Source organism: Aulonocara sp. 'chitande type north' Nkhata Bay, linkage group LG17 (assembly GCF_057382095.1).
Source record: "Aulonocara sp. 'chitande type north' Nkhata Bay isolate Kocher_YH1m ecotype deep benthic linkage group LG17, A_spYH_male_GT1.1, whole genome shotgun sequence".
In the NCBI taxonomy this organism is placed as follows: Eukaryota; Metazoa; Chordata; class Actinopteri; order Cichliformes; family Cichlidae; genus Aulonocara; species Aulonocara sp. 'chitande type north' Nkhata Bay.
Window position 1 is genome coordinate 26,772,719 of NC_141360.1, and position 279,490 is coordinate 27,052,208.

General features: G+C 39.7%; 3 protein-coding genes, 2 long non-coding RNA genes and 1 pseudogene across 10 annotated transcripts; 3 read left to right on the forward strand and 3 right to left on the reverse strand.

The window, feature by feature from the left end:
- The first annotated feature begins 205 nt into the window (after positions 1-205).
- ptn (pleiotrophin) lies at positions 206-55,577 on the forward strand. Its single transcript, XM_086268236.1, has 5 exons — positions 206-362; positions 40,041-40,132; positions 41,490-41,663; positions 47,224-47,385; positions 54,788-55,577. Exons 2-5 carry the CDS (start codon positions 40,042-40,044, stop codon positions 54,853-54,855), a joined length of 495 nt encoding a protein of 164 aa, XP_086124362.1. The 5' UTR covers positions 206-362; position 40,041; the 3' UTR covers positions 54,856-55,577.
- Positions 55,578-55,639: 62 nt separating this feature from the next.
- chrm2a (cholinergic receptor, muscarinic 2a) lies at positions 55,640-155,047 on the reverse strand. 4 transcript variants are annotated; one of them, XM_086268233.1, is made up of 4 exons: positions 154,810-155,047; positions 116,764-116,889; positions 116,388-116,477; positions 55,640-63,523 (listed from the first exon to the last, which is right to left on the reverse strand). In XM_086268233.1, the coding sequence occupies exon 4, from the start codon at positions 63,480-63,482 to the stop codon at positions 61,974-61,976; it is 1,509 nt and encodes a 502-aa protein (XP_086124359.1). In that variant the 5' UTR covers positions 63,483-63,523; positions 116,388-116,477; positions 116,764-116,889; positions 154,810-155,047; the 3' UTR covers positions 55,640-61,973. The 4 variants fall into 4 exon arrangements, with proteins under 4 accessions (XP_086124359.1, XP_086124358.1, XP_086124361.1 ...); XM_086268232.1 differs by lacking the exon at positions 116,388-116,477 and having other exon boundaries at positions 154,810-155,046; XM_086268235.1 differs by lacking the exons at positions 116,388-116,477; positions 116,764-116,889.
- LOC147310201 (general transcription factor II-I repeat domain-containing protein 2A-like) lies at positions 70,924-71,914 on the forward strand (annotated as a pseudogene).
- LOC147310202 (uncharacterized) lies at positions 141,116-147,519 on the forward strand. The gene is made up of 2 exons (XM_086268284.1): positions 141,116-141,201; positions 141,357-147,519. The coding sequence occupies exon 2, from the start codon at positions 141,522-141,524 to the stop codon at positions 147,351-147,353; it is 5,832 nt and encodes a 1,943-aa protein (XP_086124410.1). The 5' UTR covers positions 141,116-141,201; positions 141,357-141,521; the 3' UTR covers positions 147,354-147,519.
- Positions 155,048-184,698: 29,651 nt separating the features above from the next.
- Positions 184,699-188,743, reverse strand: LOC147310203 (uncharacterized). 3 transcript variants are annotated; one of them, XR_015125791.1, is made up of 5 exons: positions 188,270-188,743; positions 187,798-187,861; positions 187,274-187,421; positions 186,825-186,912; positions 184,699-186,241 (listed from the first exon to the last, which is right to left on the reverse strand). It is a non-coding gene; the product is annotated as an uncharacterized LOC147310203 (long non-coding RNA). The 3 variants fall into 3 exon arrangements; XR_015125792.1 differs by having other exon boundaries at positions 187,798-187,833; positions 188,270-188,577; XR_015125790.1 differs by having other exon boundaries at positions 187,798-188,575.
- Positions 188,744-274,238: 85,495 nt separating this feature from the next.
- Positions 274,239-276,355, reverse strand: LOC147310204 (uncharacterized). Its single transcript, XR_015125746.1, has 3 exons — positions 276,221-276,355; positions 275,213-275,305; positions 274,239-275,082 (listed from the first exon to the last, which is right to left on the reverse strand). It is a non-coding gene; the product is annotated as an uncharacterized LOC147310204 (long non-coding RNA).
- Positions 276,356-279,490: the final 3,135 nt, after the last annotated feature.

Sequence of the window (279,490 nt, forward strand, 5' to 3'; positions counted from 1 at the left end):
CTCTTAACTGCTCTCTCCCCCTATCTCTTTCTCCCACACACTCATCCACCATCTTACGTCTTCTCTCTGGTGTCTCCATAAGTGCCAGGCCGTAGCGTCCCTGGAGTGACCTTGGGGGGTAATGAGCTCCTGATCACGAGTCAGGAATCCCGGCATTCAACACCCAACCCATCACCCTCCCCTCACCCCATGTAACAGACACACAAAAAAAGAAAAAAGTCTACACTGCTATCGAATGCTCAGCCCACAAAGACAAATAGTATTGGAGAGGCAGGGCAGCAGGGCAGAGGTGCAGATGAAAAGAGCCTGGAGAAACTATTGCTTTAAGCTCTGAAATACAACTACCAGACCTCCAAAACAAAGTAAGTGGATTCCTTTTCGGGGTCTACACTTATTGATATGTAGCTTTTGGGGGGTGATACAATGTTGAACTGATTAACAGAGCAGTAACTTGACGTTATCATTTGTATGATTTTTGGTCTTTCTGCTCACTCTGTATGTTTGGGATGGGATTTATATGGATTCAAGGACTGCTAGTATCCATCCAGCTTGTTTTCATATGGCTTTAAAACTTGGAATAAGTAAAGTTTTTGTAAAGTTGCAAAAAAAAAAAAAACTCAGCAAAAGTTTCTGCTCCAAGCACAACACTTTTGCAATTGTGCATTTTTCTGATATTTTGCCTTTTGGTAAAAAAACCAAAAAAAACCCCAAACAAACAATAAAAAAAACAAACTTCTGTAGACATGGTCCTAATTGATTCTTTGTTGTTCTTCCCATTTTAAGCAGATTTTGTCTTGAGGCTGTTGATAGGAGATAATAAACATATGAAAATATAAAAGACTATTAAGCTTAAAATGCTGAGAATTATAACAGCAGATGGAAAAGTGGCTTGTAGACATACTGTGTAAACAATTGGAAAGACCCAGTAATCCAACAGCCATGGGCTACAGACTTTGCTGTTAAATCATTAACAGGCCCTCTTTCTCAGTGATTATACTTCAAACATCCATATGTTTTGTTTATTACTGCTATCAGCCAAATATGTGTTGGCCCAAATTAAGTCTGCCTGTGCGTGGGCACTGATTGAAGTGGGCTACTTTTTCCCAGGATGTCGTAATTTGGGTCAGGCCTGACTGGAATGACAAACCCAGAGCTGCTGTATTGTATCAGCACTAAGTGATCCAGAAGACCTTCTGCTTGCGTTGCCATGGCTTTCTTCAGCTCCGGTATAGCAACCCGAGTCAGACCAAACAGTGTTCCTCTCTGTCTTATGGGCATTCCTACTGTGGACAAAAGCTTTCTCTGGCTCATTCTTGCTCGAAATGAGGTGTCCGCTTCATTTCTTCAGAATCAACACATGGTGTGGTCCTAATGAAAGAGCAGGGGGAGATTAAACATGAAGTGGAGATGAGCTTGAGAAACCTGCTTTGGTCTGTAGGAAGTCAGAACACAATGTGGATTAAGCTGGATGATAGCCAGCAGGGGCAAACTCATAAAACTGCTTCATTTCTAAAAGAGTCCTGGCATTTTTTCTCCAAGATGGCCACTTGGAGGCCTTTAAGAGACATTTCACACATTCTGCCCTTTTTTCTTTTTTAAACGTTTGACCCCCAGACTTCACCACATGATGTCACCTATATGTCAATGTGTTTAAGCACAAAGCCAGTTCATTTCTTTCAGTATCCTTACAAATGCTTTGACGAGAAAGTTTTCCGTGAAGGAGCTGGAGCAATAAGGCATAGAATTACTCTGTTAGGGCCAGAGAAGTTCGCTCCAGGGGGGAGGGAACACTGTGAATGGAGCCAGTTCTCGTCTATAGGGCGCAAGTAAATGAGTGAGAGAGAGATGGAGAAAGAGGCTAGGGGGGTAAGGACATACACAAAGATCCTCACATTGAGCGACTGGTTTATTTTTGTGGGGTATGCACTGACCCCTAACATGTGGGATGTACAGAATGAGACTTGATGGGGTCCAGGGGCCCTACGGAGAAAGGGAGGAAAAGAAAGAAAGGGACTAGAAGAAAAGAGGAAAGGAAGGATGCCAGTAGAGAGGCCTGTCAAGGAACTGTCCTAACCATCAATCTCTAAAGACAATAGGCTAGAAGTAAAATCTGCAGTAAAGCAGAGCTGGAAAAAGCAATCATGTGACCCTTAAATGATTATTCTGGTGCCCACCTCTTGGAAGTAAATAAATCTGGTTAAAAAATCCTTCGTGTTTTAAAAAGTTAAACACGAACTATTAAATATTTCCAAAGGTTTGGTTATTACAAGTGGCAACAAAATAAATAAAAGCAGCAGAACTGAGGCATATTTGATTCACACTGCCTTATATGGGTAGCACTCTAGAACCACTGGACCCTACAGTTGACGCAAAGCAACCCATTACTCTGTTAAATTCTCCCTGCCCCTGTAGCAGGGATGAGATATTATCAACTTAGCCTCAAGATTAATTTTTTACCTCATCCTGTACTTTGGGTTCTCAGGCAAAAGTATTGGTTTGCTCACTATCAATCTTGCTGCTGACCACTCATTCTTTAATCCTTGATAGTTGCAATTTAGTGCATTTAAACATTTAAATATTTGATAAACTGACTGTTGGGGCTCTGTGTGCGGGCAGGCAGAGGTGAGGATCCAAATGCAGGACTCGTGGAGACTGAATTGTAACTGAAAACCAGAGCTTTATTGCTGGTGATGAACAAAACATTAACTGAACAATGAACGCTGAGAACGGAAACAAACAGGCACAATCTGAGGGTACAACACGTCACTGACACAACACGGGGCTAAAATACACTGAAGAAGTCATCAAGGAATTAGAGACAGAAGGGGAACACAGCTGGGAGGAATTAGACCTAACGAGACAGGGGGAGCGAAGCTAGAAACACTGACATAAGACATAACCCTTCAAAATAAAACAGGAAACAATTCACAAAGACACAGACTAAGAAACATGGACTTTACACAGAGGGAACACACGGGCAGAGAAGACTAAGCACAGAACTAAACCTAAACTAAACATGAGGGCATAAGAACAAAACCTAAGAACTAAACCCTAAACCAGAATAAACTGAAATGTAGATTTATAATAATTAAAACAGGATAACTAAAGAATCAGACATAAATCAGAATACAGAAGAATACCAAAAACATAAGAAACTGAAAATGCTGGGTCAAAGTGACACTGAGTAGAGAGCTCTTGCTATCACATTTCCTGAGTTTGTTGGTTGTTATAGCTTTTTTTCTGCAGTTGTGGCAATACAAAGTTACTGCAAAGAGCCCACCTTTTTGGTCTGTCGGGTTAATAATCAAGAGTGGAAATGCTGATGTTCTCACAGAGATGTCAAGCCAGCACCTCTTTCAATATAGGGAAGGGTGAGACAATCAAAGCTGTGTACAAAACCTCTAGGTTTGTAGGGGGGTTGGTCCCTGTTGTCTAAGGAAGCTCAATGAAAGCGCTATGAATGCTTTTTGTGGAAGAATTCAATTACACAAGCCAGTGTTTGTGTTTGTCCATAGTATAGAGGCATATTATGAATTTCTTGGTTTCTTTTTGATCACAAGCAAGTTTTATCATCTGATTTAAAAAGGTAAAACTTTCCATCTTGCTATTTGTACAGATTTTGAAGTTTTTCAGTGAACTTTTGTGGCCAGCCTCTTTCTCTGGCATGCTGTTGGTTTGATCTAGTATTTGATCCTCTGAGAGCTAATGAAAACCTGAGGCTTTCCACTATAATCAGTTGGCTCATTAGTGTTCCACTCAGTCACAGAGCCACCCACGCACACTTACACACATGCACAAATACAATCTCTCCCCAGGCCCCTCAGTCAATGACTAAAGGAAAATAGGGCAAAGGTCATATGGCTGGGTGTGAAATTCTGTACTTGCTGAGGAAGTAAACATGCAGCTGTGATGTAAGACTTAATTGGATGCATTTGTGCAGCTGTGCTAGCATTGCTGGTATTGTTTTTACCTTGTGAGCCATGTATTTATCCTCATAGCAAATCATGGCATGCACTGTCATAAAACACAATACAAATGTAATTTGAAGTGCTTTGGAAGGTGTTTTTTCACTTCCCTGACTGTCTGACAACAAATTGTGTAACCCAGCTTTGTCACAATCTTGTGAAGTCCTAAGCCAAATAGCACTCTTAGTTATGTTTGGTTGGCGGGAAAAACCAAAGCTCTGGGAGAAAATGCAAATTCACAGCCTTCACACCAATTCACACCTTGCTAGGGAATAAACCCCAAATCTGGTACTTACAACTGTAAGAATGTTTTTACGTGTGTGGCTGCTGCAGGTAAAGACAAGGAGCTCCAGAATTCAAGCTCGAGAAACGACGACTACCGGGAGTGCGCTGTACTGTCAGACAATAACATAGCCTAGCATCATTTCCCTCTGATTTTCTGTGCCCAACCAGATTGTTAGAGTGCCCCTACTCCAAGGCAACTTGGGTTCAACGTAAACATGAAACAGCCACTTCCCCGCTGTTTTAAAACCCCTGGTTTGCATTAGCCTCTGAAAGGGTCCAAAAATACAAACAAAACACACAACACCAACAAAATAATAAAAATAAAAGGAAGAAATTCTTCTCAGAGCGCTAAAAAAATGAGGATAGAACTGTATGAAACCCTCTTTTAAAGGCCAAGGGTCTCCAGATTACATGAATTCACTCTCCCCTCTAGAATTATTAACACTGTATCACAAACATAACACAATTTACAATGTTCACAAGGAAATAGTCCCAGTTTCTACTAGTCAGACCCCCCAAAATGGCCTTTGAATATGAAACCATATACAGTCTCTTCTTTGAAGGTGTAACTGTAGTGAGAAGGAGATAACTGCGGGGTTAAGCTGACCAGAGGTACAGGAGCTGGAGTGAGGAATCAAGTCTTGGGTTCAAAAAAGCAAAGAAAATAGAAACCATGCCTTTGTGTCTAGGTGAAAGTGCGCGGGAAAAATACTGGGCTATGAGAAGGCAGCGCTTTCACATACAGCTGAACGAAGGCGGATGAACAACCAGGATGTCATCTGGATGGCAGGGTAACCCGTTCACCGCTGACTCACTTTGTTCTCGCCGTCGAGTCCGAAGAATGTGCTCAAACTCAGACCAGCAATGGGCAACATTAAGTGAAGTCGCTAAAGCCCTCCAAGAGACATGTTAGCTTCCAGCGAGGCAGCTAGCCAGAAAAGCACAGCTAAGCTTGGGTCTCACTCCAACTCCCCATCACCACGCTGTCTCCTTCCACGATGGCCTGCAGCACCAAACGTTGTGGCTACACAAGCCAAGCTTCCCGCATGGAGCGAAACTCCATCTAAACTTGCTGCAGTCGCAACTTCTTTTTTGACTGACCTCTCGGATCTCCTTTTTTGTCTCAGTCAAACCGTGAGACGTGGGAGACAGCTACTTCTCGGCGCCACACAAACACACACACCAGAGCGTGTACGTGGGTTCTCTATCTTTTTTGGGGTTTTCTTGCCTTACTCAGACAAGCCCCTTGAGGCACTATAAGGTGGCCCCTGACAATTTACATACATGTGCCCTTACATGTGTTTTGACCCAACTGTAATTCATAAAACAATGCAAAAGTAAGAAACTAAACTATATCTTCATTTTAGCAATTAAGTAATGACTCAAACAGGTTAAATATTTCAAGCAGTGTGCAAGATTGAAACCTTGAACAGATGTACTATATGTTTAGCAAATGTCATGTAGGGAATACAGTTCCTGAGGGTGCTCCCTCACTCAAGGTTTTTGTGTGTACAGGCCTTAGAGTGTGAAGCACAGGGGAATGGGTAGTGTTTGTATTCCTCTAATAAACTGAAGGATGATCTTGTCTCTCAGCACGAAGGGAAAGCTTGAAACTCAGGATTTTACAATAAACAGCAATACTTTAGTTGTAGTTACCACAAAGCTAATGTCAAAAGCACATTTATAACATCTAGATAATAGCACCAGTTTAGTAGTAATTCCTTGGAGACTGTGTCATTTTTTAATAATTAAAATCTGGTTATTCTGCAAATCTTTCTCTGTTGATAATAGGTACGGCAGAAATAAAAGTAAGCCGCATCACTAACTTTCTCTCCAGTACAGAACCTTGCTTAATGGCTCACAAAACCCTAAGGGGGCTATTAAATAACATAGAGCCAATACGTTGGCAAAGTTCCACCTAAATGCTATAATGTAAAGGCTCAATCAATGGAATCTCATTTTATTTAGAATGATTTTTTAGCTGCTTTGAAGCCAGAAGTAGATTTGCCAAGAGAGTTATTAGCGATATTATAATCGCTCCTATAGTGAGAATTTGATCCTTGCAAGCCATAAACTATGAAAGGGTATAAAATGAAGAAAACAAAAATCTGATATGGATGGGAGCAGGTTGCTCTTATGCGCAGGGATGCAGGAATTTGTTGTTCAACATCATGTGACCAGTGATGTTGAATGGAAAGTTAAATTGATTGTGAGCATCACTGTGGAACACCGTCTGCCACTTAGTTTCTCTATCCCAGTCGCACTGCTAATTGGATTGCTAATGGCAATGATGCACAGAGGTTAGACTCTTCTCTGATTAGAATGGTTTGCATTGTTTATTGTGAAATCTAACCACATTACCAGTGCTGTGATCACATGAAAGGGAGCCAGTTTTGTAAAATATATAATTCTCTTGAACTGACTCAATAAAATTATGTGTTCTTTTTTATGTGGATTTTTTTATTAGGCCAAATAGTGGTTACTTGGCTGCTTGAAGGGCAAAATTGTCAATACTTAACATAAAAATAATTTTAAACTGTTTATATAGTCTTCTCATGCCAAAGGGGGTTTCTAATCCTTGGCTAAATCTCAGCAGGTTTTAATCAGGCCCAGTGGAGAGTTTCTGCAGCTCTGGGATGTCTTTGTATTCTTACCTCAGGGTGCCACATTCTAGAGAAAGTATGTTTTGGAAAGTTAAATGCCTGTGATGGAAGGGGAGGGGATTAGATAGGCCCATGGTTACAAACACTGAGGATGGCTTTATGTCCACCTACCAATAAGTGATTAGATAGCAGGATCAGTAGGGGTGGAGGTGTTGTTACTTGCTCTATGTTAGTTTCTTACATCGTTGTTAATTTGAACAGAATTAAGCATCTTGAATACTTTTCTCAGGAGTTTCTTTCCACAAAGAGGCAATGGGAGATGGAGGAGTGAGAGGAAAGAGTAGAGTGGGATGGAATCTGGAGAAATCGAGAGAGGCGAGAGAATCATTAGTCATATCCATTAGTATTCCATCCACAGCTTGTGCTGTGAGACAGCCGGTCTGTCCAAACAAACAACCGGCAGAGGGGGGATGCCTCATTATAACTTCCCCCCTTTCTTCTCACCCGGAGTTCACATTCCATCTGACCATAAACACTAGGCCAGGGCTGTGACCTTGCCCTCTTTCTCCACTGGAGTTTAGAGATGTTAGTGGGGCTAGTAAAGCAACAATTCACATGCTGTTCAGTACATGATGATGACAGTACAGTACAAGGCTGCATCCTGTAAGAAGAAAGCAAAAACACAGTCTAAATTCCTGTTCTTTACCTCTTGGAGCAATTTAGCTTAGCGGCCTCTACAGCCTGATGCATTTATGGAAAGGATATCTTGAGACGTCTACTCCTTTCACCTATCTTTCCCAGTACTGTATCTAGACTTCACAGGTCCCAAAGGGAGCCCTGACTCTCAAGGGGCATGTAAACCTCTTGTGCTTGATGTACAGGGGCACTGAGAGGATATTTGCAGAAGACAGAATTGCTGCAAATACCTGCAAACAAAAAAATCAAATACAATACCTACGTAAAACATTCAGAGCCATATGGCAGGGGAATATAATTACCCAACAGATGGCATTTTTGTTTTTAACCCATTTGTGTCCACACTGGAATTTCATATAGAACTTGAGTCAGCCACAAATCCATTTAAATAGGTATAAAAATATTCATGGAAATCCCCCCAGTTATTCAGTGTAAAAACAATTAACAAACAAACTTAAGTAAGTCGAGTGGGAGAACATCCCTATTTAGCAGTGGATCATCATTATACATTAACTAAGAGTTGACCACTGTTTCTTCACTTTACAGAAACAAAAATGAAAGAGCAAATGTTCTTTTAACAACTTTTCTCATGAAATAACTCAAAAGGGGTGAGGGGAGAGGCAACCCGACTTATGCATACATATAAAACATAGACAACAGTAGCCCTCAATGGAACTGTAAATGTGAAGATTTAAAAATTAAAAGCTCTCACCAGTCCACAAATACTCTGAAAGCATCGATGGGATGCTGGAACAAGATGAATGCCAGCTCTGCAACAGCATAATCTAAATCATCAGCTGCAAATATCCCTGTTCCAGACATCACTGGACACATTTGGAGGTCTGACATCGGAGCTGTTTTGGCAGTGTGAGGGAATGTACATAATTTTGGTACATAATTCTAGTTGTTGCTGGTAATTGTATGTTTACCAGTGAATCATTAATCATTAATCACTTATCAAGAACTGTAGCAATTATCACGATTACAAAATGTAAAAAAATTATTTAAAAAAACATTTTAGAGGAGTGACATTAATTTTTAAAATTTCTACAACAGGGTATGTCAGTGTTACCAGTTCAGTCACCATGAACAGTGATTTAATTTTTTTTTTTGAGAATAAGGTATATCTCACTCAGAACACCTCTTCTCTTGTGCTTGGCAGCAAGATTGATGGTGGCCAAGTGCAGCAAACCAGACTATAAATAAAAATAAACCTGCACGTTAGAGATCCAGAGATGTTTATAAAGAAGCACCTGGCTTTAGGGTTAATTCTCCCCCTTTCTCTCTGTGTTTGTGTGTACTCATAAACCTATCTCAGTGAGGACCAGCATGCATTTATTGCCAATGAAATGAGGACATTTTTGAAAATAGAGGACCTAACTTTTCCAATTTGCTTAAAAAAAAAGCAGTTTGAGGGTTACGATGTGGTTTAACAGTCAAAGTTGGAATTGCGACATGGATGCTCTTTCATTCAATGCTAATTCATTTTTTTTATATATTAAGCTATAAAGCTTTGGTTTAATGTAAATCTGATATGTGTACATGTTATATTGAATGTGAACTTCTTTTGTTATTAGACTTGCATTTTAAATTTGCCTTGAACAATGGATATCCACTAACTGAGCTTCATACTTGATTGAGATTTTTAAAGTAAAGATTGTTAAACAAATCCACAGAATTGAGCTTAGTTGTCACTGGACCCTAGCTGGCCACTTGTGCATAATCAAGAAACATGTAGAGTTGTACTGCAGAGCCCGAGAACTTGACCCTAAGAATTACATTACAGCACCCTATTTTGCAAGTCAATTTCTGAACCTCTGGCATTTGCCATTTGTACTTTGAAAAGTTCGGTTATGTACCCGAGTGACCTTTAAACATAATCATCAGAGAATATGGAGAAAATTAGACTACTGCCTTAATTTGAAAGGCCAATTTTCCATACACTGCAGTTATCGCTCATGCTTGGCTTGGGGATGCTACAGGCAACCAAACAGAGGAGCAAGTCACTGCCATGACAAGGACATGAACCTTCACTGGCTACAAACAACCTAACAGCCACACTAGCGGGAATTCAACCGGGTGTGTCTGCAGCGTGAATGAACCCCCCACCTCAACCCCGAACTCCATATTTGCATTCCTTAATTACTTAAAGTCATTACTTAAAATGCCTCTGAAAACAGTGATGTTTAATCTGCCATTGCAAACCAAAATGAATTAGTATACGTTCGTTTTGTTCTTTTGTATGAAATTACACTTTTGGTGACTTTTTTTATATACAAAGATAAGAGAATTAGATGAAAATTTGCTGGTGCATGAAATTCTCATTTAACTTTCCCGTTTCTACATTTATTTATTTGATAATGTTGTGTTTCTCAAAAAATTGAAATAAATAAACTAACTACTTGCCAAATATTTCTATTTTTATTATAGAAACTTGTCATTTATGTATTATTTCGCTGTATAAGCTCTGCAGAGACAACAACCTCTTACTGAATAATCTGCATGTCAGTTTTGGCCACTCGTTTTAGACAGGGTCAAACCACCTCGACTGCAATGGCTTACTTAGCAGATGTTAAAGAAAAAGAGTCCTAGCAGTAGTCCCACCACACTCCATTCATACACAAGGACTTGATGTCTTTTCTGACTGCTGCAATGCCTGGTGGCAAGTTGAAAGGTTATGTTTAATGCTCTGGGCTGTGACTGAAGGCAAGAGCCGCTCTCTCCCACCATGCAAACTCCTCTGACTCCCCTGCTCACCTCTTAACCCTACACCCATCCCACAGCCAAACAGAGCCTGTGTCACAGAAGGGCTGCTGGTATTTGCACAGCAGCTCTGAGTTGTGTTTTCACTTTGAATAGGAATGATTGGATCTGTCCATGCAGCAAAATGGGCTCCCTTATTTATTTGTAAATTGTGTCACATATAGCATTGCTGCATTTATGGTTTGGTAAATAAAGCTGTAGCAAATACTATTTTGTGCAGATGAATGTAGACAATGACACTGGTGGGCACACAGAAAATCTGGCGCATTGCATTCCTGATGGATGGAAATAGCTTACTGCAGAAGCGGGTTGATGGTGAATAGGATGGATCTGTGAGCTGAACTTTAGTAAACACTGCATTGTATGTGTGAGCAAAAAGACTAAATGACTTTGGCAGGAAAATGGATAGCATTTTTAAAGGAGTAGAAATTGTATACATTTTCATTCCTTATTATCATAAAGTCCATGCCATTACTATGACTATAGATGTATGAACTTTCTTTAATATATGTGGACTATTAGTACACTGGGTTGGATAGTGTTGTAAACAACACTAAGACAGTAAATGACCTGAACTGAATGCTTTTCTTTTCAAGAATATTCTGTCACATAGAAACCTGTTTAGTTAAAGACTTTGTGATGAACTTTAGTGACATTCAGTTGGCTGAACCATCAATGGAGTGGTACACAAACAAGCTCCCACCGATTTTATTGTGGAATATATTAGGCGGTGTGGATGCTGCGTATTGAATTCCTATCATCCTCTCCAGCTAACGTCAGAGTACCTCAGGCGGTGGATATCTGTGATGCTGCACGTGCCCCCCTTGATGCCTATCCCAAGTGGTGGCATTTAACCTGTAAACATGATTATTTCTGCTGCCATTTTAATATGATGGTCTTTGGGAACTAACTCGCTTTGCGTGCAAGTACAACTGACCATTCAAGGAAATGTCATTTTTGATACGTCCGTGTTAACTTCATTTTGCATCCCTTTATGCTGCTACTTGACATTCAAAAATAGTCCTAGTTCTAAGACTAGGGCTAGCTGTTCATCAACATGCAGCTCACAGAAAATCTAAACAGCAGGTTACTGAACGTAGTGCCTCATGTGTCACTGTTATGCTCATCACTTATTTGGCTTTGAATTACTATTTATTGTATTTATTATATTTACACATAGAAGTTTACGTTATTTACATGGTTATTAGGGTTGGTGATGGGTCTTTTAAGTACCTATTTGAAAAACGGGTTTCATCCATCTGGTATCAGAGATGTTTTAAAGTGTGTGTGCGTGTGTGTGCATACGTCCGTGCATGCCTGTGTGTGTGTGTTTAAATTTAGATTAGTAATTTTATTTTAATTCATGTATTTCTTTATTTAAAACAAGACTGTTCTGCTTATGTCAGACTAATGACAAGGCTTCAGAAACTCTGAAGAATGGATTTCCTTTTTCTCCTAGAAACTTAGCTTTGGGAAACAATGTTTGATCAAAGAAGTGCTACACATTAGCCAGCAACCCCCGTCCACCACCACCACCATTACCAACTTGATCGCTTTGTGCCAAATGGCCCAAAAGACAATGCAATCAAAGTGAAGGATTTGCTTTGGCCAAAAGTCATGTCCTTGACAGATCAGGGATGTCCAATCTGTGTCCATCGTGCATTCTCAGTAAATAACATTACCTCTGCTTCATCGATGGCTGGAAATAAGACTGTCACTGGGTTCTACGTGTGATTCGTTTCAGGTCATGTGGAGCCTGGCGGCATAGGAACTGGATGACACTATCATTACAAACTGGAGTGAACAAGATAAAACGGCTCTATTTCTTTGCTGCATGTTTCTACAAAATCTTTGGGTTCTTTTCATGGTGAAAGAAACAGACAAGTTTTATAATATGGCAACCACAAAAACATGACACTGAATGCACAGAACTGCTGTTGAATTATGTAGTCTCTTCCATCACATTTATATCTCCTGCCACACTTAACTTTCATCATTCATTCTTGCAATAAAAGCAAGACAAGATGAAAGAAAATTAATATGAAATGCCTTCTTAAAAGAGTTTATAAATTAGCACAGAAATGTCTTACTGTAGCAGCAAGCCAAATGCAAAGCACTGTATACTGATCGTTTTCAAAGCCAAATAAGCGGTGAACATACCAGTGACACGAGGCAGAACTTTAAAAGTTCACTTTGTTTTCAGCCTCAGAAAAGATAAACGGACTGTTTACGTCAAGTAACTTCTTGTTGAAGTGTTCTGTGTACTGCATACCCATACGGAAAAGAAATAGTAAAAACTTATATGTGATTACTCATGAAAGTGGCCACTTTCATGAGTAAATCATATAAGGCTTACATGATTTACTCATGAAAGTGGCCACTTTCGCATTACTTTCATACATTGTTTTAGTAAGTATCCAAAACATACAAGTTTCATTATATAATTTTTCAAGGGATCTTATATCTGTTTTCACACTTATATGCTTTTCATACAAGTTTCACACAAGACAGATACAAACTTTATAAGATTTATATATATCTTTTCCATATGGGTAGTGCTGAACAGATAGTCCTTATCAGGAGTTGTTTTTGAATGCCAAGTGGCAGCATATAGGGATGAAAAATGAAGTCAGTATGGACGTATCAAAATACTACTACAGTTCCTTGAATGTTCACTTCAGCTTGCACGAAATCGAGTTCATCCCCAAAGGCTTGTATTAAAATGCCAGCAGAAATAAACATGTTTATAGGTTGGCACTATAAAAGTTACTGTTATTTAAGATTAATTAGCAGATATCGTTATCTCTGTATAGCTGCAGCTTGATAACTCACACTTACGTCCAAATACAGTAATTTCTTGGTCCTAAGTTGGTAGTTGCTATAATGCTTCTGCTGAGACTTCAAAAACCAATGGGTGACATATCTTCTGTCAGTCTTACACACATAAACTAAATACTTAAGTATTTTCACCGGCTTGTCCCCAACTTTCTGGTTAGTTTGAAAGAGACGGTGTGAATCAAAACAGTCTTTATAATCTTGGTTTCTATATGTTAATGTGAGAAAATGTTTGTATAGTCTTTCCCTGTTTCAGATATTTATGTCCATTATACACAAACAATACAGAGATAATTTTAAGATTATTGTTATAACTAAATGTTTGTGATGTACTCATTGATATAAACATGACTTGCAGGGAGTATTTATTTATTTACGCCAGTGAGAAAACAAAGATTAGGTAAAGTTTTCATATGTAAGAATCTCCTTGCTTTGACAGCACATTTTCTCAAAGACCGGAGGGGAGTTTGACATGTTTGAGAGCTTCTTGCAGATGGCGGGTATTTCATGCTTGTTTCACTGAATAAATTTTGATGGGCTGCTGTGGTCCAGACATCTTTTAACTGTCCCGACAAGCCTTTGTTCTTTTCCTGTTTTCATGTCTGATCCCCAACAGCCCACAGGGGAAGCTCTGTCGGCTGTGCGCTGCAAACCTTTCTGTTTGATCAACTTCTAACATATTTGAACAATTTAGGCAGGGATGAGGGCAGGTAATTCAAAGCCTGCCATAAGAGTGTTATGGGGAGATGAGAAGACACACGGGTTCACAAAGAGCAGCGAAGATCTGTTTTCTCGTTTCTGCGCCGCTGCATGCTCCAAAACTACCCATCAACGTGGAGGATATTCTTAAATGAACCCCTAATACGGCTGACATCTTCCATCTACAAAAAAATGATCCTATCTCCCTCAAAAAGCATCTCTACCCTTCCCTTGCTTTTCTTCAGGCAATAACTTATTTTACCCAGAAGAGGCCAGTGTGTAGTTGATGAGGTCATCCACTCAATATGAGAAATACTGTACACACACAAAAAAGGTTTTTAAACACCTTCACATGGAGGTCAAAGTAAAGAGACAGAGCCGTGGATATAATTTAGTCCAGAAGCACAGTGAGGAAATCAATGGAACACCGAGCAGCAGGAAACAAAGATGCACATACTGTCTGATGGTGAGTTAAGGTAAATGATAAGGCCATCCCCACCATTGTTTGAGTCAGAAACAGAGTGAGCTGGAGAACAAAAGCGCTGTTCAGTATTGCCATGAAAGGGCATTGATAGTGGGTGTCATTAAATACAGTTACTGCAAGAGAGGTCAGACCCATTATAGATAGATCATGAGAGCCCTCTACTGACAGTTAAATCAAAAGAGACCAGTATCACCATCACAGCAGAATCTCCAGTTTTTTCCCCCTCCTGTGCATTAAGAAGGAAAATAGACTTTATTGAATATGCATGATTATTTTCTGTGGCTGAACCATCTGAAATTAGTTATGTTCTTCTCATCATGTGGCGAACTCAGAAATTACGATCATCATTTAGCTCTAAAAATCCTAATTCAAAACGCCCACCTGCTGTTCGGAGAGAAATGTTGTAAAGATTTAGTGATCTGAAGGGAGGCGTGAAAGAGATAAAGATAACAGTGGGAATATGCTAAAAATTTTAATAGCCAAGAGAAGTGACCCCTGATTGATGCTGGAGCCTTTAAGACGGAAGCGTAATTTTGCAAGGGCTTTTTACAGATGTGCTGCATTGTAAACAATTATATTTTTCTAACTCTATGAGATAAAATCTTACATAATATATTTTCTGTTGCACCAAATGTGACAGATTTTGCAATTAGATTGTAGTGAAATCATATCTCTGTTGCAGAGGTACTCATTAGAGTAAGTGAGGCATTTAGACATTTAAATCAGTTTAACGCAATTGTTCATTACTTTTTCAACACATTTGAATCCCATATAAACTCGGAGAGGAGAGTAAAGTTGAGTCAAGGTTTATCTCAACTCCAACTGTCCATCTTTCAGCTTCGGTCCAGCCACAAGGGGTATTTGAGTAAGGAAAAATTTTTAAAACTAACAAACAAACAAACATTAAGAACACACTGCAGGGAGAAACAAATCCCCCACCAAAGCAGCAGAGGAACACCGTTATTCAACGCTGCGCCTTAAAATCTCCTGGGAGCAACCTGTTACTGAATATTAACCAAGCAAATATTCTAAACTTGAGATGAGATCAGGCAGACTGTTTGCATGCATGTGGGCTAATTAACAGTGAAATCTCCATTGTATGGAGGGTCAAAGGGTCACTGATAGATTGTCTTTGGAAGAAAGTGGTTGAAAATAACAACTGATTGGCTTCTGCTAAAGCATACAGGTTAGTGGTTAAAAGACCTAAACTTACTTGCTTGCAGTCATCCCTGAAATTAGACAGATATTGAAGTAATGGTGCGACGTAAAGGGCTGTAGAGACCGACTATTACTGTTATTTTAAAAATCAATAGGCTATTTTTTTATGCACCACTTGTGGGGGTTTGGCTGGTTGTGGATGTGTGACGTACATCTCGTAGATGTTGGACTGCAACTATTCCTGGCCCGCTGCTGCTGTGTGATCAGAGGTGAGACTCAGCCTGGGGGGAAATTTACAAAAGTATGCCTTTGTGAGGCTTTCGTAATGTGCAGTCAGGCTTTCTTCCATTGCCACACAGAAAGGGAATCATCGGGGCTTCAGGAAAACAAAGAAACCATATTGTATCTTTGTTGTTCACCTGCACTTTTAATATCTATTTCAAGAAGGCAAAAGGAATACACATAAAACGCTGCTGATTCACACTATGTGGGCTCAATGAGAGTACCATTTCAACTGCGGGCGGTCTATCCTTCAAGCTCGGGCCCTCTACCAGAGGCCTGGTAGCTTGAGGGTCCTGCACACTATCTTAGCTGTTCCTAGGACTCCGCTCTTCTGGACAGAGCTCTCCGATGTTGTTCCCGGGATCTGCTGGAGCCACTCACCTAGCTTGGGAATCCCTGCACCTAGTGCTCCGATTACCACTGGGACCACTGTTAACTTCACCCTCCATATCTTCTCGAGCTCTTCTCTGAGCCCTTGGTACTTTTCTAGCTTCTCGTATATATAGCACAGACTGTATATATTCTCCCATGTCTATGGCAGAAGTGTGACACTGAGATTGTAAACGCAACAGTACATATTCAAAAAATGGTGGGAAGAGCTGTCAGAGCTGTCCACCACAATTTGTTTTGCTAAAGTGAATAAACACAATCCACCCACACTTTCCCTGTTATTGTCTCGCGTCGATGTCAGACAGTCAAAACCTCTTCATCTTGAGCAAGTCTCAGTGACAGCACACTTTAAAATGACTTTCAAGCTAATGTTGCACCATTGTCACCACAGTTTCCCTCCAGAGGCAAGATGAGAGCTGCAAAAATGCAAGAGTAGTAAAGAGGAGAGCAATAATGAATCCCTTGACAGTTTTGCTCACATCTTCACCCCTAACTTACTCACAACAAAAAGTAATGCCATCCAGAAAATAAAATAGAAAATGCCAAATTAAATCAATAGTGTAAAAGTAGATTATTCTGTCTTGGACTTTGCCACAGCTAATAACACAGCTAGCGACAACAGAAGATAGCCTTCTCCTGCATCCTGTGACGCACACTCAACAAAACTGATTCAAAAACTTGTTTAATCAGCCTGTTTGCCAAAATCTCGCCAGCACTGTGCTGCAATATGTTTTGGATAAACATAGCCACCAAATAATGCGCGTTATGTTATGTTCTGCTGGCAGACAACAGTACATATCCAGTGCTCTTGCCACTCATTTTTTTCTTTCTAACAGCTGATCTTGATGCTCTGTTGTATTACAAGGATAGTTGGTAGCATCACAATATAGAAGATTTTACAGATTGGCAGTAATATCTAACTTGTGAGTTTTTTTCAACGAACATGACACATATGCTAATATACTATTATCTCTATTGCAATGCTATTAAATTGCTTATTTATTATATTAAGGCTGCATATTTATATTTCATACCTATCCTAACTCATAAGCAACAAAGTAATCTGAATTACTAGAAGGTAAAACAGTGAACACTGTCATGTTTTATGGCACCAAAACATATTTACCCAACTCAGCCTTACTCCTGGGAATATGCAAATTTGTACCAATGTTAAGTGTCAAACTCACTAAATGAAACGAAAAAAAACTGTGTGCAGTGCAGCTATGAAGTAATAATCTGTGACATTTTCATATAAATAAATTTGATTTCCCCCTTCATCCGCTTCAACTTGTGAAAAGCGTTGATTTAATGCTCTCAACAGCTCTCACCTGTTGAGGTAAATTTTCCTGGATGTTTGAAAACAATCCAATCAGGTTTTAGGTTTCTGGCTTGTTTGATAAAAATGGAATAAGTTCTAAGTGAAAGAGAAGCATCAGCAAAAGAACATATGAAATTAGACGGCTGCACATCTCCGGTAGTCAGTTTGAAGTTTATATAACTCTCTGTCCATACTGGACCTATATAAAATATAATACAACGTGCATATAATACAATAACAGTCGCAAAAAAGTTAATAAAATTACACCTTGAGATGAGTGTTGTTGTTTTGAACTGGTACTATAATAAAGAAATAAGAATGAATAAATGCAGCAGAAATAAACATGTTTACAGTCTTAGACCCCCCAAAAATTCTATAATTTCCTTTCCGATTTTTTGCTTCATCAAAACTTTTTTTTAGTTATATCTTAAAATTATGCTTAATTTGTTTATGCGTGTGTGTGTGCGTGTTATTTTTTATAATCACCTGACAGATAATATTGCTTGGTGCATCACTAACTGTATTAATTGGGTGTTCAAGAAGACTTTTTGGTAAGTTTCATGAAATAATTTTATTCGTATGCCTTACTTAAGTCACACAGGGCAAGAGACCAATCTGTGACACCCTGCCAACGTCAGGTTGCTGGAGACTGGAAGCATGACTTTGACTTTGAACATTCTTCATTTCCGGTTTGCGTCACACTTTCTTGGATTTCACAAACCTCCAGTGAATAGTTGACGAGTGTTTTCAGACAAGTTTGCATCTTTTATACAAACTGTAGGCGAGTGCAACAATTAGCTAACCATCAGCTAGCAACCAAAGCAATCACAGATTTTACCTGTAGCTACAACAAGCAGTTAGGGAATACACATTCTTTCCCAGTAGCCTGTTGTTGCTAGGGTGTCACAGACAGGTCTCTATGCCTGTGTGACTGGAGCCTTACATAGCACTAATTAGCAGGCACCTATATAGTCAACAGATGAACTTTGCTTACCACGCTTGCTAGTGTTAGCTAATATCTAAGTCCGCTTTTCTTTAAATATTGTCACATCTGACTCTATAAAACCAAGATAGTCTGGGCATGTTACCATACTGAGTGTTTGCATCCAATTTTAATCATAATCATGTGACTTCTTGAATTATGGCTAAAAAATATTTGCAAAATCATGGTGACTTTTACCTTTGAATGCTACATCAGCTCATCCTTGACTCCAAAGACATATTCATTCCAAATTTGAAGCCATTCATCAAAGGTGATCCTCAGATAGCTTATGAATGAGATCACAGTGATCTTGACTTGTGGCCTTAAAAATCAAATAATTTCATCCTTGAGCCAAAGTAAGTGTTTGGCCAAATTTGAAGAAATTCTCTCCACACATTGATGAGAATTGAATGCAATTACAGAAGCACTTCCGTGCTTGACAGCAGAAGTATGGCAAGAAAAGACGTTTCAGCACTCAACTATATTGACTGTTTTACTATTTGTGGCTCTCAGTCTGGTTTTAATCCCAGTAACTCTTAGTCGTTGAGCATGTTGTTTTGACCATAATGCGGTGCAGGAGCAGCCGGTGTAGAAATAAAGGTAACAGCGGGCTTTATCTCTCCACCAACGGCTGTAAACCTGCTCCCTCTCAGCCTCACAGTGTGATGGCTGGTTTGGGGAAAGTGGGTGGGAAACCTCTGAGGGGAAAGGTTGGTGTGTGTGTAGGTGGAAGATGTAGGTTATCTGAGACTAGAATCATGGTTAGATCCAGAGATGAGCAATACCTCCTTCTTTGGCATGTGGCAAATAGTACATAACCGTGTGCTGAATTCGGAGTCCTACTGTATGTGCCAAGCTTTCAGCCTACGGTCATTATTATTCAAATTACCTCAAGAGCCAGACTGCACAAGGGAAACACGTCACTTCTTGGCATCACACAGCCAACAGGAGGTTCTCAAAGGAGATGATACATCTGTTCCGATTCGTGATTATCTGTGCATTCAAAGATGCCTCTGAATATACTGATTATATATGTGAGATTCCCAACGGTCTGAAGGGGTCTATGTTTATTTTTATAGAAAGGACAGATTTAACAATTATGGGGAAAAAATTTAACTGGCAACACAAAGTCAAGAAATAGCATTTTTTTGTAGCCATTTTTGAGACAGTGGGATGGAAGTGTACGATGGGATTATAATAAGTAACTAATAAAATAGCAATATAAAAAAACACATTAGGTTGTGCTAGTTAGGATCAGTAGGATTAGATAAAATAGATTTGGTGTTGCTGTACGAGGTTTTGGAATAAAATGAAACTTTTTATCATAGAAAATGGGATTTTATATGTAACAGTTTCTATGGTGGCTATGCAAAATAAAGGAGTTTGGTATTGCTATGATAAACTTTCTAAATCTTTTAAGACCTGAGATTGTTTCTTGCAGTATTGAAAGACCAAATTCAAACGGATTAAAGTTAGCCACTGTGTGGGTGATCAAAGAGTTCTTCTGCACATTGGAGTACTTATGAGCCTGTTTTAGAATACACTGAGTTTGGATATTTCACTTTTGACTTTTCCATTACTGTTGTTTAAAAGCTTTTTACTTCATTCTGCAAGGTGGACAGACAACAAACCAGCCATCGTGGTTTCAGACTGGTTATGCCTTTGTTGGTTAGGACCTCTGTCAGCTCACTGAGGTGATTCGTTCTACCCACAGAGGCCTTGTAGAATAAATGGATTGCGTTCACTGCTTGTATGTATAGCCTTATCCAGTCCAGCTGACAGTGTAGCTTGGTGAATGTGAATCAGATCTTTAAGAGAGAAAAAACTCTCTTAAAGGGTTTTTAAAATATATTTGTTGTGTTTTGTTGATGATGAGAATGTCATATTTGCATTGGCTGTGCTTTCATATAGGTTGACCTGCTTGTGAAACTTAGCTAGTATTTTGGGGCAAGACATTAAAGTTATATATGTTTTTTATTGCAGTTTTGTATGTTTGTTTTTTATGGGGATTACTTCATAGCAAAAAAGTAAATGCTGATCTAGTATCATGGTGTATCAGCAGTAAAATAAAGTATTCGTGAACTTTCTAGTGTATGTACAAAAAACAACCATGACAAGTTTAATTAGATTTCAAAGTTATTGCTTTCTGTTTAGGTGCAGACTTACATGAACATTTCAGCAGTCAGTTTTAGAGCCAATTTTAGACTATAGTGTGAAAAACAACAAAAAAAGCCATTTACTGTCAAGTAAAATAAATAAAGTTCTACAAATTATGATGCATTGAATGTAGTTAACTGTTGAAAATGGCCAGACCTGCTTATTACCCCACTACAATTCCAAGGTTAAAACATTCTGTTCCTAGATAGCACATAATAGCTAAGCATAAAAAAGAACCTGCTCTCTCCTTCTGATGTTTATTTCGCTATTCACCACTTTTCTCATCATCACTTGCAGATTACATCAATAAATCCATTATTTCAGCACACTTTGCAAGGTCAGGAAAAAAGAAAAAGAAAGCAGTTTTCTTTGTTTTGGTGCACTTTCTCTGCAGCACTGATCATGTTTTTCTTTCTATCCATGTTTAAGCAGGTTTTTAAGTATTAGATGCAAACAGTCTGAGAGCATGCTTTCAGTGGTGATGGTAACTGCTACCTTTTCCATGGATTGAACCAGTCATGCTGCTGCAGCAAAGATAACTTTCAAGGTTTCTATATAAGTTATATGATGCCATGGTTGCAAAAGAATATAATGGCCCTTCCCGATAGCCTGCTCCATCCTCCCCCTTTACTACGTAGAAATATTGACATCTGTGAGGTATATGGATGTAAGGGTTTCAAAACAGAAAACTGAATATTTGAAGCTTACTCAAAAAACCCTTAAAAAACCACTGAAGGACACACATTGAAAACTTTATTTATAAGTCCATGTCTCTGCCATATACCATAATACCATATTGCCGTACTATATTATCAGATTTCTGTTCTGCTTCCTTCTCCGAACGTTAAAACCTCTTATGTGCAATGCTGCATATAAATATATAAGCAGGTGATCCAGGTGATTGATATATGCATTTTTTTTTTTTTCCTGCTCATTCTGTTGGTTTTTGTCTTTTGCCCTTCTCCCCCGTCCCTCTTCTCAGCTGTTTCCCTTTCCCTCTTTCTTTCTCCCCTTCTTTCCCCCAGTCAAGTCTGTCCCGTATTCAGTAAGTGAAAATAAAATAAACAATAAAAGGTGAATCAAATGGACCATTACGGCAAGGCTGGGATGGTCAATTTGGTAAAGTAAATCCGTTGGGCATCTTTCTTTGCCTTTAGACAACAATTCTGATGGCAAAAGGGCCAAACGGGACAGGCAAAAAAAGAAAGAAGAAAAATAAATAAATAAATAAATAAATAAATAAATAAATATATAAGCAACCTGAACAGGATAGTCCAAAAAAGTGATGCTATTCTCCTGGAAGAAAGCCCTTGTCCTGCGAGCACTGTGTACCGTAGCGTTGTCCTGTTGAAAAACCCAGTCGTTACCACACAGATGAGGGTTGCTCTCGGCAACATCTGGACATAGCCAGCGGCCATTTAACGCCCCTGCACCTCCTGAAGATCCATTGTTCCACTGAAGGAAAAAGCACCCCATTATGGTGCCCTCTCCACTGTGGTGCGTGGAAAACATCTCAGGTGGGATGTGCTTTTCATGCCAGTAACGTTGAAAACCATCAGGACCATCAAGGTTAAATTTTTCTCATCAGAGAATAAATCTTTCTTCCACCTTTCAATGCTGCATGGTTGGTGATGTATTGCCAAGTCCACATGGTCAGTTCTGTGGCATTCAAGGAGACGAGGCTTTGGAAGATGTTTTTTGTTTTTGAAACGCTTCAGTCTCAGATGCCGTCTGATGGTTATGGGTTTTGTCTCACTCCCATTTCTTCTTGTTGCATGTTTAAGCTCTACTTGGAACCTTGGTAAGATCCAACCATGCAAAATATGATTTTTTTTTGCCATTTTCAAGTCGTCTTAATCTTTTGATTGGGACTGTATTTACAGTTGGGTCTGGGTTTGTTTGTAAACAGACTGTTTTGCCGTCTTTGATTTCTTTATATTTTGCTTCCAAGAATCCAAACTTTCCTAGTGTTTTAAGTAAAAATTCTCCAGGCTTTCTGGAGATATTTCAAAGTGTCAATTTGGACATTGGCTGCTCTTTTACTCATTTTCAGTCCAGTCCTTGTACCTGACCATTTTCAGAGAAATTTTGTTTGTTAAGCCATTTAACGTGGCTCTATGAGCCCCTTAAGCATGAAAGGGGTACCTAAAAAGGATGAATGAGTGCTAAGAATTTGTTATTAGCAGCCTGTTGGAAAGACACAATGTTTTTCATGTTTCTTTAGTTGAATGTATGAAAAATATCATAATGACAGTTTCTTCAGATGATCTTTCTACTGTTACCAAAGCCTCATCAGAAGCAGGGTGGCTGTCAAGAAGCCGTTCTTAAAGAGGGGAAACAGATAATATTGCACAAGAACTGATCACACAAATCAGTGGCAATCAGTAGCTTTTATACAGTGAGTGTCTACAGCCATCTATAAGACACAGGTTCTAGAACAAAAGGCAGCTAACAACCAAAGAAGACTTTTGGAATTTTCCCCAAGAAGCCTGGAGAACTATTCCTAACTACTTAGAGGAATTACAAGAATAAATACCAAATTTGGCATTGACTTTCAAGAAAATCTGTTTTAACCTTATATACTGTAATTTTATTTATGTTTAGGTTAGGTTACATTTTAAACAAACTGTTAGACCTATTCTATCATTTTCTTTGCAAAATGTAACAAAATGACAGGTAGCTTAAGATGCTGAGTGCAACATCTTTGGTTTGTTGGACTCTAGTAACTCTGTGAGTGAACCTTTTCTTTTAAAACATGTAAGTTGAAAGTCGTAGCCTATCATTTGTGAATGTTATCAAACTACAGACGTTCAGAGCCTGCAATGGCTTAACCCTCTCAAGGCAGGCGTTGCCGATTTGCAACAGTTAAAAACTAACAACCTGATTACCCCACATACATATTTTATGAGTTTTTTTTACTCAGAAGTACCACTGCAGGACTTGGTTGTGCATTAACAACAAAAAGTTTAATTTGAGCCTGAGAGGGTTAAATGGATGAGAAGGGTAACTATTGTGTAGGTTGGCACTAGCGAGTGAATGGGAGTGACTTGAGAGGTATCAGGAAGCCATCACTACTTGAAAGCTTAGGAGGGATATATATTAGGAAGAAAATGAAAATGCTGACTAGTGTTTGAAACACAGCCTCCTGTTTCCTGTAGTGTACATGATTTTTATTTATATAACTAAATACCTCAAGATGAACTAATTTGTGACAGCTTAAAATAAGAAATCAACAGTTTACTGGCAAGGCATGGCTTATCTTTTGTTTATAACTGCTTACTGCTCAGTTGTTGCATATTTATGTGATTTCTAAGAGAAAAAACAACCACATGACAATGGCATTGAGTTCTGAAGTACATGGAAGGATCTGTAGCAAAAGTCAGTATATGTAATATACTGAATTGTGTATATATAATATACTGAATGGCATTCATGCAGTGCCCATTACATACAGATGAACACAGTGTAAAGACCCTGATATTTACAATATACACTGAAACAGTTAAAATAAATGTACTAACCAAAGCAGTAGATACTTTTTAAATTAAAATCTTCCACATCCATTGTGCAAATTTATTGTAGTGTTCGTAGCTGAGGTGTGACTGATAACTAGATCTTCTACAGCATTATGTACCTTATTCAGCTGCAGATGAAGTCCATTCTCACTTTCAGGAAGAGTGATTTCTTGGCTCTTTAATAAGCTGTCACCGACTTTCGACTGCTATTAAGAAATTCAACAGTCTGTTTACAAGCACAAATTAAATACACAGAGATATGCAAAGCACTGCTCAAGTGGACAAAAAAAAATTCTTTGCATAACTCTCTGCTAAATACACAGAATAAGAAGCAGAGAAAGAAAGAGAGAAGTCATTTTAGGAGGCAGGGAGGATAGGAAAAAAGAGAAAGGGAGGGAGGGAGCATGGCTTTATCAAAAGCCAGACAAAACTACCCACGCTCTCTGCAAAGGCTTTCTCATCCAGCATACTTTAATGAACAAGTGACTCAAGGTGCTTTCAGCAGGTTCCTAAGAGAAACAAAGACACACACATACTCACTTTAGCCACACACACACACACACACACAGATAAATGTTGCCTACTCAATTAGACAGACACCTCTAAATTGGCGCCTTTGGAGAGTAGGCAGGAGAAAGCATTTGAGAACGGAGAGAGGGAGGCGGGCGGTGACTGCTGATGTTACTGTGTGGGGCTTGAGGGATGGAGCAGCTTTGAGCTGTTTCTGTGCCGTCAGTGGCTGCCAGGGGGATCAGCCTGCAAGGGTCCAGCACCAGGACAGCCAGCATGTGAAGGGAACAAGACTAGCTATTTCAAGCAATCAAAAGGTACCCAAATGGAGAGAAAAGCAAAAGGACAAGTAGTGGGTGATAAGGTGTCCCCTGCAGCCAGGCACACAGGTGTTTCTACTGTAGCTTCACAGAAAGGAATGGAGATTAAAGGACAGGGTAAAAATAGCCCCATGTATGAATACGGCACATCTATTTCAGAGTGTTCTACAATGAGCAAAACCTGCTGACTCAAAGTAGCCTTCTTTTCAGCCTACTATCAAAATGTGTTAGATCTTATCATGAGACCCTTATAAAATGGAATAGATGCAGAAGTAATATTTATGAATATTTTCGCTGTTTGGATATGACCTTGTGCAATCTGTTCTTTTCAGAAAAACTCTCAAAAGTGTCTGCAGTTTTGTGGTTGTGTAATTTGAACAATGTTCCTGAAAAAAGGTTTCCAATTTTACTATTTCAGAATCCATTAGAGAATAACAGTTATTTGGTTTTCTCTGTTTGTGCAACACAAAACAAAAAGGCCTATATTTAGAATGCAATATACAGAAAATCTACAAATATTCCATAAATGGAAAAGGGATAAAACAGAGTTTTGATTCATTCACTTGTATTTTTATTTTTTATTCCTATTTATTCTATTTATCCCCTTCGTATATTTTATTTATATTGTCTCTGTATTTATATGTGTGTATGTGTGTGTGTGTGTGTGTGTATATATATATATATATATATAATATTCTGTAACTCTGGAACTTCTGTTGGTGCTGTGCTTTTTGGAAATCGAATTTCCCAGAGGAACCCACCCGAGGGATTAATAAAGTTCTATCTAATCTAATCTAATCTTTATCAAAAGCAAGTAATTACGGAGGTAATTTCAAAGACTCACTGAGCCGATTTTTCTAAGGTTCAAGATGCCATTCTCATTCTCAGGCCATCTAATATGACCACTTTTGCCTCACAGATACATCTAGCATTAAGTTTGTTGTTGGTGCTAGACACACTTGATTTATGGAAATAGAGTGAAGGGTCTCCCTCTCAACCTGTCACATAACAACAATGAAAATGAAAGTCGTTATTAAACTACTTTTTTTCATTCCTTAAAGTGAAAATAGAAAGCACTAGACAAATCTGAAAAAAAAAAAAATGGCTAGCACAAAGGTCCCAACTGGACTCAAACTACAGTCTTGGTGTCCAACCCATAACATCAAAATGTGAACTTTAATGGTGTCATAAAAATTTATATCTCTTGGTGTCCTGTATTGCTGCCCCGAGTGTGCCAAGGCACCAGTGTCTTGTGTGCATCTCTGCTATCTATGCCAAAGACATCTGACTTCATTCGCTCTTAATTTTCATCTAGTGATATTATTCTTTTACTGCCTTCATCACATATTCATAGTAGCTTAAAAAAAAAACCATTTTTCTCATTTGAAACAACAATTTCTCATGCTAACCCGTTGGCCCTTAGATACTCTTCACATTTTATGCCTTTTGACCAGTCTACTACAACAAATTTTGAACAACAATTTTGAAGAGTAATTTAGAAAATCACTTATTGAACAATAAACAACTGAATGAATCATTAATCCTTAATGTTTCATTGGTGATGTTAACGTTCATCTGTGCTGAGGAAGTCCAAATTGGTGATGGCTAACCAACTGGACATAGTAACAGTGGACAAGCAGAGAAAGAATCCATGGTAACAGATGTAGCTACACCAAGTGATTAGTGATGGGATTTCCGGCTCTTTTTAGAGAACCGGATCTTTCGGCTCAGCTCACTAAAAAGAGCTGGCTCTTACGGTTGTTTTGTTGCTTTAATGAATTTATTATTAACAATAATATAAAATTATGCACAAAAGGAATTACTAATGTAAAAAAAAGTGGTTCTATTTATATATGTTTATATGTAAATATATGCAGTGGCCCCTAGAGACAAAGCACGTACAAACTCCAAAACACATTTCTAGCGTTAACTGAACTTCCAAAACAGAGCTACCTAGATCACTTAAATTACACAGTTGAAAGCATATGTGTATTGTTTGTGTATTTATACACAAGCATTCATATATATTCAAATAATTTAAAAAAAATGTTCGTTTACCTGTTACTACCACACACCAAATCCGGTCGTTGGTACTTGCTGGCTTGTGTAGCCACTAGGTAACAAAAGCTCAACACTGCCCCTAGCATCCTGGAGCACTTCTGTTGTCTTTTGTACGTGTTTTGAGTTTTTACGTGTTTTGGAGTTTGTATGTGCTTCAGAGTTCGTAGGTATTTTGAAGTTTGTACATTCTTTGTCTCTAGGGGCCACCGTAAATATACTTTTATTTATTCACTCCACATAAAATGTAATAAATAAATCATATAATACAAAAACCAACTATTCACATTTCAACTTTTAAATATTTAAATTTCCAGCTTTTTCCTTTTAAACAAATTTAAAGTGAAACAACACAAAATACCACAAACCACAACACAATTAAATATAAATTAAAATATGAAAACAAAAAGAAGATGCATATTCTCTGTTATATGGGCCTGCATGAATAAACTTTCTGAATCCGCAACTGAAAATAGTTGTGGATGATTACTATACCTTTTTAATGTGACGTTGTTGTCCCTGCCTCTCTTTCTCTGTCTCTCCCTCCCGCTCTGTTCTGTCGTAAAGCACAAGGCTCGCGTGCGGAGTGAAGTGGAAAAAAAGTGTGAGAGAGAGGGCGAGAGACAGAGAAAAAAAAAAAAAACGGCTCGCGTCGTTCACGTCAAAGACCCGGCTCTAAGAGCCATTTCGTTCACGACCGACACATCACTACAAGTGATAGCAACATCAAGTAGAAGGAAAACTAGATGCTGGAAAAATACCAAAGGCTGAGAGAGGAGTAAGGGAAGATGTTGAAGGTAACATCACCATGGTGAGAATGGGAGAGTGCTTCCAGCAGATTCCGGTAATGACATCTGAGATCTCTGTCCACAACACAACACATAAAGATGGAGAAAAATCCCAGTGAACTCCAAGCGAACCAGAATGCAGTATTACGAAGTAGTGCACTGTTCCCCACGCTCAGTGAAATGGCAGCTCAGGTGCCTTTATAATCTCATGCCCATGCTTGTTACAGGGGATGTTAATCTGTTTACGGAAGCCGACCAATCAAAAGACATTCGGGTGATCAGGAGCTGCAGCAGCTAAAATGCCTGATTCGAGAGAAAGGCCTAATTAAATGGCTGCAGCGGAGTGGTGTACGATAAATATGGAATATTTTTATTGTAAATTATGCAAATTATATATAAAATTCCGATTCACTTAGAGTGCGTCTCAGTGCTGCTCCAAAATAACTTTGTCCTCACTCAAATGTTCGTGCACAGCATCTTATATTTTAACATTCTCTGATATTTGTTTTAAATGTTTACCCTCGGAGGCAGAACATGGTTTTTTTTCAGCATTTTGCCAACTTATCTCTACTTCACTAAAAAAGAAAACTTTATTGAAAGTTCGCTTGACTGCTGCAGTGCTCCAGCTGCCAGCTTTCTTTGTGCAACCTTTGTAAAAAAAACAAAACAAAAAAACATAGTTAGAATATTAGAAACTTTAATTTGTCAATAAATTTTAATACAACTGTAATTTTTCTATATTGCAGTTTCATAACCCTAAAAATTGGGATGACTGGAATTTGTCACAGCGATAGTATGGGGCTCATAATGTTCTCATGCAGCTAATAATATATTGGGGAGATGAGAGTGAGGATAAGCAAATGAATGAGTGTTTGGGGGTATAATATAATACGATCGTCGTGATGGAGGCATTCATGCATAAACCGAAGTCTTCAATTTCGTCTGTTTCAGCTCTAATGCTCTCACACAGCCTTTGCCTGCCATCCTTGTTATTATATTTTTTTTTGGGGGGGGGGGGGGGTTGTTGGTTTTTGTTAATCAGTAAACAAGCCTATTTTACACTGCTCTTCAAACTTAGTTTCATTTTGAAGACTCAGCACACAATACACACAAGCTGAAACACACACAGAGGATGCCACACATGCTGCTTTTGTTCTGGAGCATGGCTCCCTGGAGGCTTCGCTCAGGCTGTTCTGAGAGATACTGTAGTAAGGACCATCTTCACATACCCTCTCCCCCATTGTCTGACCTTTACAAAACACAAGTGGCATTTTCCTTTAATCATCTGCACCTAAACACGCAAGAAACGGTGCCGTGCCACATTTAAGGCATTCTACAGTCCCACGGGAAAACGATTCACTTTCCTTCAACACCGAACCTGGAGGGATTACTGCACCTAGCAGCATTTTATCAAGCTTTCACTCACATTATTTACTGTGTAGTTATCTACATTTTGTAGATACATTTTTGCTCTGTGGGTGTTCTGTTTTTGTTCAGACGAAGGGATCTCAAACTCTTAGGCAGAAAAAGGTTGCTCCTTATAGGGAAGACAGAAAAGTCTAGGTAGAGTGAATCACAACTGAAGTCCAACAGAACAAAAGGAAAACCAGAGGAGTAAGAGAATAAAGGCAAACCACACAGAGGCACGGGCAGACCTGTAGAGAAGTTGTTAAAAAGGCAGGAAGGAAGGCATAGACACTCACAACTAAGAGGCAGAAAACGTAAACACTAAGGTACACGAGGGAGGTGATCTTACAAGCCAAAGACAGGACCCTCAGCCGTGACAGTGGCTGCATATTGGAGCTATATGCTCGACTGTCCGTGGCTTTCTGCCTTTCAGTTCCTTTCAAAGGCCTTCCTTTGTTTTCTAGTCAATATACTTTACATTTCATCCGTGCTAGAATCTCTCAAAAGCTCAGCTCAAGGAACACACACAAACAGAGAGACTCCTAAATAAATCCTTTCAATATGCCCTGTGTCTAGGTGAGGCATTCACTCCTCTCCTGAATCACAACTACTGGGATGGGAAAGCCACTCAGAAGTGGATTTTTCTGCCTGACTTTTCCCAAGGACACAGTGTTGTGTTGTCTGTCTACTGAAGATAAACAAAAAAACAATGAACCACACAATGGAAATCTGTCAGTACAGTGGCTTTTCTTTTGTTTTTTCCTCCATCTCTCTCTAAATATCAGATGTGACTTTGGAACACAAATCAATATCCAAGGAGACATTTGTTTTTGCCACATTTTATATATTATTTTTTTGTTTGGAGAACCGATGTCAGTTCAGCTGAATTTTTTTCATGAGGGAGATTTCCAAACCAACAAAGCAAATCCCAAACGGTTACCAGAGTAAGTTCAACTCATATCCTATCAAGTGTCCTGAGAGAATATTTTCGTTAGTAAATCCACAAAGTTTGCTCATGTAAGCGTTCCAGGTGAAATACAAACATTTGAACAAATTTTACTTGATAAATGTTACGTGTATAGAGGAAATGTGCGTTCTTAAGAAAACCACACTTCCTGCCCCATTTATGTTTTAACTGTGTCAGCAAACCGTAACAATGGGACATGATTTTTTTTTCAAGGCTTGATGACGAAATGAAATTAGATACAAAAAAAATGTAGTCCAAATCAAAGCAATGCATGGGCGACATGAAAGGAGGTCAAGGGGATATACAGAAATCGAGCTGGACATGGAACAGGTGCAGTCATGGGTGATGTGCTCTAGAGTTGGATGTCTCGAGACCTGGTCTTGGGCTTGTCTCGGTCGCGACGGACTTTGGTCTTGGGTCTTGTCTTGGTCTCGGATCCCTCGGTCTTGTCTTGCTCTCGCTGTCTTGGTCTAGCTGTGTCAGATCGACATAGTGGTCGGGAGATTTGGAGTAAACAGTATCCATGACACACAATGTAACGTTCGATAATGTCACGGGAGTGGAACGGACTCAGGCGCAGACTGAGGTAGCACAGTTCAACGACACTTTATTAATCACACTGGTGCACTATATACACGTGAAGGGGGGGGGAAACACCAGGGTCCCGGGGATCACTTGGCTGGGGAGACACACTTCTTCGCACTCGCTCTGCTCCTCGTCCAAACAGTCTCCACACAAGCAGCTCAGCTCACTCTCCTACTCACGGGGTCCAGGGGTCACAAAAGGGCTGATCCAGGTAAACCTGTTTACACAGACGAGGGTAAGTCGAAGGCAAACACGGGAACAGTAGAATCGCAAGGAAGCCAGGCAATACTAACGAGAGTTACTCAATATTCCAGCGACGAACAACTCAGAGCCCCAGCCTTAAGAGCCAGAGAACTGCAATCCGCTCGAGATCAGCTGCAGGTGCGTGGGCCAAGGGCAGGAGCCCAATCAGAGCTCCGCCCAGGCAGACAGGTAGGAGAGACAGAGTGAGAGAAAAACAACAAACACTTGTGGCCACACTGGGCTGGCCGGGGAGGCACAGGGACCATGACAGATAATGTGTCACGTGCAAAAGCATCAGCTCTAAGAGCCGTGCTTAGAGAGTGCTTTGTAGTGAATCAGAAGAGTCGACTCCCATTGAGCGAGAGCTGGCTCCTATTTTAATTTCCTTTCGCTGCTCAGCTCTCACACAGTGGCTCAGCTGTGCTCCAATCCCTCCATATTGTGGCCAATCACCTGTGACGATACAGGATAATATCATTATGTGAAAAACAGAGAGTGTGAGAGACGCAACAGTCAAGTGGAGCGTGCGTCTGTCCTCTCAGTAAGTGAGTGAGACAGTAGACAGCAGTGAGGAGGGCTGTGCAAGTGCATCGCAAAAACACATAAATATGCCTAAACGAAGCAGCATCTGGCTTCAGTTTTAAAGACTTTTTTTGGTTCGGTCTCGTCTCGACTTTGTCTTGGTCTTGACTCGGTCTGTCTTGGTCTTGGTCTTGTCTTGGTCTCGATACCCTCTGGTCTTGGTATTGTCTTGGGCTTGGTTTAGGTGGTCTTGACTACAAGTCTAATGTGCTCTTGGGTATGTCAAAAGCTCAAGTTCCTCTAGATCAGGAGTCTCAAACTCCAGTCTTCAAGGGCCGGTGTCCTGAAACTTTTCTATGTGTCCCTGTTGCAACACACCTGAATACAATTAGTACAGTGGCTTGCAAAAGTATTCGGCCCCTTGAACTTTTCCACATTTTGTCACATTACAGCCACAAACATGAATCGATTTTATTGGAATTCCACGTGAAAGACCAATACAAAGTGGTGTATACGTGAGAAGTGGGATGAAAATCATACATGATTCCAAACCTTTTTTACAAATAAATAACTGAAAAGTGGGGTGTGCGTAATTATTCAGCCCCCTGAGTCAATACTTTGTGGAACCACCTTTTGCTGCAATTACAGCTGCCAGTCTTTTAGGGTCTGTCTCTACCAGCTTTGCACATCTACAGACTGAAATCCTTGCCCATTCTTCTTTGCAAAACAGCTCCAGCTCAGTCAGGTTAGATGGACGGTGTTTGTTCAAGGGGGCCGAATAGTTTTGCAAGCCACTGTAGGTCATTAGCAAGACTCTACAGATTTGATTCATGTTACAGCAGTTCATGAGTGAATGAACATGGTGCAATAAAAGTACTTTTAGAAATAAAAGTATTTATTTACCATTTTTACTTTTAGAAGTACATTTTTTCAAACACTTATATTTACTTGACTTTACTTGAGTAGGGTTAGGGGCTGCTACTTCAACATGCAGTCAAGTTCTATACTCTTGCTAATGACCTACTAATTTTATTCAGGTGTTTTGCAACAGGGACACATGGAAAAGTTTCAGGACACCGGCCTTTAAGGACTGGAGTTTGAGACCCCTGCTCTAGATGGTGACTTCCATATTGGTTCTGAGGCAATTATAAAGGGGTTCATATGGAGATTTATCTTGCAGATCTTAGCCAGCATCAGTTGTATCACTTTATAGTGTTAAGACTACCATAATCCTATGTTCAATCTCATAATACTTCTTTTTTCAAGTGAGAATGTGTTTCATTTAGCATTTTTTCTTATGTTTTAGAAACATGAATAAATACAGTCATCTTATGAGACAAATAGCTAGTGTCAAATCTGTCAGGATGTATTGGAGGGAGAACCTAAACACAGGTCACATAAAAAGGCAAAGTAAACAAAAAAACAAAACAGAAATCCAAAAACAGAGAGGGTGATTGATGATGTGGGAAGGAAGCACAGGTGGAAACAATCAAATACAGGCGACTGTAAAGAGGATGGTGCAGACAGTCACAAAGCTGGGAAAGGTGCAACAGTAGGAAGTAAATTTTATACTAGAGACAGAAAAAGTAACCTTTAAAGTACAAAAGGAAAAAATAGACATGAAAGCTAATAATAAACATGATGATAGAGAAGGCTGAGCAAACTAGAAACACAAAGAAGAGCAATAACACCAACCATGACAAACGTGCCACACAAAAAAGTTAAAAAAAAGAAAGAAAATTTTGTGGAGGATCTTGCTTCAGGTGCATTTCAATGGCAACATTGTATCAAGAAGTGTATCATGCCCCCCACTGCCAGCAACATTAATTTGTTGGCAGTGGGGAGCATGATCCAATCTAGGCATTTATGAAAAGAATGAGGGAAGAAAATTGGTATGGGTTTGGCACTTTGCTGCAAAAATGCCTGTATTATTGCGCCTATGATGTTGGGCAGATTTGAGGTTGGAGCACTTTTACAGAAGCGTGATTCTACAGTTTCTGTTTGCTAAGATGCTCAAAGTTGAGTCTCTGTCAGGTTCCAAATTTCCATTTGCACCAATGACGTGAATCAATAATCAACAAAGACGGTGCTGCTCAAAATTCTACCTGTTATAATACATATTCATTTATTTTTCTTTTCTTTCTTTTTTTATTTTGAGAGTTGATTTATATTTTTCCACAAACCTAAAGAAGAATATTTTTATACCACTTCTGCAGAACTGGTTGATAACCCTACGTGCTTTTCTCTGTACAGTAGGTGATCCATTACATCTTATAGCAGTGTAATACGTTCCCTGACATTTTCAGACTAAACAGAAAGATTTAAAACTGGCGGCAGGTAAAGTTGCAGTCACAGATGTGCAGATGTGCTTAGGGAACACAGATACAGGTAAATGCACATCGCAGTAAAGATTTAAAGGTTTGTCTTCTCTCAGTTCATCTGTACAGACCTCCAAATGACCTGAGTAACATATTTTTAATCACTTGGTAGAAAACTGTGAGTGCTGACTTAGTGTTACCTTTTCTATCATGTGAAATGTTAAAACTGAAAATAGAGAAGCTAGAGAGGCTAGAAGGATATCGGGGAGCAAAAAGCTTACAGGACCATTTTTTTCCTTCACTGCACATTTAGTTTTCCACATGGGGACACATGAGGAGTGAGTTTTTCATTTTTTTTCTTCTGTTCTGATCAGTGTTGTTCCGTCAGTCAGCTTTATGATATGGAACACTTTTGGCTGTCATCCCTCCTTTTATTTAGCAAATGAAATAGAAGAGAGAGTTGTGACTTGTTCTTGTCTGACCTGTTGCTTAACCCTTGTTACGATCCGAAGTACAACTGATTTTTTTGACATTGTGAGCTTGAATGTGGGGACATTAAACTGATTTTCTGACCATTCCATTAATTTCTATGCTCTTTATAATAGTTTGAATATATACTCAAGTACAATGTTCCCAAGTCTCCTGAGGTCTGCACAAAATCTGATTGTCGATCTTTATGGATTTTAAAATATTTTCCAAAAAGATAATGACTTTTGACCACTTGAAGCAAAAAAAAAAAAAAAGTTCACTGCATTTGAAATGCTACAATAAAAGATAACTTAAATCTAATCTTGTTATTTGTGAGTTTAAATGTTTGCGCATCAGCTTCGCTCTGCTCAGTGTCAGTGACTGTATCTGATGATTAGTTGGGACATGTGCAGGGTGTTGCTGTATTTATCACAACTTGTTGTTTGCTTTCATGGCTTGTGTTGTGTTGTGTTGATTGACTATGTGTAATTATTACAAATGAATAATTGCACACCAAATGAAATTCATTGCATGAATTCATTGCATGAATTTCATTTGGTGTTAAAAGCAGCCTCAAAGGCTCAATAACGAACTGGAACTCCCTTTAATGCTGATTGGAACTCTAGATTGGGGTAATTATTCTCTTTATGTTCACAAAAACAACCAACCCATGTGACCCACTTTACTAATTGTCATTACTGCACATTTGGACTAAACTCCTTATATCACAAATGAAAAAAGATTTCCTCTTGAGCAAGTCTAAATATTGAGTGATGAAATTAGAGATAGCCAAAAGTGTCTCCCATTTGGAAAGCGCATCCTTTGATTTACTTCTGGGAGCCAGGAGTTGTTTAAAAATGTATAATTCATATGCAGCTAAGTGATATTAAATGTATACATATGTCTTATGGTAATATTTGTGTTCATTATAAACACACAGAGGAGCTGTTGCCTAATTGCATGCTCCCCAAATGTATTTATACAAGTTCTCTGATTAGGAACTGGATTGTGAGAGGTTAACAGCTTTAATTAAAGAAACCAAAATCTATTCTTCACAGAAGGGTAATGGTGGAAATATTTTTTGCTCAGCCGGTACAGCTAATAACCCGAGCAATTCCCCTTTTCTTGGGCCATATAATTGATTCATTAAACTGCTCTCTCCTTTATTCCTTCACTGTTGACTCCATCGCCTCCTGCCTTCATATCAAACGCAACCAAAGGATCCGATCGTATAAATAGATTCTCCTTTATGTTCTCAGCAGGGATTACGTCAGTCCGCGAGAGAGGGGAAAGAGATGGGATGTGTTTTGAATGCGGGGTTATTGTGGAGTGGAGGAGCATCTTGTTCGTATTTATTGAAGCATGTGAGGAGTCACTGAAGATCCATCGATCTGTGCCCGGTACTGGCTTTCCTCCTCCTTTTCTTTCACCAGCAAACTCACAGATTTGTTTGGATCAATGGGGCAAATGGTAGGGTTTGATAGGGCTCATTCTTAGTGGCTCATGAGCCAGATCAACCACAGGATGTTTCTGATGTTCCAGCTAAAGTAACCCCTTTTGTTGAGGTTTGCAAACATTCACTTCTCCTGTTCCTGCACTGGGGAAAGACGGGCAGTGAGGGGTATTGTCCAAAGACAACCTTGAGGGCAAAAAAAAATCTCTTATTTGAAAAGCACCACTTCACTAAACCTTTACTTACAGCAATTTCCTGCCTTCAATATCTAGTTTGGAATCTGGCAATAATAAGTTCGGCGATGATTAATGACTCTTGCTCTCTTGTGTCAGGCTACTTAGGTATCAACTTTAGCTGAACATTAAAATGTCTAAGAATTTTATGATAATCTTTTATAGACTAGACATAAAAGATGGACGTAATATTAAAGTCTGAAATATGAAACCAATCAAAAAGGCTTCCTGCATTTTTCTAATGACAAACAGAAGTGACTTTTCTTTTCTTCTTCAAACACATCTGAATGTAGAGAAAAAAAACATGGCCTGCTCACTTCACTTTCACTTCATCAACATTTTTCTAATAGGCTTCTACACCCAATGGACATTTTATTAGGTACACCTTACAGTTTAAAATACAGACGCACACAGTCACACACACTCACACACACTCACACATAACATGACATGTCATGTTCAAACACCGGTTTGAGATGATTTGAGCCTTGCGGCATGGCACAGCCATTGACGCAGCCATACAAGGATCCAGGCTTTCATGTTGTTCATGCCAAAAAATGAAAGAAAATGCCAGAAAGGAGTCACGTGAGACCAGGGGAAGTTTTTTTTGTGCAATTCTGGTGAATCAGTGTGAACTGTAACTCTGTTTCCTGTTCTTAGCTGACAGAAGCAGCACACGGTATCATCTTCTGCTGCTGTAGCCCATCTATTTCAAAGTTTGCTATGCTCTGTATTCAGAGGTACTCTTCTGCATACCTTGCTTCGTGTTAGCTTCATTACTTCCGGAAGCAGCCTGGTATCAACAGGGCATTTTCAGTCAGAAAACTACCTCACAATGGATATTTTGTCTTTTTGGGGTAATTCTCTGTAAACCTTAGAGATCGTTTCAGGATGAGCAAGTCCTGAAATACTCAGATCAAGTTAGATCACTTTTCTTCGTCTTCTGATATTTGATTTGACTTCACCTGGTTCGTCTCGAATATGTCGACCTGCCTAATTGTATTGAGCTACTGTCATGTGATTGGCTGATTAAATACTTGCCCTGCAGTTGAACAGGCTTATCTAAGAAAGTAGTCGATGAGTGTAATCCTAATTGCAAGTTTCATGTCTTACTTGGAAAAAAAAGTTCCCATTTTAGTAAAATGGGAGTAAAATGGGCAATAAACGAAGTTAAGCATGCAGTGTCCTATTTTTCTCGTTAGATGCACCTTTCATGTTGACCAGTTTAAAAAAATTAGCAAAAAATTGAATTGCTTAAGATGAGAATTCAAAACAGAACTTTATAAACCAATCGACTTACATCACAGTAGCTATATCCTTCCTTTATTTGGAGTCTGTATGTATTTATCTGAATACACCAATTTCCTTTTGGCTACACGGAGGGAAGAGGTGACTTGAGGGACCTTGGAGAATTATGTTTTTTACAAACCCCCCATTGGTTCAGTCAAACTATAGGGGTGTGAGTCATGAAAGAAGGCTGGTTTGTGCTCAGGTTGTAGCAGGAGCCGAGTCTTTACCTTTCTGTCAATGTGTAGAGCTGTAGGTGCCTCTGAGCGTAAAGAAAGTGAGAGAAAGCATTTATGGAAAGCATATGCGCTTGTCCTTTAAGACGGCACTTTGGAAGGCTTCTTATCAAAGTCGAACACTGGCAGCACACATGCCTACTGAAGTATAGTCAAATGCTCAGACCCATCCATCCATTATAGGTGCTGTCATGCTCTGAAAACAGGTACAGTGACTTTCATTTAAATTATTAACTTCTCGAAGAGGAAGAACTTGTCTCCCAGGATCCACTTTCTACAGAGGAAATGGTTAAGTCAGCTCAATTCCAGGACATATTTTTACTTTAACTTGCTGTATGTAGTGCTCATTCAAAGTCATCTGCCATGTCCCCTATTATTATGCCTGCACTGCACCAAAAGCCTATCATTCTTTGTGTGACTAACTCAGGGAACGGCTTTCTTATCTTTTGAAAGGCCACAATGCCTTTTTCTTGGAAAATGATCTTTATCAGTGTGCTTTCATTGGGCTTTCTCTATGAATCTTTTAGAAATCATTGTACATACTTCTTACAGTTGGGATTCAAATTTTTTCCCCCCTTTCATACTTTGGGTTATGGAGATGAATAGTTGTGGACCTCTTAAAAACTGGGAGACGGAGTCTGAAGTATTTAATCAAAACGGGGCTTCTCTGTGAGCTGAGCACTCAGTAAAGTATAAAAACAATCTGCTAGGCAAACTACAGGCGCTGGCAGTCCATTATGAATTTCAGAGAAGTGCTGGAAGACATTAACTCCGGGATAAAACTTACTTCAATAGCAGCAAATAATTAAATATAACATTTGAATGCCTTTACATTTCAGAGGCGCTCACTGCCATAGACTCAACTTATGTGGAATCTTAAGTGAGTGAAATGAAAAGCTGAGAACGCACAATAGGATGGACGGCTCAGATCCAGCTCGTGATTAATTAAAAATGACAAATGTATATTATTTCCCTGCCAGGCTGAACTGTTCTACAAGAATTCGAGCCCAGAGGAGCGTTTCTGGCGTCAGACACTTTGTAATTGCTTCAGTCTCATGCTGTTTCCCCCTCAGAGAGTGCTGTCGGCTAGAGGATCTCACTCAGAAAAAAAGGAGAGGGCAGTAGAGCAAAAAAAAAGTAAGCTTTTTGCAGCAATTTCATCTTAGTGCATTAGGCTAGTGGTAGTGACAGTAACAGCTTTCTGCCAATCCAAAACCAGCAGGAGGACTAAATAAGGTCGGGAAATATGAAACATGGCTTTAGTTTGATTTATGAAATCATAAATCAGCTAGATTTTGAATCTCTAATGTCAGCTGCACTGGACAAAAATGAGGCAGATGGCTACATTTCTCAACAGTTTCAATAATTGTACAGTGGCTACATGATGGAGGTCACCTCTGCTTCCTTGCTCTTTTCTTGCTGCAGGTATAATCTTTTCTTGAGCAAATGTTTTGCACCTCAGTAAGCCTGGACTCAAAGCATCTCAAGTCTCTCGAGCCTCTGGGAATATTGCATTTTATGATGGCAAAAAATAAGAATACCTGTGAATTTCAACAATGATTGTATCTATATTAAAAGAAAAAGAACAAATATGTTGTGCTATATGTTGTACATGTGTTGGCTGAGTAATTTGGGCATCTTATATCTAATTAGGCAGTACAACAATGAACTCTATCATTCAGTTAGTGTGGGTCAGATAATTATAAATTATGGGCTATTTACAGTATATTTGCATCCATCAGTAAAGTGACCAGAAGGATCAACTTAACTTGACTGACAATCCAAAAACAGATTAAGTGAGAAACTCAATAACATTCAGGATTCTTTCTTTTGGGTGTAGAAAAAGAGAATTTTGACATTAAATTTGACATAAATGAAATCCGTATAGTGAACATTCCACCAACACCGAGACCAAATTACTTTGAGTGCAGACAAACAAAATGTTGATTTCAGACCCCAGCACTGTGGGGCTAACATGAAACGAGATTTTGCAGGATGTTCTTGTTGATCCGTGTGATGGATGGCTGCATGACGATTGCTTTTCAGGTGTATTTTCTTTTAAATCAGAGCTTTGAAATGTTAGAACATCCCCTCCCACATGCATACATGGAAACCTAAGGGTATTCAGAGCACAGGCAGGTTGGTAGAAAAAACCTAAAATCACATATCAGTGGCAACATCCATAATGCTAATGAAGCCAGACAGCATGGAATGGAGAAGCTGAGGAAATGATGGTTGCAAAGTGGCTTGCAGATATGCCAACTGCCTATAGGATTCAAAGAATAAAATGATCTGAGCTTTAACTGATGTGGAGTGGCAATGATATCAGATTACCTGCTGGGATTGGGGTTTTGTGTCTGGTGTGAACTAAGGGAGTGGATTAGCTGACTATAGTTGCTTATAGAAAAGGTATTTTAAGGAACACAGAATAACTGCTTGATCTTGATCTGTAACATTTAAACCGTGAAGAAGTAGGATTCTCCTGCTAACAGCTGTCTTTTTGGGACTTTCAGAATGAATGGACAGAAGCAGTGGACACGGGTGGCAATAGCACTCCTGGTGCTTACAGTGATTGCAGCTGAAGGAGGCAAAGCAGAAAAACAAGGTGATTCCTTCAAACTGTTAAGTATATAAGTCAGAAGATAAAGAGGAAAAGTGTTAGTTAACCTTAAATTAAGCAGTGTGCATGCTGTCACATTTCACTGTCCTGTTGAACAACTAATTTAGTCATACAAAACTCTTCAAAAAATACAAATATAATTTTTAAAATACAACTTTGAGGATAAAATAATTGGTCTCCTATGAGAATTAACAAGAGACAAATAGGAATAATTTGCAATAAGGAACAAAAAAAAGTGGAGTAATCCCGCTTGGGTAAAGAAAACACATTTAACCTAATTTAAATTCAGGGGAAAAAAGTTAATTTGCATTGGAAATTAGTGCAAACACCTAAACTCATTACAGCCGCCTTAAAATAATGTGATACAGTCCTAAAGGGGGTACTTTAACAGACGAACATCCAACCATCCATCTATCCTTCCAGTTTCTACCATCTAACAGAAGTTGGTCTGCAATTGCAGAAGGCTAAGTGAGGAATTCATAAACAGAAGATTTAATAAATAAAAATCACGAGCAAGATTGATGTAAGACCTAAATCATATTTCACTGTGGGAAATAACTTCACAGCTGATGTTAAAATCTCAAGTTTTGACCCTCTAGAATACAAGATAACAGAATCACGCGGGTGTCTGGCTGAACACGCACCATTTCAGGAGTTGACATGAGTAATGGAGAACCATGTTATTGGAATACTATATTATTTGTTCTATATTCATTTATTTTAAGAAATTACAAACAAAACAAAAGGAAAACACACCTTGTTTGTCCTAAAATACACAATGAACAACAATCAAGGGGTGTTTCATTTAATTAACAATTTAAACTTTCCCCTTTTTTGGAATACTTGCTACTAAACTCAGCTTAAAAGAAGAATTAAAAACAGCCTTGCTTTTTCAGACAGTTCTTCACCAGTTTAGGTCAGCAGTGTATGAGTGCACTGTGAGCTCTCATTAACTTTTGGCAGCAAGTACAAAAATCAGTGTAATAGAACAAGCACTATCATCGGTTTAGTCTATGTTTTAGATGACCCTCAGTGGAGCTCTGGCCCTCTCACTTCATTAAGTTTCAGTTGTTTTATACTGATAGAAGTAATACAACCTGTAGCTACTAGCCTTAGTAGAGATGACCTGATAAGTTCACATCTCGCTAAATTCATGCCTCGAGATTTGATTCCTTCTGTGTTGTCTTGGGACCCAAATTATGTTGTTTTAAGCCTAAAAGTAGTGACATTTGTTGTCTTTTGTCAGGTATTGTGAGCAGCTCTTTACAAGATCGTTCATGGGGATTCCTGCTCAGCGCTATCTATTTTGATGTTGTGTTATAATATGGATGTGATTCTACAGGAAAGAAGGAACGCAAGTCAGACTGTGGGGATTGGCAGTGGAGTGTGTGCGTAGCCAACGAAGGGGACTGTGGACTTGGCACCAGGGAGGGAACGCGCGCCGGCACTGACTGCAAGCAGACCATCAAGACCCAGCGCTGCAAGATCCCGTGCAACTGGAAAAAGAAGTTTGGAGGTGATAAATGTTCACATGTTGCTTTGTTGAAGTAGGAAAAGAAGGATCTACTTTTCCCAGTAGAATTTAGAATACCTACTGTTTTAGGTTTTTAAATAATTTATGCCTTCTAAATGACCCAGAACTCCCCTCCTTCTGTACAAATACATGGATGCCATCCATCTCCCACCACGTCTCCCGATGATTTATTGTGGCCCGTCATTTACACAAACAATGGTCCCATTTTCAGAATAGGAATGAGTAAGCTAGCTAATTAGAGGTACAACAAAAACATCTATGCAGTATATAATATATTGTCATGGAAAACATAGGAATAATTGCCCGGCATTGTCATTTTCTTTTTTGGGCTTGAGACGGTGAGGCTTTTACAGCCGAAATGTCTTGCAGTGACAAGCCTGGAGGACATTTGTTCCCACAGTAAGGCCTGTCAGGCAAGAGCCTGCTGCTCTGCAATGAGCCTGTCACGAATGATGAACACACTGCAGGAAATAATGGTGCTAACTGGCTACATAGATTACTGCAAGAAAAGTTTTGGAGGAGTGGCGTTAAGTTTCACATCTGCGTGTTTGAAACTGTGGAAAGTTAGTTTAGAAAATAAAAAAAATTAAAAGTGTGAATTGGCCCTCTGGCTGGAAATCCTGCAAAATGAGAGCAGTGTCGTTTTAAGTGTGGATACTTTTGTACTTGAAAAAAATGGATAACAGAACCTGTAAGAATAGGTGTGAAAAGACCCTCTACTTCAACCCTGGCTGTTAGCTGCAGCATATCTAAATATAGACCTAAGTAAATTGTCTGTTTGCCATTAATTAATATACTATGTTACTAGTACACTTATTATCTAAGCTCTAGTAGGTAGCGTACTCAAATAAGGAGCTGTATTATATGCCTTTAGCTATGAAGTCTTAAAAGAGACATGAAAAACTGGGATTTTTTTTTTAGTATAGTTCTAAGAGTCCTGAGCATAAAAGATTTGACATCCCATCTGGCAAAACTCTTACATCTAATTAGAATACTAAGACCCAAAAGACCCTTAAAAACCAACCAGTGAAAACTAGGTTAACGTTGGTTTTCCAGTTTGCAGCACACAGCCCAAACTGTTCTTTGCCTCTTGCCAAAGTATAACACAGTGATGCGAGGAGAATAAATATTAATATAAGAGGTGGGCACAATATTGTAAAACTGGGGTTTCCAGCAGCATGACACAAAAAAGACGAGTACCTATGGGACTGGTGACCAAGGTAACAAACACAGCAGCTAATGGGTCTCATTATAATAAACCGAAAGAGATAAGTCATATGGAGTGCTGAAGTGGCTGATACAATATGAATCCACAGAAAGCAGCTATGTGAGAGCTGAATGGAGAAGAATTACTAGGAAGTAGAAATATTTGGTTCCGTGGTGCATTTCTATAAAACTGTTAGCGTATGCAGGTCTTTCATAGCACAAAAACACAAGCACATTGCTTCTTTATTAGGTGGAAATGAAAATGCATGAAAGTAATTAAAATTAATAAATAACTGGATCTCTTATTGCCAGGAAAGGGGATTAATGGTTAGTCATAGAACAAATTCTGCCCACTCCATATAATATATGACCATCCCCATATACTCATATGTCATACAACCAACACAAGCATGCAATATTTTTGCAAAAGTCTCAAGACATCACTTGTTTCTTTATATACACTGAACAAAAATATAAACGCAACACTTTTGTTTTTGCTCCCATTCCCCATGGGATGGACGTAGAGACCTAAAATTCATTCCAGATACACAATATAACCATCCCTCCCAAACAGTGGTCACAAATCAGTCCAAATGTGTGGTAGTGGGCACATCTGCTATATTGAGATAATCCATCCCACCTCACAGGTGTGCCACATCAGGATGCTGATCTGACATCATGAGTAGTGCACAGGTGTACCTCAGACTGCCCACAACAAAAGGCCACCCTGGAATGTGCAGTTTTTTGCACTATTGGGGGTCTGGGGACCCAGAACCGGTCAGTATCTGGTGTGACCACCATTTGCCTCATGCAGTGCAACACATCGTCGCATGGAGTCTATCAGATTGTCAATTGTGGCCTGTGGAATGTTGGTCCACTCCACTTCAATGGCTGTGCGAGGTTGTTGGATATTCGTGGGAACTGGTACACGCTGTCGTATACGCGGTCAAGCACATCCCGAACATGCTCAATGGGTGACATGTCCGGTGAGTATGCTGGCCATGCAAGAACTGGGACATTCTCAGCTGCCATCTGCCCTGAACAATGTGAACCATGATTCATCTGTGAAGCGCACACCTCTCCAACGTGCCAGACGCCATCGAATGTGAGCATTTGCCCACACAAGTCTGTTACGGCGACGAGCTGGAGTCAGGTCAAGACCCCGATGAGGACGACGGGCATGCAGTTGAGCGTCCCTGAGACGGTTTCTGACAGTCTGTGCAGAAATTGTTTGGTTGTGCAAACCAATTGTTCCAGCAGCTGTCTGGGTGGCTGGTCTCAGACGATCTTGGAGGTGAACCTGCTGGATGTGGAGGTCCTGGGCTGGTGTGGTTACACGAGGTCTGCGGTTGTGAGGCCGGTTGGATGTGCTGCCATGTTCTCTGAAACGCCTGTGGAGACGGCTTATGGTTGAGAAATGAACATTCAATGCACGGGCGACAGATCTGGTTGACATTCCTGCTGTCAGCATGCCAATTGCACGCTCCCTCATTGCTTGTGGCATCTGTGGCATTTTGCTGTGAGACAAAACTGCACATTCCAGGGTGGCCTTTTGTTGTGGGCAGTCTGAGGTACACCTGTGCACTACTCATGATGTCAGATCAGCATCCTGATGTGGCACACCTGTGAGGTGGGATGGATTATCTCAATATAGCAGATGTGCCCACTACCACACATTTGGACTGATTTGTGACCACTGTTTGGGAGGGATGGTTATATTGTGTATCTGGAATGAATTTTAGGTCTCTACGTCCATCCCATGGGGAATGGGAGCAGTAACAAAGGTGTTGCGTTTATATTTTTGTTCAGTGTATATTGTACATACTATTGTTTGAGTACTTACGATTGTTTTTTTTTGTACTTTTTATATTTTACATTTATATTTATTATTGAAACTTGCACCAAAGGAGTGGCACTCCAATTTCGTTGTACTCTGTACAATGACAATAAAGGCTATTCTATTCTATATTGCTCAGAAAATGGGAAAATGTTGCAGTGATGAAATGTAGACGTGCACATACAAGAATATACAGTATATAAGGGAAAAACACTAGTTTATACCATCCTTCTTTGAATGTTGGCTGCCTTTTTCTCTGTTCTCTGTCAGCACGATCTTACATTGCTTCGATAATGTTATTTAAGCTCTGGGCAGACCAATCCATGACTGACAGTGCTCCATTGTATGTTTTTCTATCCAAGCATGCTTTTCTATACTCATAATTCGATCAATTCTAGCAAACAACACTGTCTGAAATGGAGCCCTAAACTATGACAGAGCCTCCACCATGTTTTTACTGTACTGTACTGTTGTACCTCTCTCCTGACCTCCTGTCCTCCATACATACTCGTGATGATTAGAAACACACATTTAAAATTGAGATCTATCACTCCCCAAGACATGTTGTCGCAGTCAGTCCAATTCTTATGTAATTTAGCATATCTCAGCCTTTTCCCTTCCTTTAAATGACTGACAGGCACACTTCCTCTGAGACCATTTCTGATGAGTAGATGGATCAGGTAGTCATCAGAAATGGCTGTGTCTCTCAGGTCCTGTGTCAGGTCTTTGCTGCATTTCTTTTCCAGCAAAAGACACGACTTTCACATACCATTCATGTTTTTTTGAGCTATAGCAAGTTTTCAGTTAATAGCTTTTAGGAATCACCTTGTTGGTGCAAAATTGCTTATTTTTATCCGTCACACTGTGTATTATCTTTGGCATTTTATATACATTCAACTAAAAAAAGAGAAGAGAGCAAATGATGTGGTTCTTTGAAAAAGAAAGGTGACTTTTTTTATCCTTGAAATATTTATAGATCAGTATTAAATAGCTTGAAAAACCAAAAAAAAATCCTTAAGACCACTTTAAAAATGGGAAAAAATCTTGTTGGAAGCAAAATATAAGGAAATTAGGATGACTCATGAACACGGTACGGTACATAAAATTTATGTGCATATTTTTTAAGATTTTGAAAGCAAGAAGGACTTAAACTAGAAATCATTCCAGAAATAAAGAGTATGTGATATGAAGAATAGATGGTGGGGATGATCTTAGTGATGGTGAAATGTATGAAACAACATCAAAAGCAAAATGTTGGCTGTTTCACGAAGATATTTCATTTTGCATATATGCTGTTTCTATCTGATGGCACTCCAGTTTCTTTAGGCTCTGTAGAAATGAGTTATGACTGAGGTCTTTTTCACTGCTTAACAAATTATATTCAGTGATTTGTGACTTTGGTTTAATGAATAGTCATGAGGGGGTGTTTTCACACTTTTGCAACCATCATTTTTGCCAGCACAAATACTGTATGTTACACTGTATGAAACACCTTACAGAATACATGAGCTGCCTGACAAATTCCTGGTAGTCAGCAAGGGAGCTCTCTCTCCAAGACAATTTACAGCTGTGGAGGCATAGGGTTTTTAAAGTTGGTTGCTCAGGAAGTCCCTGTTGGATTCTTGCAACAATGGCCCTGTCACTCCCCCTCTTCGCTCTTCGCCCCTCTTTTCCTCGCCCCTTCTCCCACCTCTCCCCTCCTCTGATGAGCACCTTGGGATCTCAGAAGCAGTGACAAGGGCGCTGATGCTTTGATGAGAGAGGAGGCAGAAGAATGAGTGTCACATCCTCGAGGGAACCCGGCTAGACTGGGGAAAAAAAATTAATGGAGAGAGATAAGTGGGACATGGACATACAGTACATAAACAAACACTAACGTACACACGCCTGCATGCTTTTCAAACCAATATCCGTAACATACAGTGCATTAGCGACTGTTGCCATCCGTCTAGAGAAATCTTGCACTTCTTTTGGTTGAATTTAAGTTGTTTAAAATGTATGATGAAATGAAAGCACCAGCAAGACCTCGCCCCAAACATCACGAATATGTAAATATATAAAATTGTCCTCCTCTAAAATGACATCTATCCGGGAGCCAGGCTCTGCTTGATTACATTCATCTTTTAGAAGGTTTCATCATATCAAGAATATGAGACTCAAACTGTGAAGCATCACCGACTCCAGCAGGAAAAAACATAAACACACTTTACTTTGTTGTTAAGAAAATGGTCTCATGAAGGCACTTTGTGAGCGGTGGACAGTTTCTCTTGATGGAAGAGGGTAGGCAACTGCTCATCAAACACCCATTCAAAGTCAATGACTCAGCACTCCCCAGGCTCAGAGGCTTGTTACAGTCACTGATTACAATGAACTCCTTTTAAAAACAAATGTAAGATGTGCAGGTTTCCTTTCTGAACCCGTCCATACCATTCTTTCTTCGAGCGACTTCACTAACAAAAAGCAGGTGATTTAAAGTCTGATGTCTTTTTTACTTGATAGGTGAATGCAAGTACGACTTCCAGGCCTGGGGGGAGTGCGATCTGGCAACGGGCAAGAAGAACAGAACGGGAGTGCTAAAGCGAGCGCTCATGGACGCGACCTGCGCTGCCACCGTCACAGCCACCAAGCCTTGTGGGAAAACCCCTAAAACCAAGCTGCAAGGTAAGATGACAGAAATAAAACATTTGCTGCATAAAATGCAACTCTCCCATGTTGAGCTGGTCACAAAAGGTGGGATGCGCTAAAGTTGTTATGCTGAATCACCATGTCCAAAAATGTGATATCTTGTACTACTCATTTTGTTGCTATTACTTTTAAAGAGATTAGCTTTTTGGTAAAAATCGTTCCTTGATAGTTAATTATAATGTCATATCTAGTGTCTCGTATATCATTATTATTAGTTATATAGAGAGGGACGTTTTAAAAGAAAGGTTTCGTTACTGATCCGAGAGCGTGCTCTACTCTAAAAATGAATGCGACTCGAAGCAACTGGCTTGTCAGAAACATGCATGTGACCTTTTACATCCAAGAAGTTATCTATGATCTAATATAAAGTAATTAATAATATTAGCTAAATAAACTTTCCATATTAGTTAGGAGGGTGTTACTTTAATGTGTAATCGGTAAATATTTAACATTTCAATTAGAAATACATCAAATGTAGTATTTCCTACCTTTTGTATTTTTTAAAAAACAAGGTTATTGATTAGCAGCTAAGCTCAGCAGCTTCTGATGACTCACATTGTACAGCCCATATTGCATCTTTCAAGTTGCTGGAAATGAAATTCCTTCGCTGGCTAAGTACACCTCCAGTTCCAAGACTACACCTTGTGGGTGGCTAATGAAAGCAGAGAGACGAGCGTGTTGTAAACCCTCCATTAAATTCCCAGTAAGACAGAATACATGCAGATCCCAAAATAGTCTGAGTAATGGAGCCTTAGTGGAAATTTCAAATTGTAATCTCTTTTCCTCAAAGCAGTCACAATTCTGTTGGCTACCTACCCGTGAATATTTACTCAGTCTGTGGAACATCTCACTAATAAATGAAGGAATCTGTGTTTGTATTTCTTGGCCTTTTTTCCCTCGACAACTGCTCTTTTAAACAACTTCAGACCACAACGTGCACTCACTTTGACCACCAGCCCTACACCTGCCAAGTATGTGTAAGGCTGGTGCCAAGTACATCAAAAAAATTCTACAAATTCCAGTGAGGCTCAATTAGTCCGGCTATTATAGGATCTACTGGTTTGCTGTTTTAGTTTCATCTGACAGCCTTATTTGGTATGTGTAGGAAATAGGGGTGTACAGAAAAGTGCACCGCTTATTGGTTAGAATTTAGCGTGCTAATATAGGAACTGTCTGCTTCCTATTATATAAGTTGTACCTAAAAGAAAACGCCAATTCAAAATATTTACAGAAGGAATCAAAATATCATCGTAAAATATAAATCTGGGGTGAAATTAAAGCAGGACAAAGCCTTTTTTACAAGCCACATTCATAAACTTCCTTCAATATTTGTAATGTAAGACAGATCTGTTGAAAACCACCCTACGTACAACACTGGCCTTTTTTGGGCTCGTTTGAAAACTGTTTACTTTCCAGGAAACTCACATGATATTAGGTTGGTTTAGATCAAAAGCCAGACCCACGCAGACACGTGGTCTATATGAAAAATCATTCCGGGACTTTCACTGTTAGATCACTGTAAATAGTTACGGGCAATGTCAGATCACTTCGTTTTTGTAATTAATCGTAGCTGAAGGTATGCTTACCGCTCAGACCTCTTTGTTTCTTCTGCCAAAGTGCTTCGCTGTATCCTGACACGTCCGCACATTTGCCTCTTTTGTTTGTCACGACACATGGGTCAAAATCAAAGGCAAAATTACTTGGGCTTCATTTTAAGTAGGACGGATTGGCGTCAGTAGAGTAGTACAAAGTATGTATCAAGGTATTTGGGAGAATGAACTAATTCTATCCTCGTTGTGATAATAACTGTGTAAATTCAGGAGATATTTATCTTGTCTCCGGCACATCTCAGACTGATTGCATCTCCACTAAATCCAGCAAACCCTTGCAAATGATTTAATCGAGGCAAAGCCAGCTGTGATTCAAATTTATATTCAATCTGCCATCAGTATGATGGAAACCCTCCTACTTAAGTGCTAAGTTGGAGCTGTGAAAGACAGTGTTAAAGCAAGGGTGAATAGGTTAACTCATTATTCAGCTATAAGTACAAGCTTTTAGCTTTCTTCAGTCATGTATAAGACACTAAACTGAGGAATACTTTTGGCCTCCATTTCACAGAGAATGTGAGAATTAATCAGTTTATAGAACATTTAAGGAGCTATAAGATACAAGGTAATTAGAAAATCTGAAAGAAACATGGAATATCTACAATATATCCCTGCCTGCTTGAAAAATTGAGGCAAAACTGTTGATGAGAAGCACTCGATTCATTCCAAATGAGTTGGTGCTTTTTGTCAGTTTTGTAAACAAGGATGTTCCATTGTCCAAACAGGATTATAATGAGTACAAAATGTTGCCAGTGGCCATAAACGGCAACCTTATCACACTCCCCAGATGCCACACGTGCACATGAAGTTTGCACATACAGTTTACTTAACCTTACCATCGCTTTATCAAACAACCACAGTCAGGCGAAGTCCCGCTCTGCAAAGATAAGACAATGTGAGCACTTCTGAGAGACCCTCTCAGTGCAACACATCTGCCGCTGCAGTGCTGTGAAATGTTGCACATCTGTCTGCAACACTGTTTGTCTTAAGATTTTTTGCCACACACTATTTGACTTTCAAAAGAGGGATCAGTTGAGCATTTCTCTTGGTAGCACATTGTTAATACATTGTGACAGTAGGAACATCTTGAAGAGATGCACTCTACTTACCATCTCTCACACTTTGCAGCAAGTATATGATACTTTTAAACACTTAAAGGTGTATGTGGATTTATGTTTAGAAGGTATAGAAAGTAATTGAATCCATTTTGTTCAAAATAATATTTTACTTAATGTGAAATTGAATGTGTGCTCATTTATACTTCTCAGACCTTCATCTATCTGTGCAACTATGGACATGCAGGTTTTTTTCAGTTTGAGTGTTTCATAAGGAACCAAATGATTAATTTACATAATTAAACAAAATCAAATATGACTTCCTCATTAAATTCTTATCAATCGTTTAGAGATGCTTGATTATATCCACATTAAACATGTAGACAATATCACTGCACATCAGTTCAAGGCGCAGCGCAAGTAAAAAAGTGCAGCATGTATTTAAATATAGTCTGTGACTGTGTCAAAATCTATTTGTTTAGCAGTCATGTGTGCAGCACCGCATACCTGCACATCAATTAAAGCCAGATGCACGGATGCGGTGTGACAACCTAAGAGGTGTGAGAGCTGAGGGCAAAAGAGATGCAGAGCAAGGATGACAGGGGCAGACATGAAGGGAGGCAGTTGGGAAGAGAGACTCGATATCTGTGCGAGGTGTGATATCCCATGTCTGCCAGTTGGAAGATAAGCCTTGGGAAACAGGGGAGCTACTAGGAAACAGAGAGGGGGTGCTGTGCACAATAAGGTTCACATGGTAGGGGGAATTGTGCATGCTCTACTCTGTGAGTCAGGGGATGGCAGAGATACAGTCCACAGCAGCAGAATCAGAGGGCTTATGAACAGGGGAAAAAAGACCCTGAAAAACAAACCAACACAGAAATGTTTGCCTTAGAGAGACAAAGTGAGAGAAAGAAGCGACCATCTAACCCCCAGCTGGGAGAACATGTCTGCCCAGCCAAATATGTAATCCTGACCAGCCACTTTAGGTTTAGGAGATGCAGCCGGGTTTTCCCTGAGGGCAGCAGGGTTGCTGCTGTGGCGGCAGCATCTGTCATTTGCAGATTTTGAAGGAGACAATGGTAAGAGGCACCTTGGGAGCAATCTGAGATCCAGAGTTGCGTGTCTTTGCTGTCTAGTCCAGGTGAAACACGGACCCTCTGGAGCGAAAGAGAGAACAAAGACTGACAGAAACATTATGAATACCTGTAGAAATCTCAAGGTCCCCACCTTCTCTTTCAGCACAACACACAGAGCAGTGCGTGAGGGAGTCTTTGCATGCCAAAGTTGATTTCAGGTAAAACAAAAGGCTTTGTTAGGAGAAATCTGGCATCTCTGGATCTTCTTGGAGTGAATTTGCTTCTGCCATTCGTCTTGAACAGACAGGTGGTGTCCTCATTTTTAAGTCAAAGACATGCATTCACAGCCACATATGGTTGTGTTACTGCACTCAGGATTACTGCCTCCCAAAGGCGAAGAGGCATAGCTGCGAAAACTGAGGTTGAGAGTGGTCAAACTTTATAATTGATAAAGTTGTAATAAGTAATAAAATGCCTTTTTATTCTTTTTTATGACACCGATGGCATGTGCATCAGTGTCATACTCCAGCTCTCTTGCTTTAGCTGTCTAAGCAGCTCCACCTCAATGAAAGTCTGAGAAGCAAAACAATTAGAATAAATTATAAAACAAAAAACTTGATAATACTGTGTCCTTAGCTACTGTTGGAATAATGTTTTAATTAGAAAATAACACAGAAAGTTTGATCAAATGAGGGTGAAAAGGTGGATGTCAAATAGTAACATTGCATTTCATTGAGGCGGAGCTAATTTTTACTTTGTGATTCAATAATGTGGAGCAGTATCATTTTCTTCCTGTGAAGCAGAAGTATAAAGTAGATAAATAGTTTACAGTTATCCTATATCATTAACTTAATATGCAAGTTTTACTTTAATATGTGCATTTTTATTAAGTGAATGCAAAAAGCCTGAAATTTGTGCAAATATGTAGCCACTGTGTTTTGGCTCAGGGCAGATTCGAGCTGGAGAAGGCAGCAAGGGTCTGATTATGAGTCTGTGTCAGAGGCAAAAAGGAGCAGAGTCATGCAATGTGCAAATGCAGCAGAAAGTACTCCAACCTGGCATGAGAGTCCACATCTCATATATGGAGCTGAGAGAACAGCATGACAATAAATCCTTTTCTTCCATCTCTCTCTCTCTCCAGGGAGCAAAATATGCTGACACAAAACAGCAGGGAGATGAAGAGAGAGGAAACAAATAAAAAAACAAGTAAACAAATGGCATGGAAGAGTAATTTCTGTATTTGCAGGGGCGAGAGCGCTTTGCATGTCAAGATTCTTATGCCAGTGGAAGTTTGCAACTGAGATGACAAGAAGAGATTTTCGGCTTTTTCCTGGTAGTGCACGTTGAGAATGTTAAAAGGCTGAAAGGCGTTTAGAACTGCTTGCCAGCACGTTATTAGGCTAAGATAATTTCTTAAGGCAATCTCTCCAAACAAAAGTGCACAAAGTGAATGCATACAGAATCACAATGTAGCTTTTCTGTATGTTACTGTCCCTGCTGGATTTCCAGACATCTTATAATGACAGTCATTTTCATCACACACCATCACTTTCTACTTTGCCAAGTCACTTCTTTTGTTTAGAGCATGTGCTTTGGATGCAGATGGCTGACATCACCGTTCAACGTGTCCTAAGCTGGACAAATCTTACTTTGAAACACGATTTATAGTCAGAGATTAGACATGCCAAACACCTAAGAACTTCAAACATGTAGAGGATGATGAAAAGTGCAGAAGGAGCAAAATGTATTATTTTTATTCAACATTATCCATGTGCATTTTTCACACCAGCCATTTTAACTTGTCATCGTGGGGAAAGCACAGGTGTTACTAACAATATTAAGCATGGCTTTGTTCCTTTGAAGTGTCCAGATGAGTCACGGCAGTGCGGCTACCTTGACAGACTCATGGTTAGGTTGTAGCATTTTCAAAAACCACTTTCTTGCTGAGAGGGAGTGCAGATGCCACTGCACTGTCTGTATTCTAAAACAAGCTTTGATATGCGCACAATTAAAGACTGAATCTTTTTTTTAAATAAGGCTTTAAGGCCCTGTTATTGTGCTAAGTCAGTTTGCTGAGACGCTTCCAAGCACAATATTCATAGCTCTCTGAATTCTCCACATAAGTAACATTTGCTTCCAAATTGCTAACTAGACATATGTTGCTCTTTAAGAGCTGTGATTTGTTAAGATGCATCCATCCATTCTCTTCTGCTTATCCTTATAAGGGTCGCAGAGCCTATCCCAGCGATCATAGGGTGAGAGGGAGGGTACACCCTGGACAGGTCGCCAGTCTGTCGCAGGGTTTACACAGAGAGACAGATAACCACACACGTTTAGAATCACCTATTAACCTAACTGCATGTCTTTGGACACAATATAGTATTATGTAATACTCATAGTGAAGACATTACATTTGATGAGTACTTGCCCTATAGCTGTTGGGATTGGCTCCAGCTCTCCCGTGACCCTGGATTGGATAAATGGCTAAGGAAATAGATGAATTTGCACAGGCCGGTTTTGCTAACATACATAGTCACCACCCAAAGCCCTGTTCTGAGCCAGGAAAAACTCTGGAGCTCACTGCTGCTGCACACTTTCAAAATGCTTTGGCTTAGCCTGAAGTAAATATAGTAGTCCTAAATTGGCATTTATACATTTTACTTCTCACTGACAGAATGCTTGCTGCAAAACAGAGCGAATATTGGGATTCCACAGAATTGTCATTTGTCCTTCTGAGGTCTCTTGTTTTATTGCCTGTATCCACTTTGTCTCCTTAAGGCTCAGTTTTTCGGTTCAGCAGCTTGCAAAACTTAGTTCTGGGTTCTTTACCCTTGTGGTAGTGCACCACACCACACTGTAGCTTTTAGGCATTTTCTTCCCTTTTTTCTATTTTTTTGCAAAAGCAGTCTTCATATAGAGCAAAGTCAGTTGAGAGCCATGAATTGTTTTCCTGTCTCTATATGCACATGATTAAAAAAAATGGCTGTATTTATTGTCCAGTGAATTTCAGTCATGATTTGTTTTATTTCCACCTGTAATGTTCCCAGTATGACTTGGCAGAATATGTTCTAATGAAATGAGCCATTTTCCTGCCAAACAACCATTTGCACAGATGTTAGATGTGGTACTTTTAGACATATAACATCTGCGCGCTAAAATGCGAAACATCAAAGTTGTAAAATGATAAGACACCAACAATTTGGCTAAGAGATAGACATACATGGAGCCACGCAGATACAAACAAAAATAAACAGCACAGCTGAATGACCAACACACAGCTAGGCAGAAGCTAGCTGTCCAAACCTCTGAGGGTTGTGCTCTATTTCTGTTTACCAGAGTGGAGAGGCCATAAAGCAGAAAGGAGAGCCATGCACTGTGGCTCCTGTCATGGCAGCCAGGTACCAAGCCACTGTTGTGGCAAGTTGATAAGGTGGTTTTTCATGGGGTACAACCCAGGCTGCCAAATCAATCCCCAAGAGAGCACAGAACTACAATCGTCACAGCACAAAATGTGAACTCTGGCGAAAAAAAGATTAAAACTCATACAGTTAATACATTTTGTTACCGAGCACAGGTTATCTTAACTTTTCACAAAAACTTTTAGAGAAACTATCAAATTTTAACCTTTTTATCCTTGCAGATGCAAAGAAGCAAAAGAAGGAAGGCAAGAAGCGAGAGCGCACCCAAATGGCTGATGAGCTTGTTTGAGCCAGTGAAGAAGGAAGAAGACAGCGGAACAGACGGCCCTATTTCAACATGGTTCCTCTTTACGTGTCCTGTAGGTTGACTGTAGGAGCCCGTATAGCTTTGACAAAAATCAGTCAGAAGATGACTCTTAGTGACCACGTTTTACTTTTTTCTTCTTTCTAGCACCTGAGGAGAAAGACTTGTATGTTGCAATAGAGGATGTAATACAATAGAGATAAATAATCAGATTTAATTAGTCGCATTCCCACTTAATGATGTTATGTCTAGAATTATTTTCTCAAGGGCAAATTGCTTAGGATTTGTCTTACAGTTTCACATAGCATAACCCTAATTTGGAAAACTCTTTGATCCATGCCCAGACTTAATAAGTCGGTTTGTTAAAACTGAAGCTATGAAAATGTTTACTCAATTAATTTGAGCAAAAAAAAAAAAGTCATGAATTTGCAATTTGTGGCTCACTTTAATTATAATTCTTTTTCTTCCTGTCAAATAGCACCGAATAAACATAAGATAGTTTTTTTTTTCTCCTGCTGCCCTGTTGTACTCACTTTATTATACTCACTGGTTGTAACTCTCCATCTCTCGGTTGTAAAAAAAGAACGAAAAAAACAAACAAAAACGAGTCCCCACTGTGGTAGCCCTTCGAGTTAACATCCTCTCTGTTTCCTGGTACATTTCCAAAAGTTAAAAATGCATAAAATAAAATTCAAAGTTAGAAAACACGCCAACAGTGTTTGTGTTTCATCCTGTGCTTCCCGTTAATCAAAAACCTCCAAATTTCAAACACGTTTCGTATATTTTTATTCGAATTTCATTCCGAGAGGATATGGCACAATGTAACCACTTAATGCAGTTCATCTTACAGTGTCATAGGTAGCCAGTGATAAGAACACTCAGATTCATTGTCCAGAACAGATAATCGATCAAGAATGCATCAAAGCAAAAAATATTACCATTGTTACTGTACAGGGAGTTTCATAGTGGGGGGAGGGGAGGGAGAATAAACGAGGGATTGTCGAGGGGAAACATTCAGAGAATAGCTATTAATCGTGTATGTACATTTCAAATATACTGCATCTGAATTACATATAATGTAATATCATATAGATATATACAATGCAAACAATAAATTTATTTTTCCTATTACAAGAGAAGCCACAAGCCACAGTGAGTGAGTACACAGTGAGCACCTACATATACAAGCAAATGAAAAATTAACACCTGAATGTACATTTAACACTTGCAGCAGGCTACTGATTGCTTTTTTTTAAAGTTGGTTTCCATTTTAAATACACGTTTTCTGACCCATGAAGTTCAGACCAGGTCATAGAACTCAAACCCTCAGCACATTAGTTTTTTTTTTTTTTTTTACAGAACACATTTTTCCCGTGATGTTAAAATTGCAAAAAGTTGTAAAGTGTGTCTAGCAAGAGAGCAGGTGAACCACCTTTTTCTCAAGGTAAGTGTGAAGCCTTATAAATTTACAGGTGAAATCAAAATGAAACCCTTGCCTCGGAGCTTTCGGCCACACTGAAACTAGTTTTAGCTTTTGTCCCCATCCTCGGTTTCCCTTCTTGGGGATTGCTCTTTTTTTTTTTTTTTCCTCTTTCTGGCTGCACAAGTCATTCTTCAAATCCCCTGGAACGTTTTTCCATTGTGTAAAAGTTTGGATTCAGTCACTCAGTTCCCAAGGCAAGAATCCATTTCTTCAAATGACGCACTCCAGAAATGCACATATTTATACCTTCTACCTTTGCAGTTATATAATCTTAGAAACACAGTTTATAATATTCACATCTTTATAGATTTTTTATTAATCATTTTTTAACCCCAAAAAACCAAAAACCCTGGCTGTACACTGGTCAAATTCTAATTTGTAATACTACATTTGTACTTTGTACAATGATAAAAGGTTCAGATTTACAAAATGTGATAGAAAATGTATGTATATCATGTCTCTTCCATGGAATTCTGTGTCTCAGTGAGTCTTTGGAAGCTTTTTGCTGTTGAAAGAGAAAGAAGTGATGACAAAGAAATAGGTAATCACTCTGCCTGAATCTGTCCTGATGTGCGTTATGATATTTTATCCAGTCTGACGAGTTCATGCTGAGGATGCCAGTTAGAAAAAAAATAAACCACCACACAGCAAGGTGCATGCACACACACACAGACACACACGAATGAATGATGACCCCTGATCTCAACGTAAAGACACACACATAGGTTTTGCATGTAAAAGTACAATGCCTTTGAAGACAATTTAGAATACATACATAAAGGATTGGCAGTCCACTAAAAAAAGCCCACTGTGCCTGCAAACTGATTTAGCTGTGGACATTTCTACATCATTTCAATTCTTTAGCTCGTTCAGTCGAAACAGGGGACTCCTGTTAACCTAAAACTTATAGTGATGGTAGCCCAGAGCTGGCAAAATAATATCAATAAATAAATAAAATCAGGAAGGCTGACAAACACGCTCTTTAACGTGCATCACACAGCAGCACGATCCACAACTTTCAGGCCAGACACTCTGAAGAAGCAACAGGGATTTTAGGATAAAAGAGCAATTTGTTTATGTCATTCTGGATAAGGCACTTCAAATTGCTCTGTACAATCCGGCGATATAAACTTTCAGTCTCTGAATAAAATCTCACAGCATGCACAAGCTGCTGCGTCTTCGTATCTGCTTGGTTGCACAAGACTGTTGAGATTATTCTCAGCAACGGCCCCAAGAGTGAAGCCAGAGAAACCTCAAATTTAAAGTTGTCTCTGATAAACGTTGCGTGTCACATGTACTCCTTAAAAAAGGAATGTAGCCCTTTGACATAAGCCGTATGGACAGGAGCCCAGCTAGCTCTGACGGCACAACACGATATGATGACTATTACAATATAGAGAGAGACTATGTTTATTTTGGTCATGGACATCAAGGTATGTATAAATGCATTTGAAATCACTGATAAAATGCTAAAATGCTTGAAAACAGTGAGAAACTATGAATTGCGTTTGCACGGCATGAGAATGAGATGAAATAAAAGCATAGGAGCGACAGTAAACGGTGCCGTGTCACTCTGTTTACATACAGTGGCAGGTTTGGGACCGGGACACTAAAATTCTTGCAGGAAAACCTTTGGCTGACCTGCTGAGAATGGCTGGGACTTCTCCAAACATGGTCCACCTGCGGTGTGATCCTCTAGCTTTGGATTTTGTCACTGAACAGACCCTACTGTCTCCGCCCTTTCTATGTCTCACTCTCGTAACCACGATTATCTGCTGTTTCACATGTACAACGAACACCTTGGAGCCATCAGCTTGCTTTCTCCGTTATATGGACGACAGCTGTACTCTTTCACTGTCACTATGTGTTGCACTTTCTCTCTGTCATAAGGGTACATTCCTCACCTAACCCCCACCCACTTTGACCATTTCCAGTCAAGCCCTAATACAAGAACGTCTTTTAGTTCTCAAGTGTTTGACAACGTGGCAACAAGACCAGGATGAGTGAAATGGCTTAATGGCCCTAATGTTCAAAGTACACACGTTTATTTTGTTGGATGCATTTTGCCCTTTTCCCGCTCCGGGAGGTGATAAACTGCCATCGCCTTCCATCAAACACCTACACAGCTGCTCAAGCTGAGACCCCTAGACCACCACTTGAGCTGTGAGCCACTTAGTCTCCTGCTGGTATCACTCAAATGACAGCTTAGCAAAGATTAGTTATTCTGGAAGGGTCTTTACTCACTTCTAAGATGTGTGACAGATGTCAGACAGACATGGCTCCACTTATCATCGAAAAGGATGGCTGCTCTGATGGACGTCTGAGTTCCTGCTGGAGGTGTTTAGATAAATATGGAACAGTTGGGTTTTTTTCCCTTCTGTTGCTCAAACCTCAAAAGCAAAATTCTGAGGTGGTTTATTTTTTTTCTGTTTTACACTACTTTGCATTTCTACTGAGAACTTTAAAAGAATGACAAAACATTTTGTGCCAATATTAAAAGATAAATACATATGAACGCACCACTAAGACACAATGACCTATATCAGAGCATTATAGTTCAGGTGTCTTGGTGAAAAAGAAGATTTAGAAGATGCAGAACAAGTGGAAAGATGCTGTGGGAGCCCTTGATGCCATCTTTCATGGATGCTGAAAGAAATGTGAGGCTTTTCTGGGCAAGGCAGGCAATCACTTCATTGCGAATAGAGGCAGTCAGCGGGTGTTCTGTCTACGATGCAGAGTCCAGCAAAACCACTGGATCCCAGACCTGCTGAGCAGCTGCGGGAACAGTTTTGACTGTATGACACCTAAACAGTGCCATCAAGTCAATCTAACTTATGAGGGTTGCTTCAAGGAACATGGGGTGTAACATATTTCCAGATTATCTAGGCAAATTGGCCACTAGATTGTCAAATGGCTGCGAGAATGTGAAAATTGATGATTCTTTGATGAAAGGCAAATTTTAATTTGAACTAAATATCATTATTTCTAACCTTCTAATGTCTCTGAAAGTCATTTGAATAAAAATATCCATAAAAGACTGTAACTCCAAACTTTCACTACTCTCCTCTGCACTGTAATTTTGTGCTTTGACCTTCTTGTTTAATCTCTTCCCCCTATCCCCACCCGATCGTGGCAGAATACATACTGCTGCTCGAAGTCTCAATATATATATGGACTGATTTGAAATGAACAGAGCATACATCAGTGGTGTAGTAGCTGGAAATAAGGTGATACATTGAGAAAAATGAAAGATACAATGAAATAATATATGAAAATGACTATATAAATATACATTTATATGTACATTACATTCATGGCCTTAAAAGAGTAAGAGACTATAACAGGATCAGGGTTGAGTGGAGCACTAAGTGGGGCATGGGCTTGTAGCAAGCTGAGCGTATAATGGGCAATCTTTAATCTCAAATGTAGGTGTTCCACATCGTCCCATAATCTGATCAGCCTCATGGTGAGTTTTCATTATAGGATCTGTCCCAGATTTCTCTTTAAGGAGACAGCCTTGAGTAGCTATTTGGTGCAGGCGTAATTCTTTGCAAAAAAAAGCCCACCTACCAGCCAATGTGGCAACATCCTCGTGGCAATTTCTCCTGCGTATTAATCAGATCAACTGGTGAGCGCACATTAGTATAAACGAGGATCTCGAGGCTTAAGTGATGGATGACATGTATGAGCACACAGAACATGTTGTGCTGGAAAAATATATTTTTCTCCATTTTTCATTTCATTAACACAAGTGTACGTGTGTGTGTGTATATGAGTGTGTGTGTTTATAATAATTGAACAGTAGTAAAATAAAAAAAGTCACAAAACACAAAAGGTGTAAATAGCCCTTTTTTTTAAAACAGAAAAATCACAAGTCTATGACTTGTGATCTGAAGTAAACTCCACTCATGGAGTGCACAGACAAACTCCGCATGTATACAGCCACACACAAGCGTACCCCACACACACACCTAGGTCTTCGCAATCGCAATCATCATCAGTACAGTACAGAGCACGCTGTGACATCAATCCACTAATCAGCATGATCAGATGACGTCTCCCACTCAAAGTGCCTTCCCACAGACGGTAAGAAAAAACAGCTCTGAGCTCCAACCACCTGTTTCACTCACTGAGAAGGAAGTTTCATTTCAGCGGTGAATATCTTGACAGCAAAAACACATTTCTTCATAGCTGTCATGAGCGACAAAAGAGCGACTGAGCAAGCTATGCCACATTTTAAATTTATTTTTTATAGCTACTGCAGTTGGGTCTGTTTGTTTGCCTTTCAGCTACAGCCATTTAGTTATCCCTTCTAATGGTATATGACAGACTACTCTTTGAGACTACTCTTTGGCTGTGTGCAGTGACTTCCTCACACTGACAGCAAGACAAAAAGCACTGCCCCGAGATAAAAACAAACAAACAACAACAACAAAAAAAGGTAGTATCATACATAGACCCTCAGAAAACATCATGTTGTTCTTTACATCCAGTCCGATCCATTTTCTACCTCTTATCTGGATCCAGGACCGAGTGGCAGTCAACTCAAAATTGTGCAGATCTTGCTCGCCTTGGTGATTACCTTGAACCTTTCTGGGGGTCTGCAGGGCATTCCCAACCAGCTCAAGTGATTTCTTTCAATTTGAAGAAGCAAGCGCTCTACTCTAAGATCCTCCTCCTCGTTGCTGTTTGCATTTACATGTGCAGATTAAATGACAGAGCACGTTAATCAGCCATTTCCCCCTTGTTTCCATTATTTGTGCTACACTAAGCTACAGCAACTGTCTCCTGGTCCCATTTTCATCTCAACAAACATGAGCGCTAATAGTCTTCCCATCCATCACTGATGTGAACGAGCATATTTACATCCTCAATGGGGATCCATCCTCAATTAGCAGAATAATGGATTTATCTGACTGGTTCAAATTAAGTTTTGCTGTTGAGTATTTTCAATCTTTATCAGCTGCTTCAGTGGATTTTAATTGCTTTTTTTTTTAATGTACAAATTTTGTGAGTGATTGGAGGTGTCATGATGATGATCACAGAAAGAAGGCAGGCAGAGGGCCACACGTGTGCACACAAATGCAGAGCCAGCACGCACCTACTTCTGCACTCACACACATAATTACATAGTGATATTTACAGTTATCTACAGGTATCTTTTCTGAACTTCAAACTTCTGATGTTTGTAAATTCAGTCAGCCCTATTTTCCCATTTTGAAGATTTCTTGTGTTTTCTTACAGCAGAGATATTCCTCTGCTCTTTACCTTTGTTCATTTTTCATTGGATCAGTCTCACTTCCTTTTCCCTGCTTTACACCCCCTTTTCTTTTTTAGGCATTCAGTAACCCTTTTTTAACCTTTCTTATCTACACTGTTTCTGCAAACATATCTCAATGCAACTGGCTTCAGTTGAATTTGTGTAAAGTGCTACAACCGGTTATTGAGAGAATTTGGAAAACTAATGGCTGAATGATGGCAAAGGTACTCTTGCAGTCTTTATGATGCTTACAAACCTCTTTCATAGGCACAGATACACATGTTCATGGATGACACACACAAACACACAATCATAGACACACGACTCATCCATCTGTGGTTCCTGCCAAGCGATCTGTGTTTATCTGGCTGACCTAATATTCTTATATTGGCAGAGAAGAAGATGTTTGAATGTCTTTTTAAATGTGACATTGCACAGGGCGTAGCAGGCCGGATTAATGGTGCTGTTGATATAGCATAGCCAGTAACCAATAGTCCATACTGTGTTGGGGATACAGCTAGAGCAAAACGTGTTAATAAGCACCATCACGTTGTAAGGAGTCCAAGTGGCAACAAACGCTACCAGGATGGCCATTATGGTGCGGGTAACTTTTTTCTCCCGTGACGGTGCTGCTTTCTTCTTCTTGTTTGGAGGTTGCTTAGTCATCTTCACAATCTTCCGAGCCACATGGTTCTGCCGCTCTGAGGTTGGGACAATCTCAACAGTGGCATTAGATGGTGTGTAGCAGTCACCTTTGGGCGATTTAGTCTTGATCTTAATGCATGTCAGCTTGGAGCCCCCTGCTTTGGCTCGCTGACGTGTGATTGGCTGGTTTGTCTCAAGACTGGAGTTGGCTGTGGATGGTGCTGGTTCCTCATCCTTCTGATTGGAAGCAGCCACACTGCCAGATGTTGAGTCATTGGAGCTTTCCTTTTCCTCTCCAGGAGTACAGTTCTCCCTTGCTGCATCATCACCTTCAGTTTCTCCCTCAGCAGTGGTTGAGGACGGCCCTTTGCCATTCTGGAGTTTTCCGTCATGCTGGTTTGCCCCATCAGCAGCATTCTGGCTTTGCGAATGCCCCGCATCTTCCCCTGGTACATTGTTGTTGTTAGATTTTGGAGTGTTGTTTCTCCTCTGGCCTGGTGAGATAGATTCAGGGATTGCTCCGGATGGCTTCCGGTTGTCCTTCTTCACACGGCTCTTGCTTGCTCTTGAGATCTGCCAGTAGAGCTGAATCATGATGATGACAGGTAGGTAAAAGGCGGCAATGGCTGTGCCAAAAGTAACGGCAGCATTGGAAAAGAACTGGATATAGCACTCCTTCTCAGGCACTGTCCGCCCACCCACAATGAACTGCCAGAAGAGAATAGCAGGCGCCCATAGGATGAAAGACAGGACCCAGGCAGCCGCAATCATCATTCCTGCCATTTTGGTGGTCCTTTTGACAGGGTAGGTGAGGGGCTTGGTGACACAGAAGTATCTATCAAAGCTTATGATGAGAAGATTCATGACAGATGCATTGCTGACAACATAGTCCAATGCTAACCACAAGTCACACACCACTGGCCCCAGGGGCCAGTAGCCAATCACTATGTAGACTGTGTACAAGTTCATCGAGCACAGTCCAATAATGAGATCAGCACATGCAAGGCTGAATAAAAAGTAGTTGTTGACAGTTTGTAAGTTCCTATTAACTTTGATGGAAAGCATGACTAGGATATTTCCAATAACTGTAACCAAACTGAGGGAACCAGCCACCAACACGATGAACACCACCTCCACAGTCTTGTAGGCGCTTTCGCTCTCTTCCACAACTTCTGTGTCATTGCCTTCAGAGGCATTCCAATATGTGAAATTGAATGCATCCATGGCATTTGGTCTTTTGTTGCCACCTCCTACTCAGATGGAACCTACAAGAGAACAAAAGAGAGAAGATTTGTAATAAGGTGCAAAGGATGACGGTGATAGCTTCAGCATTTTAGTTAGCTAGCTAAAGACTATTTTAGATGCATATACATTGTATGCACTTTATTTTTTTCTTTTCAACTGTGAAAGCTGAGAAACCCACAGTAACTTATTTTTAACTTAACTTAGCAAGCCAAGTATTTTCTCACATATAGTCAAGGTATCTAATCCAAAATACATTAATATGTGCTGATTGGCACTAAATTAAAATTAAAACAGCAAATGACAGCAGCACTTATCAGCACACAATATACTTTCAGAATGCTACAAAAGATGCGATGCCATCTTCCAACCTGTAATGGTACAAGTAGAGCAGATGATAATCGAGATTCATTACAAAAATGTGAAAATATGTTTCTCTAAACCATCAGTATGGGCAATATGACCCTTTCTGTTTCAAACTAGCTTTTAGCCCTCCTAAAAGCAATTCATCAGATAACAGTGGCAATTTTGGCCACACACTAATTAGCTTGATAATTGGAAGCACAGGTATCAGGCACTTATATTTTTCATAATCACTGCATGAATAACATCTACCCATTAGACACCTGCCTCATTATAGAGAAAAAAAACCCCAAAAGGTCCCTGAGAGGCAAAAACCTAATGCACATCAGTGACTGCTGAATAATAAGATATGTAAAAATAAATCGAGGTAGGATATGAAATGAGGATATCATGATGACAGATCACCCTGTGCCAGACTGGCGACCTGTCCAGGACGCACCCTGCCTCTCCCCCCTGTGATAGCTCAAAACACGCTCCAGCTCCACCATGTCTTTAGTCAATTAGCGGAAAGAAGAAGATGGCTGGATGGACAGATGGATGACGACATGGTCATGGTAATAGAAATGTTCACATATAGGACTGTTTGTTTAATAAGCAAATCCTTTTTAATGCACATATAAACAAAGGATAAATAACTTTCATAAATTATTCCTTTTAAACCAATGTCTAGTACAACATAATTTTACTTCAGTCAAGAGTCAAACTCACTCTGAAACCCCCTGATCTCAGTGCCTGCTAGCTTCAGTGCATATCTCAACACATCTTTGAACATCCTAGTGGTAAAATAGAACATGCTGAGCCCACATAGAGTTTAGCTCATCTTTGCTGCTGCTTCTGCAAGCTGCTTTGCAACCCCCTTACAATACAATTTCTCACTTAATGTCATGTCTGTTGTCACTGATACTTGTTCCATTTTATCTTTGAGATCTTTGTGTATGTGTATGTCAGGGGGAGGGGAGGCCTCAGGACAAAGCCATACCTCTAAATCTTAATTGCTGCAGATGATTGATAGCCATTTTTATGCCACTGTTGTGGTCCCAACTGGACTGAATTTGGTTAAACATGCAACAATATACCTGTAATGTTTTCTTTGCTATTTTTTAAAACCATGTACATATAAAAATGTATTTATTTATTAATCCCCAGTGATTAAAGCTTACTAGGTGTTAACACTTGATGGATACACTTTCAAACTAATACCGTAAAACCTAATGACTGGTTTGGGGCTTGAATTATTGTCCTTTCATGTCTTCTTCATGTGTTTCTAAACCCATATATTAGCTAATGATGTTTTATTTAAAATTACTATTCCTTTAAACCAAGGCAGGGTTGCTGCATACATTCTTAAAAAGAGCAAGGAACTGTGTGATTATACACTACACACATCATGTTACCAAGAGTTCAATGAAAACTTTAAAAGGAATTATTGACAATTTGAGCTAGCATTTTAACTTCAAAGACATTTTCCAACTTGCATTTAAAAATTCTTTTCATACAGCACTATAAACTTCTTTGGATTCCCAAGTCACCCACTAGTTCTCCCTTTTAATCTTAAACACTCATCGGTGTTGTAGACCTTGCTTTGATTTTAAAAGCACTGCTCAGTTCTGCGCATACTGTGCTAGAGTCTTTTGAAATTATGAGTGATGTGTCTTAAGGTGCGTCAAAATTCTTTGAGTCATTTCAGTTGCTTTTTTGCAGGTTTTATGGCACTTGGTGACCTGTTTAGTGTTTTTACGCAAACACCTTAACGTACTCAAACTTTGTTCAGCCTCTGAACTGAAGGTTCAGGTATTAGTGGTACTCTTTTGCTGTGATTTAAAAACCAACCTTAATGTTACCCAATACGTTTCTTGACATTGCAGTAAATATAAATCAAAGCATATTTGACTGAAAACTGCTAGATAAATCACCAACACATACCCCTGTCCATACAACACCTTGAATTTAATTACACAAGACAGAAAATCAAATTGTTTGTTCTTCGGGGATAAATGCCAAATCTGAAAAGTGTAGACAAACTGGAAAATCTGTCTCACTCATTTGTTTAAGAACACACACCTACAATCCTCTATCATATAAAGTAGTGTAGCTCTCTTCCAAATTTCCTTTCATTCAGCTTTCTTCAGTCTACATTTAAGCAGTCTTTACATCCAAGTTTTTTGCTTGAATACAGTTTAATGTAACAAAAGGTTAGTGACCAATCCGATCATTTCTCTGTGACGCTTCTCCAGCTTGAAAGCTGTCTTGTTCAAGACTTTGCCATTTTGGTCTAAGGTCTTTAACCGTTGAGCCCAGTGAGTAACTAGTGAACATTCACTTATCTGCTGTGCCAGAAATCCCTAATCATTGCATTAGGCATGGAGCTAAGCTTGTCTAATCCGCATAAAATGTTCAGTCCACCGATTTACATTCAAAAACACTAACAATACAAATGGGACACACTTGTGACTTGCTTCAGCCAAGTGGATTAGAGAAGTAAAGGGGATCAGTATAGATGGTCATAGCACTGTTGAGACAGTTAACTCCCCTAGCTGCTCTTTGTCCACCTCTAGCTGCCATAAGCTATGTCCCCCACCTGAAATCTCTTCCACAACAGGGCGAAAGCTGGGCCCCTGCTAGAGTCAACTAAAAATGCACAAATCCTTTTTAAGCTCAATGTGGGCAGCCATGGTTTTCCAAAAGCAGACTTAGGGGCCCAGACTTGGTTTAAAAGCATCACTTTATTTAAAGGAAGCCATTAGACACCCCTTCCAAGGAAACCCATTTATTTACTTTAGCTTTACTGTTGTGCTTTTAGCTGAAAACCTCATTAAACATCTTTATCTTAGCTCCTTAAGAAGAATTGAGGAACATTAATAAGCCATTACTGAACAGAAGCAAGATGTTTTTGCTGTAGTGTGACTGGTAGACATACTGGCACTGCAGCCTGCTGAGCAGCAGTTCAATTGTCGTCACCTGGGGAGAGCAGCAGTGGCACTCTTAGCATAGCTATCAATCATGGAGCTTACCTGCAACTCTCAGTACTACAGTAGTCAGGTACCACTGCATCCGACAGAGCCCAATCAGAGCATGAGTGGCACCTCAGACAGATGAATATTCAGATATTTTTCACTTATTCTGTAAAGTTTTTTAAAGGATTAACATAATCAGTCACAGATGATGTAATAAAAAATAAGTTTGTTGTTTGTTGTAATTTGTGCTCTGCAACTCAGAGAATTAAATGTGTGTCAGTGGGTCCAGTAATCCTAAATTTGCTATTTTTGTTTAAATTGTTTTTATTTAAAAAAAGGTGACAAGTCAGTTGCTACCATGGGAAGACATGACTAAATGAGCTTCAGTATTGTTCTGCGTTCAGATGCTGGTATTCCTAGAGCTGGCTCACTAGAGCTGAAAATTGCGTATGCCCTCTGGGAAACAGAGAGGGCCAACCTCTCCCTTTCACGTCTTATGTCCTCACTCTGTCTCTTCTGGGGGACTCCAGGCTAGCCAGATATAACAAAAAAAAAGCCCAAAGTGAAGCCAGAAACACTCGGTGCATTTAACCCTAAGTTAAAGTTTGTGATTTAAAATTAATCAGAAAATAACTAATCACTTACACAATAGTTTTGCCAGAGACAGACAACAAATGTGGCTTTCTGTCCGCATGGTTTCAACCAAAAATATATAAAAGATTGCTTCCAAATGTTCCACCATTGTAGCTGAACTTAAACTGATGCATTTGACTGCTCCTAGCGTCCAGATTTCCAGCCCCCATCTCTGAGCACTGATCCCAAGCAAATCCCAGGGCACTTGCACCCTGCTTTCTGTGATTATATGCAATTTCATTGCAGGCCCTCTCCATGGGAGCGTGCAAGGTTAGGCCTTCGTTTAGTTGCTGTTTGCACAGAAGCATGACTGGAATGTAAAAACCCCGCATTGCTACAGTCCAGCTCATCCACGGGGGTACAGATTTATTTAGCCCTATTGTCAGGGGTTATACCAGTTTACTGAAAAAGACAGTTTTCAAAAAGAAAAATCACTGCTTTTTTTGCTCATCTAAGTTTGAGGATTCTTTATTTTGGGCAAAATGAGCAGACGCCTTAAAAAAACAAAAAAAAAAAAACAAAGAGAAGTGTTATAAATACAGCTTTAATAATAGGTAATATGTGAGCAGGTTAAACGGGCTCTTATCTTTTTGGAATCAGATTTTAGGTTAAGCTAAGCAGGTTTAGTTGGGATTAAACATTTTTGTTTTTTTGCCTTTTTGTAAACTAATCTTCAGTTGAGTTGTGATTCAGACAGGGATACTGACCAAGATGGGAGATACACAGAGACACAGAAATGCATACAAATATTTTTTTGGGGAAAAAAAAGTCCAGCAGGAAATGAAAACTGTTCTGATAACCATCAAAACAACACAGCATCCCAGTGTTCTGATGGCTACCAAACGATCCAAATCTTGAGCTGGAGTGTAATTACAAATTTGCATTCATTTCCTCAGGCCCCTTCGACTGTCTCAGGGATATCAGACTGTGAGTTATAGAGCTTGACAGATGCCTGTAGAGATTCAGAGTAAATATTTATACTGTGAATGATCAAAGCTCTTTGCTAATCCATTTTCTGTGATTTATTGGATATTGGATCTCTGTGGTAATCCTGATAGGTAATACCATGGCAAAATCTTCCTGGATGTTGTCATGGAAAGAGACCCAGCAGATTTCTCAACAGGAAGCACCCTGTCAAAACAACTCACTATTTTCAAAAGAACAGTGGTTATACTTAACGGGTGAGTGCAGGCAAACTCTTGAGAAAGTACTCTTTGGCTCCTTTCCAGTGTTATTCTTGAAGTCTCTACCCAGATATCATGACCATGGCTAATGGATGGCATCACCCGTGAAACTGAGAGACAAACTTTCTTCTGACCAACACAAATTCAGTACAATACCTGTATCTGCTTAGACTCAGGCTCTGCCTTAAGCCGTGTCCCCTCTGGAAGTGATTTGCTCATTGTGTATTGCTTTGTCACTGATGGTTGGGTGCTAGTAGCCATTACAGGCTCTAGTCCAGCACTTTCTTTCATGAAAATATCATTGGAAATATACTATTTAAGGCATAAATAGAGTTCTTCAACTCTTAATTGTTTTTGCAATTTTTTTTATTTCCTCTTGAATGATATTCCAAAGCTCTCTGTTGCTGTTGGTTGCCTTTCATTCTGCTCTCTGTCAACATGATCCCACACTCCTTCAATAAAGTTAAGGTCTGGGTTGCGGGAAGGCCAGTTCATGATTGATGGTGTTCCACTGTGTGATTGTGTGTTTTTCTATCCAGGTGTGCTTTTACTGCCGTTGGCAGTGTGTTTGGGATCATTGTCATGCTGAAAATGAAGCCACTGCCAATCAGATGCTTTCCAGATGGTACTGCATGATGGCTCTAAAAGTGACGGTACTTTTCTGCATTCATAATAACATAGATTTAGACAAGAACCCCAACATCACTGGCTGAAATGCAGCCCCAAACTATAACAGATGCTCCACCATGTTTGACAGCTTTTGTCCTCCACTTGTCTGGTTTTCTCAATTATTTTAAGGACACACTACATGTCATTACATACAATGCCAAGATTTGAGAATGCCAAATAGAATTTTATGCCTTTTCATTTGTTAAATTTGGTATTTCACATAGATTCGACTAAAGAAACTTAAAAAAAGTGTTTTTACAACAGGCTACTAGTAATTAAGTAAGTGCTTAAAGATACAGTTGTTTGTAAGATTTTGTAACAATGATTCTTTTTGATATGTGTAGACTTATACCTTTGATACCTTGAGTTAGCTGTCTTTTCTCTGCTTGAATGATTCACAGATCCGTGTTAAGTGGCTTAGATAGAAAAAAGTCCAAAAAGTCCAAAAAGTACAACAAAAACCTTTGAAACACCTTTAAAAAGCCTTGAACTATTATTCAAGGCCATTTTAATAAACTACTGCCTCCTTGGAAGCGAAATACAAATAAAAGTGTGCTGGCTCGAGACTTTTGCACAGTACTATGTTTACTACCCAGTAATGTCAATCAGCGGTGTCCTGCACTGTCATTCAACGTCGCTTTAATCTCTGAAAATGAACAAAGCTGACCTTAGAATGTGCCCATTTGATGTCGCCAGCAGTTTCACCAGTCTCTGCTTGAATATCACTGACTTTCTGTGGACGTCACACTGCTGCTAGACCAGGCATGGGCAAACTACGGCCCGGGGGCCACATGCGGCCCGTTAAACATTTTGATCCGGCCCGCCAAACTTGAAAAAAAATGAATAAATTAACCTTGTTAATGTTTTATTTCCCCTGCAATTCTGATGTTTCCTCACTAGATGGCGCACTCTAGATATATTGCCTTTTTTGAGGTGAAGCGTAGGCCTATTACTCCACGTTTGCACTTTACCCTGTGACCCACCGCCCCTCTATGAAGATGAGCGGACCCAAGAAAATGAAAGTGGACAGAGAATGTCGAGTGTTCAAAAAGGAGTGGACAGCTAAATATTTTTTCACTGAATATCGATCATCTGCTGTTTGCTTGATATGCCAAGAAACTGTGGCGGTTTTTAAAGAGTATAATATTAGCCGTCACTTTGCCACAAAGCACGCTAATTATGCTAGCAAGCTCTCAACAAAAGAACGGGAAGCTGCTGCTGAGAAGTTGGCAGCTAATTTAAAGGCTCAGCAAAGTTTTTTTCACCGTCAAACTGCCATTCAAGAGTCAAGTACCAAGGCCAGTTTTATGCTTTCATTCAAAATAGCAAAGGCCAGCAAACCACTGTCAGAGGGCGAGTTTTTAAAAGAATGTATGGTAGAGACAGGAGGTATTTTGTGCCCGGAGACCAAAGACAAATTTGAGAAAATCAGTTTATCACGGTGGACAGTGACTTGCCAAACTAATAGATGAAGATATCACCAGCATATTAAACAAAAAGTCATTCACTTTTTATTCTTTAGCACTGGATGAAAGCAACAGTGTCAAAGACACTGCTCAGCTCCTTATTTTTATCCGAGGAATCAACAAAACCTTTGAAATAACGGAGGAGTTTTTGACAATGGAGTCTCTGAAAGGACAAACACGGGGAGAGGACTTGTTTGAACGGGTGTCTGCAGCCATCGAAAATATGAAGCTTCCCTGGAATAAGCTTGTTAACGTCACCACAGATGGATCTCCGAATTTAACGGGAAAAAACGTTGGCCTGCTGAGGAGAATCCAGAATAAAGTCAAAGATGAAAACCCTGACCAGGATGTCATTTTCCTCCACTGCATCCTCCACCAGGAATCTCTATGTAAATCGGTGTTACAGCTGAATCATGTTGTGAATCCTGTGGTGAAACTTGTCAACTTCATACGCGCAGGGGGACTTCAGCACCGTCAGTTCATTGCATTCCTGGAGGAAACTGATGCGGATCACCAGGACCTGCTTTATCACTCCCGTGTCCGCTGGTTGAGTTTGGGCAAAGTGTTTCAACGAATGTGGGAGCTCAAAGAGGAGATTGGCGTGGTTTTTGGAGCAGCAGGGGAAGACTGAGGAATTTCCTGAGCTGAGCAACAAGAGCTGGATGTGTGACTTTGCGTTTGCTACGGACGTATTTTCACACTTGAATGAGCTCAACGTGAAACTGCAGGGGAAGGAGCAGTTTGTGCATGACATGCACACAAACGTGAAAGCCTTCAAATCCAAGCTGGCTTTATTCTCCAGGCAGATTTTGAACAAGTCATTCACTCATTTTCCTACACTAGCCATGCTGAAAGAGGCCGGAGCAAAAGTAAAGAAATACAGTGAGTCACTGGATGCACTGCACGGAGAATTCTGCCGTCGGTTTTTGGATTTCGATAAAATTGACAAGTCACTGGCCTTTCCTCTGTTACAAGACCCCGAAACAGCTCCAGAGGAGCTTCAGCTCGAACTCATCGACCCTGCCTTAAAAGAGAAGTTCAGCTCTCTGAAACTAAATGACTTCTATGCTTCACTCAATGATGCCGCGTTTCCAAATCTAAGGCGAAAAGCGCAGATGATGTTGGCTTTACATTCAGCGTCATGAACATCAACAAAGCCAGCCACAGATCCAAGTTAACAGACCTACACCTCAGATCCATCCTGAGAATCGCCACAACAAAACTAACTCCAGACTTTGATGCGCTGGCTAAAAAAGGAGACCAACAACACTGCTCCCATTAAAATGTGTGTGTCTCCGTGATACGCACGTTGTTAAAATGAACAGTGAGCGCAGATCAAATATAACGCTTCACAGACTGACTTGCTGCAACTGTTTTGTTCTTGCACTGGTCGTTGTTGACTTTTGGCACCGGGTAAACAAATTGAATAAAAGGAACAGGACAAGTACATCTGCATCTCCTACCGTTTTTGGGGGAAAAAAAAAAAAAGAGTCAGGAGGAGAGTGATGTGATATCCTGAAGGATAACAGAACTTTCAGTGCTTTAAAATAAAATGTTCATTTATTTGATTTTCAGTCTTTAAAGACTCATTTCGAAGTCAGAGATTTTATTGTAATGCTTTTCTTCATTTTCATTGGAAATTAAAGCACATGTTTTCTCCATATCCCAAGATGTGTATTTTTCCCCCAATGAGGTGATGTTTTCAAAGCATGCCATCTATCTGCTCCGGTTCCGGCCCCTTTGTCAAATGTTAGAACTCAATGTGGCCCACGAATCAAAAAGTTTGCCCACCCCTGTGCTAGACACTTCCTGTGTGACTGAGGCTTCAACTTGGTGCTTATTTTTATATGGTCCCATTTGGCAGACATGCAAGCTGTACTCAGCTGTATAAAATTTAAATGATAGAGTTGTGCAGTGCATTAAGACCAAAACGTAACTTGAATAAGGCATTTAGAATAGAATAGAATAGAATAGAATAGAATAGCCTTTATTGTCATTGTACAGAGTACAACGAAATTGGAGTGCCACTCCCTTGGTGCAAGTTTCAATAATAAATATAAATGTAAAATATAAAAAGTAAAAAAAAAACAATCGTAAGTACTCAAACAATAGTATGTACAATATATACAGGATAGCAGCATTAATATAATGACAGTGACGGTATGGAATAGGTTCAATTGTTTTTGTGCTTATTTACTACGGTGATAGCTCTGGGAAAGAAGCTATCCCAGATTGCATTTTCAGCTATGTAAACCTGGCCAGTTACTGTAATATGTTGTAAATGTCAGATTCTTGTTTTTTTTTTTGTGTAAAGATAGTGTTTACATCTATCAATTACAATCGCAAAAAGCATCAATGAGATCCAGAACTCACCCCCTGCGGTGACAATAGCACATGCACTAAGTCCTGTGTTATAGAGGACTTATGTAAGTGTCTTATGATTACCTCAATACTTGACTGGTACCTCCCATCTTGGGCAGCTCTGACGAACTCTACACTAATGATATTGTTTTCAGAGCATGTGATATGTGAAAATGCATTAGGGTATTTCCCAGTTTCCCTATTCTGGATAAGGTTAATCTCTACAATAAAAGATAAAAGGGGGGATCTTAGAATCCCTCGCCATCTTGATCTTCACAACAGATCATAAGATCCTATTGAAGCTAAACATCACAACTTCCAGGGTCATAGCAGCATGTAGCCTCTTTAACGTGATAAGATTATGATTCACTAATGGGAGTATTAAATCTTTACAAAAAAATGGTAGTGGCTTCTTATTAAAAGTTAGACAATAGCATTCTGCATGAGAGGATGTAATTACTGGGACAACCTCTCTTTTGCAGGTGTGACACAGCCTCTCAAACCCAGACCTCTCTAGCAGTGCTTGTGTTAAGTGGACACGAAGCAAGGGGTACTAATGGAGGGTTAACAAGCAGGAAATGACATCCAAGCAGGTGGAAAAACAAGCTGTAATAATCTGCAAACAGTCAACTACTCACAAATTCCCCGTGGAACCTGTAGGTGGCCATGTGTCACTGTGCACAAAGTGCTGGGAACGAGTTCAGAATGTACACAGGAGAATTTACTTGTCTTTCAATGCACATATTAGGAGAGCAAGAATACAGACATTGGTCACACTCCTCCCTGTCTTCTGTTTTACGGTCGTCCAAGTTTAAATCAAGTGGCTGCAGCACTCCTGTTTGATGTGTCCTGATGAATTGTCCCGAGGCTTGACAGCGAAAGGCTCACAATTATTTTACTGTGACCTTTTGATGTGCACTTCATATAAATTATGTTCATACTGATTCAGTGCAAATTATCTTCAGCACTGCGGGAATGTCATTTTAAGGTGTCCTTTATTCTGCTACCCTGCCCCCCCTGCCTCTTCGGTGAATGCTCAAGAGATCTGTCCATAGATATTCCAGCTACTTTGCTATAGCAGCCTCGACGCCATCTGTGAAAAATGACGTTTGACCTCTGCTGTTGTGTTCGGAATTAACCTGACGCGTTAAAGCCAAAATAAGAAAATCAACACATTTTGAAGCATGTTTTAGGCTTCTCCTGCGTGTATATTAAACCAGCCTCGAAGAACCAAGTGAACTTATTTTGAACAAATACAGGTCAATGGAAAGAGCTTTTACAGTTCTCGCTGCACATGACAGTTTCAAAGCCGTCCTGTCTGGTAAATATCACAAGCCTTCTGGGATTCAAAAACACTGGAGCTCAGCCAGTAATGAACGAACAATGTCCTCAAGCAAGCTAGGAAAGTAAGGGGGGCGAGTCAATTTTCCTCCTGTCATACAAAAGAAACCCTGCAACAGCTACGACTTGATAAACACCGTCACGCTACCTACTCAAACGCTCGCTATCTTGCCTCTCGCTTCACATTAAACATTTTATTTCATACAAATAATTCACCCTCGACTGAAAAACCCCGCACCATGTATACTCTGCTGATTTGGTTTTAATTAGCAGATTTCCATATTTCTAATCATAATTGCTTCTCAAGAGTAGAGCTGTGAGCTTCTACCCCACCTAGTACAATTTCATTAGTCGGATTCTCAGTGGGGAATTTTAGGGACTTATTTTAGTGTAAGTAACATCAGATGTGTTTCCAATGTCAGCGCAAATATCCTCTCTTATCCCCACCTAAAAATACCATCATCATTATCTTTCCTAAAAAATCCAGGGCAGGCAGAAAAACAAAAAACAACAACAACAACAACAAAAAAAAAACGGGGCTTGTAAGACATTACCTCTTTTGCTTTTTCCTTTTGGAAATTGTCCCAGGTGTTAGCTAATACATGACAAACATTTTTTTACCCGGCACCAAGGACATTTGCAGCAGCTCTCAAACAAGCTATAATCAACAGACAAACATATTAACCAACATCTGGCAGGCGAGCCATTTCTCTGGTGAGATGCTTCACAACACTGGCAGCCCACAACAGCTGTGTGAGGCTAAAGCCATGGAAGTAATAATGCAATAATGTAAAGAATAATGTACAATGATCACAATAGACATTATTCTTTCCACACTGTGCATGCAGAAATCCTTTGAATTTGAAAAAGTGTATTGAGCTGTATGCTTCTCCCATACAGAATATGCCCACTTTTCATTATCTAATCTGTGCCTCATGTGGGCAAAAATAGCACATCAATGAATGTTCTTGCACAATACACGCACATTCCTTTTACCACGGCTCCTCTCATGCAGACCTGCTGCAGCTGAAGCTATGACTCAGATTCAGATGTGATCCTAAGGAAAAGGCCACTGCTAAGCTTTGCTTAGGTAGGAGCACTGTCATGTATTTTATATGTGGCAATGCTGTTTCTTTTCTCATTGTCGCTATTAGCCAAGAACATCTTCAGAGTTTGGTTTTCCCCATAAGGATGACAGAAGCAACATAGAAAAGCCTGTTTCCATTCTTAGATCGCCTCTGGGACCCCCCAACCCCCGTCACTGATTCTTCATAGAATGCATGATAATGAACCAACCTGCTACTGTCTCCTGGTAATTTCTGGCTCATTACCGAGTTCACATAGAGCACGGACATGGATGCAATAATCATCTCACGCAGGTGAAGCACCGGGCCTTCTTTTCACAGGCATTGTTCAATTAAATCCTGCTCATGGGTGCCAGCATTGAAAAAGCAAATAGTGCCACATTTCCTATTATTGTAATTTTAAGGGTAGGTGTTGCAGACATAATTCAATTTTTATCTACTGAAGAGCTTGAACTTGCACGACTATGAAGAATAAAAATAAAATATAAGACAGTGTCTGCTGTAAACAAATGGAAAGGTCACCTCCTATTAACTTGCTGCAATGTTGCCTCTGAATAATGAGACCGCGTTACGCAACTAAGCTCTCAGACTTTGTATGGTGAGTACTTCTGATTGTTCCATGGGGGTCAGCGTAGACTGACTTTAGACCTGACATTTTAATTTAGGCCAATGAGCAATTATAGCTAACTCTTTGACTGAAGTAAGCTGAGCTGGAAGAACAGGAACCTGTTAATGTCAGTTTCCAAGTGTCACTCTCAAAAGGTTTGACCGTTTCTCAAAGGGTGTCAAGCACATAAGGTTTTATTGAGCTACTGAGAACAAATTCAAGAGAAGCTGTGTGATATTAAATAGACTCAGGCTGTAGTATTAGAGAAGATGATTTTACAGTTTTCCCCTGTTAAATAGAAAACGTTAACGTGCCTGAGTCAGAAAAATGAAGCCACTGAAGAAGCGAATCAGCATTCAGCATTGTGCAGCCACCATAGTTGGTTGGCTGCACAAAAAACTCTGAACGGGTTGCAGTCCTATGGAGGTGTGTGATCCTATGGCAAAACAGCTCTCTGACTTTACCTCTGTAAACACTTTGCTGCTAGGTTTGTGGGCTCAGTCAGTCATTTAAGTTCATGATGAATAAAAAAAATAAGCCTTTTTTGTAAATTTTGATCATACTGTGTTTCAAAATGGAGAATTATCTCTGGTATGAAAACACACACTTGTTGTCTAACAATTTATGATTGACAAGTGTGTAATGAACATACAGTTTAACAAGTCACTCTGATCCTCACTGTCATATCTGTTTTTCTTTTTCTGCAGCCGACACTGCGAGGCTTCAAATTAGGACTTCAGAAAACAATGGATGATGCCATGATAACTACTGTTCTTAAAATGTTTTTAGACCAGAAAACACAAAAACTTAAAATTCTGTCAAAATAAATTGGACTTCTCTGAGAAGTTAAACATCAATCAAGTATAACAGTCATTCATTTTAATTTGTCATCTTAATCAACCAATAATAATGTGTTTTTTAATTTTTTTCAGCTTTTTTGTAAAACACTAAATTAGAAAATTCATGAATAACAACAGTAATTATGTTTTCGCCTTGGAAATATCATTTCAATTAAAGAGCTTGTGCATACTCCTTGTGCACACCGTTACAGAAACCAAAAGAAGAACAGAAAAACAAGAAGCAGTCAGAGACGGCAAACCCAGCAAGGCAGCTCACTCTCTGGGCACTATTGTATGTTTAGGGGATTGGTGCTGTATTTTTTATATTTTGTTATTTGCCCTTTTGAAACCCATTTTAATATACTTAATATACGCACATCAGTAAAAAAATCACATAGTAAAAAAATATGCTTATTCAGGAAACTTGTACATGTATTGAAATTGTTATGTATTTAAACATTTATAATCTGTTACTATATTGCACATGTGCCATAATAAAATAATAGGAGGTTAAAGGTAAAAGTTGATGTGATATTTTAAATCCTTTCACCGATATGTTGACAATACACGGTACACAATGTTCCCACTAAGCTGCGCGCGTGCGCAATTGCACACTGCTGGCAGGTCTCTGTGCACAGAAAATCTGCGTTGCGCACAGAAAAAACAATCGAACCTGAATTGAAATGAAAATGAAAACTTTAACAATTCTGTTTTGCAGTGTTAGTCAGTGAGTGACTGGCTGCTCCTGTATGGGATTAGAACGATGCCACCTTATCCCATAGTCCAGCCAATAATGCGATTCACATTCGTATATACGCAGCTATGACAGCATCCTTATGTGCCGACACCAGTGTTTTAGCTAGCAAAGCCACGTTAATGGCAACATGTACAACCATTGGAGATGTGAGCAGGACAGACGGAACAATTAACCGAAAAAGTGTGAACTTTATACCAGTTTTTAAATTGTGTTGATAGGCCACGTAAAACCAGAGTTGTGATAAAAATATATGCAATGTTTGGTTTTCTTCCTGAATACTATTGTTGTTTATATTTACTGTGGGAAGAAACGGTAAAAACTGCGTTTTATAAGGAAAACTCGAAAGCACTCTCTGTGAGGAAACACAAAACAAAAAAAAACCCCACCCTTTCCTATTGGTGGAAAAATGTACCATGTCGACCAATCAAAAAATGATATGGTAACATGGCATTTAGTTGTTTAGGAAGGGGGAAGTTTTAGGAGTGACGGCGGTGTTTTGAGATGTGAGAGATTTGCCACGTTTAGCGCAAATCTTGTGTAGTTAGTGTGTAGTGTAGTCAATAGTTTTGTTGTGTGTGTCAGAACAATGAGGCGACTGCTGAATGTTACAGGTGTTACAGCAGTGATACATCTCCTGTTGTCAGGCCTGTCAGGCTGTTGTTCTCCTTCATCTCATAGTCGACAGAAATCATTTTTTGGAGTGGCACAAATGATTTGTGTGGCATCAAATTTGACCTAGAACAGCTGATTGTTCTGTAAATAGTTTGAAATGTTTGTTTAAAAAAACGCCTTGGCTGCATTTTTAGGTAAACAGCTGCAAAAAACTTTGTTGTTTGCATAACTCAGTTACTTTTTTGAAGAAGTAACTATATAATTAATTGCCCAGCATTGGTCATTATATACTGTATTTTGCAGAGTTACAGGACTCTCTCCCAGACCACAGACTCAGACTCATGATACAAGTCAGAGCTTTATATAAAAAAAAGAAAAAAAAAGTAAGTTGTGTTTTCAAAATTGGAGTTCTAGTTATTTTTACTTCTAATTGTGTTAACATACTACACAGGTCACGAACATTTTTTTTTTAAATTTTCACTGTAAGTGGGCTAAAGCAGTTAATTAAAAGTAGTCTAACATAAACGTAAATGCTGTAATTTGATTATTTTAATAAACCGTGTAACTTGGATGGATTCAATGCCGGCGTGACCACAGTGCACACGTCTAATGTTGCTCACAGTGGTCCAAGGGATCGCTCAGGGAGTTTGTGTGTTCGCTCAGACACATGAAAAATTAGAGGGAACATTGACGGTACACGTGTACAACGTGTTGTCGATTTTCAACCAATAAATCATTAAGTTGACCTTGAAAACCATGGTGGATGTAAGCCAGGTTTTAATAAATTGCTAATAGTACCAGAATTCATTCAAAGCTTTTGAAGATATCGTGTTTAAAAACCAAATGCAACACACCCATGCATAAATGCATGCATGCACACAAACGCTCAGAAAACCATAACCTCCTCAGTGGCTGTAGTGATTGTTTCATTTAACGCAGCTGGGGCATAAACCTTAGAGTAGGTGCGATCTAGTAAATGCGTTAAGCACTGTACAAAATATATTACACATCCATTTAAAGCCAGTATATGCAAAATGTATTTATGATTTGTATGTCTGTTCAAATTACACCGATGCAGCAATCCGTTACTTTCACTCCACTGGTCTCAGTTTTTACAGGTCAGATGCTCATGGACAAGAATATCTGCCATATATTTCTGTAACTGTATTTGTGAGTGTGTAAGTTTAATGCTTTTTGTCTTTGAAGTGAACACATAGGTGTTAATTTAGTCTTTGTGTGACCACCTTTACCTACACTCAGAGCATTCAGTCTTGGAATTGACTTAGTCATGGCTAAATAGCTACACACACACACACACACACACACACACACACACAGACACACACTGAGTGTTCTCAGTCCTCTTTATTTATTTATTTTTTCTATCAAGGAGTGAATGAGGACCGCTGCCATTTCTCTGAGCATGATGGTGCTCTTTTGCTCACACTCTGAATCAGCATGCCTGTTTAAGCACTCTTAATCGCTCTGCCAGCATCACTCTCACCCTGCTACTGTCCTGTCCTCATTCCCCTGTATGTGTCCTGCCTGTGATGTATCACACTGGCACCATCCCTCGATAGAAAGCTGTGGTGCTCATTAAGATAAAGAAAGATAGCAAAAATGGAAAAAAGGCGGGGAAGGCGAAGGGAACGAGATAAAGCTTGTGCCTGTTGGATTTGTTCCACTTCATTGTTTCTGTATTATGCTTCCCATCCCCCTACTCTGTCTTTCTCCTGTTATTCAGAGTTTAATGATAAAACGCAGAGTTATGCTGCCCTTGTCAAATTCAAATTCAAATTCAAATTTTATTTGTCACGTACACAGTCATACACAGTACGATATGTAGTGAAATGCTTGGACAACTGCTCGTGACCTAAAGAGAACAAAAAAGGAAAGGCTATGAATAAGATAGGAAATAAATATGAAAAATTAAAAAGGGTAAATTTAACTAGGAAGGAATAAAATATAAATTAAGGTTAAAAATGAAATAACTGTACAACACAAATTAGAATGAAGGGTAAATTTAACTGGGAAGAATAAGATAAAATATATAAATTAAAGTTGAAAATAAAATAACTGTACAACAAAATACACAATACACAATATAGAACTATATAAGAATGTATGAAGAAATCTAAATATAAATAAATATATACACAATAACAGCAGCTGTACAAGTATTAACTGGAAATGAAGAATATAGTGACCAGTGTTGTGCAAAACCAAAGTCCAGAAAGTCCAGTGTGTGTGTAAGAACTGTATGTGTGGGTCAGTACTGTGTGGTGGTGTGATTGAGAGACCGTATCGCCTGCGGGAAGAAGCTCCTCCTCAGTCTCTCTGTGTTGGTCTTCAGGGAGCGGAATCGCTTTCCTGACCTCAACAGAGAGAACAGTCTGTTGTTGGGATGGCTGAGGTCCTTCACGATCTTCCTGGCCTTGGTCCGGCACCGCCTGCTGTAGATTGAGTGCAGGTCAGGGAGCTCGGAGCGGATGGTGCGCTCAGCTGACCGCACAACCCTCTGTAGAGCTCGTCTGTCCTGCATGGTGCTGTTCCCGAACCAGGTTAAGATGTTTCCCGCCAGGATGCTCTCTATGGTGCACGAGTAAAAGTTCCTGAGCACCTTGGAGGGCAGTTGGAAGTCTCTCAAGCGTCTGAGGTGGTAGAGACGCTGTCGGGCCTTTTTCACCACGGTGTTGATGTGACAGGACCATGACAGGTCCTGCGTGATGTGAACTCCGAGGTATTTGAAGCTGTCCACTCTCTCCACTGGGCACTCGTTGATGACGGGGGTCTGGTAGTTCCTCTCCTGCTTAGTGCTGAAGTCCACTATCAGCTCCTTTGTCTTACTGACGTTTAGAAGGAGGTTGTTCCTCTGGCACCAGTTCTCCAGATTCCTAATCTCCTTCAGGTAGGCCGTCTCGTTGTTATCAGAGATCAGGCCCACCACGACGGTGTCGTCAGCAAACTTGATGATGGTGGTGGAGCTGGTAGTGGCCACACAGTCATATGTGTACAAAGAGTACAGCAGGGGGCTCAGAACACACCCCTGGGGGGCTCCAGTGCTGAGAGTGGTGGAGGCTGAGACATGTCCGCCCATATAGGTATAGGTTGTTCTATTTACAGTACCTGTTATGTTTTTTTGCCCTAAGCCAGAAGATGATTTACACTACAGCACTGTGAAGCTTTAATGGGAGTAAAGTACTGTTATACTTTAATCTATTTTTTAAAATGCTGCACCCAAATGAAAACTCAAGAGACTACAACAAACTGTTTCAGTGGAGTGTTATGGGACTTGTGGTCCAAAAACTACTGATGTATGAAGGCTCTCTGTGATTGTTCACTTGCAGAAAGATCTGTCTCGCGCTTGTAAAGAAGCAGCTTCGGCTATGTCAGATAAGACAGGAACGCAATATGCCAGAGCCAGTCACAAGTGGCCATCAGCATCTTGGCAGTAATCTGTGCTCTGAAGCCTCTTGGTGTCGCTGAAAATAAAGCTGACAGACGCTAATCCAAGGAAGTCAACCTTGATCTGAATAACAGATGCGTCATGACCAAAACTCAAAGTGTTCAAACCTGACGGGCTGTCAAACCATGTTGTTACAGGCAGACGATTTTGACAGAATCCACTTATGTGACCCTCTCGATTAGATTACCACGTCACTCCTTCTAATATAACTGCTGATCAAAAGAGATTAGTAGTGGAGTAAAGCGATACCTAAAAGCATTTTTTCATCTTTTTTTCTTTCCTTCTTTCTTTCTTTCTTTTTTTTTTTTTTTTTACATTTTACCTCAATGACCTCTCCAAAGTGGATCTGAAATGTTTTGGATATTATGAATAAAATTTCTGCTATTGCATAAAAGCATCCAGCCTTTATCTTCACTATATTTCACAGCTGTCAACTATTATAAAAGTCAGTTAAATACTTTTGCTTCACTATTGATTCCCTTCCAACATTTCTCATTTCCAACTGGTCTCATATTGACATTTGTTTGGGAAACCCCCTTCTTGTTATGCTGTTTTAAAGCGTGCCCCTTTATTGTCTGGTGTGCGGAGTAAAGCTCCAGAATACTTTTGTCTCTTGTCTCAAAGCATCAGTTTCAGATGTTAGGCGATTTCTACTGAAATTTCTGCACAATATGAAATTATACTTCAGGGTGTGCTTTGCACTGCAGCAGCTGTACAAGTCCTGACAAAAGGAAGCTGGAACTTGGAAGTGAGAGTGGCTTGTTTACTTACATTGCCTTGCAATGCTCGGAATAGGAATTCCTAGTAGCTGCATAGTGAAATAATCTTTATGGAGTATCAAAAGAAAAATAAATATCAGAGTTTAATGTTCTGAAAAGAAGGCATCACAGGGAGAGCTGCTGGCATGCTGTCAGAGGCATTTAGATTTTGCAAAGAGGGAATGCATGAAGGATTCTGAAAGACAAGATGCTCCTGAGTTACATTTGATTTATTTCAGGCATCTGTCTTTCAAGTAGGTCTTGGCACTGGATTGAACCAACTGACAAGCGATGCTCTCAATATTTCAAAAGAAATAACATAAATTGCCAAACTGTGTAATGCTCAAAGAACATGTCACATCTAATACCGCAATGGCCTAAAAATAATGGACAAAACACAAGATGCACACCCAAACAATACCACTGTTGTGAAAACACTGTGTAAAAGAGAAAAAAGTAAAGAAAGCAAGAATCAGCCATGTACTTAGTCCTCCTTAGTCTGTCCTCCCCTTGCTTTTAGTATATCATTCCCTTCTGCTCTGATTGACAGTTTTATATTTTGGAGAAAGCACGCTACTGGACTTTTGTGCTTAAAAAACCCCACTCTCTCCACCATTTAAATGTGATTAATTGGCGTTTCAGATTTGCTGTAGCAACAACAGCGCACCTAACCCAACATTTCATCAAAACACTGTGCCTCAAGCCAATCAGATTCTTTCAACTAAGCAGTCATTAGCAGATCTGACACCAAGGATGGCTAAGTTGTTGACATTAGTATGTTAAATATCATGCAGTGTCTTAACCCTGAATCATAATTTGATTTTATTAAGAAAAATACTCTGAACTGCAAAAAAGTAAATATTTTTCAAGGTAAAAATATTTTATTAATGGATTAACATTAATAATGTCATGTGTACTGATGTCTGTGCTTTCAACATGTCCAGATCATGAATCACTTTACTCAATCTAATTTACACAAATTAGTGACTCGGTGGTCTGAGCACACATCATTTAGCTTCTGTGGGCAACTGTTTTTTCAGGGTTTGAGTTGTTTTGGAGATATCATTTGTTCCAGACATTTAATTGCTTTTGTTATTCTACTGTTGTTATTCTACTGTTGCTTTGAGTGCTCGACTCCTGTTTTGTTTCCATTATATAATCCTGAGCATTTATTTATGGTGTTTAGAGTCCCAGTTACTGTTTCATGCTCATGGAGGTTTGGATACTTGCTCGAGGCCTTTATTATTTTATAGTGAGACTGACCCTTTGTAAAATGAAGTCTTTGGTTCCTGTGTTTACTGCATTCGAGTGAGAGGTCTTAGTTTTTGGTTCATGTATATTCTTCTTATTATTAGCAGTAGCCGTAGTGATAGTAGTTGTAGTGCCAGTAGTAGTCTTCCCCTTGTTCCCGTTTATGCCTCCCTCTGTGTTCCTGTTTTCATTCCTTCATTTCCTGTTTGACTGTTAGTTTCTGTTGTATCTACTTCTAATTTTACTTCCTGCCTTTTCCCTCCTTTGTGATTGCCTTCTCCTCCCTGATTATCTTCACCTGTGGTAATTTTAATACTCTGCCCTCACCTTTGTCCTGTTCCCCTAATTAGTGCTTTGTATATAAATAGTCTCGTCTTCCACTCTGTCTTTGTCACAGTGTCTGGTAAGTGTGTGGATCCCCCTGAGCTCTTTTGTTGTGTGTCTGGTTTGAACTCAGAATCAGCCTTAATAAACGGCTCCCAATCCCATTAATCAGTCTGCATGCTATGTCTGCATTTGAGTCTTTTTAATCTTAAGTTAGGTCAACACAAGATGTTAGTCAGGGTGGCCAAGTGGTCTAAGGAGCTGTGTGCAGGTTGCAGTCTGCCCTGGAGGCATGGATTCAAATTCCTCTTTGACAAAAATGTTTTACATAATTTTGTTGTACATGTACAATGACAAAGGGTTATTCTACTCTTTTATCTGACAACAATGAGTTTCTGGGCTTGGTGAATGATCCTGTAGTTATTATTTACAAATTTCATTAGTCAACAGAACTTGTTGCTTGTGTCGCAATAAAACAAGAGGAGATTACCAATGTTCTGGATCTGAACTTCCATTTAACATAAATACTCATCAAATGTGTTTTTGCAGAGGATTTCTCTTTAAACAAAACACTGTGTAAAAAATGAAGTTCACATCAAGCCAGGATGAGCTGATCCTGATGTTTCTAAACAAAGAAAGGAAGAGGAGGACGTTCTCACGAGAAAGCAGCAGCAGCAGGGAGAATTCTGTGGTTTGATCCAGCGGCATCACGACCACTTTCATACATATTTCAGGATGTCAGTGGGGCAGTTTGAGCTCAGTTGGCAGAGTTGGGACCACATCTAAGTAAGCAGGGAAATAAGTTCAGAGAGCCAGTTGACATGAAGTTGCATCTAGCTGTGTGTCTGAGGAAAATAGTATTATTTTACTATTTGTATATTCAGTACTGGTGCACGTTTTGAGCTACGAGCGCACTTGTTGGAAAATGCACTGGTCTGACTGGTCAAACCTTTTTATTTGGATCCAAAAATTTACCTGGTTGGTGTGGGCTTTCAGAGGGGGCAACAAAGAGGAGGTGAGGAAGATCCAGGTGTTACTAAAGGACAAGATCAGAGAGGCTAAGGACAATTACAGGAGGAAGCTGGAGTGGAAACTCCAGCAGAACAGCATGAGAGAGGTGTGGAGGGGCATGAAGACCATCACTGGATTCAGGCCAACCAACAGCAGGGGAACTGAGGGAGGTGAGAATAGAGCCAATGAGTTGAATCTGTTTTTCAATAGATTCGACACCACAGTGTCTGCTCCTACCCCCACAACCTCACCTGTAGTCAGCCTGGAATCCAGAGCCACACCACTGTGCCAGCCTCTCTCTTCACATGTTGCCTCCTGTGAGATTCCTGACACCCCTCCCCCACCCATCACCTTCACTCAATACCAGGTTGAGATGCAAATGAGGAGACTTCACTCAGCAAGTCTGCTGGACCAGACGGAGTGAGTCCCCTTGTCCTCAAGACCTGTGCCCCCCAGCTGTGTGGAGTCTTTCATAAACTGTTTATGCTGAGTCTGAGTCTGCAGAGGGTCCCGGTGATGTGGAAGACATCATGCCTCGTCCCTGTACCAAAGACGCCACGTCCCAGTGGCCCCCAGGATTACAGGCCCGTGGCATTGACCTCCCACATCATGAAGACCCTGGAAAGCCTCATCCTGGACCAGCTGCGACCCATAGTAAGACCACACCTGGATCCCCTTCAGTTCGCTTATCAGCCTCGTCTCGGAACAGAGGACGCCATCATCTACCTGCTCAATCGTGTCTACACCCATCTGGACCAGCCGGCGAGCACTGTGAGGGTCATGTTTTTTGACTTTTCCAGTGCTTTCAACACCATCAGGCCGACCCTCCTGGGTGATAAGTTAGCAGCGATGCAGGTGGATGCTTCTCTGGTGTCCTGGATTGTTGATTACCTGACAGGAAGACCACAATATGTACGTCTCCCACAGTGTGTGTCTGACAAGGTGATCAGCAACACAGGGGCACCACAGGGGACTGTCCTCTCCCCCTTCCTCTTCACCCTCTACACCACAGACTTCAGCCACTGCACAGAGACCTGCCATCTTCAGAAGTTTTCTGATGACTCTGCGGTGGTTGGATGCATCAGCAGGGATGATGAGACAGAGTATCGGGCTGTGGTCGACTCCTTTGTCACGTGGTGTGAGCAGAATCATCTGCAGCTCAACGTGGCAAAGACCAAGGAACTGATCGTGGACTTCAGGAAGACCAGGAAACACTTGACCCCTGTTTCAATCCAGGGGGTCAGTGTTGACATTGTGGAGGACTATAAATACCTTGGAGTACACATTGACAATAAACTGGACTGGGCTAAAAACACCACAGCACTTTACAGGAAGGGCCAGAGTCGTCTCTATTTTTTGAGGCGACTGAGGTCCTTCAACATCTGCCAGAAAATGCTGAGGATTTTCTATGAGTCTGTTGTGGCCAGTGCGATCCTCTATGCTGTTGCATGCTGGGGGAGCAGGCTGAGGGTCGCAGATGCCAACAGACTTAATAAACTGATCCGTAAGGCCAGCAATGTTGTGGGGATGGAGCTGGACTCCCTCAAGGTGGTGTCGGAGAGGCGGATGCTGTCCAAGATAAAGACAATGTTGGATAACACCTCCCACCCACTCCATGACATGTTGGTCAGTCACAGGAGCTCGTTCAGTGAGAGACTGAGATTACCGAAAAGCACCACTGAACGACACAGGAAATCATTCCTGCCTGTGGCCATCTCCCTGTACAACGCATCCACTTAACACACTGTTTGCTGCTACAACTACACATGTTTCTTTTCCAACTATTTATTTATGAGTGACTTATGTATGTATGTATGTATATATATGTATATATTGTACTATTCTTAGTTAGTGTATTGTCTGTCTTGTCTTAATGTTGGTTTAAAATGGAGTACTGTAACAAAAAATAATTTCCCCCAGGGATCAATAAAGTATTCTGATTCTGATTCTGATTCTGAACGGCTGCATGGAAAAATGGGTTAGTCTAAAAAATATTTTGAATGCACAAAATATTCAGACAGATTGAATGCATCTGGTGTGTAAAGGCTTCAAGGCTTTGTTTAAATCCCATATTTAATATTTGCTCTCAAACCCTAAAATGCAGGTGAGAGGCTAAAAATACAACTGCTGGGAATTTCAGTTTAAATCGTCTCAAAGCAGCGCATTTTCATGGAATCTCTTATTTACAGCATGTTTTCGGTGTGATATCGATTCTATGGTAGAGGAATGCGTTATATGTGCAGCCGTACCTTACCAACATCACTAAAGCGCAAACTGTGTCACATTGTCATGGGAATACCGATATATTAATTTGGTGATTTAAGGAAAAATAAACTAAAATACTTGAATCTAATCTGCTGCTGAGTCTCTTTCACACTGCTGGTTATCGCAGCTAAAAGGACACAATGCACACACCAATAATACCTGCTCAATCAAATTCATTTTGCATCGATATGCTGAAAAACGAAAGCGATCCCCACACGTTCTTTATTAGACTGTAGGACAGTAACATTACATGTTTAAATGTATCCAGTTTAAAGTTTGTGCAGCCATAACCTTAGAAATAAGCAGCAGCAGTGAGCGCACACTCAGTGATAAAAGAATTAACTGGAATTAAAATGTTTATTTTACTACTCAGGCACTTAATGACTTGCTGCAGCACGCTCCTCTTCTCCTTTTTACATTTGCATCTTACTGTTTCATTTTTATGTTCACTAAAGAATTTTAATCAGCATTTGACAAAGTCTGTGGAGTAGCTGGCACTCACAGGGAGCATTTTCTGTCGAAGAAGAGGCATATGACCCACAAAATGCTCCTTTTAGATTGGTTAGATGTTGCCAGCAACATCCTATCCATGGAAATGCACACTGAAGGTTAACGTAGTGAGTTGATAACCAGCTTCTTATGACCATTTATCCTGATGGTCAGTGTAAGTGAAACCAGATAACAGAAAGATACCCGAGATATGGTGAACTGCTGCTGAATAGAACAGAACCCACCATATAAAAATTTAAAGCTATAATGAATTCAAAGGATGAAGATATTAGGACGTTTCTGGGCATCATCTTGATTTGTAAATTGTGGACAGCCCACTATAGTTTGACACTAGCTTTTACATCTAAGAGTTTGTACTAGTTAAGCACAATTTATACCTCATTTCAAGCAAATTGACATTACATTAGACATGTGCCCATTAATAACCCTTAACACAACTGTAAAACATGCTTTTAACATAAAATCTAACAATTTACATGTGTTTAGGAAGACACGTTCCTATAAAATGATTGTGTAAACAGATTTTTGTCCCCATAACATTTGTAATACCTGAATTACAAGCGCACATACACACATACACCCCAAGTGGTGTGCCCACAGTCACCCAAAGAGGCCAAGATAATGTGTCACTGAGTATTTCAGTGCCTTTCAGCCCTCACTGATTAATTTTGTGGCAGTTCTGCTCCAAACAAGATTATAGAACATTACTAGACATAATACACAAACTGTTAATACATACAACCAAACTTTTAGCAAAATGTAGCAGTACCGAGAATCATTTCATTGGTATGCAGAAGTTCTATGCACTCAACAAGAGCTATTAGAGCCACAGTCAGTCTGCAGCTTTTCAATTTAAGTTAGCAAAGACCGGCTGTTAACCCACTTTAACACTTGTGTTGATCAACTTATTGACTTAGCACCTCATTTTTTTTACGGACTGTCAAACTTGAACACAGTGTTTAGACATTATTCAGTCCATAGCTAAAATGACATCATCTACAGTGGAGAAACATACCGAGATAAAAGCTAAATGGTCTCTAAAAACAGTCCATTTAGACCCTGGGCCAGATTTAGCATTACTGCTCTGTTTACTTTACTTGGCACTCAGTTTGGACCATTGCTCTTATAGCAACACATTAAAAACCAGCAGACATTCTTCACTTACTTTTTTTTCACTCAAACTAAGAAATTTAGGGAATCACAGCCAAACAAATTAGTAATTAATACTAAATGCTTTTGTTTGGTAATATCAGTAAAGGTATGGTACATCTGCTCCACTGTGAAGGAGATACAATATACACTGAATTAATCTTGATGCTTCAAAAAGTCATACATACACACATAACTGGTATATTTTAAGTTTTACACACTGATAACTAAACCACAAGACCAAGGACAATGCTTTTCAGTGGCTCTTTGTTTGTATTGTTTTGTTCTCTCAGTGTAATTTCCCTTATCTTAATTGGAAATGAGCAAGTTAATGAAGCTAGAGAGGATATATTAGAGGGGATTATTTGCCAACAACCAGGGAAATAAACATTGCTGTAATCAGCCAACAGGTAACAAGATGAGCTATACCTATGCAAAATCGATCATCGGTGCTTGCCTTACAATACATACAGATTGGTTTTTAACTCTATCGGGACAAACTCTGTCATATAAAAACAGGAAACATTAAGAGAGAGCTATGCAAGCAACACAGTTGATCTTCACAGACCGCAAAACCTCAGATCCAAAGAATTAGCACAATTTTTGCTGTAAAAAAATTAATTAATTGATGACCACATTGCTACTCTCTGTTATGGACCCCCCACTTTCTTTTTTTCATGCAGAGTTTCTACCTGTAAGTTTGTTGGCAGGGACAACAAGAAAGCTAATGAGGGTACATATGTTAAGACCGTCACACAGCGCTGAAATAAGCATCGTTTAACCATTCTGTGTACACCCCTCCAGATGCTGGTTCATGTTGTCATTTGCGTTGCAGCCACCACTGACCTTACTTTCTTCTTACCCCTCATGTTTATCATTGTTGTCTTCATTTTTGCAATTAAACTTATGATTAGCATCCTAACAGCTAGAAACACCTGTTGTCAGTCCCATACAATGCACTCTTGAGATCCCTTCCCAGGCACCGCCTCCCCCATTCATAAATTGCATCAGATGACCTTTATAGGTCACATGATAGGGCGACCTATAAAGGTGAGACAAAGCCTCGCAGTGGGTTTATCCAAAACTCTAGGCGGTAATTACCCACGCCTTTTTTCACAACTTGGCTCATGTAATGACCCACATGAGTAATAGTGGGTTACCTCCTACAAGAAAAGCTCCAGTAGGTTTTAAATGCCTGGGAGTCTTCACCTTTTGGTTTAGAAATAGAAAAGTCTCATGGATGAGCAATGAAACGCCTGCAAATAACTTGAAATAAGGCGACTGGGCTTCTTTAAGCTCTTGAGACTGGCATGATCTGGATGGCCGAGAACCTTCACAGACGTTTGTTTAGCATCCTCAACTAATCTGTCTTGTCTTTTTTCTATTCTGGCCATGAATTAGCTTGTCATATCCTGCAAGACGAATGTGGCTCCAAAATGTTGGACTTATCTTGCAAAGTCAAATCAAGTGAAAAGTCAAAATATTAAGATGACTGTCTCACAATGTGCACAAGGAGGAACTGCAGGTGTGCACTGTAGCCCATGATTTAGTAAGTATTATTAAGTGTACTACATGCACCAGACATCATGTCTCAACAAGGCTTATTAGATCCATGTCACAATTGAGCTTGTGCTCAATTTCACAGTGCGTAGGTGCCTTTGGTTTAATGAACTTCAAAAGTCCTACTGACATGTAGCACTGTAAAGCTACCACAGAGCAACAGTAATTATAGGAGACTACACACATAGTGATTTAGTCTGAAAACATTAGGCTGGAAACAACTGACAAAGTGCGTTTCTGTAGCTTCCTGTGCAGACTGTGAGGCCTGCTGCAAACTGTTTATATTGACTGTAGCTTTTTGTCTTCCTCCCCCTGCTGCTGCCGCCTGCTCTTACCCACTTTCTATGCAAGACACAGCTCATCCTAAGCTACCCTAATCATTATTGTATATGAAGCATTTAACTAGACACTGACCACACGCAGAGACACTAAATGAGATTTTATAATGGATGAACAAGGACATTCAGCTCATCCATGCCACTCACTAATCACGGTCACTGCATACACTGCTTTATCTTTTAATCCTGATTAAATTGATGTCAAATTATCAGAGGGCCTTATAGATATTGTGAAATACATATGATATATTTTTTTGGCCTTTTTGTAGCCACAATGGAAAACATCATTAAATATAAGGCATTGGGCTGAAAGGACGTTTGGTGGATATTTGATATAAGATACAGAAACGTCTGCATTAATAATAAATGCTAAAGTGTTTTTGTTCTAAGTGATTCTTTTTACAAATGGGATACAGCTTTTCCGATTCCCAGTCTAATGGTTTAAATCTGTCCTCAAATATCCAAAGGGGCCCTTTTCAAACTTCTGACAGAGACTGAGCTCAGCTTCTGAGTGTTAGAGTGCCTACGCAAGTGTGACAGTGACAATGATAAATTCTGATTAATTCCAGCGAGTTCATCCCACATTTCTGCTCAAATTTTGTCATGCTCTGTAATTTGCAGGGAAGAGACTCATTTTGATCCCCTTTGTTGTAATTTGATTCAGATGACTACCAGTTACATAAAAAAGGATAATTGACCAGAGTGAAAGGGCAAGAATATCCTTGTCGTTGGAGAAAAGATTCAAATCTGCCTCAGCTGTGTTCTTTCTTTGCTGCAATCATGGCATCAGCCAGACTGAAAAGGTGAGAGCAGAGCAGAAGGAGCTTCAGGAAAAAAAAAAAAAAAAAAAAGGTCCATTATGAAAAGGAACATGTGCGGTTTTCTACATAACCATAACTGAGAGGAATCCTTTTTCCTGCACTTGTTTACATTAGTGAGCCATTTCCTCCTTGATGAGCAAAATAAATACACATGCATCTCCCGTTTTAGTGGAACTCGTTCTTTTAAACCAGGGGTAGGCAACCTTTTTGATGACGAGTGCCATCTAAAATTTCCTCAGAAGTCAATGTGCCATATAATTGCATTAGTAATAAATTTAATAACGCTCTATATTAACAGTTGCTGTACTGAGCGGAGAGAGCTCCTGAAGCATTTGAAGTGTCGGAATATGGGGATTTCAACATCACCTGAAAAAACTGACAGCTAGCAACGTCCCTCTCACCAGTAGTGATTTTTAGCCAATTACAAGTTGTATCTGGTAGTTGGGGTTGTTAGCTAAGATACCATCATTAAGAAGCGGTACAACTAATGTGTCTATGCAAGCTAATTTGGGATGTGCACCCTCTCAGATTAATTCACTGCGTGTCGTGTCCGGGGCTGGACTGGGACAAATCTAGGTCCACAATTTGTATGTCCAACTGGATGATCCAACCTGGACATAGATATGAAGTTCAACAGTTGAACTTTGGAATGGGTAATTTTGATGGACGTCACGTGGTCGTCCATAACAGGTGCAGGCAATTCCCATGATTAATGAATGTGTCAGGGGCTGGGTCTGTGACCCAGCGCTTTCAATTGATTTTGATCTCTTTTGTTATATTTTGAAGATAATGTGGAGTTTTGGATTATTATTAATTGGCCATGAATTTAAGTTTAGTCTGTTTCACCCAGGCCTTCTGTGCTAGTTGTTATGTATGTTGTCAAGCCTGTGTTGTCATGTCTACGTCTCTCCATGTTTCCTGTTTTATTTTGAAAGTCTTGTGTTTCTTTCTTTATTGTGTTTAGTTTCTCTTCTCCTGTGACGTCGTTATGTTCTTTTTTGTCAGCTGTTTCCTCATGTGTTTCCACTTCCACTGATCACCTCCTGTGTGTATTTAGTCTGTGTGTTTCATTCAGACTTTGTCAGATCATCTGTGTTCTTTCCTTCTTGTCTCGTCAAGTTCCACGTATGATTCTGCCCAGGTCGTGTTCATGTTTTTGATTTTCATAGCCATTTGCACGTTCCTGGTCTGAATCATGCTCATATCTGTTTTAATAGTAATCACAGTTTAATCATAGTGTCCCCAGTTTAGGTTTAGTTTGCTCTACAAAACAACCCCTTCAATGGACCATAATTTGACATGCAAAAATGACATATGAAAGACTTCACTCTGATGTCACTTTGCTCAGTGGCAAGGATTGTGGTCCACATAGTGCATGCACTATGGATGCATGGCATTTAGTTTGGTCTATATCTTACCCTATTAGCTATCTCATCAAAGGATTTTGATGATTTTAGTAATTCCTCACTTTCTTTGAAACCCTTTGGATAAACTGGAAATTTCTCACACACAGGTTTTCATGAAGACTGACTAGCTTTAGGCATGACCTTGCTTTTTATAACATCTTTCCTGTACACCATCTAAAAAGCTTTGGGTTCTTTTCTGGCGTATTTTTAGACTAACCTTCAGTATTTCTATAGCTATTTTCCATCTATTCAATTGAAATGTCAGCCAAAAATATTGTATCTCCTCTGCACTCATATTTTCAGTTGAAGCTCACAATGCACAAGCCCTGAGGTCTATTCCAGAAAACAGGTTGAACTCAGTTTTTAGTTCCAGGTGATGAGTTTCTTCAGTCAACTATAACTATGTTCACTGCATGGCACCATTGCAGTCAGCAAGCAGAAAAGGTCATCCTTTGTATATATACATATGTACACGTTCTCAGAAAACAGCAGTTTTTACAGTTACAAAGGCATGAAAGAGACCTACTGCTGACCTGAATTAATGCAAATCTAAAATGCTAAACATTTTAAGTAGATGGTTCATTGAGCATTCAAGCACATTTTCTTTACTGTTACAGGTGAAAAAGTAATTTTCAAAGTGAATTTGCTGGAGGGCACTGAAAATGAATTAAAACATAAATTAAGGATGCATTGATGGTGATGGGCTGAATACTGGCAGGGTACGCCTCTGACAGGTAGCCAATCTGACGCAGGACGAAAAATCTGCATCTGTTATTCTTGATGTCATCTTTTTAACAAAGACACTAATGGTAGTTAACAGGTCAAATACTAATATCAAATGTCTGGGCTTCTATCAACCCTATTAGCAAAAGGGGGAAAAAAGAGAAGATTGGAAGACACATAAGAAAAGGTAAAAACACTGTGGGTTCCTATGGAGATTTACTACTTGACTCTTAAAACAAAACAAATCTATTTTTACATCATAGCCCACTAACCAAAAGAGAGGCTACAAAAACTGCTCTCCCAAAAAGTGTTCCACATGTTACTCAGCTAAGCCTTGAGGCTTCTTCAGTGTGCAAAACATACCAACTCTGACCCCCACCCACCACTTCACAGCTGCAAGCACTCAGTCATGAGGTGATCCAATTTAAAGATAAAAAGCTCCAGACATCAGAAACGCACCTGATCAATCATGAGCTTATTTTTTAAAAAGATGCCCAGTATAAATCCACAAACATACATTATGTTTTTAGGCATGTTAAAGTACATTAGGTAAGGTTTGGTGATGATTTTTTATTTATTTATTTTTTAATGAACATACAGATTGTGAGTAATGCAACACTGCATTCACAATATTGAAACAAAATACGTATACACTTATTGGACTAATACTGTTCTGTCTGCAGTTTGGAATCCAGCACACTTAATAAAATATTTACCAGTCACTTAAACACAGCTAAAAGCTGAAGACATTTGCAAAAATTTAGAGGGACAGCTTGCTAAATTGTGCATTTATAAACCTAAAAAGGTCATTTTTAGTGGCAGAAGCAATTTTTAGCTATGAACCACTATATATGGAAGCAATCTACAAACTCTCTGACCTTTTGATGAGTCACAAAACTTTACAGTCCATTACTTGAAGTATTGGCATAGCCCATTATCAGATCAAACTCTAAACTCAATTTCTTGATATTCTGTTTGTATATTATTAGACAGAATGTTTAGATAAAAATAGTATCTGTTTGGTCAGCGTTTGGTTTGCTTTTTATAAGAGACAATGTAGGCCAAAAACATGACAGATACCCTCTGTAGTAGCCAGTCATTTTATATTCATGCTGTCTGTTAATTAACTCAATTGGCTATTCCGCTCATGCAGCCTAAAATTAAACTTCAAAGGAGTACTTAAGCAATATGGTATTCCACCTCCACAAAGTTATGGGACTTGTGAGCATCAGATTTAAAAATTGGTCATGACTGATGCAACGAAGCCCTAAATGGTTTTTTAGAGCCTGTGTCGGGCTTGAAAAATGGTGTATCTTAACAGACCAATATATGGCAAAAGTGCAAAAATATTTGCAAACTGGATTGAACACTAACGACTTCTACATAATTTCTGTGTAGGTTCTCGGTCATCTAGGTAAGTCCAGTCGGCTTTTTTTCCAAGCCATGTCCTTAGATTGCCATGAAATAATGTTAATGTTGAAGGAATGGCAGACGCACTGAAACGTTTAAGAGCTAACTTCGGTCATTTGAAGCCTTAAACAGCATCCACATTGGCTATGAACGTGTTAGAGAAACAAACCAAAGTTAAACTGTAGATAGAGAGCTCCAATTATTATATACAGAAATAAAGTCAGTATCGACCTTATTTAAAAGGCAGTATTTTTGGATTTAACTACTGGCTTTCCATAACCCAAGTTCTTGACATTCAGACAGCCTAACACTAAAGTAAACAGCAATATATATATCCCTGTATATTTTTATATTGGCATACATGTAGGCTTGGCAACGTGATCTCTCTTTGCAAATCTGTAATTAAGCGAGTCACTATTATAGATCTGAACTTATGGATTTGAACCTCCTCCAAGCTCTGTAGGTAGCCTGTACCTAACGACAGAATGCCTGCAGATGTACGATGGTGGGTGTGTAACATTTGCAGGGAATGAGGCATGTATTTGCACACCGAAGAAAGCTTTAAGTGTAAACATTTGTGCTCCTTTAATTCCCATTTGATAGTAAAAATGTCAACAGCACCTGGAGAATAAATCGAATTCTATTTTGGGTAACAAAAGACAGCAACACATTTTCTTCTTTCACTATAAATATGTTCAGAGGTTGAAGGAGAAAAGAATGAAGATTAGGGCTGGTATTTTTAGGTACGGTTACTCTGGTCTGAAACCTGTGCTTTGCATACCTCCCTATGGTGATAGGAGTATCAAAGAAGTCATTGAATTTTGATTTGGATAATGGCGGTTTAACAGTCCTTAAAAAAGCCTCCTATGTTGTGTTTGCTTGGTTTAATGCTTTTGATTTGTTTGTTTATTCTCTCTCGTCTCTGTGTGATTTCCCCTGGCTCCCCTGTGGTGCGGTGCTAAATGAAGTGAGGTCTACACATACACACATGCTCTCCCAAAGTGGCACTCTTGTCTTGCAACGAGCCGTGGGGTGGTATCCATCACTGCAGGTTCCATCTCGAAGGAAGTGATTGATTTTGGTCGGCCTGGATCACATGATCAATTCAGCTTAAGGTGCATTATTTTCTCATTTGAAAGACTCTGAAGACATAATGTCTATTTTTGTTAAGCGTGAAGATGCATCAGTTTTTTTTCAGCGCACAGGGATGATGTTGTAAAGGGGCATATATTACCCAAAGCTGAATCTTTTTCTGAAACATTTTATTTCAAACCTAACTAGCAAGTCAGAGCAAAACATCCAGCCTGGGAACAGATTTTCACATAAAATAATACTTTTTTGTGGCCAAATGGATAATGGATGGGAATAACTTAAGACCCAAACTCTTCCGTGGCATGCATTTTTAATTTCTCTTTGATATTTGGGCTGATTGGGACCCGATGAATGTAAAAACAAAGAATTACCAGATTTATTTTTTTTTAAACTGATTTTTTTTGTTTTTAAGAAAAGTTAGAGCCACATATGAGGATATTTGTTTAAAATTGCGATAGAACAGTAGCAGTATAATGTCCTCATAAGTGGATATCAGGCCCTTGTGGAGCAAAATTAAGTATTTTGGTCTAAATAGCCCAAAATGTGATGTCCACGTATGGGGACGCCAGGTCCTAGGAGGTTAGCATATAATTTAAAACACAAAGATGAGATTCTATGTTGTTGCTTGCTTTCAAATTTCAAGCTAAAGCGAGGTTTCAGCCGCTTTAGTAGTTCTGCATGCTCAATTAAGCTCTATAAGATGTCCAAGCATCTGGGCATTTGGTTAGTTAGTGTCAACATAGCACTTCAAAAGGGCAGACTTTTCAGGAACACTTTGCATGACTATACAGATTATATTTTAGCACATATATAAAAATTAGCAGACATCCAGTTCTGTGTAATTTCGCCTTTTTATATTCATGAACAATAAAAACCCATCTCGATTAGTCTGCTCCCTCTTGCTGTCTAGTCTCTCTCTTCTGCTCAGCTGTGTCCATCTCCTAATCAGATTAGGACATTATATTTGAGGTTGTTGGCTTAACCAGTGTAATAAAGGGTCTCTGAGAGCATTGCCGCCCATTAGTGTCATTAGGCTGCTGCTGAAAGAAGGGATTTGTAGAATTTGCCTGATAACCTCTGCTTAGAGGAGGTGAGCATCCATCTCTCAGGTGAACATATTGATCTGTTTACTCCCATATGAGCTAGCAGGACTTGTAGGAGTTTGCCACCACACAGAAGCTAAAAGGGTAGTGTTCGCTGAACAAATTGCTGGTTAGTTGCATAATAACTTCACTTCTGCTGCTTCTTTCTGGTTTAGAAAAGTAATGTTCTGTTGAAACGGTTCACTTAAGTGCATGGGGATAACTGTCTGAATGTACTACATTCAGGATTCGAGTATCATTGTTGAAATAGGAAGTTCACAAATGGGGCCAAACTCAAAAAATTTGGATTAGGGTCCAGTTTTTTCCCCTACAAATACAAATGGAAGGGAAATGATAATTCCATCTGGCTGTGACCCAGACTTGTGACTTTTGTCAAATCTATTTTTATAGGGTGTTGTGTGTTTCATTTTCAAATGACGAAGCGCTGAGTGGTTTTAATCTTCAGGCCTCACGCTGTCATGCTTTCATGACACACTGGGTTTGATAAACCACTGCAAAGCACTGTGTGGCTGCTATGGCAGGAAGCAAGCAGAGGCACTGCCAGGCATCAGTCCAGCTGGATCACTGCAGCTAGACTCCAGGGGCTGGCATCAATATGCTACACTCGGCTATGCTGCCTTTATGGAGCAGAGGCTGCGAAGGAGTGGCTTTGCCAATTTTGATTTATGGTCTGAGATTAGCAGCTGCATCGAAGGCTGGAGGTTGTCATCCTCTTGTGTATATGGAGAGATGTTCTTAGAGAACAAGAACCATCTTGATATGAGCCAGAGTATGTGTAGATGGTCCATTATGCACATCAAATCCCTCTTCTGTGTGTTAGTATGAGTATTGAAATGAACAACCACATGGTCTGTGGGCACTAGGCAGCTCGCAGAAACGGTCAAGAACATTATCAATGACCCCTTCAGTAATATAAGCAAAAGCATTGTGCATGAAAGACTGGGAGGCTGTATTGAGCAGGCAGAGAGGCCAGACTTCAGTAATGGGTCACTGCACACTCTAAGCAGAGCGCTCCTCAAAGCAGTTTTCCTTACTACAGATTTCAGTGATGTAACTGCCAACAGTTCAGAAGTGCATATTTAACTGCTAAGCATTGAAACTAATTGGTTTGCCTGTATGGTATTAACAATATCTGCTGACTGTCTGAAATAAAGTTTTAGGAAAGTTAAATTGTTGAGACAGTTAATACTTTGAGCCATGTGGGATTTCTTTCCAATAGACTTGAATGGATATTAACTAGATAATCACTTTTGTACAACACTGTGCAACTCTCAAACCGCCACTTGTTTCTTTACATTTTGCTAGGAAAATGGAAAATAGTGGCAGCAATATACTGAATTGTGCAAAAACAAAAGGAAATACACTTAAAAGACAAAAAACTGAATTTTACAGATGTTGTAGACACTCCTGATCTCTTCAGCACATATTGACAAGGATTTGAACACAAAATTGTATCCCTCGTGAACTGTTGCCATTGATTTTTCTGGCTCGACTGCCATCCTTCCTTTGGGACCATTTCTGATGAGCCTTCAGTGAACAGTAGACAGATCAACTGAAGGACTAGATACATCTCTTAGGTCCTGTGTTAGGTCTTTGCTGGATTTTATTTCCCAAACAGTTGCTTGGCTTCTAAAGGAGAATGTAAGGGACATTGGAAGATTACCTAGACAATGATGTGGAATTGGGAAAAGGCAACAGTCTAATTTTTGATCCAGTCCATATACAAATCTTCTCCCAAGCTCTTTCAACTTTCATATCCGTTTCAGGCTACCAGGTCTTTGGAACATATTTTGAGCTGCTACCCCAAAGCCCCGGTAGAGGGGGAATACACTGTTGCGCATTCAATAGCTCACGTCATCATCCAGACAGGTTCAAAGCCTCCAAACTAGCTGAAGAACTCTATAGACTCACTAACTCCAGCTCACGATTGGCAACTACAGGTGGACCTGGAGGAAACAGCTGAGGCTTAGACAGAAGTCAGGGCCTGATCAAACCTATGTGGGTCACCCAGGTCAGGGTGGCTGAAGATCAAAAAGCTGAAATCCCCGATTACCCTAGGTTCTTCACTGATATGTCCAAACTGCTCAAATGAGGTTTGTTTAAACTATTCCTGTCAAACTGGTCCATATCTTGAATTTAGTGTCTTATTTGTGTTTGAATCATAGTAAACACAGAGTAAAGTGGCTTAATTAAAAAAATAATACATCTTCTGAAAATCAGTGAAAAAGCAGCCAATGTCCAAAGATCATCAAAAAGTCAGGACTAGTAAAAAGTAAAAGAAAGTCTGACTCTTTGGAAGCAAAATATAAATACACGAGGGGTAGATTTTTTTTTTTTTTTTTTTTTTTTTTTTTTTTTTTTCAGATTAGGATTCAGATTTTGGAGGTGAGGTAAAACCTGTCCTTCTTTAGTTGAACTTATAGAACCATAACCACAAAAAGGTACAGCAGATAGCTGGGGGTCAAATGAAAAGTGAAAAACAATGGGGCAGTGCATGACCCAACAGATAACAAATAAATACATATGAATAGGAAAAAGGGAAACAAGAATAAAGATGGGAGAGACAATCACAGAGAAGGGAAACTGACCAGAAAAGTGTGAGGATAACTAAAAATAAACAGGTCATAAAGTATTCTAAATATATATATATATATATATATACACATAATTAAAATATAACAGTGTTAAGTCCTTTACTGAATGTTCCATCTCAACTGCTAGGTCAAAAAAAAAGAAGGAAAAAAACATGTAAAATGATATATTACTTCTAATAACATTTCACTCCCTTTGGCACCATTTTGTCACAGACAGAAGGCAATTTTACAGTTCCATTCAGGACTATAATTTGTAATTATGTGGTGGTTATGGTGTTATGATTCTGTCTGTGGCCTCTGATACTCATTTGACAGCCAAAGAATGATTAAAGTCACCCATCAGTCTGTCATTTGAATTATTCACCACATAGACAGCTATAGTATCAAAATCAGAATCAGAACAAGCATATTAATCCTTCAGGGAAATTGCTTTTTAATAGTTGCCCAAGACTGTGTAAACTATAAAATTATACAACTTCTGCAGAAAGACGAGGAATTATATAATGACCACAGAAAGGAAGGACGTCCAGTGACATTTGGTGCAGCAGTCATTTATTCCTATTTTCTGGCTCAATACAGGGAGTGCAGAATTATTAGGCAAATGAGTATTTTGTCCACATCATCCTCTTCATGCATGTTGTCTTACTCCAAGCTGTATAGGCTCGAAAGTCTACTACCAATTAAGCATATTAGGTGATGTGCATCTCTGTAATGAGAAGGGGTGTGGTCTAATGACATCAACACCCTATATCAGGTGTGCATAATTATTAGGCAACGTCCTTTCCTTTGGCAAAATGGGTCAAAAGAAGGACTTGACAGGCTCAGAAAAGTCAAAAATAGTGAGATATCTTGCAGAGGGATGCAGCAGTCTCAAAATTGCAAAGCTTCTGAAGCGTGATCATCGAACAATCAAGCGTTTCATTCAAAATAGTCAACAGGGTCGCAAGAAGCGTGTGGAAAAACCAAGGTGCAAAATAACTGCCCATGAACTGAGAAAAGTCAAGCGTGCAGCTGCCAAGATGCCACTTGCCACCAGTTTGGCCATATTTCAGAGCTGCAACATCACTGGAGTGCCCAAAAGCACAAGGTGTGCAATACTCAGAGACATGGCCAAGGTAAGAAAGGCTGAAAGACGACCACCACTGAACAAGACACACAAGCTGAAACGTCAAGACTGGGCCAAGAAATATCTCAAGACTGGTTTTTCTAAGGTTTTATGGACTGATGAAATGAGAGTGAGTCTTGATGGGCCAGATGGATGGGCCCGTGGCTGGATTGGTAAAGGGCAGAGCTCCAGTCCGACTCAGACGCCAGCAAGGTGGAGGTGGAGTACTGGTTTGGGCTGGTATCATCAAAGATGAGCTTGTGGGGCCTTTTCGGGTTGAGGATGGAGTCAAGCTCAACTCCCAGTCCTACTGCCAGTTTCTGGAAGACACCTTCTTCAAGCAGTGGTACAGGAAGAAGTCTGCATCCTTCAAGAAAAACATGATTTTCATGCAGGACAATGCTCCATCACACGCGTCCAAGTACTCCACAGCGTGGCTGGCAAGAAAGGGTATAAAAGAAGAAAAACTAATGACATGGCCACCTTGTTCACCTGATCTGAACCCCATTGAGAACCTGTGGTCCATCATCAAATGTGAGATTTACAAGGAGGGAAAACAGTACACCTCTCTGAACAGTGTCTGGGAGGCTGTGGTTGCTGCTGCACGCAATGTTGATGGTGAACAGATCAAAACACTGACAGAATCCATGGATGGCAGGCTTTTGAGTGTCCTTGCAAAGAAAGGTGGCTATATTGGTCGCTGATTTGTTTTGGTTTTGTTTTTGAATGTCAGAAATGTATATTTGTGAATGTGGAGATGTTATATTGGTTTCACTGGTAAAAATAAATAATTGAAATGGGTATATATTTGTTTTTTGTTAAGTTGCCTAATAATTATGCACAGTAATAGTCACCTGCACACACAGATATCCCCCTAAAATAGCTAAAACTAAAAACAAACTAAAAACTACTTCCAAAAACATTCAGCTTTGATATTAATGAGTTTTTTGGGTTCATTGAGAACATGGTTGTTGTTCAATAATAAAATTATTCCTCAAAAATACAACTTGCCTAATAATTCTGCACTCCCTGTATGCTCCTCTGGCTTATCAGAAGACTGTTTAAGGAGTCCGAGGTATACGTGATGAAAAGCCTGCATTCACTGTACAGCTCCGCAGCAACTATGCTGACCTTTTGAAACAGTTAACTGAGTCTCTCAGTCACTGTACAACCATAGTGAGAGCACAGCCAACAACAGCTTAGACTCATAAGTGTTGGACAGAGCTTCCCTTTGTCACTGACTCTGTTCAGAAATTTTATGGATGGAAAATGGCAGAAAAAAAGTGGCCAAGTCTTCTGGGTTCAATTTTCTCCGGATAACAACACTCTTCCTTTTGCATATGATGTAGTCCTGTTATTTTCATCGAGCAAAGACCTCCACCGCAGGTTGAAACGGGTGAAGTGTCTGCTCCTGGGCCCTAGAAATATCCCAGGGTATTGGCAGAGCTTCTGCAGTACTAAAAACGCTGAACTGGTCTGTTGTGGCAAAGAGACCATTAAATGCAAAAGAAAAGTTGTCCATTTCCCACACTCCCCTATATTCTCAAACTTCATGACAGAAAGAAAGAGATTGTGGATACAAGTCCTCAGTCATTTGGGGGAAGCTCCGAACAGAGCTGCTACACCTCTACATCGAAAGGAGTCAGTTAAGGTTTTTCTGTTATTTCTAACTGATAGGAGGCACCGTGGCACACCCGGTGTCTCAGGTGGTTTGACAACACCTTGGGGTTTATTTAGAAGATTTATAAATTACGTTATATCATGTTATACTTGAAGCCTGAAACCTAGTTGGTAAAAATAAAATGGAAGAACACAGTACTAGTTTCTGAGTTCTGATACTACAAATTTGTCCTGAAGGGAGAAAAAAGAAAACACTAAAACTGAGGAAATGCAGTTGATACAGACAAACATACAGTGTCGAAACCACTGCTAGAAAAGGAGGATAAAAATATGCTGAACTCTTGGCCTGTCAGCAAGAGTGTTTATAGAAGTCATGACACCAGATTTGCCATTGTGCATAAGTAGTTGTTCTCGAGTTATTCCCTTCATAATTAGTCCCCATCACTTGTTTTTATACCATTTAGAATCTTATTAATAATATATATTACTAATAATAAATAAAGGAAAAAATATTTTTGAAAAATTGTCAGAAAATGGCTTCACGTTGTGAATCTTGCTGACAACGCCCTCATACCAGATCAAGGTGAACTGACATTTAGTAGCAGAAAAGCTGCATACTAGAATGGTTGGATAATATCTGGCTCACTGCCAGCCTAAGCATCTTAGAAAAAGTTTTTGAACAATGTCCTGTTGCTGCCACGCAGTAGTGGGATTACCTAATGCGATTAGCAGAGTCGCCAAATCAACTGTGGTGAATGTAGCTCATAATTTACAGTGAAGAGCCGAGGAAGGTGTACAACAGAGATTAGCAAAGGTGAACTCCAGTGAGCCATACCCTCCCACCCAGGTAAAAATATACATACTGGGCTTTACAACAGGAGTGTTACTTAATTTGATAGCAAATCTTCCTAATGAAGACTGTTCTTTAGACAGACTAAACAGATGCTCTATCCTATCTTATACTTTCATTTACAATTAGTTGTGTCCACTTAAGAAATGTATAATATTTTTAAAGCTCTTAATACTAAAGATGGTGTCTCTTTATCATTTTTTTAATTCTACAATTTGTCTGAGAACCATTAAATAAATTTAAATCTTTTGTTCTATCTTTCTCCCTTCACCCCAAACATCCAGCCTGTTAAAATTTCATTTTCAGTTTCACCCCAGACACCTGGAAAACATGCTAAATCTTCTTAAGGGGCATGCCTTTAAAGTTAATGAAAATGACATTATGTTATCTTGAGAGAAATTTGCAGTGACTATGATTTGAGACTGGGCACATGAAAGTGACACCTATAATATGGTATTATTGTTGTTTCTGTTGCTTAATAGCAGAAGTTGATAATTCTTCTATTGCGACATTTTTCCCAGGGGCCATGTGATTGGAAAGTCTAGAAATTACTGTGTCACCATAAACAATTTATGTTTCTGCATCCCTCAACTACATGAACCCTGTGCACATGTCACTGATCACATGTCGATATAATCGGGCTGTCCTAATCATCATCCATCTAAAGTACTGATTATGTTATGAGTATGATGCCGTTGATGCCTGATTTAGATGACATATGTCTAAGCTTTCAGTCCTGAGAAAGATTTCCATCTTGGGTCATCAAACTGAGCCGTGATACACATTCACATCCTTGCCTCGCTGCTAAATTTGTGGGAGGGGAGGCTATACTCTGACAATGTTATAAAGAAGAAGAATGAATTCCAACAGCTAAATGTTAAATGAATGTTTTAAATGACACAAACAAACTAATTACTCATTTATGTGCCCTCGTGGCACGTTTGAGGCATTTATGCAAACTAGGCTGGCACTTAGCTGACCTATCTATTGTGCTTTAATATTTTAAAACTCACCATTTGGCTCATGTCCCAAAAAATTCTAATTCTGTTTCTCAAAACAGCAACACGCCAACCCGACCAGCCATCAAGTATTTATTGAAAGTGTACACTGAGTAAAGGCCATCCTGCTGCAGTGACCAATGGGTAATAAGATCACCAGTGTGATACAAAAAAGGTCTTTAATGTCAAAATAGGAACCTATACTTTCTGCATTTCCTATATCCCAGGGAAAGAAATGAGCCTTATCTTTGAGGAAGGTGGCCATCCATCAGCAATTTATCTCAGTTTATCAGTCTGCCCGAGTAGAAATGTGCAATGATGTTGGACATTAATCAAATCCTGACACATCACATTCAGGACTGAGACATGCACCCTTTCTTCCTGCCCAAATCTGGTCATTGTCCTGCTTGGGTTCTCTGGCTGCAGATTTAAATCCAGGCGGTGCTGGGTGCCAACATCAGACTGCTAGAGGGCCCTGTCATGTTAAAAGGGCATATGAAAATTGCAGCGACCGTGCAATGAAAATCAAAAAAGCAACACATTAAAAGTCTTGTACTTCAGCATCGTCATTACAGTTTTATTGTGCTAAATGTATCGCTGAAGTGCTCTTAGAACTCGCCCTGTTGAAAAGAGCAAAGATGAGGAGGATAGAAAGTTACATTTACTGTGTGTCTGTGTCAAGAATAATCTCATCACAGACAATGCTGCAGATCAAGGGGAGAGAGCTTCTTGTGGCTGAGTTCGTTTTCACTCTTGCTAGACTCCCTACTGACCACTCATTCATTCTGTTTTAGAAATTACTGAGTGTTACTGATGTACTGAATCGAAACTATCACAGGAGCCAAGGCTGCCATACATTGAGCATTTTGGACACTGGCTGCTCAATCTCTCCAGTCTATATTCATGTCAAAGCATCGATCTAACGTGGACAGCCAAAGGTCTGATATGTAGAGCAAGATTTTAAGAAAAATCTGTCAGTGATGTAAGACCTTAATTCAACCTCGGAGAGTAACCCCTGCAGTCGATCATAAAACCCTTTAGAGGACTTAAATTTTTCAGATGGATGAATATCTGGATACAAAATAGAAGGGAGCCAGATGTGACCCTGGAACAATTCCCTTCATTTTCTCTCTGCCATCAAATATAACGGATGTTTTGTGGCTGCTCTTGGTTGAACTCCATTCTTCCCTTTTATTATTTTGTTATTGGAGCAGAACATTTTATAAAGAGGAGATGTGTATGGATTTTACATAAGAGATTTACTTTTTTAAAACTTATTTTACATGAAATGAGTTCACGGGATTTCATCTGTCAGTAGTACCACGGTAGCACTGGATGATTCACATGTTATCATAGCTTATAATTGAAATACACTGTGCAAAGTTCTTGTATGCACATTCTTCTATCAAGTTCTGTTTTCCCATTTTTACACTCTTTTACTGTGACAGACTGCCATTTGGTGGTACCAGAGGTCTTACAGTGAATGTAGATGTGTTTAAAAGAAGGTTTTATGGCTTTTTTGACGTTCATCCATCCATCTTCTTAACAGTAAGGTCATGGGGCCTGCAGTCTATCTCATCTGGATATCCTAGATGGGTGACCAGTCCATGGTAAATGGACTGGTTCTTATATAGCGCTTTTCTACTCTCCTGGAGTACTCGAAGCGCTCTATACAACACGCCGCATTCACCCCATTCACACAAGCACTATTATCTATACGGTGAGTGCTTTCTAACTATCACTCATAATCCGATGGATGCATCGGAGAGCAAGTCGGGGTTGCCCAAGGATATTTGGCATGCAAACTGGAACCAGGGATCACACCACCAACCTTCCAATCAGCAGCTGACCTGCTCTACCTCCTGAGCTACAGCCACCCCTCCATCACAAGGCTAACACAGTCAGATAGACGATCCATACCTATGGTCACTTTAGATGATCTTTACCGAACTGTTATCTGTTTTGAGTGTGGGACAAAGCCACAAATACCACACATACTTAATGCCTCAGTTAACCAGAAGGTTGTTGTGAGGCAACAGTCCTAATGCCTTTTTAATTTTTTTCCTCCCTTGTTTACATTTAACACAGTCATAAAATGTCACTGTCTTTCAGGCTCTTTTGGAGGCAATTTTTTTCTATTTTATAACAGTGAAAGGGCGTTTTATTGGCCGTTAGGGATGACTGAAAAAGTTCATTGTGAAGTATTTCTTTAACTGAAGTTTGACCCTTTTCAATAACAAATTTAAACCTTTTGCACTGGGAGTTGAAATCATGAGAAATGTCAGCAGCAATGCAATTACAGGTGCTATGCACCCTCTCCTTTGCACAGCTGACATCTTGAAGAGTGAGAATTCATGCAGAAAATTGCATTTTTTATGTTGCCCTCACACTGAGTGGCTGTAACATGTATGCAAATTCCGCTGCCTCAGAACATTCCTGTCACTGATTTGGAGCATATTCGAAATGGCTTAAAATAAAATAGTGTATGATTCTTTAAGATACATACAGCATACAGTGTAATATACGTGCACTGAGAGGTACATCTTTGTCTTTTATGAGATCATCTGTTTTAATAATGGCCATGATGGATGATAATGGTCTGAGAAAGCAGCTCCTAATGTGTTCCCACTGCTAATGTTCAGATTATAACCCGCCTTTTATGATAGCTCTTGACCCCCCTGCAGAAAGATGCTGTATAAACATAATTTCTTTTGTCATTAAAGTACTAGAAGAACACTGCATAGACTGACACAATGCTAATGTCTTTCCCTGTCTGCTATCTGGCAACGGCACGACTGCTTTTCTGTGAATATTTGAAAGTTCACACAGCTTTTTCTGAGGTGTGTGTCAGTTATTACCAGGACATTTTAGAAATGAAAATGACCGGTAGGTATGTACTGTACAGCTAAGCACATTTGAAAACAAAATAAAATAAAAATAGCATTCAGTTACATTCAAAGTCAATGGGGGATATGCAAAGTTTTGAGATAATACCACTTAGTGTTCCAGTACTTCTATATGGTATGGTATTTCATATCATCATTTAGTCAGTTAAGTAGGAAGGACTGTAGTAGTGGGATTCATATCTGGTCATGGATGTATAATTGGCCTTCAGAGAGACTGGTGACCTGTCAAGGACACCCAGACATCGATGGATGGACTCAAACATGTTAATTTTAATGCATGGTCAGCGTGTAGAAATTATTGCTAAATGTAAGCCAAGGTTTTAAAAAACAGTTTAATAGTCACATTTATTTTACGTGCCTAATTGACTGGCCTTAAATCAGTGAAGAAGCTGTGACAAAAAGACATACACTCACAGGTAGTTTGTATTTTCGGCATATTGAGTCCAGTAGACCAACATTACACATCAATTTACTACTGAAAGAGGAGGTCCATTTGCATAACCCAGGGGGCATAGAGCACAGATAGTTTTCATCACTTGCCTTATACAACCCGTGATCATTCCAAAGAATACAATTCTTTTCTATGCGATTAACCTCTTGCTCCTAGATTTCGATTGTGTCCCAGATTGGAATAACTTCGACTAATCAGCCATTCTCATGTCCATACTGATATCTCTCCTGATGTGATCTTCAGCATACTAAGACAAAATCTATATAGAATGCATTATTCATACTCCCAAAACAAGCCCCATGAATTGATTTATGATCACTGATGAATAATACATATATAATTTCAAGCAGTAAAGCTTTGGCAACCATACATCTTATTTCTTTTTTTCCCCCTTTTTCTTCTGTGAAGAATTTGTGAAGCAAGAACAGCAACACCTGGAAACCTGAAACTTTATAACACGGCCTTAAATTCCTCTCTGTGACTTTGCCCCCCGACACTTTAGTTACTGAGCACATAGATGATACTGTAATATTTAAGATAAGACATGAAAATGGCGGTCAAGTCATTATTTCTAATAATCTAATTTCAGCATCTCATCAGAAATCACTGGAACAGCTATCCTAAAACTGAGGCTTATTTCTTATAGGGATGCCTCCCCTGCTCTTTGTGATAAATTCTTAAAGTATTTCTCTGATAAAATCTCAGCTCTAAGGGCTTCTCATCCATCTCACCCATCATCAGTTTTAGACCCAGTTCCAGCTTCTGAATGCTTGACTGTCTTTCAACAGTTTGAGCCAGTGTCTTATTCTGCTTTAAAAGATATAATTGATCATCTCAAAATCTCTGGTTCCCCGCATGATATTCTTCCTTCTCGTTTCTTTAAGGAAGCTTTACATGTTATTGGTCCTTGTATCTTATCTCTGCTGAATGCATCATTGTCATCAGGTTGTGTACCGTCTGTCTTTAAGCATGCTGTTGTGCAACCTATTATGAAAAAGAAAAATCTTGACCCTAATGCTCTCACTAACTACAGGCCGATCTCTAAACTCCCTTTTATTTCCAAAATATTGGAAAAGGTAGTTCTAAAACAACTTCAGGCCTTTTTAGATGCAAATGGTATTAATGAAAAGTTTCAGTCTGGTTTTAAACCTCGCCACAGCACAGAGACAGCCTTACTTAGAGTTTTTAATGATCTTCTTTTAACTGTAGATTCTGGATATTCTGTGGTCTTAGTTTTACTTGACTTGTCTGCTGCTTTTGACACGGTTAATCACAACATTCTTCTATCAAGATTGGAACATGTTGTTGGTCTCAAAGGTACGGTTTTATCTTGGTTTAAATCCTATCTCTCAGAGAGGTCATTCTCTGTTGCTATGGGGCAACACTCCTCGGCTTCTGCCCCTATTTATTGTGGTGTGCCTCAAGGGTCCGTGCTCGGTCCTGCTCTTTTCTCTTTGTACATGTTGCCGTTGGGATTAATTTTTAGAAAACATAACATCTCCTTTCACTGTTATGCCGATGATATCCAGATTTATTTACCTTTTGAAATCCGATGTGACTGCTTCTTTGCAACCTCTGTTCAACTGTTTGCATGAAGTTAAAATTTGGTTATCACATAATTTTCTTACATTGAACGAGAATAAGACCGAAATCATAGTCTTTGGTAGTCACACTCCGCTAGACCAGTTAGCTGATGCCCTAGGCCCTCTCGCTAGCCATCTTTCGTCCACTGTAAGAAACCTCGGAGTGTTCCTGGATGGCTCTTTTAAACTCGAGAAACAGGTGTCCACTGTGGTAAAAAACAGCTTTTACCAGTTGCGTCAGATTTCCAAAGCAAAGCCGTTCCTTCCTTTAAAAGATCTTGAAAGGCTTATCCACGCATTTATTACATCCAGATTGGACTACTGTAACTCCCTCTACTCGGGCCTCCAACACTCCTCTCTTTGCCGGCTCCAGTTAATTCAAAATGCAGCTGCGCGTCTTTTAACAGGTACGAGAATTCATGAACACATAACTCCAATTTTAGCCAAATTACATTGGCTCCCTGTTAAATATCGTATAGATTTTAAAATTCTTTTGTTCACTTTTAATATTTTGAATAATTTAGCGCCCAGTTATCTTTCTGATTTACTCCATTCATACAATCCCAACAGGGCACTTAGATCATCCAACCATAGGCTCCTAGCACAACCTAGGACTCGAATGAAGTCGAGAGGCGACCGGGCCTTTGCATCCGTGGCACCCAGACTCTGGAATAACCTCCCCGTTCATATTCGCACTGCCGAGTCTATCCAGTCTTTTAAATTACGTCTTAAAACTTATTTTTTTACTTTGGCTTTTGATTCTGTCTAGTTGGCTGTTTTAGCTTGTTGCGTTGTTACCTATTGTTTGTTGTCCTCTTCTATTGTTTGTTTTAACTGTCTCATGTTTTTATTGACTGTGAAGCACTATGGTCAACACTGTTGTTTTTAATATGTGCTATATAAATAAATTTTGATCTTAACTTGATGGGGAAATTTCAGTCTGTCCCATTTTATGAGCCAATTCCTTTTTATTAAAAAAATGTCACTTTCAAAAATTTATAATAACTCTAACTGTGAGATATCAGCTTGAAATTCAGGAAGTGTTGACTGAGCTTAAATAATAAAGCACACCGTCTTTCACCACTGTGGGATCCCGCAAACGTACAAAATCCATATACTGGCAGCATGGATTAGACACAGTTCTGTTTCCATGATTTAGTGTCGTAATTTAAGATTAGCTTAGACTTCTGTGTTGAATCCATGTAGGCTCTACAGCCTATGCAATTGGCTGACACCACTGCCAGCATTTAACATGACAATATCACAGCAAACTGTGTAGACATGCCGGTCCATTTCACGCCTTTTCTCTCCAAAGTGTAAAAATGTACACGCATGCAGATGTTGCAGTAAGCTGCATAAGTCTATTGCAAGCTGATATCTAACCTTTGCTGCAATAAGCCATTCCTCTTTAATCAGTGACTACCAAATTAAATTAAACGTTATAAAAATAATAAAAAAATAACACTTTGTGCAAGAAATTCCCAAAGGTCACTTTAAAAGTTAATTACATTGTAAAAGTTTTTAGTGTCTGAAAAAAACAATTTTAACTGCAAGCGTTTTACCTGTGATGTAATTTCCTTCATATGTGTAAAGGTACGTTTGAAGCTATTCTTTTTCACCGTGGCTCATTAAGCCACACACTGGGCTTGGGATCAAATTCCCAGGTGGCCAAGACCACATTGTCAATAATGTAGCTATTCATAGATGTGGTTCATTTACAAGAGCTCAATTAAATCTGCTTAAAAATAGTCTGAATTCTTGGAACTCTTATTGGAATCTTATCATTTTTCTTTTTCTGCTGCTATAGTTACTGATTTCTGTATCTCATTATTCTCAGGGACTCGATCAAGTAATAACCCTCATGTGAATGACATGTGGCTTTAATAATTGGTGGTTGCCAGGACACGTATCCCCCGCTTCTGTTGTAATGCACGTTGAGAGGAATGGAGGTCAGGAAGCGAGAGACGCCTCAGGTAGCTATTCTTGGCCTTAGCTTCGAGTCATTCACATTCTCTAATTGCTCAAGTTAACGTGTGACAAAAGATGAACAGCAGCCCTTCGTCCAGCAAAGCAAACCGCGAGCACTGCACACGTGCTTCACATGGCGGAAGAGAATAGTTTATATGTTGACATTTACAACCTAATTAAAACCAGCAGGGGAAATGAACCACACAGGGTCAGATGCTTATTCACACAAGTATTTACACACAAAATAAAGTATACTAGCACTTGCACAGACAATGGTACAATCCTGCACACAGTTTAAGCACCCTGCACATTTGCTAATCCCACCCAGCTGGAAAACCTGCTCATTTGAATCACTAAAATCCTAAGATGATTAAAATATATTACCATGTCACAGAAATTCATACTGGTAATATTAAAGATGTATATATGCACATAAATTCCCCAAAGCCCCCCTGCGTTTTGATTAGCAGATGAGAGAAAAAACTGTAGGTAACAAATAAAATGAATCAAAGGTGGAATTTTAAACAGCGTAAAGTTGTTATAAGAATACATTTGCACATCATTGCGGTATTTGTTCACAAGCGCACACTAAACTACCCGGGGCGGAGCAGAGCCTGCTGTCACATCTAACTTATCAAGTAGGAACGTGCCTCTCAGCCACTTGTTTCAGTTTTTCTATGGTAATAGAGGACATGAACTGAACTCTAGTTCTTCAGGGTGAAGGACTTTTTTATGCAAAGTCTGTGAATTGCACCACAGTTGTACTTGATTGGAAACCAGCGCAAGGAAAATCTCACTTTGGTTTCAAGTTAACAATATTATCAGTGCACAGATTCGCTTCCATTACTTCCATGTCATTGAATTTCTTTGTAGGGAACACAGCATATTCTTCACTTTGCTGTGACATCGAATGCCACTGCAATATGCTTAGTTCATTAAAATGCCCTTTAAGCTCTTCTCTGCAAAGAAGAACACCATTTAGACCTCACAGTTTAAGCTCACACATGACCGTGCTTGCTGTGATGTAAAGCCATGGTGTTTGCTTTTGCAGAGCCTCCTGTCATTACACTGTGTTGTGAGTACAGAAAAATTACGTGCATTATGCTTGTCCTGCAGTTCATTGTGGCTCTTATATTTGCATGTTTTTGTTTTGTTTTTTTACATGCATCCAAATTTTGTCTTATAAATCCAGGAGGTGTTTGTTTAGTGCATGTTAATCATTTGCAGCTGGCTATCCTTATCTTATTGTCATGGGTAATTGGTTATGCAGTACATGGAAACCAGAGACCTGCAGGCGACACAGAGGAAGAGGCACATTGGGATGGAAGAATCTGCGATCACTGAAGCGTGTCAAACATTTTTCCCCCCTTTTTCCCTCCTTTAAATTGCTATATCTTCTTTACCTATTAATTTCCCCTTCTCCGCAAACCCATCACAACCCTCCCAAGCATCTCTTTATATTTTACTTTTAAAAATGTGCAACTTGAATATATACGCCTTCATTCCATCTGTCTTGACTCTCCTTAATTTTCCTCTTTATTCTTACTCCTACTCAATCTGACAGCGAACCCATATCTCGATTAGACCTCTGGAAATGCCTGTGCAATTTCCTGGAAGATTATAGTGATGGATTTACACAATAGCAATCAGAGCAAAGATGTGGCTCAAAATAGCCCTCTGCTACTGGCAAGAGATGTTTTGGAGCGGTGGTCAAAGCTCATATTTGCTCGACTACTTTCTTTAAGCACATAGTCAAAAATGGATGTTTTAAATTATATGAAACAAGCTGTTACAGTAATTTTAAAAAAGCTAGTGGGCCTCCTGACAGCAGTTACCTCAAAGCAAGATGAGCCATTCCCTGGTGACTTTTCATCTAATTTGACTAGTATTTCTCTTGCTTCCTTCAACAAACTACTCTGAATGAGGTCACATTTCTCTGACCTCGGGGCATTATTACCCTGTAATCATGTGTTGCTCTGCATGGCTACATTTGTTATTTCTCGTTGACAGCCTAATGTTAGAAGAAAGCAATTTTACCTGATGGATGATCATAAGACTGGGAGAGGCTATATCAGCTTCATGCCTCACCAGTGAATTATGCACAACAAAATCCCATAGATGCCTGAACCAGCTGCCCACAATACCTGCCTTCTCAAACCAGCTTTACACACTAGGTATTATTGCCAGAGGTGTGAGGACTTTTCGCCTTGTCAGAATGTGCATGAAGATCATCCATTACGCCGGTATTTGCTTGCCTTCTTAAATCAAATAGGGTGCCAGTCTTTACGTTACAATGTTGTCATGAAAAATTGTTGACTTCTTTTTAAGCAGCATAGGTTGGACAACTGATTCATGATCACACAAATCAATCGGCACTGCTCCTCTGGCCCGCACTTTGTCTGTTGGCAGCAATAGGGATAATGTGTCAAAGTGGGCCTCCTCCATCTTGTCACTTTAAGTGCAATCAATAATGCTTCCCCACCAACTGAACGCCTCTGAATATCAGCCCTCCCCTCGCCTCGTACTTGGCCGAGCATTTCAATCAATATTTGACTGGGGGGCTAAAACATCTGCAGGAGCAACAACAAAAAGCGAGGTAATATTAAATGCTTTACAATACACTGAAAATGACGCCACGCTCTGCAGGACCGGCAATGCGATGGAAACCAAAAAAATAAATGAAAAATTGAATTCTCTGTGACGGTTGTGTCTACAAACGTCATGTTTGTGTTGTGTGGATTTTTACATGGTATAAGTCTCAGCGGAAAACGATTTCACAGCCTGTCATAATTAAACAATTAAACTGCTATTTAACTTCAACTCAATTTAGCTAATCAAACACTGCATCACAGCTCAATCACTGCTACAGCATAAGTATGTGGAGAGGATGCTTTTTATCTTTAAACACAGTTTTCCAGCAGTGCTTTACAGTGTGAATGTGTTGTCCCCACAGCCTCATACATCACTGTAGAGAATTCTCAATGTATGGCTTGCCGTCGGCTTCCAGATGGGTCCAATCAATAAAAGCTAGCCTCTGGCCAACGTATCTGTAAATTAGTCTACCTAAAAAATTCAACAAGCCCATAGAGCGGTTAGATGTGTGCACATAGGTGCTTGGCCCTGGAAACGATTGTATTAATTGCCTCGGGGATTATGAGACACAGACCTCCACTCTCTCATTTGACACTTCTAGCAGCGCTCTCAAGCCCCCGTTGCACCTAATGGATGGTGTTTGGCGCAGTGTTGCATATGTATTAGCTACCAACTTATAAGTGGGCATGTAGTGAGCACATCCCCATGCATGCCTATGTGTCTGTGTGAGTGTGTCGCTTCTGTTATCCTGAGCCGGGCAGGGTAAGTGCAGGGCTGGCTGCTGGTTCCTAATTGCTATGACTGCTCCCACTACTCTTGCCCTCACAGGCTGGCACTACCCTTCTCTGTTAATCTGTGCCAAGGATTTGGCTCACTTGACACTCAACTGACCTGACAGTCCTTTGGGTGTCTGTTGCAAACAAATATACACACAAAAAAATGAAATGGATGACTGTACAGACACTTAACTACAAGTGCTCCTGCACAAAGAGACAAACTCTCATGGAAATGAGAGACACAGATATGCAGTCACTCAGACAAGTGCACGCACACATCAACGCAAAATCACAGTTCAAAGAGCCGCAACTCCATTTGAGATATGTTTCTGGACAGCATCACTATGATGTAGAGGGAGAGCTCTTGACAGTGTTGTTAGGGGAACGGCATCAAACAGTGGCGTGAGTATGTGTGAGTGCGTGCCGATGCCACATCTGCTGATAATGTCCGCACGCGGCCCTCGAATGAGAAGTGAGCTTGTTGATATCAAGTACTTGCACATAGCTATACATGGTGTCCTTTTTGTCTGAAGAGCTCATCTGGCACGGCAGACTGACATCTGATCTGATGGCTTTTGAAACTTCTGAACATGACGCACAGCCTCGGAAACATGTTCTTGTCTAGTCACATATGCAAATATTTTATTAAGGGAGACTGACAGGGAAAACACGCTACACAATTATAAAAGGTCTTCAAACACAGGGCATTAAATGAGTGTCACTGATGAAGCCATAGCTACGGCCTCTGATCACAGGAAAAGCAGGTGTGAACTGCATTGCGAGAAGTCAACAAAGCTGAAAGTTTGCGGTTTAGCAGCTGTAAAACAAATAAACTGGCTGAAGCGATGAAGCAGCAGTCTTAACACGACCAGAGGTGTCAAAGCTCTTCATGTGAATCTGCGTTAAGTAACAGTCACTTATCTGAAAAGGCAAGGGAACAACACAAAAAAGACATAGTAATGCCTTATGTTGTTATAAGTAAACAGATGTTTACAGAGCAAACAATGAACAAATCAGCAGTGTTCTTTCAAACTCTCGAGGGAACTTTATATTAACCATTGCTAAACATTTCTGTCAGCTGTTCAGTGTTAATGTGTGATTTATCATGTTATTTCTAAAAAAATATCATTTGCTGCTGGAAATGAAGCTGATAAGAGCACGAAACTAAACAAAACCAGTAAAGTCAAATGTCATAAAACCAAAAAAGTGAACTGATCAGGTTTAAACCTTAATTAGATTACAGATATATATAAATGGTAGAATATAGAGCTAGTATCTTAAAAAACAAACAAAAAAAACTTTAGCTCAACTGGACTGCTTTTAAATTCATAAATACTACCAAAAACAGTGTCAGTTTAGTACGTGGAACCATTATTGAAAACTTACCTGTGATTCTCTGAATTTTGAGGGTCTGTACACAGACAGGGTGAGCTCTCCTCTTTAGCTCAAGTGCTCATATGTAACTCTGGTAGTACTCTTGGAAAGTAAGGAAAAATGTCACATATACACTTTAATAATGCTTCAAGGGTAGTCTGTGCATTAAGCTAGCTCAGAAATTCAGCGCACAAAAATGTAGGTTATTAAAAAAAACAGGCATGAGTTTAGAGAGCGGGAGAGATTTCACTACAATAGGTCATAATTTGGAAATGATTCGTTTTGAAAAGCAGAACTTAGGATGAGTTAATCTCTCGTGGGGTTTGACTTGGTCTGACTAATAAGTGAACTTTCTATCACTGCAGAGTCAGAGCGCATCCGTACTTACAGCAAGTGTTAAGCAGTCCGTTGGGCTTTCTCGTGCTCGGTTGACATATTCTGAGTGTCCATTTAGTGTAGCACCAGAGAAGCTTGGTTGATCAGGCTCCAGCTTGATGGTTAATAGCCATGGCCACTGCACAAAAAGAAAGATGACACAGAATGAGCAATAGAAGGCCTCCCAACTCAAGCTATTATAGAACACAAAACCTAAATAAAGTGAAAGTGCATGTACAGTATCTTCACATAAATTCCTAAATCCATCCTCAGTTCCATTTCTGACATTTCTTTTTAAATCATATTAAACCTCTATTTTCAATAAATTACTGTCACTCCCTGTTTATAATTGTAAAGACCATTTTATCATTTTAATAGCACAAATAAATAAAAAAAATAAGCAAATGTTAAAAAATATTAACAAAGGAAGAAGTGAACTACAGAAATCAACAACTATTCTGATATGGTCTTTATTATGGGCGAATATAGTGTTGCAGTGCATTTTTTCCTGTGAATGTTCACAAGGAATCTTGGAGATAAGTCGTGCCTAAAAAATGCAGCGATTTCAGTGGACTTAATGCTTTCAGGAGCACAATCATCATATTGCTGCACCCGTATTTTCTAAAATAGCCATTCTAATGAGAAGGTCCCGTCTCTGCAATCAAGCACTCTTCTTGGCAGGACACTACCTCTCATCTGAACACATGCACACACATTTGGGGATGGGACTGATGCAGGCATTTCTTTGTCTTCATTTTGTCATTGTTTTGGAGTGGAGGCTGGTGATGGCGTAATGTACAGCTGGTTAATTGTAACTATGAATCCAAAAATCAAACTAAAGTTTCTGCTAGGACTTAAACAAGCTTTAGCTCACAACCCAGCACTTCTTCGAGTCTCTGTCCTAAGACAGTGGTGCTGTTTCAAGGGCAGAAAAGTGTCATAGACCACTTTGTAAATTATACAGTACTCAGTCCCAGGAGACCTATAATCCTCATTATCCATAATGTATACATCCAGCATGAGAACCAAAGAAAATGACGATGGTTCTGACTGCTTCTGATGTAAATGACTGTGGCCTGAGTTAATTATATGTTCGCACCCTCAGCCACAGCCCTCTGAGACCATTATCTCAGAGTGCTGAAGCACTCTCACCCATATGGACACTAACAGGCACATGTCATGTGTGTAAATTTTACACAGAACTCTTCACAGGAACCCAGGCAGTTTCAAAATCTCTCTAACAAAGACTTGTACACTTCATGGAAATAACAGCTGCTGCTTGTGTCTTTAGTATATGAAGGGCAAGCATGTAAAAAATAGATAAAGAAAATACCTTCTTTTGAACTGTGGATGAGCAATAACCTTAGTTTAAGACACAAGGGGAGGGGAAGACACGAGCAGGTGATAATAGGATAAACCCTGAGCCCTGAGGCCACAGTGTTTAATACACTAAGTCTGTGTTGCTGAAAAGATGTAGCGTCATGATAACAACTTGTGTTTATGGAACGTCGCCGCAGAGACGCATTACTGTCCGCGCCGTGTCAGTCATGTTTTGACTAATCACAAAACAGAAGATGGCAGAGAAATCATAGGACCCCCACGTTCAGCAGAATCCGGGCACCAGCAGGGCTTTTCGTTGGATGGAAAGATTTCGGGAACGCTGGAGGGTGAAACATGCTGAGGCTGGGTGACACACCACTGTTGTCTCAAACAGTTAGACAATACATTGGCCAAATTATTTCCCTGTGGTGAAAAACTGCCTAGCGATTCTTGTCTCTGGTGCTCTAATTCATTTATTATGCTAATAGGAAAAGCCTTTAGTCTGATCAGACATTGCATAAACTTAAGTGCGCTTCAGTGTTCTCTAATCATGTAGGAAAATGATTTGAAGGCTCCTAGCAATTCTGCTGCATTATAACATGATGGAAATTATTCACAAAATTGTCAGATGATAAGGGTTTTAAATATCTAATAGGCAGCTTTGGACGGGGATTGCAATCTTCCTGGCCAGCGGCCATTTTAATCCTTCATCAACAAATCTGAGAATTCTGAATAAATGCTCTGTAAGGCTGAACATGCATAGCTGAGACTGGCTCACGATAGTCTGGCATGACCTAAGTTCTTTTCTGCTGCAAGTTGTGGGCTTAGTGTATATGTCAGTAAAAAGGGCCATCAAGGTTATAAAAATGCAGTCTAGGTTCTCCCCTGGCATATGACCCAGGCAGCTGTCTTTACCCACACTCTATCACCTTAATCTCCCAAGAACTACTTCAGCCTCTGGGGAGGAGGAACTCTGATTTAATAGAGTGACCAACCTGTCTAGCAGACTGTCATCACTGAGGAGAACTAAACATTTGGTGAAGAGCACACTTCCTGACTTGCTTCTACACTGGGTGGACTGTAACATCCTGACACTTGTCTAAGCCCTGCAAAGATGTAGGAAAAAATGTTGTTGTCTGGTTAGCGAGTATGTTCGGGTAGCTGCACGAATATCGCAAACTCTACATTTTATGGTTGGAAGCTTCAAACGTAATTTTATTTGTGTCATTGTGTGGATGATCTAATTTTAGTCTTTATGTAAGGCAAGAAGGCAAGGCTGTCTACTAATCACATTTACATCTGATTACGCAACAAAAGATTTCAGATGGTGGTGTCTATTCTTGAAATGCACCAGTCAATCACATCAAAACCACCCATTGCATAAGTACCTGGCCAATTACAGTCTGTACAGGACTGTGCAAGGGTGTCATTTCCTGCAACTGTGACACCTGCAGCGGATCCTTTGGGAATTGTGAAAGGATTTTATTGCCAGATATGCATTAGATGTTCATTTGGTGTCAGTGCCTTGGCAGTAGTGAGATGGGTCTGCAACTACCAAGTGCTACTTACAGAAGCTTGCCTCAGTTTTGCCATTTTTCTTCATGCAGCATTTTATATCCACAGCATTAACTTACTGAAGCACATCGTTCATTATTTACACTAGCTTTCTTTGTGTGTTGCTGCCAGCAGTTGTCAGTAGAATAGCATGTGACAGGCAGCAGATGCCGTTTTCTTTGAGACTGACAAACCTCTTGGGGATCCAAACATAACAGCATTAATCTGTTGCACTTTAACCTTTAAAACCTAAAAGAAAATATCTAAAAAAAATTTTATATATATATATATATATATATATATATATATATATATATATATATATATATATATATATATATATATATCTATCCCAGGAGTTTATGTTCTTAAGAAATGCTCAAGAACACAAACTCCTGGAAAAAAAAACCCAAAGAAACATTTCCTTTCCATCTCTGAATGTGAATTAGATGTTACCCAGTCTATTTTGTTTCTTTCTTTCTAAGTAATTATTTTAATAATTATATTAATAAAGTAATTTTGAAACACAATGTGCCTAATTCCTCTAATCCCAGTTGAGCTTTGTCTTTTCTTTGTTTTATGAGGCACTGAACTGAATATCTTGAGTGTTGTATTGCTGGTTTAATAAATCAAACCATTTGAAAATTAAACACCTTTAGGTACAAGCACTGATTTTTTTGTACAGATCAGTCAGCGACCTAATTTAGAAATTAGTCAGACAATTAAGAAATAACAAATGTAGCTTTCTTTGCAAACTTGGAAACTTGAATGTAGTATTGTTAGGTTTTTTTCATGCTATTATTTTTTTAATTGCAGTGATTCTCATTATTTCATTATTTCATATAGAGAAGCTGTTTTTAATTATTTTATTTTATTATTTTATTTTATTCAATTAATACAGTAGGTGCAGGCTAAACTGTTTGCAGTATTACCATATAGATTACAGTGATGGACTGTTGCAGTGGTGCAGGGCAAACTGTGGTATCCATGGTCACTGCTAGGTTGGGTCCTGACATGGTAAAAGACAGGCATGGCACTCAGGATATGCCGACTGAATATTCTGTACATGCGGTTTTCTAAGCATCACGAAAAGCAAAAAATTGTAATAATAAGAAACATGTGATGAATAAAATAAAAAAATACGACACTGAGACTAAGAGAGTAGTATAGTAGAGTCACTTCAAAGTTCTTTGTGTTTGTGGGTTGTGGTTTCCTCGGCAGCTGATAGTATAGTGGTAATTACTGTTACCTCAACAGCAAGGTGGGTCTGGGTCTCAACCTGTTGGCCTTTTCTGTGTTCTCTCAGGCTACATGTTCTCTCAGGGTACAACTAATGATTCTCAGTTGGCCTTAGGTGTGAATTTGAATGCATCTCACCTCATGTCAGCTTGGACTCCAGCCCCCATGACCCTGAATTGGATGGATAGATGTATGGATGACATTTTTTTTTTTTTTTTTTTTTTTTTTTTTACCTCAGTATAAAACTTCATGAGGTCAAGAAAAGATTTTAAGGATTTAATTATATAATGGCAGATGTTGATGGGGATTTGAAATGTAGTACAAACCATGTTTTGAAGATGGACTACAAAAAGCACATCTTAGATGCTTTGCCACATGTTAAAATAGACAAAAAAAAGGGAAGTTACCAAATGTAATGGCGAAATAAGAGTGTTTGCTTTCATTCTTGCCACTCATATTGTGTCTTCTCGGTGAAGAGATGATGTAATTAAACTTTTGCATTCATTAAGACTTTTAGTATCTGTGACTGAAGTCAAACTAATTAATGATAATCCTAAAGGCTGGCAATAAAGGAAGGCTTAAAATGAGGACCTAACTAATGCAGAGTAGACACGCAAAATAATCTCAACTTTACTTTGATCATTTTGATATAGCAGTCTTTATACAGATATAGAAAACTTCTAGAGCTGTCTGACAAAAGTAACAACTTCATAAAAAGCTTAAAGCTCACAGTTAACCTGTAAAGTAAAGATATTATTAAAAGCTCAGTTGTATAAGCATCTTAGCAAGTTATACCAGGAGATGGAAACACATCAGTAATTTACATGAAGATCTGCATCCTTTGACAGGTTGAGTTGATCGTTTGTTTTTGTGAACCGTCAGATGTTGCACTGCTCTGGATTGTGAGGTGGCATTATCACCTTTCCTTTTCTTATGGATAGTCCTGTGTACTCTCTGCTAAGGGAGATAAGAAAGGAAGCATTCAAGCACCTTTTTTTTCTCAGCAGTCAGACCTCAGCCACATCTTATTATGGCTGTGACTTAGACAGTTTTCTATCTTTTAACACAGCAACCATCACAAGGAAGAGATCTGACCATGATTAGGGTTGACCACAGACCTGGTTGTGCATTAGTAAGAATATAGCTCACTACAGGTCACAAAAAATAATAGAATGTGCCGACATAGAGAAATGCACATAGAAGGAAATGCATGCACATTAAATGAAATGAGGACAGGTGGATACCAAGCTACATTTTATATCCACAGAGATTAAACCCTTCTTATCACATTTTCACTTATCACAGCATCACCTCAGAATACCCCATCCTGAAATTGCTGTTTTATGTCCAGTGACATCTGCATCTCCACAAGACTCACCTTAAGAGGGCATTTTCTAACAAAAACATGTTCACACTGCTACGAACTGTCGGAAGTGCTTTGGAGAGATCTCATCGAAAGCATAAGCAATAAAACAAGCCTCCCAGTGTTTCCATTTTTAAATACTCAGAAGGGAAGGTCTATAATGCAGTTTCCTAGTACTTGGTGTCCCTTGACTGAAACTGCCAGGGTCCTCCTTCAAGTGTGGGCTCTTGCTTTCCTGCAACATCAGCATTATGTTAGAGAGGAATGAGCGGCAGCTTCTATAAGTCTAAGCGCGGTCATAGATCTCAGTGGACATCTACTCTGGCTCTTCATTATCTGCTCTCAGCTAACATCCCAGTTGGGGGGGCGATGTGTCTGGATAAAAAGTCTTTATTATGTAACTGTCTGAAAAGCTGCCTGTCAGCTTGTTTACACGCCAATGCATCAGTCTCCCAGTGCTTTTTCATCTTTAGAATAGAGAGTCATATGCTTCCAGCATACATTATAGATCGATAGGCATGCCCATCTGGTGAATGTTTTCCTCTGGTTGATTAAGAAATTGGAGTAACAAGGATCTTACTGTATCCTGACTAATGCAGACATCAATCATATTATCAGTAGGTGGATGTTTTTGCACCTACATGTTGAGCCAAATCATTCAGCTTGAAAGACAGTGGAGCATTGACTGTGCTGCCGTCAATTGCTGTGGGTGCTGCCTGGATGAGTGCAAAGCCCAGACCAAACAAGGAGAAAGATTAGTGGATCTGTTTAACCTCGGGGCAGAAGGATACGGTATTAGACCGTGGGGTTTGCTTAGCTGTTTGCACTGCCGTTTGCCTTGCCGTGTGCTCTCCCTCTATAATATGTCTCGACAGTGCAACTCGGAGCTAACGGCACTAATTAGATAAACCACTGAAGGATCTTTTTTTTTTCTTTTTCATTTCCATTACTTGCACGTGGGATTTTGGAATCAGTGCCTGTCTTGCTTTGGCGTAATGTGTGCCAATCACCCAGTTATATATGTGATCTGTAGTTAATTTAATCAAGCATTTAGTCAAGAACTGCAACTTTACTTAATATTGTGCTACTGCTCATGACGATAATGTGTTCTTTGTCTATAGAGACGTATTAAAGATATGTTTTGTCTCAGCTCAAATATGAAGTAATAACTAAAATGGATATAAGATTAAATTAACTCAAGAACTGGAGAAGCAAGCGAAATGAAGAGGATTTTATTAAGGATGTGCTCAGGTTAAATTTGGTTTGAAAGTATGAGGGACTGTTGTAGAAACGAATTATTAAAAATTGTGATGCGTTCAAGACGCATGATCACACTCGTCGTGACACTCTATCTTGTTATCACCCATCAGTTTATGACGGACTAAGTGTTTTTCATTGTTACCATCTTGGTGTTTTCAGACCAGTGTGAAGAGTGAGAGGTGGATCTGACTAAGAAACTGACTTTTATACTCGTTGTGACTTCTTAGTCACACAACAGGGCAGGTGTAAAGCACACACTGCTTTATCCTTCTTTTTTGTCTTCAGTGGGGACCACACTTTACAAACAGTCATGTTGTGGTCAATGAGACTTGAAACTAACAATCACAAACTGATCAGGACATGTTTTTACTGCCCCCCAATAGACTTCAATACATGTGCAGGTCCTTTTTCAGATTTAAAGCACTACTTTTGGGCTTCAAGGATTTTTCCATTTTTATATGGAATCTATGGAAACAGAGCACTGCTGGGTAACTTGTGTCTTGCCTAAGGAAACGTGAACAAGAAGAGCTTGGGATTTAACCACTTTTGTCTAGCTGAAGCCAGTAAAGCCATGAAAAAATGACCAAAAATGTTTGATATACTGTAAAATATGGAGTTTATTACAAGTCAATTGCTGTATTGTGAAGTGTTTCCTACGATGTAACAAAGTTTCTATCAAAAATAAAATAAAAAGAATAAATACATAAATATAAATACATGACTATGCTGGTGTCTTAATAGGCACCGCATCCTTTAACCCACAAAATATATATACATGTGCAGCTTTCACTTCTGCTTTCTGCATCATCCCCAACTAGTCTGACATCCAAGTAATAAAAACTATTCAACAAATTATGATATAAACTTTAGCACACTGACACAAGTACAGGAAGAACATTTAAGGGGAAAAAAATAATTCTTTCATGAAGGTGTGGGAGAAACAATCTGGAACATTTTAAGAGCTCAGAATAGGATCAGTGTGAGACAAGAAGCCATTTTTTTTCCATGGGAGCGATATTTCAGAGGTATCAGAACATATTCAAAACCTAACTGTTGTCAAAACAAGCTTGAGTGCGTCTAGGAGAAACTGTCCTAGCAAAGATAACATCTTTACCTGAATTTCCATTTTCTCTTCCACTTCATGCCTCTGCCTCATGATTACACAAGCTAAATGTGTGGGCCAGTGCAACCACCAGTCTGTTTTGCAGACGTAGTGACACTTGTGTATATGGTAGCAAATAAGTAACAGAAAATACAATGAAATTGTAGAGGTTAAAACATATGTTTTGATGTTTAATTGTTAACTGTATAGTCCTGCACAGTACAAATTTTGTCGTAATTCTTAAATAAGCAAGGAGCCTTCACAGGTTTCTACTGTTGCAAATCGGGTATTCCAGCTTGTCTTTTTTCTTGGAGTTTAGATCCATATTTTTTTGCTTTCCTAGCTACTTTACAAGGTAATACCTGCAGCTCTTGCTGATGCTATCTCTTTGGTCATGTTGCCCAGTGTTGTTTAACCTTAAGAAATTCTGGTTCTCTAGATCTCTGACTGTGTCGTCTCCATCACTTGGTGTTTGCACTACTCTTCACTGGAACCCGATAGGAATTGAGGTTTGTGCTTAAAGGCTGAACTGGTACCATCACATTTTGAGACATCAAAACATTGAGCGCCACATCATTGGACAAACTTGTCACTTTGAGTCCACTCAGAAACTCCATCTAACTGTCACGGTGATTCAAAGTCAAGACAAAAGCATGTCACTACATTTTCACGGCACTTTAAAACTGACATTAACTGAAGGGTGAAAAAATACCTCAGACAACTGGTAGAAATAATCACATTTCTATGCATTCTTAGCACAAATTGTAGTGTTTTTCATATTGTAATGATGATCGACTGCATGTGCAGGTACTGATATTCTATTAAGGAGTTTAAGAGCTACCTGCACTTGGAACTGCTGCTGATTTTAAAAAGACCAGACAGAGACGAGTCTTTGATGTTGCTGCCAATAACCTCCCAATAAGAGGTTGGATTTCTCTTTCCTTCCAAGTGCTATCCTTCTTGTCTGAGTTAAAAAAAACAAAAAACAAAAACAAAAAAAGTACTTTTCACTGTGTTAGGTTTTCACTGAGTGAAAAGAAAGAGCAAGTGTAGCAAATAACAACAATTTGCTCGTTTTAGCTCTGAGGCTGCGAGCAAAAGGGAAAGATTAGATCAAAATCTGCAGATGGAAAAGTCTGCCTGAGATTAGTTTGTGAACACCGCCTATGGTTTAAACACTATTGTACAGAGATTTAAGATGACAGTTAAAAAACAGAAACATTAAATATTTAGGTTTATTCAACTTCATTTACTCAACATAAATGATCTAAATCTAAATTAGTCTTTGCTCCTTTGATTTAAAAAAAATCCTAAAGGTTTGCAATAAACAGAAATCCATTCTATCAGCTTTTACAAATCCTTGCAATTGAAAACTGTGCCTTTATTCATCTTCTTTTCAGTTGAATCCACTTCCTTGGTCAGGCTCAGAATTTTACAAAAGGATGAAAAAGATTTGGACTTAAAAGTTCAGGGTGAGCTTTCATAGGGACCGGAGCAAGAGTTATCCAACTACAGAGAGAATAAGATTTGAATAAACAGGAGGTGGAGATCACATCCAAAGAGATAAGACGAAACTTCACTTTGCTTTTATTTAAAAATAATCTGCAAGGTAACTGAATAAACCCTGTATACAGTGTCACTGGGGTTTTAATCGTGTATCCCTACACCTGAGATATTTGACTGCAGCACATGATGCAGGATCAAAGGCGTGCATGTTCGTGTGCAGGGTCATTTAGATTATATATTCCCTTTAAAGAAGTCCAGAATCTGGGAATATTTTTTTAAAAATCCGAGTTTAAGCAGATATAGCAGACAGAAATTATTTGCTATCTTGCGAAATTATGTTAATGGCTTGTGCATGTGGATTAAATATTCCATTGCTTTTTTAAAATATTTGACGTCCTTTTTCATCCTTTTGCTGGTTTAAGAAAGCTGAAAGATACATTTATACTACTCTTCAAGACCATAATCCTTTTGGTGGATTACGAGTAACAATTTTAAAGAAGTATTACCTTCATGTGGTATCAGCAGCTTTTCAAGTCAAGCCTTTAAATCCCTTATCATACATTTATATTAGGTGTTGCAGATATTTTTTTCGTGCTTTTCCAAATCAGCATTCAATGACAGCTGATAGAACTTTTGCTAATACACAGTGAATCATCAAGGGTCACTATCTCTCACAGAGCAAAACCGAGGCTATAGTGAAAGCTAAACAGAAACACATGGGAATGCCAATAACCTACCTCTCACACTCTGAAGTAGTATTGATGTAGTTCTCCGCCAGCATTTATGCCATGCATACTTGCATACTAAAAATATGATTCTTCACTCGGTTTGATTGAATGGGACTGTAACATCAACTGAATAACAACCACCCCGCATGTGGTTTAAAACAAATGCTCTTCTTGAGGGTCACTTGAGGCTGGCTCCAGGCTGCTTATTACTAGGTATCAGCATTTGTGCTATACTCCTCCCTAACCATCCTTACCAGCACTTGGTGATAATGTCACAATTCACTATTCCCCATGGAGCCGCTTTCATGGGGAACGGCGTGGAATGAAGGACATGGACAAAAGGCATGTGACATCTTACTCAAGTGGTAACCTGTGAAACGCAAGATCACAGTAATTCATTGTGAGCCATAAAGTGCTCCTAAATTATTTCTACATGTAGGTACATGTACACCCACAGCATTAGGGCAAGAGAGGAGAGGGAAGGACCTCAGAGTGCAAAAACAAAAAAATACAGAAATGAGTTCAAATTTAAAGATAAAGTAGATGAAGTTGAAAAAGAATCTTGGAAGACCAAAATACTTCCTAGTGAGATTGGTGGTTCGTTAAATGTAGCATAAAATCATATTATTATTATTACTGCACAATGCTCATTAGTGTACAGTGTAACTAACATATAACTTCTGGCAGATGTAGTTGATCCCACTGATTCATGCAAATCTGTGCCCCACATGCAACTTTACTATAAGGTGCAAACTGTGTCAATGCATTTAATGCGCTAAAGTTTCAGCCAACAACAGATAAGAGAATAACAGAACTAGAATTTTTCACTATATTAAGTGTATATCTGCAAATGAATTGCACATCGTTAGTGGTGTAATGATGTGCAATTTTATTTCCCATCCAGTGAACCCAGTATAATCCTCTGGTCAGAAGAACTATACTAAATTGAGCACATCTGTGAGTGCAATGTTAAGCTGTGCAGAAAATAGTGAATGGAAAGGTGTGACACATCCAACTTACTGAAAGACAAAATGACAGACAGTTCAGCTTTACATTATCTTGAATGTAGTCTACACGTTTTGATAATATTGCCTTAAGTATGTGCCTCAGTGTGACAATAGGGTCACTGTAGAGAAGAACAATTCCTCTTTTTGCAGAGAGAAATTGAACATATCATCGTGCAAATTTAAGAATGAATCAAAACTTGATAAAATGTTTGTATTTTAGAAAATATTAGTATATAACTTTTTCATAGGCTGTGAATCATCTCCTAAATCCCTCTGCAAATCATCTTGCAATCCCCCGGGAGGTACCATCCTGCGGTCTGCTCTAGATTAATACTCAGGGATTTCTTTGGAATTGATTATTTAACTTTCTTTAGTATTACGTTTTATCTCCATCCAGCAGAATGGCTTTGCGCTGTCATAGAGGGCTTTGCCAGTGAACTGAAATCCTCAGTGCAGGTGTGGAAAGCAGAGTGGTGAAGGGGCTCCTTCACTTCTGGACTCCGCTGATAACCTTAACATTTGACCACGTATTGTGTGCAGGCAGCTGGTTCTATGAAAGCTTGTGGCGATGCTTTCCTCCAAACAGATTCGCGTTTTTTTTTTTTTGTTCTCGCACGACTTTGAGTTTTGAAAAGAAGAGCAAACTCTTGAAAGGGAAATAGATGGCGCACAGCTTCAATTGCTGCACAGACCTGATTAATGAGCATTTCTTATCAGCGATCTCCTTATTTTGTTGCTAGGACGGAGGAAGCTTCAGACAAATTGAACCGCTCGTTGTAAATGGTCAGTGAAGTGAATTTCTCAAGAGATACATTTTGCATACCTCCAAGGTGGGGGAGTTTGAAATTAATATTTTAAATACTCAGCAGTTTATATTTCTAAGATTCAAGTTATAACAACAGAGAGTTCTGGCACTCAGATGGCTTTATAATGAATTAGTCAAGCTTGGAAATGAAAACTTCCCCTGTCAGCTGGATGGCGGGCAAACCTGTTTGCACCGCTTCTATGTGAAGAAAAAGATGAAATGCTTGCATGCTGATTTTGTAACTAGGTTATTGGTCACTCACCCCCCTCCCCTTTTGCTTACTCACCCTGTCTCTCTTCTTCCATTTCCTCCTCAACTTCTCAGCCAATCGTTTGTTACTAATTACTGGATGACATTTATTTTTTTAAGAAGGCTATTTTTAACCCAAATAATGTGTTGGTAGAGTTTTTCTCTATTAAAAAAAGGGAACAAGATCTTGCTTTTACTGGATACAAACACAACCACTTGACTACTTCTATACTACTAAGCAAGCCCCTCCGCCCACCCCCACTCCGTCTGTCACCAATTCCTATCTTCACACTGGAACCATTTTCCAGAGCGATTTCAGGGGATAATAGCACTCACAAATCATCCGCTGGGCACCGGAGCCCATAAAACTGATGTGCCTTCACTTCAAAACAATGGAGGGGCCTTATGATGTCATAACTTTAGTAAGTGACAGCCTGGACAGGTGTTTTTTGGCCCCAGAATGGGCAAAGTGCCAATGACAGCCCAGAAAGAGAAAACTTAATCAGCTGCCATGTTGAGAGACAGAAAACCTTTCAAATAAGAAGCCATGATAAATTCTCTGTCATGTTCTCCATACTAAACAAACTGACAGCTTTCACCTTAAAAATCAGCTTTTTTCTTAAAAACTGAAGACTAAACACAGATCTACATGAGAGTTTTGTACTAATAAGAGTTCCTTGGGTTTTGCTTGAAAGTAATAAATTATTCATATGATCAGGTTAAAGGACACCATAAATCTCTGGAGTTTTTTAGAAATGTAATTGAGTCGGTCAAATATCAGTGGAACTGACACCCTGATTTGAACACATATTGGAGATTAAATTCAAAATGAATTAACTTTATTTTTCACAGGGAAAATCAGCGTTATACGCATGACACATTGCCTCCTTTAATTAACTACCGCTGCACTTGTTGACATTCTTTGTAAAGGGTGTATGAGTTAAGCACACCCCCAGTGTGGAAAGATTCAAAAGTCACTTACATGCTAAAAAGAATTATGAATGACTGAGGAGCATGGCCTGATTGAAAATTGATCGAGTTAGCCGTGTTACACCTGGTCTCGTAGCATTTCACATCCTTCATGCACAGTGAGTTTGATGCATTTTTCAATAAGTAGCTCGGTGGCAGCACAACCTTTTCATACTTGTGTTTCTCTGTAGGGAAAAATTGTTTGGATGAAACCATGTTGCCTCCACAGATCCAAGCCATTACTTCAAAGAGACAGGGTGGGGATGATCTTTGCATGACGGATGCAGCTTTCCTAGCTGTGGGTGCTGCAGAACGAGCAGCGTCTCATATCTGGGTTTCAAGTTCCATTGCCCTGCAACTGCTACAAACAAAAAAACTAACTGAAAGTAACTCCTCCTTTTCCTTTTTTTTTTTTTTTTTTTTTTTTCTAAATGACATCAGAAACAGCAGTATGCGACATTACGTGATGGCAGAGCTTCAGTTCATCCTTTGTCTTTTTTTTTTTTTTTTTTTTAAATAAATAGGACAGGGGGAATGAATGAGAGAAAGAGGGGGAGAGAAAGAAAGAAAACCAAAGGGGAGAAGAGACGGTGAGAAGGGGGGGGAAGAGAGAGAAAAAAAAAAAGAACTCCTGGGTCACCTGTATGGAGAAAAAAAACAAACAAACAAAAAAAACAAACAGAGGAGACAGCAAACAACAAAGAGCAACATAATAATAGAGAAAACAAAGCACCATCACAATAAACTAGCTAGTCATAGATATCAATATTTACTAAATAATAAACGATATTGTGCAGCACGCAAGATAGACAGCGCACAGTGTGTTTTGAGGCAGCAGCCAAGAAAGCTTTAGTCCGCGTCTGTGAATACCCATGTGTGCATACCTGTGTGGATCAGCATGCTTGTATTCCAAAGGTTTCTCCATGTAATGATCTGCTAGGGAGTGTGGGGGGGCCACAGCCCCGTCCTCCAGGGTGTGAAGCAGGTATGGAGGAGATCAAAACTCCAGACATCCAGAGGCCCCCAGAACACAAGAGACCATGGAAGACCAACAGAGGGGCAGCCGCGCCACTGTTCCAGTAAGAGCTGAGGAGAGTCCCAGATGAGGGCTCGCCCAGCAGCCGCGGAGCAGAAGTCAGGGGGAGTTGCAGTGACGCGCCCGTGAGCTCCGCCGGCCCCCAGCTGTGCCTGAGTGACCGAGCCCCAGGCCGAGAGACCGGGGGCACCCCACCTCCAAAGGGGCCCGAGCGAGCCCCAGGCCCCGACAAGCGGCCGCCAAGGAGTGAGCCGGTGTGTACCCGGACGCCCACCCCCAACTCCTCCTTTTCCAAGATGGATACTTGGTGTTGTTATTATCATTTTCTGGTTTACCAGACCCAGTGTCATTTTGTGGGCAGACACTGGGTCTGGTAAACCAGAAAATGAGGACCAAAAATAAGCTAATTATCCCCATACCTATAAACTATTAGATTCCAGGGTGTTTAAATTGCCAATTTAGAAATGCTCTGATTTGCTCTGACTGCACATCACTAAATGTTCTACTTGCATTTAAATGTACTATACTAGTGCTTATTAAACACATTAAAAATACAGTCTGAGTTTATAAAACAATAGGAAATGTACATATAGTCACCAGCAAACTACAAAACTGCCATTTTTTTTCATGATTGGATTCTAAATTTTACTCCACTGTTTAAAACAGGCTTTTAATTTACATGTGCTGCCAAATGTGGGTGATTTGCATGCAAAAAGTCCATCAGTTTACAATGGGAGCATGTAATGCAGGTCAGTACAGTTTATGTGCCCTAAACAGCTCACGTTCAGGGTATTAAACACAAGATGCCAAAGGTGAGCCCCGAGGAGCAGAACTCAAATAAATCACTGCAGCCATTGCTAAATAATCTAATGGAAGCGTGCCTGCTTTTACAAAGCCGTATGAGGTGAGAGCATTTCTTTTTATCATTGTGCGCAATTTCCACTGCAGTGTTTCCCACAGAGTGAGAATTTACATGGGATTGTGTGTAGCACAGCAACCACCAAATTTCTCACCCCTAAATTCCTGACATTCAAGCAATCAGTAGTTGGGAGAAGTGCTTACCCACACCAAGTGTGACTTAATACACCCACACACACACAGTCACACAAATAAATGACACATTTTTTTTAATTTATTTGTGAGAGAGGATCTTTTTTTCTTTGTCATTTGGGTACATTTGCAAGCTGCATGTAGAGTGCGCTTAGAAACTGCTGTTGTGAAATAACAGTTTTCTCAGCAATGGCAATTTGTTTTCCTTACTTGCAAAGCTGTATTTATCTAACAAGTGTTGCAGCTGCATTTTTTTCCCGTCACCCCTGAGTTAGTCTGACAAAACTGATCAATTCAGATTTTTACACAGGCAGTGTAGCGTTTTTTCTTTTCTTTTCTATTATAACTAAAGTCCTTTTACCTCTGTTTTAAGTGAATCTGCAGTGATTGTGTGCTGGGCTCTGACTCAACATCACATTACTGTGCTCATGTAGACACAAAACACTGAAGCTGCTCTGCTAATGTGCCACTAAATTAGAAAGTTTACATTCAAAATTTATCATTTCTTCACCACACTTGCTTAAACCACCTTAAGGTCACTCTGCTTGTTGCTTGTCGAGTTCTACAACCAAATTGAACATTCATTTCAGTGATGTTTGAGAAACCCCTGGTTTAAAAATACACCGTAGACAGGATAAAATCCAAAAATCTGACTTTAACAGCAATACATATTATGCTTGGCTAAATAGTATTGTAACTTGCAGCCAAACCCGGTTTAGTTTTACTTAAAAGCATCACAGTGGGGCTTTACATTAGGATGTCCCTGGGGACAAACCTTTGAAATGGGCCTAATATAGTTTGAAGGTACTTAAATGGATTATACATCAGGCTACAGGAACATGGGTGGGCATAACAGACAGAGTATTGTTGGTGATGGAGGAAAGGCATGCATGGCTGCTCTGCAGGCTCCAGACAGAGTCTGACCGGAGAAACATGGGAATGGCAAACATAGGAAACTCCTTGTGCCTGCCTATGTACATCAGCCGGGGTCACTGGCACACCAATCCTCAGATGTAAATGCAGCTAAGCACAGAAGAAGACAGACAGATGCACACACCTTTCTACTAACAGAGCGCATCGCTGCCTGTCAGACCGGATCGAGGGGGTCAAGGGAGGTCACAGTAGCAAAGCCAGAGCAGTCAGACAGCTCGTCAATGCTGCTGACAACCAGATGGATGAGCCAATACTTAAGGGAGCTGCAGTTCCACTTTCCCATTTATTAACACAATGTACTACTCCAGTTGGACATGCCCCAAAAAGCTACAAGTTTTCAGCTATTTACTGCAAGTTAAAGTTATGTTAACAGCTCATTCAAATATCCCCTGGTGATAAATTTGAATTTCTGTTTTCTCATATCCATAATCTCTTGGCAAAATATCTCATCTCCCAGTTCTCAGTCAAAGCCCCAAATCTATATGTGCTGTTTACTGAGCTTGGTTGGCTCAATATGGCACATTCATTTGTCACCGCTGTGTGTCTTGGAGCAGAATCTGATCCCAGAGTCAACATTAACATGGCTTTTCTGGGGCAACAGCTTCATTATTGAGTCCCGGCATGGTGAACCGCACCATTACTGCTCTGGAGATATAGAGGCCAAACACGGAGAGCAGAGGGGAGATGGAAAGACGAGAGAAGCCGGGATATAGGATAAGCAGAATTATAAAGTAGGGAGAGGGGAATGACGGAGTGTGAGTGAAGGATGCTAGCATGAGGATGGAAGGAGAAAAGAAGTGACCAAATAAATCACCAGCCAACAGGTAATTGGACGAGCTGCACTCCTCTGTTGCATCACTGTGAAAAGTGACACCACAGTTTGAAATTAACTCCGAGGGATTTAGTTCCTTCTGGTATAATTCCAGGAATGGCTGCCATAATGAATCTTTTGGGGAGTAGGAATTATTATCCTAATTTAACTCATATAATGGCACAGCTCTCCAGTGAGTAGAGGCCCCCAACTGAGAGGCTAAAAACATTTGAAATTACCCCTGTATGACCACAACAGGACTGTCCTTGGAAGCTGAGCACTTTCAATGTTTGTCAGGTGAGCAGTTTTTATCACGTGCAAAGTGCGTATTTGCTGTTGAGAATTAGAATATACAAAGTTAAGTGGTTTCAAGGACAAGAAGATTGAGTCAGACTCAGTATCAACATTTGCACTTCTGAACAGAAGTTGTTTAAGGGCATAATTATGCAGAACACGCACTCACATTCTCACAAAAGTGTAATTTAAAGATAGAATCGCTCTGATACAAGGTTTGGTGTTCACTTATCTACCAAAATAAATGTATTTCCCAATAAGGAGGTTTGTTTGAAAACATAAAACAGTACTGCTGAGGTGCTGTGCTGAGAAAGAATGTCAAGGTCAGATCAGTTATCTATTATGTAGATGATAATAATCAAAGCATAAACGTGCATATCCAGCTTTGAATGCAAGTGCCAACAATGGGACATTACAGGAAGCATGAAAGCAGAGGGGATGACCCATCACAAGAATCCTCAGTAGTTCTCCCATTCTTGACGTCAATGTGCTTGCTATGTTAAATATCACCAAAGCAACCTATGTTTTCTGTTATGTTGATAAGAATCAAGACACTTAGGCCTTTATTGTAACTCACTTATTTGACCTTTTATTCATACTGTACCTGATTCAATATTACCTAGATCTAATTTAAAACTGACTATATGTTAATAATTCTAATTAGGCACCTGGAGAATGGTGCTTTCCTCAAATCAATGCTATGGCCATCTGTGCTTTTAGCAAAGTGGATGACCTTTCCTGTACTTCCCCCACCAATAAACCACTAATCTCATTAGGTTTTTAGAAGACCGCAACAAGTCCTCAGTCCCCCAATGCAAAGTCAGACAGTCAGCACTAATCACCGGAGACATGTGTCGGCCCACAAAATAAAAAAAGACTGAAAAGCTGCCTTGCATAAAAAAAGACATATGGAAAAAAAGTTTAAAGTACTTCTTTTTTTTTTTTCCTAAATGACATCAGAAACAGCAGTATGCGACATTACGTGATGGCAGAGCTTCAGTTCATCCTTTGTCATTTTTTTTTTTTTTTTTTTTTTTTTTTTTTTTTAATAAATAGGACAGGGGGAATGAATGAGAGAAAGAGGGGGAGAGAAAGAAAGAAAACCAAAGGGGAGAAGAGACGGTGAGAAGGGGGGGGAAGAGAGAGAGAGAAAAAAAAAAGAACTCCTGGGTCACCTGTATGGAGAAAAAAAAAAAAAAACAAACAAAAAAACAAACAGAGGAGACAGCAAACAACAAAGAGCAACATAATAATAGAGAAAACAAAGCACCATCACAATAAACTAGCTAGCCATAGATATCAATATTTACTAAATAATAAACGATATTGTGCAGCACGCAAGATAGACAGCGCACAGTGTGCTTTGAGGCAGCAGCCAAGAAAGCTTTAGTCCGCGTCTGTGAATACCCATGTGTGCATACCTGTGTGGATCAGCATGCTTGCATTCCAAAGGTTTCTCCATGTAATGATCTGCTAGGGAGTGTGGGGGGGCCACAGCCCCGTCCTCCAGGGTGTGAAGCGGGTATGGAGGAGATCAAAACTCCAGACATCCAGAGGCCCCCAGAACACAAGAGACCATGGAAGACCAACAGAGGGGCAGCCGCGCCACTGTTCCAGTAAGAGCTGAGGAGAGTCCCAGATGAGGGCTCGCCCAGCAGCCGCGGAGCAGAAGTCAGGGGGAGTTGCAGTGACGCGCCCGTGAGCTCCGCCGGCCCCCAGCTGTGCCTGAGTGACCGAGCCCCAGGCCGAGAGGCCGGGGGCACCCCACCTCCAAAGGGGGCCCGAGCGAGCCCCAGGCCCCAGGCCCCGACAAGCGGCCGCCAAGGAGTGAGCCGGTGTGTACCCGGACGCCCACCCCCAGACACAAAGAACCACCAACACACCGACACCTGAGGGAGTTTAAAGTACTTCTGAGTATTGAGGCTCGCAGTTTTAAGAGTGATCTGGAAACTGGGAACATTTTTGATCAAATAAAATCTGAACATCAAATGAGAAATGTGAAAGAACAGAAAAGAAAACGTTTAACAGGTACAGAGATAAAGAGACCCGGGACATTTCTTTCGTCATTCCCAGTCAAATAAAAACTTAAAACCCATATTTTTCAGCTTATTAAAAACAATCAACTTTTACTGATACAAGTTGGTTTTACAACTGAATTACTTGAAAGAAATTCTCTAAGATAATGAAAAACATGAAAGTTCCTGCATTAAAACTTTTCTATTAATGCATGCTTTATTGGATTTGGATACTCTGTGTATTTTGCCCTTGTTTATAAAAATAAAAAAGTTAATATGTCCCAAACTGAAGTGGAAAAGGTTTTTACCTAAAACATTCCAAGCATTGAGTTTGAGCTTTTACTACAAAGCTTGATTTTATTCAATGAAAAAACAAGAAGCAGACGCCGCTGTTACTCGTGTCCCATCTTCTATGCTAACTGCTTTCAATTATTAGGTGACTGGGGAATGAGACCTCTCTTTTTTAGCCATGTTGGAGAGTATTGATCGGACAAGGAAACTGTGTAAAATTGTAGAGAAGTGGGATGACCTTGTCTCTTGTATTTCTCTCCTGATCGACAGACAAAGTAGAGACAGCTGCGGAGATGTACCTGCATAGCAATGCTCTCCTTCAATTTGTTCAGCTGTGCAGTGTGATTAACACAGTGAATGCATTAACACCATCTTTAACTTTTGCAAAATACGTGAATTTGAATACGAAAAAAGAAACAAAGACTTAATTGGCACGAGGTCTTTGGAGAGCCACAGAAATTTGTGGAGGTAAAGGACCCTAACTGACCTGCATTTCCAATAACATCTTCAAGCCCAAACATTTCCCAACTACCTAATATGGCCAAGCTAATAATGTTAGTGATGAATGATGACTCACAGATGATTGGACAAATTAAAGGATGAACCACTAATGCAGGATGAGTCATCCAAAAAACATGCTTTTAGAGACATCCAGTGGCTCAATTTTGCACTTCACTGCGGTTATGTAACAAACCACACCCATTGGTGAGTGGCAAGTTTATTGACATGACCTACTTCACTGCAGCCAATTAAGAAAAAAAAAGCGCTAGAGGTCAAAACTATGACTGCTTTTTAGAAAAAGGTAGGAATTTGCATAGTATAATATTATTAACAATGCTAGCCAAACAATTAGCGTGGATGGCAACGAAAGATAACAACTTGGGAAATCCATTTCGTGTGACCCTAAGTTGTTTTATGATGAGGCATTTCTTTTTTTCTGCTATGACTGGTTTGTTTTTGAGAGGGCTGTCAAAAAGGGCCATCAGAGAGTGTGAACATAGGGGCGACGGGTGCCTCACACAGTGAATCTATCCTACAGTCTGTTTGTGTTCCTCTGACACAGCGTAGTCTCTGGACTCTGTCAGCAGTCCTGTTCCTGTCAAGTCAAATAACAGCATTTCAGATGGGCTTCTCACTCTGACATAGTGAGCCCACTGAATAATATGCCAGAGAGGTTAAAAATTGGTTGGAAAATGTGCTGAACTTCACCATACATCCACTGATGAATGCAAACAAGAAACCCCCCAAAATTCCACAACACACAAGCACGCACAAGCTTGGAAAACACAAGAAGTGCCCACTTTCCTCCTCGCTGGCATTTCTTCCAAATGTCAAATCGTTCACCTGGAACAAGTTACACAGACCTTCAGGGATCCTCTTTGAGAATGTCAAACTAAACCACGAATCTGTACAAAGCTTTGGATAAAGTACAACGTCCACTGACTTCTTATAGCCAAGCCTGAGGGGAAGTGAACCATCCAGGTCTCGGATGACAGTCACACTGCACTTCATAAATGTACATATAATCTTAGCCTGTGCTTTGTCTTTTAAATAAACCAAGCATGTTTATCCTGTGGAAATATCACATGCCCCTAATTTCCGTGTTTGTGTATATTGGAATAAAAGTGAAAGTGTCCATACTCCAGTTTCCCTGGAGGCACCTCAAAAACAGAAATCTTTTCTGAGAGGAAAAAAAGTCAACATCTGCCAAATGTCATCAAACTCTGTGGTATTTACTACCATTATCTGGGCTTCATCTCACGTTTTCGTTTAAAAAGACAGTGTTGACAGAGTCAATAAATTGAACCGACTGACCACATAAAGGGGAACTACAGTTTGCAAAGCCTCCGGGCATTAAAAGAAACACAGGAAGAACCAGGTTACACCTCAGGCAATAAACAAGTCTTCACTTGCCAAATCACAGGAATAAAACAAGAGGTGACACCGGATGCAATAACATTAACAGACTACTTTTATGACTGGACTTAATAATATTGACCTGGTTAAACGATGCTCCCTTCTTGCTGTGCCAGCCACTACGCTAGCCTCTTTTCCAGTGTGGAGAGAAGAATGTTTACCTTTTGATTTGATCCACAGTATCCAGGGCCACGGCCATGTTCATCTGCTGTGTGTGTACACAGTATTGCGTCTCGTGTGAAGTCATCTGTCTCAGAGGCAGCTCTAATTCAGCTTTGATTTCACACATGGTCTTTTTCTCACAGGGAATTTGAAGACAGAATGTAATTGTTTCATACTCTTTCTGACAATTTGTAAACTGTCTGGAAACGAAATCTATTTCTTTTTCTATAGACACTGAATTGTAACACTTCAAATCCTTTAAGCTATTTCAACTAATGCTTTCTAAAATTAGTGATTTTCAAAGCTCTGAATGCAATATGTCTGGCTTTCGAAGTAAATTTTTTTTCATTGTAGACAGTTATATTTAATTGTGAAATAAGATCTATGCGTGTATGTATGCTGGATGTAGTTTCTATTTTTGTTAGGGATTTAAAATGAACAGACCTGTTAGTTACATTCCTAAAAAAAGCCCAGTTTATTGATAGTTTGTAGATCCAAAATGCAATAAGGAATATTCAAAGAGAAGACTGCTCATTGCTTTTTGTGTCATTACTGATTGCAATTCAAAGTACCCCATTAAAGTATTTTAGGTTTGTTGTTTTAATTATAATAAAGAGCCATTCTGAGTTTAAATACCTACCTTAAAAAAATTGAATTTGATTCTAAAAAAGCAAATTTGTAGCAAAAGCCACATTTTGAGTTTTCTAGCTAAATTTTTAGTCGCAGTGTTGTTACAAAACATTCTCAAAACTCCAATAAGAAAATATATGATCATATTTTAGAATTGCAAACTGAAATGAAGCTTATAGTCGTGAATGCTAATGCTAGCTAGACATGCTTACAACATCAGTGTTCACAGGTATAACAACTGCTGTGTTGTTTTCCATTATAATAAACCAATTAGCAAATTTTATCAAAAACTATCACAACATCATGACAAACAGCGATGCTAAACATCATTATGTCTTCTAACGGTTACCTAGACATGAATACCTATCCAATTTCATGGCAGTCTATCCACTAACCATTCAACTTGCACCAAAGTGGTCAAGAAGCTAACAGATGGCATAATCTGTCTGTAGTAAGAACAAGAGAATGGCAGGGAAGAAATGACTGTGATTCATTATTGACGTTGAGTACATGGCGTCTCCAACTGATGATCATTCCTGTTTATCAGCTTCAGGCAGGCCAGTAATTAGGACAGCAATTCCTCCAGGAAGACAGTTTGACTTTTATTGCCTATTCAAATAGAAATCAACCGCCAGCAGCTCATTGACTCGCACTTAGCATGAATTAATGCTCAGCTACTTCTAATGGATCACACATACTGTTATATAACCTGCTGTATAAATCTACAAAACTCCCAATGGTATAATGAAGGTTATGTGCATCTGTATCTTCTGTTTGGTCATTTTACATCTTTCAAACACTAGGAGCATCGCTCCTCTGCCTCATGTCCCTAAATGATTTTAACCTGCATTTATGTCTGCTGCGAATTTTCCTTCCTATGACCAAACCTTCAAAGGCAAAACAAAGAGCTTTCTTAGACTGTAAGCTCAGCTTTCGTCCCACGAAATACCAAGCACTCCTCCTGTTGGCTAATTGCTTGTTAGTGCTCCTTGCCAACAAGAAGAAAAAGTCACGCAGGGCTACTTCAAAAACATCTGCAGCAGCACAGTGAGATATTAAGGCGCCCTGTCATGTTGGCGCCATTTACAAGAACTTGTGACACCAGCTGAAGCTGTTCCCCCTGCTGCTAAAGTTGCACTGCAAAAAGAAAAAAAAAGAAAGCAATCTAAATTCACTCCTACCTTCTTTCTTTGTTTTTGTCCACATCACAGAGCTCTCTTGGTAATGCCATTCTGTGAATAGGCCCTAATTGTGTGTAAAAGCATATGCTATAGGTCAGAGGGAAAGCTAGATTCCACCTTTTTAGTCTAATGTGTCTTACAATCTCCAGTCATAGAGGAATTTGGCCTGTGGGCAATTACAATAACGCCTCCCTGCCAAGGTCAGATGTGAGCAGACAGGAATACCAAATCTGAATGTTTTATGGAGGAAATGACAATGGCTGAGCCAGATAATAAAGCTGGTTGGAATTATCTGGTACTGAGGCTCAGAGTAATTAAGAGCAAAGAATGGCTGCCTTGCATTATTGCTGGGTGAGTGGCAAGACTGGAGAACACCTGAGGCTTTTGGAAGTGCACCACATTCAAAGGAATCTCCAGAGGTTTAGAGGGTAGTACTTACGACTGCTGCTGTCGCATTTCAACTGCTGTTCAGGTTCTGTTATTCAGGAATGCAACACAGACCAATGCTGCTAGGGTAAAAGGGCTAACGTTATGAAGATGCACCACCGGGACATTTTGCATCCAGTTTGATTTAAGATAAGATGTTGATAATGTTAATTTTTGAAAAAAGAGTAAGGACATTTTACAATGTTTGAAAAGTGTACTTTACTATTTAGTCCTCTAAAGTGTGGCCGTATCTTATTTCTATTTTCTGCCCAAAATTCAGTACTACCAATGGTGACCTGTTTTGGTCAAAAGTCCACCTGTTATGCCCTTGAGTCAAAAGTCAGCGGTTGGTGTGTGTGCTGATTGAGCCACATAAGCAGAGTGATAAATAAGCTCAGAGTGAGACATCATTTCCATAAGAGATCTTTGTATCCTATGTGCGGAAATGGAGCGAGGGAGCGTCCTGTTCACTAACCTATCTTTGATGTACCCTTTCGTTTATGATGTCGGGAAAAAGTGCTCCGGCAGTTATTAAATAGGGACTAGTTCATGTTCACGCTAAGAGTGCTCTACACGTTCGCACCTCGGAAAACGTTCGTCTTTGTGAGTATTGACATGTGTAGAGACAGTCGTTATATGTGTTACATGGAGCGAACTGTATGCTGATGTAATGTACATGTTAAGCTAGGCTAATCGGCAAGTTGTTATTAAGATGTGTGTTAACCAGCGATTCATTTTCATTTTTTCTCATGTTCTAGTTACATAAAAACAAGAAAGTCAAGCCTTGTGTAGAAGACCTCTTCTGTTTGTTCGCTAGCTGTCTAACCTCACAGGGTCACGTGTCGTGAGGGCAGCATAGTAAAAAGACGAAGGAAAAGACGCCTACTCAGCGGGTTCAAACATACAGAGCTACTTTAAGCAACATGAGTCTACGCTCAGGAAGAAATTACCTAAAAGACTACGCTGCTGAAGAGCTAGACGAAGCAGCCGGTGGTGAACAGCAACCAGACGTTGCCACTCAACCAGCTACAACGCAGCAACGGTCTCAACCATTCGACACCAAGTCGCAGCAATCCAGAACCTCGACAAGGCGTTCTCAACGGACATCCTCATCAACAGCTTCTGCAGCTGCAAGGGCCTACGCCAAAGCTCAAGCAGCACGAGCTCAACTGGCCTTCGCTGAAAAGGAAGCTAATGCAATGAAACAGAGAGCTGAACTGGATGCTCATCTACATGTCCTCCAGTGCCAAAAAGCAATAGCCGCAGCTGAAGCAGAGGCCTCAGCCTATGAAGAAGCAGAGATTCAGAGCGGGGAGCTCTACGGAGAACTTTGTGAGGAAGCTGAGCCCATCAGTACAGTGCACCGCACTAACGAATATGTTCAACAACAATGTGAGTTACTCTACCCAGACACTCAGCACGACTCAGCACAGCCTCCTAAAGGAAATTGCAATGAAGTAGATGCACAAGACAGTACACAAATAACTAATCCTTTTATAACCAACACTCAGACGAAAACACCACCTGTAAATAGAGAAAGGAAACAGGAGCAAACAGTGAACACTGGTGTAGTCGACACGTACTGGTCCAACTCCACAAAGCACACCCCCAACCTTAACAACTGTGTACCTGAATCAAGTGAAATGCAACAGTTTGCAAAATACCTAATTCGCAAAGAACTAGTTAGCACAGGTCTTTTGCAATTTGATGACAAACCTGAAAACTATTGGGCATGGAAAACCTCATTCATCAGCGCAACCAAAGACCTAAATTTGTCTCCAAGAGAGGAATTAGACTTGCTAACAAAATGGTTGGGTCCAACATCATCCGAACAGGCTAAGCGCATTCGTGCTGTACACACCCTCAATCCTGCTGCAGGTGCGAAGATGGTCTGGCAACGCCTTGAAGAGTGCTACGGCTCACCTGAGGCTATTGAGGACGCACTCTTAAAAAAGGTAGAGGACTTTCCCAAACTCACAAACAAAGACAATGTTAAGCTGCAGGAACTTAGTGACATCTTATTGGAGCTTCAGTGTGCTAAACAAGATGGCGCGCTCCCAGGACTTGCTTACCTGGACACAGCTAGAGGAGTCAGGCAAATAGTGGAAAAACTTCCCTTCAACCTACAGGAAAAGTGGACAACTGTAGGAACACAGTACAAGGAGACTCATAGTGTGTCATTTCCTCCTTTCTCAGTTTTCACACAATTTGTCCAGCGGCAAGCGAAAATGAGGAATGACCCAAGCTTTGCTATGTCCAAGGCCAACACCCATGTCCCTTCTCCCCCAACAGAAAAACTGAGGTCTTATAGTCGCAAACCTACTGTGTCAGCACACAAAATGGACATTACGGCAGAGTCGGACCAGAATAATCTCAGTCCAAAGAAAATGGAGGAACCGGATCGCCAGTGCCCAATCCACAAAAAACCACATCCACTCAAAAAGTGTAAGCTCTTTAGAGACAAACCTATTGAAGAAAGACAAGCCTATCTCAAAGAGCACCACATATGTTACAGATGCTGTGGGTCTGTCCAACACATTGCGAAAAACTGTAAAGCAACGGTGAAGTGTATTGAATGTGACAGCCTTAAACACTTATCTGCAATGCATCCTGGTCCTACTCCTGCCCCTAAGAGTACTACACCAGGAAACAACGACAATGAAGAGCAAATCGAGAGTGCACCTTCAGTCGAGTCAAAGTGCACAGAGGTATGTGGCCAAGGTGATAGCCCACGTTCATGTTCTAAGATCAGTCTGGTCAAAGTGTATCCCGCAGGCCAAAAAGAGAGAGCTATAAAAATGTATGCAGTAATAGATGATCAGTCCAACAGGTCACTGGTTAAGTCAGAGTTTTTCAGCCTTTTCAAAATCAATGCCAAACCCACTCCATACACCTTAAAGACTTGCTCTGGCAGAGAACAAACCTCAGGTAGGAGAGCTGTAAACTTCTTCCTCGAGTCTTTGGATGGAGAAGTCAACATCCAGCTACCCCCTTTAATTGAATGTGACTCTGTGCCGGACAATAGATCTGAAATACCCTCTCCAGAGATTGCCCAGCATCACCCACATCTTCTTCCAGTGACAGATAACATCCCACCTGTCGACCACCACGCCCCAATCCTTTTACTCCTGGGAAGGGACGTCATCAGGGTCCATAAGGTACGTGAGCAAATCAACGGACCCAATGATGCACCATACGCCCAAAGGCTAGACCTGGGTTGGGTTATTGTGGGGGAGGTGTGTCTAGGAAAAGTGCACAGTCAGTCAGAGGTCAATGTCTATAAAACACACACCTTAGATAATGGACGTGCATCCTATTTTGAGCCTTGCCCAAACACAATTCACGTTAAAGAGAATTATGGGGTCACTATGAATGCAACCTGCATCACAGACGATTTGGGACACTCTGTGTTTGTTAGATCTGAGGGTGATAACAAACAAGCCATGTCTATCGACGACAGAGCATTCCTGACAATAATGGACAGTGAAGTTTATCAAAACCAAGAGAACAGCTGGGTTGCACCTTTACCCTTTCGCTCACAGAGAAGGAGGCTCCCTGACAACAGAGAACAAGCCCTAAAACGCCTCTGCTCTCTCCGAAAGACTTTGGAAAAGAGACCAGAAATGAAAGATCACTACATCCAATTCATGCAGAAAATGTTGGATAACGACCAAGCCGAGCCTGCCCCTCCTCTGCCACTAAATAAAGAACATTGGTATCTGCCCACGTTTGGGGTATACCACCCACAGAAGCCACAACAAATACGAGTCGTGTTTGATTCAAGTGCAGAATGTGATGGAATTTCGCTCAATCAAGTGCTTCTTGGCGGACCTGATTTGAACAACTCCCTATTGGGAGTGCTGTTGCGCTTCCGCAAAGAGCCCATAGCCCTGACAGCCGATGTGCAGCAAATGTTTTACTGCTTCGTTGTGCGCGAAGACCACAGAGATTATCTGCGTTATCTGTGGTATGAGGACAATGACATTACAAAGAGCATAGTTGAGTTTAGAATGAAGGTCCACGTGTTTGGAAACAGCCCGTCACCCGCTGTTGCCATCTACTGCATGAGACAGGCAGCACAGCAGGGAGAACGAGAACACGGATCTGAGGCAAGACAGTTTGTTGAGCGTCAGTTTTATGTTGACGATGGTCTCACATCAGTCGCCACGCCAGAGGAAGCAATCAACCTGCTCACAAGAACGCAAAACATGTTGGCAGAGTCTAACTTGCGCCTCCACAAGGTGGCATCAAACTGCAGTCAAGTCATGGAAGCTTTCCCTGTTGAGGATCGTGCAAAGGACCTGAAAGATTTAGACCTAGGAGTAGACCCTCTTCCAGTTCAGAGAAGCTTGGGACTCTGTTGGAACCTACAATCTGACAGCTTCACTTACCAGGTGTCAAATGAGAGCAAACCATTCACACGGAGGGGAGTATTGTCGACAGTTAATAGCCTCTATGACCCGTTGGGATTTGCTGCTCCCATAATAATGCAGGGCAAAGCATTACTCAGGGAACTGTCATCTGATGGAAAAGACTGGGACACACTCTTACCCCCTGAGAAACAGGAGAGGTGGGACTTATGGAAAGACTCTTTGCAAGCCCTTGAGAACCTCCAAATACCAAGGTGCTACAGCCCAGGTACGTTAAGCACAACGAAAGTGAAAGAACTTTGCATTTTCTGTGACGCCTCCACTGTCGCTATAGGTGCAGTAGTCTATCTGCGTACAGTTGACAGTGAAGGACAGTGTCATACTGGGTTTGTGATGGGGAAGTCTAAACTCGCACCCCGCCCCGCACACACTGTACCACGCCTGGAACTATGTGCTGCTGTGCTCGCGGTGGAAATGTTTGAGCTCATCAGAGACGAGTTAGACATTAAAGTAGACAATGTGACTTTTTACACAGACAGTAGGATTGTGTTGGGGTACATACACAACACCTCCAGACGATTCTACATGTATGTTGCCAACAGGGTTACGCGCATTAGAGCATCCACCCATCCGAGTCAATGGCATTATGTACCAAGTGAGTTAAATCCAGCTGACCAGGCCACTCGGTTCATTCCAGCAGCAGACCTGCAGAACAGTACCTGGTTCTCAGGTCCACCCTTTCTGTACTCTGACCCACACACAGAACCACACACTGGTCCTTTCACGCTCATCGAACCTGAAAAAGACAGAGAGATACATCCGGAAATAAAAGTAATGAAAACTACTGTAGCAGAGCCACAGTTGGGTTCTGACCGTTTCAAAAAGTACTCAAACTGGATCACTCTTTGCAGAGTCATAGCCAGACTCATTCATGTAGTTACATCCTTTACACAAAAGACAAGTGGGCGAAGGGGATGGAAAGGTTTCAGTGAGACACCGAGCGTCCAAGAACTCACCCGAGCCCAAGCAGTCATTATTGGAGCCGTCCAACAAGAAGCTTACAAAGGGACGCTTGAAAACATTAAAGAAGGAAGGAAGGTCAGTGGCATATTTGATGCACTCAAAAAGCTCAATCCTGTAGTGGACAAAGACAGTCTCTTACGAGTCGGTGGACGTCTTTCCGCTGCCGATCTCACAGAGAATGAAAAGCACCCTCTGATTATCCCATCTACCAGCCACATCGCCATGCTAATTGTAACTCACTATCATGAACGAGTGGCTCATCAAGGAAGACACATAACTGAAGGAGCTATCCGTGGTGCTGGGTACTGGATAATTGGAGGGAAGCGGCTTGTGTCATCTGTCATTCATCGGTGTGTCACATGTCGCAAGTTGCGAGGCAAAATGCAGATCCAGAAAATGGCAGACTTGCCTGCAGACCGAGTCACCCCTGAACCACCCTTTACCACTGTAGGCCTAGATGTATTTGGGCCATGGACTATTGTGACGCGTCGTACAAGAGGTGGTTGTTCCCAGAACAAACGTTGGGCTGTGTTATTCACATGCATGTCAACTAGGGCTGTGCATATCGAACTGATAGAGACTATGTCTGCTGATAGTTTTATCAATGCATTAAGAAGGCTCTTCTCTATTCGGGGCCCGGCCAAGTTTCTGCGCTCGGACAGAGGCACGAATTTTGTGGGCGCTTGTAAGGAATTAGACCTAAACTCAGGAAACAAAGCAGTAGGAAAGTACCTGCAAGAGAGAGGGTGTGTTTGGACTTTCAATCCCCCTCATGCGTCTCATATGGGAGGCTCGTGGGAGCGCCTTATAGGCGTTGCCAGGCGCATTCTGGATGCAATGTTGTTACGAACTGAACAAACACGTCTTACTCATGAAGTGTTGTGCACCTTCATGGCCGAGGTGATGGCAATTATTAATGCAAGGCCTCTTGTTCCCATATCCACCGACCCTGACAGTCCTGCAGTACTCACTCCAGCAGTGCTACTAACGCAGAAGATGAGTGCTGTGTCCGCCCCACTTGGGAACTTCTCATCAGGGCAGCTGTTTGGGAAACAATGGAAACATGTTCAACTCCTCGCTGACACTTTTTGGAAAAGGTGGAAGGGAGAGTATTTATCCACCTTACAAGGTCGTGCAAAATGGACAGAGACTAGACCTAATGTCAAAATAGGAGATGTGGTCCTGCTAAAGGACCCCCAAGCCAGCAGGAACGAATGGCCCATGGGACTAGTAGTGAAAACATTCCCCAGCAGCGACAAGAAGGTCCGAAAAGTGGAAGTGCGGACTGTAAAAGATGGGACTGTTAAAATGTTTCTCAGACCAGTTTCAGAGATTGTTGTTTTGCTTGCAGAGACTGAATGAATATTCTTCAATGCTAGATGATGTTTGAATATGTTGTATTGATGTTTATTGTGATATAATGTGTGTATATCAAGCGGGGAGTGTTATGCCCTTGAGTCAAAAGTCAGCGGTTGGTGTGTGTGCTGATTGAGCCACATAAGCAGAGTGATAAATAAGCTCAGAGTGAGACATCATTTCCATAAGAGATCTTTGTATCCTATGTGCGGAAATGGAGCGAGGGAGCGTCCTGTTCACTAACCTATCTTTGATGTACCCTTTCGTTTATGATGTCGGGAAAAAGTGCTCCGGCAGTTATTAAATAGGGACTAGTTCATGTTCACGCTAAGAGTGCTCTACACGTTCGCACCTCGGAAAACGTTCGTCTTTGTGAGTATTGACATGTGTAGAGACAGTCGTTATATGTGTTACATGGAGCGAACTGTATGCTGATGTAATGTACATGTTAAGCTAGGCTAATCGGCAAGTTGTTATTAAGATGTGTGTTAACCAGCGATTCATTTTCATTTTTTCTCATGTTCTAGTTACATAAAAACAAGAAAGTCAAGCCTTGTGTAGAAGACCTCTTCTGTTTGTTCGCTAGCTGTCTAACCTCACAGGGTCACGTGTCGTGAGGGCAGCATACCACCTGAAGAGTTTTTTTGTTGTATATATTAGTATATTTCATCAGGAGAGTGATTTATTATTTCCATATGGCTCCAGTTAATGTGTCATGGTATCAGTTATAACATAGTAAAATACATAACAAAATAAGCTAAAAGAAAATTATATTAGAACTGAACTCTACTGAAATCTATCGTGAAATTGAACATCTTTCATTTTTTTTGGTTTTGCTACCCAAGAGTAAAAACAGGCAGCTATTTTCATTTAAAAAAAAGTTGTGTACACAAACTTCAGTCGAAAGAGTTAAAAAAAATGTCCAACAATAGAAGAGTAAAATAACGCTTTATAAATGAAAATTAATGAATGAACTAAATTGTTTTCACATGCCATGTCCACGAACATGTGCTTTACAAAACAAGGGTTGGGCTCATAGTGGGTGAGGTATTCTAGACAGATATGTCCATGCTTTCCTCTTACCAGCCACCAGCTAAAGCACTTCTAAGAGGGATACCGAGGTCTTCCCACGTTAGCTGAGAGTCTTAAGCCCTTTCTTACGACAGATATGTGCTGTGGCGTCCTGCACCGATTTGTCAGGGAGTTTCTCCACTCGTTAACAAAACCATGAGGTGCTTGAAGTTTTCCAGTCCAGGAAGCAATTCAACCTTTCACAGCTTAGCTCTGTGGCTTCGGGTTTGAAAATGGTAAAACAAAAGTGGATATAATAAAATTTAGAAGGAAAAAAGTTCTTTATTAAAAAAAGAAAATAGAACCTGAAGTTCAAAAAGGGAAAAAAAGAACATAATGATGAGTCAGCTAAATTAAAGGCCAAGCTAAAATGATCTGTCCTAAGTATTCTTAAGAAATGGCCATAAAAACAAAATTCCCAGAGACTAGGCATTGAGCTGGTAAGTTGGATGCCAGCTACAGAGGATCTGTGAGATGTATTATTTAAAAATCTAAAAAGTATATCTGACATGTCAAGCCAATAAGAAACTTCAAATCAATTTTAGACTAAAAGAAAAACCATGCAACGCCTTTGAAATACAACCCTAAAGTATAATCCAGCTCTTTTGAGAAATCAGGTTGTAGACATTGCTGTTTGATCTTGATCAGGCCTTGAGCTGCAACTTCCTGAGGAACTAGATAAACCAAACCAGACAGCATTGCAATAGTAATGTAAAAAGAACTCTATGCAGTCCTACGAAAAACTTACTAAACCCAATGATTCAGTATATTGTAGAAAAACCTTTAGCAGCAATGCCTTTGTTTTCTTTTAGCAGTCTCTCTGGAATTGTCCCAATCTTTACAGTGTTCTTTCAGTTCATTGATGCTTGCAGGCATTCATTCTTGCACAGCTCTCTTTAGGTCCCACCACAGTATTTCAAAAAAGGCTGGATTTTGAATGAGCCATCACAGCACCTTGATTCTTTTCTTTTACAGTCTTTCTTTTATAGATTTTCTGGTATGCTTGAGATCATGATCCTGTTGCATGACCCATTTTCAGCCAGTCTTTAGATGTGGGACAGAAAGCCTCACATTCAACTCTAGAATACTTAGAGTAATTTAATATACGGAGGTGATCATCGTTGACTCATTGGCTGCAAGTTTTCCAGGTCCTGTGGCTAAAAAGCAAGCCAAAACCATTACCCCTCCACCACCATGTCCGGCAGTATGAGGTGTTTGTGCTGATGCACTGTCTGTTATGGATAAATATCTCCACTTTTGTCTCATCTGTCGAAAGAAGTTTGTCCAAGAAGTCTTTTGTCTTTTATCCTGTCTTCCTTCTCTCACCCCAACCGGTCACAGCAGATGGCCGCCCCTCCCTGAGCCTGGTTCTGCCGGAGGTTTCTTCCTGTTAAAAGGGAGTTTTTCCTTCCCACTGTCGCCAAAGTGCTTGCTCATAGGGGGTCATATGATTGTTGGGTTTTTCTCTGTATCTATGAAGCGCCTTGAGGCGACTTTTGTTGTGATTTGGCGCTATATAAATAAAATTGAATTGAATTGAATTGAAGTCTTACACTTTTCTTACACCTGGTTGCTAATTCCCGTCTTGATTTCTATCGATGCAGTAAGGGTGTACTTAGTTTTTTGTGCACTTAGACTGTACATGTAGATGTCTGGAAGAGCATGAAGCTTAATAGTCCCTGTTATTACATCATCAAATGTCAATGTGTATGTGTGTAGCAATATTATGTATAAATAATTATCTGTCAAAATTCATTAAATGTTATAAAGTGTTAAAAAGTTTCTGGTTTGTCAGACACATTCTGAATCGCGACATAAGAGAACAGACTACATCATAGAGAACTGCTGAACTAATTTCGTAGCATAGATTTTATAAGCAATTACAGTGAGACTGGATCCATTTGAATGTTGATGAAATACGCTGACCAACTGCTGTACGTAGTGCTTAGTCCATTGATTCCAAGTCTTTTGTTACAAATGCAATTACACTGGTTTGTTTCGTCTAACTCTCTCTGTCTGCTTGATAATGACCTTAAGGAGGAATCTCCCTCCTCTCATGCTGTCCAATCAATGCCACTTCGTGCAGTGGTTTAGAGCCACTTCATATTGCAAAGCTCTGCAGTCGCTCATCATCTGAGAAGCAGTCCAACTAAATGGTACATTGGTCATTTGTTCCACTGGCCGAATCAGCTTCAACGTATGAAAATCTGCACGCTCTGACTGAGGATATATGCATATTTAGGCTTGTGAAACGACGTTTATATATGTATGAGTCAATGACATCCTCATCCGTCACTCTTTTCATTCGCATAACCTCATATCCCTGCATATATATCTGTACTTGTATACAACATGCTCACTGTTATGTAAAACCCCTTCATCTCTTTTCATCTCTTTCAGAAAAATTCCACAGATCAGTTGAGCCCATTCTTTTGCTTCTGCTCAATTGCTTCCTTCAACACCAAGCCGATGCCACACGGACTTTCCGGCTCATCCACATGGAGCAAAAATAACATTCTAACTGCATAAAAAATTAAATAAATAAGTGTGTAATGACAACAAAAAGACAGCGATTAGAGCAGGAGCTCAGTGCAAATAGAGGACCCTACTGCGGCTGAAAGCGTGATAATTAGACATTCCTTTCTGTGTGTGCCAGATACACAGATTCACTAATGTGCACTGTGCAGCCTCTCTACAACTGAGAAGCTTATGTCCATGCAAAGAGGCACCCCACTGGCTAAATTTAACTATTTACAAAAGCAACCTTGTCTGTAACACTGTTTCCAACACTGCCAAAAGCACAGATTTAGCAATATGTGTGCAATGTGCCTTCACTGAAGGTAGCAGCGTTGACATGAGCCTCCTCCTTCAATCGCTTCGCTCTCCGTCCTTCGTGTGAATGTGACCGAGAAAGACTGATTCATTCCATTTCATTTGAGTGTACGTGCATGCATGTCTCACTGTTATGAAGCACGGTTTTGGTTAAAATCGTCATGATTTCAACGTGAAAGACATCAAACAAGAATGAGAGCTTTCATTAGCATGTTTTGTACACATCAGGAATAAAGATCACTTTTAAACACAAAAGCAAAGCAAAAGGTGATGATTCTTAAATCCCAGAAATACACTTAATCTATTAAATATTTGTCACTTTACTCTCATCTGCATCAACAACAAAGACACCAATATTCATGCAGAACTGCAGGGTGATATGTAAATCAATGCATGTCATCATTTACTACATCAGTCAAGCTCATGGACACCAGATGCTGACACTCTGTCATCTGCATATTTCATGGAATAGCAGTAGGGTTAAAGAAAAGGGTTTAAATTAAGGCAAGCTACACATCTGATCTTAGTAGACCTCAGCAAGCTTCATGAAATTATAAATAACTTTAAAAAAATCTAATAGATCAAAAATGAATAACTCACAGTTCATGTAAATCTCACCTATCAGCATCATGGTATCAGACATGGTCTTAAGTGGAAATGGACAGCAACTAGTTGCTGAAAGTTACAACGAATACTTGCTTAGAGAAAAATTTTCATTGCTACAGAACGGAAGGAACAAAGGGACACAATAAAAGCCTTGGGAACTTAAAAAGTGGTTGGAGTTGTGAAAAAGACGTGGGTAGCACAGTGAAACAGTCGCACTTTATACAGCTACAACAGTTAAGCTACACTTTACCAAGTGTACACAAATATCACCTTTTATAATGCTATTATGTAATAAATATGACTGATCCAGGTTTGGATTTGATTTTCAGTGATTATTATCTTTTGCATTTGTGTTTTTAGAGGTCCTGTGAATCTGTTGAGTGATTTTTCTACACCTAATGGAATTTATTTTTTGCCTTTAGTTGCTTTTTCCCCATAAAAACATAATAAGTAGACAACAACTTTATCTGCACATTCACATACAGCAATATTAAACATTTTCAGGAAAAAAAAATCATGTTTTTGTCTCAAGCACAAACCTGTTGACGTTTTTGATATTGGTTTCCTTTTGACTTCATCATGTTTTAAGAGTTTTGCCAAATGAACACTATTCGTCACACTGAAAACTGGGCTAGTTCCCCTGTAGTGCAATTCCAAAGATGAAAACGGCGCGAAACGGATTCCACACCAAATGGAAATCCTTTTTTTCTGGCAAGAAACTAAATCAAATGTCACATTAATTAATAATGATTTTACAAGAACAAAACCAGCATCGTGTTAACGTTCCGCGTGGATGGGAGGTACTAAGGCAACACCACGTCTTTGTTGTTTACTCGTCAGCTCTTTAAACAAAGCCAGTTACAGTCAGGAATCAAAACGTAATCAAGGTCAAGCCACAGCAGTTAACTGTACAACACAATGCTGAAAATATCAGATATCAGCACAGATGTTGGTGAACTGCATCAGACTAAATATTTAAGAAAAAAAGAAACGAATACGCACAAGCAAAATGTACTTAGCCTTATTATAAAGTCCTTAAAATCAAGGTAAGAGGAACACAGAGAGACCATATGTTTCCTCTTCTCTTAGTCAGAATTAGCCGCCAGTCTTGGCGAAACCTGATTTTCTCCCCACTGTAACAACTGAGGGAACCCCCCCCCCCCACACACACACACACACCTGCCCCAATTCCAAGAAAACCTCTTCTCCCTCTTCTCTGGCTGTAACTTTTCAGTGAAGTTAAATGACCCTAAACTACAACCTAATCTCCAATCATCACAGCGAACCACAGGGCTCGTCCAACTGCGATGATTAATCTAGCCGAACGATACAGTAGGAGTAGAGTGCATTTTGTTGTTGTTGTTTGTTAGTTTTTGTTGGGGTTTTTTGGTCTCCTTTCCAGTCACACGACTGTGACTGCGGTTAATTTTGCTGTCGTGCAGATTAGAAAAAACAATAGATTTTGTAGCCAAACGCTGTTTGATATAAACAAATAAAAAAAAATCTAAATACTTGAAACAGAAACAGGTTTACCTTTGAGCCCCCCGTTCGATTTAGTGGCAAAAGCCTCTCTATCTGTCGTTAAACATGACTGGAAGATCCAATCTAGAAGTAAAACATCTCAACTATAAGACCCGTGGTTATAAAATCCGACAGAAACACGCAGTCTCAAATCTGTTCTGTTGCGTTGCGCTTTTACGCACCTCTGGTGCGGCTTCGACGCCAAATCGTCTCTTAATCTCATTGTAAAAGGTGGCGGTAGATCTCAGTGCAAATATGAAAAAAAATATGATTTTTTTTTTATTGCGATGGCTGTTGAAAACACGGGGAATGTGAACATGTGGCGAAAAAGCTTGCTGAAATCAAGAATGGTTTTATCGAATTAATGAGACGAGAGAAAACCGCTTTTGGACAATTATAGACTTTCACAGATCTGTATACATAAGCTTTCAGCACGTTGGAATTGTCAAAAGGCGAGTTTTCTCACCATTGGGAATTATTTGTGTCCTACTGCAGAAATTAGACCAGCAATTTTATCCAGACTTGAAAGAAACGATGCGGAGCGCTTTTATCCAAGTCACACTGGAGTCATTTAAGCACACGTTATGGTTCCAGTAAGTCAATTGGCTCTTCCTTTTAGAAACGATCCACAAACAGATTGCTGGAATTAGTAATGTCCGGTGAAATGAGGCTTTAACGTCTTGAATACTTGATCAAAAAAAAATGCGCGCAATGGTCGCGTGATCGTTTAATACTGACAAAATTAATAAGGTATAGCGGTCCATGACTCTGAAATTGTTTCCGCTTCTGGGGTTGTCAAAAAAAGTATATCAGAACCACAAAGTTCCCCTTGCTCCATCTAAGATGCGCAAAGACACCGATGTTGGCACAGGGAGCTGTTGAAATGTCTTTGTGTTCATTGCGCATAGCTTCCAAAGCAGTAGATATTAGACGGGCTCTTTCTAGTTCGAATATAAGGTGTAAAAATATTTTTCAATAGTCACCGAGGATCGGGATGTTTTCTCTGAGCTGAATTACGTGAAACAGGAGTTATGTACTTTTGCCACTCCATGAAACCAAAACAGCGCTGAAATGTTTGAAATCAGAATAAACCCCACTCGGAGTAGCACCGTGACAATCGAGTTTCCACATATTGAATGTATATGCAGGTGTTGATGTGGCTGTGTGAGCAACCTGGCGGATATAGATATAGTCCCATACTAAAAGAAAGAAAGAAAGAAAGAAAGAAAGAAAGTCCAAGGTTCAACTCCTGACCACAACTAGTTCCTCCTTTCGGACTGTCCTTGAGCAAGACAGCTTAATAAACCCCTTTTACTGAAAGAACAAGCGCTTCTTGTCTGACAGCTTCAGATAAAATATCGAATCCTTTGGTTCCTCTCAGAAATCACAGACTATTGATCATAAATGGGCCAATATTCAGTCAGCAGCTTACCTGCTTTTATGTTGTCACGCCGGTGGCTTCTTTTTGGTCCGCTTCATCGCATCGCTGTTGCATGTCTGAGGACATGCTTCTGAAGACGGGCTTTGGAGACAAAACGCGCTGCACAGGAGAAAGTGGAGAGGGGGTGGGGGTGCGTGAGCAAGACGGCGAGAGAAAGGGAGAGAGAGCCGTAAGAAGTAGGCTGGCTTCTCTTTGACGGTAACGACAGTCGTTATTTGCCTTTCAGATTCAGGGAAACCAGCCTGAGTTTAGTGCAGCAACACGTGATTTAAAACAGAAATCACCCGCAGCTTGAAAGAGTGCTGTTCGTCGGTACACTAATTAAACCCCATGCCAGGAGAATCACACACGCTTGCCACAGATTTTCCGCGGCAAATCAGCTCATTTAGCCCGTTAGTATATTTTTAACGACATTGGATTTTTTTCTTCAGATTATATTTTAATTGGCTGGGGTGTATTAATCACTGTCATTTTGATTGAAAAAACAGAATTTTGCTCGTGGCTTTTCTCTTATATATAGTTCTTCCCATTTAAAAAAAAAAAGCCTTAGTGAGAGCTTCGCGTAGACTTTTAGATTCAGCACCAAGGAGAGCGAATATAAACGATGATAAATTAAAAAAGCAAAGCTTGCTCACCTTGCGTCTGCAAAATTCAATATTTTCATCGACGTGGATTTTAGTGTACTTTTAATTAAGAAACAATCTTTAATTATTCAAGTACTTTTTGAAAAGAAATCTAAATTCAAACAAAAGAAGAACTGAATAGCTCTCAGACCTGCATCATGTATTTCTGTCTATGCATACGTGTCTTTGCAGGAAACCTGTTGATTATCTAAACACGTGGCCAACAGGACCTGCTTTGTGTCAAGTTGTATACATTGTAAGGACTTAGTTTCCCCCCTTCTCTCTCTGAAGACGGCTCTCACAGCGGAATGACTCCTTTTATCATAACTGACTGGCGCTTATCAGATTTAACCGCTTAGCACTTGTTTGAAAGCTGAATTTCTGCCTGATTTATTACAACATTACATTTTCTGAACTGGACTGCTGCTATTAAAGTCTTGGAGTGATTTGATGTTATTCAGTATTTCTCAAAAAAAAAAAAAAATCTGCCACACAGCCAAGATTTTTGGAAAAACACACAGAGGATGAGAATGTTTTACTGACATCTACTGGGGAAGTAGTTTTTAAAGTCACTCTGGTTCTGTGTTTATGTGTTTGCCTATTAACAGGTCATCTGCCCGTAAAGCTGAAGTCAGTTTCATAGACCTAAACCAACCAGCACCCTTCCCAAGATCATCCAACATGCAGGTAACACAGGTAACTCTTTCTTCTTCCTCTATGCTGAATTTGATCGAATCACCATGAAGATTTTTTAGTGTTTTCTGATTCAGAGACAAAGAGACTACACACGAGTGAATGATGCCACCCTGAACCCTACCTGCCAATTAAAATGTATCAAGTGGTACTAGTTTAGGTTTGGGAAACATACTATATTTGGATTATTTAACAATGTGGCTCATGTAGCAACTGAAAAAAAAAATGCTAAAATGCAGAGAGGTTTCATATAAAGTGGGAAGGCTCTGCAGAGAAATGAAAAAACTAAGTAAGAGACGGAAGAGAGGCTGTTGTCATCTAGTGACAGCTATCAGACATGGTTTTGCACGGCTATGAGAGAATAATACATCAGTGACTCATGTAAATGCTCCAGGAACGTGATAAATCCTTAAATCCCATCTGATTGCATGTGCCAAAAACAAGTAGGGTGACAACAAAAACATCCACTACATGCGTTAATTATTCCTATTCGCATTGCTTCTGACATGCACGACTCACAGTATATGCACATACGCTGCTCATTACTCATGTGTGTGTGTTAGTGCCGCGAGCAGTCACCTAAATGGCCACAGATGCGTCACGTGTTGCATTCACACCTGTGTTATGCTGATGAACAGGAGAGCCTCAAAGGGTGGCTCGAGTGCACTGCAATTAGTTATAGAGAATCGCAGTTTTAATGGACTCGCTATTGCCCAATTAACAGAAACACGATGAACAAAGAGTCATCTAATGCACTATCCGGAAAATAGCAAACACATCAAAGTGCATATATAAAATTCAGCGGTAATGTACTTTTATGGCAGCTGTGTGGCCGTGGTGTGCTTTAACTTTACTGAAATATAGAAATCTTGTCTTCGTCTCGGCTCTGTCTCTCATCACCTCTGATCCAAAGCTTTGTACACCTGCTCGACAAAGATTTCCAATGTACTGATTTTGACTGACGCCACTGAACATCTGGACCCATATAGTCAAATCACACGGCCAAGAAAAGCAAAGCCATGAAGGATTTCACAATGCTTAGCATAACCTATTCTGGAAGACATTAGAAGGATGATGAAAAGCACGATGGATACATTTAAAAACATGAGTTTCTTAAACTATCTTACATGCTTAATCTGTATTGAGAGATGCTGGCTGGCATGCCTCTTCCTTGCGCATTGGAAGCAGCTGTATAATTGTTTTTCCGGCTCTCAGACATTAAGGCACATTGTTTTCATTTGAAAATAATACAATCTCATTAAGAAAACCAAATGCTGTCATTTCAAACCCAGCAACTGATAGAACAAATCACATTTTGTTGTTCTGTTTTGGGGATGTCATGCATTTATTTGGGTTTATGAGGCCAAATCTGAATAACAAATTTGCACTTGTGATAGGCAACGTGTGTTTGCAAAGTATAAAAAAAATACTAATACTATTTTTCCGCTCGTGTATGCTTACCACAATTTATGTAAACAATACTTTTAATATTCTTAAACGAGATTTTTTAAATTGAAGAATAAAATAAGACAGCAAAGAAAAGTTGAAAAAAAAATGTAGTTTCTTATATGTATATATTTATCTACTGAAGTTACATGGTGCTGTAATACATAGCCACTAATGTAAAGGCAATAAATCTGGATCCAACACTTGAAACGCTTCCACTGATTTATATTAGGTGGCTTTCTTATTGGAAATAGGACGTTAATGTGAGTATTCTGAAATCAATATGCCTAAAAAATGCATGAACGTCACCATTATTCGTGTTTAACCACTTGAAGGGTAGTTAAATACTACAGTCAGCCACTGAGTGTGCTTGAGAATGCTTATTGATCAGCAGGCTGTCCATCAATGTGAGCAGCTGTCAAGAGACTTTAACTTGCTGTTGAAAAACCTGAAGTACCACTCGGCTAAACAGAAGGATGAAATAATCCCCTTGGTGTCTTAAACCAAGTCTCTCACCATAGTTCTCTATAGAAAGTATTTTGTAACGCTCCAAGCTGCAGAGAATTTGAGTGGATGAAGTAAGGCTGATCCTGTGATCACTTCTTTAAAAAAACAAAAAACAAAAGGGGAAGCAGAGGTTGGTGTTGGAAACTTTTCAACAGTTAACAATTCTGTTGGGATGAGTTGTCATTGCAGGCAAATGTGCTGTATGTAGTAGGACTATTTTGTCTTGATCGGGTTTAACAAGTCAGTGACAAGCTGTTCCCACAGTCCTCCCAGGACCAGCAGAACAAAAGACAGAAGCGAGGGAGAAAGGAGGGAGTAGAAGAAATACAATACACATGATTCGATAGATGGGATGGGGAATGGGATTCACCTGTAATTTAAGGAGCAGGCCAAACAACTGTCACAACAATTTAATGTGCTTGCTAATTAATTTTCTATCATTATAGAAAAAACAAAACTATCTTAAGTTTGCATGTCATTGGGCTTTATTTTCAAAAAGCAAATCGTATTTCTCTCTATTAGTTTTTCTTCCCATACGCTAAACTTTGTATATATAACACTAAGTAGGAATGCCAGCATTCTTTAAAAATAGTTCTCAAATTTGATTCATCCCTGTGTGAACACTTTATGTGGGCACTGTGCATTAAGCCCCAAACAACAGCCCAAAGCTGTGTGATGATTGGCAGTACACAATGTAACTTGCTGCCCAATTTGAGCATAAACATGTTAAAGCAAATAAGGACCATCTGTACTGGATTATGTAAAAAGATGAACCACTTTCTCCGTTGTCCAAGGTCTTTATAGAACTAACCAGCACTCATTTACAAAGTTCCTCTGCATGTATATCAAATCATACAGCTTGAAAGTATATGCTGGGATATCTATATGCATACATATTTAAACAGACATACAGTATTAAGTCAGATATGTAAAAATGTATTATTATTATTGTTATTATTGTTAATTTTGTCAAAGCTGTTGACATCAAAGAAGTGCGTGCAAGATATTGCTTGGACATGGCCCTGGGTCATGGCAATGGTGAAAACGGCCCACTTCCGATGCTTGTGCAGGACTCCTTGGCATGTTTTTTAACTGCACTGGGTGCCATTTTGCTGTAGTGTCATGGTGTGAACATGGACTTTTTAAACCAAACCAAAACCTTTTCCCAAACCTGTCATTTTTGCTGCCTTCTGTTTCCTAAATCTAAGCAAACAGTATGGAAAAGCACCCATTAAGTCAGCTGATGTAGAAATAATTGCTAGTAAAAGAAATTATTTTCATCCAAAGCAGTTGCATCAAATCAACTCATAGTTTTCTTTAGCAATAGTGAATTGACCTAAACAGTAAATGACTGAACGTGGTATCGCCCCCTGTCAAATGTCTTTTTAAGTCTCAGTCTCAAAACGACATCTTTATTTTACTTATATTTCAGCTTTAATTACTTCTGTGTTCAGTATTGTCGTCATGAGCACCACTCTTCTGATGGCTCATATTCAGCTCACACTGAGTCATGTCACTTGTATTAAACGCAAGACAAAATCAGTGGAGGAGTGCAGATGGGGTGGAAAGAATAAAGTAGAGTTTTATGAGTAAATGGGATCTTTTCCAGATGATATCTCAGTCCCCTTAGCAACACATAGAAGCACAAGCATTCAAGTTCAGGTACCTATTCATGGTCAGCAGATATTTATCTCAAAATATTGATTAAACTGTCTCATTTTTGGGGGTGGACTTTCACTTTAAGCTCACATTTTCTTTTTGTATAAAGAGAAGGGCTAAGGGAGTGAAGTGGCTTATCTAAAATGCCTGGGGTTAATTGCCCTCAATCCAGGAACTGCTTTTGAATGTTTCCACGTCTCCAAATTAGTTCATTAGCAATTCTTTGCAATTCTTCTATAGTGTCTTAATTGAGGGTAATTAAGTGAAGTGATGGCATTAGTGGAGTGGTGGACAAAGCATCAAAACCTCTGCTAGGGGTGCAGCATACATGAATATGTCATTAATGGTGACACTCAAGAATAAACCCCACAATCTCTAATTGTGGTAAAGCTTTAGAATGGCCAATGTGCATTTGCCTGAAACATTTGTTATTTAGATAAGTGGGATAATTGGAGGGGGATGAATGGTGCACCAGAGTGCAGATGTGCAATAAAGCTGTGTTGAAACTGTGCAGACCAGCAGGATTAGCACTTTGTGTCACGCCTTCATTTTCCAGTCTGTTTATGTGTGTTGAGAAGAAAAAGAAGTGTCGTCCCGGTGCTCGTCTGATCAGTGATAAATTGAATGCGACTTGTGATGTTTGCTCATTTATTTTTAGTCTCTCCGTGTGTTTTCTATATGCAACTTTAACCTACTGACCTGTCCGCCCTTTCAAAAAGGCCTTTGCAGGTGGTTGATCATGGTAATCGATATTTACATAGCTTGTGAACAAGTATATGTAAATCCTTTGCTGTTGCCATCACTCATTTTCCTTTAGGTGAGACAACGCTGTTAGATCAACCATTTCTACCATGTAGATTGTGAAAATAATTTAACTTAATTTAAAGTCTATGGTCTTTTTCAGTGTAATGTGTGATTCTAACCACATTTTAACTAAAAAAATAAAAATAAAAACTCAAATGTAATTTTAAAAAAATAATAAAAATAAAAAAGACATGTACTATTTTCCACTATATCACCACCAAACCTATCTACCCTGTAGGTGGAATTTGTTGTACTGTATTTTTAGACGCATTAAGCGAAACAAAACAGTCAGATAAGTCAAGTTTTATTCAACTCATTCTTCTAGCTTCCTCCACTTCCATACCATTGATTCATTAATGTTGAATTCTCTCGCAGCTGCTCTATTCCCATGTTCCTGCAGTATATTAATGCCTAACCTCGTATTGTGGATGATGTCAGTTGTTCTCCTGGCTGAAGTTTGGTCCGTTTACAGCATCCTGACATGCAATTGCATTTGTCCCTAACCATCGGAAAACCTCACGTTAACTTTCATCAAATGGAAAGAAAAGTTAGTATTCTTCCTCCAGCTTCACTGTGTTTATGTTATGCTAACATAGCTGTGATGCTAGCGATCACATAGCACATCATACCATCTAGTCCAACTTCAGTAACCCTACAAAAGTCACTGCTGTTTAGTTTTCTGTCTTCATTTATGTTGGAAGTGACAGCAGAGCTGTACGTTTTAATTTTTTCAGAAATCTCTCAGTCAGAACATGCTATGTCATGTTTAGGTGGAAACTAGCGAGCTAACTTCCTGCTAACTTCTACCTCCTTTAAATTTAATAAATTCTGTTTTCAAGGATGCCTGGATGTTAAACTTGATTGTTACACCTGGTAAAGCAGCAATGCTGATCATTTTATTAAAGCTGAAATAATTTAGACAGTTGTTAACTCTCAGTGATGCCGCAGTGTTCGTTTGACTTTGGGACCTGAAGCGGACGGAGTTTTCAGATTACCCAGATTACAGAAGACGTAATGTTCCGACAATCCATCAAGCGGTGCAGCTTCGTAGCTTACCGAAGACGTACTAAAACATTTTTTGACAGATTTTTGAGCGCTGTATACCGCAAAAAATCGGTTTGAAGTCAGTAAGCACAACCAGAATTCATACATAAGGCGCATCAGATTATAAAGTGCACTGTCCATTTTTGAGAAATTTAAAGGATTTTAAGTGCGCCTTATAGTGCGGAAAATACAGTATTTTGATTTTAAGGTGTGTTCTACGGGTTGGCTCTAATGAGAATTTTTTCCTACTCAGCTGTGAATTCAGCAGCTGGTTGCTAGCTCAGTCACCTTAGATTCAAAATGTAAGTTTAAGTGACAATGGCTGGCAGGAGGACTTTTGATTTTTGTTCCTCACAGATGAAAAGGTTTGGGGCATTTTGTTAGCTTACCACTCCTCTTATTTCTAATCTTAACCTTGATTGATCTTTTATCGTAACTGATACCTCAATATTGACCTATTCAGTTGATTTGGGTGGCTACAAACAACAAAACTATTGTTACCAGTCATAATTTTGACAGCAAATATTGATTTAGCCTTAGTCATAGTCTAAATCAGGGGTGTCCAACTCCAGACCGGTCTCTTTCAGGCTTTAGATGTGTCCTTGATCCAACACAGCTGAATTAGCTCCTCAACATGTCTTGAAGTTCTCCAGAGGCCTACTAATGAACTAATCATTTGATTCAGGTGTGTTGACGCTGGGTGATATCTAAAACCTGCAGTACACTGGTGCTTTAGTAGCCTAAATCTAAAGTCGATTTAGTAGACTAAAGTTTTTATCATGTGGTTTACAAGCATGTTATTTTCCTCGACTTCAAATGTGAAATGTTCATACTTCTACTATATGTGCATGTAATCTTACTGTATCAGGAGATTACTTCTGATTGGATAACTTCCAAACCTTCCCGCCTTTCTACACAACTCAGTCCCGATTGGATCTCCACTGTCCGGATGACTTTCTTCGTGTTTTTTGTTCATTGACAAAAGTGTCAGTACATTTCATCATAATTTTATTAGCTTCACCGTTAGCTTTTATTTGATGTTTGATTAAAACATTATTGGTCAGTGAAATTACCAGTGATTAGTGCATTGTTTTTCAAAGGCACAGACAAACTGCTCTAATGGTCTGTGGTGTGAAACGGCACTAAAACTATTGCTTGCCAAAAGGATAAAGTGACCTACTACTGTATCTATTCTTGCAAAGATAAATGACTTGCACTGTAGTGGTAAGCATTTTTTAAAGAGAATAAAAATGAGATGAAATTATGGGCAATGATCCTCAAAGTTTACGGTACTTTGATTTGTAACCTTTAAGCTCAAAAGAAGGCACCATATGAATGGATGTGGTCAGTCATCCTTCACTTGGACTTTCTCCAACCTTCATCTTGCCATTGCAATAAAAAGGGAGAAGCAAAAACAACAATTGTCTTAGCCAAACAGACTGTTGTTTTGGCTGTACTTCAGGTCTGTCCTTTTTAAAGGTGCTTCCACCTGTGACTGCAATCAAGTGAATGTGAGAGGACTGCTTTTCTGTGCACAGAGGCTGTTGTAGTCTCTAAATACCTCACCAACAGCAAAAGCTTTGTGCTGCAATGACTCACTGAGACAGTTGCTTTGATATAAAAAAAATGTAACATAAGAGGCAATTTGGCCTTTTGCTACTCTGAGCTGAGAGACAAACACTCAGATTATGTTTTGAATCTGTCTGATTCTGGCAAGTGTTGTTCTAGTAATGAAAACTGTCTTTGTGAGCAGACAGATGCAATTTAAAAGTTAAATCTTAGTGTGGTTCTTCTTTGAGCTTTGTCCTTTGTTCTTCCAAGCCCCCCCGCCCTCCAAGTCTTTAACTTTTAAATTGTCTTCTGCTCGGATAAAGTGTTGCTGTTTCACAACGAGAAAACTGAAAAGTACTGAAGAAAAATCAGAGCCCACTACAAGCTGTGCGTGCAGTGGTGAAAAGAGCCTTGTCTAATTATCATTTAAAGATGATTAGAGCAAAAAATAAACACTGTGTGACAATGCTGTGAAGCCACTGGATTGGAAAATTCCTCCAAAACTTTATGCATAGAGTTTGTATTGAAGAAAAATGTGTGCAAGCAGCTTGATCCTCATTGGACTGAAATTAGAACCGAGGCTAAATCTTATAGAAACTTTTCAGATTTTGTGAGGGGAAATAAATAAGTTGTATTTTTGTCTGAGCAGCTGAGCACAAATGTTTGTGTTTGCTTCTGTTGTATCATTAAGTTACAATGCCAAATTCAGAGTGATTTCATGGAAAATGACAGACAGATAATGCAAGTCATAAAAATGCAAATGCATCTTCACTGTACTTTTATATTGTGTGGACAACAACAAGCTGGAAATTGGTCTGGGAGAGAATATTGTCAAATGTCTGGTGTGTGTATGGCTGTGTTTGCAAAAAAGGAGATTTTACTTGGCACGGTTCGTCTCATTCTTGTAATCAAATATGAAGGAGAAGAGGAGACTGAGGGAGGGTGGAGGAGGATGAGAAGGTGGTCTACTTTAGTGGTGCAAATTATGAAGGACTGTGGAGTAAACTGGTGCTAGATCAAACATTCTCAGTCAAGCGTGGCTCCCTTTGTCTCTAAATAATAAGAAATTGAAATTGATTATGTCAAGTGGAGCAAGACAGTACAAAGGAAATTGGAAATTATTGCTGGTGAATGGAGGAGAAACTCAGAAGAGAAAGGATGTACTTAGTCGGCATTGTTTTTAGATACTCACTGCAAACCCTGTGGTATGGTACGTCCACGATTCCTTGTGTTTGGAGAGAGCATCTGGCACAGATTAACACATCAGGTCTGATTCCACATGTGATATTTGCACTGGTGTAACTGTTAGCCAAGTAAACATTTGGCTCTGTTTTGTCCCCATCTATCTCAGGTCATTTTTATTGCAAAGGTGAAGCCACTCTTCTGTTTCAGAGAGTTGGAGAGAGCTATCCATGCCTTTGTTTTATCTTGCCTCAACTTTTGCAATAGTCTTTACTCAGTTGTCAGGTGTGAAGGCTGCCTCCAGCACGACGATATCACAAAGGTCAAATGATCTCAAACGGGTTTCTTATGCATGGCAATGAGTTCTCTGTACTAAAGTCACCAGATTGTTAATCCAGCAGAGCGCATTTGGGATGTGGTGAAACAAGAGATTTGCATCATGGATGTGCAGTTGACAGATTAACATGTGAGTGTACAGTGTAGTCAGAATCCAGCTTGAGAGGTGTTACATTAACACTGCCGCATAAGAATCAAGGGAGGTCGTTGTAGTAGCTGGTTGCTCTATAAAATTTAAGACTTTGATATCTTTGATCCTGAAACCTCCCCAATGCTTGCGCTTAGTACCCAAATCACCCTGAAAAAGATCAGATAAAGAATGTGGTTTCAGAGGTTGCTAAAAATAAAGCAAAGAGTTACTGTGCTTGTCTTACAGGAGGATTAACCAGAATGTCATCTGGGGGCTAAATGAACTAATTTGTATACACAGCGGTAAAACGATCGCCTGGATAAAAAGAGCACTTGCAATAAAACCTGGGTTTTTTTTTTGTTTTTTTTTTTTGTAGTGGTTCAGTCTCCTTAAGGTCTTTAAACATTCTTCAGCCCAGCTATCAGGGATTTATTATTTATGATTCATTTATTTTGATAGTCCAGCACAAAACTGTGCCACATACAGCTGTTTTATTTAGCTCTGCTTTGTTCATCGGGGCCTTGTTTTCAGAAGTTTCAGCAACACGTATGCCACCAAAGGATTCTACATGGAAATGGGTTACCATCTATACTTTATTTGGAGTGTGGTCTTATGTAAATTAAATATGAGTCATGCACAAGCGCAGCCATGCAGAATGCTTGCCATTAATCACAGCTGTGCTTATCCGTGCATACCTGCTTGATAATTTTCTTGTTCTTGATGCTACAAAGATTCAAAAGACTTTCTTTAGAGTTTAATAATAAAAAGTAATCTGAACAAATTTTAGCTATAGGATTCGTTGAGGTCTCGGACGTGGTTGCTCCAAATAGAAAAGGGGATTCTGAAATCAGATAGGATTGCATTGTACAGTCTTGGTTTTGCTTCCGGTTAAAGCTTCACGATGTGTTGTTCACTGTGAATCACGTTTGGTTTTTATCTGCATTTTACTGTGTCACAGCTTTTTGGAGAGGGAGTTGTAATCATTACGTCACTGGCTGATTTTAACGTTATGACTGACTGATCATAACATTAAATATTATCAGAGATAAATCACTTTTTTTTTTCACTCTTACCCAGCGACAACAGCGAACAAAACACAGTTTTAAGAGCTGAGTTTCAAAATGTGCTTTCTTTGTTCGGTTACTGTTGAACACTTTTTTTTTTTGGGATTGGACACACACGTTATAGACCAAAAAGTCAACAATGACTTTCGCAACAGTTCAGCTAGGTTGTGCTCACAGTTCTTTATCGACTTATTCCACACACATATTAATAATGCTGGCTTCACACTGCTGCCTTGCTTTAACAGTTTTCAGAGATCATCACAGCTGTCTGCCGAGCTCCAAGTGTGTGTGTGTGTGTGTGTGTGTGTCTCCTCCGTCTCACACCTACTGTATAAGGAGAGAGGTTGATTAGCAGGAGCATGCCATGTGTGCCTCTGTCCTCAGCTGGCACAGTTTCCTAAATCGCTCTGATCCACCGCTCCCTCCCACAGCTGAGCCAGAAAACCACACATCACTACCACAGTATATTTAACAGAACATTGACGTCTAATATTGTCAGCGGAAACAGTAGTTTTTACTGTGGTAGCCCCAGCACTGGATCCCTGTCCTCACTGTGTGCTTCTTGAAACGTCGCTCTGTTTTTATGACCAAAATGAAGTTTAGCAATATGGTCTGTGGCAGTGTGACTGAAAAATGGCTGCTGAGAAGTACTGGAGCCTGGCACTGATTTTCGAGCACTTGCTGTGATGAGACTAAGAAGAAACCACCAGAGGAAAAATGACAGATGACGATGCCTTTTATTTAACAGTAATTACGTTGTATACTTGAGTGGGATCATTAACTATTGTGACCAAATCTAAAGGGAAATTATGCAGCACAATTAATTAGGAATCTGGAAGATGGTCAAGCTCTGTGTTGTATATTTATAGGTAGGTCAGAAGAGTTCTATGTAACTGGGGCATTGCTGTCAGGAGGTTTAATAGCTAACCTTGGTTTCTTTCCTGGATTACTAATTGTTTACAAAATATTAAGGAAAACACAAAATTGCAAAGATTCAGTAACTGAAACAGGATTCTTTTACAACAGCAAATACTGACTGCTTACAGTGAGATAAATCACCACACTACAAGCTTGACACAATGTATATTTCCTTGAAAAGAGTAGTACTTTTCTATTAATAAAAAGTGAGACAAATTTAAATTCACCCCACAGAGAGTTTCACTCACGTGGATGACTTCCGATTTCTCATTAGGCCACAGAGGATGGAACATATTTGTTATGCAAGTGAAGCAGTTAGCCTTGGGTGTGAGAAAAAAGTTAAAATATTTTTTTAGTTATTCCAAGCTCTCTGAGTTGCGGAAAAGTAGACTGTTGGAGTCCATCTAGGTGCTTTCACAGCTTAACAGAAGTTCCTGGGAAAGGAAAAAAGGAGGCAGCAGTGTGGAGTGCTGACTGGCAAACAGCCCAAGCACCAACTGTGGTTGTGGAGAAAAATTAATAAATAAATAAATCAACTTGTATTTTTGGCAGCCAGGATGGATGTAACAGTCGGATGGCTCTGTCAATGACTGCAAGCTGCTAGAAGTGCTGTAACTCTGAAGAAGTAATGATGTGAATATGTTTAATTCATGTGTTAATATAAAATGTACAAAATATCAAAAAAAAAAAAAAACCCATAAGGCTCCAGCCATTTCCCACTAGGATTGTAGACATTTAGTTTTTTGGTTTTAGAGTTTAGACATGATTTTAATAAATATATTCATCACTTTAAAATGTCATCTAATTTTTAAGCCTCTGTGGAACTGGGACATTATCTTTATTCCACTTAAGTCAGCAGGACTAAACCATGTCCTCAATAATAAATATTTATTACAATTTAAATGTGACGCTGTGGTACTTTTTATCAGACAAAAAAAATGTGCATTTGAATAGAGCGGTGCAATTCTACAGTCCTGGTGGGTTTTCTGTGAAATAAAAAAGAATAGTAAAGTTTTGTCCTCGGAAAGTCATCGTCTCACAAACCTCTGACAGTGCACATCAATCTCTGCATAAACGAGGGAGGCACCCCCTAACAATACGAATACAGGAGTTATATGAGGTTATATTACAGCCTGGTGCTGGTTGTTCAAGACCTAATCCGGGATCCACAGTAGATCCGCTGTGAGTCACCACACTTTGGCAATGCACATCAATAAATTAGACACTGCAGATGGAAAACATACCTGGTGCTTTTGCAAAGCTCTAAAGGGAGTTAATCAGCTAAAAAAGAGATGTCACTGAGGCAAGCTGTTATGCATAAAAGATGCAGAGAAAAGTAATTAATTTTTACTCTTCCTTAAAGGCATTATTGCTGTAATTATGTCTTTGTCTGTGAAGGATCTCATCCAGGTTGTAGTACATAATGCTCACTGAACAAGATGTCATACTGATAAACACAAAAAAAAAATGGCCGTATAAGATCGTCAGGAGATCAAAACAAGCTGTAGCATTTTAAAGAAACTTTACACCTATCAGGCAATAGCAATCTAAGGAGCTTGGAAAGAAAAGCAACTAGATTTCTTTAAGTTTCAGCTCATCATGAAGCTTCTTCAGTTCTAAGAGCAAACGCTGGAGAGTCCCAGATATTTAAGCCCTAGTGGGAGTTGTCCGTTAAGAGCGTGTGCCTCATCACATGAGCCGTTTGGCACATCAGTCAATCCAACCTTTAACTATTTTTCACATGAATTATGGATAACATTAAAAGAATCAGATCAGGATTATGCCCATAGTTGCCCATTCTTGTATGTTGCATGCTCTTACAGTTACGGTTTTCATGTGATGTCTTCTCAGTACTGGCAATAGGTGCTACCACAATAGATCGTGCAGGAGGAAGGGCACTGTGAATTCACTGTACTTTTATTTGCACAATTCTTACATGGGCACAGTTGCACTGAGGGAGTTGTCAGATTCAAGACCAGACTGTGTTGGGTATGTTGGTTATCACATTCACCTCTTCCGGGTATAATCTAGAAAGGTTTAGTGTGGCAGTGTAAAAAAGGACTTAGATGTTCGATTTTAAACTAGATATCATGAGTTACGCAGCTGTTTATTGTAAGTAAAAGATTAAACATTAAATAAATGAAAAGGATAAATCAAACATCTAAAAAGTGCTGCTGCAGCAGGCTGGTGACCAAGAATGAAAGCTGCACAATAGGCTAGCGTCTACTGGCCCAACCCACAAGCCATCACAACCGCTAGCCAATTAGCTTATCACAGTTAAGATGGAAACAGAGAATATCAGAACAAAACTAAGAAACGTAATGCACTCTTATACATTTGGAGGCATAAACTATCAGCACTTTCAAATTTTCTCTCCATGAGCCCATTTGAGTTAAAGCATGAACCCAAATCTTTGCCCAGGTCCTAGATCAAGGAAGTGGTTGCATTGTTTTCCCTTAAGCTTCAATAATGTGACTTATTTTTCTAGTAAGGGGAGTCACCCCCTGCTGGTCTCTAAAAAGAATGCAGGCTTAAAATATTTCGACACCTCCACTTGACATTCCTCTTTAATGTACAGTCTATAAAAAAAATAATAGTATCAATAATCCATTATATTATACTGTAAGAAACTGCTGCCATGCATGTATATTTTAAAAGGCACCTTTCAAGCTCATTTGTCATATTACTAAACCGCTTTCTGGAACTCGGGTTGCTGAGTTGTATCTAGTTGACACCAGCTGCACATCTGCCTCACTGTTCCGCGAAGGTTACTGTTGATTGTGAAGACGTTATGAATATTTAAAGCAATTATAATGAGAGGCATACTTTTTTGAGACACTTAATGGTTTCTAAGTTATAGATGAGCGGTCAAAAGGTTGAAGCCAATGCGAGAGCTCAAGAGAAAATCCTAACTCGTGTAGCAAGTTAATTGGTAGTGCCTGTTGTCTCTTGGTACATTTCCAGGACTTATGATTCCACACTCACTTTCTGCTTTCCATTATCAGTGTTTTCCTTTTCTTTTGTTTTCCTGCCTTTTTATATCTCCCTTTTGTTTCTTCTTCTTTGTTTTCTGTTCTCCCTCTTCTTCACTTTATGCTAGCCTATAATCAGTGTGGTTTCTATTGAAGTACACAGTGCAGTTAAATACCAGGAAACAGTAGCTATTCTTCTGTCATAAAAACAGGAACGGCTCTTAATGAGGATGTGTAGTGTCTCTTAAAGCTGGAAATAGAAGCCTCCCATATATCACTGTTTAAAATGGCTGTAAAGTTATACAAGAGTTTTGATTGTTCTGGGACCAACGAGGGAGATAACGAGACACGCCGACTTTGAGGCTGCACTGCAAACTGCTCACAGAAAAGAATCAAGCGAGCCAATACCTGAGGCAGATAACACAGATTGATCGGGTTCACAGTTCGGTTGGTGCCACAAAAGACTGGACAAGCTTGGGTGCTTCTCTGAGCCAGTCGATAATACCTTGAATGCTTGTTTTCTACTGTTGCATTATTGTTTGAAAGGTGTGCACTGTTTGCTAGGTGCATTCCATCATTTTGTATTCCGTAATGCACTGGTTGAATGTGAGTCCAGCATTAACTGTCCTTGAACTCTTGTCCAATCAACTCCAGAGGAAAAAATCTGAATCTTTAGCTGCTAAATGGTTCACTAAATTGTTGCTAACTTTTTTCTGTCTGACATTTATTGCTGGGCTGGATGGAAACAGAACCAATTACTTTAATCAACCAAAGTTGTGAAATCAAACCAATTAAAAAAGAAAGATAAAAGAAAGATGCTAAAATGCTTTGATAAGGGAGGAACTCGTTATAATTTTACAGAACGTTGGGATCAGAATCAGAATACTTTATTATTTCCTAATAAAATGATGTGGTTACAGTTGCTCCAAGACGATAATAATAATAACAGCAACAGGTTGAACTAAATTAAATAATACAATATATTGCAAAGTTACAAAAATAAGATATAGCTCTAATATAAACACATTTTTTACAATTTTTACAGTATAATGTTTTATTTTGCTATTAGTATTAATTGTTGTGATCTATATACAATTTGAAAATATTGATTTTTATCTGAATAATAGGTCATTCAGAGTGGATGAGACAATGGCACTGCTGTGCCAAGCACGTCATTTCCAGTGGCCTGTGCCAAACAACAGTTGTCTACACAGTATGGTCAAAACATTGTGGTTCTGTTGAAGAAATCAGCTTGAGATGATCGGAGTTTTGTGACGTGGGTGCGTTATGCTGCTAAAAGCAGCCAGTGGAAGATTTGTATACAGTGGTCAAAAAGAGAAGGACATGGTCAGCAACAATACTTTGTGGCTGTGGTACTTAAATGAAGCTCTGTTGGTATAAAGTCCCAAAAAAATCCCCTACATCATTGCACCACCACCAACAGTCTGATCTGTTATTATAAGTCAGGATGGATCCATCCTTTCATGTCATTTGCATCAAATTCTGACATTCCCATTCAAAGGAGGGAGCAGAAACGTTCAGACCACACATGTTTTTCACTTTTTCTTTTACATGAGCCTTTTCTTTTGCTGTTCTTAGCTGAAGCAGTAGCACACAAAGGGATCTTCTCCTGCTGTAGCCCATCAGCTTCATGGGTCGACGTGATGTGCATTCAGAGATGTTTTTATGCACACCTTGGGTGTCATATGTGGTTGTTTGAGTTACTAGCTTGAAGCACTCTTACCATTCTTTTCTGACCTCTGCCACCGACAAGGCATTTTCGCCCGCTCAATGGACATTTTCTGTTTTTTGAACCGTTCACTGCGAAACATAGAAATGATTGTGTGGGAAAATCCCAGGAGATCAGCAGTTGCTAAAATGCTATTTGGCACCAACAACCATGCCAGTCTCAAAGTCACTTGAAAAACAACGAGTGACAAAGAGAAAGTCCCAGTTCATATCTGAGGACGATCTCCTGTCAGAGTTAATGTTAGAAATAAATAAACATTCCTGGCTGGAAACTTTATGAGACTAAGCATCATAGTCTCTGGGTTTTCTTTGTTTCTCAGCACTTTGAAATAGTTTTCAACCAACTTGCATTTGTGACCTGTCCTACTATCACCTCAATATTTTTGTAACGGTGTCAAAAAAGGGCAACTGGGTCATTATTGCGTCTGTTTGCATGCTGGGTCTGTTTGCATGCTGTGTCCCTCTAGGTGTGCGTATGCTGTGTGTCCAAGTTTGTTTACTGTAGATCATCCAATTTCAAATAAACCACTCAGCTTCTCAACAGTTGACCAAATGCCAACTTAACTGACAGGTTTGAAAATAGCCTCTCTTTTGTTTGAGAAAATAAGAATTGTGAAATATGCAGCTGTTACCTCTTAGTTTAAAACTGTTAGAAAGAATTCACAGTCACTGATTTATTGAGTTTATGTGGTTTATAAAACAGCACATCAATTCACAGATCCTCTGCCACCTTACTTTACACTCCAGCTGGTTCATTGAGCCGAGTGGGTTTTTTTTTCATCCTCACACGTTGTGGGTAATACTGTCTTTTATTGGTATTCAGCTCAGGAAGCCTCTTAAATAACTTCAGTCCATTTAACCTGGACTGTTTCCACCTGAGTGTTAATATCATCTCCGTAGCATGCTTCTCAAATTAATCATCTTAAAAGAGAAACACTTGTGATGTTCAATGTATAGCGTAGGAATATTTAAAATCTGCCTTTCATTTGCTTTTCAATCATCTTAGCTGTACCTAAGTCCTAAAAGAGACACATATTATGATCAGAATCACAATTTACATTAAATTTGGTTAGATAAATTCTATTGTATGATAATCTAACACATTTTGTCCAACCAGTGGGTATGTGAGAGAAGGTGGTGAGGTGTGAAAGCTCATCTCATTCCATATTTTGTTAATAAATACTGATTTCCAGCAAAAGGTTTCCAAATACCATTTTTATACTTCACGCTTACATTTTTTGTGCCTTTATTTAGTTCGTTTTCCTTCCAAACCATCACAACTAAAGAGCAGCAGTCACTTTGTGGAGCTAATTCTCTTATCTAATAATTTCAGAGTGGAACTCTCGCTTTCTTCTGCACACCCACTCATCATACCTCTCAGGTCTCATTTAACAAGTTAGAAAGGAAAATTTTTGAGATCCACAGAGGATATTAGTTGCTCTGCAGAGCCTTTTGGCAGTGCTGCGGTCCCACCTGCAATCACACGCCTCTATACTTAGACACACCTTGCTTCCCAAAGCAGAAACCTACACAGCAATTAAAAATGCATTGTAGTCTCGCTGAAACATACATACTGCCATCAAAGCAGTTTGTGAAACTGAGCTCCTACACAGGCTGAGTTTTAATAATCTAAAAGAAACAACATTCGATTTAACCTTTAAGGACTTTCCACACTTTAAGTAAACAACACTGACTTTTCAACAGTGTCATAAAGAAATAGTGCACATATTGGATTTACAACATAAACGTGAGGCCATCACATTGCTGGTGATAGAATAAAACTGGGGCTGTGACATTCCCAAGCAGTGTTTTTGGTTTATAAAAAGCATTCAGCCAAAGATTTAGCAGATAATAGAAATTTCATCAGATGAGGCAAACTTGTCATTTTAACTGGTCTGGCCTAGTGTTCAACCAAACAAAGCTGCAAATCTTAATTAAAAGAACCCCTAGCAAGCTAACCCTGAAACCTCTTTAGGTCACTTTGGGTTAAAGTGTGGAGGTACGTAAGGACGACGCGAGAGCTCATCGCGTTTTACTCCAACTTTAATCTCGGCTTCACACAACTGAACTCAAAAGGTGGCAAACACCTCCTACGACCCAGAAACATTACCCCTCTCACTTCCCTTCTCGCTGGGTGTGAGTGGAGTCCCCTGGTGGTCCGCCACAAAAGATGCATTGAACACAGCCCAGCATGATGGAGGGTTTGCTTTTAATCATCTTTGGGGGATCCATGGGAATGCAAGACAGATTTGTGATGAAAATGAGAAAAAAAAGTTTAGGAAGCCACATTGTTTAACTTCAAGCACTTGTGGCCAAAATGTTCTTGCAATCAACATAATAATTTGCAGAGAAGCTCAAAGAAAAAGTGACACGACGGAGGAGAGGAAGTTAGGAAGCCAGAGAGGAGTTTTTATTAAGCGAAGAGCAGAGTTTGACAGTAATGAGCTCCTTTTGCTCTGTGACATGTAAGTAGCTTTTTAGTTTACTGCTACATATATTCAACTCTTAGTAGAGCAGATATTTGAAGAATATCACAATGAAACCATTATTATTTCATGGCATTTCTGTACAATCATAGGATTAGTGTGCTGATTGCAGGTCTGTTCACACCGTATTATCATAATGCAGCCATGCTTCTGTTCAGTGCTACAGGGGGAGATTTAGCATGATTATTTTACTTTCCCATTGTTGCCATTTGTTATTGAACAAGTGCTAACAGGTAATCGACCACAAAGCAGAGAGCAGGGAGCTCCAGTTGTACATGAGGTGATGTGAAGTCAGTATATCACAGTATAGCTTTTAGACATTGAACTATTGTGGATTACATCTAAGATTATATTTACACATATATTGTATGATACTTTAAAACTTCTAGATTCTGTAAAAATGGAGGTCACTGTGTAGATCGTAGGCTACGGAGAGTACTTGATCAATGGTTAGTAAAAAGTAAGGTAGACATGACTCTGACCAGGTAAATTTGATTCACAATAGTTACTTATTAATGTGATTTAATTTTACTGTTACCCCATCTCTGCTCATGTCCCACTTCCAACCTTTCTCTGCCCCATCACAGCACTTTATCAAGGATAGCGGACTGTTGTGAGGCCTGCCTCATCCAGTAACTCTTCACATTAACTTTTTCTGACATGATTCTAACCGAGTACAGTTTTTCACTTGGTTGCTCACCTCTAATGTAGACTGACATTTATGCTTGTGGAGTTTGCATGATTTACAGGACACACTCAAACTTCTAGTAAGTTTAAAATTTTTTTTTATATATATATATATATATATATATATATATATATATATATATGACTACAGTCCCTGAGATACTCCAGGGTGGCTGACCCCTCCCCTAGAGATAGAGGGAGGAGCTTGGCCAACTAGGAAGGGCTCAGAGTAAAGCTGCTACACCTCAACATTGAAAGGAGCCAGCTGAGGTGTTTCGTGCATTGGACAAGGATTCCTCTTGGGCACTACCTGGGTGGGCCCTGTTCCACCAGGAGGAGGGCCCGGGGCAGACCCAGGACACGCTGGAGAGATTATCTCTCCCGGTTGGTCTGGGAACACCCCCGTGTTGCCCCGAACAAGCTAGAGGAGGTGGCTGTGGAGAGGGAGGTCTGGCCTTCTTTGCTTAAGTTACTGCCCCCGTGACCTGGCCCGGAAAAGCTGAAGAAAATGGATGAATGTAAGGATAATTACGGTCTAGTAAGAGACACTGGTACAGCTTAGTATTACAGTTTTCCCAGCTTAACAAGTGGCACAGCCAGTAACTGTCAGTACTTCTGATTGATCAGTCCCAGGCTGTTTGAGACAGAGCTGAATATAATGCTACTACTCCTAGCTGAATGAAAAGAGAATTGAGCCTTGCACATCTGTTCCTGTTTTTCCCTTGTTCTTTGCTTTCCTTATTCCCCTTGTAGTTTGTGGCGATAAGAACGCAGGGTGTAATTATAAGGAAGATTTAGTTTTTACATCAATAGCTCTGCTGGGTTGCATAAAAGCTAAACAGCAGCATGTTTTCTGCTGATTAAAATTCCTTTGATTCTCACTTTTCAGACTTCTAATGCATCCGTTCCACAGATTACTCTTTCTTATGCAAAAATGGGGCAACCTTCCAAATGTGTTTTAAAGAAATATATAATTCTTGTCGTGAATGGTATTTAGACTGTCAGGAAAATTAAAGATACAGCATTATTATGTGATATATACAGCTAGGTCCATAACCTTTTGAAAAATCATGCTTTCTTTGGTAATTTTGCCTCTGTGCACCATTACAGTGGATTTAAAATCAATCGATCAAAATGTGATTGAAGTGCAGATTTTCAGTTTTGATTTAAGGGATTTAATAAAAGTTTTAGGGACTACAGCCATTTTTATATAAAGTCCTCCATTCTGAGAGGTTCGAAAGCAATTGGGGAAACTTTCTTTAAACCTATGGATCGTTTTTAATAATTGGATGAAAATCTTTTGCATTCAGTGACTTCATTGGTCATGATCCTTTTGCATTGTGAAGATTTTCTGTGTTGTGCTTTTTTTTTTTTAAATCTATTTATTTATTTTTATCAACCATTTAAAAAAAAAACTGCTTTCCTACACCTTTGATATTGCTGAGCTAGCCAGTGCATTTCTTCTTTATATGAGTCGCCAACAATCTCTTACATTCCTGATAGTTTTTTTTTCTCCGCCTAATGAAGGCCTCCTTACGTTCATATTCATTTCAGTTCATATTGAGAATTCCAGTAAGCCTCTTAAAATCGGGGACTGATTGTCTGAATTAAAGTCCACTGTTACAGCAGCTGGTAAATGAGCTATTAGAATTTGTAATTCAGTTGCATATATGTATTTAATCGTTTTTATCAAGTAGTAATGGTTGTAGCTGTAGTAAAAATGTATTATTCTGACCTGTGGTAGTTTTCCTATTTGTGAATAAGGAAATAAGACATCATTGGATGAGCTGAGCGGACAGTTAAAAACATTTAACAGTTTCATCTCATGTGTCTTTTTTTTCATAAATTGACTCCTGGAAATACTGAAAAAAGTTTCTGCATTGAATATTAAATCTGCAATCGCTATATGTCCATGTATACTACTTATCCAAGCATTGTGATGAAATGCACTGTTACGCCATTGTATTCTGTCACTTGAGCAACTGACTTGAAAGTCTGATGTACTCTTGGTGCGAATGCTAAATGGAATCTGCAGATACCCCGCCATAACTGATGTGGCAGACCAGCTTGCTCGTGATTAGCTCCTTGCTGAGACATAATGGGCAAAGATAGCTGTCTACTTAGGCAGAGGATTCATTCATATTCTTCCTATCCCAACTAACCAACAAGTTCTTGCTTTGAATATGGACATGAAACAGGGTCACTTACACATACAGGAGCTGCCTGGACATGAAAACAAATGCCATGAAGTTTCACGTATACGTTTTTTTTTTTGCTGATGTTCATTCTGGAAGGTCCTGAACTCTGTAGGTAGCCAGCAGAGCGTTAGTGACTTTGGTATATACACTAATTATTGTGGCATTCATCATGTCGTAACATCATGTGGTCTGACAGTTTGTGGCTTACATGCTGTAGTTTCTGAATTCTATTTTGCAATAACACCATTAAAGTTGCTTGTGGAATATCTAGGAGGAAAGACATTTCATGAACATCATTTCACGATTTTCATAATGGTGGCATTACTATAGATGACTCATTTAATCACAAATGTTTGTAAAGGCAGACTGCATAGTAAGGTGCTTGATTTTATGCACTTGTGACAACGAGACTGAAAACAGCAGTGATACCATAAATCTACAAGGAAACACTGTGAACAGGGCATAACAGGGCATAATATCACATCGTGGTTTGGGAACAGCTGTGTTAAGGACCAAAAAGCTCTCCAGAGAGTGATCCGTACAGCAGAACGCTGCTGCTGGATTGCTCTCCCCCTGCTTCAGGACACCTACACCAGGAGATGCCGGACTAGAGCAGCGCAGATACTGAAGGACCCGTCCCATCCTGGCAACAAACTGTTCCGCATCATCCGGGCAAGGACAGAGAGACTCAAGAGGAGCTTCTATCCCCAAGCCATCCGGACCCTAAACACACACACACACACCCGCCCTCTCACATCATCTATAATTGACTGAGACAGGACTCTCTTCCAGACACTCAAAACCCAGGCACAATGTACATTTCAAATTCCTTTAATTTTAAACATGTTTATATTGTCTATTCTGTAAAATAGTCAGATTGTCTATTCCTATTAATGTACAGAATTCACCTGCTTGCTGCTACTACTGCACATTCACCTAATGTATATGCTATAATGTTCTTAATATAAATAAATAGATAAATGAGGGGAAACGCATGTCCATATCAAGCACGAATGACCGATCCTTAAAGGAGAGAATAATTTAAGCACTTTAACTCACATTTATTCTCATTGATCCCAGTCAGTGTTTAGAATTCATATTTCCATCTACCAGTTTTTCTGAGGTCTACAGTGAAATGCCGCCTCAGCACATATAAGACTAAATAATATCACTTTTTACATTAAATGTTGTAAGAGTAGTTTGCCTCATGCTTAGTTTGTGTACATTACTTTAGTGTTTTTCCTTTTCCTATCTTCAGTGGTTTTCCTTTGAAAACTGCACAACATAGTGAGTAAATGTAAGCACGGGTTTGGTCTGTCTTCTTTTAATAAAGTCGTGGACACTGATTGTTGTTCCTGTTCAGCAGCAAGGATCTACTAAGGCCTGATGGGAATCCACTCATGCCCACTGTTCTGATGTGACAGCTGTTATCAAAAGCAGTCACAGTCAGCCACAGGCATATAGCCGAGGCAGTGATTAAAGTTCAAAGTTTTACATGATCAAATGGATGTCCTTTTTGTTCTTTGGTTGCAAATATATATATATATTGTGTTATTTAAGAATAATGAAAACAGAGCAGCAGCGAACCTATTACAATTACAGACGCCATGTCTCCTCTAAAGGAATACACATGCAACATATGGCAGAGAGCTACAGATATTTGCGATATCATGTTATACATTAAAAATGATTTCTGTAAAGCTTCAGTAAAGAATTGTAAATTCAAATGTTACTGTGGCAAGCATTCATGTTTTTAACACATTCTTACTTCATAAAAAATAGTACAATAATAACAAATGTGTTTCCATTGGCATATTGATTGTCTAAACAAATAATGGCCACAAGGGCTTTATTAGTACTCATACCCATTTCTATATATGCCTGCCAGGCACAGGGCTCACGGGAAGACATGTAATAAAAAAATCACCATAAAAAAATCCAAAATGACTACAGACAGAAAGCATGAGTATGAGAAGACACAACGGAACCACAAAGTGATGAATAATGACCATCACGAGAAGCAAAATGACCACAAAGAGACAAAAGATATAAACCACAAGGAGAGAGAAAAAGATTTGATACATTCACAGAAAAAAAATAAAATGATGGGTTGTGGGGTTTTTACATGTCTTTGCAGAGGAGCGTTGTGTCTCATTATCCCATACTCACAGATATTCTTTCTGTATCTTTGTACTTTCAATTTCACCTCAAGTGCCCAGCCGCAAATGATTAATGTGTGCTGTCAACCAAAGTTTAACCACCGCTTCTGGTCGCTATGTACTTTCCTGTATAAATGTACTTTTGTAAACTGTATATATTGCTGCGGTGTCAAAAAAGTAGGCATCATTTAACTAATATTTATAAGAGCAGTGTCCAAAAGAAGGGAACTAAAAGCATTGCCTTGAAGGGTTTTCTATAGAATAGTATATCTCTGTAAAACTGTGCATTTCTTTCTCTTGTGTCATGAATGTGTTGCTCCCAAATGTGCACTTAGCACTTTGGGAACATGTGTGTATGAAAGTGGGAGATGTGGAGACAGAGAGAGTAACTGTATTCATGGATTTATGGTTAAATGGCATTGAGTTAAACCAAAGGGCAATCTTTAATAGCCCACTGCAGATGTCCCTTTTTGTATTCTCTGTACATCAATACAAACAACCAGAATGTTGGAACTCAATTAAAAAGAGTGATGTCACTGTGAAGTGGCCATGTGGGGATGCAAGGACTGTAAGGACAGCCCATAAAAGACAGCCATATACATAGACTAGATATTGAATTTTGCTTTGAAAGATCTAAAAATGTGTTAAAGTTTTGGATCACTTCTCTTGATCACTTGGTTGGCAAATTATGAAGCAACAAGAACTGGAAGCAGCCTATTTGATCTGAGGTTTTCCGTCAGGGTTACTTACTTTGCTGTGTCCACTCAATAGGGCTTGTGAGCTCAGTATGTAAGAACCCTTATTATGGTATAGCACCGCTAGTGGGTGTCATCCTATTATTGTAGCAGTTGGAGAGTCTCCTAGGGTGAGTGCAGCAGCAGCCAATACAACCGAGCATGCTGCTCTCCGTGCATCTGTTTAGAGAGACCTTACCATTGTAACGGGCTGGCGCTGGCGACTACCTAACCCCGGCACATGTATGTATGAATAGGGTAGAACCGTGGAGACCTGGCTCGTATGGTCTTGTTCGTTTAACCCCAAATAAAAGTCTGTTGTTCTATTTAACTGACTGGCCTCCGAGTTGTCCGGCTAACCACCACACCACATGCATGCTGGACCTGCTAGCCGCTCCTTCCTCGCCAGACCGCGTTACAAGTGATCAAATTATACAGGTACCGCTTGAGTAGGACCAACACTGGAGCAGGAATACATGCAGTAGGTACAATGCTGTCATTTAAGAAATAATATGTATAAAAGCTCATATTCGGGTCAATTTCTCTTTACGGAAATAGTACCCAGTCTGTTTTCCAAGAGGAATTAACTGTTCTTATAATGTAACTGTTTTTTTTCTTTGAGCTTTTAAATCAAAATGACCTTCAAATAATTATATTACAGATAGTTGCAGGCCATAAAATGTGACCATATCTCATAAAACCTCAAGAAGGGTCACAGTGTCCTTTGCACAGTCAAAGCTTGAGATGTCCTGGGCGGATTTCTTTCCGTCTTGTGACAGGACTAAATGTTACGAGAACAGGGCATTCTCCATATCTGCTCAAATTGTAGAACTTCCACCATTCCCCCAAACTATTCACCCTCTCTGTTAGGATTTTCAAGGGACCTCTTAAAAAGCACTTTCACTGATTAGCCTTTAACTGTGTCTAGCTCAGATTGCACTGCTGTGGGAACTGAAAACTTCCAGTAATTGTCCTTGTTGTTTTTCCAAAGTGTCGACTCATAATAAAAGAAAGCCCCATAATGATGCAAGCACAGGGTACAGTGGCATTTCAGATTGCGCTTTTGGAGTTAAATTTAGAAAGGTATTCATTCAGAAGCCAGTACCAGAAACCATCAGCTAATCATGCGTGATTAGTCTCTAGGGGGAATAGGAAATGCATAGGCACTGCAGTGCAATGATTAAGAGTAATCAGTTTTTTCACCCACACATAAAGTAAGTACAAAATCGAAGTGAAAGCTAGAATCACACATAATTTGTGGTATGTCTGCTACAAATATCCCCGTGGGTTTGTTTTTCCAGAGAATTTAAAAGTCTGAATAGCACATTAAAGCAGCTAGACGTTCTAATGTCACACACCATGAGGTATGTAAGCTGTGTTTTATGTTTATGGAAGCAGTTACACCACTGAGGGAAGGAAGGTGATAAAAAGATGGGCATAAAGAAACTTATTTGATACATCATTTGAGAAGGGAATGTCTTGAGGGCTTCGATGAGGAGTAACCATTGTCTTTGTTTGTAATGTGCTTGTGCAATCGAGTATTCAAAAGGTTGCATTTATTTGGATTGTATTTGTTTAAATGAATGCACATTTTTAATGTGCTTTTGCTTATTGAATTGGACTTACTGACTGTTACTCAGGCTGTGCTGCGTTACTTACAAAAGGCTTGAAGAAGAAGGCTCAGTTTTGCAGGAAAAATTAAATACTGTGAAAACCGTGTGGGTTAAGTGGACATGGATTGAGCATACTTTAATACATTATATAATAGTTGAGCTGTGGAATAGAAGGTGAGTTTTAGCAGATTCTTTTGATTTTGATGCCCTTGGATTCAGCTGGAAGCCACTGCAAGGACAAGGATCTTTTCTTAGCTCTCTTTAAAAGTCTCATGTTGGATGAACTACTAATTTTTAATAACTGCAATCACATTCTCTTTATTTAGGTCATAAGGTCTGATCTTTGCATGCTCTTTAAACGTTTCCTGTTGCATTGCAGTCTGGAACCCGCCTGGCCAATCTGCTCATTTAGCTTCCACATGCAGGAGCCACAATTTTTTCAGGCTTCCAGTGCAGCCAGGATACAGAGATGGCACTAGCAGCAGTAGACTTCAGATAGATTTGCAAACACTAATAAAAAGCTTTGAGGCAGCAAATGCAGCGCCTGTTTTGTTTTGCATGCACCTGAGTGGAATCAGTGATAATGGACACATTTCATTGTAAAGGAGGGGTCTGAGATCATGTTATAAACCTTTACTGAAATATGAATGACAACTTAATTTCTGTGCAAACTATATCCTACATTTGTTTTATTGACAAAATAACTCGAGCTAATGGCTGCTTCAGATTTGCTGCTATAGTTATGTTTTTTAATCTAGGTGTCTTTGACATAATCAAAGAATATGCAAAGTTTGTTCCTGTTGTAAGAGCTGTGCTCCCTGGAAATAGACCACCAGCCTCACTCTAATTTAATTGAGTTATTACCGCAGAAACAATCACACAGGATGCCGGGGACCCTCGTGAGTGTTAAACACCTTAACTTTTCTCTCAACCAGCTGTTTCAAATTACTTCGATCTCTCTAGTGCTCATTAATGGAAAACGGCAATAAAATATTCATGAGAGCTAATAAAGCAGGATCTTAATAGGGCATAATTTAATTACTTGATTGTTTATGTAAACCAATAAACTTAAAGGAAATATTTATAACTTAAAATTCAGACAAAACGCCAGAGACAGAAAATGACAGGGAGTAGAAAAAGTAGCAGGACCACAAGCAGGTTAGAGAGCTGGTCTGCCTTCTAGCAAATGGCCTTTAAGACGGTAATGGAGTGTACAACATGTTAAACAGCAATAAATCTGCTATAACAAACATGCGATCAATAGTGTCAAACATATAAAGCACAGCGGTCATTAACTGAAATGGTTATCTAGATGCAGCTAAAGGGAGTGTCTTCCTGTTTGAACCTACTCAGAGCTTCATTTGTCCAGGATGATAACACCCCGTTGTAGAATCAAAGTTGTAAACAGGAGGACTTGTTTACACACTACAGATATATGACGATGGATTTATGTCTGTCTGCACCAGATAGGGATGACAAATAATGTCATGTAAAGTGATAAAGCCAATGGAAATGAAGGAGAGTTTTGAAAGATGACACTGCTGCTCAGATGTGACAAATGAACGCAACGCAAGCACGAGGCATACCTGGCACTAAGGGAAATCATGGCAAAGGCAAAGAAAGGGAAAACACTTCTGGTATGATGGAACTGTCTCGAGCTCCCAACACTGATTGCGGTTCCATTCGTCTCATTTGAAAGTAATAGACAATAAATAAAAGCCCCAGTCATGACTTAATATTGAGAGGGCAGTGGTGAGGAGGCCCATTGGATGGAATTTAAAGGGAGTAAGCCGGCTCTCAAGTCACACTCAGTGCCACACCTGTCTTACACCATATATAATAGTCTGGTTTCCTCACTGAGCTGTTTTTATCTCTTTATCACAGTGTAAATTATAAAGGGGATGCAAAAACATTTGGCGATACGCTGGATTGGGTTTATTTTGTAGCCCATCTGTTCCCTCTTTGAATTAGAATATTTGGGGTCTTTGATTGAATATGCTGTTTTATCCACAGTCTCTTACATTTTAATTTTCCCCACCCTCTACTTTTTCCTAGGGAGTATACGCTAAAGGATCCTGTAATCCTGCACCCAGTCGAGCTGACTGCTTTATAACTATAAACTGTGCACAGCTAAAACAACGACCGCCGAGAGGTGCATGAACATAAGGCTATTCATTGGGCACAAATTGGGCAAAGCTGACAGTAGACTGATTGTTTTTGGACCACTTGCTAATGCTTAAATTTCTCCACATCAGTATTTCAGCAAAGGTTGTCTTCTGTGAATTTCATTGAAAAACAAAAGGTGCATTGGAGTCTTTAAAACTCCCATACACATCTGTTGCTCAATGTCAGCTAAAGCGACTCTTGCTACTTCTGAACCACAGTGTCTATGAACTATAAGCATACTCAGTATTGACACTTTGGCCAGAGCACCATGTGTCCCTGAGATCAGTGGCTTCTGAGTTGAACAGTTAAGTGAAATGACAGGCAGAATACCTTGTTTTTTTTACTTTTTGTTTTTTTTCCTCTCGCTTGCCTCTTTTATCTCCACTTGCTGTCAATACAGAAGTATTTCTCTGTAATGCCCTGGGCTTTATTCTGTTTTCTTTTAAAACTGTGTGTATGGGCAAGCGAAGAGGCTCAAAGGGATTTTGGGAATGCAATCCAATTCTCTGAGTATGCATTCACAGTTTTTCGTCTGCTCCCGTATTGTTCAAAAAATGCTGGGAGGATTTAGTCTGAAAGCGTGGTTGCTTTCTTGTTTTTGTCTTATTACGGGACACAAGGTTAGATCAACCTCTCTCACTAGTGTGCAGCTGCTCGTGATCCCATTTCTGTTACAAAAATACTCACAGATTGCTTCCTGTTTATGTCCTGTAAAATGGCTTATTTTTTATTTGGTAAATCATATATTGGGGAGTTAAAATTCTCATAATGTCAGTGCTGGCCTGCCCTTGGCTGAAATCAAAACTTTAAGGCTACGTCCACACGTACCTGGGTATTTTTGAAAACGCATATTTTTCTATGCGTTTGCACCTTTTGTTCACACGTAAAAGTCGTTTTCGGTCACTAAAAACAGATTTTTAAGAACCCCTGCCAGAGTGGAGATTTTCGCAAACTCCGTTTTTGCATTTACGTGTGGACGTTATTGTTTCGGTGAAATGGATTTCTGCAATGGCGGACTTAGACAGAATTCTGTTACTGTTCATTTTACTCTCTGCTGTGTTTACATGCTTACATATAGACACACAGTTTCTGTCCCTCCACACATAGGACTCAGTTCTGCTTCTATGCGCCATCTTTGTTTACTCTTTCCCACCCACACTGAAAAAAATATGTTGTTGGATTTACTTAATTCAATGGTGGACATTTGTTGCACACAGATGTTTTGCTTTGGCAGCAACTTAAACAATTGAGTTAAATTAACACAATTTATTCATGTTCAATAAACCTGTGCAATTTGTGTTGATAAAATGTGACTTAAACATGTTTTGATGAAGTAATTTGAGCTCTTGAAATATTTTAATCCTTCACAATTTTCTCACTTTATCCCAACACCATTCAATAACTTTTACCCAATACTACTTGGTCACTTAAATACTACATGTTATCTTCAAATTACATTTTGCTATTATATTCTAGTATCAAATACACAATTTTCAAATGGAGGCCTTATAACAGATTATATTGTTCTCTTCCAAGATGGTTGCTGGCATCCACCAGTAACCTTTCAAAACAAAATGTCTAATTTCACTGCATTGACAGTAGGTAAAGAATTAAACTGACATTACTCCACTACTGAATCTATATAAACCAACAGTTAAATAATGTCAGTTCTTCCGTGTTCTCTGGAATCAATCACAGCAAAGAAATTAGACTCTTTCTTTTGAAAAATGTTGGGAAAGAACAATACAAAACATTCTATTTAAGGCCTCTGACGTCAAGATTCAGTTAAACAACAATTATAACTAAACAATTTGAGGTAATGTTAGTTTCCATTAACATTAAATTAGGTTACTGAATTGGCAAACACCTTCCTATTAACATTACCCATTTTACCCCAATAACTAAAGAAATTAGCACTTGCAGGTCAAAACCTTTATTCAAGAGATGCAAAAATAACATTGATACGGTGAGTGACTGTCAAAAATTACGGCACTGATCATACTGTGACATCTTGGTTCAAAACAGCAAGCTTAGAAATATTCAACGTTCCTTACTTCAACTGAATGAAACTGAAAATACCATTTCACACGGCCCATATGGGATATTTAGACTGCATAACTGTTCATGCTACATCTCTTCACTAGTAAAAGAAAGAAAAAATACAAAGAGAAATTTAAAAATGCTGCCAAACAGACAGAGAACTTGTACAGAGCAAAAGGAAAAACAAACAACAACAACAACAAAAAAACGGCTCGTCCTCATGGCAGTTGCAGTGTATATAAAAATGAACCCTGCGATCTGTTCCTGGAATTGAGCTTCAAAAATGCAGCAGAACAAGTGTGAGATTTAAATGTCTTCTCACCTAGAGCTGGTCACCTCACATGCATAACAGTGAGCTTCGTTGCAGGAGCAGTTTTGTCTTAGTTGTGAGCTTTTCTTGAGAGCTGAGTTGCTTCCAACTCAATTACCACCCTTTGAATCACCTCAAAAGTGTAGCAGAGTTGTGATGGGTAACTCATATTGAAGGAATAAAAAAGGTCCAAACAGCATGGCTACTGCAAAGGTCACGTTATCCAGATCTTGAAGAACTACTATACCCTCGATGATGATGCCAACGTCAGAAAAGTCATTGCCTGGTGCATCCTCTGGAGACAGATGTTCATTGTGGTTTTCTCAATCTGTGCAGTGGCCTCAGTCAAGTCCTGGTTAAACACAAAACATTTCTTTAAGATTCCTTTTTAAACTCATCTCTTTTGAATCTACCAGTTCTAATGTTAGAGTAATTTAAACCAATGCAAGCAACATAGTAAATAGCTATAGCCAAAGAGTGGCCTGCCATGCTGCCATTCATGGTCTAACAGAGTTTCTAAGAGAGGGTGAAAAACATAATTTCAAATGCTTTACATTAGTTTTTCTTAGAAAGACACCGGCCCATCAGAAATCCAGGTTTTGTCACTCAGAAGATGTTAGAATTTAGACTTTCAGCCCCACAATTTGGTTAGCTGTTGGTCTTTTTTTTTTTTTCAAACAAAAGCTAATGTAAATATTGGTGGGATTTTCCTTTGTTCACTAGAATGACAAATTTAAAGTTTTTTCACACTGATGTGACCCCTAATACAGGGGTGGGGCCTCAAGGGCCGGCGGCTGAGTTCACTACCAGGCCTCATGTGAACTTCAAATTATTAAAGAGGACTACTGGTCCTAACTGGTCCAATGAGGATCAAGTGGATAACTAAATGCATTTTAAAATGTTGCAAAGCCACAATCTACTCATAAAACACTCACCATGAACTCCTGCACCAAGATGTTGCAATTGTCTTTCACACAGATGCGGAGCACTTTGATGAGACTCCCTTTGAGCATTAATGTCATCCTAAAGTATTATAACAAAGAAAACAGAGATTTGTGAACTTTTCAGTAGCACAGAAGAAAATGATCCCAGACCAAAACTTAAACCAGTCAACATGCAACACCAGCATCTACAAAGCAATATCAAAAGTTCCTGTTTGACATCAACTTTATGGATATATAGTTTCCAGAACATTTATTTTTTTAAAAAGATCAATTTTTCTCAGTGGGCCAGTAAATGCATGACGAAAATTATGGCATCCTTTCGGTGGAATCAGTACTCACAGGTAATAGTTGACTGTTTCAATGGATGCAGCATAAAAATCTTTTACTGACCTAATGCAATACATATACACTTTGTAGTTAAAGAATTTTAAAGTTCTTACTGTCATCATGGCAGCTACATCCTTTAGCTTTGTGCCCTGTTCCCCCGATCACTTTGCAAACACTTTCAGCAGACTGTCAGAGAGAAACTCAGCTCCGTCAGAAACCTGTAAAGGCATGGTTGGGATGCACTGGAATGCTGCATTTCATCTGAAATGACATAAAATTATTTTGAAATAACAGCAGGCACTGTGCTTGGTTAATAATCAGTAATGTTTTGTTGAATAAAAACTGTGTTTCCAGATCTTATGGGATTAAAAAAATCCAAAGATGTTTATTTCTGATTTGCAACCCAAGAACCCACAAGTTACAACCTCATTTTAGTTCAAGTGTGCATTAATGTGAGTCCAGTAATCACCTTTCTGACAATACATACAGGTATAAGTCAAACCTATGGCAGATTTTGGATTTCTCAGTTGTATTAATAGGGTGGTCTATTTGAGTATGCATGCACCTAATAATTATAAAAAACCTATTATAATTAAGTTACAGAAACCTTAAGCGAAAATAGAATATACTTTCTTACCATAACACCTTGAACCCACAATCCATCAGCTGACTCCTGGTGAAATGCAGAATAGATGTGGTCTCTCAATGTGCATCAACAAAAACAAAAGGACAGCAGGTGAGGGCAGGAGGGGTAGGGATGTAAGCTAGCATAATACCGCTGATGATATTAGCTAAAGCTGTTCAATGTCCAAAATCTCACTAACACCACGGTGCAGTAAATACACAATGTAACTGAAGAGTCAGTTGACAAATCTATTCACACAGAAAACCAAATTATGTTATGAGTGCCTCGTAATTAGGTTTAATGTGATATTACGGCTCTTGTGCCAAAGACAAATTCAAATGAAAAAGCGCCAATTCTTTGATAACAGATAAAACAGCAAATAAGCTAACGGCTCTTTTTTAGCATGTTACATGGCGGCACTTTAGACGTTTAACTACATTTGGCTGAAATATGGTAAATATTAATTCAAAAAATCAAGACATACCAAAAAACGTAGAGTTGGCTGCTCGACTTGACTGAGATGGATGCATTTTTTAAACCACGATCCAAAGCCCGCGAGATGAAATCACGCGTGGTTTCACGAGATTTAACGTTGCTATCTTATTGACTTACTTCACCTGAACATGATATAAACAATTTAATACACCCTTTCTGCATATCATGTAGTTTTTACACTATATAGTTACATTTATCTTTAAAACATGAGGCAATTGTGTTAAATACATGCAAGATGCTTACATAAATCCAAGAGATGGCCAGTCCCTTTTTTTCAGTGCAGGCTTCTAGACTTCTGATTGGCCAACATTTCTACACGGTTAGGAATATATCGCCACCTGTTGCTTTGGCATGTTCCTAGCAGCATTTTCCTTCGTTTTTGCGTTTACGTGTGGATGGGAATTTAAAAAAAAAAAAAAAAATCTCTGTTTTCAAAAATACCCGTGTATGTGTGGATGTAGCCTAAATGTTTCCCTTTTTGCTTCCTAATTTCCTGTAATTTCTCTATTACCACATCTATAAAAAGCACAAGAAAGTGTTGTTTGAATATCAGAACTGACTTGCAAGGCGTAAAATGACAATTACACATGCATGTCTGTATGAAGGTGGGAGTGAGATGGGTTTTTTTGCCTGTCCCATTTGGTTCTTTAGCCGTCAGAATTGTTGTCTGAAGACCAACAAGGAGACCCAATGGATTTACTTTGCCAAATGGATCATCACGGCCTTGCCGTATTGGTCCATTTGATCAACCTTTGTTGTTATTGTTTATTTTATTTTATTTTCAGTTGTTACAGACGGGACAGACATGACTGAGGGATAGGAAAGGGAGAAAGAAAGATGAAGGGAAGAGGGACAGTGAGAATGGGCACTTAAAAAGAGAAAGAGAAAAAAAAACTCCTGGATCACCTGTTGAGAGAAAAAGAAAAGAAAACAAGCAAAAAAAACAGAGCAACATACTAAACACAACACCATCACGTTAATCTAGCTAAGTGTAAACAGCAGTAAATACTAAATATTGAATGTTGTTGTGTAGCAAGCAGGACCGACAGCGCATAATGTGATTGGAAATAGCAGCCAATAAAGGTGTAGTTTATGTCTATGAACAGTGAACACCCGTGTGCACACCTGTGTGGATCAGCGCGCTTGTATTCAAAAGGTTTCCCCATGTAATGGTCTGCTTGAGGATGTAGAGAGCCATAGCCCTGTCCCCAGGGCATGAAGCAGGCATGGAGGAGATCCAGCCTCCAGACATCCAGAAGCCCCAGAGTGCGAGAGCCCAAGGAGGACCACCGGAGGGGCATCCGTGCCACCCTCCTGGGAAGAGCTGAGGAGAGCCCCAGATGAGGGGTCACCCAGTAGCCACGGAACAGAAGCCAGAGGGGGCTGCAGTGGCGTGCCCGCCGGCTCTGCCAGTAGCCAGCTGTGCCAGAGTGAACCGAGCCGCAGGCCCAGAGGCCGGAGGGCCCCCTTTGCCCTGGAAGAGGCCTGACCGAGCAACAGGCACCAGGCCCCGCCAAGTAGTCACCGGGAGTGAGCTGGTACATACCTGAGCGCCCAGCCCCGGACACCAAGAACCACCAACGCACCGACCCCTGAGGGCATCAGTTACCGGCAGGGAGTGTGGTGAGGGGAGATAGGCCTTTGGAGGGCCTGGGAGTTCCCAGAGAGGTGGAGTGTAAGACCCGACCTGACATATAAACACAGACAAACAGGCACACACAGACACAAACATGCATTCCCACCCTCATGCACACATATACAAATACTCAGCACTCACCCAACGTAGGGATAGACATACATGGACACTGTACACAGAATCACACTCCCCAAAAAAACTCTATACCCCAGGTCCAGGTACCCTCACCCCTGGAGGGGGAAACGGCACCTAGACCCAGGAGATGTTACCCTTTCCCCCGGAGTGGAGGCAAGCAGACCGCCCCAGGCTCCGCAGCAGCAGGGAGGCCCCGCATCCCAGATCCCAATCGGACGGCCAACACCTCCTCCCAGCCCCCCCGCCCTGATGGCCAGCAGAGAACAGGGGTGTGTGAAGACCCCAAACCTCCCTCCTCTCACTCATGTGTAGTGTTGCTGTGTGTTGTTCTAAGGTGCATTTAAAACACGGGAGAGCATGGTGCTGCTGCCAGAGAGCAGCAGCAGTGAGATGTTTAAGAAGCCATCAAAATAATTTCTTGAGTTAGAGTTAAAAGAAAATCTACCCCAGATCTGATTATGTAGCAAATTTACCCCAAACATTTGAACATTCAAAGAATATTAGTTGACAATCACGACTAAGCTGTCTTGAGGTCTATGAATTTACCTGGACTCTCCTTCCTGGACTGTTTTGCTTTTTGGGTGCAATAATTTGATAAATATTTTATGGCTTATAAAAGTTACTAACTTGACTTCTACTGGACATGGCCATAACGTCATCATCTTCGTCAGATCATGTACAGAGGAGTTTCTTGCTCTCAAACAGCAATTGACTTTTACCCATCGTTTTCAATGTAGGTGGCAATGACTGGCATAGTTTTCCTCCTACACCTGAAACTTAGTGAATCAGGAAACATTTCCAACTAAATATTGCAATATCATCTTATCTTTTTTTCATTGTATTACAACACACCCTTAGTTTTCAAAAGTGTGTTGTAATATAGGAGTAAAAACTTCTACAAAACACACATACATCCTAAACTTTTTTTTAACAAGCAGGAGACAAAGATTTAAAAAAAATCTTTGAAAACTTGATTTGCCTCAGTGAAATGCTGATTTTAATTTTAAAAGACCCCTTACTGCTTCACTGCTTTAGATGTACCTTGAAAAGAAGATGCTGTTTGTTTTGCATTTATCAAAGGGGTCCATATGTGCATTATTTGAAGGAGATGATGTGCTACTTTTTAGCTTGTGCTGTGCCCTTGCTTTTACTTTTGCCAGTAATTATTTGTCTTTTTTATTTGTACGAGCTTTAGCGCCTTGAGGCGACTGTTTTTGTGATTTGGTGCTATATAAATAAAAATGAAGTGAATTGAATTGTCAGGCTTTTTCTACTACTAAGTTGATGTGAAAAAGCTCTTATATAAGTTTTAATTATGTACAAAAAACACTGCAATCAAAGCAGTGTTGAGAACCTGGTTATTACTCACTGTTACATGTGTTCCTACTGATATTCGCACCTTGACTTCTCTTAGATTCCAGCAGCGTCATTCATTGCCTTCCCTCTCCTGAGTCTGCCTACATCTTTCTGTGTGCTTTTTATCATCTCTGCCAGCCTAGGCATCCGTCATTTCAGTGTCGCTCCCACTGAGTAGATCTGCACTACCCGCAGACAACCCTGGTGTCTTTGGTGGACCAATTAGAAATGTATCTATATGTTCATCTCCAAACACAGTATGTACTTCCCTTTCAAAAACACTGATAAAGCACCTTTCGTCCTTCCTCTTATCACCTGCTGTACTGCTGCTTCAGTGTCATCCTTCTGATACAAGGAATGAGAAAGCTGTTTGCCGCTCCCAGAACGCTCTCTAACCCCCACCCCAGTAAAGTTTATCTGAATGAGGAGTTAAGTAGATATATGCTACACTTTTTGTATTTCTTATGGAGTGTCTCAGGTTTGAAAATTGCTGGATCTGTAAGCTCATATCTGCAATACAAAAATACCCACTCCTCAATATCTCTAAAGCAATGGGTGGAACAGCTCTCGTTTGCCTGTGTTGTTATTTCAAGGGATCTTTGAAACTGTCTGATATTAAATATGATATTAAATATGATAGTAAAGCTGGCAAGGTGTGTCAGAAGTGACATGAAAAAAGCTGTGACGTTAAGCACTTATTACTTAAATTCAGCTACACAGACAGTGTTACATCTGTGTATATTTTTTACAGCAGGGCTCCATGGTGTAAATTAGCCTTTTTTTACATTTAGTGTTTAATTTACACTTTAAACCTAATTTTATTTTATTTTGTCCAGAACTGGTCACAATGTGATCAACTCACTTTCATGTCATACACGTGTACTGGAATCAGCTCTGATCTTTTAGACACCTATGATTGAGAGGTTTTAACATCGAATGAGTATATTTTGAATAATTCAAGGGGAAACTCACTGGTTGGTTAAACTACCCATATGGAAAAGATGTATATATATCCAGTGTTGGGGTGTAACGGAATACATGTACCGCCGTTACGTATTTAAAATACAAAATATGAGTAACTGTATTCCGTTACAGTTACCGTTTAAAAAGGTGGTATTCAGAATACAGTTACTTTGTTGAAATAAATGGATTACACTGCGGTACTTTCCTGTTTCATTTTGTCGCGGGTCAGGACTGTTTGGGTTTTGTTTGACAGCTACGTTCTGTTGTTCCAGGCGGCAGCGCTACGGTTGCCATGGTTACAGGGCGACGCTCTCTCTCTCTCTCTCTCTCTGCGACTGTGTGTTTCCTAGGTGAGAGAGCGCCTTTTCGTTGTTGTTGTTGTTGTTGTTGTTGTTGTGCTAAGCTAACAGGCAGAATGCTACAAGCATAGCTCTAAAGAATGTAGCATCATGGGCAGTGTAGTCCGTGTTGCAGAGAGAATGGACTGCCATACACGTTATGTGTCTGTGAGCGCGAGGAGGGAGAGAGAAAAAGGGGAGTGGAAAGGTAGGAGTTGTCATCGAGGAAAAACGGGAGCTGGAAGCATGTAAATATAATAATAACCACTTCAGCCAAGCTATTAAGACTCGACTGTACACCGTGTTCGTGTTTTCCTCCGAAAACAGTAAGTCCGTTGGAGCAGTCTTTCAACGCCTCTCTCTGTCTCTCGCAAGAAAAATTGACCCACACAACAAAGTAAAGCTAGTTTTCGGCTACGAGCCGACAGGGACCCCGCCGTATTAGTCAGAGGTGCCTTTACTACAGTTCGGAGTCGCGGACCTTCAGTAATAGTAATAAATCACACAGCAATAGTACATTCACGTTGTTGTAAAAAGCATGATAATATATTAAGTAATCCAAAGTATTCAGAATACGTTACTGTCATTGAGTAACGTAACGGAATACGTTACAGAATACATTTTGGGGCATGTATTCTGTATTCTGTATCCCGGACACCAAGAACCACCAACGCACCGACCCCTGAGGGCATCAGTTACCGGCAGGGAGTGTGGTGAGGGGAGATAGGCCTTTGGAGGGCCTGGGAGTTCCCAGAGAGGTGGAGTGTAAGACCCGACCTGACATATAAACACAGACAAACAGGCACACACAGACACAAACATGCATTCCCACCCTCATGCACACATATACAAATACTCAGCACTCACCCAACGTAGGGATAGACATACATGGACACTGTACACAGAATCACACTCCCCAAAAAAACTCTATACCCCAGGTCCAGGTACCCTCACCCCTGGAGGGGGAAATGGCACCTAGACCCAGGAGATGTTACCCTTTCCCCCGGAGTGGAGGCAAGCAGACCGCCCCAGGCTCCGCAGCAGCAGGGAGGCCCCACATCCCAGATCCCAATCGGACGGCCAACACCTCCTCCCAGCCCCCCCGCCCTGATGGCCAGCAGAGAACAGGGGTGTGTGAAGACCCCAAACCTCCCTCCTCTCACTCATGTGTAGTGTTGCTGTGTGTTGTTCTAAGGTGCATTTAAAACACGGGAGAGCATGGTGCTGCTGCCAGAGAGCAGCAGCAGTGAGATGTTTAAGAAGCCATCAAAATAATTTCTTGAGTTAGAGTTAAAAGAAAATCTACCCCAGATCTGATTATGTAGCAAATTTACCCCAAACATTTGAACATTCAAAGAATATTAGTTGACAATCACGACTAAGCTGTCTTGAGGTCTATGAATTTACCTGGACTCTCCTTCCTGGACTGTTTTGCTTTTTGGGTGCAATAATTTGATAAATATTTTATGGCTTATAAAAGTTACTAACTTGACTTCTACTGGACATGGCCATAACGTCATCATCTTCGTCAGATCATGTACAGAGGAGTTTCTTGCTCTCAAACAGCAATTGACTTTTACCCATCGTTTTCAATGTAGGTGGCAATGACTGGCATAGTTTTCCTCCTACACCTGAAACTTAGTGAATCAGGAAACATTTCCAACTAAATATTGCAATATCATCTTATCTTTTTTTCATTGTATTACAACACACCCTTAGTTTTCTAAAGTGTGTTGTAATATAGGAGTAAAAACTTCTACAAAACACACATACATCCTAAACTTTTTTTTAACAAGCAGGAGACAAAGATTTAAAAAAAATCTTTGAAAACTTGATTTGCCTCAGTGAAATGCTGATTTTAATTTTAAAAGACCCCTTACTGCTTCACTGCTTTAGATGTACCTTGAAAAGAAGATGCTGTTTGTTTTGCATTTATCAAAGGGGTCCATATGTGCATTATTTGAAGGAGATGATGTGCTACTTTTTAGCTTGTGCTGTGCCCTTGCTTTTACTTTTGCCAGTAATTATTTGTCTTTTTCATTTGTACGAGCTTTAGCGCCTTGAGGCGACTGTTTTTGTGATTTGGTGCTATATAAATAAAAATGAAGTGAATTGAATTGTCAGGCTTTTTCTACTACTAAGTTGATGTGAAAAAGCTCTTATATAAGTTTTAATTAATATGTACAAAAAACACTGCAATCAAAGCAGTGTTCAGAACTTGGTTATTACTCACTGTTTCATGTGTTCCTACTGATATTCGCACCTTGACTTCTCTTAGATTCCAGCAGCGTCATTCATTGCCTTCCCTCTCCTGAGTCTGCCTATCTCTTTCTCACCTACATCTTTCTGTGTGCTTTTTATCATCTCTGCCAGCCTAGGCATCCGTCATTTCAGTGTCGCTCCCACTGAGTAGATCTGCACTACCCGCAGACAACCCTGGTGTCTTTGGTGGACCAATTAGAAATGTATCTATATGTTCATCTCCAAACACAGTATGTACTTCCCTTTCAAAAACACTGATAAAGCATCTTTCGTCCTTCCTCTTATCACCTGCTGTACTGTTGCTTCAGTACAGCAGGTGAGCGGCAAACAGCTTTCTGTTTGCCGCTCCCAGAACGCTCTCTAACCCCCACCCCAGTAAAGTTTATCTGAATGAGGAGTTAAGTAGATATATGCTACACTTTTTGTATTTCTTATGGAGTGTCTCAGGTTTGAAAATTGCTGGATCTGTAAGCTCATATCTGCAATACAAAAATACCCACTCCTCAATATCTCTAAAGCAATGGGTGGAACAGCTCTCGTTTGCCTGTGTTGTTATTTCAAGGGATCTTTGAAACTGTCTGATATTAAATATGATATTAAATATGATAGTAAATCTGGCAAGGTGTGTCAGAAGTGACATGAAAAAAGCTGTGACGTTAAGCACTTATTACTTAAATTCAGCTACACAGACAGTGTTACATCTGTGTATATTTTTTACAGCAGGGCTCCATGGTGTAAATTAGCCTTTTTTTACATTTAGTGTTTAATTTACACTTTAAACCTAATTTTATTTTATTTTGTCCAGAACTGGTCACAATGTGATCAACTCACTTTCATGTCATACACGTGTACTGGAATCAGCTCTGATCTTTTAGACACCTATGATTGAGAGGTTTTAACATCGAATGAGTATATTTTGAATAATTCAAGGGGAAACTCACTGGTTGGTTAAACTACCCATATGGAAAAGATGTATATATATCCAGTGTTGGGGTGTAACGGAATACATGTACCGCCGTTACGTATTTAAAATACAAAATATGAGTAACTGTATTCCGTTACAGTTACCGTTTAAAAAGGTGGTATTCAGAATACAGTTACTTTGTTGAAATAAATGGATTACACTGCGGTACTTTCCTGTTTCATTTTGTCGCGGGTCAGGACTGTTTGGGTTTTGTTTGACAGCTACGTTCTGTTGTTCCAGGCGGCAGCGCTACGGTTGCCATGGTTACAGGGCGACGCTCTCTCTCTCTCTCTCTGTGACTGTGTGTTTCCTAGGTGAGAGAGCGCCTTTTCGTTGTTGTTGTTGTTGTTGTTGTGCTAAGCTAACAGGCAGAATGCTACAAGCATAGCTCTAAAGAATGTAGCATCATGGGCAGTGTAGTCCGTGTTGCAGAGAGAATGGACTGCCATACACGTTATGTGTCTGTGAGCGCGAGGAGGGAGAGAGAAAAAGGGGAGTGGAAAGGTAGGAGTTGTCATCGAGGAAAAACGGGAGCTGGAAGCATGTAAATATAATAATAACCACTTCAGCCAAGCTATTAAGACTCGACTGTACACCGTGTTCGTGTTTTCCTCCGAAAACAATAAGTTCCGTTGGAGCAGTCTTTCAACGCCTCTCTCTGTCTCTCGCAAGAAAAATTGACCCACACAACAAAGTAAAGCTAGTTTTCGGCTACGAGCCGACAGGGACCCCGCCGTATTAGTCAGAGGTCCCTTTACTACAGTTCGGAGTCGCGGACCTTCAGTAATAGTAATAAATCACACAGCAATAGTACATTCACGTTGTTGTAAAAAGCATGATAATATATTAAGTAATCCAAAGTATTCAGAATACGTTACTGTCATTGAGTAACGTAACGGAATACGTTACAGAATACATTTTGGGGCATGTATTCTGTAATCTGTAATGGAATACATTTTAAAAGTAACCTTCCCAACACTGATATATCTTATAAGGTTTATTTCCATCTTGTATGAAAAGCATACAAGAGTGAAAACAGATATAAGATCCCTTGAAAAATTATATAAATGGAACTTGTATGTTTTGGATGCTTGCTAAAACAATATATGAAAGTAATGAGAAAGTGGCCACTTTCATGAGTAAATCATATATAAGCCTTATATGATTCACTATATGAAGCAAGCTGATGCAAGTCTTTTATAAGTTTTTCCTATTTCTTTTCCATATGGGTAATGACAGATTTTCATGCATGTATACATCATGATAGGATGTGTCTAATCTTTGTGCATAATTTCTGTGGAAATTTCTGCATAAAAATGAGGAGGCACCCAATCTGGCGCATCCCGCCTTTTCCAAACCAGTGAACATTAGCATCAACCTCAAACTTTTCTTCAAACATCTGGCGCATTGCTCATTCTCCTTGCTTTATGCAACCTGAATCAATGATCCATATCTTAGGTACTCTTTCAATTACCCTCTGCTCTTTCTTTTGTTTTTCTCTGTGTGGTTTTGGATTTTCTGCCACAATTGTGAGGTCTTAACTTGACAGTGGAAGAGGCACCTCTTGATGTGCTTGTGGACACTGCTAATTCTCTGTCATCTCTATTTGTTTTTCCTCTGTTTTCTGGGCGACAGATCTCTGATACACATTTACTGCTGATTGCAGTGTGACTATAGCATCTTTTTAATAGTGCTCTCTCTTCATAGATACGGCGTTGCTTCTTTGATGGGGAGAAGCTTCTTTTGCCATGAAGTTCAACCTCAACTTTGGATCGCTTTCTTTTCGATGCAAACTTGGTGCTTCTTAAAGCAGATTGATCAGCCTTAGATGCTGGCAGCACACTGGGTGAACTTTGCACTCCAGTGGAGGAAGTGCTCTATACCTGGTTTTGATTGGTAATTTGATTGGTAATTTATTTCAACATGTGAACAATATACAGGTACATTTAGAAAAGAAAATAAGAGAGAGAGAAAAATACTATACAAAATACATACAAAAAACCGTTCTGATTAATTTACATGTTGAAAGGGAGTGGGAAGAAGTGAACACTTATTTAATCCCACCCCTTTGCCATAAATTATCAGTTAATATTTAGTCAGCTTCCTTACTGATATAATTTGTAATAAAAATAGTGAACAGATTATAATACGACTATAATATCACATCATGAATTTTATTTTATTTTTTTAAATAGAGACGTTCACTTAATTTCAATATTTTCCCTTTCTTTATAGTTCGAGAAGATCATATTTTTATAACTCTTTTTGAACAGTTTTAGGTTCGGACATTGCTTTAATTCCATATTCAGACTGTTCCATAGTTTCACTCTATGAACAGAAACACAAAAGCCTTTTCTTCCCTGTTTTGAAGTTACAAAAACCCCTTAAATTATAACTTCCTTATTTAAAAAAAAAACATACTCTGAATATTACCTGGCAGTTCTTTATTTTTTGCTTTGAATAGAATTTGTGCTGTTTGGAATTTCACTAGATCGTCAATTTTCAATATTTCAGACTGCAAAAATAGTGAGTTTGTATGTCCACTATAACCTGCATTGTGGATGATTTGAACTGCTTTTTTTTTGAAGAGTAAAAAGTGAATGTAATGTGGTTTTATAGTTATTGCCCCAGACCTCTGCACAATAGCTTAAGTATGGTGAAACCAGTGAACAGTATAGAATATGAGGTGATGTTCTGTCGAATACCTGTTTTGCCTTGTTTAGTACTGCAATGCTACTTGATACTTTGGAATGAATATATCTTACGTGAGCTCTCCAGTTAAGTTTTTCATCTATTATTACCCCCAGAAATTTATTTTCACTGACTCTTTCAATATCAACACCATTTATTTGAAACTTTGCATTTGTATTTAAACTACTATTTCCAAATAACATAAGTTTAGATTTATTCAAATTTAATGATAATTTGTTTTTATCAAGCTAGAACTTCACTTTACTTATTTCATTAGTCATATCCTCCAATAAATTCAGCAGATCATCACCAGAGCAAAAAATGTTGGTATCGTCAGCAAAGAGAACCATTTGTAATACTTTGGACACTTGTCTATGGAATTTGTGATGTATTCTATTGAATCTAATAGTGCCAATGATGTTGATCTGCTTGATCTGAATCCGTACTGACTCTGAGTGAGTAGTTTATGTTTATCTATACACGGGCTTGTCCTTAAGACTCAAAGCCCTCATCATTCTAATGATGGTCTTCATCTCAGATGAAGAACATTTTTTAGGAATCAGAGCCATGATTTCACAGCGATGAGTTCAGGGATTTTAACATTTTTTGTCAAGACGTTTATGAATTTGAGTTTTGATGTATACTCAAAAACAACAATGAAATTTTTGAAAAGGTTACAACCTCTCTTTATAGGCCTTCTTTCATGTGGAATTCTTTTCTCCAGGATTTCTTCTGTATTTACTGTGGTATTTATCAATGACATTGCTGAAACTATGAGGATTTCTAAACTGTTTTTATGGCTTTATTTTACATCAACAAGATAAGAGAGCCTAATAAAAACTAATAAGATAGAGAAAGTGTGTGTGTGTTTGTGTGAGTGTGTGTGTGTGTGTGTTAAGGGGGAGTGAGGAGGGGACTTTAGGATTTCACTGGGGACAGCATGTGACACATAAATCAGCAGGGCCAATCTTAAATGACAGATCATCAGGCAGGTGGTACAGTGTTCTGATGCACCAATGCTAATTAAATGCTAAATAAAGCCCTGCTACGATATTAAATCTCACTTCATTCAACCTGAGCAATTACTGGTTAATCAAATAAGTTACTTGGTGGGATAAATGATTGACTGGCTGATGAAGCTTGTTTTAATCTGCCAAGAACAGCAGGTTACAGGTTGCCCCTCAGGGTTAGCTTTGAAATTGTGTCACTAAATGGGGACAACCTGAATATGACTTTGTAAGGCCATGACGAATAGGTTTATATCTAATCGGACTGCCCAGACTATTTAAAATAGTACCCAAAGTGACCCATTGGTCACTTTTTCTAATGGTAGATGTCTCAGCAAACGGAGGCCAAATTGTAGATTTTCAAAGCCCACAGAGTGAGTTTGCTAACAGCTGCTAATTTCCTGAAATTCTGAAAAAAAAGGAAGAGATGCAACTGAAAAATGAATTTCATTATTTACAATAATTTATAGACGTATGGGGGACACATATATATATATATATATATATATATATATATATATATATATATATAACACCCAGCACCCAGCACGCCCCTGCGGGCGGTTTATCCTTCAAGCTCGGGTCCTCTACCAGAGGCCTGGGAGCTTGAGGGTACTGCGCAGTATCTTAGCTCTTCCCAGGACTGCGCTCTTCTGGACAGAGATCTCCAATGTTATTCCTGGGATCTGCTGGAGCCACTCGCCTAGCTTGGGAGTCACCGCACCTAGTGCTCCGATTACCACGGGGACCACCGTTACCTTCACCCTCCACATCCTCTCGAGCTCTTCTCTGAGCCGGAGTCTACTGGCTGGTGTCTTTCTTGGGCTTTGGCTCTGTTTGCTGTACCTGTGGGCTTTCTCGGGGCCCCACATGTTGAAGCATTCAAATTGCCGTCTGTTCATTCATCAGTGTCTGAGTGTGTATAGCTGAATGGGTTAATTTTTGTCCATATTGACATAATAGTGTCAAGCAATTGCTGCTGATTTGTCAGTCTCCCATTCCACCACATCCCAAAGGTATTCTACTGGATTGAGATATGGTGACTGTGAAGACCATTTGAGTACAGTGAACTGTATGGACGTTTCAACTTTGTTGAAGTCGTCATACTTCATCAAATGGGTGACATGGGTTTTGTCATTAAATCACATTTACTTGGTACGGTACTATGCTTGAACTCTTAACACAATGCAGTATGGATCAATGCATTTACGTTGTTTACACTGGAATACTGAGCACACCATCACAATATAACAAGAGAAACTGAGACTCACCAGACCAAGCAATAGTTTTGCAGTGTTCTGTTGTCTGTTCTGGTGAGCCTAAAAACAGTGTGGTCTTCACTGACAATCTGCTTTAAGGTTTGAATTAAATGATGCCCTTCTCGGTTGTAGCAAACAATTATTTGAGTTACTGTTTCCTTCTCTTGCTTTGTGGATGTTCTTTTCTAAACACAGACATTTTCAACCAGACAACTGGTGTTTACTGGATAATGCTACTTTGGGCTGCTCCTTTATTTACAAGGGGTTGCCAGCAGGTAGCTCGACCTATTTGATTCGGCAAATTTTTACTCTGGATGTCCGTTGTGACGTAACTCTAAAAGGATTTGTGTCTCTTCACTGAAAGTTTAAGATGAATTTATAAATGCAAGTGAATGAAACATTGGCTTAACAACATGGCCAGTGTGTAAATGCCGGTCCATTTACTTTTTTGTTAATTAAAGTCTTTTCACACACACTTATGTTGAGTGTTATTTGGACACTGAGATTTCTCATTCTCTGGACATCCAATACTGCCTATTTGTAAAATCTGCTCGCATCTCTAAATTACTCATAAGCTGTCCTTTGATGTCTATGCCCAGTTAGGCGATCCTGAGAAAGGTTAATTTGGAGTACTTTGTAAAATAAACAACATGAGGTAGGCCCAGCTTATGGTTTATTCTGACATGCACCGTCCCATAAATGTAACAATAAGTACCCATAGTATAGTATTTTCGGACTATAAGGCACACTTAAAATCCTTTAAATTTCACAAAAATCAACAGTACCTTGTGTATGAATTCTGGTTGTGCTTAGTGACCTCGAATCTGTCAAAAAATGTTTTAGTAAGACTTTGGTAAGTTATGAAGCTGCACCGCTTGATGGATTGTCGGAGCATTACGGCTACCGTAGTCAGGAATGGTACTACGGTCCGTGTTGCTCGGCGACAGCCCCAAAACATCACTGCTCTCGAGAAGATCTGCATGGAAGAATGGGCCAAAATACCAGCTACTGTGTGTGCAAACCTGGTAAAGACCTATAGTAAACGTTTGACCTCTGTTATTCCCAACAAAGGTTATGTTACAAAGTATTGAGTTGTATTTTTGTTATTGACCAAATACTTATTTTCCACCCTAATTTACGAATAAATTCTTTACAAATCCTACCATGTGGATTCATGGATTTTTTTTTCACATTCTGTCTCTCACAGTTGAAGTGTACCTCTGGTGCAAATTACTGACCTCTGTCATCATTTTAGGTGGGGGAACTTGCACAATCGGTGGCTGACTAAATACTTTTTTGCCCCACTGTAATTGTATCTAGTTAGTTCATTATGCTAATGCAACACCAAGTATTCTGCCAGTACCATAGTACTGGTAAGACACTATTATAAATTATTCTGAACTTATAATGCCCTGTTTGCATCTTATTTAAATACACTGGGTGAGGTAATTTTTCACTTCATCTTTCATCATCTATCTATTCATTTAACTTAACCAAGTATAGTTTTTAGTCTTAAAGGAATTAAAAACAAATTCAACTGCCAAGTATAAACCAAGCAAATCAAAGATTAGAGCAAAAAGCAACCCATGTTCTCCTGCCACACCTATGGACCTCTAGTACCATTACCTCAGGCTTACAGTGTAAAAAGGCTCAAATAACAAAAGGACACCTTGTAAGAAATTAGGAAATGCCAACAGCATCTCACAGAACAGCCCTGGGATGAGAACACTTTGGTATCACATATGGTGATGGTTCCTTTTGTTGACAGTATAGCTGTTAACAAGTCATCAATTCCTGATTCCATCACCAGCACACACGAATACAAGAGGATTATATTATGTTTTATGACGAATACAAAGCTATTTTATGACGCTGTAAACCATAAACTTATACTTACCCAAACATACTTCAAGTTTGGACATTATTTTAAAAGGGAATTCAAAATCCCATCATCTTATATCATCAACTTCTTACACAAGTGGTATTTACTCACTTACTTTGCATCTCTAATATCTGCAATTATGGTGCTTTTACTCAAGTGTAATTTATTAGTACAGTTTAATGCTATACTAATTATGTTAGGCTGTTAATAAATAATGATGTTTATCCTCCATAAGCTCCGCTGAAATACATTCCTCTCCTCTTTTGTGCACTGAAGTGTCTACGAGTTGTGTCACATTTGTTCCGGGTGTATCATAGGAAGGCTGTGAGACAGAACAGCGTTTGGCAGGTAGCTGACAGTGAAGGAACACTGGCATCCGTGACACTTCCGTTTAATTAGCAGCCACATTCAGATACCTGCTGTTCTTGTCAAACTTTTTTTGGGGGGAGGGGCATGCTTGCTAACTGCTGTTAATTTGACGTATAATGTAATTGTGCTAGTACCATTTTACCTGGCTCGAGTTGGGGTTTCTTTGGTCTTTTTTTAAATTATTGATGTGTTGTGAGTTAGTAGGGAAAAAATACACATTTTACGTTTAAGGGGAGCAAATTAAGGCAGTTTTTTGTTGTGTATTTATACCCCTACCCTTCTACAGTCTGCTTGTACAACATTTGTGAAAGAACTGTTTGATCTAACTGAATTCAAGAATGACTTTATACTTGGATGTCACCGTTGCAACCATATTCTATGATCAGCTGTAAGTGGAGGCATCTGGGGACCACTGCAAATCCATTATAAAACAGCAAACCACATAAACTTACAGAGTTGGGTCGCTGTGTGCTGAAGCATGTAATGTGTATAATTCAGAAATGCTCTACTGACTCAGGAATTGCAGAGCTCCAAACATCCTCTGCCATTAATATTAGCGCAAAAGTTGTACACTGGGATTTCCACGACCAGACAGCTACATGCAAGCTTTCCATTACCAAGTACAATGCCAAAGGTCAGATAAAATAGTGTAAGGCCAACCTCCACTGGACTCTGGAGCAGTGGAAAGGTGTGACAGATCATGCTCCTCTAACAGGCAGTCTGCAAGAGAGGTTTCACAAATGCCAGGAGAACATTCATTGCCGGACTGCGCTAGCCGTAAAGTTTGGAGGACAAGGGATAATGCTGTGGGGTTGCTTTTACAAGTTTGGTCCAGGCCCCTTAGTTCCAGTGAAGGGAAATATTAATGTTTCAGCTTACCAAGAAATTTTGTATGAGTCTATGCTCCCAACATTGTGGGACCGCTTGTTGAAGGATGTTTTCTACCTCAGCGTAGGTGTGTACTAGCAATCCTTACAGAAGAGTAGAAGCTTTTATAGCTGCAAAGGGAGGACCAGCTTCATTTCAATATGGAAAGCTCAGAAGGAATTAAAGTATATCAAGTTATTGATATACAGAATTCAGTTAAGGTATTTGGCAATTCGATTCCCACGCCCCATCACAGCAGAACTGAATCTCAGTGGTGATGGGGATTAGGGCACGACCCCCTGGAGTTTAGACGCTGGTGATTGAGATGAAGATGGAGGCTTAAATGGAGCCTAAGTAAAAAGGAAGAGGCGGAGATGCAGAGGAGGTGGTTTGCATGAAGGCATCTGCAAGGTAGAGTAACAGATGAGCAGTGAGATTTAAAGTATGCAAAGTAGAGGTTGATTGGCCTGAAAAAAGGGGCAGAAAGATGATTGGACTAGAACAGTGATGTCACAATAAGGTTAACAGCGTGGGAAAGTGGAAGTGATGTAAAGCTTAAATTAGCCACCAAACACCTGGAAAGCAGAAGCGTGACTACAGATCCTCCTTATTAAAATTATTAAGCTTCATATTAATGCCTGCTAATTTAGAAAGAGATGCTATAAACACTCACTAAAACTGTGGGTAACATGTGTAGAGCTTACATCGTGAGGCATCCCAAGGGGGATGCATTCATATGAGCTTATGTGAGAATAATATTGGATCCATATTCCCGACCTGTGGTATGGCAAGGGCCTGCTCAGTTTGAAATATTAGCCCACTTAACTGCTCTTCTCAGTTCACTGGGCTGTTACCAGTAAGCTATGTTTTCTTTTTCTTTTTCTTTTTTTTTTTTTTTTTTTGGCCTGTCCCGTTTGGCTCTTTTGCCATCAGAATTGTTGTCTAAAGGCAAAGAAAGATGCCCAACGGATTTACTTTACCAAACTGACCATCCCAGCCTTGCCGTAATGGTCCATTTGATTCACCTTTTATTGTTTATTTTATTTTCACTTACTGAATACGGGACAGACTTGACTGGGGGAAAGAAGGGGAGAAAGAAAGAGGGAAAGAGAAACAGCTGAGAAGAGGGACGGGGGAGAAGGGCAAAAAACAAAAACCAACAGAACGGGCAGAGAAAAAAAAATGCATATATCAATCACCTGGATCACCTGCTGAGAAAGAAAAAAGAAAGCAAGCAGAAGAGAACAAGAGTAATAGAATAAACAGCATCACAATGATATATGGGAATATGACAGTAAATACTAAATGTTAAACATTATTGTGCAGCACATAAGATCAACAGAACACAGTGTGCTTTGAGGTAGGAGCCAAAAAGGGTGTAGTTTGTGGGTGTGATCACCCGTGTGTACACCTGTGAGCATGGACGCGCTTGTTTTTTGTTTTTTAAAAGGTTCCTTCATGTAATAATCTGCTAGAGGGTGTGGGGGGGCCACAGCCCCGTCCTCCAGGGCGTGAAGCAGGTGTGGAGGAGATCAAAACTCCAGACATCCAGAGGCCCCCAGAACACAAGAGACCAAGGAAGACCAACAGAGGGGCAGCTGCGCCACTGTCCCAGAAAGAGCTGAGGAGAGTCCCAGATGAGGGCTCACTCAGCAGCCGCGGAGCAGAAGCCAGGGGGAGTTGCAGTGACGCGCCCGTGAGCTCCGCCGGCAGCCAGCTGCGCCTGAGTGACCGAGCCCCAGGCCGAGAGGCCGGGGGCACCCCACCTCCGAAGTGGCCCGAGCGAGCCCCAGGCTCCAGGCCCCGATAAGCGGCCGCCAAGGAGTGAGCCGGTGTGTACCTGGACGCCCATCCCCGGAGTAAGCTATGTTTTCGAAGTCAAAAACAATATTTGCTACCAGGGATTTTACATGCACTTAGCAGCAGAGAAAAACTGCCACTGGCCATTGGCTCCTCGTCAACATCATCTTCCGGCTGACCTGATGCTACGCTCCTCTGCATGTCTCTCGCTGTGGCTAGAGTGTCTGCTTTTTTGCACGAGTGAAGACGGGTGTGTCAGAGTCAAACAGAGCTTCACCATCTGTAATCAAGAAATCTCCAACTAGTAAGCTCTGCTACCCCCATTAAGCAATATCGTAGTCTCTGCTAACAGCTAGTGCCACTTGTTTGTTGCTATTAAGCATTTTGATTATTACCCACCTTCCCTGGGCTTTTGATTTGTTTTGTTTTATTTTGTGCCTTCTTGCCTCCTGTGTCCTACTGCTCAGAAATCAGTCTTAGTACACCATCCTGGAGAATGCCTTCATTCCTAAACTGCATCAGGTAGAAAAAATAAGGAGAGATGATGTTTGCCAGAGCAGCTATGATTGAGGATGCACAAGTGTATCCTTTGTGACCCCAGTCAGTATGACACAGCTGAAACCATGGCAGGTGGACTTCATAATAGTAAGGTAATACACTCTGTGTGTGTGTGTGTGTGTGTGTGTGTGTGTGTGTGTGTGTGTGTGTGTGTGTGATACATGGGAAACGATTTATGAACTCTGTAAATGCTTCTGATGTTATGAAAACACTGTAACCATAAGTAAAAGGCCTATATATGGTATGGTCTTTGGCCGCCCCTTGTTTCCTAAGGTTTTGCTTCCAAGGAGACAGATTTTTGTGTGTTTTTATTTTATTGGCTAGAAGAGTAGTTCTTCAGGCTTTCTGATTGCATTTGCAAAGTTTTTTTCTTTGAACATTGGCTGATTTATTTTTCCCATCTAATTTCAGTCCAATCCTTATACCTGACCATTTTCAGAATCATTCAAGCATTAGAAAATTGTTCCAAGCTAAAGAGCTGCAGTCCATCCAGTGGTGTTTCAGATCTTATCAAAACTGATGAAACTATGAAGGCAGAAAAGTACCGTCAGATTTTGATCCACCATCCAAAAAGGGCCTGACTGGCAACAGCCTCATTTTTCAGCATTACGGCAATCCCAAACACACATGCAGTAAAAGCATTCAGTCATGAATTGGCCTTCTCAGAATTTGGATCTCATCATTAATGAAGCAGTGTGGGAACACGAGACAGTCAACATCCATAGAAGTGCTTTGAAATGCCCTTCAAGACACCTGGAGAACTATTCCTGAAGACTACTCAAAGAAATTATAAGGAACTCTTCCCCAAAAGACTTCAGGCTGTGTTTAAGAAGGAGCTCATAACAAATATGTAAAGTTTGTTTGTTTCTTACACACTGTATTTCCACGTACATTTGTACATGCTTTAAGAACCCATTTGTCAATGAGGAGTGACTCAAGACTTTTACATCGCCCTGAATAACTCACCGGCTCACATTTCTCTTACTTTTGTCAGCTACAAGACTCTACAAATGTATAGCAGCAACCCCCAGTTTTCATCTCCTTTCACCTAAACTTCATACTTGGTCTCCTGAACTATTTTCTGTTCACTTATTTGTGATTGCACTTGGATTCATTTATTTTATTCATATATTCACATATCAGTTGTATGTTGATGCCAGTACTATCAATATAAAGTATGATTTGATTCTCTTTTACGAATGCAATAATTCATGCTGTCTCTGTAAAGTATTATTGAAAAATAATATTGAAAAATATTAGTCTGAGTTTCTCCTCTGAGGTTCAAAAAGTGTCTAGCCTTAGTTTTTCTACAGCTAAATCACTGCAGAAAATCTTGTCATGTTTTTGTTTGGGCTATGATATATAGTGCACCAAAGATAAGTGTTTTTCTTTTATTTTCTAGTCTGAACTAGTCACTGTATGACAAATGATATGAGTTCTGCAGAGAGCACAGAAAACTGTATTCTTGCTGGCAGGCGATCTTCACACAGATGCCGTAGATGCTCTTTAACAAACTAATTGTCGCAAATGTTTACAGTTTACAGATTCTACTAATCCATTAATCTGTCTTTGTTTTTCATTAAAAACCCCGAAAAATCCATTAATCTAACAACCCAACAATCAAGGCGTCCTGACTCAGATGAGTGATGCATTTATGTTCAAAGACAAACTGGCCAAGTTTTCTCATAGACGGGAAGTTATCTTCACCCACGTATATCGGAGCAATGAGATAGGCGCGAAACTCATTAAATGACTATGTGTGAGTTGTTTGGCAACACTGAATTATTCATGCTTATTTGATTGCTGTGTATGAAGGATTTATTGGGAGGTGGTGCATCAAAGAGCCAATCCTTGTCTGGGTTGCTGTAGTTCAAATTCCACAGGCAAAGTACCATTTACTGTATGTGAAGTAACATTAAACAGCCACTGAGGTATTTTAATCTGCTTGTTCTCCTCATTATTTTTTATTATTTTGCATTTATGCTTATATCTGTGGCCTTGTTCCACATGCTTGCTCTCCATCTGTCAAATCTTTTTTTTCTTCTTCTTTTGCTCCTTCACAAGACTGGTGATACTGGTATGAAGTCAATGCCAACATCACTTAATTTGCCTGCATATACTATCTGTGGACCATGACTGGTGTCTCCTAGCAACGGCATTTAACAGTTTCGATTGAGTCCCTCCGAAGAACAAAAGAAGATTTAGCTTTGAAACACTTAAATTAAGCTCCTCCCATTTGAATGATTCATTTTCCGTTTTAAAGAGCGCATCCCCCACACTCACCCGTTTATTCCTTGCAGCAGGCCAGAGGGGTTCTCCTTAGTTCCCTTCCTAGGCTTTACACTGTCATCAGGCATCTTAGAGTGCAGGGTATGCAGATATGTAGGAACAACCTTGTGTGGATGGATTTTGAATGGTCTGTTGCAAAAGCTAAAGCTGCAGTCCCCCCCAAAACCTTGCTGATTGATGTTGCTCAATGACGCAATAAGACTATAAAAAGCTCTGTTCATTCTCCTCTCAGCTGGGTGCAGCATGGGAGGTGAAGCTGAATGCAGCTGTCAGGGTGGGTCATCGGACATCTGACAACTGTGGCAAGTGGTAAGGAGATAATGACCATTATCTTTATTTCACCAACCTGCTGCCTTACTCTGCCCTGCAGCTCCATTCAAGACAGCCCATCAGCTTGGCCAGAAAGAGACAGCGTTTCATCCATTAGTTTCTCAGCAGGGGTTACAAGCATAAACCTGATAGAAAATGTAGGTAGTGACTAAGTCAAAAACAAGACAGACTAAGACTGTAAGTTGGCTTTCCACAGATAAAACATAGTGATGGAGCAGGAATACCAGCAGATGCACGTCTTTGTAAAAACTACAGGAGAGCATTGATGGCTAATCTATATTTTAGTTTGAATTCAATCAAGAGTTTAAAAGACACATGAAACAGACACAGTACTGCCAACCTATTTTTAGATGATGCTTTAAAAAAAAGTGGAGCAGCACTAAAAAAACGTGGGTCCTCTAACTTTTTCAACAATGTCACTGCTTGGAATGTCTGGCAGGTGTTTGGGAGGTGGTTTTAGGAGGCTTTCCAATTCAGAGGGTGAAGTTATACCTGCCTGCTGTTCAACAAAAGTCACATCAGAAACCGGCTGCACCAGCTGTCTTCCAGTCAGCTGTAAGCAATTTCAAAAATAAGGATGACACCAAAGAAAAAAGAAGGAAATTTCTCCCTGAGGTTTCTGCTATGAGGCATATTTGCTTAGCTTTGTAAGCTGGATCTACAATTGATAAGGTGCAATGACAAATACGAACTGGCATCTGTGCCCCATAGATCTCAAAGCTGTAAATATTTAGGAAAGAAGTTAGAGAATCTCTCTCGGACTCCCTAGTGTAGAACTCTTGCGCACGCATGCACGCACCTGGAGAAGTAAAGCTCTACTAAACCTTTAAACGTTCCCTTCTTTCCTCTTTTTATCTACAGAGCTGTCTTGTGCTTATCTTTTTATCCAGCCTTAAACTCTCTGATTCTTTGATGCAAACCGAGGCTTGCTGTTCTGCAGGCACCCTGTATTGCTGCTTTTAAAGCTTTGTCAGCAACTATCACTGAAATTAGGAACAATCCAACCCATTTGGAGCAGGAAGGGCGAAACTTCAGTACACTTTAGTAAAACAGAAATGCAAACAGAGGATGACCAGCATTTATACAACCCCGAGGTGTAGCTCCAACTCGTCTCATTTGTTCAAACTCAGTGATGAGATACAAAGAAATTCTCATATTTTCTTGGTTAGCAAGCTGCATCTCTAATTTTCCGTGACGTTAAATAATATGATGATTTCCCAAAGGTCAAACAATGAGAAATATGAGCACGACTCCTTATTGTCTTGGTCACTTTTAACAAAACTGATTGCTAAAAAATGACCACACAACAAGTAAAGGATTAATAAAAAAACAAATGGATGTTTATCTTAGCTGTAAATCTGGACATTGTAACATTGAGATCGATGAGGATTGCCATGTTTTAAGTGTACATTTGGGGAACTGTAGATTTTTGCTTTTATAGCTGGCACTTGGGCTGAGATAGCTTTTTTGGTCAGTATATTCCTCACATAATACAGATCTGCAGTGACCTACACTTCATTACTCATTAATGCACACCTCACCTCCTTTACCTTACTTCCTTTCCTCATTTCCTTTTCTCATTATTGATTGGCTAATGAGTTTGTTTGTTCCTTAACTTAAACAACCTGGGACACATTATTAAGGACTGCACTCCCTTACACTCTTTCCACTCCCACATAGAGAGGCAGCTAAAGTGAGTTGATTTAATTTAAAATTTATTTAGTAGCTCATTCATTTTTAAGTTGATGGCTTATAGTCTGACCTTGTTTTCTCTTTCAGAGTGTAGCAGTCCGTGTATGTCTTTCCTTTTGTTATGTTAAGCTAGCTTGATGGCTGTGCTCTTCTGACCGGATTCCTATGCTCATAACAATCCTTAACTTTTAACCTCCCAATTAACACAATGTTGACAATTTGTCACCTAGCATAAAATATTAAGCCTCGGGAGTGAGAACGTGTTGGTATAACATGGGTCCAATAAACTTTTCAATTTTACAGTGTGCACATAAACACTATAGTCTACAAGCTGGTAGTAAAATCACTTTTTACTTAAGATATTAGATGAGCAATACCACTCTAAGATATTGATGCAGGCATTGCATCATTAGCTGTAATGTACAATTTGTAAACTTGTACTTTGGTAACAAAGGGGTCAGATGTGTAAAAAGAGCAGCACTTGTCCACCAGGTTACACCTATGGTTCTTCATCAGCTCAGGCTAGCTGCAGAAATCTCAGTATCCATTCTGATGATCAGCCACTGTCTAAATACTCATATGCTCTGAAGCTCTGAAATCGGAATGATTTGAGAGAGGTGCTGTGCTGAGATGTCTCTGCAGCTCCTGATTGGTGTCTATTCATACCATAGCTTTCAAATTCAAGCTTAACGCAGTGAGATTAGCAGATAAATCTCCATGCATGGGTGCTGTGGGAGTTTAGACTATCATAAAGAAGCAAGGTACTTCTCATAATTTAGAGCTGCGTATGCAAGCAGTAACGACCCCAATCAAGGTGATGAAGGAGAAATATTATAAATGCATCAAGGGTGTATTTTCAGACAGTAGTGAGCAAAGTATTTCAAACATTATGTCTAAGAACTCGTCAAAATGTAGCAAATATTTAAAGGTAGCAGCTTTTTTCAAATATTTAAATGACAGAAAAAGATTGGCTTTAGTGAGTCCTCCATTTCTGCCCCAGGATGTTTGCAAGCACTGCAAACTCAGAAGGCAGTGTGAGCTCTTGAATCATTCATGGCTGAGGGCAATTGCATCGTTTTCTCCTTTACCCCCCAGGGTTCAGGGACAGAGAGGAGAGAATTTTGAAAAAGGAAAAAAAAGACCTGATCTCATCCTTGCTGGGAAACTAGAAAATGCTGCCCTCTTAGCTGGCACTTACCGCTTTAAAACGTGGAATAAAGTTGGTATACATTGTCGAGCGATGTAGCTGTCACAGACAGTGTTGTCATGGAGATGATGGTATTAATAGATGGAATTTTTAAATACTTAATTGAGTGCTGTCACGCAAGACTGGTTTCAGAATTTGCTGGATTTGCAAAATGAGACTGCTTCCAAACAGAGCTTTCTTTTTGTATTATTTTATGCTATTATATTAAAGATTTTATTATAGTGGTTCTAAACAAATACCTCCTGTCAAATCAATCCTCCTCAACCGAATCTACCACTTATAGTCAATCATGATCACTGAGATGATGTTAATAGGCTTGGCCTTGTCAAGTTAAAAAATATGATAGAACCTTCAGCTCTACTTATATTAATTAAAGGTTTTGAGTGGACATACATATACTTGAGCCTGTGTGCATACTTTTGACGCTCATGTGGATTAGAGAAAATCCAAAATACATTCAGACTTAAATACCCAATTCTTGTTTAGTTTTTTTTTTTTTTTTTAAGTCATTAAAGATGTATGCTGTACAATCATTCCACCCTGGAAAAAAACAGTTCACAGAAATCATTAAAAGCCCCAGATTATCAATCATTTGACACTAAAGATGGGTGGTCAGCATTTGGGGACAATATTTTGAAAGATTCCCAACCGTGTTTAACCTCCTACGACCTGGCATCCACATATGTGGACATCACATTTTGGGTTATTTAGACCAAAATACAAAATTTTGCTCTACAAGGGCCTGATATCCACTTACGAGGACATTACACTGCTACTGTTCTATCGAAATTTAAAATGAATGTCCTCATATGTGGATCTCATTTTTCTCAGAAACACAAACCAGGTAAAAAAAAAAAAAATCTGGTAATTCTGTTTTTTATATTCATCAGGTCTCAATCAGCCCAAATAGCAAAGAGAAATTAAAAATACATGCCATGAAAGAGTTCAGGTCTTAGGAGGTTAATAAAGTATATGAGCAAAAACAATACAAAGATAAAGTCTTACTTTCTGAAGTGTTGTTTTAGTCTCAAGTGGAATAAAGGTTCATATACTGACCATTTTAATTATCAACTTCCTGATTTTGAGAAAGTTCAGATTTTGACCAAACTGACACAATTAATAGGCCTCTGCTGGCTCCACACCATTTATCTTTCCAAATGCAAATAGGTTTCACATTGGGTGATTGGTCATTTGTAGACTTTTCAGGGTTTTACTCATTAATTCATGCCCCGCAACACTAAAAATGACAAGCCACCCACCACGAATCATTGTTTAGAAGAATTCTTTGTCAGCTTTCGGGATATGAGTGAGCCCACTGGGATCCATTAACAGTGACATTACAGAAAACAACCGCATACCCTATGCTCTCAAAACTGGAGTTTGGGCAGTAGAAAAAGATTGTGTGAATTATTTTTTGCACACGGAGCCATAATCTGATGTCAGAAAATGAATATACCATGACACGCTTGGCTTATTAGTACATTCAGCTGGGTGATTGGTTCCGGTTGTTTGTGCTGCCTACCGTCAGCCAAAAGAGATAATGATTAGTTGAAGTTTTGAGCCTGAAACTATTAGTGTGCCACTTGAGAAATATCTTAAATATGCTGACTCTGTTACGCTGACTATATGAAGTAAATAAATGTAATAGCTGACTAAAGACCATTTTTGACAAAAGCAAGTATGTCCATCAACATATTGATGTTCTCACCCCTATGTACTCAGTGTTCATCAGTTAAATATTCAATTAACAGTCACTACTGACGTCACACAACGGCGTTTAAAAACCCGAGGTCAACTATCTAAAGCAACGAACAGTGAGAAGCAAAGAAAAGAGTGCAGGCAGGGTGGAGTGAGTGGAGATTAATGTTAGAGGAAATTTGTGAGAAAAATATAGCACCAAGAGTGAAAAAGGGAAATTTTCCAAGATGATAGTGAGACCTGCTGTGATGTATGTTTCGGTGGCACTGACAAAAAGACAGGAGGCCGAACTGCAAGAGACAGAGTTGAAAATGCTGAGGCTTTAATTGGGAGTGACCAGGAGGGACAGAATTAGAAATGAGTACATCAGAGGGAGAGCTCAGGTTGAGAGTTTGGCGAAAGTTAGAGAGGCAAAGCTGAGATGTCTTGGACATGTGCAGAGGAGGGATAGTGGATATATTGGACTAAAAGTGTTGAATATGGAGCTGCCAGGCAAAAGGACAAGAGGAAGAACTCAGAGAAGATTCATGAATGTAGTTTTGAAGGACATGCAGAGGGTTGGTGTGACAGAAGACTGAAGAAGAATGCTAGGCACGAGTGACATGAGGACAGCTGTGTGCTGTGGTGACCCCTAAAAGAAGAACAACACTCTGAACATCAAAGTTTTATACCAACATCCTCCACACTTGTGCTATTGTGTTGACAAACTGTATCCATAAGCACACATATACACCTCTGCTAAAGTATTAAAAACAACATTTGTAGCATGTGACCCCTTCTCCAGGGCCACATGTGAAAACAGTACAAGGTATACTATTCAATATGTTTAAATACCTGTCAAAACTACTTACATGAGGATTAACACACAATAACACATAGAAAATTAAAGATAATTCAGGCAGAAGTGGGACAAATGCTGGGGAACTGTTCCATACTCATATGTTTAAACCCAGCAATACTTGAACTCTTATCTTGCATAGTTCTGTTACTATCATGTTATTAGTAACAGTTATTTCCTGCTATGCATCCATATTTTTCCAAGATACTTGGGGTGGCTGCAGGTCAGGAGGTAGAGCAAGTCATTCACTGATCTGCTGGTGGTTGCATCCTTGGACAAGATGCTGAATATGTATGGATGTTAGCTAGATGTAGGAAAACAGTGCTTGTGTGCTTGTGCCGGAATAGAGTAGAAAAGGGCTTTATAAGAATTGGTTCATTTCAAATTTACCATTTACACACAAACAGAGAGGGAGACTCACAATCACAGACTCACGAAACAATATCAGACTGGCCAGCTGGTATTAATAGATATGGAGACCATGAAAAGCAGAAATTAGCACTGAGCACCACACACCGTTTACCTGCCCACATATTTTTGGACATAATGGCAAATGCAGCTTTTTGAGTTTGTTTTTTGCTTATTTTAATTACTGCGCTCTCTGAGCAAGTTTCTGAAGAGTTTCCTCACTATAGCAAGCCACTGTGTTCCACTCAAGGTGTTAAACTAATAACAGTAGCCAGTATCATCTTAAGTGAAGCGTCAGAAGTAAATTGGAATAACAAGAACTGGAAACTAGGGACATGTCATTATTTTCGCAGCAGCAACTTTTACTCTTCTTCCTGTTATCTCTGTCCAGTTTGCATTGTCTAGCTCACAAACTTTGTGCTGCAATAAACTTCTTTTAAAAAAAAACATTTTTACAACAACAGACCGAATCTGATATATTTTACTCTCTTCTCAGAAGAAAATTTCTTGCAGTATAATCAGCGAATAAAGAAAGGGCTACTTTGACTTTTATTAGCGTTAACATTTATCTCGTTTTATGACTATTATATTTCTCTTTAGGGACAGCTTCATAAAATCTTTGTCCAGCCAGCAAGCCTGTGAAGTTTTGTCTATTAAATTAAAGTTTGGACAAACATATCCCAGATTCTGTGTTAAAGGAGCTCCTATACTGATCCATATGGTGCTTTAGAGACACAACAAGATGGCCTGGCTCCTTCAATGATACCAGCAGCTGCTTGGTTTATGGCAGTAGAGAGGTAGTGACAAATATGTGGTGGATTTGCCACAGTCATTGCAAAAGGATGAAGGGAAAAGCATGGAGAATACTGCAAAAATTCCTGACTATTAAATCAACTGAGATCCAACATTTCACACAAACATTATGGTGTACGACAGTTAAAAAGTTAAATCGGGAGGGAAAATAACGTTTCACTCTGCCACTACAGTTTTGAATTGTATAGTGGAAAAGTGGATGGATTTTTTTCAGATGTTGTTTTAATTCTTGATGAAAGAAAAATGAAGGGTGATAAGATTTAATAAGAATTGTCAAACTTCTGTTATCTTGTAGAAATGGCCAGCATTTAGCACAAACCGAGGCCTGGTCTAGTTGCTGAAGCAATCAAAAGACAAATAAAAGACAAACTGGTAAACTTGATGATGCAGAGCGTTATTTAGTCGCACACTATCAGCCTTCCTGTCAAACCAACAGAAAGAAAAAAAAAAACCACACAGACAAACCCAGCTGCTGAATCCGGGCTGAAAAGACTCACACTCAGCTTGCAAGCAGCACCCATGTATAATTGATTAGGGTATTTTAGAAGAGCAGGCCAAATATGATAGATGTGCTTTATTAAATGAATTTTATATGCCCTCCTATTTTGTAAAGTTGGATAACCCCAAAGTTTGCCAGAGATAAATCCATAATGTTCAATTTGATGAAGTACTCAACAGTATGTCACTCTATGTGATGTTAATGACCATTTAGAAAGTGAAAAAGTTGATTATTCAGGGTGCTAGTGTGGAAAAAACACGATTTGATTGATACAATGTTCACCACTCGTACCAAAATAATTCAGTCTTCACTGAATCGCCACTTTGGAAGCGTTGTATATGTCATGGTTTTAGAACACACATATCATCTGTGAGTACACACAAACATGCTGAGGAGAACCCTAAAATAAACCACCCTCCACTTTATTCAGGACACCCAAACTCTCAATTAAAGCTCTCTGGATGATAATTTAGACACAAACACTTCACTTCAAACACTGTTACTTCCTCAGACCCATTGTGTCTCTTCTTAGTATTTAAGTGTCCTCTAATTATCCATTACACAGAGACCACCCACTCTCTAGCTGTAGCCATGTGACAGGTGTTAATGCGACACGTTTTTAATAATGCATTCAGAGCTCAAGTGACCCTCCTCAGGAATTTTTGGTCACATACACTCAGATGCACGCTCCGTCCTGCATGCGACAACACCATCTGCTCCTCCTTTTCCAGCTCTCTCCTTATCGCTCTCCCTTTCCATGCAAGATGACACGTATTAAATGGTATTTTTAGCCATTAGCACTTGAAGCAAACAATAAGGTACAATGAATCAAAATCCGGTCTCATGTTATGGTTGTTTAGTGTGAGAAAATTGCTAGCATGTTATGTATTGAGTGTTCATGTATTGAGGTTTATATATGAGTATATCTCTCCCAGTCTGTGCTGAACTGTCTCCAACAAGCCGTCTGATTCCCAGTCTGACTGTTCTCAGCGGGTACAGCCTCAGGCTCTGCTGCCTCACACATGCACACACACAGACACGTCTGCCCGCGTTAAAGAAGGTACTGGCTTCTGCTCAGTATATACTGGCCGTATGGCAACGATACTCCTGGAATATTACCCTCCAGTGTTTCTGAGCACTCCACCTCCCTCGTCCATATATTCTTTGCCTCAGTCTCCTCTCAGCAGTGCTGTCAGCATGTCTTTGTTTCATACCTCCTCTTCCTCTGTCTGTCCAACCTCTCTCCCCCACCCTCCTCATTTCAGTCTCTTTTCAATATCCAGATTCACAGCGAAGCCTCGCCATGCCGCAGCCCTCCAGCTCAATCTCAGCTTCACAGAATCAGATACTTGCCTCCGAATCTCAAAGTGCAACCTTCTTTTTTAATGCGCCATATAAACCAGAGATTTATACTTGAATTACGTTTCTGGTGGAGTGTTCAGCTAGTGTTCACACATCGCTTATCTATCCAATATTGCTCACACACCTGTGAGTTTTGGACTTTTAGAGGCTAAGATGTTCACAGGATTTTGTTTTGAAATCATTCTTTACAAATTGTTTTGCATACACACTGAAGCTCAATGTCTAATCCCAAAGTCACCGGTTCAAATATTAAATACTTATTTATTAATAATGAAAATTAATTTTCTTTTTAACAAGTCTTCTGTCAAAACCTTTTGGGGAAATTTTGCCTGTTACAAAGTATTATATGTGGCATCTCAGGTTTTCTGGCTAAATTTTATGAGGAAGCATCAAAACACCTGTGATATTAAAAACCGTAAAGTGTAGCAAAGTGGTTTATGTAAGTCTATGACGAGATTACATCAACCGGTACAAGTTCAGGTGAAGTACAAAAGAATCCAGTTTGAATAACTGAAGTGAACTAAAACTGAAAACAGTTCTGACATATCTGCATCTGGCAATTATGGTGAAAGCTGGTATCATGTCAGAAGATACTCACTACTGGAAAATATCCTTTTTGGTAAGGCAAACCTATCTAATGCATGATAAAAACTCTTGTGGATATTTTGGGGTAGTATGCTTTGACAACACTAAAAATGAACTGAAGGATTAATGCTAATTAGTACACTTATTGTAAATACACTAAATACTACTAAGAGACCATTATCTTGCTAATTAGCACAACTGCATTTTGTTGCATACAGGTATAATCTAGAAACAAACTTGATTTTATCAAAGTACGTTGTTAATGCATTTAAATGTTTTCTCTTTTTTGCCTAGTGTGCTGCTTAGGTAGAGATTGCAGGAAAGAGGATACATAACATCCACTTCCCTTGCTGCAAAAATTGCCTGTGCTATTCTTGCCCTAATCGGACATCATACAGACTTTGTACCGGGGAGCTGGCAGGATAAAGACTGTTTAACTGTTCAAACTCACTGAGTCAGACATTTGCATTTTCATGTACAGCTCCACTGAGTAATGCTGATACAAATTCCGGGCTGTAAAAAAAGATTTGGTAAGTAGTGATACTAAGAAAGGATCGGTACCCTGATCCGATATCATGGATATTCTTGTTGTGCCTTTTGTCTTATGGGGCAGTCATTAAAAAAAAAAAAAAACACGTTTTAAATCCACCGTAGGTACCATTACTGCAGATCATGGTGTTGAAAAAACAAAAGCCAAATGTTTCCTACTTTATGCTAAACTAAACCATTCAAATAGAATGCATGCGCATGTAACAAGAGACAAAGCTGCCTTCCAACTTTCATTTATTTACCTCCAGTGGGGGTCATATACAGTAAGTGGGCTGCTGTGTTTTATGCTAGTTTGAAATCACACACCAACCAGAGCACAGCCATTGGAGGTCTGCTCACAACCAGGCAGCATATTGAGTCTGCAGGGCACAGCGCATGAACACACCTGACTCACCTTGTGGTCAAGCAGATGCTGTTTTGAAAGTTTGTGTATTGTGAGCATGTGCGTTTCTGTGTGCACATGAACGTGTGTGTGGGTGTGTTGTGGGCTGGTATCAGCGGCTGACCTGTGACCCTACTGGGTCATTTGAGTCCAGTACTATTTTGCATAAGAGCTAAAGGTTTAATGACAATGGCGAGACCGCCTCACAGTCGCTTCCTCGGGGACAAGCCATTGGTAATTAGATACATAGGATAAGAGGAAAGTGCCTTTGTCTGAGCAGCTAGATATCAAAGGAGCCAGCAAAAAACTCTGTGAGATTATGTAATTTTCATAAAGTGTGTTTTTTTTTTTTATGTTTGTTTCATTGTGTGAGAAACATGGTCCTCATGGAGTAGCAAGCTGGGCAGAGCTGCACATTCAAAAGTTACTTCTTCAATTTATGTTTGAAGGGTTTCTAACAATAGTGACCCCTTTGTTCCTTTAAGTATCATGGGATCTACTATTATATTTATATATTACTATATTGTGTTATGTCCTTGCAATTTATTCTTTTGTCTTTCTAATGTCAGTGCGCCAGACAGTGTCTGTCTGATCATCTATTCCAAGTTTTCTATGAGATCACAATAAAAGCTTCTTTATGAATATGTGTTTCTGCCCATTGAAAGGTTGAAGCCTTTTTGTGTTTAGTTAGTATAAACAGTGTATTGCAGTAACTATAACACATCTGGAGCAAAAAACACTGATGGACTGTCACATGATCACGGTTTGATATAATGCCAGTCAGAAGGATTAAGAAAAGAACAAAGGCCTGTACTACAGCAAGAGCCAGGTTCCTTCAGGATTAAACCTGGATTTTTGCGGTTACAACGGTGGTTTGCTTCTTACATGGTACATTGCCATGGTAACTCAGGCTGCAAATCTAATCTGCTCCAGAGTAGATTATGGATTAAATAGTTTGAAATCATTACCAATTGACCAATCATCATTCCTAGAAGATCCCTCAGACTTCTGTGTTTAAGAATGATCAATTTTTAGATCCAGCTTTATTGATTTTTTTTTCTTGTTGGTTCTTGTTGGTTGCAAAACATCCTACAATAATTTTATTGTTTCATAAGCATGAATATATTTGATGCTAAAACAAGGCACCAATTTGTACTTGCAGATTTTATTTTAGAATTTGGACGTTCTTATGCTCTTGAACTCTTAAACATCACTGGGGTTGCAGCTGAAAGGACACAAACTAAACATTGATCGTCTTAATGACAGAACTGTGGCACTGACAATTATTAAATCACAGAGTCCGCCTTTTTTTCAAGCTTTCCTTCCTGCCTTCAAATATAGGTGAAAATGTATGAACTTTATTATTAAAGTTGGCTTTTTCCAAGCTTACCGACCAAAGCCCTTAAAGTGCAGACACTCATGCAGCAGTTTTACTTATAATAAACGACTGTACAGAGCATTTCCTCTCACACGCTGCTGCTTTGTCTGCAGCAGCTGTTCATATTATCTGTTCATATTATTCCCATAGTATAGTTTTATTTATCTTTGTAAAATCAGCTGCTCTGCTGCAAGCACGTTTATCCATGTTTGTGATTGGTCAGGCGCTGTCAGCGCCACTCTTTTCATGTGAATGCACAGGGGAGACCCTGGATGAACTTAGCAAGCTGATAGTGAGCCAGCGTTAGGGTAAGTGAATCCAGATAATGGGAAAAATACCCTCAATATGCTGAACTTGCTTTATATTACAAGACCTAGTTCTCTGCGGCTTCTTAGGTAAATAATGTGACTGTATGAGGAAGCGTAGTGTTAAGGTGAATGAAGCAATAGTGGTCCTAAGTTTGATCAGCCTTTAGCTTTTGGAGTGCTTCAAAAATTTGGGGGTAACTTTGCTGCTTTTTTATTTTTACATGTTTTTGTGTAAACCTAAGCTTTAACATTCTCCTGCATCTTCAGAATCAGAATCAGAATCAGAATACTTTATTGATCCCTGGGGGAAATTATTTTTTGTTACAGTGCTCCATTTTAAACCAACATTAAGACAAGACAGACAATACACTAACTAAGAATAGTACAATATCTTACCTAATGTATAAGCTGACATTGTGAACCTGTTAACACTATCAGGACCAAATTTACTAAGTGGAGGAAATGACTGTGTAGAATATTAAAAACGTGCTGTTGGAAGTGTAAAGTTCTGTCGGTGATCTACCAATCATGTATTAATTTATAATTATCCTGTTCATTTTAATAATGACACATTACACGTATTATAGCAAGAGCAGAGTTTGCAGGGCAAAAGGAAGCAGATCCATTAATGGAGCGAGTAATCTACTAACTAAAGTAATACAGTGAAAGCGGAGGTTAAAGTAAGCCGGAACAATCCGAATGGCATTCCAGCACCTGCAGTTAATGAGCAATTAAATCCAATCCAGATTAATGGGTAACACTGTGGAATGAGTTAATTTTTTATACCTTGCGGCCTGTTGTTTCAATGACAGCATGGACATACTTGCTCAGTAATAAGAAAATAATAACATCCCACAGCCTCCTTACAATAAAAATTCTTGTGACTTATTTCCAAATAATTCTTATACCCGTGCTGCACTACGCCTAATGTTAGGGTTCCCCCACCTGCTCAAAACCGCTTTACCCCAAAATATAAGCACTGTTTTTACTCATGTGTTTCTCTGTGGAAACAGCAATTCAAATCAATTTGAAATCAGCAGAGAATTAATATGTTTTTGATATAAGGATGAACACTTTTAGAAATAGCTGGGAACTTTGTGTAGACAAATGTGTGTGTCATCTCTGGATAAATCTAATCAGGAAGAGTGTAGGATTTATGCAGAGGAGGGCTGCATCACCGCAAATGATTCCATCATATAAATGTGAAATCTGTGTTATAAATGACTTGCAGGAGATCCAGAAGAAGAACACAAAACATTATTTACTGTCAGATCCTGGCCCATCAGCGTTGATCCGTTATCAAGTAAATATTGCAGATACCAATACCAGCACTGATACTTTTAACTTATAAAGGCAGCTTATGTAGGGGAGAGCAGTGTGTCATGATTTGCCAAACTGAACGCATTTTAAAGACTTTTCCTTTTCTTTCCACAGTAATTAGTTAACACAACAACAACGCACCTTTCAGCTTTTCATGTATTTTTAAAGATCTGGATTTTAAATGTTCCTGACTCTGAAGGACTAAAGGAACTGTGCTATAAGTTATAGATAAAATAGACATTACAGTCAACACAAAATGGTTCAGACACTTTTCATAATGCATGTTTGAGGTATATTTTCCTTATTTATTTTATTCCCCCCCAGATTTTTTCAATCATATCAATAGTATCAATCCAATACTATTAATATTTCCATCGCTCCGCCTACCTCTACTGAAAAGTATTAATGAAGTTACAGAGTGCCAAGTGTGTGTTTGTTTTTCTTGAATGCCATGTGATCATTCAGTTATTTATTAAAGTCAGCATTATGTATTCCTAACATTTAAACATTAACCCACTTTAGGGTTTTCTGAGTCTGATTAATTGTTGTATTTTGGTAAATATGCCATTATAGACCCATCTCTGTGTAGAAAAGTGATTAAAAGTCTGAAACATTCATCAACTAAGTGCAAAAAAAAGTGCTTACTTGCCTGTAAGCACTTTAGGTTTATCCAATAATGTGCTGTCACCAAAACATGAAATAAACCACCTTTCTCAAAATCCTATGAGAATAGAACAATCCAGCTAAGCTATTTATTACAATACCAATGATTGAAAATGCTGCATACGGTAGCAGGGTGAAGACAAAGCAGGTGACACCCTCAGATTACCTTGTTGCTGAAAATAAAAGTGATTGTTTCAGACAGCGTAAACAGAGGAAATTGCCTTTGATGTCAGCATGACAGGTGAAAGAATACAATTTGCTGATTTCATTTGTGGGTGGAGAGTTTTGTCAGATCTGCAGAGGCCCCGTGCACACACCTTCAGGGCAAGCAGTTTTCGTGTAGAGTATTGGTATGCACGTCCTCTTCAATTTATACTCAACGTAGTGCGGTGTGGCAGTGCACCACTTTCATGTTGGAATCGGTTTCTCGGGAAGACTGACTCAATTTATTTTATTTTCCCCGCCCCTCATTCTGTCCTTTCTGCCTTCTCCATCTTTTCAGCTGTTTCGTTTCACCTGCACAGCTCTGACTTACGAGGGCTAAAGGGTGACAGTGTATTTCAGTACCAATCTGTGTTCACTGTGAGGCACATCACATGCAGTTCTCCACTCTCTAACCTATAATTTTAGATTTGTTCGTCCTCAAGCTTGTCCAGCCATGCTCGTGTCTTTATTCAGGTCGTTTCTGTGCCACTTTGTGTGCGTGTGCATGAGAGAGATAGAGATAGGTGGCCAGCTGCTCGGCAGTGTGCTGTGAATCTGAGACAGTAGCCTCCTCTCCATCCAGCTGTCTTGCTAGTCTCCCCAGTGTTTCTCCGACACACTCTGTCAGCCAGCCTTTCCCACACACAGATCAGTCTGAATTCACTCCATACCTCGCTGTCATGGTCTGTACATTCTGTTCCTGGATGTATGGTTTTCCCTTCATATTCACCTCTTTGTCTGCATCTTTGACAAGTTCTGTAACACATCGTAAATTCCTCATTTCGGGCATGCTGTGTCTTTTTTTGCATCACTGCAAAATGAATAACAGTGAATGGCAGCTGACACTGTTATTGTCTGTCACTTTTTTTTCAACCAATGCTCCATAAATAAAGCAGGGTAATTAAACTTTCAAACCCATCATACAGTATGCATGTGGTGAGCAGTTTATTATTACTTTTATACTGATTCATGGGCTACTTTAGGAAACTGTGTGGGAGACACACAAACCATAATACCGCACACACATTTGTAGAGTAGGTGGGTTGTAACAAAGTAACTGGGTTTGTATGCGTGCAGGAGGTAGAGCAGGTTGGTGTCTTCAGAGTAAAGAAAGGCAGAGTGCATCTGTGGCTGGGGATCCTGAGCAAACATCCATATCTAAAAAGTTAGGAGTGAGACCTAAGCCACCACCTGGGCCTTGTGCTTCACAACAAGTAGGCCAAGAAAAAGCTTTTGGTCATCTGTCTGACACCAGCAGCTTTGAATAAATTACAGCACTTCACCCAGTTGACCTTAGTTTAAGATATGTGGCCAAAAATAAAAAAGTAAAGCAAATTTAGGCATAGCAAAATAAAATGAAGGCTAATTACCATGAGTCAAAGTTCTAGCCATTCACTATCTTCTCACCACTCGACAAAAGTGAACATAAAAGCTAAGATGATCTTTTATCCTGTAACAGAAAAATCTCACCAAATCTGTCAACAGGCCTTTTTTCTCTTTGGTCCTGTCTCTTTCACACTTACTCTCACTTTGTGTTTCTGTGCCTTGTACTGGCCCTGTAGTGCTGTCCTCAGATTGAACAATCGCCTGGTCTTAGAGTTTTAGAGCGAGAGGAGACATTTGTCAGCTCGAGCAACTCAAACCCTCGCGCCCCCCACTTCCACCTGCCCCCCTTCACACCGGCAAACTTGTGGGCAAAAGCCCTGCTGATGATTCACTGAATTTTCTGTGTGTGTATTTCCATCCATCTATGTGTAGGTGTGCACTTACATTCCCTTGATATACACACACACACACACACACGCACGCACACATATCCATCAGTGCAGCAGAAGAGAGTCAAGCGGGAGATTGACTTTAGCAAAAGGAGCAGACAGCCGTCGCCAGCTGAACGCTTGAGATGTTTCCTTCATAGCACTCAGCTTCCACAGCAGATTACAGACACTTGCTGACTAGTCTTCAGTTTAGTGGCCAAGGACCTTTCCAGAATACTGATGACAGGCAGTATAGATCTCTATCGCTGGGTTTGCTGTATTTCTGCTCCCATTCTGGCTTTGATGGAGAAGATCTGGATATTCTATCTCTATTTAATCAAGTTTTAAAAAAAAAGATTTTGTTTTTGTATACATGTAGAATAATTCATCAGTTACCAGTGACCTGGTCATCCTTGATCAGTTGGAGCTGTGTTCCCCAAGTGTTTCCCATTTCCCCAATTACCTTGTGTGTGTTTATAGCCTTTGTGTCCCCTCAGTTCTGTGTTGCATTATACTGATGGTTAGCCTGCTTGTGTGGTTTCCCCTCATGCAGCTTCAGTTTAGATTTTTAAACTTTATTTAATGCATTGTTCTATTGTCTATAATTTGTGCTCTCCACATCTGCTTTTGAGTCCAGGAAACTAACACAATATACACATGACAGATGGTTAGGATGTTCTGAGCAAGTCTGTAAACATTAAAATAAGAATTTAATTCATTTTTAATAAATTGTTATATCTGCAAATAATAAAGGAAATTTGTCATTTATTTTATATTATTTTATTTATTTGCTTTTTGTCACATATTGGATGTGACTGTAATTCAGTCTTATCAATTGCATGACTGTGTAAAAGGACATTATTGGTGTATGACATAGAAAATATTTCTTTTAGTTTTATTCTTACCATTGGTTCAGTGTATTATTCCATAAGGTCTGCTACAAGGTATCATTACAAGCAAAATACATCAATGGTTAGAGCTTCGAATAGTTGATTATACCAACAATCAAAACCCAAGATCAATCTATCTATCTATCTAACGATTGATCGATCGGGAATATTTTTTTACTGGAGTTTATAGAAATTCTTAAGTGTCTTAAGTGTCACGTCATATGCTTGTTTATGAGTCCTTCTATGTGCTGGGTTAAACGTTACATACTAAATGTTCTTATGTATGTATGTATGTATATATATCACACATTCAATCCACTTTTTAGGTGACTGGAAAAGAGAAACAGCAGCCCGAGTACAACATGTCACGGTATCACTGTAAGGTGAGTGTTTGGACAAACTACAAATCGAGAATAAATCTATACAGTTAAGGCATGGCAGAGTCTTTAGTGGATTTTCATCGGTGGAAAACAAAGTCTTTGGGGCACAGCTCGTCCCCACCCTCCTGTCTGCAGAGTGCAGCCCATTGATAAGGGTTTCTGTCCTTGTCACCAAGGACTGATGTCTTTCTGTCAACTCCCAGGCAGCCCTGTTCCTCATTTTGTGCTACTGTTTTGTTTCACTTCTATACCTGACAGATTCCCTATCTCCCCTCCCTCCTCTTCCTCACTCCTCCCCCATCCCCAACACCATTCACCGCCCTTGCCTAAGAAGCATTTTTTCCTAGCACAGGTGCCAGCAGCTGCAGTTTACGAGTTATTGTCTCAATCACAGTTCCTTTATACTCACATTGCCACCATCTCATAAAGCTCTGGGAGAGTGCTTATCTGGTGATTCCTTTCTCGCGCTTTCTGTCTTGAGCTCATCCATGCATTAGAGCACTAACACACTTGCATTACATTGTTCATTGTCATATCATCCAATCAGAGGAGAGTGCTATTTCAGTAGGCACAAATAAGTATTTTCTTATTTTAAGCACACAGGAACATGCACAGCCATTTTGATCTCACCACCCACCTCCACATTACAGTGACTGAGTCCCCTGTGGCTTAAAACCTCTTGTGTTCATTAGTACTGTGCAGCACCATGTCAACAGCTCTTATTTACTAATTAGTGACTGATGACAATAGCTGAGGCACACAATAGAGGACTATGGTGATCCTCATCTTTGATGCTTGTTGTCCTATGACAATATGAAGTATTAGTCATTCAACTGTGTAATAAGCTCTTCTGCTCTCAATGAAAAGTGAGCACAGCAGAATACAGCTTTGTCTTGGAATCGAAAAAGCTGATGGAAAAATTGTTGTGATTTTGGAAAGAAAAAGTTTTATTTCGGACGACTCTTCGTCCAAGGGCAGAAGCAATGCTCTGACTGCCACTTGCTGCTGGGAATGGAGATAAAAATGTCAAAGCCATTGTAAATAAGAATATAAATAATAAAGTCCCCTACCAAGCTTGTTTAAATTGAACAGCACAGGGTTGGCTTTCTCACCATCCCTTTGAGATTTTAATCTCACCCACTAAATCTTTTTCACCCTTTCTTCTTTTGTCTTATGGTTGCTCCTCGGAGAGTCGGTGCATACACAACTGCCGCATGACGCAACCCTGAAAGGACAGGCCCTCCCAGCCGACCCTGAGGGCTAGTGAGTCAGTGAGGATAGATCATGAATTTCATCAGTTCTTACAATGACTTCTAAAAACAGATGGGATATATTATTCCCACAGTGACGTCTGGTGATATTTATCCAGGTACACGATTTTGTATTATCCAGGGCGGTGTTCAAAAACTAGTGCTTCTACTGATGTTCACGTTAATGAAAAGAGAGAAAGAATGATTAAAATTACGAGATGTAATTATAAGATAATAATTATTAGATTTGCCTACTACAAAAAACAAAACAAGCAAAAATAATTAGTGTTTTAATCATCATCAAAGTAAAAATCCTTTTGAATGTGTTGGTTGCTGAGGTAAGGCACAACTTTTACTTTAAAGGTGAACAGTCTAAATTTTTGTCTTATGATTAATTTTTCACAACTTCACTACTGCTCAGAGAGCAAATGGATTAAGGTCTTACTGGGCTAAACACCCAGACATAGGCAGACAAATATTTTGCAGGCAGGTAGTCACTAATCTACATACCATTTACAGTTGACTGAGGAGGGATGAACTTTATAGTGACTGACTTGTTGTAATGGTACTGTACCATCCTATTAAGATACCATATGTGAATTCAGTGAGCTCTTAAAGGAGACTGAATGGCTAGGTGTTTAGTTTGATAATCCTGTGACAATGAGTGGGAAAACCACTGACTTCAAATATTACCTGGTGTGGCCCAATACTTTTGTGCATGGTCCTAAAAGCTTGTTTAGTTTCCATGATGGAATCCACAACAATAAATTTTTTGTCATATGCTAATAACATAAGAAATATGCGTTTATTATAATCAGTGCTCTGAAGGTACGACAATCAACCTGTCATTTGATGGGAAGGTTAAAAACTAACTGCAGTGTTTACTCTAATAATCAAGGACTTACTTAAGTGTAGTAAAGATTCCTGACTTGTTATGTGACGGACGAATATGTTGTCCTACAAATTATTGTGGATATTACAACAACAGTGATATCCTGTCTGCAAACCCCTCTTTTTGTACTACAGAGAGAGAAGTGTGGAAACAATGCAACATCTGCATCCTGGGTGGGAATTTACAGCATGCGTTTTTTTTGTTTATGCACTCTCATAAACAAAAAATGAACCACCTGCAAACTCAGATGCCAGAGAGCTCATCAGCAATGCAAATACATGAACAACACCTTATGTTTTCCTTTGACAGACTATGGATGCCTAAAAGTTAAGCACCCTTCATTCATTTGGATCCTGAAAGTCGATGAAAGCATCATGATGCTCTGCATAGAGCTTGTCGGCGAGTTCTTTCTACGGAACCAACAAACTTAATTTTAATGTGACTTTTTCATCATTGTTGTGCAGCCTGACATTTTTCTCATTCAGAAACTGATGAGGCGAAAATACTAAGCAGCTTTTGTTGCATTGTGTAGTTTTTTGACAAAATTCCCTCCATATTTTCCAATCATTTTTTTCCTCTGACCTTTTCATATGTCTTGAGCCCAAATAAGTAGGCGCCAGCCACTCTGATCCTCCCTACACTCAACCACGCCTGACCCTGATGTATCACTTGCTCGTGGGCATGGAGGAGAGAAACACAGAAAGGGAGAAAATAGAAGAGGGGGGTTTTATACTTGTCTTGTAGAGTAGATCAGTAGTCTTCTGCTGCTTTCATCTCCAAACTCCAGCAATCTGCCACCTGGCCTCTGCACAAAACCTGTTCATTTGAGCCTCGGAGGTTTCTTTCTCTTTCTAAGTTCTCTTCTCCTGCATCTGCCCTGACTAAAGCTAAGCTAGAAAAAAAAAATCAAGAGAAGTGCACATTCACCCATGGGCACACAATAACCATTGTCATAATGCCCCCTTATGAAACAAACTATAAAAATTCTTGTGCTTTATTTCTGAAGGGAGCAACATTTCTGCCTTGGGCGAAATTCATCTGTTAAAAGTCCTGCATTGTTTCTCCAGCCGTTATTACCGCTGGCCTTGATCCACTTTTATTTCTTAAGATCGGTGATCACCCTGCTGCACACGCTAAAATTTAAATTACCGGGCCAATGATTGTAAGATAAACGTACACTTGTAAGATAGCTGGAGGTCCTGCATGATTTCCAAGTAAGTTCCTCAGAACCCAACAATCTGAGGACAGAGAGAAATGTTCATTCCATTTAGCTACTTACTTGAAGTATAATGTATCTCCCTCTTCTTCCAACCTGAAAAAACTGCCTCCTAAGCTTTTAACTGGAGACTTACCTGGGAATCACTTACTTACCTGTGATCACTTTTTGTTGCCTTTCATTGGAGTGTCGTTAATTAAAAACTGTGTCTGAGTCCTTTAGGGGAAAACTTGACATATTTTGTTTCTTTTCATGTCTCGGTGTCTGTATTTGTCCATGTAGCAGTTAGTAGATGTCTTGTTGGGCATAATCTTAACTTCCATGTTGAGACTTATCTGTATACAGAAAGTCTTTCTTACACGGCCATCAAAAAGAGGTTTATCACAGTTTATTACTCAAGGATGAATGATCAAGGTAGGCAGTTTAATAATACTTTAGAATTGGCTCTGAAATTAATTTGACAATAATTTCCCTACACCTGGTGTCCGTTGCAGTGACAACATATCCTTCTGTCCCCCGGTTTTCTTGCCAAAGTCATACATAAATTTCAAACCTTAGAAAGTGATCACCTTTCATTAATCCACGGGGGTTTAAATCTTCATTTTCTCCTCATTTATCACTGGTAGTCCATCTTTGGAAGTTCTGTCTTTAACCACATTAACCTGTTTTCACTGATCGTTTCTTAAGGTTAATGCCAATGGGATATTCCATGTTGTCTTAAAAAGGTGAAGTACAGCCTTCCAGGGCAATGGTACAAGATTGTGTCCAGACAGGATAGGAAATCATTACTTGCTGCTGGCAGTAAAAAGCCTCTCATTTTATCTTTTTTTCCCCCTTTTCTTCAGTGGTTGACCCTCAAACATGGTTATGAAAATGTTTTAAGGGCAGGTCACACTCCTGACTCCAATGATTTTCATGGAAGAGACAAATAATCACTGAGTAAATGTACTGGTCACTCAAAATGATTTAATGTTATCTTTTTCTTTTTTTTTAAGTCACCTCACTGCACTTCATTGCTTCAACCAGCTGCCTTCCCTACATACTCGACTTTCAGAGCTATCATGTCCCAACCCCACCCTGTGTTCCCCCAGGCAGCTGCCTCAGGTTGTTCCTAACTCACACTTGAACAGAAGGCCTTTGAACCGTGTTTTCCGCACACACTCTTACATTTTTTTGTGAAGAGTAGACTGGTTCATAATTTAAAAGACCACTTTTTTCTTTCTACTAGCATCAAGCAGATACGGTATAGTTTCACTGGTACTGAAATGTTGAAATGAAAGCATTACGACTTTAGATTCAGTTCACTGTGACCCATGGCTTGGTCATTGAAGAACTTCAAAGATTTTGGCTGCTGAAAAAAAAACAGAAAAAACCCTCCTAAACCTTTTTTTTTTCTAACAGTGCTTCTTCAACACCTGAATATAATTTATAGAGCTGGTCCATGTTAGGTCCATTATGTTTTTGCAATTTTGCCTTGGTACACCACCAGTGTTGTAATCAGTAACTAATTACTGATTACTTCCCCCAAAAAGTAATCTGTTACCGGAAGAAAGTTGTTTAACATTTAAACCTATTTTCTGCACATTCCAGCACATAAAATAAAATATTTTTTTGTGTTTACTCTCAGTCTTTCAAATAGATGCACGTAAAACACAGCAGAAAATAAATAAAATTAAAGACTCAGCGGTCCTGTTGCTCTATTTTCACCTGTATAGCAGGAGTGGGGCAGGCGGAGGTTTGCCCTGCATGGTGCAGGTGTGCCGCAGAGGTCAGTGGAAGGATACGGCAGTTTCTCTATGAATTTCACTTTCCCACTTGGTGCTTGCTCGGAAGTTTAGGGTTTTTCGCTGTAAAAAGAAGTTTTCTTCCCACGCAGTGAAGATTGGAAGCTAATGTTTTTGTCACTTTTTATGGAATCAAACTCAAAGTAAGGTCAGTACTTCCACGCTTTAAACGCTGCACGCTCATACTCTCTCCCCCACTCGATATATTATCCGTTGTTGATCTGCACAGCTGTTGCCACGAACGTCGCACTCGCTCACGTCATTGTGATGAGATACTCTTGCAAAAAAATTTCCTTTTTTTGCAATAGTAATCCCTTACTTTACTCGTTACTTGAAAAAAGTAATCAGATTACAGTAACGCATTATTTGTAACTTGTAATGTCATAAAGCCCCCTTATGAAACAAACTATAAAAATTCTTGTGCTTTATTTCTGAAGGGAGCAACATTTCTGCCTTGGGTGAAATTCATCTGTTAAAAGTCCTGCATTGTTTCTCCAGCCGTTATTACCGCTGGCCCTGATCCACTTTTATTTGTTAATAAAATGGAGAATCTTATGCAGCCTGTTAAAGTAGCTGTATACTATTTTTTTTAAATGGCATATTCAAAGAGCTTTGTTTAGTCGGTGGATTTAGCCTCACAGATAGCAGGGCTTATTGCCACTTAAACAATAAAGGCAACATTTTTTAGAACAAGTTGTACAAACTGGGATTTGGTATGTGGATGTTTGATGTTTGATGGTGATCTTGTGAATGCATTCAATCAAATATTGTTTTTAACTCCTTCAGCTGAGCAGCATTGGAACCAGATTTTTTTACACTGTTCATCACTGAAATCTTTTCTTTCCCGTTGGCTTTCATTCACTACATGAATGAACTTTCATTTATTCTGTCATTTAAGTGTCCAAGTGATGCGACACCCAAATCACCACCAATCGTTGCAATGAGCACATCATTTAGATGTCAACCAGATGTCAGGCTTATTCTTCAGTCCTTTACTCCTACCTGTACCACAATCACCAAAGACTTGACATATATGTCCATCTTCATCGAATAAATGATTTTTAAAGCCCTGCTGATAAATCTTGACACAATTGGCTTTAGTGTATGCCTCTTTTATGAGCATGCAAAAAGAAGCTCTTGCTTTGTGCCTGTGGCTCCATCTCCAAACACTGCTCACTGGCATTATGCTTCTTAAAATAGTGCTGAACAGATGTTATGTTTTGAGACATTAAGAAAGCAGCGCACAAACACAAACCGCCATATAGCTGGAAGCAGTTGTGGCAGAGTTTCTGTATTTTTTGGGTTTTTGTGTCATTTGTGACTTAGGGCTATTATGTCAACTTCCTCTGCACACTTGCAAGGCTGAGGTGGCTCCTGCAAGACGGAGCTGAGCTGGCTGAGCATATGGCAAGAGGAAGCTGCCTGCGGAACCCCTCTTTTTCAAATTAAGGGGGAACACAGTACTAACAATTAGCATTTCTCCTCCTCAGTGTTGAGGAGTCAGTGTAGCATGATGATATCACTTCATGATTTGTAACACAAAGATCACCAGTCCAGTTAAAAGAACTGCACTTTTGGATATATGACTCAACTGTGTTCTGGAGAACATTCATACAATTTCATGGAAGGCAGATTTTATTTTATTTTTAGCTTTGGGGAAATTTTTCATTTATTGCACTCATTTCATCTATTGCACTCATTCATATTAGTTTGCTCTTACCAGCCAAATCCCAAGCTATTATTTCCAAATTGTCAGAAGGGGTTAAATTCATTTATATAATGTACCTGTGATGCAAAACATCGTGGGCTAAGAGTAGGTTAAGTGTCAGGCAGAAAGAGTCAGCAGGAACACAACTCCTTTTGAAAATAATGGAGTCGCAAATGAAAATATTCATCACAATGGAGATGGTATGACTTTTCAAAGCATGAAATGTCAGGTTCACTTATTCATGAGCCCCCTTATCATACTCGGTTTCACTCTTTGTGTGAAGCCAAGAGTTTGCACTGACAGATCAGCACTCACAGGGAATTTGCATTGTTAGGACAACCGTTAATGATTTAATACACAATCTCTCCCTCCAGGAGGGAGGCAAAAAAAAAAAAAAGAAATGTGAGTGACAAAGCACCTATTCAAAAGTAAAGTGGGTCTGAATAAAGCATTATAAGGATTGTTAGGACGAGTCGATAAACTCCCTGCAGTGAGCTCAGCAGGAGAGCTAGAATGTGGGTAAGTCTGAGCCCTGCTCCTCATTTGTGATTGGTGTGTCGGCCACAAGTCTGCCTTCATCATTAGATGACCTATTAAAAGTGGAACCAGCCAAGTGAAAACAGACAGGAGGGGAAAAGTATCTGGAACAGAGTCGGGAACAGGAAGATCACTTTTATCTCTGGCACAGAGTAGTAGCCTGTCTGGAGACATTCTGTAAGGCAGTGTTACTCACTGCACCACTCACAAGCCGCATGTGATCTGCCAAGCTTTAATCAGTACTCACCAGGTATATTATAATATATGGTAATGTAACCAATGCTCACAATCGTTTTTTTTTTTTTTAATTCAAGCACCTACAATAGGCATTTAGCAGTGTAGGCCAAAGAGACAAGACATATTCTCTGCAGTGCTGGGAGCTTTGGTAGCCCTTGGGAGTAGCCCAATGGCAGAAGTGTTTCTGGACAGATACATGCTGTCCAAGTACATGGACAGCATGTGATGATTTTAAAAGGACTTCTTGCGAAGAAGTATCTACACAGTTTCTTGCCGAAACTTTCTTGAAAACTGACTAAATTCTATAACTTAAAGTCCTTACTCTCACGTAGCATTTCATTCACACTCACAGACATTTTAGAATCACCAATAAACCCCACCAACTGCATGTTTTTATACTGTGGAAGAAAGCAAGAGCACTTGGAGAGAACCCACGCAAACATTCAAACTCCACACAGAAAGGCCGTGGCCAGATGGCAGACTCAAACTCAGGATCTGCTTGCTGTGAGGCAACAGTGCTAACCAATGTGCCATCATGCTGCCCTTATTTCTGCATCCCAAGTTGCAATAAAGTTGGGGTGAAATACAGGAGGGCAGCAGGTAAGGAAAAGGTCTAAGGAAAAATCAACTAAAACTCAGAACAATGTGTAGGTAGTCACTGTGAGAGAAATAGAGAGGAAACCTTGGGTGCTAACATTCATGTGAATGTACCACACACCCAAACATTGCTGCAGATGAAGCACACCACGCCATGGAAATAGCACTACTCCACAGCAGCAGCCTTCCTCATCAAGACAGTATTCACCCCACCATACTGCAAAAAAACTGCTCAGGAACAATACAAAGGCCTGCGTTCAAAATTCCCCGGACTCTGACTGAGCATGAGAAGAAAGCAGTGGAACAAACCTTCACAAGAGAAGCCGTTCCATGACACCAGACACCAGAATTCAGTGACTCAAGGGAGAAGTTTTAAATTTTATAGCTGATTGTTGTATAAGATGGGCATGCAGAATCTGGACAAGTCATTTTTGGTTTATCCTTCACATGTGCAGATTTAAGTCATTAAATTTAATATGGAACCAACATTTCTGCTTTCAAGTGAAGTGACTTGGAGTGCCATTACCCAAAACTGTGTGGTTTTCTGTGACATAGCAAAAGTGTCAGTGCAGCTACATGGAGAAAAAATAGTTAAGATCACCACTGTAGGGGAATCTTGGTGACAGTTCTGCCAAGTATCTGACATCTGCCTAATCAGAAAGGTAGCGCTCTTTCACTGTGGTGGTGAAAAGCAGAGCTTATAACCAGCCACCTGTCCACCTCGGCACGTAGGCACAGGTATATACAGCAGGAGATATTCTTAGTAGTTAATGGAGAATGTGCCAGAAAAAACTGGTGGAAGTGGTTTCAAAACCAGAGATGTACTTACAAAATCCATGCACACATCTCCATGGATTCTAGTGTCAGATTTTGCCACTAGACTCAGTCAAAAACTGTGCCTAATAAACTGGACTGGTTAAGATGTGAAATATAAAAAAAATGGCTTACAGCATTTCAATCTGGTTGCTTTAACATCCAAGCCACAACTCAGAATTGCGTCTGAGGAAATGACTTGACAAACATCTCCTATCATGCCTTCCTCTTTTACAACATCCCCTCAGTCTTTTTGTTCGAGCTAGTTCCTCTCCTGGGGCATCTGCAAGCCACAGCACTACTACTGGGAGGTGTCAGTATTTGCTTTCAAGGCATTTAGCTATTGCCAACATGCCTCAAAGTGTTGAGAGGGAAAAACACTAGGTCCCTCTACATATGGGTGCATACAACAACTAAGTCACTGTCTCAAGGACACTGCCCTGAAGCTGTTCAGTGACGGCCAAAAGAGCTACTGTACTTAGAGTCAATTGCTAATGAATCAGACAAGGCATACAATGTAATCTTCTTTAATGCATCTCAGTTACAAAGCAACTGAAATATTAAAACATCTACAACTACATTTCTAATACACTCAATTTTGCGAATCCTCATGCTGATGCATGTGACAACTCCTGAAGCATTACCTGGGGATTTCATACAGATTCTACCACTACTGCATTGCACTACTGCACTGCGGTTCAACATACCTGCTGTGTTTTACCTGCAGCATAATGGGCTTCTGATGGGTATAGGTAACTATGGAAGCAAGCACAATCTTAACATGTACAGTAAAGGAATTAAGACAATTATAACTTACTTGACAATGACTTATGAACTCTCTTGTTAATTCTGAGTGACAATTGACCAAAAAATGTCCATTATTCTTGAGATAATGAAAATAGTAATAACTTTCTCAAAGATGCTGTTTGGTGTAAAAGGCTATGGTTAAACACCCTTTAAGGCAAACCAACTATTAGCGCTGATCTGTAAATAAACACATGCTTCTTTATATTTCTTTATATTCTCTTGTTTATGCTACAACCAAGATGGCGCCGCGTATGGTCGCCCTGGTGCTTCAGTGCGTTACTTTTGTTTTGTTTTTGTGCATTTCTTCTGTGTCTGGGCACTCCTCTGGATACTCGTACACCAGAGAAGAGCTCCTTAACTACAGGACTACAACGCCTGTGGATTTATTTCCAATATTTGTCGCATCTGCGGCAGATTTACTGCTGACTCTGACCAGGAAAGCGAGACGCCGAAAGAGAGGGAAGCGAGCCGGCGCACTCGTGCGTTTGAGGAGACGCGGACTGCGAACTGCTCTTCCTGGGATCTTCCTTTCCAATGTACGCTCACTCGGCAATAAGATTGACGAACTGGCCCTGATGAGAAGCATGAACAGAGACTTTGCCTCCTCCTGTGTCTTATGTTTTACGGATTCGTGGCTCAGTGAGAACATCCCAGACTGTGCGCTCAAGCTGGAGGGCTTCCATCTGCTGCGCGCGGACCGGCAAGCCGCTCTCTCCGGTAAGTCCAAAGGTGGAGGTCTCTGCTTCTACATCAATAGTGGCTGGTGCACAGATGTGACAGCGATTGCTCAGCACTGCTCTTCCTCTCTGAAATATCTTTTTATCCACTGCAAACCGTTTTATTCTCCGCGGGAGTTTGCTTCATTCATCCTGGCCGCTGTTTACATCCCGCCAGACGCAGATGCGCAGGCAGCTCAGTGCGCACTCGCGGAGCAGATTCTCCACACGGAGCGGACATTCCCGGACTCTCTCATCATTGCTCTTGGGGACTTTAACAAAGCCAATCTGAGCCATGAGCTTCCAAAATATAAGCAGTATATTAAATGCCCGACCAGAGAGGAGAGGACATTAGACCACTGTTACAGCACGATCAGCGGGGCCTATCGCGCGGTGCCCCGCGCTTCACTCGGACTTTCTGACCACGTCATGATCCACCTAATCCCCGCGTACAGACGGAGGCTGAAGCTCTCCAAACCTGTCGTGAGGACTAAAAAACTGTGGAGCAACGAGGCTGTGGAGGAGCTTCGCACGTGTTTGGAGACCACAGACTGGGACACATTGAAGGCTGCTTCTAACAGCTTGGACGAGTTTACGGACACTGTCACCTCCTATATCCACTTCTGTGAGGACAGCATTGTGCCATCACGCACCAGGGTGAGTTATAACAATGACAAACCCTGGTTTACTCCTAAACTCAAAAAGCTGTGGCTGGAAAAGAGAAAGGCGTTCAGAAGCGGAGACAGGGACTGCTACAGAGAGGCCAAGTACAGGTTCACTAAAGAAGTGGATGTTGCTAAACATCAGCACTCTGAGAAGATGCAGCAGCAGATCTCAGAGAATTACTCGGCCTCTGTGTGGAAAGGTTTTAGGAATATTACAAACTACAAGCCTAAAACCCCCCACTCCACTGATGACTTGCTCTTAGCCAACACCCTTAACGACTTTTACTGCCGTTTTGACGAGCCATCAGGCAGCCTTCACACCTCCAACGGCCCCAACAATAGAGGCACTTTGGACACTAATTCCCCCACCTCTCCCCCCTCCATAGAGCCATCACCACCTTCAAACTGTTCACCTACAACACCCCCCTCCTCACCCCACACAAAAGAGGATTTCACACCACCTCCTCCCACCACAACTCTTCATATTCATGAAGCAGATGTGAGGAAGCAGTTTAAGAACCTGAATGCTCAGAAAGCTCCCGGCCCAGACGGCGTGTCTCCTGCCACCCTCAGACACTGTGCAAACGAGCTGGCCCCAGTGTTTTCTGGCATTTTCAACTCCTCACTGCAGGCATGTCATGTGCCTGCCTGCTTCAAGTCCTCCACCATAATCCCTGTCCCCAAGAAACCTAGGATCACTGGACTAAATGACTACAGACCCGTGGCTCTGACATCTGTGGTCATGAAGTCTTTTGAGCGCCTAGTTCTCTCCCATCTCAGGACCCTCACGGCCCCCCTCCTGGACCCCCTGCAGTTTGCATATAGAGCCAACAGGTCTGTAGACGACGCCATCAACATGGCCCTACACTTCATCCTGCAGCATCTGGACTCCCCAGGAACCTACGCCAGGATCCTGTTTGTGGACTTCAGCTCTGCCTTCAACACCATCCTTCCAGACCATCTCCGAGACAAGCTTTCCCAGATGAATGTGCCTGATCCCATCTGCCGGTGGATCACTGACTTCCTGACGGACAGGAAGCAGCATGTGAGGCTGGGAAAGAATGTCTCGGACTCCCGGACCATCAGCACCGGCTCCCCTCAGGGCTGTGCCTCTGCTCTTCTCCCTGTACACCAACTGCTGCACCTCCACCCACCAGTCTGTCAAGCTAATCAAGTTTGCAGATGACACCACCGTTATTGGACTCATCTCGGACGGGGATGAGTCTGCCTACAGGAGGGAGGTTGAACGTCTGGTGTCCTGGTGCAGCCACAACAACCTGGTGCTGAATGCCCAGAAGACAGTGGAGATTATTGTGGACTTCAGGAAGCACACAGCCCCACTCCCCCCCATCATCCTGACTGACACCCCCATCACCTCTGTGGACTCATTCCGCTTCCTGGGTACCACCATCACCCAGGACCTGAAGTGGGAGCCCACCATCACCGCCGTCATTAAGAAAGCCCAGCAGAGGATGTACTTCCTGAGGCAGCTGAAGAAATTCAACCTGCCAACACGGACGATGATGCAGTTCTACACCGCAATCATCGAGTCCATCCTCACCTCCTCCATCACCGTGTGGTACGCTGGAGCCACTATCAGGGACAAACAGAGACTGCAGCGTGTTGTGCGCTCTGCTGAGAAGGTGATTGGCTGCAGACTCCCATCTTTGCAGGACCTGTACACCTCCAGGACACTGGGGCGTGCAGCTCGGATCTCAGCTGACCCTTCTCACCCTGGACACAGTCTGTTTGACCTGCTCCCCTCAGGCAGGAGGCTCCGGTCCATTCGCACCAGAACCTCTCGCCATAAGAACAGTTTCTTCCCCTCTGCTGTTGGACACATGAACAATAACCATATGACTGTTCCCGCTACTAACACATGACCCTACGCTGTGTTCACTGCATCATTCCATGTTTGGCACTGATCACCACCTGCACTCATGTATATATCTTTCTACGTAGCACTCTTAATTCTTATTCTCATGTATATATCTCATGTATAGCTCATGCACATATCTTTCTACGTAGCACTTTTAATTCTTATCCCTACTTTTATTTTTTCATGTCTATTTAAGTGCTATTTATGACACTATGTTTGCACTGAAGCACCGCAGCAATTTCCTAATGTTGTAAACCTGCTCAACATTTGGCAATAAACCCTTTCTGATTCTGATTCTGATTTCATTTGTATCTTACCTTCATTGTCATTCAGCCTTTGTCTCTGCAATTACTACCTCCAATGCAAAAGGTACATTTTTGCATTAGGTAGTACAAAGACTCCTGTGAGAATTGTGATGTACAATTGGATTACAGCTAACGAGTTTGCAATCAATTCACTACCTAAAGGGTAGGAACAGGCATCCCACTGGAAATGTTTGTGTGTTTTCTGCCTGCTATAAAGCCAGTATTTACTTGAGTTTGGGCCCAGTTTTGGTCAGTCATATTAAAGGACTGGAGTCCTGAATGGAGTAAAATAGTCGAAACACAATATGGTGAACATATTAAAAGAACAGAAATAAACATTATTTGCATTGCTAATTACTAATAAAAAGGATTTGTCTTGGAAGGAGGCACAAACCCTTGTCGAGCTTCAAGAGACCACTATACAAGCAAGAACTTGAATCAACTGTAACAAATAAGGCACAGTGACCACTTCTTAAAGTTAAATATCCAGTCACGATGTGAAACCTTTTGGTCAAATTAAGGAATAGAACTGTAATGCTTTCAATAGCACATACCATTAGCCTTGCAGTGCTTCACAAAACACATGGCAAGTAATAGAAAAACCTTAAATTTGTGTTTTTAACAAGTTCCAGATATATTAAGCTTCTGCAGGCAGAAAGGTCTGTTAACAGTCTATACATGTTAAATAAGCAACCTGGCACCACGCAGGAAAAAAAGCCACAAACCCTGCAGCCTTTCAGTTGAGGTACCAATCAGAAACATTAGCAGAGACATCTGTTTACCTTCTCTTTATCCAAACAACCATCTGATCAATAAACATACCATTTTCTATACACTTTATTACAAGTTTAAGCCATTAAACCCACCCAAATACATATTAATTGACACATGCATGGCTTGTCTAGCTATATACTTGCTATTTGCACTGAGGAAGGTGATGAGCTTAGTATAAACTACACTTGGTGCATAAATAGAGGAGCAGGTCTATTAGGCCTGACTATAGATGTCAGAGTGTGACTATGGGAGTCCCAGAGGTACTGTTATATCTCGTTTCTCAGCCATTGCTGCTCTCTTGACTTTCAATCAGAGCGTCTATTGCTTAATTAGTGATCTGATAGAGCAGAGGGAATGAAGTCGGGCAATTAAATGTCTCAAAAACGACATTTCTGTCACAGAGGTCAACTATGCAAATGTTTTTTGTTTGTTTATTTGTTTTCTCATGTTGCACTGTTTGATATAATTTATTGGTTGGAACTTAAAAGCAGCCTCTGTGCAATGCTCTGTGGATCCATACACAGACAAACTGTAGGCGTATTTATTTGTTTGTTGTTGTGTGTTGCTGAATCTATCCGCAGATGCTTTGATGCTGTATTGATGCACAGTATTGCAGAGGATCATTTGCTGTGCCTGGAACTGATTGGTGCAACAGGAGTGAGCGGGGATCACCTTTTTTTCTTTTCCTGTGTTTACACCTACACATCTTAATGGCTCTGACCAAGCTGTGAGACTGGCTATTGATCAATAACCGCACTCAAGTGATCTCCAAGGAGAAGACAGAGAAAGACGCTGAGTGATATCAACATATAATACACAGTATTTATTTCTATTCCCAATGTGTGTTTGCCCTTTCTTTTATTCCCACTGTAAACACTGCGTTGTTGATGGAACCAATGATAAAACGAGATGTTAAATCATATTGCCTGCCTTTACTCTTTGGGCTCTTTTGTCTTGTTGTGCACAGCCACTGCGAGCATATGATGCGAGCCACTTCATAGTTGAGTTTATTCAGCCTGGCCCGATAAATCCTGAATAGAATAGTGCGTCAAGAGAGCTGCAGAGATGGCATCAGCATTGGATAAGACAGCAAGAATAGAAAATGGAAATTGAGAACACTCACTTCAAAAGACGAAAGCTTGGATTCAATCTAAGTTGTATTCACTGGTCAACTGATGATAGGCGCTGGCTTATGGTACAAAGTTAAGAGAAAAAAAAGGAAACGTAGTCCTGCATAAAATATGGTGATGAGGAGGAAGGATTGTAAAGGTAGTGGAAACATGTTTTGTAAAAAAAAAACTAATTAGAAGGGCAGCATAATGTGTTAGCGATCCTTGAGTCCTGTGCAGAATTTCAAATTCTCTCCTCAGCATTATTCCTGTTACAGTAATGACTGCTTTGCTCTAGGCCATGGCTGCTCAGGCCAGAGGGTCTTCTCATAATTTACACCTTTCCACTTGCTGTTTCTGTATTTTCACTTACCGCAAGTCAAAGAAAGCACTGTATGATATCATGGCTTGCGCTTGCTAATGCAGTCCAATTTGACCTTGCTCTTGTAGGTCCATGCAGTTTCTGAATGGTAATAGTTATTGTTTTGAAGTCGTGACCTTCTATTTAGCTGGGCCATTTTCATCCAGGCATGAGAGCGAAACTGACAAACAGCCTTGCCTGTAAGCGGTTTTCTATTCTGACCTTTAACCTTACTGTAAATACTGTTATAGCCTGGGATCAGCGTTATTAATTTCACAGACTACTCGAGTTGTGCACACAATATACAGTATGCAGCATTGTAGAACATTCTTGAGATGCCTCATTTTGTTAGGTTTCTTAAGGCTTTTCTTTGCACATTTCACTTAATTTCAGTCCAGTTCCTCTTAGTCGATTTTTACAGAAATGCTTTGTTTTTTTCTTTTTATTTGTTCATCCACTTAACACTGACCTATGAATCATTCAAGCATTAAAACGGCACTTAACTCAAGGGGTGAAACAGTGTTGTGTCTCCACATAACGGACAATTTAGCAAAGAACAAATTTGTATCTTTAGGCACTTGTTACTAACAGCCTGTTGAAAATCAGGTAATTTGTTCCCACTTCTTTAGGTAAATCTATAAAAAATGCCAAACATACCACAGTTTGACAGGCATAAAATAGAAAGCGCCATTAGCTAAAAACTTGTTATATTTCAGATTGGTGCGCAGGGTACCTTTAAAAAATTTGAGGAAACTGGACAATTGGAGCATAAAAGAAGAAGTGGCTGGCCTAAAAAAATATTTACATCATTTTTTAATTGCATACTTTAGCAACAGCTACAAACTTCCTCTTCATTCATTTCTACAATCAGCAAATAACATCAGTTGTAACAGTATGGGGGGGGGGGGCATCCCATGACATGTGTTTCTGCGCTTCCTCCTTGGTTGTCATGTTCTACTTTGTGCGCACATTCACACGTGTACAAGCACAAGAGCACACACAAGTGAGATAACACAGCAATTTTTGTCCCACGATAGCTGCTCTCCATACCAACCAGGCTAAGAGCTTCAGACACCTCAAGTCTTGAATTAGCAACAAGTGCACCCATCATCTATACTGAGTCCTATTATGGTAAAGCTTGTGCACGTGAGACCGGCCTGTGGGAAAGAAAGTTCAGAGTGTACTTCTCTTCATCTGTTTTTTATCTCTTTGCCCTCTCTTCAATGACAAAATGCAACCAGCTGTTGTGAAACAATCAGGTGCACATGAGGTGATAAGGATTAAGAGGCAATAACGAGGAGGGGGGGGGGTATTTCATCAGTCAGATTAGTGCATTAATGGAATCAAGGTCAGATCCTGATGCTTTTAAGAGCCAAGTCACGCTTTTTACACTCTCACAAGTTCGCTGGATATATGAGAAGAGCTTAAACTTAAAGGCGTTACCTCATCTAAGATTGAGGCATATTAGCAAGTAATATGCCCCATTCAATAATAGGAATAAATACTGCTGTTGGTTATCGATTAGATAGGTAGGCTGTTCACTAAATTGGAAGAGTAGTTAAGACTAAACACTGGAAAGGATAAAAAAAATAGTTCACCTTAAAATGGGCATATAATTATCAATTTCCTTATTTGTCATAAATGGCAAATGGACAGGTATTCTATATTACCAAGCACTCAAAGCATTTATCTCCCACGGACAATGGAAGGATATATGATTTGTTAAAATGTAACATTGTTTCATTAATAAGGTCAGTGTATTAACTAAACCCTTGCTCTCAGTGTTCAGTTTACAGCTGTTTTTGCTTTTGTTTTTTATTTTTTCAAATAAAAGGGGATATCCCTGGTCTGCTCATATCACTGACAGATCTGGCTGTACATGAGATGATAACAGCAGTCCCACCCACCCATCTGCTGTTCAAACCATCTGTTTGCACAAGGGAGCAAATCAGAAGAAAGATGGTTTAAATGGTGAATAGCCTAAAGGGAGAGAAGCTAAAATGGCTTGTTTTGTACATTTGATGAACTGAGAGGGTGGACATGGTCCAGTATGAGATATTTTCAGTCTTGCAAAGCTACTGAAGTAGTCCAAGGGTAATAATACAAAGACAGAAATGACCACAATATGTCTGCTTTAACATAGCTCCTAAGGCGAGAAGCAAAACTGTTAGGAGTGAAGAGGAGGATTTTTAAGAGGCTTATGAGGCTTCTTAAGCAGAGAAGAAATGGCGGAAAGACAAAGAGCTGAGAGAAATATTCTTGAAACACTATATTAAAGTGAGTCAATCAAGTGCTACAGACTAGACCATGCAGGGATTAGGTTTGTGGTCGATCTCATTAGGAATGAAGTCACGACTCCAACCAAACACATTAATGCTATGATGCCAGAAATGAGAGTGATCAGAGCAGTGGGATGCTTGACAAACAGAAAAAAGCAGTGGAGCAGTGATGGATTTGATCTGTCACAGCCTTCTATAAAGAGAGTAATCACACAAGCAATTGCAGCACATTAGAAGTAACACTTTGTAAATGCAGTATGTTTCATTTGTTCTATGGACAAAAATATTTCTTAATACCAGCTAAGTCTACAATTAGGTCTATTTATTTTATTGTCCATTTTTTTGCCCTGTTATCCCTAAATTATAATTTTTTTCCTTTTTTGAAAAGTGCAGTAAGTAATTTTTAAGGTTAATAAAAGAAAAAGAATATTGTACTGCATATAAATACACTGATTAGTTTGTAATTACATCTTCCAAAAAGTTGATGTTCTCATAAACTTAGAATTAATCAATTAAAAACATATGAGTGGGCATTGGTTTCATGGTCTCTATCTCATTAAATCTTTCACATTCTCCTCACTCTCTCCTCTCTCATTGCCACCTGATTCTCTTCATCCTCACCTCGAGGTTAACCTTCTGAACTGAAATCTAGGCTCTAACATAAAAAAACATGCATAAACTAGTGCTGTCAGCGTTAATCTCGTTAAAATGACGTTAAAGGCATAACCACATTAACGCCGCAAATCTCCGTTAGCAAGTTAGCGCGATCGCCCTGTGCATTAACGAGCTAACTTTGCTAACGTGTTGACACCGTGCAGCCCCACTCGCTAACAGAGATTCTTCGCGTTAATGCGGTTATGGAGTTAATGTCATTTTAACAAGATTACCGCTGACAGCGCTAGCATAAACGTGTTCATTATTCCCAAATGAGACATGCAACCGTTCTGTTTCTGGACAGCTGACAACAAGCCGCTAAACAAAACCATTATGCCAGCTAACATTATATCAGCTAATATTAGGCTCAAGTCTCCTAAAAAATCCCACTTTCCTCCTGATAAATAATTTGATATGCATTCGTGCATCATATGAACATTTATTCGCTAAGTGACCAGGTCCAGTTCCAGTTAAAAGATCCAGTTAAAAGAAAGTTTCATTAATGCTAGCTAACAGCAGATAGCAGAGGCAAACACAGCAACACTTGTGGATGGAAAAGTTCAGCATATTCTCAAATGACTCACCACAGTATTGCTGTCATCAGCTAGAAGTGAGCTTTCCTAACTCATCAACTCAAATCAGACTCCTATCTATTTCTCCTAAATAGAAACAGACACCAGTTGAGGTAAAGAGTGGACAGCCTGCACTCACTACGGATGAACGGTAGCCACAGCCACATAGGTAGCGCTTAAACCGAGTGGGTAGGAAAACATCTTCTGACATCTAGTGGTGAGATTTTACACACCATACTTTTTAACTATCCATCACATTTTGAAATGTGATTTACCCTTTCAGTTTGATAATGTTAAAGTTTTGGTCCATGCCTTGCCTTGTTACTGTAGCCTTGTTACTGTAGCTGTCACTTCTGTCATTTTCTTTTCTTTTATTTCAGCTTGACTTCTCCTTGGCAAGCTGTAACCTGTCAATCCATTTATAATTCCTATGATGAATTAAAACTTCTTGTGCTTTGTCTTAGTTTAATTTTACATGGCCTGATTTATGACTTAGATGAATTTGAGTAAATTATACTTTAAAATAAAAGGGAAGCCATGCTTTTAACAGCAACCACGCCCAGGTCATATGATGTATTTTATTTTATTTTTTGCTAGCAGGTGATTGCGAGTATAATTTTTAAACACTTTTCTCAGACATAAAGTCACAAAGCATTGTAGAACAAGGACTAGGAATTATCAAAATAAAATAATCTAGAGTATAGCCTTTATAAAGAAAATTTAAAAAGTAGTCCACAGAGTCATTTTGGTGACAGAGACCAAAAGGCTCCGTCCCCCTTAGTTTTCAATCTTGAGGAACAACTAATATTAATTTAAATCCGTTTCTGTCTTCACCCACTCCAAAGAGAGTTTTATGACCTTTGATTACAAAAGCTCCTGTCATTTTCAACTAGTCCTCCAAAGCAACACCACCAGAATACTTGCAGTCCCTTTTCAATAATAAACATCCTGACATATCCTTTAGCAGTATCATCCTCTACTCTCTTTCTGCTCAGTGTTAATCATGTCACCACTATGGTCCACAGCAGCAACGCATACATTTGTCAACAGGAGAGTGCCTGTATCATGGCGTTAGAATGGATCCATCAGGAACTTGCCAAATGTATTTATATATCTATATTTAGAGATACACATGTGCTCTTGTAGTGTATGTTTACACACAGTTTACTGTTTAGAATTTCAATTACGGCCCATACCTGCCTGCCCCATGCTGGAGATGAAATGTTTGGCAGTGTGACAAAAGCAGGTGGATATTATGCTTGTGGAGCAAATGTGGCGAGCAAGGCCTGCGGGAAAGAGAGACAGAGAGTGAGGCAGGGAATATTAACGGGGGAATAAAATGATAGTGACAGCAGAAAATGGCAGCGAGCTCCAACACGGTGCTTATGGATTTATTTGCCTTGTATGTGGGGGAGAGGGGATATAGAGAGGTGGTGTTTCATTGCAACTCTTTGTATGACATTTTGTCACTGCATAGTCATGTCACTCTGTCTGGTTAGGTCTCACCAGACCTGCTATATGTAAAAAAATAATGATCACTCTGTATGCATCGGGGGCGATTCCTGTGCACCAACATATGATTGTTCAGGGACTACATTTTCAGACTTTAGGGACGTAATTTCCTGAAGTGTGCAAAAACAATTATTTATCTTCTAAAACTCCAGCCACTTGGATATTTCTTTCTTTTTATCTCAAAAAACATCTGTTGGACAAAAATTTCCTCTTCTTCTCAAAAACTTTTTCCCCCCTCCTATCAGTTTTTACCTTTTATCAGTTTATCAGTTTTATTGTTTTCTTTATACAGAGTTTAACCAAAGTTTAACTTTAAATTGACTGTCAAACCAAGTTATTTGGAACCAAAAACAAAGGTCTTTGAGTAATTACAAGCAAAGTGAAGCCATTAGTGAAAATTCACCTTGCTTCAACAGTTTTACTCTCATTTTTCAGAGATTTTAGGGAAGCAAATTCTCCATGTAATCAGTTGTTAGGCACATGAATAATCAGCAACAGACCAATCTGTTAACACGTGACTTTCAGCCAATTACTTTTAATTATGTAAGAGTACTGGTGTTGGTTAATAATATGTCTTGTTTGGTCTGAGATGAACACATATGTGCTTCACTGAAATGAATGAATAGTATACTACAGTTCCCTCTGTGGCCATCCCACACCTGTAATATTAAATTATACATTTGTCCAGTTTCATCAAGATGATCCATGTAATGTGTTTCATTTGCGGTTGCTCGCTTTTTCTGTTTTTCTGTTTTTTTTAAGGTACATCTCAAGTGTTCCTATAATTATTTGAAAACAACTAGAGAGGTATTTTTCTCCGTCACCTCAATCTCTCCTTGGTAGGACATGCACACGGAGTCTGTTTCAGCTCTTTTCCCTTCAATTATCTGGTTGCTTTTCCCATGTTAAGCCCCCTGCTGCTGCTTAGTTATCCTTTCTTTCCAACATCCTTGAGGGGGGATAAGTTGAAATGCAGTATTGATTTCTATCACTTTTCACATTGTTGCATTCAGTGGTTGGCTGGCTCTGGTTGTGTTGCTTTAATGCTTTTTCAGCATCTGTCTTTCTTTTAGTTAAAGTTTCACTGTACCTTGTGAGATAAAACAGAGTCATTAAAAGACCTGGTGTAGTGAGTAACTGTAGTAGTGGTTTAAAAAATAATCAAGTGTGGTTGGCAAACAAAGATGAAGAATATGAATAAGTGAAGAGTTATAATATTCGGAGACATCAAAGACATCTGTAAATGTATCTTCTACACCCAGAGGGATTTTTTCTTTTATTTTCTCAACTCTCTTTGTTCACTTACATTTTACACCTTTCATTTCCATTCTCCTGGACAATAACAAGGTATCAGGTGATTTAAGTGTCAGTATGAAAGATTCTTCTGAAGGCTTTTCAGCATGCATTCATGTGCAAACTGGTAAAATCCACAGCTTAAAATCTGACCACAGGTTCTTGTACTCTAGTAAGAATTTCTGTAGTTTTAGTTTTGGACCAAAATATATCCCGTGTAATAATGTTGGGAATAAAAAATACCAAATTTGTATTTTTTTAGTAAATATAATGACATATAAAGACGTAAAAAGAAGTAAGCTACAAGCTATGCTCTTATTTTAACAGTTTCCAGATCCAACAGAGCTACTGAAAACCAAACAAACAGTAGAGTTTTGCTATGAGGTGATGGTGCTAGCCACTGGGGTGCACAGCATGAGCATCCACAGCAAAGTGAGAAAAAGCAGTAACCACCAAGCTAACTGACATCTAAAGATACCTACCTGAGCCTCAGGGCTATCATTTGGAGGAATAGAAACTTTGCAGTGGCAATATCTGTTCGAGGTTTTAGCATGAGGCTTGAATTATACCTAACTGACTTATTTTCAAGTACAGCAACTACAATAGAAAAGTGCAATCAAATGGAGAACACACTGAAACTGTCCAAAAATATAATTGATTGATTGATAATTTATTTCAACAATATACAAGTACATTTAGAAAAGAAATGAGAGAAATGAGAGAAAAAAAAATATACTATACAAATTACATACAAAAAAACATTCTGATTAATTTACATGTTGAAAGGGAGTGGGAAGAAGTATACACTTATTTAATCCCACCCCTGTCCCATAAATTATCAGTGAATATTTAGTCAGCTTCCTTACTGATATAATTTGTAATAAAAATAGATAATTAAAAAAAGATGCATTACTCTGTCCAAAGGAAGAGGCTCCTAACTTATCAGTTAGGAACTGATGTTAATGATGTTGTGGCGTGATGTATTTGCCACTGAAAAGTCATGATTTTAAACTGGAATGGTTAAAATAATGAGTCTAAAGCCTGGTCCACATATAAAACGACTGGCTCTTCATCCTCTTGCCCCATTGGTAGTCACTTCAGTCATGCCACTTAAAGTTTAAATTACTTTGCCAGTGGTTATTTTGGCTTTTGTTGAATTACATTGACATTCCTTGTTCTCTGGTAGGGTAGAGCGGATCTATCCACATATAGATAGTATTGATCTAATGCTGGTATCTGATCAATGCTAAACGCCTCTCGTGCAGACACACTTTGCTCCGCTCCCCCCTAGCTGCTCTGCTGTGTTCACGATCACGTGACTTAGAGACAACGAGAAGAACCATACAGGCTGCAGCGAGTGAAACAGCAGAGCAAGGTGTAGAGGTACTTTACTGCTGTAAATGAAAACACTGCAAACCGTGACGTGGGAACACCACCAACTTATGTAAAGACATGAAAGAAAAGAAGAGCTTTGTCCTGGAACAAGCAGCAAAAGAAACTACAAGAGGTGAAGGGTCAGACAGACCCAGACACTCGACACAGAGACAGAGCTGTCACAGTCAGTCAGGTAGCTCATATAGTAGTGAAAGTGACGTTTTAGTCATGACTGATGTTGACTTTTCAGCTGAGCTGTCCTCCAATATCTTCAGCTCTTTGTGAATTTAGCCAGCTGAATTCAACAATATATGAACAGATGTTTCATAGGATGTATGGCTCATCGCAAACCTAGTAAAAATATATAATTTGGTTACTGAATCTAATTAGCACCATTAGTTTGAATATAAACTGATGTCTGATACTCTTGATGTAACGCTACAATAACCATGTACAACACAGCCACTTTGGATCACCTTAAATTTCACCACAGTAATGTAGTTTAATACAGTTTACTGTACACTAAACTGTACTAAACTACATAATACAGCATTTTACTAGGTCACTAGGCAGTTAAACAACTTCTTGGTGGCAGAGCCCCTGGGGACCAGAGGGTGTGTTTCAACTATTGGGGGATCACACTCCTGAGCCTCCCTGGGAAAGTCTATGACATGGTGTTGGAAAGGAGAGTCCGTTCTTAGCGAACCTCGGATACATGAGGAACAATGTGGTTTTCGGAGGTCCTGAGTTCAATTCCACCATCAGGCCGGGGTCTTTCTGTGTGGAGTTTGCATGTTCTCCCCATGTTTGCAAGGGTTCCCTCCGGGTACTCCAGCCTTTTCCCACCGTCCAAAGGCATGCAGTTAGTGGGGGTAGGTTATTTGATTAATCTAAATTGCCCATAGGTATGAATGCGGGAGTGAATGTGAGCGTGAATGGTTGTTTATCTCTGTGTGTTAGAGACCGACTGGCGACCTGTCCAGGGTGCACCCTGCCTCTCGCCCTATGACAGCTGGGATAGGCTCCAGCGACCCTGAAAAGGATAAGTAGAAGCGAATGGATGGATGGATGGATAAAGTTAGTGGTTGGAAAAGATGAAAGTTAAGGTTAAAAGGACAATCTATGTACTTCATACTATTTCTGTCTTACTATCCATTTACTACTTACACCTACACATATTTACCTTAATAATACCTCATTTCAGTATCATTAACTTACTTCTACAAGACAGTCAAAAGACAAATCAAGACATTGTCACATTTTGCTGATTTCTCTTGTGAATTTCTTTTATGCACCCTTAATGGAGATTGGGCCACAAATATCCTCAAGCACTGACAAAAAATGAGCAACAGCAGGAAGATCTAATTCACAGGCCATGTCCCTCCCGAAAGTCTGCTTCACAGTGATGGCAATACCGCTCCTTATATTACTTCCATTCTTCCCTCCAGGTGCACAAATGAAGAACAGACTCACTATATTGCTCACCGGCTTTGTTTAAAGTGCAGAACTTGAAAGGCTTTAGACTATCCCCCCTGTTAATTAGGCAATTGAGAGATCTGAGGCATAGGGGTAATTTGGGTTAAAACACCAACGTGTGTCAAGCATTTATCCAAATGGCATTTGCCATCCACAACAAAGGTAAGGGGCAGCTGTGATCTTTCAATATTTCCTCCGCTTACATACGCGCCTGTGTTTATTAGTAGGTGTTGAGCGGATTGGCTGACTTGCTGCTCACTCTACTCAATATTCTCAAGTAATGAATTGGATCTGAATGAAGGCAATGGTAAGATTAGTTGATTTACTTTTTCTCAGCCTCTGAGATTTTTCTCTCATCTCCTGCGCTAAAGTGTGATTGCAGGAGGTGAAAAAAAGAAAAAACCAAGACGAGAAAAGGGGGTAAAAATGATTGATTTTAATGGATTTTGCTGGAGGAAAAATGAACCAAGTTCATTAAATAACAATGAGAGAGCATCACAATGTAACTTCAAACGATCCCTTTATGAGTAGGCTGTTTTTCTGTGGCACAGGCACAGCAGCCATTTAATAACTTGTCTGTTATTCATGAAAGAAGCCACAGTAACCTTGAACAAACCTTGTTTTCACAGAAATGAATTTATATCTCAAAATGAAGGAGGAAGAAACTCATACAGAGTATTGCTCTTACCTCTAGTATAGCTTTACTTGAGTGTTGGAATCTCTAAAGAAACTAAGTTATATCCCATTAAATTTGTTTTGACCTTTGCTCTTTTTTTAAAAAAAAGTGGAGCGATCTAAAAAGTGTTTCTGAGTTGAGTTCTGAAGCCAGAGAAAGTTTAACTTCAACTCACGCTTTGGGGATTGAAGGAGTTAACTATTTAATTTACACGTACAATTCTCAGGTCTAATTTGATCCAATTATATTCTTGCTTTTCAAATTCACCTACCGTGACTAAATAGTGGCAGATAGTAAAGTATAAGTAGATGACTTCTAACCAGAAGTGCAGTACACCTTCATTTCTGATGCTTCTTTTCCATTGCTCTTTAGTCACCGTCAAGCAACGAAACTACTTGGTTAGCTTTAAGAAAAGATGAACTGGATTCAAACAACCCCAACCAAGATTAATCACACCTTACCAGGTAAATTTCTGCAACCTGAAATAAGTTTCTCCACCGTTTCTTCGGTTGCTTCTGACACCACAAGTCTTGCAACAGTAACGGCACATTTGCCCTCAAATGTCTATTTTGTCTATTTCAAAGGTTAAGGGAATTCTATTCAAATATGTTTGACTTCCTGTCAAAAGAAATCGCATTTTAGAGGTGCACTGTGTGTTGCAGTTTTACTGTTGTGATCAGGTCATAGGCTAAACAAAGAATGGACACACACTCACAAATAACACAGTTCCCGGATGTTTTGCATTTCTGACAATCTCACTAATCTCCATATAAGAACCAACACTGAGCAGCCACAGCTCTACTTTATCAGCCTACCTGAAAATCATTATTCATCTTTTACTGCTGTCAGAAATGCAGTAATTTTCTTTCTACACAAAATGTGATGATAAAGTTGTACAAGTCTGCCTATAATACGAAACAAAGAATAACAACAAAACAGAAAACACCTGATTTCCCATTCCTGGATAATCTTCCCAAGAATCTCTGTAACACTTCCAACCAGGTTTCTATCTTTCTATAGAAGTTTTGACAACTTCAGGAGGTCAGGAGCAGACCAGGAGCAAATGAACTGAACGGTCTCAGCACAAAGCAATCTAAAAAATACCAGACACCACGCCCAAGAAGACATCCTTGAAAGGTGTCAAATTTAAATCACATTTTTGATTTTCATGATTTTATAGTTAGATTTATAACTATTGTTATCTGGACTGGACTGCATGAGAGGAAATTATTTCAGTAGATGCTAATGCACTTTATTCAACTGCAAAGCCCTGTGAGTCCTTGAGTCTTCTTTACCATTTATCTGCTCACTGAAAGCAACGGTAATATGCATAAGCTGCTTTTGTAATGTATAGACGGTGCTTAACCTTCATAATATTGGTTGACATCCACTATAACTTTGCCTGATATCCAACATTTATATCAGCCATTTTTTACCCAAAAACATCCTATGTCCAAAGATAAAACTGAACCACTAAGGCTAACAATTCCCTCATAACAATGCAAAATCCACTCTGCATTCTGACTGAATTATACTTGGCAAAATAATGTTTTATTACACTAATCTTGTTGATGTGCTGTCCATGAGATTTTTCATAGTCAGAAAGATGCGTTCTGAACATAGCTTTAATGCACCCTAACACTTTGGAAGTTTGGCAAGACATCCAGTCTTCATCTTATGCACTTTAGAGGGAAAGTGTCAAAGTGCACAGAAGAATTACCCTGATCACACTAGGGTGAGGCCCCCACAGTCCTGCTCAGTGTCAACATGAATAGGATGTTCTTTCTCTAATTAGGCAGGCCCCATCACATGTCTTTTAGTACACTCAGACGCCTTGGCTCAAGAGGAAAACCCATGCCAAAAGCCCCATTTGAAGGTCTAATCTACAAAACCCAGCCATGTGAGAAGTTGTGGTCAAGAATGATTTCTCAAAAGAGCTTTTAAAAAGCTTTTATACATCATAAAAGTCTAACCTTTTTTTTTTTTCAGAAAATACTCCTCATTATCTCCCTAGACCCCTTTCTCTGTGAAAACCACCAATTTGTTTTCATACCATTTGGAGATAATGTGGAAAGTCACTCCTCTTTAGGCACCTACTGTCCAGACTAGCAGTTGCCATTAATAATTACCTGCCATGCCTCGACTGAGAAATGGGCCTAATTAATTATACATGTAAACCAGACCTTATTTTAAACTGAATTTTCCACCGAATGATACAGGTGTCACTCAAAGGCACTGAGTCGCAGCCAAGTCGCTGAGCATCAGTCGCTGTCAAACTGTCCGCTGTGAGAAAAGGCGGGGGCAAGTTTGCAAGAAGGCACATTTGCACATTTGTCATGTCTGAAATTACAGTTGGATGAAGGACAACTCCCATTAGTTATCATTAGAGAAAAGAGTAGGCAGGAATACTGAAAAATGGGAAGTCCCATCATTTAGACAGTGACATAAAAACTTCAGTTCTCTTGTTGACACTTTTATGAAAAGAAAATCTGCCATCAGAGTTATTATCTAATGTCAGAAAACGTTCATTTTTCTTTTCTCTTTTTAAAAAGAATGTCAGTGTACCTCTTAAGGTAGTATTGACGGGAGTCTAATCCAAAAGGTGTTTTTCTAGTTGGTTTGGCCTAAAAAAAATTGTTTCTGTGCCTAACCTTAAATGCAACAATCGTTGTCTGATACAAAGCTTAAACAAGTGTGCGTAAACATCACACTGACTCACATTTTGCAATACATGTCTAACCATTTTAAGCATATTGTATGGTTGGATCATAATGACAGAAGAATTTAAAGAAATGCCGTGTGAAATGATGTGTCATGTTATTTATATATTATTTGACAATATATATATATCTTTCAGGTCAATTCCTCTCACACTCAATTGATGTAGCGGTTCTGAATGACAGCAACATCAGAAAGAAGGAACTCGAGAAGCTGGAGAAATACCAAGGGCTCAGAGAAGAGCTCGAGAGGATGTGGAAGGTGAAGGTAACGGTGGTCCCCGTGGTAATCGGAGCACTAGGTGCGGTGACTCCTAAGCTAGGCGAGTGGCTCCAGCAGATCCCGGGAACAACATCGGAGATCTCTGTCCAGAAGAGCGCAGTCCTGGGAACAGCTAAGATACTGCGCAGGACCCTCAAGCTCCCAGGCCTCTGGTAGAGGACCTGAGCTTGAAGTATAAACAGCCCGCAGGGGCGAGCTGGGTGTTTTTATATATATATATCATCTTCCGCAACTAGGCTACCACAAGCCCGAAACAGATCCAACCTTCAGATCCAAATGGATGACAACTGTATCCAACTGTAATGTTTGTAGGCATGCAGCAAAAGAGGATCAATCATCACAGATCCTCACAGACTACCTGGAAAAGGGTCATTGTACCAAACAAAGACACTTATTATAGAATTCCTCATTCAACAATTATTTCCAAATTACAGAATAAGTGCATATATATCACCATTGCTCAAATACTGCTCAAATCCAAAGCCCTGATGGTATATACATCCTGCTCTCTCTTTCTCTTGTAAGCACCACTGTTTTGCCTTGGCTTTCTAAACTGACTTTAATGCCACTGTGCTGACAAAATACTCAATAAGACACTTGAGGAAAAGCAATTTGTTGCATCGTTGACATCGAACAGCCAAAAAATGATCGAGAACAAGGCAGGATGTACAAGTGACAGACTTCCCAGCAAGCTCATCGTCATCAAAACCTTTGAGAAAGGCCCATTTTTATTTTTATTCAGTTGAGTGTTAAATGATCAACTACATATTTGCAGATAAAATGGGACACTATCCTGGCTGCACCACCTGAAGCTACACCTTTGAGCAGTAGAGGATGTCTGAATACAAAAGTACATGGGGGTAGAGTGGGGGTAAATACTTATTAAAAGGTTATACTTTTGACCCAAACCCCAAAGAAGTACTAACTAAACAGCGAGTCAAAACAAAAGTTGAATAATGAAAGTGGAAATACTTCTAAATAGGGTAGGTTGTTTCAGACAGTAGAAACAAACAGCCAACATTACTAGGACAAATTCTTTTTTGCAAGCATATACGTATTAAAAATATGTTTGAGAAATCATTAATAAACATTTATTGGGTTAAAAAATGTCACTTGTTATTTAGGTTAAAGCATCAAATATTGTAGTTACAGCCTTTAAAGTCGCTTTTTTTTCTCCTTACCAACTTTTGTTTATTGTGGGTAGCTGCGTTTGGACTATGGATTGTCTATATAAAGATGTCATCATGGGCTGTGGGAGATTGCAAGCGACAACTTATTTGACTATTTTCTGACATGTACACAAATGGAAGTTCATAAACCAGAATATGATCGGCAGATTTTTTGCACATATACAGAAAAGAACTCGTGATTTCAGCAGTATTGCAGTTAGTTACAGCATAATGACATCTCTCTTGTCCTCCCACACTGAGCCATCGACGCTACATGGGTGACAGTGAATTCATGTAATCTTTCCTGGTTGCTTTATTCCTTTCTGGTGGCAGACTGCAGCTGCACCGGTCATCTTCGCCTCATGTTCACAAACCACTGTGTTGTTCCCACCCCGTGTTACTTTCTCCGTCCCTCAAATCTGTCTAAGGGCTTTGGAGCCCCTCTCTTGATGGTTCATTATGATGGCAGACACCAGGGCTCATTGGCACACCAAGTGTGTCCAGCCAGAAAGCTCCCAGCCACCCACTTTCCTCTTTGACACGCATCTTATTCTGCGACATCCTGCACTCACACACCACCCACTCTATTTCACCTGGCACCCAAATGCATCATTGTAATCAGAGGAAGCTAAAGAAACTTTGAACGCTATTTAGTCCATATCAACAACAAAGTGTAGATGTACTCTGCCAGGTGAGGCAGAGTTTGATCAGAGGAGGCAGAGAGTGTGAAGCACAGAATCTGATGCCTATTAAAATATATAAGGAAAGAGTCTCCATGTTGATCCCACCACAGGAATAATTTATAAGGGGTAAATCCCTATGAATTAATAAATCAAGGAGGATTACCCCTGGAGGATTAATAGATGGGGTCTTACCACTGGTGATGAAGGAGTTCTGAAGCAGTGCACTCAGTAGGGATATGAATCAGAAAGACAAATTCAACTAGCATCTGATGAGAAAACTTGTTAGCGTGAGCTGAAGATGCCAAAGTCAAAGATGATTTATATTTTCTCAGATTCAATCAGGAATTCATGGAATTCAGAAATGAACACAGCAATCAGAGTGAGGCTTATTATCAGAAATAATTACCAATCAGACATTGCACCAAACATCAGCTTTGGTGTAATTATGTGTAGTGTTTCCAGCACACACTTTTAGCGGCATAAAATGGAAAAATGAGAAAGAAGTTTCAGAGTAACTAACTGAACTAAATTTAATTATACACTGTATTACAAAGTTACAAAATAGCTGTAATAAATACAAATTGCTCTAACTATAGATATATTGCACACAATAAAAATAGAGTTGGCATTGAGATGCCCTTCTTATCACATAATACTAGCCAGTTTACTGAGCTGGCTGGATTAGATTAAGTTGAATATCACCTGAATCCAGCAGCTTCTGGAATGGTAGTGTTTCACTGCCGCTCAGTAGACAGTTCCCAGTTAATCCTTATTTTAATACATTGGTTGTGAGGTTTCCACTTTTGCCTGACAGCAGTAAAGACCTGACTTCAAAGCCCACAAGAGCCCTTCCATCAGTGCATTCTTCCCATGCTCGTATGCACTGGGTGTTTCAGTATCCTCTCACATCAAATCATATATGATCTATGTTAAAGATGTCCTGCAGATATTATGTTTCACTAAGGTGCTGTTTTTACATTAAAGCTGGTCATTTTGTATCAGAATACATGCAGATGAGTGAAATGCACTTGTCATTTAGTTACATGAAAAACTTTCCTGTCTTAAAAGCTGGGGTAAACTCCAGTCCATTAAAATGTAGCCACAGTCCTGACATGAGAAATGTTGCGGGGGAGGGGGCAGCCTTCTTATGAGTCTCCGCTGTGTGTCTTTGATGTGAGAATGTGATGAATTTCTCCTTGTTCCTCAGATGTGCCAAACACTCCCCAGGTTCTGCTTTTGACTAAAAAATTAAAGGCGCTGGATGTGGTGTGAACAGCAGCGGCATCAGCATAGTTTTTGAGGAAGAAAGAAATTCCTCCAGAGAAGGTCAGTGGCTCTGCTGTCCACCATCAGGGGTCTTTTTGTTCCCTCATTGCTCGTGTGTTCCTAACATTTATCTCTTAATTAACCGCACTTTCTGCAATTCAATTAAAGGAAGTGTAATGGTGTACAAAGTGGGGAATGGTGTTGATCCTTTAGGCAATCCACAGTCTCTCGACAGTTATCTGGCCTTGTACTAGAACTGTCTGAGAGGCCAAAGGATTATTATGTGAGGTCTTTAGGGCACAATATAGCAGCAGAGAAATAATATCAATTTGAATTTAGCTACTTTGGGTTATTGTCCAAGTCCGACTGACTCAGTTGAATTGTTTCATAGCTTTATAATTGAGCTGAATATGTGCCAAAGTAGTAATTTCATTCATTTTTATATTTGAGCCTTTCTCCAGGCTAACTGGTGAACATTATGGTGCAAAGTGGAAATATTATAGATTTAAATATTTAAATGTAAAACTTGATGCTTTGTAGTTTAACATACAATCTTAAAACTGAATTTGAAAACTGTTTGTTTAGAATTTCAATGGAGTATCACTAATCTTGAAGGGTTCTGTGAAAGGCAGCGTTATCAGCCTGTGCGCACATTTACATGCAGCTAAATCTAAAAACCACTTGTATTTCGCACATGCCTTGAAAGTTAAGGTAGAGACAGTTAAGGCGTGATCCTCTGACAAAGAGCCTAACGCCTTGATTGGAAGATTTAATGCGGACAGGGTGAAGACCAGAAGATGTGTTTATGTGCTTTCATCTTATGTGCGACTCTTCTGTCTAACCCTTTTTTTGGCTTTCATCATTTCACTGCAAACGCAGCAAAGTTCCCCTCCCATAATGTACCTCTTCTGGAGTTAATTAATGGCCTAATTAGATGAACTCATTAGCGATGAACTGTAATTCTCTTATTTCATCTACTCATTAGCCGACAATATTCATAATTAGTGGCATTAGTGACGATTATTGCATGGCAGGTTGGCCTGCGTCAGGCTGCGTTCCCTGCTGTAGGCATCCAGCTGTGCAGACAGGGAGGCCTGATATTGGCTTCATATTTTATAAGTATCAAAGCTTCTTTTAAAAAATGAAAAAAAAAAAAAGAATGACAGCATGGGACAGAGAAAAAATGCACTACTCCCACTAGCAATGTCATTGCAGGTCAGTTTCTTTCCCAAAATAAATAAATAGATTACCATCATCAATAAAAATGCAGAATACAAGGGCCAGCATCTCTGGTGCTGGGTGGCTCATTATGCATTGAACAGCATTAGTTGAATCACAGTCGTTAGCAAGCACGCTATTGTTCAGATGTCAGCACTGCTCACCTCCACGTTGCTGTCCCATGCTTTTATCAAAAAGCTTTTTTTCTCCTTCTTAACAAAAGCACAGTTGGAGCCGCTTTTTAATTTGTGGCATTTTTTCATTTGGGTTATTATCTTGTATTACAAACCTGTTTCAGAAACACAGAGAAAGGAATGTAACTGCAAAACAATTAGGATGTGTTTATTTATTTAAATCACCATTAATCATGCACAGCTAAATAATGTGGCTGTGTGGCAAATCTGAGCTGTGCTGAAACATCATTTCAAATGTTTGCTGCGTTTAGTGCTGTTTTAGTAATTGTAATTAGGCTCGGATCCAGTAAGAAACCAAACGTGTCTACGCAAGAGGGATGACGTGTAAGGAAACATGAATGAGTGTGTTAATTACTACACTGGACTTGGCTGACAGCTGCCTGCCACGGCACGTGTTTTGATTTATGACAGCAGCAAAGAAAGACACAAAACTGTTTTCCATCATCTTGAAAGGAATAGGAGATGAGTGTATGGTTCATCGCTTGATTCATTTCTCCTGCATTTGTTGCATTGGAGGGTATAAGGCGGAAAAGAATATATTCTACTGCAAGTGTTTGTAACAAAGCCCCACGGGTCAGTTTGAATAAATGACACGGGATTGTGGGATGTTGTTGTTTTACAGTTCTGTTAAAAACAGGCTGAAATGGAGACAGGAGCCAGACAAGCAGGTAGTGAAAACAAAGAAAACTAAGAATAAACTGCAGGTACTGCAGGGAAGAAGCATGAAAAGTCCAACAAAAGTTCAAGCAAGATAATCCAAACTGACAGAGATAAGATAAATCCAAAGAAACATGAGAAACCAGCCAGGTACAACGCTGGACTACATGTTATTTCCACACTAGCACACACTGCTGAAAGCTGGAGTGCTTCAACAAAGTTTTGTAGTGGTTCAACTCGCAGCCTACGGACATCTTTGCAGACTGTTTCTACATGTTGTAACTGTTCACTGTCACCAGGGGGCAGTGCCACAGACAATCTGTCTGCAGGCTACTCTCACTTGTGCTGTTGTCGGTCCATCAACCAGCTGCAGAGAGGAGCAAAGTTCTAACATCAGGAAAAACACCACCACTACCACAGCCAACATCTGTGCTTCTCATGCTGTATTTTTTCATTTTTAAAGTATTTTTGTACCTCACACATTTGTGGTGCATGCTGCTGTGCCTTGCCTGGCCTGCCCCACCTTTCAGCCAATCAGCGTTTGACCTGTGCCCATCGTCAACCACATCGGGCTGTGTTTGTTGGGTGTTAGGAGGACTGCACACAAGCATGTTTGTGTAGGTGGAAAACCCCCGTAGGCTCTGTGTAGAGACGACTGCTGTACCATGAAAAAAGCATAACAAGACTCAGACCAAACTAATCAAAATAGATGGAAGGTGGGGAAAAAGTGAAACACATGACACACAAGCGCATCATTCAAATGGCTGATTAGAGCTGATTAGATTAGGTCAATTTATAGTCTCTTACTTTTCAACCATAGCTTTCATCTACAGGGAGTGCAGAATTATTAGGCAAGTTGTATTTTTGAGGAATAATTTAATTATTGAACAACAACCATGTTCTCAATGAACCCAAAAAACTCATTAATATCAAAGCTGAATGTTTTTGGAAGTAGTTTTTAGTTTTAGCTATTTTAGGGGGATATCTGTGTGTGCAGGTGACTATTACTGTGCAGAATTATTAGGCAACTTAACAAAAAACAAATATATACCCATTTCAATTATTTATTTTTACCAGTGAAACCAATATAACATCTCCACATTCACAAATATACATTTCTGACATTCAAAAACAAAACAAAAACAAATCAGCGACCAATATAGCCACCTTTCTTTGCAAGGACACTCAAAAGCCTGCCATCCATGGATTCTGTCAGTGTTTTGATCTGTTCACCATCAACATTGCGTGCAGCAGCAACCACAGCCTCCCAGACACTGTTCAGAGAGGTGTACTGTTTTCCCTCCTTGTAAATATCACATTTGATGATGGACCACAGGTTCTCAATGGGGTTCAGATCAGGTGAACAAGGTGGCCATGTCATTAGTTTTTCTTCTTTTATACCCTTTCTTGCCAGCCACGCTGTGGAGTACTTGGACGCGTGTGATGGAGCATTGTCCTGCATGAAAATCATGTTTTTCTTGAAGGATGCAGACTTCTTCCTGTACCACTGCTTGAAGAAGGTGTCTTCCAGAAACTGGCAGTAGGACTGGGAGTTGAGCTTGACTCCATCCTCAACCCGAAAAGGCCCCACAAGCTCATCTTTGATGATACCAGCCCAAACCAGTACTCCACCTCCACCTTGCTGGCGTCTGAGTCGGACTGGAGCTCTCTGCCCTTTACCAATCCAGCCACGGGCCCATCCATCTGGCCCATCAAGACTCACTCTCATTTCATCAGTCCATAAAACCTTAGAAAAACCAGTCTTGAGATATTTCTTGGCCCAGTCTTGACGTTTCAGCTTGTGTGTCTTGTTCAGTGGTGGTCGTCTTTCAGCCTTTCTTACCTTGGCCATGTCTCTGAGTATTGCACACCTTGTGCTTTTGGGCACTCCAGTGATGTTGCAGCTCTGAAATATGGCCAAACTGGTGGCAAGTGGCATCTTGGCAGCTGCACGCTTGACTTTTCTCAGTTCATGGGCAGTTATTTTGCGCCTTGGTTTTTCCGCACGCTTCTTGCGACCCTGTTGACTATTTTGAATGAAACGCTTGATTGTTCGATGATCACGCTTCAGAAGCTTTGCAATTTTGAGACTGCTGCATCCCTCTGCAAGATATCTCACTATTTTTGACTTTTCTGAGCCTGTCAAGTCCTTCTTTTGACCCATTTTGCCAAAGGAAAGGACGTTGCCTAATAATTATGCACACCTGATATAGGGTGTTGATGTCATTAGACCACACCCCTTCTCATTACAGAGATGCACATCACCCAATATGCTTAATTGGTGTAGGCTTTCGAGCCTATACAGCTTGGAGTAAGACAACATGCATGAAGAGGATGATGTGGACAAAATACTCATTTGCCTAATAATTCTGCACTCCCTGTATATAATGGATGAGTGAGCGAGTGAACAAGTAGACAATTTAACAGAGCCAAAGGAAGTACAGCAAGCAAGGCAGGAATGTGCAGGAAAGATAAAGAAAACAAAGGGGGAAAGGGGAAAACCAAAGAAAGAAAAGAAACAGATTAAATACTGGTGTGATTGGTGATATCATATATAAATATATATGCATATGATTGCTGTCATTTTGTTTCCATTTGCTCATATCAAAGAGGTAAATGAATAACTTGTGCAATTTCTGTCCTGATAGACTAGCACTGTATAACAATGACAAGAAAAAAATACGGCTAGGCTAAATATCCAAGCAATCACCATAAAACATTAACTGACATGAGCAAAGATGGCTATTTATAAATCTGATATTTTAAAAAAGGAATTTTCAGTTTCAAGTGTTGACATAAAAAACGTGCAAAAGTCTCGAGTTACCCATCATTATTTATAGTTTGTTTACAAGGAGCCAGATAGTCTTTTTGCTGGATCGTTGCCTTGCAACAGTTAGAGCAACCTTACTCTAAACCTTGAGTTAATGCTTCCACTTACCTGTGAAAGAGAATGTTACCCTGCACACCCTGGAGTGGTGAGCTTTCTTTCTTTGGATTGAGAGAGAGTCGAGAAACTGTGCAGAGCCATTGTGAAGTCTGCGACCACCACCACTATTCAGATAATTTTGTAAACTTTTATTATTCACTGTAAATAAATGCACGAGTGTATGTATTTTGACTTGGAGTTCTGCTTGTGTCCAGATCGTGACATCTATAAAGATTCACTAAATCAGTGATAGCATGACTTCCTGTTTTACTTTGGTAATCATTTGTCTCTCGTGTATTGTGTTTAGTCCTACTTCCTTTCCTGCCTCGTTGTATTGACTGTCTGCACCTGTGCTAGTGTCGCCCAGTTACCTTCCCTAATTATTTTGTTTGTGTGTGTCTAAGTTTTCTCAGTTTGCCTGTGTGCCCATATCATGTTTCCCTGCCTGTCTCTTTCCCTGAGCTATCTGAATTGTGTTCCTCTATATTTTGGGAGCTTTTCTTCTTTTGTTATGATTTTGTGTTTTAGGACTTTAACCTGCCAAATAAATGGCTTGCCTTTTGTTAATGAACTCTGTCTCTTAGTGTGTCTGCATTTGGGGTGATGCAGCACCCAAGAGATGAATGTGGCACTTCGGTTCATCCAAATATTGCTCACCAAAGCCTCATTACAAATGCTTTCAATGGATGTGTGTCTTTCAAGAAGCCCTTTTTTTTAAAGAAAGGAAATGGGAAAAAAAGGTTAAGGTGTGCCAAATCTCGCAAAAACTAAAAAACAATGGTAACAGATTTAATGCATTAAACACAAATTTTAAATATTTGGTTCATCAGTATGGACTGTCATATTTTAATCCACCATGAAATACCATCTGGAAAGGATGTAATTGGTAACTGACTCATTTTTCAAAATGACAATGATCCCAAACACACTGTCAGTGCAGTAATAGCATACCTGGATAGAAAAGCACACAGTGGAACGCTATCAGTCATGGGCTAACTTCGCCCAGAGCCAAAGAAGAGCTTTGAATGTCCTCCACAAAGCCCGGAGAACTATTCCTAAAGACTAATGAAAGGAATTACAAGTAAGTTTGCCTAATAGAGCTCAGGCTGTGTTGATGAATAAAAATGGTGATAACAAAAACTAACTTCCAAGCTTGTGAGAATTATATGCATAAAAACAGTTTCTGCCTTGTATACTGTATATCCATGTGTATTTGCATATGTTTCAATAAATCACTGCACCTTCTATTTTCACAGCAAATTATCAAGAAATGAGTTGCTCGGGAATTTTGCACAGTAATGTATAGTCTAGTGGGAGCAATACTATCAGTGTGCACTTTGGCTGTAATAATCAGTGGACACTAATGCATAACAAATATCCTTTGCATTATATATAACCATCTTGATTGAGACAGCTTAAAGATTTTGCACCCACTACAAGTGGAATTTGTAAGAAATGTAGTGATGCCATATTTTGTAGGGGATCCATTTGTAAAAGGTTAGTAAGCTGTAACAAAATGATTTATTAATGAAATATACATCATTTACTAATGATTTACAGGTCAGGTAAAAGCCATCCATTAGTATAACATTTCAGTAGCCATGCTGATCCATTATGGCATCTTCATACTTTTGGACTTTATGACTCAACACTAGCCCGCTCCATTGAAAAAGACCAGCAAGAATAGCAAAAAATAACAAATCTCAGAAAGATTACTCCTCTGCTTTCCTCTGACATCCACACATATTCTCAAGCAGACATCCTTACCTTGCATTTAAGGGTTTTTCTTTTTTTATATAATTCAGAATAAATAAAAGGTCTGGCACTCCTCTCCTGTCACTGCACTGGTCTTAATCAGCGTGCCTCCTGCGGTTTTACTGAGAAATCGGGCTGCCTAGGCAGGCACTGATTGGATGCTGCCATTTTGTGGTTCTGCAGTGTTGTCTGAAAGACCTCGGGCATGACGGCTTCTCACAATCTTGGAGGCAATGTCAGAAAAGCAAGCAGCAGTGAGAAAGTATTGACAGGCAGCTAAATCTTTACCAAGTTCAGTTATTTTAAAGACTACTTGTTCACAAAAATGTGTCCCTGGCAGCAGTTCAATAAAACTGTAGTAGAAATAGATGTGCGCATTCAAGTCGATGAAAGAAAGAAGGCTGTTTGCGATGCAAGCGCAACTCCCAATAAGACATCAACCTGTTCATTCTGTCCCGAGTATATATTAGAAGTTCTCAGCAGCCCCCACAGGCCATGAAATGAAAATGTGGACTCAACCAGTTAAAGCTGGACTTTTTTTGTCCCTCAGTTATTTCTCTCTTCATTGACTCTCCCCAGCTTTCATAGCCAGAAGTGCCTCTTTTTTGGATAGAGTTATTCATAAGACCAGGACCTCTTCGATTATTCTCAAGGAAAATGCAAGCATGGCCGTTAATCCGGCCTCAGACCAAGATTAACTCTGCTGCTGCCTCCAACTCTCCCTTTTGTTTGTTTGTCTATTTCACACATGCCCCCTTTGCTTATCTCCTGAAATGGTAAATGCCATTTGTTTTGTTCAAAGTAATTCGGGGTGTATTGGAGTGTGATTGTGTTCCTGAGAAGGGCTGCCAGGGCATAGATAAGCATGTCAGTACTACATCCTCTAAAATAAGGCTGGAGTCCAAGACCCTTATGTATCCCTATATTATGCATACAATGAAGAATACGGCTGTCATATAAATGCATCAGCCATAGAGTAAAGCTGGAGGTTATGATTGGATACTTGGATATTGAACATCTGTGTCCTTCCTGCAAGGGTGTCTTGAGCCAGCGTATAAAGTTTTGTAAGCTCAAGGCAGGATAATAACTTTCTCCTACTACTTCAGGGCTTCTTTATCATTTATTAATTTAATTAATTAATTTTAATTAATTTTTTTGTTTTGTTTTGGTTTTTTTTTGATGATTTAAATATATATTTTCTTACATTTGATAGGCAAGTCTGAATAGTTAGACTTTGTAGTCTTTGCTATTAAAAAACAAAACCCATCAGTGGTTCACAAACTGTGGGATTGGCCCTTGTGTGGTGGGGCGCAGAGGCACTTCCAGCAGGAGCAGAGGAAAAACATGTTGACTGAAACTGTGTTTTTTGTTTGTTTTATTTGAGCAAAAATTATACAATGAATGCTGATGCTGTCATGCTGACCTTTATTTCACTAAAGTTCAACCTTATTTTCCTTTTTTTTTTTTTTAATGTTAATGACTGCGAAAAAAAAGTGCTGAATTTGTAGCATGAACTTGCTTCCATTAATGTAAACAACACTCGCCTTTCTCACTGATTTTAATGTCAAATCCTGCATGTTTGGACATGTAGAAGGCATTTTACAAGTGTGAAATTACGCAGAGGGATATTTTTTTGTAGCAGTAGTAGTTACAGCAGTAGTGCAAGTGTCGCTATTTGTTTCATTCACATCTCCTGCATGGACCCCTTACACTCACTGGTTACCCAAACTCTTGTTGTTTATGATGACTCAGGACTTAGAGCCTACTATTCACAAGGTCAGTGGTTTGATTCCAGCTGTTGCATCCATATGTTCAAGTGTCCTTGAGCAAAATATTGATCCCTATCTATCCTCCAATGCAAGCATCTGAGTTTGCGAGTTAAAAATGTGTCTGTGAATTCAGTTTAATTCAGAGTAAAAAGTGCTTGGAGTGCTACATAAGAGTGAAGAGTAAAGCCATATATAAATTGCAATCCAATCCAGAGTAAACTAGAAGATGGTATAACATTAACTAACCTTATAAACTTTTAGTTAGATTAGTTATATGATTTAGTCAACAGAACAAATAGCTAGGCACCACAGCAGTGTACTGGTGACCTCGCAGCAAAAATGTTTGAACCTCTCCAAAGACACACTTGTGTGGTTAATTGGTGATTCTAAAGTGGCTGTTGGTGTGCTGGTGAATGGTTATCTGTCTCTCTGTGCTAACCTGTTAAAAAATTGATGGCAGGGTGTTCCAGCAAGAGAGTGCTTAGCCAAGGGTAAAGGAGTCTTCACGCGTCGAATACATGAAATTCACTGAATCGCGCAGAAACAAATTGGCACCAGATGAATAACAAATGTCTGAACCCAGCTGTATGCATCACAGTGTTAGCAGGGGGGGTAGAAGGGTAATCCCTCGACCTGCACAGTATCCTGCAGATGAAACTGTCATCAGATCACTGGAGCAAAGTGTAATATATGTAATATAAGTTTTATTTTAAGTTTTATGGTGATAAATTGGATTTACTTATAGTCAAACATATAAATCAAGAAAAGCACCTTTGGAATTTTTCTAGTGATTCTGTACTGAAACGGCTCTTTTCTAACAGTAAAATCAAGTCGGGATTTTTCACATGAAAACTCTGAAAGGACAAACATGCTCATTTTTCCTTCACTGTAAGTACTGGAGGAAAAAAAGACTGATGATTTTTTTTTCTAAAGTACCTTGAATGAGAGTCACCAAAAAAATTCCTATTCCAATATCTTTCAGTCATTTGGACAGTCTATTCAAAGGCATTTAACAGACCCAGTGGGTGGCATGGCATAGTATATTTAGAGGAACACACTTAGTATGTCCAATTCCATCCATACTATAAAATAAATACTTTAAAATGTTAAATGTAAGTATGCGTGAATCTAACAAATGTGTAAATGTTCACTTGCAAATATGGTGCATGTGGTGAAAATGAGCCTACATCAGGCACCATTCATTTGTCAGGCACCATTCATTTGGCGCATTCCGACCAGAGGTTTGCTATCATTCTGATGAAAAATGACCTCATCTGTGCAAAGCCTTATCTTCCTCACTTGTGACCTGCACTTGCTCCCCAAACTCATTTACAGAAACATCCTATCATCTACCACCCGAAACCAGAGAGACAGAGAGAGACAGATGCTTGTTATAAAAGCCATAGTTATAGTTCAGTGAACTTCTATTGGCCCACTGAAGGTTTACAATTCATTTTCAACACAGAGTGAATTGTCTGTGTAGTTACATTATGATACCTATTCCTCTCATTTACTGTAGTAGCACCTACTATACAAAACTCAGCTAATGGTGCACATCCAATACAATTAAATGAGAATAAATGAACAACCCCTCCTTCTAAATGTATTCTGCAGAACTGCCTAAAGGCCTGGATTTGTATCTGACCAAATATATAATTTTTAAAGTTCACAGAAATCTGTCTGTACTTATGGTGACAATAAAGTTATCTAAAAGAGTCAAATTACACATAAGTCAAATGTCACATAGAGACTCTTTGTTGTCAAATTTTTAATCCATTAGAGTACTTTATTTTGATCACCTTTGAGATGTCTCTCCTCCTTCACTGAAGTCCATCTATTTTTTAATTGGACATATGTGAAAAGGAGCACACCTGTTTATCTAAGACCACAAAGCTAACAATGATGTTGTTGTAAAAAACCAACGGTACTGTATTTAAAGCTGAGCGGTACAAACCTGGAGATGGCCATAGATTTAAAAAAAAAATCTGGTACTGGGCTTTGATGAGCACGGAGAAGTTTGGAAGAACCAGGACCGTTATCTGATCTTGCCACATAAACAAACTGACCAGTCCAAGGATGAACTGCCATAGTGAGAGAGTGACCAAGAACCATCTGATCACCAATTTCCCTGCCTTGACTATCTGCTCAGGTTTGTTATGTTCTAAGATTCAACGACTTCTCTTGTGAGATCAGTAAAATGTCTTTGTGTCTATATCACTCTGGGTGAGGGTCAGATTTTCTCGGAGAAGCGTCCAGAAAAACAGTAACCACTGGGACACTTCACTGATCAGATGCATGAAGAAAGAGTTTTCTCTGGTTTTATTAAGCAAAGAACTGTAAGTGTTGTGACATGAAGAAACTACCCAATGCCATACCAAAGGTTTTTCAGGGATAGTCAGGGTGGTCAGGGTTGAGGAAAAGTTGAACTTGACATCAGACTTGCCTCGAACAGAATAACAACCCTGAGCAGATAGTGAAGACAGCAGCTGGGCTTGTTAAGGAGCTGCCCCATGAATGTCTTCGACTGGCCCACTCAAAATCTAATCAACTTTTAGGGAGACTAAAAAGTGTCTTTTCACAGATATACTATCCAACCTGAGAGGGACTCGGACTTTCTGGTGAAAAGTGAAAATCCTATCATCCCATACCCAAGAAGACTTGAGATAGTAATCAGACTCAGGGGTGTTACGACTAAATACAGAGTCTGAATATTTATTTTTCATTATTAATAGAATTGTAAAGATTTCAAAACAATTATTGTGTTTTATGATGTCATTATGGGTTTTAAAATAAAATAAAGTAATTAATTTAAATAATTCTATAGCATTATAGGCTGCATTATAGCAAGACTCAAAGGGGTCTGATAATTTTAGTCTGATAATTTTATGAATACACCTGTTTTTCTTCCATTCCATTTTTGTTACCTACAGTCTTTTCAAACCCCACGTTTTTCACTCTTTTGTGAATGCTCTTAACTTTGTTATTTTCAGAGACCATTGTCCACACCGGCCATCAATGTTTGCGTTTAATGCTCATCTGTGGGCTGCTTCAGCGCCAGATGTCTTCAGAACAAATGAACATGTGCAAACACAGAGAGAAGGACGATCAAAAGAAAAATAAACAGGTTGGAGCCACAAAAATAGCAGCATGCAGACTGAAAGAATGACGGACCTTGTTTTACTTATTCTAATAAAATAATTATTATAGTGAGAATGCGACGTCTCCATATATGATTATTTTTATTGTGAGTGTTGAAGCTCAGGGATTACATATGGCTACAATGCAGTTATAATATCGTGGCTTGAACAGTTCCGATTTTACCTAGCTGTAATAAAACATATTCAGTTGTTTAGGCACAAACTATATTTCCAGTGTATTTACAGCATGACGATAACTGAAAATGTCAATATAATGCAAATTTCTATCCAGTAAATACATCTTATTAAAAAGTTTGTCCAAGGTATCTCAATATAAAGTAAATTGTGCAGCCCTGGACTTTCAAAGCAGTCACTTTGAATAATCCAAAGCCATATCCTCTTTTTTAAAAGCTGATGCATCTGATTTACATTTAATTTGCATATATCTTTGTTTTAAAACATACTCATTGTGGTTATGGGTGACCAGTCTCGGATTTTCAGTTTTTAGCTATTGTTTTCCTGACACTGTGGTCTCTTCAGCTTCAACATACCGAGTCACCTGACAATAAAACGTAGACCTTGTAAAGGATTTTTTTTTTTAAGTGATGGGCTTCCAGGGAGAGGAGTCAACTTGAGTTCCAGATGGCAGCGCTGATATGAGAGTTAAAGACCATTTTTAGGTTGACTGCTTTCAAGAGCAAGTGACCCTAGACAGTGTTTTGCATGAAGAGATGTGCCAGGTTATCTCACATGCAACACACCAGCTGGACTGCAACCTTAATAGGACACCAAGAGGGCTCGCCATTGCCTTGAGGTCTGCCTCAGGGCATTGTCTGAGCCTAAAGGGACTTAAGCACTGCACTGACTTTTGTGGCTGTAGCTGTATTAATGCTGAACTCGACTGTTTACTTTTTCGGGCATATTAGCATTATTTTGATCAGCTAAACTGCAAGTAGCCCCAAAGGCTTTGGACAAAGTTTTAGTTGGAAAGCACTCTTTCTGCTGCAGTTGTACGATTAAGGAAATAGGTTGTTTTTGTTTTGTTTCTTTACACATACTGAGTCTCCTGACTGTTAAGAATTGACCTATGACAGTGCCCTTATGTGATTAACCTCACCTGTGAATACTCGATCTGCTGTTGTTGCACCAGTTGCATAAATGTCTTTGTAGGTGAAATGGCAAAGCTGTAAACACAGCTCGCTGCAACAGCACAAACCAAATTAGTTAGGGATGCAGCAGAGGAGAGGATTGGAGTTGGGGCGCGGGCTGTTTTCAGTTTAATCAATCATTCCCACTGAAATCCAAGTTTGGAACAGGGGGAGGCGAGCAGTAGAGGCTGGGAATATGTGGTGTTTTGCTAGGAAAAGGAATCTCACTTTTTCCCCTTAAGGAGCTGCACTGAGCCAGCTCATTTTTCACCTGGGTGCGGCTCATTCATTCATTAGGCAGAGAGATAGGGACGTATACAACCGATCTGTGGAGCTGCTTCATTACTCTCTGAAGCTGGGCAAGATCAGACCACGCTGTGGAATATTTAACCCCCCTCCCCCGCGTGCTTCCTCCTCTTCCTCCTCCCTGCCATGGGAACGATGTGTGTTCAACAGGGTTTGGGTCTCTGCTCATTATAGAGGCATGATCATAACTCAGTGATGGGTGCTTGCTACATGCTGAGAGAGCAGCACTTGCAAAGGCAAAGATATGCTGATCCAGTGAAGGCACTGCTGCCCTAAAGAGATAAATGAGAGATGTGGTTTTGACTGAAACGTGATCACGGAGGAAGACAGAACACCTTTCCATAACGGCATGTATCCACTGAGATGTTCTTTCCAACCCTTTAAAGAACAGATTTATTAAAGTTGGCTCCGTTCCCAGAATATCCCAGAATAAAAATAGAGGATTTTTCTTTCCAATGTATTCAGTTTGTATTGATTAGCACACTGAGACAGCTTTATTACTTATGCATTTGGTGGTCAAAGGTCTCTCGATTAGCCTCCAGTGCATTAGCACAATGAACATAGCTGCAATGTGGCTATTAGGCATATCCACATCCATTACAGCGGGTAATATGGATGTCTTTACTGCCTCCTTTGGGAACTTGCACTCAGATTTTATATTGCAGTTTGGTAATTGCCCACTGTTTCTAGATAATTCTTTATAAAAAAGTAGGAAGCAAAATAATATGAAGTCCCTTCTAACAGGTAGAAATCTCCAGCAGAACCAGGCTCAGGGAGGGGCGGCCATCTGCCGTGATCGGTTAAGGTGAGGGGAGGAAAATGGAACAAAAGACAGAGCCAGAGATTAATAATAACTAATAATTAAATACAGAGAGATGTGTGAAAACACACAGTGAGTGAGAAAAGTGACTGAAGAAGAAATACTCAGTGCATCATGGGAATCCATACACTTATTGCATCGTAACCAAAGGAGGATTCAGGGTCACCTGATCCAGCCCTAACTATACGCTTTAACATAAAGAAAGGTTTTAAGTCTAATCTTAAAAGTAGAAACAGTGTCTGTCACATGTGTTACTACAATCATCATAATTATAGTTCCTACAATTACAATAATTATACAATGTGTACTAGCACAGGAGTGAGGACTTCCTCAATAATAAACAGTTATGCTCATGCATGCATTATCACTTACTAGCTCTGGCATAGTTCAAAATACAATATATAATTCATACATTATGTATTCATTAAATTAATATTTTTAATTAACCAACTAAAAACATAAATAAATTATAGTTCATGTGTAAAGCCAGCATTTTCAGTTCAGCACCCAAACTCTAAATATGAAACCATGCTGTTTTAATAGCTGCTGTATTCAAGTTTAGTTTTATCATGCTCAAATATTCAAGGTCTTTCCTGAAAAACATGCTTTCAGAATGGGAGCGTATGTTGTTCTAAAACCTGCATATACCTTTCAGCATTATGTTGCCTTTCCAGATGTGCAAGCTGTCAAATTGCTGAACACTCATGCAGCATCATACTATCTAAGATTCAGGCTTTTTGAACAGAGCACTGATACCAAGCCAGATGGACCATATCTCCTTTAGTATGGAGGACGCAGCACTTTTTTTTTTTTCTCAAAAAGAATTTCAAATTTCAGCTCATCTGATGACAGTTTTCACTTTAAATGAGCATTGGCCTAGAGATTTCATGTGTTCTTCTTTGCATACGCATACTTTAACCTGCATTTTCAAATAGTTCAGTGAACTGTGTACACAGACAGTGATTTCTGAACGATTTCTTGAGCCTGTGTAGTGATTTCCATGAAAGAATCGTGTCTGTTTGTAATGCAGAGCTGTCTGAGGGCCTGAAGATCACAGGCATCCAATATTGATTTTTGGCCTTGTCCCTTGCACACATAGAATTCTCCAGATTCCCACAGTTTAGTCTTTTTTCTTACTTTGTTTTGCTTTTCAATTAGATTATGTAATATGAATGATTAGATATTCCAAGTGTTCACAACTTTATGTCGAGGAGCATTCTGAAATGGTTGACTCAGATTTTTGCAGATTGAACTTCTGTCCATTTTCACTTCTGAGAAACTCTGTCTCTCAGATATGCTCTTATTATACTTAATCATGTTATTGAGCTGTTACGAGTTAACCTACCTAATGTTTCTATAACGTCATCTAAATCACTATATAAATAGCATTCATTTACTCTACATGTTAATGTTTTATTGATATTGCATCCTCCAGCGCTGCAAACCCTTGGCATTATCTCAATGAACTTGTGCAACTTGTTTAGTCACCTGAAATGCTTTTCACTTCACAGGTGTGCCTTGTCAGGGCTCTTTTATGGAATTCCTTGCCTTCTTAATAGGATTTGGACCATCAGTTGTGTTTCATCTTGATGCATGCTCAATCATCCAGGTAAGTAAAGACATCAGTTGTGTTGTGCAGAAGTCAGGTTGGTACACAGCTGACAGCCCTATTTGACAACTGTAAGAATTCATATTGTGGTAAGAACCAATCCTAAGAACCTAAGAAAAGAGAAATGACAGTCCAAGAACTAAAGGTCAGCAAGTCTGGAAAATTGCTAAAACTTTGAATGAGTCCCAAAGTGCAGTTGCAAAAACCATCAAGCGCTACAACAAACCTGGCTAACATGACGACCGCCCCAGGAAAGAAAGATCATGAATTTTCCCTACTTTGTTTTCTGTTATGATTAATAGACTGTGCATAAATTATACAAGTGTCTAATATTTTTTTCATGAAGTTCCCCAATAAAAGTGTTTGACTCTTATTAGTCTCTAAAACAATAAAACTTTCTGTGTATATGTGAAAGTTTTCATATTTACTTAATTAAAGGCATATGAATAAACCACTGCAGGTGTTGGCTTAGACAGCTCCGACAAGTCTGAACACATTATTTCAAAGAACACGTTGTTGTACTGGCAAAAACTGGGAGAAAAAGTTCTTTTTTCAAATTTCCACCACTTATTTCAGCAGATAATGGCCATGGACGATCTCTGCTCTGCGGTGACTGCATATAAGCAGGATGTCAAGGTGAAAGCAGGCTCGTGGCAGGACTGGCTGGTACACTCTAAGAAATAAAATGTTGTATTTACTCCACCCAGTTATGTCAACCAGTTCCACACAACTGGGTTAGTGAAATATAAAATGTATGATACATTTAATTTGAACAAGAAATTTTAAGTACATCTGATAAGATTTGGATAATTAAATGCAAATCAAAAGAATCATGTTGTATTAGCTGAATATCATAATGTTGATATAACTAACCTTGTTGATTTAAATTGAGAAGACTAAATAAAACCTACTCAACCAAAACAAGCTGTACTTACTTTGAGAAATAACATGTTGTATTTACTCCACCCAGTTATGTCAACCGGTTCCACACAACTGGGTTAGTGAAATATAAAATGTATGATATATTTAATTTGAACAACAAATTTTAAGTAAATCTGATAAATCTACTCACCCAAAACACGCTCTACTGAAACTATAGGATTAAATCACTTTAACAGAATTGCAACTTAGTCTATTTAAGTTTGTAAATTAAATAAATCGAACACAAGTTTATTCAGTTAACCTAACTTTAATAACACTTTGTGTAAAACTTGTTGAAGCACACTTTGAGCAATTCAAATGCTTCTAGATCTTTTTCCCCAAACAATCTTTACATATATTCAAGTGCATTTTAGGTGCAGGAAGACAAGATACAGAATGTCATGTTAAACTGAAATGATTAAAACTGGAAAGTGTTGTGATTCCAACATTTTTAACATTAACATGACTTAATTTAAACTTGATTGGGCTACAATGAAAAGCCCACAATACAGCCCTGCAAACAGCAGGTAGAAATTACTTTTGTGCCATTTTTGTCCATATTTAGAAAAATAACCTTTGCTTCAAAACTTAAACTGAAGTCCAAAGTTAGGAGCAGTCTTTTTCAGTGTAGTTGGATGTTGGTAAAGGTTCAAGAACAAAGAACGCAGAAAAGTGAAAGGCCTTGCAGAAGTTCTTGTGGCAATTCAAACTGAACAGTTTATGAAGTGCAAGGAGAAGGGTTCGAGAACCTTAAAGTTCAGTGTCCTCTATAGTTCACTGCAGGCTGTTTCACTCAAGCAGTTTGTTTTTCAGAACCTGCACCTTCATGGATAGGTTGTTCCCATCCAACTCCATCAGCACCTTCTGAAGAAATTCAAATGTGTATTTCAGGTGCTTTGGGTAGCTCAGATTTAGACTATAGATTAGTCCAAGCAGGAGGGCACAACCCTTTGCCACATCACTAAGAGCTTGCAGCACAGTGCATCCTTCTATGATGACACCAATGTCCTCAGGTGTATCTGCAGAGTTTGCTCTCATGTCTGACAACATAGACTCCCAAAGTCAGCTGCTCTGTTTCTCTGCTTGCACCAAGATCCACATCCTTTAAATAAAAATTAAAAAAAGATAAGTTAATTGCGTACATATACATATGGACAAGTAAGTCCACCTTCCATTTCCAATCCCAAATTTAAAAAAGGAAAATAACTGATCGTTTTCCTTTTTTAACTTACCAAGAATTCCTTGAACAGGTCATCTGGCTTTTCATTTAAGTAGACACAGACAGCTTTCAGAATGCATTCCTGTCAAACATCAACGCTGGGATTCTGGTGGAGATAAGAACTCAATATGAGAGAAGTTTCCTATTTTGGTTCCTTTCAACCTCTTTACAAAACAAAGTCAAAAATATTAACACATAGCAGATATGTGATTAAGCAATGTTTCATAACTCACATCAGTGATGTGCAGTGAGGTTCATGATTGGTAAGGCACTGACTCCTCTGTGTCAGATTAACAAATATATGAACCCAAAAATCGAAGCTTTTCAATTTTGACATTACGTGAAAGCTTTCATTTTTGCTTTAATCAATTCTAGATTGTTCAACAATATATTTAATAATTGTGCCCCTAAAAATATTAAAATTAAATAGAAGATTAGAACTGGGCAATATGGACTTAAAATCCTATCATGACATTTTGTGGATAACAATAAGTCTGTGAAGGTTCACAGTCATCCAGGTCATTGTAGTCTAAGGAGCTTGGAAAGAAAAGTGAAGCTTCTTCAGTGAAGATTTCTGACACTAAACCAGAAATCAACATGGAGTCGAATTCTTTCAAACAATGTAGCAACTTAATTGATGCACATTTCTAAAATACACTACACATTCATTTCATTCTTCAAACTACAGGATCGCTGGCGCTCCCAGTGGTCATTACTGATGTCAGGGAGCAGGTGCGGTAGATGTTGGGAGTAATTTTAAAACTGTCGGTCTTAGTAGGCAAGTCTCATCTTAACAAGAATCGCAAAAGATTTTGGAAAATTACACCGAAGCGGGTTCAACAATATTTGTTAAATGTTTTCATACTTCTAACATGTGAGAGAGGTATACAAGCTAGAGTGTTAAAAAATTTGCCAGGCATCATTTGTTTAAAAAAAATGCAAAAGTATTCCCGAAAGTGTCAGATGTGTATCAGTTAGTATACATTAATCAAATTTGTCATCCTTAAATTGTTGAACTTACCAAATAATCCTCAGATGGCGATGGATTCTATCCAGGATGCTAAGCATATGCAAGTCTCAGTTGAAAATGGCGGATGATCAAACTTCCACACTGCACATGTGCAAACTCAGAAGTACGGAGAGCCTATTAGGACAATCCTCTTTAAATTAAAGTGCTCTTCATTTTAAATGAACTTTTTACATTGGATTTAATTTACTGCATTTTGTTGTATTGAAATATTATGTTATTAATTAAATTCAAAACAACATACTTGTGTTTAAAGTTAAAAATCAATTGGTGGCATTAGTTTTAACATGAAGCATTTACATAATGCTACCAACATCAGAGTGTCATTTCTTAGAGTGTAACTTGTTGACATCTGTCATATGCATTTGTTTGTGGAACAAGGCTTTGCCACAGGAGAGACAGATACTCTCCAGAGAGTGACTGAGCACAAAGCCCACTCTTTTTCTGAAGAATGAGACACAGGTCTGCTAATATACAGACTCTATACCTGCACATATGGCTGACTCGTGGACGGAAAGCGAGGGCAGCTCAGTTATACTGAGATGGTCTCTTTATCTCCTATTACCGAATGATTTCTGGGGATTTCATTGTAAACGAAAGCACAGCAATGATTTATCTCTTTAGACTGCTGTGATAAATGATGCTTCGGTGCAAAAATACTATTTGTGTAATTGGATCATTCTTTGGCCCCTGTTCCATAACTCCTCCGTCAGGCTGCTGGTAGAGTTATGTGCACTAGTGGCAGGTAATGTTTTTCATTATATGCCAGGCCAGTTTTATATATAGAAAATGGGTAGGAAGGGACTGCGTCTAGCCTGCAGACATTTGCTTGGTTAGTCCCTGTAGGTGCATTCAATATTGATTGCTTGAGAGTAGAGCGCTATCCCCACAGAAAAGCTGCATATGTACTGTACGCGCAGAGTGGAGATACTTGGTGTTCTCGCTTGGCTAAATTTAGAAGGCAAAGCAATACTCAACATGACATCCTCCAAGCAGAGGTGCCATAGAGTACACTTTATAGCTATGGAGACACAAACAAACACAACTCCATCATAGGCCTTTGAACACAAAGTAAAAAAACAAACAAAGACTTGAGCTTTGCTTTCATCACACTCAGTATATATTTTAAGTCTAATTGGTTTTCAGCTGCTGTGAAGGTAATGCCCTCTGCAACTACTTCAGCGCGCATGGTGACAGGGTTGGTGAGGTGAATAAATTAAAGCATGAAGATGCACCTCCTAGGAAATGTTTGAGGGTTCCAAGGCTGTTATGTAAACAGCCTGTCTGCTGATTTCAGACGTCTGATAGCAGCTCACTTCCTCAGATAAGATTTCCACGAGCCTCAAGAGAAACTTGTACCTGCATATTTATCTGTCCATTAGTCTCTGTCTCTCACCTCATCATCTTCCATCTCCAGGTATCAGTTACACCACAGAGCATGGTAAATATTTGAGATTTCCCCCCTGCCAATGAATCAAGTCTCATTTTCAGAGTAGGTGGGCATATTCTGGAGGAAAAAATGACAGTGTTTATCTCCATTTTCAGTGCTCTGCTGCATGATGGGCACACTCTATAATCTAACAGATTAATTCAAGGCAAAAGTTCCCGATTTGCATTCCTGAGGTTAACTCTCGTCTCATCCGATTTTCCCTTTGAGCTTTGATGAATCTGCGGCTGAATAGTAATATTTTTTTTTCTTTTTTCACACAGTTAATGTTGGATTAAATGAAAGAGTTGTCAGTTTTGAAGAGCTGGTAGTTTTTGGCTGACAAAGTATCCTGCATGGTTACTGCCATGCTCAGCAAGTGATTTTTCTAATCAGCACATCTCACGTGAAAATAATTAAACCAATCTCTTCCATATGCACTCAATCGTGAAAAGAAAAGACATAAATGTGAAAAGCTAAGCCTGGTTGGCTCATCTGTGTTACAGAGCTTGAATGAACAATATGGAGTCTGGACAAATCACCACTGATCTCAATGCACAGTATATTTTTGTGTTGTTGTCTTAGGTGACACTAAAACAATACTTTAGAAAGGTGTTTGTAAAGACCTTCTTTGAGGTCTTAATTCTTCTGTATTTTTTCTCATCCTCAGATGAAGCCTTTGTAATATTTTTAATTCTTTTTACAGTGTGAATGGTGCCATGCAAATACATTTTTGTGAACAATTTTTAGGCACTACAGCTGAATCTGGGTTTGTCCTGGCATGAGATAAGCTGGATACTTACATATAATAAGGATGCTCAGTGGAAACCCACAGAGCAGGCGAGAAAAAAAACCCTGGAGAAATGCATCAGAGGAAAGTCAGAGGAAAAAGTGTTTGGTCAGCAGGAATAAAAACGCCTCTGATTTTCTTCTTTTACACGCTCATTTTCCTCTCCTCAAGACCCAGTTCAGGCAGCATTTAGCAAAACCTGTCATTAAGGAAAGCAGGATTTCTAAAGCTGTAACTCACCCAGATTTTGCACGGTGTTTAGACTGGGCAATTTAAGTGATTCACAGTTGAACAAGGAAGATGGGAAGAAAACAGCCTTCATACCTGGGGCAGCAGCCGGTCTTCTGCCCACACAGGTAATTACAGTTATGTAAATGAAGCACACAGTCGAGGCCTGGAACAAAAGCAATGCCACATGTGCAAACTGAGAGCCTGACGCCGGCTCACCTGTACATGCAGAAGCAGGTACATCCAGCGAGGCAGATTAATTATCATTTTGTTGGAATAAACAATTAGAACAGCCTCTGCAAAATCACGAGTCTTTCTCTGGGATCAAAAATCACTCTGTGAATGGCTTGCAATCTTCTTTTTCTTGTTTCAGTATCCGACTGCAAGATTGCTTTAGCAGGAAACTGAAGGGTGAGAGTGGTGATTAAGAGGAAAAAGAGAAACCTGGCAAGGGGTGATGAGTTTTGGACAGGAACCTGATGAGGCTCAGGTGATGAAAGGATGGTGTTCTCTCTAATTCATTAGTGGGCTAAAGCAAGATGCAATGAGGTGTTCTCTGATGGCACCATTGAGCACGAAGCGTGAACATGCTGAATACAACATTCGGTCACACTGCCACTTTTCAGTGCTACATTTGAAGTGAGTGTGCCACAAGAAGACAAGAGAACCAACTGCAAAGACAAAGTTCACCATACTTTAATTGATCCGGCCAGTATAAAAGGAAGTGAAACATTGGAACACTTTATTAACATAATAACTATAATTAACTAACTTAATTAACTAACTAACTAATTAACTATGAGCCACAGTGGGCGACCGT

Bases quoted from the DNA above. Each gene is read 5' to 3' on its own strand.
- ptn (XM_086268236.1), top strand. From the start codon at position 40,042: ATGAATGGACAGAAGCAGTGGACACGGGTGGCAATAGCACTCCTGGTG. The intron at 41,664-47,223 runs GTGATAAATGTT...TTTACTTGATAG, and splicing joins CTGGAAAAAGAAGTTTGGAG to GTGAATGCAAGTACGACTTC. The intron at 47,386-54,787 runs GTAAGATGACAG...TTATCCTTGCAG, and splicing joins CCCTAAAACCAAGCTGCAAG to ATGCAAAGAAGCAAAAGAAG.
- chrm2a (XM_086268235.1), bottom strand. From the start codon at position 63,482: ATGGATGCATTCAATTTCACATATTGGAATGCCTCTGAAGGCAATGAC.
- LOC147310202 (XM_086268284.1), top strand. From the start codon at position 141,522: ATGAGTCTACGCTCAGGAAGAAATTACCTAAAAGACTACGCTGCTGAA.